Source organism: Bradysia coprophila, unplaced genomic scaffold (genome assembly GCF_014529535.1).
Source record: "Bradysia coprophila strain Holo2 unplaced genomic scaffold, BU_Bcop_v1 contig_138, whole genome shotgun sequence".
Classification (NCBI taxonomy): domain Eukaryota; kingdom Metazoa; phylum Arthropoda; class Insecta; order Diptera; family Sciaridae; genus Bradysia; species Bradysia coprophila.
This window is the reverse complement of record NW_023503409.1, coordinates 2647046-2901659: the sequence shown is the minus strand read 5'-3', so window position 1 is coordinate 2901659 and position 254614 is coordinate 2647046. Positions and strand designations below refer to the sequence as shown.

Below are 254614 nucleotides of genomic sequence, written 5' to 3'. Positions count from 1 at the left end.
TTCATTCGAGTACAGCCACAGAACAAGGATATCTGAAAATCACTTCTTCTGTGTATGTGAGGAATAGGGCTACCCTTTAACATAAATATGTTGTCGACAACAAACGACCAAAAAATAAGCGATTATGTGGTCTTTTACACTGGATATTTTAGGTACAAGTCATTGTTATATCAAATATTTGAAAATTTTTGAAACAATAGGAAGTAATAGATTCCTTTTTTTTCATCGTGATATTTTTTGTAGGTAACATTATTCTTTGAACAGACGCTTTCTATTGCAATGAATCTAGTACATCTCTTTTCGAAACCACGGTTTACTTTTCACATCTGAAATCAATATAAAATTTCTATTTCCCATTCGAAATACAAATAAACTAATCTCGTTTCCCACCGAAATTGTGCGGATATCCCGAACGATCGACGAAAAACCAAGCATACCATCATCATATATGCACAAAAACAAAACGAGCAGAGAAGAAGGAGAACAATAATTATGAGACTGCTGGATTTTATTTTCTACAGCGACTTGTGAAAACTACGAGGAAAAACTATTTAAAATATCTTCATAATTTTCACTTCTATTGCTCAAGTTCTGAACATATTTATTATCTCCTCTGAATTATTTTCGTTTTTTTCTTCTTTTAAATGAAAATGAAATTTTGATCGGGAAAGTGGTGAAAATTAAAATAATAATTTTTTGATCGTCAGAATGCAAAAGAAATACGAATCATAGTATCAAAATCTGAAACAACTTTGTTGTATCAAATGCATCACTTAATTAAAATTTAAATTCAAATTTTATTTTTGAAAGGAAACAAAAATCATTTTCATTTAACATGAAAGGTATAACACGAAAATAATGACTTCAAAATAAATTCTCTCTTGAATGAGTTGATTTGTTCGATGCCAAACACATCATAATAGATTTGCATCAGAAACCTTATGCACAAATATTTTCTAACTGAATGAATCGAAATCATAAATCTTGTGCACGTAATTACGACGAACATAACATGGATCATAAACATTATTTTCTGAATGACTACATCCAATATGACTTTGAATATGAAATTTTAAATAGAATTCAGTTTTAAAGACGAGATGGTGTATTGACCTCTAATTTCATATGAAGTTAATAATTAAGTGCATTCTCTGAAAGTGAAAATTACGTTTCTGGTTGAGATGTTGTCGTTTCACAATGGAATGAAGTGACTGAAGGGCGATTTAAATCTACCACTAAAATCGGGGACTGTCAAAATTCTCTGAAGCCTTTGTATTTACGGAACTGCATATGATAGCTTTACGCTATTCTAACATGGAAAAAGAGTTCACCAGTCGGAACTCATTGCTTTTATGTCGTCACTGAGGATAACAGATGAATAGCCATTTGTAAACGGCTAGAAAGACCCTGAAGCGACAGCTCGTAAAGAATCATAAAACTTACTGACTTACTTCTGGCCAAGACATTCTTGAAATCGATCTTTCAGCATGAAGCGATGATGGCTACCTTTTGGTCAAATGGAGAAAAATATCTACATTTTTCTTCATTTGACCAAAAAAAGCCATCATGCCTTCATGGTGAAAAATCGATTTAAAGAATGTCTTGGCCAGAAATATGTCAGTAAGTTTTATGATTCTTTCTCAGACTGAGAAAAATATATTGTCAACTGTCGTGTGGCTATTCGATGTTGCAAGATCTTCAGTTAACCTATAATCAGCAGATCATCTGTTCCCCAAACGATGACCAAAAAAACGATATATTTTGTAGCAAATGACGTGAAATAACGATTTAAGCACTACATTTTGTTTAAGTATGAGTTTAGAAAACCTTAAACAAATGAAGTAAAAGATTTTCCTCTTACATAATTATAGCATTTGATAGTTACGATTATTCAGTATGAAAAGGGTACAATCACATCGTACAAGACTTAGAGATATGGTTGAAGAAGGTGTCTATTAATCTATTAAGCATGGAGAAAAAAAAACTTTGGCACGTTTTCCTTCACAAGTTCTGATATTAAACTAAAACATATCTTTGGCGGTGAACGGGTCATCATAGATGTTACGACTTAATCATTTATTTGCCATAATTTATATTAGATTGACATTTCAAGAACTGAATCCCATTTTGAAGCCTTATTTTAATTGAGGTTACCTGGCGCCACGGTCGTCTTTTAATCAGCCAAAAGATGTTAGTAATACCGTAGTTCGTAATTCGAGTCATTAAACCGATAAAAATTATGCAATGACTGAGAAAAAAAAATTAAATGCATTTTCCCGGTCTATTTATAAAAATTTTCCTCGTTGCCGTGAAGAGCACATGCAGCATTCCAAAAATGTAAACAAAATATTCAGATGAGGATCTTTTTTTTTTCATTTTGCTTAATCATATTTAAAGAATTTCCACGCCAAACCGACTTTTGTGATCATACCTACACACTTTTCCATTTATGTGAATTCGTTAAAATTCGTTTTTCTTTCAGAAGAATCATTTCACTTTTTCATCGTATAGTCGTACAGAATTCTATCAATGTATATGAACTGCCTACGCTACTCGTTTCCTTCTGTAATACTTTTCACTCTTCTTTCTTTAACCGAACGCGCGCATTTTCCATAATAAACGATGTTACGATAATTTTCAATAAATTTCTATTTTTATCGAAGAAGAAGAAATGTTTTTTTCAGAGAATTTTCCTTGCAATATCATCACCTTATGTCTGATATGTGTTACACGATCAAGAAAACGTCTTAGCGCTGTGTTCTTTCTTCTTATTATTAGCACACATTCAAATAAATCCACGATTATGTTCGTCTCGGGATATTATTCGAATCCAATAGATATTTTTCACAGGTTTATCTTTTTGAGGTGTGTGAAAAATTATTATTTTTATTTCGAATTCTCGTTATTTATTTCGGTGTTTAGCATAGGAATTATTTTTAAAAATATGAATTCTACGACCTCGTTATTTAATCGTATATTCAGAGGAAAGAAATTTGAATGTACTGGTGAAATTAGGTGGAATATTACTTAATTTGGAGTAGAGAAATTAATGTTTCATAGAAAATGCTAGGTTGCCACATTTGCAATTTTGTGACCCCATTCAATTTTTTAAAACTTTTTTTTATTCAGAGAAGCGTATTTATCCTTTTTAGCAGATGAGCCCGGAAGAAAGTTCTAGAAATGAAGTCAAGAACAACATTTGTTTATTATGCGCTTGAAATGAGCAAGGAAGTCACATTAATTTAACACTCTCTTTAGATTAATCAATTGTCATTGTCATTATTTGATTGTGTCTCGATGAAATTGTGTAACAGGTGTGGTCGTACTACAGGCTATCGTGCACGAACGAGGACCAAAGATCTCTCAAAGATCTATCAAATATCTTACATCTCGACTGAATCTAGCAGCTCGAATATTGAAATTGTATTTTCTTTGTATTTTAAAATCGGCTTTTAGGAGTTGCCAGGTTACATTTGAAAATACTTTCCATATGTCTAATGACAATACTTGAATGAGATTTTAGAATTTAGGGGTTTTGTGTGAAGTAGGAATTCTTAGAAATCATTGAAATCCGATAACTAGTCGAATGATAGTATAGCAGCCTTCTTTTTCGATATTTTTTTTTTGAAACAGTATATTTGCGTCCTAATTTCGTGAGCATTGAGTGTAAACTGTGCAATCATTACAATCATTTTATGTGTTTCACGAAAAAAAGAATAAAAAAGTAAAAACTTAAGTTGGAATCGCTTTATTATACTTCGAAAATGTTCTAATTTGTCTTTTATTTTCCACAATTGAACAAAATTATGAACAAAAAGATTTGGCTCTACCATTTTCTTTTTTTTTAAGAACCCTCAGTACGAATATAAGTGGCGTCCCCTTTTCATTTCAACTCGATTCAAAGAAATCAAGAAGTCAAGAAATCTCAATTTTCTATCTAATAATTCTTTAAATCCCAGATTAGTCCTTAATAAAAGCAAACCATCTGTTGTGGGTACCTCAGGCGGAAATGAAACTGAAAAAAAAACACAAAATTCTTCTCAAAAGCTTGAATTCGAATAATCAGCGCAGTTAACAACATCTACACCTAAACTTGAAATTCGTGCACCTGAAGGTAACAACTAATAAAATAAACGACCAACTCTGGCTAGAGTTCGATAATGTGTAACAAGTATATGAAACACTAGGCAGCCTTATCAAAAATGAAGGGATAGACTCAAAGATGCATTTCCGGTTTTTGAATCGTTTCCAATGCGAATTTAAGATATATAACTTAGGGAACGAAAGAGCGGTAAGTGATCATCGTACACAACTTTTACCACTTCCATAAAAATGTGTGATCATGAATTCCTAACAATTTTAATTAAATCGCAAATTTCAAAAGACACTCAACATAATATTTCCCACCATCCACTTCATCCCTCTCTATTATATAAAACGATTTCATGTTCACTGAACCGAACTAATCGACATCGTCGTATACCGCTTATGATTCTATGAAATATAATCAACTCTCGTCTTTGTTAATGTGTTGGGAGTAAATTTATTGAACTTATTCATGTCCAAAATAAATAACTATAAGTTTATCGAGTTTATATTGCTTTCTGAAACACAAATAATAGAAATTCTGTTACAATAAAACTTATTTTGTGTATGGGAGAATAAATATGTTTTCAATATTGTGTGCTGTGTGTATGGGATATCGTTTAGCATATGGAAGTAGTAGCGAAATTATAGTTTGTAAAATTTGTTTAGCTAAGCTTGATATTGAATTAAAACGGAGGAAAATGTTTAACAAGTTATTGGTGCATCATAAGGTACATACTCTACTGGGAGTAATAAGCAAATTATTAGAAATTGTGTAAATTCAAAAGTTTTTCTGGTTCGTATCGTAATATCAATACGATCAATACGAAAGTAGCAAAGCAATTCTATTAGCGAAGAGATTGTGGTTTATTAGAAATTTCAAATTCAAAGGTTGAAATTTCTCGATTTCGGGGTTGTGTGCATTAAATAGGGGTTACATGTTTGTGTACAAACTATTTATTTGAGCTTGTTATGTTATTAATGTCTTGTATTGGATTATACGTAGGAAAGCCAAATTAGGATTTAATGTTTGTTTGTGATGAGAAAATTAGATTTTGTTCACCGAAAACTATATATTTGTTGGAATTGGGATTTAAATTGGCATTTCGTATAATATACAATTCATTCGATCGTTCAGTTTAACATTTTGGCAACAATTTTGATTACATTTGATTTACATCGTGAACAATGGTAAATCAAATCGCTTGAAACTTTGTCGATATCGACGGTACGGTGTGGTAATTTTGATTATTAAAGTTAGTTAATTTAAATAATTTTAATTGACGGAAAATTCAGACTTCGTCGGTTTTTTTCACTGACAAAAATGAAAAAGATTTTTAGGATTCACTCCGTTCTTTATATTTATACTGACCAGTTGAACATTCGTAACAGAAATTTTGCGGAGGTGCATCTACAGATTTTCATTTGTCCAACGAAACTCCAACCAAAACAACTCTTAAATTAGAAAGCATGTCGAATTTCACTCCCCCCCCCCTATATTTTAGGGTAGTTGTCGAATCAGCTACCTTATTTGATCAAAGCACTTTTAAAAGGTCGAAATAAAATCTTTTACTCCATTTGTTTAAGCATGTGTTTCTCTATATATAGGGTTCCCAGACGTACTCTTTTTCGACATCGCAACTACTTTTACCGACTGCGGCTAGCCTGATACTATTTCATTGATTTTGCACTCTTTGTACTCTTTTTCAGCAAGGAAGTAAAATTCTTATATACTTTACAGCACGAGCTGAAAATTCGGACATACATTTTGTGTCAAAAATACTAGACTTTCAAAGGTGAAAAACAAGTTTCGCTGCGCGGCAATAGAATCACTTTTTTACTAAAGTCATTGTACAAGTTTCACAAGAGATTTCTTTTAGTAAGATATTGAAGGGAGCAAAGAACACTTTCTTTCAAAATGTCGGGAACGATTTGAAATTTTTGATGCAAAGATGGTTTTGCAAACACCTAATTTGTACAGCAGAACAACGGCATTTATGTTAGTAGTTAAAATAATGGTTTCAATTGAGAAAATTCGAATTTTAGTAATCCAAGTGTCGTTTTTATGGCAGTTGAAACACTTGAAATATTGTTACAGTTAAGACCAGTTTGACTGCTAAATTGAAGCCTGAACAAATGCGCAAAAAATTAATATTTTCGATAATAACTTTGTACTCACATTCTTTTTGGACAAAGTACATCCATAGATGTCAAGAGGTGGTAACTTTTCATTGAGAAATAGAAACATTTGTGGTAATCATCAATAAATGTTAAGTCATTAAAGCATAAAACGATGTTATACTTCGTCCAAAAAGAATTAAGTACAAAGCTATTACTGGAAAAAGATTTCTTATTGATTTTTCCTACTTGATAAACCGTGTACTCTTTTGTACTCTTTATCAAGTCAAAAATGTACTCTTTTTGAAATTTTCGATCTGGGAACCCTATCTATATGAAGATGCGAAAAAACATACCGTAAGTCATGTTACCAAATGTGACTATGCATATTGTAGAGCGCCATCGCTACAATACAATGGGGATGTTGTGAGAGTGAAAGAGAAAAATTTCTGTCACAAAATACGTGGATTTACCCATATAAGAAGACGCTAGCTAGAGCTGATTATTTATTTCGGTGTCGATAACAAGTGATTAGTAGTCGATAGTAATTTGTCTTGTCATGATGTCGGCTCTAATTAAGTTGTACGACCCAAAGCAATTTTTAACTCGTCCTTGACGTGATACACAACATAAGAAGAATAAATTTAACTTCAACTGAAAAAGTAAAGTTTGCATATAATAGACTAATTCTTATTTTCAGTCTAAAGGCGGAGCGAAGTGGCAATGCTCGACCTAGATTCTACTAATTATTTCCTAAATTAACATTTCAATCAGTTCTTCACACAACACTAAGAAGACGTTCTCATGGGTTGTGTTTTTAATCGTTACATCAGATATTGTTTGGGATTTAATATACTCACTCAGTGATGTGTGAATTCTACCCAGTTAACTGCTACAATAATGGAACTGTATCACTCACAATTTATAATCAAAGTAATATTCAAACTTTTGTGCATATAATTCTTGTTTAACTTGGATCGTGTGCCATTTGTTTACCATAAACAATTTCTGTCACGTGTGCATTTTATTATTAAGACGAATCGATAGACAGAAAAGGACACTAATGTTAAAAAAAATAGTTCGAATGGAATTCTATTTATTTTCCAATTTAATCAAAAAGTCTCAATTCTATTATTAGATGGGATTGTTGAAGGTTGAAGTTGATGATTTGTGTCAACAATGCCAATTATATTCAGTTTATTGTTCATTTATAAGTAAATAAAATCTGTTTGGGATTTTATCGTAGGGGTGAGTTGACTACTGTATTGTATGGTAGGCAATTTGTAATATTGGTGGATTAATGCTGGTTGACGTCGGATGAGCGTCCGTTTAAACGGTTTCACATTAAGTTCAAACGATTTACTGAATCTCTTTATAATCAATTTTCAAATTGAATGATAAGGAAAGAATAGTTAATCCCTTTATTAACCATCTTTCCAATCTGTACTGACCATTGCCGATTGTCCTTTATGTCTCGACTATCTCGTCAATCTATTTGTATGAATTCAAGTATAGATTATATGTGCGTAATAAACTTGAGGATTATTTTGGAATAGCTCCTCTAAAGGGTCACACACACCTAAAAAATATATTCACCACAGCTGAACATTTTTTTAAAATCGGGACAAGTACAAGTGTGTACAAATGTATATACTTACAACTAAAATGCATCAATATTCAGTTGAGGGCATCATTCCCTTATATCTTGTACATAGCATAACTCATCAATAGACAATAGTACTATTCAACTACCACGAAAAATATACTGCTATACTGTGCAAATTTGGGACAATTACAATTGTTAACATAGCAGTGCATTGTGCAACTTAGCTACACTTAGTGTGGTCAGTTTGTAAAATGTACATATATGCGGAACGTAATATTCAGCTGTCTTGTAAAACAGTTCTGCACAGTTAACATCCTCAAAAAAATCCGTGCATGGGTGTTTTTGTAGGTTCTTGGTCAGAAGAGGGAGGCTTAGTGATCATAATGACAAGTGTTATGATACATTTAAGCATTAGGATCTTTTGTAACAGGGCCGTATCCAGCTGGGGCGTTCCTGGAGGTTTCATTTTTTTAATTTTTCCCTGGCTACGGACCTGTTTTGTAATGTCTTTGTATGCTATCAAACACAATCTTGAACACATTTTTTAATTGAATATAAATTCGAAATAGTTCGGATCAAACATAGTCCTACTAATTTTCTTGAAGGAAATTGTGAGCCCGCTAGCTCTGAAAATACCTGTCACATAAGTAAATGTTGTTTTGACTCCGTAAGTGCACTGAAATTTTGAAATTAAAATTAGCAAGGGCCGAACAAACGCAACTTTGAATTTGTCCAGTTCATGATATTCTCATATTAGAGTGCGTTGAAATTTATTTGTTCATCCACCTTACCGACATGAATAGAAATTCGACTCAACTCTTTCTTTCTTTATTACTTCTTTATTATTTCTCGAGATATACTTGAGGAGCACTACCACTCCTGCGTTAGACTCAAGTTTCGTTATGAAATAAAATGCTCTGTATCAACCAGACAAAAATTTTTTTTTAAACATTTTTGGTAGTGGACTTGCGTTACGTCACGCCCGCTTACTAACGTGCGGGCATGATCATAAATAATATCTATACAAATGTAATTTTATTAAAATCTATAAATGGTCTCAGTCCTCCCTATGTCATATTTGTATTGGCTATCGCTTATCCTTGGTTCTATCTACAATGATTCGAACATTTGTGTGTCGTCACACAACAATACACAATCACAGAATTTTCTACCATAATTAATTTACTCCGAGCGTTCGAATCGTCCCTAACGTTACAAAATTTTCGGGTGCAATATGTCTTAGGATGAAAACAAAGTCAAAATGAATCATTGTACCTTACGAAGTTCATCGCAAAAATAAAAACAGATAAATTGAAAAAAAAATCTTGTTAATGTACAGTACCCCATCTGTATACGTCTAGCGCCAATAATCAACTGAATACAGCTTCTCCATTCGTCAGTGTGTAACTGAACACATAGATGGCACAAGTTATATGGATATAGTCCTAACTATATTTTGTTTGAGTTTATTTTCAAATTGCGGTAATGCAAGCATGTAATGTTCGATTTATTAAGTTACAGATGAAGAAGAATAACCTTAGGATGAATTCGATCAACTTAAAAGTATTTGAACCCTTAGTCAAATTATACATCTTAGTTTGAGCCTTTACCATATTGCTACCATCGGTATATGCTATATGTATACGTAAACAGCATTCAAAACGACGGTGGAATGTACTTGTGTTGTCTTGCTTGGAAATTTTTAAGAGAAACGGCAACACAACCATTGAAATATATTTAAAATACCCGCAAGAGTTGGCATTGCCTATTATATCACGACGGCATCGACACCTTCGTTTAAAATTAGTTTCTGAATTAATTTTAGAACCTTAAAAAGAGAAACCTTCCCAAAGGATATTATTCTGAGCCACAGCTCATTGTTTATTTTTGTTAAGGCTCGGAACAGGTCGACCAAACCTGACCTGTGACCTGAAATTGGCTCACCTAATCAGGTCAGGTCAGGTTGCTCCGAAAAAAATGACCTGACCTGACCTGACCTGATTTTTCAAATAACTGAAATAACCTGTTCAACCTGAATGACCTGATTGTAAATTCGAAATCTTCACTATAAAACAGTAATTTATCGACATTCCCGACCTCTTTACTGACCCACAAAAAAGATTTCTCTAGATTTGTAATGTGAGTTCTAAATGTTATGTAAAATTTGAGCAATCAATCTTTGGGATGGCCAAAATTGTTGAATGAAATTGTAAAAGAACAACCGAAATCAAAACAGGAAAAGAAGCCTCAGTTATAATTCAGCTACGTATTCAAGAAAATTAAAGCGTGAGTTTGCTAATGTGTAAAGATTAGTCAGATGTTAAAGAACTAAGCTTTTGAATCTTCGTAGCAGGACTTGACGCTCATCAACGCTGAGATTGTTTTTTCCTGCAACGATGCACAAGTGAGCGTCACGATGTGCTGTGCACTCCTTTAGTGAAATATTGTTCTAGACACCAATTGAATTGGGACGAAATCTCTTGCAATCGCACTTAATCCAGAAAGTCTCTTTGATTTCCCTTCCAAAATTCAATCTGATCGACTTCTTCGTGAAATAATGGCCGATTGATGTATTTGTTGAATTCAGTTGATACTTTGGTGGTTTTCGATCGTTTGAGCATGAGCATGAGCATGAGCATGAGCATGAGCATGAGCATATTACATCGAGGGATAGAATTTATTGTTCAAGGTGTTATAACCTATCACAATGAGATTTATTGAAAAGAGACAACATCTACAATTGAAACTAGCTTACATAGCAACATTCTGTTACTTGCAATATAGGATACGTTTAGTAGATCATTTTTGCGGCAAAAATTGAAACCATATGTCTTACATGCAGCTTTTATAATATAGTGAAAAAGCTGAACTGCACGTTCTGCATATTTATTCTTCAGGTCATTCAGATTGACCAGGTCAATTCAGGTTTTCAGGTTTTCAGGTCAATCAGGTCAGGTCAAAATTTAAAAGATCAGGTTTCAGGTCAAATCAGGTTCAGATGACCTGACTCAGGTTTCAGATCGACCTGACCTGATTCCGAGCCTTAATTTTTTTGTCATCTTTGTCGAATGTCGATAACAGAAAATGTAGCCATAAATAACATATCTGTCTTTCAGGTATTTTATAAGAGAGCAAGAACTCCTATCACAACCTTTACACAGTTTGAACTATTTAAATAGGTTTTTTGTTCGGGAAGAAACACCTTTTAAATTGTACCATTAAATTGTGCCTCTGGTCAATAATCCGTTGTAATAAGTAGCACAGTTTGAAATCTACGCTGTAGCTACGTAGGTCAGTAGGTCTCTCGCAATTGTTTATCCTCGTGGAATTCTCTCAAGTGAGTTCCCCCCCAAAGAGGAAGAAAACTTCTAGAAGGTCTTTTAAAGAACATAGAATTGTCACTCAAAAAGGACAAAAAATCAACTGGACAGTGAATCCAGTGGACACTCATTTACCTACCCTAGATGTGAAGCGTTTCATATTTCTTCTATATTACGTAATTTACCTTATGACTCGTTATCCATTCAATTATCTACAATCTAATTTTTTGGAGAAACATTTCCAACACCTTTTCAACGAAAATTATAAACAATTATGATGCCATTGAGATAATCAGTAAATTCTTTATTAATTGTAGTAAATAATAATGTGTGCGGTACTGTTGAATACCCACTTTCCTCATACACAAACGTGAATAAAATGCAACGCTTACAGCAGCGGTTAATGGATTAAAACTAACAATTAATAAGTAAGTAATATGAGAATGAATAATTTGTTTGATTGTCCCTAAATTACTCTATATCGTGTTCGTGCGTGTGCGTTGATGAAAAGTATGATAATTGGTTACATTGTATATGAGAAAGTGGGTTTGTTGTTATTAGGACGAAATCATTTTTTCGGTTCGGTATACCCCTAGTTCCAATTCCGTTTTACTTTAAAAATTATTTGCTGTCCGGAATTTGTCAAGTTTAAGTTCTTGCAAACTGGAGATTTTCTAGTCTCACGGCTTCGTCTCGGATACATTTTACACATCAAGTATCATTTCTATTATTTATATGTCATGCCATGCACTATTAATGTACAATCCACTTCAAAACACACTCTTCTTAAGATTTGCACAATAGACTAGACTAGACTAGACTCAGCTTGTCACAAGCGAGTGGACGATATAAAGACCTCTTTCCCTAAAATTGAGGATTTTTAATAGACTGGGAAGTCCCGCAAATCAATCAAAAACTAAATTTAGTGGGGATAGCAGATATAAGGAGGAAGTTGGAGATATTTGGATGTTATGCAGAAAATATTAAATCTTTCTGGACTGATTATTGTCAAAAATTTGTTCTCAGCTCTGTGTTTATGTCGAATAAAATTTTCGATTAAAAGTTTTGTTTGCAACGATTTAATTGCTGCGCAAAAAGGAAAGCAGCTATGAGTGAAATTATCGGAGCAACCTCATAAAGTTTAAATAACTTATTCAAATATTTCAATTAACAATCCATTAAAAACACTCCCGAAGGACATTATAAACTTAAATTTTATAATAAAATTGTTAATTACAATTTTGCATGCCACCTGAACAATGTCTACCGATTGTTGCAGAACTTTTGCATTTTCATATCGGTATTTTGTAAAAACCAGTTCAAAAATTATGTGAAAGGAATGTGTAATAAGCAAAAATTGACTTAACTAAACAATTTAATTAAACAACGAGGTAATCATGTAACTCTATGTATTACGACTAATTGTTCACCTTTTAAAGGGTACACAGATTTTTGCAAAGTATATGCAGAAATCGATTGTGTAATATGAAAATGTGAAACAATATTCATTTAATAGGGAGCATCGGTTTTTTTGAACGAATAATCCAAACGAAAACGCAAAAGGACCACAAACGGAAAGGGTAAGTTTGACAGATCCATTGAAAAATAATTAAATTTTGATGACACAGGAGTCCTGTAAACTAATGATTTTTTTTTTAATTAGTCCAATTTATGCCGAGCGATAGGACTTTCAAGTCACCAATACAAAAAACTGGACACTTCAGTTTTTCAAATGATTATCGTTCGGCATATATTGGTCTAATTGAAAAAAGAATCGGTTTACCGGACTCCTGAGATCATGCGCTACACGCTGGTAGTTTGATTAATAAAATCTGTGCAGTCAAAATTTAATTATTTTTCAATGGATCCGTTAAACATGCCCTTAACGTTTGTGTTTCCGTTTGGATTTTTCGTTAAAAACTGTCAGTCTGAGAAAAAGGAAGTCACCTATTCAACGTTAAGTTGGATATCCAAATTAATACACATATAATTCTCAATAAAGTGGATATTGCGCGTGGAACAATCTGGATTATAAATGTGTAACAGATGAGTTCTCATTTTTCGGAGTATGAGCAATATGAAGATAGTACAGTAACTAGCTGAATTCGCTCTTTGAATGTCTACTTACTTATAAATCAATACTTACAAGTCAAATATGCCGCTCATTTATATATTGTATCATTGTCTATAAACAGTTTTTCCTGATTTCAATCATCTAAATTCTTTTTTCTTGGGAAGTGTCATAGCAGAGCTGTGGAAGTGTCAAAATTATCGAAATTACATTCTATTGACGGAGAAACTCTTGCCGAAGAACTTTAACATTTTGATGGAATTTCCAAGGTAAATATATGGGCGGAGGTAATGCCATTCAGACGCGGGGGCCATTCAGACGCGCGGCTTAGCACAATAGTTCGTTGCCACTGACATCTTTTTTTTAAATGGTTGACTAAGATTTACTTGTGTTTCACAAAATGTTATGCCTATCACAAAACAGATGGCCCAGGTTTCTAAGGAATTTTGTTATTTTAAAGACATTACCTCCTCACTATATTTACCTTGGGAATTTCCATGCTTTTGTCTTCCATGTCTTCTAAATTTTTGGGATTATTGATGTCACTGTAGGTTGGTTCCTAAAGTTTAATTGCTCTACATGATCCACCATCTTCCCATGTCTATAACTTATGAACGTCAGCAACATGAGATGATTTACACACGAATAAATTAAGATTGGCTCACCTAGTTTGTGTATATTACGTAGGTGGAAGCACGGGGTTTCAGGGGGTTTCGAACATTTAGCTTCTTCATGTTGCAGATATTGCAGTGTCAAATTCTGTCCAAGATGTGACATATTTGCAAGGTATTGGCCTTTTTCATAAAGTATAATCAGCGTAACCTTCGTAAAAAGAATCTTGAATCTGACAAGAGCACGTGTGCCAACGTGTAAAAAACAAATGTTCAAAACCCCCTGCTGAACCGTGGCGATCATCTTGTCAAACGGACAGTACATAAACAAATTCCATCATTTATTTGCTTCAGCTGTTTTTCAATTGGTTCACTTATACAAACAAAACTGCTCATACGTTTTTATACGATTTTAACATAACCACCGGCGTGAGTGTTTTCGCCTGTCGGTTGGCCTGTAGAGGCGCCACATTTTTTTATAGTACTTCAATCTCACTGGACTATTTTTTGTGTGTAACAACTTCACATTGATTGCCATGGAATGTCACAACAGTGAAGTTTGTTCATGAAAAAATAATTCAGTGACAGCAGTCTTTTTATGAAGAAAAGTACTAAATTGTAATAGATTTTACCCTCAGTTTCTAAACTCCATTTTGTTTCAACCGTCTAAACATGTTTAAGCAACTTTGACCGTGCGAGTGAACTAGCTGTATCACTACCCCTGTCGCTTTTTGTTCAAGTTTGTGTGTTAAACAAAATTGTTGATATTTATTTCATTGACTATCTCATTAGTGTCGCAAAATTTCATAGACTTAGGATGCAGCTGTAGCACTGCAACAAAAATGGTCACATGCTCTAACATTTTTCTACTCTTCATTTACCAAAGCCCTCGCCAAGCCATGATTCAACTCAACCTTGAGTCAATAAACGAATGTAAAGTCGAAATGACAAACCTCAAATTATCGAAACTGGCTGATGGGTATAGTCCATTGTACTTTTTGTCATTGTAGATATGTATGAGTGATTTCCGCGCATTTCGTCTGATTGAATTACACATGGCGTATCTGACTATTTTAACGGGATTGAACTACGATTGCATTTTTAGCTAAATTGCGCAGCTGTGAGGTTGATTAAAATTAAAGTTCTGGTCCATTTGCATCCCTTTCAAGTGAAAAATGTCTGACGACAAGGAGAGAAAAGTTAAGGGATATCTGTTCAGCGAAATTGCTCGATTGAAACTACAGATTTCCGAAATGTACGATGAACATCGTATCGAATTGAAAACATGGACCTGGAAATGTGGAAAAATGGGAAATGACATTGGCAGCCTTCGAAAACAGCTTGCAGAGAAAAATGACGAGGAGATTTTATGGACTCATAAATTGGATCAACTTCAGAAAATGCTTTCGGTGAAGGAGACTGAACTTCAAAACGGGAATGCAGACCTTGAACAAGCTCAATGGGAAAATTTGAAGCTAAAACAACGTCTGGAGAAAAATGAATTGGACTTTGATAAGATCCAAAAGGAAGTCGACGCTCTTCGGCTGCTAATGCAGGAGAAGCAGCAAGAAATGGAACATCACACCGAAGTTGTAAAGGTGGAATTCCATGCGGAACCCAGAGACACATCAATCACCAATGAGATCATGGACTTGACATCGGCTGTAGCAGACATTACCGTCGGAAATGAAATCGAACATCGCAATTGCGGACAAATAAATGAGTTGGAAGCTGATAGTATTGTGAAGGCTTACTGCAGTTCCGAAAGCGAAGTGGATGGAGAGAAAAAATTGTGTGAACCAGTTGACACGAACGAGCTGGTTGAAGATGCACAAGAAAATTTATCTGGACATATCACTGAGCAAGTGCAACACGATGAGGATGTGAAGCAAAAAGAAAAGTATCACTTTTGGACTACGCTCAAAAAACGGGTTTCTATGAAAGGTAAACATGTGAAGATGACTCCGTTGAGATCAAAAGTCAACGAGAGCGATTGATTGTAAAGTTTAATTTAAAGACGAAACTAAAATCCATGTTCTTTCGTACGATTGACATTTCTTTTTCTTAATTTTGCTACAGATTTTTTTATCAGATCACTGACGATCGTTGAAGTTGTGAATTTTCTTTATTTTTTTTTTTGTTCAGAATAAAAATCGTTGACTCGAAAAACTTACCGCATTTATCTTATAGAGAGGTTCAACGGCGTGCTGAATTGTCTTTGCGTACTGGTCGGTTTAAGACATTGTTTAAGATACGAAGACAATTTAAGTGATGAGTTTGGTTTCAGGGGAATCTTGGATTTTTTTTTGTTGATTTGAAATTTTCATAAAGAGTTTTTCGCTGACTCATATATCCAATCCCAATCGTCCACACCTAATGGGTGAGTTCAGTAAAAATGCCGTTTGGAAACTTGATTTTTTTGTTGTTTATTTTCTAATTTTTAATTAAATTCACTTTCAAACAATATAAATTTTGTTGCTTGTGGTCCACTATAAAATATGTAATTAGGCTAAGTCACAACAGAAGAGCAAATTAATCCGAAGGGACACATTTATTATATTTACACGTACGGTTTAGTAAGGAATTAAAAGAGGAAAACGGAAAATATTCTCTCAAATTTTGTTGATTAAAAAAAATTATTTTGCTTAAGTAACGACGAACGCACACTGAAGTACAAATTTCTTTTTTCATAAAATTACAATTTGAAAAGAACTTTCCGATAGACTGGTTCGGTCACCAATTCTAATATGTATATATAACACCATCCGATCACTGGGCTTTTCTTACGTATCTGACACACTTTTCCCGGCTCGATTACATTACACCCGGGTGAGTCCTTTGCTCAAACTCTCCAAATGCTCTTTAGCCTTAATGCGTAACGTCGCAATCGAATTGGTTCGCATATCCGAATTGTTGATGGTCATATTAACCGCATTGTCCTTGCTACACATATCGGTCACATCGATTGTGTCGGACATTTTCGACGAGTGCTTATCCGGCGACGAAGGATTCGAAGTGTGCGGCGACGATGTAGGTATACGCATACCAACCGGTGGCGTCATTCGTACACCATGCGACGGAGACATCGAGAGATTTTGCGGTGACGAAAGTGGAATATTATTATTGTTCGGTGGGGTGTGTCGCTGAATGTTTATCGATAAATTGTGTGGCGGTGGCACCTGTGGTCCCTGACCGTTTTGTTGTGGCGGCGTTAGTCGCATATTTGGTGGTGCACTCATTTGTGGGGATAGCGTTGACATACTCTGTGGTGATATTCGTAAACTTTGCGGACTGTTATGATGGCTGAGACCTAGACTGCTCATTGTGAGATTGGACGGCGCAAGGGTGAGTGATGGTGTCAGGTAGCTGGGATAAACAGTTTGTGGGTGCGAGAGAAAACCTATTGAAGTAAATTACGCTTTAGTCACGATTCACATTTAATGGTCAGAGTTAGTTACATATACCTGGTAAAGCTGACAACAATGGAGGTGACAACCATGGATCCATTGGTAGACTGCCTCCGTTACAGCCCATACGATGGGGTAATTGAGAAAAATGTGATAGTCCGAGACGTAAACTTTCGGATTTTTCCTGACGACGCCATTTGGCTCGACGATTTTGGAACCATACCTAAAAATGTAAAATAAAGAAAATTGTTATTGCGATGAAACGACATCATAATGACTATCAGACTATCTCAATTCTACAGGCTATAGCTAGCTTTCAACAACACTCAAAGAATTTTATTAAAAACTTTTTTTTTTGGGAAACAATTTTTAATTAAATTTTATCAACGTAACGTAAAATCAATTTTAACCAATTATGACAGGGAAAAAAAATAAATGACCGCGCTTTTCCTATGAGAGCGATAAAAACTTTCGATATTGAATTTTCAAAATAAAAAAAAATTAATTTCAACAATTTTCCTTCATCTGGAAATAACATCCATCGATCGGTTTAGCGTTTTAATTGCATTTCCATTTTTATTCAACGCGTTCACCCGATTTCGCTGTTAATATTCGCTTAAAGCGGGTGGTTTGGTTTTTTTACATCGTTTCAGTCCGAGGTTGAAATTGATTATCGTTCCAGAACGCTTTACGAGTCGTATTATAATGAAATTTGAAATTTTTATAAACGTTATTTGCCATTGTCGGAATAATTTAATCACAAAATTTAGATAGCTTTGTGTACCATTTGCCCCGAATCAGTGAATACAATCTGATTCAGTTACAGAAACTTTCAGCTGTAGAAATTAATTTCGCATTTTTTCATCGATTTGTAACTTTTTAGTGATAGTCGTAATATATCCAGAGACTTTCGAGTGTCAAATTCAATCATATTATCGAAATTCACCCAGCTAAGAGAGAATACAAAGAATTTAATGCAGTCGAATTAGCAAAACAACATAAAAATTCCAAACCGAATATATATTCTGTCTTTACTTTTTACCTGAGAATTTTTCCCAAAGTTTTCACCCCCTTTTATCTGAACCCATTCACTGACAAATAAATAAAGAGAAAAAAAAACTTTCAAATTTATTCCAAGGATATCGATCTAACAATCATGTGTCCACGATAAAAAAAAATTAAAGTCTTTTCGCATTCTTCATATAAAAGCCAAGCCAATTCGAATTAATTTCACCTTTGAAAATGCTACACAGATATATCGTTTCTGGTTTATATTAGGGAAAACAATTTATGTACTTATGCCGTGATAATATTAAATAAATGAATGGTGATAGATAATAAATTAAATGGTAAATTTTGTGAGAATTGAATGTCTTTATAATTTTATGATACTTATTTCGGAATGTAAGTATATATTGCATCGTATATGAACATTTATAATCACGGTATCGCGGGATGGATAGGAATTAACTTGTGTACGGAGTATTAGACGGCTTGTTTCAGAGTGTAATAAATATTAAATTTGAATCATGACAATGGAAATGGGTAAAAATAGACGAATTGATTTTTATTGCATAGGAAATTCTGTCTGTAAATGAACAAAAATGTTTGAATTACAAGTAGGTAGGTCGGTTGATTACCCAAATTGTGCACATCCGAAAATTAGTTACGAGCAGTAAGATCATTGACTCTGCCGATAATTGTCATTATGAGTTATAACTTAAATAATTTTTTTCAAAAACGTGAGGTAAAGTTAACTTTACTACACGGAGCTGAAACTTTACCACAAGTTTTTTAATAAAATACCTTGGCGAAGGGGCAAATGATGGAAATGGTACTTCTTGTGTTTGTAATTTACACAAGAATTACAATTTCCATCATTTGCCCCATTGTTAAGTAATGTACTATTACCTCACTAGGGAGGTAAAGTGGAGTTTCCCTCCTCACATAAAACTCTTTACGTCGCTCGTAAGGTACAACGGGTACAACACTATACTGCACTCGGGAAATAATTTGATATCTCGTATCACGATGAGTGAAAGTACCTCGGGCTGAAGCCTTCGGATGCTTTTACTCATCTGGATGCGAGATATCAAATTACTTCCCTCATAGTGATGTACTACTCTACGACTATATGACCGAGTTGTACGTTGTACGGAAATCCTATCATATTTGTGACCAATGAAAGTCTAGAACAGGTATGGTCGATCGGCGAATTCGTCTTAAACACACTCACATTTAATGTCAAAATAATATGAAAATGAGTGCGTTTAAGTACGAAAATCAAATTTTTATGTCCTTCGGGCGGACAATAGACCATACCTGTTTTACACTTTCATTGATTTGTGACTTCTACATTGTTGAAAGTTAGTTTGATACAAGATCTAAAATATTTTATATGTCTTCGGTTTAGGATCACAACCACCAACTCGTCAAAATTAACATTTGGACACAGGTGCATAATATTTATTACTGGCTCTTGTCTTTACACATCTATTTCCTATGGCAGAGCACAATAACCATATGGGGATCACTAGCCGTTTCTGAATGATCACTATACGACCATGGAGCATAAATATTCCATTAGCAATTAAAACTCGCGCACAAATGCGACGAAAAATGATAAGGTTTTAGTGAGATCAGTGTAATTCTTAAAACCTTTTAGTTGGTACTACATAGTAGCTAAATCTGGCATTTCATTTGTTGAAAGTGTTCCGTTCTGCTTAATACGACATCTTTTACTTCATTTATCATAACATACATATATTTCCATATAAGAGAAAGCTTCTTGGAGTTGACTGATTTTCTAAATATTTTCAATAAGGGATGATTAGTGACTAGCCATTTCTGAAAGGTTAAATTTCAAAAAATTCATAACAAAAAATGTATCATCGTTTCCACGACATATTTATCCATTTATACATAGAGTTTGCTCTCAAATATGCATCAACAATTTGCTGAAATATTCAGATCGTTAGGTGAGATAGGACACAGGGATTATGGGATTTATTTAATAAAAAAGGAGATAGTTTTGTTTGGTAACGTTAATGTACGATAGACGGTCGAGATAAAGCGTCGTAAAAAGAGATACATAACGACACAACAGAAGAGGAAATTGAAAATCTGACATGTCCTTGTTTAGATGGGATAATGGGTTTTCAATTAGTTCATCGTTTGATATTTATCCTTTTGAATGAAACGTTTTTGTACACCGTTGTTAATAGGGTTGTATTACATAATCAAAAAATTAAAGAATGAAAAAAAAAACGGTTAAGTGGTTTGTATTATATGTTATTTTGAAGTTGAATAGTGGAAACGAAGATAATCATGTTTTCATTATCATTAAATGGGATGACTATGCGAAAGTAACATATTGTTCCAGAGCCTATTTATTGACTTTCACTGTTATTATAATGCGTGTGCTGTAGTCATTTTTAGTTTGTTGGTTTAAAAGATTTGTAAATAAGAGACATCAATAACGCAGTTCCGACAATATTCATTATCTAGTTATGATAGGTAATTGTTCAGAAATCAAGACACCACAGAGTATTTTCTAGGTCTATGCCACTAAGGCTTTGATGACGATTACTGTTTCTCTGATACAGATAACACAATACTTTAGGAACGAACATAGAAAAGAATAGTGTTTGATAGGATCAAAAGGTAAGACCTAGGGAAGGTCTGAATCAGACAGAAGATATAAAGACCGTAACAGTAAGAACACAAACAAAAATTAACCCTTACGTTCCTTTAATACCCCATCAATTTTTAACACCGAACCAATCATGTCTTAATTGTTACTACATCGCATGATTTATCCAAAAATGATGAATCAACACACCACTCTCATCAACGTTAGTTTGTTGGTTTAACAGATTTTCTACAAAATAAGTTCTTCAAATAACACTTCAAAAAATTGATATTCGTGTGCATTGAAACGTCAAATTGTCCAATACAACATTTTGATTGTATTGTTGAATCATAAAAAAAAAAACATTAAAGGATCATTGAACATCTGCCATGTAATTTTGAAGGTAAAGACCAACGTGTTTTTTTCCTATTTAATTCGTACAACAGCAAAGAATTCTGAAACAAGCCCCGAAACATGCAATCGAGCTAATTTAAGTTGAATTTTAAATTAAACCCCTAATTACATGACCGACATTATTGTTTTGGAAGAATGAACTAACAAAGGGATTGTGTTTATGCTGTTTGGAGAAAGAATTTACATTTTTATAATTTTTAACTGCAGTAGAAATGACACTTCGGATCGGTGTTATTGTTTGATTTTGATTGATGGTAATTAAAATTTAAGAAAAGGGACTCAACATTACGAATTGGTAGTGTCTTCTTGAATCGCATTTGATCCGTTTTTAGTGCGGCTGCTGGTCCACAAACAAGAGTATAGCGAAATCATTAAATCTACTACTTCTTTTCTTCAAAGTAACACTTAGATCATACAAAATCTTTGACTTCATTCGTTTTAACACACATTTTTCTATACAAGACGAAATAAGCCGAAGGTCAACGTTTATTTTTCTCTTTGATGTCAATAGCAGATGATATATGTTTAGCAATTGGTTGTTGCTGGAGAAATTTGACCAATGTAATAAAATCATAAAAAAATGGAAAACATTGGAGGTGAATTTCCCGAAAAAAATCAATTCATGATAATTTGTTCAAATAAAATACACGCGACATATGGCGACACTAATTAATTTAATTATTTTCGACTAATGTGCACGATTTTGATCGCTATCTTAACTATCGATTTAACAATAACGACCATTTAACGTATAAAACTATTAAACGTTACACACATACTACAGAGTGGAAACAGCTACACAGAAAATACATGTACGGAAAATCTAAATGCTAAGTTAAAGTGTAGACATGAGCGTGTTAAATGTCTGCGAAGTGTGTAATTTAGACCGATGAATTTATTCAAAACAGAAAAAATAAATAAATTTTCGTCGAGGAAAATGACCGAGACACATATGGTGTTGTTTACACATGGAGTTTTAATACCTGGTCATAAGCGCAATAAATTTTCTGCATAATTGATTATATATTTTGTCGCATTTATCGTTCGGAACCGGAATTGAATACAGTTCATAAATAGGTACATTATCGACTAGCGTGCGCGGATGAAAATATGTGACTATGAAATGGGCGACTGACTCGAAAAATCGATTTTCATCTGTTATTGGCAGCGATTCGCGAGTAACGATAGAGTATGAATAGCTTTGAAGAAAATGCTCTTCCACCCATTGAAACTGTTGAGCACTGCGTCTCGAAATATTTGTCTCAAGCCTCAGATCAAATATTACAATCAATTGACTAAACCATGACAATGCAATGCTTAGTCGCTTAATAAGAAAAATCGTTGAGAATTGTTGTTATTAAAAAAAAAAATTGTCAATTCAACTGTAAATGCCTGATTGAGCTGAGGTCAAAACATGAGCGAAAATAATTCATCCTCCACTTTATCCAATTTGCTCGACCACAAAACATTTAACCAAGGAATTTTCTCATTTTTCTTTGCCGACACGACGTGAACGTATATAATACCAATGAAATTGCTTAACGTACCGTATAACAATATAACCAATTTGCTGTGAAATTGAAAACAACAAAAAAAAAGAAGGAAAGACGAACAAACGTTGATGTATGAATTCCATTTCTATTGGGAAACGGAACAGCTTTTCTTTGTTTATATAAGGAAAAAACCCATCATCTTCACTTATGTATTACATAATGTAAAATCAAACATTTGTCGCAGATTAAAATGCTTTTCGGAAACTCGACACTGGAAAATAAAATTTAATTTAAATGTAAAACAATATGTATGCAGTCGAGTCGTCACATTTCGTCTCACACATATACGGAATATATAAATTTATGCCACTGACTGACGAAAGAAAGAAATGAAAGCAGAAAAAAAATACAAAATCAATGATTGCATTTGACATGACTTACATTTTCAAATTACACAAATTCAGTTTTATTATTTCCATATGGAACGTAGGCACACATATAAGTTAGCATATGACTCGCTTTCACTTTAAATACCAGTTAAGCAACGGGTGGCAGCAAACGTCACACAATCCACCCCAAAAATTCCATTTAGTGTATAGTTACCGAGTCGGCTGTATGGCATTGTTTATTATGAATGCTTACTTGGGTATATTAGCTAAAATACACAACCGAATAACAAGGCATCTAAGTCAATTCTACGATCGCACAAAACGGATGAATGGACACGTGTCAATAAGTATATATAGTGTTTAATTAGAGTACTAATCAGTGGCATGGGTGTTAATGACACGGCAAAATATTTCTTATAATTATACCAAATCCCCCTGGTTTAGATCATATCCGTTTTGGCTGAGAAAAATTTACTATAAATTTCTATTTCTACAAACACGATTCGTACACCGCCCGTTCTACAAGCCATCATGGTGTATATATACGTACTTATGTACTTTGAAATTAATTTTGTTTATGCCAATTAAGGTTCGTTACATCTAATAATATAATGTATCTCAATCAATTTCTATTGCTTGTGAGTACTTTATGTATTCAACCTTTACGACGGAAATTCCCGGTACATTTCTTTTACTATGCCAATTCTAGCTGAGCTATATACTATTATATACCAAAGCGAAAAAGATGAACAGTGAGAGGTCTTGCTAATAGCATTCAACTTAACAATCATCCCTTCGATTTAACACCTTTATTAAATTTGTTTTATACTCCATTCTTCCATATATACATCCCAATAAACGAACAGAACAGAATCTACGATCTGTACGAGAGTCGTATATTGTAATATAGAGAAACTGTCATTGTGACAAGGGGATAATGATTGTTTTCCTTTTCGATATTCACCAGAGCTCGCACACAAACAAGATCTAATAAACTGAAGAAGAAGAGGAAGAAAAAAGTTTACCAGAGACTGTAGGGTGAGATGATTAAAAAGCGCATGATCCATAATGATTCTGTAAATGTAATTGTATTTGTATATGGCATGTCGATGGGGTGGTTGAATCTTTTGAAATAGTCTCTGAATGCTACACTTTTACACGGTATATTGGGATTCAGTTGTGTGTGCTACGCTAGAATAAAACATTCACAGTTCATGTATCACATTTTGTATATAAGCTGGTGTTTGTATACTACTTGTACATTTTTTTTGTGGGAACACATCCCTTCAGGGCATGCGCTGGCTGGACCATTTTTTTGTTTCGAAAATATTTTATTTGAGTCAAATTTAACGCAAACAAACAATGTATAATTTGATGTGGTCGGTAATGTTTCAAATTTTCTCTTTAAATTTGTTATCATTTATGTAGATCACAAACGATTTTTTGCACAAGGGTGGATTGGATAGGTGAGCTGGTCGTTGACTTTGTAATGTATTCAGCTGCAGCGGAAATTTATTATTTTCTGTTTCGCGTTCATTAACATCTTCTTGTAGAAGTGTTTATATTAAATCCAATGAATGTGAGAATACGCAACTGATTTAATAATTTATTCGCAACCAGTTTGGAAAACTAGTAAATATTTTCATCTTATTTTTCGTGGCTTCGTATTCCCATGACTGCTCTAAGCCAAATGTTGCAGACAAAGTTTAGTTCAATGTTATTAACCTTTTCTGACCCACCCTTTGGATAATACGAGCATTCGAACGCTTCAACTTCTCATGGTGCATCGTAGATGCTTCCAAATCCCCTCTTTTTCCACTAGAAGTACATGAAATTACTTTTCTTATGACGCCCCACACGACCACTTAGTTTTTTTGTACCTTGATAAATTTCTGTAAGAACGACTTTTTCTCTATTAAACTTTGATTCCTGATTAAAATTTGAGAAGTGATGCAGATAATGGTAGATGACTCTGAATTGCAGTGAATTGTAATACAATATTTTTAAGTTTTGTCAATTTAACGAAACTGAAACCTCAGTTTTGGAGAACCTAATATTCTAATTGAGACGTTCAATCGAAATGACAAGTCAAAGAATAATAGTGTCACGTCACATGCATATAAATTGAACTAATTTTTTTACTGGAGATGTAAGAAATTGAGAATACGAAAAATTCCTTTTTATAACAACTTATGAAATGGAAATGGAGGATTATGAACGATCTAAAAATAAAAGTTGAAGATAAATATTGGATGATGTTTAGGCAGCAATGAGAAAGTTTTTATTGTGAATAACCGAAAAACGTTTCGCCGCTCGTTGGTTTGGGCCTGAGCCCGAATCGTATTAAATCTGTGCTGCACAAAATCTATCTAATCATAAGTTTGAAGCTAGAAAATCTGAAGGGGTTTTTAAAATATCCTCCGATAGCTATGATTTTATTGCCGAAGGCATGCGATGACGATCTTACGTACACATTCTATTACATTGTCTCCGCAATATTTTCATTAAATCACTAAAAATATATTGTGTTAAACACCAATTCAAAGTTGTTTTTTGTTTGTCGTAAAAAGCTTCCAGAATATAATTCCACACGAAAATTAAAATATGCGTGCGTAAAGGCACAGCAGAAAAAAAACAGTAATGGCAATTTATGAATTAAGATTAATATCGTCGTCCGCAACATGCAAGGCCAATTAAAAATAAATTTTTATTTAAAATGTTGTACACGGGATTAAGATAGGGAAATGTGGATATCAATTATGGAATTGACGAATGACAATTTAATCTGATGAAAATTGAAGTCATAAAGGATAATAATGTTCGTGCCGGACTCGGCATACCTAGTTCAATTTAGTTTGTGCATTAATTGTTTCTCTATTTACATTTATACCGTTACGATTGGTTGGAAAAATTTGATGCTTCCCAATCGCACTCCGCTTTTCTTATATTTACTTTCCGAGCATTGAATAGCTATTCAGCGTGAAGAGGCCAATTTCCACACCTTGTGATAACATTTATAGCAACTGAAAAATCACTGAATACTGAAGTCCAAGAATCCAAGGATTTTATTCAGACAAATGAAGAGCAGATTAATGCAGATAAGTAAAATAGCTGCAATGCATGCATCGATCGTTGGAAGGGTAGCCTCACGTTCTTAACTAGGTGTGCAAAACTCTTCTTCCAACCACTAAACTTTACCCACTTAAACTAATTAGTTCAAGCAAGCGTTTAATTGAATAACATGTTTCCCGTTCCTAGTCAAAGAAGAAAGGCAACGTTTCTTCCGTCCGTAACTATATTACCATGCAATATTATATATGTTATTAACGGGAAACACTTCCACAATTAATTCGTTCGAACCCATTACCCTTAATATCTTGTAACACACACGTAAACAATTCAACCCATAAAACTAATTTCTTTGATTTCATTTGATTACACGTATGCGATGAAAAGAAAGTATCGAATAACCTATAATTTTCGGAACAATAAAAAAATTTGTTTTTCCTCCTCCTTTTTAAAAGGTTTTTTTTCTCTTCTTCTTCTTTTTAATTCAATTACCTTTTCATAATGGAAATGATTAAGGTAAATTCTACGGTGCCTTTTGTTCGGTTTGAATTCAATGGCAATTTTAATATGAGTCTTTCTTGTGACATATAAGGGTTTAAGTAATGACGCGATGGATGGTATGAATTTCAAATAATTTTTATATTAGATTTCGATCAAAGATTGCTAATGACCTTGTTCATGGTTTGTATACTCGTTGTAAAATGTAAAACATTCCGTTAGGGTTATGATTTCATTATGTGAATTTTAGATTATAATTGGTTGTGAAGTAATTTTGGATTAACAGTTAATTGATGAACCATAAACTATAATACCGAATACGATCACTTACAAAGTACGTATTTGCCTTTAGAAATCCACAGTTCAACACATAAGTCTAAACTCATCTGTTGTCGACAACAACGTCAAAAATAAGCTCTATCTAGCGTCTGTTTATATAGCAAATCGATTGTTAAAACAAATGAAGTAAAAGATTTTGTGCCAGACAAGAGACGTTATTTTCATAAAAAGAAGTAAAAGATTTAATTGTTATATCGCAATACACTGACCACCGCACGTATTGCTGTTTTAAATTATAGATTAGGTTACAGTTTCATCAGATATACTCTGTTCTATGCTCCCTCTCAGATCACAAGAGAAGATTATAGTCTTCATAGATTATCGTTAAGTGTGCAGCAAATCATAATCGCACCAACTACTGCTCGTCATAATTCTGATCTCGTAGGTTTTAGGATTGTATGCATATATTACATATATTACAAATTGTACATATTGTTCTTCAATCTTCAACTTTTAGTTGACTTCTAAGCACTATTTGTGATTTGCTCAAACGTTTTATTGTCGAAAAACCGCCTTTCTGATAGACAATTTTTATTATCATTGAGTCATTATGCGACAATGTGTTGAATCTAGTGAATATTTCGTTGAAACTATTAACAATTCGATGTTATTTCATTGTGATTCTAATTGTAGCAATTTTGAAACGGAAAATTTGTTTACGGATTGAGGTTACCACTAGTTTTATCTAGTACTTCCCACGTCATCAGATCTCGATTCGATAACAAAACAAAAAAAAATTGAAATGACACGAAATCATTGTATTAAATAAAAACGAAAATTAGTACATAATTAAGGGGTTGAAATATTATTTACACACATAAATACGCCCGACCGTAGTAAAGTAAATCACTAATATTTTGCTCCAATTTTAACTGTACTTTGTTGTTAATAATGAATTGACGTGTTGCATTAATTTTATGCGATGCATTAAAAAAAATCCAAGTTATAATTATTTGAAATAATTCGTTCGCTGTGGCTTTTTTGCCTCATTCAACGTTTCATTTGAACAATAATTAAATTAGCTTTCGTATTTTATTGGTCACACAATGAATTATTTTGTAATTATTTTAGTATTTATTTTCGAAATCGATAAAAATATTTTTGCATGAAAGGCAGCACACAAAGTTAAATATAAAATGAAATGCGCGATGAAAAATCAAATGAATAAAAGATCAAAAAATGATTGCAGTAAAAGAATTCAATTAAATTTAAACAAATAATTCATAAACCATCTATTTCGTCTAACTTTATCCACAAACAATTGCAAATCGCTTTTTAATTAACCTTCTGGGAGTAGATTTGTGCAAATACAAACGTGTGTTTCATATTATTTACGCTTAACTTCACCCTTGAAAAGAGCATTTTATTTGTAAACCGAACGTTCTGTGTATAAATACATCAGAGCACAGCGTTCATTGTGATTTTGGTCCCCCCAAATACATTCTACCAAAGTATAGTAACTCTACACTCTCTCTCTGTCCATGGGTTTTCCAATATGTTTTTGAGTATTTGATTTTTGAGTAAGCCTAAACGAATGTGTAATTATTGTCAATCGACTTGTTTAAATAACACTGTTCACATTTTCACGGGACATTTTGGAAAATAATAGAAATCGCCCATAGCGCAATAAATTTGATAGACAGAGATTTGTACAATTCAATTGAAATTGATAATAATTTCAATTAAAATTAAATTCAGTTACATGACGCTATGCATTTTGTGCTATATTGATAGCCATCAGATATTTATTGTCAACTGTAACATTTCATTGTAACACTTTGTATATTAAAACAGCCTAGAATATCCATGTTACTAAACCTGCGAAAACTCTCGAACTTGTACTACTCGTAATGAATGTTACATTCAGCAAACGTTGATTTCAACTGTTTACGATGGCGACGACGACAAAGTCTGGTCTAATATGCCAACAACATAACATACAGTGAATGATAAAGTAATAGATTTTGTATTAATATCTACAAAACTTTAACCAAAAGATGTGACAGTAAATCTCACAGATGGCCAGCATTTATATTGTAAAAAAATGACACCGATCCCAATCCCTTCCACCGTTAAAGGATGTATGCTTTCGTAGTAATACGGAAGAAATTTCGAATAAAAATTTCCTACAAGAAAAACCAAATGTTCTCTGCATACATCCATTCGCTTCACATAAATGAATAACCGAAATTAATTGTTTTCCAATATGCGAGAGGGTAAAACTCATCACAACTGTGCGCTTTGTTCTAACGGATTTTTATTTTGTAATGTCATGTTAATGAGAAATGTGTATAGACTGGTTTCCTTCATATCATTCAGAAAAATGCTGTAATGAAGGTAATTTCGAGCTAAATAAATCGGTATTGCTCAAATGAAACCAAACACTTTTGGTAATTCGATACTGCCGACGAGATAATGAACGGCAAACGTTACGAATTAAGAAAGCAAAAATAAAAATACGTTTGAATGAGGATGTTAGGTAATGATAGCGGAGCTATATAGTTTCGAATGGACAAATTGGCTTTTTATAACATTTTTTATACGAAATACGAAGATGGTGGATCTTTAGAGGAATTATTGAACCGGTTTTCTCGATCTATACTTTATAGAATAGGATTTTATGACGTATGACTCAACTTTTTAATCTAATTTTTGATAGAAAAAGGTCTCTGCTATTTGAAACTTGAAAACTTATTACAACAATATCAGACTGTTTATGACACTCTCATTACTCCATTTAATTTAATTATATTTCAGAAATTCTGATTCTCGCAGCACCAACGAAGGAAATAAAGTGAAGAAACAGTCTACTTCCATTCTTGCATTTGTTTCTTTTCTTCCCGAAAATAATTACACGAAATAAAGATATGTCACATGGTTGTGACAGCAACGTTAGATGAAAAATCATCTTTTTTGTAGCTTAAAACAGGCAAGCAGAAAATAAATGGAGAAAAGTATAACAACGATGCAAGCAGACTAGCTTAGAACAAAGTTTACCATTTTTACTCGCATATAACATTCTTCATACCGAAGGATTTGTGTCGTCTAAGGAAGTTCTTTGCAGCAGAGTAATACTTTTCTAAAATTTCAACGAAATAAAAGAGGTTGGAATCCAAGGTTTTATATGTGGAGGTTATGTAGATCGCTGCAAAATGACGGTATTTTTCGCTCCAATTTTTATATGTAATTTTAGTTGAGCAGAAATTTCGTATTGAAATGCTGTGCCGAAATTTTTGTGATTCTGTGAAAAAAGTCTGCCTAACCTAGCATAAATCATTCCAACGATATAATGGCTAGTCACAACGTACAGAGTATATGATGAAAATACTTTTCCGTTACAAAATACTGTACGATGTATGTGAAACAAGTAAATGGAAAGTTTCCAATTTTATATTTCTCTCTGGAGGAAATATCGACAACAAAAATACCTTCACATTTCCTATTTGCATCATTTTTCTGATTTGACAAAATCATAATACGAAATATAATAACAAAAAAATCACCCGAAAAAGGGTAAAAGAAATCCAAAATAAATTTCCTGCAAATCGAATTTCCTCGTCAAGAGTATAAAGTATAAAGTAGAGGAAAAAAAACAGGAAAAACTTTTCTATAAGACGAATTTTCCATGGCAATTTTTCGATTTAAAAATAAGTTTTCTTGTAAGGACGATGGAGTCATATAAAAGGTACTTAACGAACACACAAAATTTATTATATTTATTGTTTGCGAATGGGAGTTTATATATAAGCAAAAATAAAATTACATCGAGCAAAAAATTGGAATAACAGAGAAAATTGGGAAAAGAGAATTTTAATGGATTTAAAAAGTTTTAATAAGTTTATGAGAGCAAAAATGTAAGCGAACATCGTTACAGTTTACATGGAAGTGTTGGAAAAAATTTCTTGAGAAATTAATTGAAAACAAAATTATATTAAGAGAAAATTTCTTGTCGCAAAAAATAAAATTACTAGAAAAAAAAAACTTGATGTTCATGTTCGAATACAACACCTAAGCGTACATCAATCGATATATACACAAAAGAGACGTAATCAAAAGCAATTTTCTTTTGTTACATATAAGATAAACCAATTTTGTCGTTATTTTTCTTTCCATCTTTTGTGCTCGTCGCCCAATAATGCGGTATAAATGCTGACGAATTTATTTTTTACGACAAAATATAAAATAACATTAAATTGAAAATTGATTATTGGCATTTTAAACACACCAGAGAGAACAATGTTTACATCGGAACGTGAACAGTACAGCATAATAAAACACATGAAATTTAATATAATTTTCGTTCGGAATGGGATTTTTGTTTTATTTTCCGTCGCCTTTCGACATAAAACACCGTTTGAACTTGCAATAAAATTTTATATTTTTCGTTTCTGGCTCTTTGACATTTTGTGTGGTTGTTTTAGAGAAAATCAATTCGTATTAGAGGAAATAAAAGAAAATTTTCGAACGCAAGAGGGATGGGGGATTGCAATGATACCATTTCAGAAACGACCAATCACCTGTTAACGACATCAACGACAGACGTTAACGATAACCTGTGGTTCATTATGGTCATATTTAGCGATATTAGCGATGTTAAAAATGTTGAAGTAGTAGATTTTGTATCAAACACTAGGCGACCCACTAAACAAAAGAAGCAACAGATTAAACCATTCTTCCATGATACGGTTGCTGTTTCTGAAAAATGAAATTTTTATTGTAACCGTTCTTTCCCATTTTCAAAAAATTGATATGAAGCTTTCGATTCATTAATTTTACATCAATTTTGTGATGGAGAACCATAACTTATTGCATATCTTTGCTGTCGATAAGAGACGACACAGTCGTTTGTCAGAGGTTATCGCTTTTTTAATGTGATCTTGGTACGTAATTCATATTGTACAGCTCACAATTGACATGATCTACTCGTACAATTCATTCATAAAATTTTGTTGAACAAACGAGTTCATCGAACTGTCTTACATTAACGTAAACATAAGTAAATTAAAACCAAATTACAGAATTTAATTCAATTTACAACGCAAAATACTACGAACAGTTAGTTTTGCGACTGAAACATATTTGAACATAGAATATTGGTGATATCTCTGCTTATTGATTTTCCCGAAAAAATGGCTCAAATGTAGAACTTAACATAAACGTAAACATAAAATATAATCGCACATTATGTCCCCCAAATATCACATGTTATTCGGAAACTTTCGAACGCATATAAGCAAATATTTAACATTCATTTTTCCAGCATAATAAAATGAATATTCGTAAAAAAAACGTTTTATTTTTGTGAATATATGTATACACGGACGATATGTGTTTTATTGTCGCGTATTACTTTGAATAATATAAATGTTGTTTTCAGTTTAGCATTAAAAACATTGTTACCCGTTCGAAACAGAAACATACAAAGCGGTTTCATTATTAGAGTAATATGCTTCCTATTTATTCGGTTACCTTTGATACAGTCAATCAAGGTAAGCCTGCAGATAAGTTTAACATTCAATTTACTGCGCAATGACACAAAATAATAAAATTTCTAAGTTTGCGACCATTTGTTGACTTTAACTCAAGCTTACGACTGGATTCTGAACCGAATCTCACAAAAACTTACTTTATGGCACTTAACAACTAGTTATGCCATTATCAACATCCACTGATAAAATTTGTCTGAAGAGATCTCGTCTCTAACACTTCAAATTCCCGTTTTATTCTAAATATCTAACTTCTATTATTCCTGAATCTCTTTCATTTCACCATAACGAACGTATAGCGAAATGAGAGAAATAAGTTAATTTAAATCAAAACAGGTATTTAGACTGTTAGAGGCTGAATAACCGATGTATTCCTTAAATCTGTTACTCCTTTTGTTTCCAACGTTGCTCAATCGACATCTCTAACTTCCGTTTCTTTAACACACACTTTGCTATAAGGAGGAAACTAGCCAGAACTTATTACTCATTATTGTCATTGTTGTCGATAGCAGATGTTTTCCGGGTAAGTGAAAGGTTATTTTCTTCTCAGTGTCCCCATTATTATTATCTCCTTATAGGGTTAGGTTCTGAGTCAGTAAGCTAAAAAATAAATAAAAAGGAAATCTAGCACAATCAATTATATTCCATCCATAGCAATGCCATTCTCTCAGAGTGAATGATTTTTCCAACCTGTTTTCTTTTTAATTTGTACTTATTTATACCATTAAGAAGTAGGGGAAGAAAACCTTTTTTTTATTTCATTATTATCATTTCAAATGCGCACCTCATATATCAATTTCATTGAAGAGATTGCGTGATTTTTTCGAAACAAAATAAATTCACTAAACCAAAATACCTTCGATTTATTAGTATTGGCATCGGTGCCACATAGATGGATTATTTCATTTTTATATCCAACCCCCGGCCCACAACAAAATATGATTGCATACATTTATTTTTATATTCGCGTAGGTACATACATATCGAATAATTTATTTTGCAATGATTATTCAATATCAGATAAAATAAAATATAAATTTGTTAATATTGCCCAAAGACATGTACCCTGTAACCCATTGTGATATGTGCAGCATACATAGACATGCAAAGTCTCTGTTCGGTTTCGATTATCATTGTTTTGGGATTTAGAGATTTCTTGCTACATTTGTAGCGATCGACGAATTGAAGATTGAGCGTTTGAAAGCCTAATTTTACAATTTCAATACATTACAGATGACAATACGAGGTTCCAAATCGTCGTTATTTTTATCAGAGGCGCCGACTTGTGTTTTTCGCATGGGGGGCAAGATTATTTTTTTGAATTGATGTTCAATTCGTTAAATTATACAGTAAATCAGATCAGATCAATGATGTTGTGTGTAGAATTTCCAGCGCCCTTAATTTTATCTTGCACACAAATGTATGGAAATTTACCATTAATCTAAAGTCTGTACCTAATTCTGTCTCGCCAAAAACTTCCGAATATTTTCTTCATCTGTGTATATTCCAGAAATACTTGAAGAATTGAGTTGAGTTTCCGCGAGAATATTTTTTTTCATATTGACTGCCATGAAATTAATTGTCCTCAAGCCCCCATATTCTCCTCTCATCCTCAACACGCAATTTTCTCGCATGACAGGTTTTTCTTTTTTTTTTTAACGAAAATTTGGTCGACGTTGCGCTAATGCTGATAGAATTATGCGGTATTATATTTTAAGTTTTTTCATATTTGTATACTATGTATACAATCACAGAACATGAGTCCTACCTTTAAATCGATACTAATAGCCAACGAATCCCTGCGAAATTTTCCGTATGAATTTCCTTCACTGAAAGGGATGAATTTCGCTAACCAATCTTCGTTTTCTAAAACTTAATTGTAAAAAACTTTAGGTTGAGGGTTTTTTTTAGCTAAACACGTGCAAATTGTACGGCACAATCTTTATAATATTTAGGATTTTGTTGGTCACAATCTAAACGGATTTGCTTTTTCAAACTCAAAACCCTATCCTAAATATTCTAAAACTTCCTATTAATGTGTTAGCATTCTTAGTTTGTGAATTTTTTTCATTTTGTACAGACTTTTATTCCTCTTTTCGCAATCATTTATTAAAGATTTCTAAACTCATCTCGCGAAAATTATAATAATCTGTCAAAGTCGTCCAGATCTTCAAAATTACACCATTTATTTACATTCATTCATAAAAGCGAAAGTATTTGATCGAACAGCTCCACCTCGACTAATAAATTCGTCGACTATCGCTTCCATGTCACTGGTGTATGCAGTTTCCTGATGAACATACAAAAATGCCAAATCGTTCAACTTTTTTTGTCCCATTTTCGCCTGCAGATAGCTTTTTAAACATTTCAATGATAAGAAAAACCTCTTCGCAATACAAACGGTCTGAGAAGAAGCCGAATGAACTTAGTGTATTCTGAACAAAATTCACGAATGTCGACTTCCCTTTGCAAGAAAATTTGAATATCCGTTAAGTTTTCAAATTTCCGTTCTTTTACTTCATTCAAATCATAACAAATCTGGCGATGTAATTAAAGCCGGTCCAAGTCAAAATCACATTCCGAGTTATAAATCAAAAAGTCTCGGATTTCTTCGAGTTCACAATTGCTCGTAGCGAAATCTTCCATAATCGATAGTTTTGTTACGATTTTTAAAATTGGAAATTTTGAAATTAGTTTGGAAGTTTTGGAATTGAATGAAAATTTTTGGAAATAAATGGTATTTTTGGAATTGCCAAATTGGAATTGGAATTGTTGGGACAGATTTTTGCCCCACGGTTTCCCCCTGGTAATTGGCAGGAGTTAAATCATCCAATCAGAATTGTATGTATTGAAATGTGTGTTTCAGAAATTTGTTATGATTCTTTTTATAATTTGTTAACGTTTTATTTTTTTGTTCATCACAAACTTTCCCATGGGGGGCAATCGCCCCCTTTGCCCCCCCATAGTCGGCGCCGCTGATTTTTATTGTATTCCCACTGTGTCAGCCACTGTTGCATGTATGGAGCATCAAAGTCTGGCCAGAGGAAAAAATACGATGGTTAATGATACTTAGAATTAGAAAAATGTTTCAAACTGGGTGGCTGTGTCGTTACAAAACATTGTAATCCCATTTAATTGAATCTACATAATATACCAAAACAATTTGAAAAAAAGAAAATTTGAAATGTAACGAAGTATTTAAGTGAACTCCTGGTCCTACTTGTCAGCTTTAAGAGGTGAGCAAATCCTCGAGCAATTCGCGATGAAATCATGAATTCTGTAACTTTGTTTCTTTAAAGTATCGTAAAGTGTTTGGTACAAAGTCTCCTACTTCATTGCTGTCATCTTTAATAAACGCAAAGCATATAGCCACATTACGATTAAATCTGTTACTTCTTTTGTTTGAGGATTTACTAAATGTTTTGGCATATATAAGGAAACACGAATCAGAACTCAGCTACTAATTTTGTCGGCGTTGTCGATAACAAATAACTAGCTGTTTCTGAAGGATGTGCTATAGGTTCTGTATATTATATGTGCCGTCTTCGAAGGACCTTAAATAAGCATGGTCGAGTCAAATGATTTCCATGACAGTTCTATCAATAAATGTAACATACCCAGTTAAGAGGCCGTTAAAATTAGAGTCCACATTATGGCGTTTCGTATCGTATTTTCGCTGATATCTTTTTGCACAAATCTATTTAAATAAAAATAAGACGAAGGACGACAATAACCACCATAAATGTGTTTAATTAGAAAGAGACTTATTTGAGACAGCTTTACCAGTTCTGAGAAAAGTCAACAGATTGCCTAAAATTGCCTAAACTACTGACTTTTCTTAGAGATGGCCATGCATCAAAGTCGCCAAAAAGCCTGTTGTGCTTACCCAAAATGGCCAAAGAAGATTTGTTGACTGCTAACAGATTTATGATGGTCATTGTCGTCTTGCATTGTTCAAAAAAGATTTTGTAAGAAGATATACCCAAAAAATAAACAAAAATCTAGTATTTGCAAAATGCTCTTATGTAGGCTTTTCATCAACACATCCATTCCTCTTAAGAGTAATTAACACATGGCTAATTTGTTGCCTACATTTGAGCGAAGAATTACTATTGTTTTAATGATAATTTTGGGCTCGCATCTTTTTTGGAAAATGTTTGATCATCGTTTGGTGTTACAATGTGTTAGCTTCCAGTAAAAATTTGAAATGGTTATGGTGATGTTACCTAAGTCCAAAAAAACTCTATATTTCACGAAAATTGACACACATTTTGAGTTTTCTCGGATTTGGGCTACATCACCACAATCATTTATATTTTTTATACAAAGCTAACACATGTTAACACCAACCGAAGGTCGTACATTTTCCAAAAAGAAGCCCGAAATTATCATCCGAATAATAGTAATTTTGCGCCCAAATGTAGGCAACAATTTAGACATGTGTTGATTACTCTTAAGAGTTACCAATACTTACCTAAAAACGTAGCCTACATTTACGTGTCTAGTGTTTCATTTTTAATGATATATTTTCATTGTAATCCCTTTTGAAAGATGTACGACCGCAATAACGACCACGAATGTGTTTGTATTAAATAGTTTGACCGGCTCTGAGAAACGTGAGCAGTTTAACGAAACTTTCATAACCTGCTCAGTTTTTTCAGAGCTGGTCACACTACTACAACCAAATCTATTTTCTTTTGAAAGCTAATGAAAATGAAAATGAAAATGGAAAGTTATCACCAAAAGTAACTAAAATCCAGTATTTAAAAAATCCCAAAATGTATGCTTTTCAGCAAGGCATCGATGACTCTTAAGGACACTGTGTCCATGGAACGTTTACTAAATTGACTCATTCAAGTTTAGTTTTGAAAACTTTTACATAAAAAAGAAATCATATATTATAAGGACAAATCATTTGACGATCAAAAAAAAGTAGACAAAAATATTATTGAACATATCAGTATATTATGTTCGAATATGATACTTTAGTATGTGAAAGATATAAAAAAAATTCTCTATTTTATTTCGCTAAACTAATGTTTAGTCAATAAAAATGATTTGTCAAATCACGATATTTGATATTCATAAGCCCACAACATAAATTTGTTTCAATTTATATGTTAAAAAATGTGGAATTTTCGGTTGGTTTGTATTAATAACTTCTGATTTACATTGAGGTTTATGTGTATATGCAATGTAAGTAGTACGACATTTATCAAAGCACTTTGCCGTGTATATCATAATTTTATTGAATTTCTCATCGGAATTATTACATGCGATGATCGAAACCTGGGCTTAATAAAACGGTTTTTATTCAAATGCAGATTTTGTTCTGAATTTAAATCACAATTTATCGTTTCATTTGAAAAAGTTAAGAATCGGGGATGATAAACTTCTGATATCGACCTATATGGATATGGATTTGAAACCTCCGAATCCATTCTTAGATTGTTCTTGAAATTGCTTTTGCAAAAGCTTTAAGACGAAACTAACTTGACAACGACTGTGTAAAGAGGACATAATCATCTAGCCGAAAATGATGTTTCAATTGTATTACCATATTTACCTAATGGTTTGTATATTTGTCGTTAGTGTACTCATTGGCAAATCATTAGCCTCAACTAAAATTGTGACATACCATTTTGATCGAATTTAACGAAATGACACTAAAAGCCTAGCATATCGATGTAAAATAAATGTGTTTCACATAACTTATGCTCACTAAACAATTAGTTGCTTAAATTGCGATATAATCCTAACAATTCATATTTCTACATTAATCCGAATAGGAAAAAAAACACCCCTCGCATTGACGACCGTTAAAAATGCAGTTAGTGGCCCGAAAAACATATTTTTTTTCTGACGGAGCTTAATGCATTTCTTGTACACATAATCATTGTTTTTCTACATGGAGGGTAAGCCGTATATTTCACAGACAATCCAAATCCCAAATAATATGTGCAACAATAATGCCCATAATGGTGTTGTACCAAGTTGTGTTGAATAATTACATTCGAGCGATTTGTATCAAGTATCCCGAGTGTGTGTATTTTGTTTTTGTCTTTTTTTTGTGCGTTTGGAATAAAGTAGCAAAATAGATTTAGCACGGGTCGGAAGAGAATTTTTATCGGCATATATTCTCACAGGATGGTGTTAATATCCTTAACAAAACGTGATAAAAAAATTCTACGCAGGGATTATGAGATCAACGAGAATTTATTATCATTTAGATATTGATTCAGGCTGTTGAAGGTATGTACACTATGCGGTTTGAACCATCTTGACCACAGTGAATATTTTATCTTCAAGAAAGTAGGTGTAATTGGCCGGGACATATGGCTCTTTGTTTGCCGACTTCTATGAAATTGTATGGCTATAAATTTCATTCGTACTCATTTACCCGTAAATGGTGTTACCTTCCATCGCTGTTTTCAGGCATGTTATTAAGTTTCACACAGCCAATACAATACCCAAACCCGTCCCCGTTCCCATTAATTTTCCAGCAAACAACTGGATAAAATTTTCCGTAAAGCATGAAATTTCCCAACCAAATTAATCTTTTCAAATTAACTAAATTAATTTACCCATTAAAGGTTGTTTGTACATGCTCTAAAAAGCTTAATTTTAATTAAAACGCCTGTAATTAGATTTTCTCTTTTTCGTCTCCGTCGTTCGCTTTCATTATTATTTATGTACACGGAAAAACAAGCTTTCTTCTCTCACATCAAAAGAAAACGAAAATTTACATAATCCGAACGCGGAAAATTTTCTTCATTTAAAATTTATCAACTTATCATAATGAAATTACGGTATATCCATACACTTTATTATACAATGATCGAGTTTTGGGGCTATATGTTCAATTGTTCATGTTTCTGAGTTCTTCTTATTCGTGTACAACGAAAATTGTTGCATCTGACAGAAAACTAGACCAATTAATTGTTTACATCCATCCATCCATTATAAACAGAGAAATAATAACAGATGACACTGCGCCGGACCAGCCGGATAGAATGCGTATGACTGAGCCGTGGGTTTCATTTTTTTTTTTTTTTTAAATGTTGTCATACGTATTCTATCTGGTGAGGCGACGACAACGCCATCTGTTATAAAGGTCATAATGAATTCAAAATGTACAGCTACTGTAGCACATTAGAGTGTTCATGCTTGGAGCTACAATGCTATCACAAAGAGCGATTACAATTATTAATGAAGGACTATTTTTTAAGAGACATTTTGCCACATTTTGCCAAATATATTTTTGAGAAAAAATATGTATTATTGATCCTACTATGTCATTTGTTATTGATATCAACGATTTAAATAAGCATATTACACTTTTTCCTCGGTCTATATAACAAAATGGATGTGGTAAAACTAATGAAGTAATAGATTTTATATGTCTGTATGTGGTAAGGCTAACATTATGCATCAGCTCGGAGAGGGAGTTTGCACAGGTGCATAATACTTATTGTATCGGCCTATTAAAGATATTTAGATCAAAAGAAGTAGCAGACTTCACTTTATTTCACTAATACTGATGATACGCCGGTTTGTGAGTGAAAGAGTAAGGTCCTAACAATAAATTAACTTTAAATATCCAACTGGGTTTTCTTGTATAAAAAATGTAACAGATGTAAATGTCATCAAGTGTTTCCGAAAGAGGTTGGCATTATTTAATCATAAATGTAATTATTACCAACAACATTATTACACTAAACTAAATTCGCATTTTTTTATATTTTCGATTGCATTTACAAAAAGAACTCTTTGTAACACGGTGTGTTATGTGTATGGTAAACGTAGAAAAAGTTTTTATTTTGAGGGGGACGAGGGTGATGTTAAATGCACATTATTAAAAGAAAATTTAATTTATGAATGAAGTGCTTTAAGTTTCATCAAAATATATAATTTGTTTGTTTTTGTTATGCGTGTAAATAATTTGAAATTTGATTATTTGACTTTTTCACTTCTCGCATTTATATTTTGAGGGTAGGACTCGATTTTTATATTGAATTCTGAAATCGACATTTTTTAATGTTGGAGTATGATTTTCTTTGACAACTCAGTTTGAAATTGCGTATTTGCGAAATAATATAATTATGCCGAACACAAGAACAGGTAGAGCAATATATTAAATGCTAGGGTGTTTGTTGAGTGACGTAGTACCCACGCAAACACATATATTCTTTGAAAATAGAGGCGATATTATGTCATTATAATGCAACAACAAATATTCGAAATATGAGGAAAGCCAAAGCAAAAGAATGTTGAACACTGGCAATGCTGGACCAAAGTACTTCAGCGAAAAATGATAAACTCTTTACTTGGTAAAGTTGAGATATGTGGCCAAACGCCAAGAAGTAATAATTTATTTGCCTTTAGAGCCCTAACGCCATTACTACTTCACTTAAAATCCGAGAAGATAATGGTCCAGCAGAATATGATATTAAGAGTCCTATAACACTAGTTTTACCTGATATAATATTGCCTAAATAAGGACTTTCAGACCTCAGGCCTGTCTCTGAAGACGTTTTTTACTCAAAACTGAAATTATTGACAAAAAACTGACTATTAAAATTTCCAAAAAGAAATATTGGTGCATGGAGAGAAAAAGAAAAGTGATTTTTGACATGTCCTGTAAATGATTCCACACAAAAAATGTTTAACAAATGAAAATCTAGATTTTTTATTTTGGTATTATTGTTGTAAACGCGTGCCAAACCAAAGTTCAAAAAATCTAGATTTACATTTGTTCAACAAATTCTTGTGGAATCAATTAAAAACCACAACCACTTGTGCGAATAGCCTCTTAATAATACTTTGGCTATTCACTTTATAATATTTTGTCTAAGTACCAAGGTATTATCTCTTCTGGTAGTCTCTTCTTCTTTTGAAGAATATTGTACAGTGAACGACATCTCAAATGTCTCACTGTCATTTTTTTCAGAGAATGTCATTGTGAATTTGCAATGACACAATAAAATTCTCAGAAAAATTTGACAGTGAGACATTTGAGATGTCGTTCACTGTAACATTCCAAGGTCGAAGAATATGCTAATATGTATAACTTCGTCAAAGGATTACTTCCAAATAGTTGTCGTTAATTTTTCGCTAAATTTAGGAAGACCTCAGTAGATTTCGGCAATTTTATCAAATTTCCAATAAAAGACCCTGAAGATATATCACCAGATCAATAGTTATGTATGGCATCTCGATATAAAGGATCTATATAACAACACTCTGATCAAACATTTTAGCTTAGTTCAAATTCATTGTAAGATACTTAACATCACGTATATCACCAGTCGTCATAAGACGAACAAAAGTTCTAAAGAAACAAGAACTGTATAGGAAACTCCTTTCATTTTTTTTAATTAAATCTAATCGAAGCAATCAAAAGCTGTACTAATACTCGCCGTACCGCGTCATTGGTACATACAATAATGACCTTTTAATTTATTCAAATTAATTCCGAAATTTATTTTAATTAAAATTGCCATTTCATATTTTTATTTCTAAATTCCGAATTCACCTTTTCCATATTCGATGAAAAACGAAGAATTAATCAACAAAAAAAAATTATTTTATTGAGTGCTCAATTTAAAATAACCAAAGTGTGATAAATTGAATTCAAATTAAGCAATTCGTTCCGCATTGCCAAAGCGATACATAATAAATTGCAATTAAAATGGTTAATTAATTTACCACAGTTAATCAATCTCTTGAAATGTCGTCTCAATATAAACCCTTTTCAAAAACGGTTCGGTGTATACATTTTTCCGTTTGCCTTATATGTGTTCCCAGAGCATACATACATAATATATCGGCTCCATTCAAACTTCTGTATTCAATGGTAGAGTTATATAAATGGAAAACATTTCTGCCACATGTTGAACTCACATACATTGTAAATGAAGTGAAGCTAAACTCAAACGATTTTCTCTCCATTATAGCTTGATACAGCGATACACAATATAGAAGGGTTGAAGATTGTGTATAATTAAATCTTATGGCGCACACAGTGTCGTAATGATGTCTTTATAAGTGAGGATTGGAATAGTTTCGGTTTTATATCTTTCCTATTTGTAATAGTAAATTATAATGCATTGAAAACCATCGTTGAACTGGAACGTCAATCAACGCACAAAACGTAACACATTTCTCCGCCCCAGAAAATGTTAATTTAATCAGTTTCTACAATCATCTTAAAACTACACTTTTCGTTTTCTTAAAATTGATCATTTTGTTTTTCTTGTCTATTTTGTCTATCTTGACATGGATTACAATTAGACTGTCTGCCGAATAAATGAGCTTAAACTGTCAAATAAATTGACTGAAACAGAATTACTTTCATGTGAATGGAAACCATATGGAAGTATTTTATTAAGATGAAGATTTGGTTTTTTCATTGTGACTTTGGTTAAATCGAATTAAATTTCAATTCAAAACGAAATTCGATCACACTTTTTTCATCGAATTAAATTTAGAGAGATGAAGATATTTGGCACGAGAATCTACGGATTGAGTGGAACGTTTTGCAATTAAATAGAGATTATAATATTTGTGAGTGAATTAATTGACCAGTCAACTATACAAATATATGAGATCGAAGGTAAAAAGTTAATTAGTTTTAGATAATTTAGTTAATTTAGTTAATTAGAGACAATTATAGGTATAAGCTTAAAAACTCTTTAACAGATACTTCAGGAGAGTCACAGTCACTATGAAAACTCTTTTATCGACAAAAAGTTTTGAAATTCGTTATGTAGCATAAATCTGTTACTTCAGTTCATGCAGAAGTCTATAGAAGACATAAAACCTATCACTTCCATATTTCTATAATATATTTTGCTAAATAACGGATCTAGGGCTCATCAGTCTTTCTTATACCGTTAGGCTTTCGTCTCTTATGATCAGCAAATAACTAGTAAAATATTCCTTTCGTTTCGTTAAGGAGACTATATGTTCACTGAAAACACTGAGACACAAAACGATACGCTGGTAATATTACAAACGGTAAGCGTAGGCGGATGTTATCGTTAAATCTGTTACTTCCTTTGTTTAAAATACTGACAACTGTTTGATGAAAATCGTTTACTTAATTTGTTTTAACACAAATTTTACTACCGATTGGATAGAATGGATAAGATAAGTGGGTCGAGTCCACAGGGAGTCGTGCACCTAGGTCACCATTGGGCCTGTTGTACTTGATCAGTTAAATTGGTTTACAATCATTCATCAGATATTTTAGTGTATTCTTTGGATGAATGCTGAAGACCGACTACCGACATCAGATGTTGTATTTAAATCGTTTAAATGCACTTTTCAAATATATTTAAGGATTTGGTTCAATCGCTCTACTTTTCTACTTTAAAAAAATTATCAAAATTCCCACCTGAACTCTCACTTCCGGTAGGTTCACTTTCATCGCCAGCTCTTCACGAGAATAGACATCTGGATAATGAGACTTTTCAAAAGCTCGTTCCAGTTCGTGTAGTTGATATGTTGTAAATGTAGTACGATTACGTCGATGTTTTTTCTTGTTGCAGGCATCATCTGGTGCTAAATAACCAATTCGGATCATTTTTTGTTAGACATTTTTTCCAATCAATATACTAACCGTTACTTTCATCCTCGCTGCCCGATAAAACCTTGTCTCCATGATCACTAGAATTCGTCTGATTAAGATCATCACTGGATGCGTAATTCACACTTGCACTAGCACCATTTTCATCACAATTACGGTTGAGTTCATCACTAGTCGCATTCAATCGATATTCACCCGAACCTGGTAGTAAACGCTGATGTTCGTCATTTTGAATGTCATCAAAATTTCGGGCTCGAATGCCCTCAAAACTTTTCATATAATCAAAGGACGATCCTTTGATGGTACCATCACCATTGTTTTTGTACTTTAACATGCCATTCATATCGTTGATTTCGTCGAAACGTTGCCGTTTCGTGCTATTGGTGTCGATTAGTTCTTTGCTATTATCACCATTATTCGACAATGAGTCGTCAAATTCATTTACATTATCGTCATACAAATGTCCAGACTCATTGCTTTCTTTATCAGTCGCACCGTTATTTAGACACTCGTTTAAATTACAAAATTCCCGATTGGCGCTACCGTACGCATTATTCGGATCAATTACGTATTTATTGTTTTCTTTCAAATTACGCACATACTCCAGATTTGTGCCACTGTCTGACGACGTTAGGTCGATATTTTTCAAATGAGCAGAATAATTCAACTGATGATACTTGTCGACGGGTTCCAAATGATTGAAGTGTGTTTTTGTGAGCATTTGATTGTCGGTTCCTATTAAATTGTTCAATGCGGCACAGCGGAGATCAGTAGCATTCGGATCATTTCCTGCAATGACAACGATTTTTTTTTTAAATTAATAATTTTTAGGCTTCATGATGAAACTTAGACCTATAAGTAATGAATCAAGGGGTCGTCGAACTTCAACCGGTACTAAGATATTTCTGTTTTTAGTTTGGGTAAATACGTGCTAGTGGTACAGTGGTTCGAATCATACGTAACATAATTTTGATATTTCGCTTCTTTCTCTACAGTGTACGCATAAGGCGAAGGCACAAGTCGTAGACATAAGGCGTAGGCACAAAACGTAGACATAAGACGCAAACAATAGGCACCTTATAAAAGCAAGCACCAACACGCTTGTGAAAAACATGTACCTTCAATTGTTCAGTTCAAGTTTCCCAATCATTAGACTCGGTGTCTTAATTCTACTCGCCTCGCAACAGAAACAAATCAAATTAAACTTAAATTGAATAACGCTACCGAATTGAAAACTTTTTACTAAAAACACACAATCGATTTAACGGAGTCACGATATATATTATTCTATTTATCCCATCTCATCTAAAGCGTAATGTTTTTTTTGTCAGATTTTTCAACGGCTAAATTTCTCAACGTTTCAGACAATAATGCATATAAACCAACTAATTTGCATTGTTAATTAATGTTATTAATTAAGTATTACGAAACCTGTCGAACGCTATTAAATCAAAGATCAATTTAGACATTATGACAAGTCATACTCACAAAAGAAGTAGTAGAAAAAAAATCAATGAAATGAATATATATTCAAAAATAAGATCGTCAGACGGATGGAAAATAAAAATAAAATAAATTCTCGATTTATCAGTCAGTCAACAAAAGCGTAGTATTTAAAAGCATTGCTCATTTTGATCGATAGAACCAAAGTAATGTGGTTCACAATGTTATACATCCTTACATATAAATATATTGCTATCGCATCTTAAGATGTTTAAATATGACGCTTTAATCCAAACGAGTGTATGTGTTATAAAGCCGTCAATCAAAATTACCAGATTTTTCGTTTACATTTTCTTGTTAATTGATTTTGTGAGTTGTGTTTTTGTTATAAATTTGGTTGGAGAGAAGACGAAGGAATAAGAAAGACGAAAAAAAAAATCAGTTTGATCAAGATACAATAACCGAGAGAGGTGTTCAGTTAGTAGTTTATTGACAGTAATTTGTCTGAATAGCTCTTAGCAATGTTATACAAGATTATTATATATGTAAATTGATCAATACGTTCAATCAATTTTCAATTTGTGATTTCCTTTATGCATTAAAAACAAGTAGATTATAATTTAATTATTTTCTCGGATAATTTTTTTTTGTTTGTTTCGTCTCTCCGGCTATATAGAAGTTGTGGATACATTAACGACTTTTTTGTGATCAAATTATTTAATTGAGTTTAATCGGAATTATACGACGACTAGGTATATAATATTATGTACACGCCACATGATATGTAATTCTAAATATGTTTTGGACATTTTTGGTATGATTTTCGTTGTTGTTAAATTCAAATTTCGGTTATTATTTGTGCTAAGAGCTTTTTTTAGGTCTCCAGAAATTACGTCGGAAATTATACATCGCGCTTTGGTAGCGACAAAACTCATTTCTAAGATGAGTTGGTTGAACCATCGAACCGGAAATCGAATAAAAAATATTGTGTCTAACGTATCAATCATATTAATTGCAAGAATTTAATAGATTTCAGTAATTGAATTTATGAACGAAACGGAAGCAATGTATGTGTTAAGGCATAAGTGCTTGCTTTTAGCTCATGCTCACGACAGAGTAATGTTTACCAGGCAGGAGCGCTGATTTGAAAAGGGACCTGAATAATCTAGTGGCCCTATATTTTTTGCGAATAAAATTTTTCAATTTATGTCAGTGTTCATTTGAGTTCATTTTCATACAGTGTATTAGGTCCCTTATTTGACGTTTCGAAAATGAACCGCTCGGCTCCTGCCTGGTATATTTTAGACTGCCGTGCTCATGCTGCGAGTCGTTTCACAGATTTTTATTGTTTTTAACGTAGCCGGTCCACTACAAAATTCTCATCAATTTAAGAATTATTCTAGACATACGGCAAATTTGATTATTTCTCAACTTAACTAATCGTGCTCCGCAATCCGCAATCCGCAATCGTTTGGATGTGAGAGATCCAACAATGCTATATGTGGCAGATATAGCATGAGAGCGAAAAACAAGTTTTGAACAGATGACGAAAAGTGTGTGTTGCCGATGCAACCGACGTGACAATGTCACTTTAGTTTGTGTCGTGCTGATATACGCATTGTCCTGGCAAGACATAGGTGTACTAATGAGGCGTGATACGCCGAAATCAGCATCGTTTGTCCTTGTATTCGTCTATTCTTAATGTAAACGGTAAAAACATACTCAGGCAGAGCCTGAGGAAATAGATCTTTGCAATCGGAGGACATTCCGAGCTACACCGTTAGTTTGGGATAGTCCCATACAACAGCGAATGTCTAACCCAACCCCAAAGCCAGTACAATGGGCCCAAACGGACGCCCCGTGCGTGCTAGTAGAGCGGCTTACTTTAATTTAAAAAAAACGGTAAAACGTTTCATTTTTTTTTAAGTTGAAATAAAAAAAAAATCAACATTGGTCGGAACAAAGCAAGACAACAGCTTAGTAATTTAATATTACCAGACCAGCAATACACAAATTAGAAATTAATCGTGCTTCACTAAAGTGAAGCCACTACAGAACTCTGCATAACTTCCGAAGCCCGGATGAGCACTCGATGCCTACTTCATTATTTGTAATAGAAGTGACGCCCTTTCATTTTTGGTACTGTGGAGAAATAGCCATTTGGCTATTTGGCCGTCACTCGAAAAACACTCGTAAAATTGACTTTTTCAGAATATCTTTTGTTAGATTTTGAATTATGATTATGATGAAAGGAGTATTCCTTTAATTTTTTACAGTCAAATAACCAAATCGGGCGAGGTAAAATTTAATTATTTTTAGGTGACGGTTGTCAAAGTTATGCTACTATACTTGATATATTCAAGTATACTCGATATGCTGATTACACGAGCGTACATCAAGTATAAAAAATTAAAGGAATACCCCTATTGTCTACTATTTCTTAAATGTTAATTCGTCCCGGACCGTCCAAGGATTTTTGCTTACACTCAATTTCCGGGATTTCATTCAAAAGACTTCAATCCAGTCAAACTATTTGAGAAGCGTAGGTACGTACAATATTTATTGTTAGAAAAATGTAACTAGACTTGAATCACCAAAAAGTCACAACAATTACGTGCATTGCAAATTACATTTCGTCAAACAATTACTGCTCTGTATGAAAACACGTCACATCAAATTAATTTCAACTCCCCAAATAAGGAAACAAGCCAGAAAAAAAACTCGTGCTTATACATACAGCAGACACCCCACAAATTTGCCTCACATACTTGGAACATTCACAACAATATAATCGACCCACCGAAAAAACAACAAATTTATAAACTTATATAACGACACGTTTGCATGTTAACTTGTTATTTTAATGAGCAAACCATCTAAGTTGCGTTTACTTTAATTGAAAGTGATTTAATATTACAATTTTGTCGCATACTTACGCCATCTAACACTTTTTATTGATTTTTTTTTTGTTTCGGTTGGTTCGCTTTATATTGCTATTTAGGAAAATCCAATGGTATTTCATGCTGTCCAACAAATTCATTCAGCAAATAAAAACCAAATTAAATTAACCATAAGAAAAATAAACTCCTTTCGCTTCATACTTAGCATTAATATGTTCAATTTTATTTATGAAATTAAAATGCTCCCATCCAAGAAATTCAAATGGTGGTAAGTATATATTGATGGTGGTGAGAATAAGAAGTCTAGGTTAATCACAATAATAATATAAATTCAACACCCCTACGGTCACTTTCGTCACGAATTATTTCCATTTCCATTAAAATCACTTAATTGCCCCCGTGTCATAAGCAAATGTAATATTTATTTTGACCACATAAGATTTTGGTAATTTGATAAAAAGCACTAAATTTAAATATATGGCATTATAATTCGACTATGATTAATTACTATGTAATTGTGAACTAAGCAAAAGGTATTAAGATTATTAAAGACTGTGTTGTAAATATTGATTTTATTTATAGTAAAAAAAATTGTGTACACGAAAATGTAACATACGTTAATGACGTGTCAGTGTGTTGAGCATGATAGACTGTAATAAATTGAATTTATTCATCTTAAAGGAGGATGATCCTATTCATATAAGTTCATTAGATGTGTAGAGATGTTCTTTTTCATGAATAGCTCGAGCTAACGAGTTGGTATGTACTGTACACAAAGAAAATTATCGTAATTTATGGGACGAACGAGATATCAAAATATACGATCTTGATGTACGAACATAGATTGTGATAAAATTACTAGATTCGTCATAAACGGTGCGATAGCTGGAAAATTAACAAGATAGGTATGTATGTTGTAGACGGGAAAGTCTACACTGTGTAGACTAGTTGTTCGTTGATTCATCCGTTGGACATTCTTTAGGTGATAAAACGGAGATAGAAAAGCTGGATACAGACTATCTCGCTTTAGGAAGTCTTTAACAAAACTCCACTACGAAACTGACTGTTCAACTAAACTACTTTGATTCCTCTGTAGCGTTTTAATATTACCAATCTGGAATCAGAAAGGTGTTTGAAATATTTTAAAACTAAAAGCGTTTTACTCTTTTAAATCTCTGTCCTTTTTTGTTTTAGGATCGCCCATTTGTTTAAACATATACTTGAGTCCATTTGAACGCAAGGCAAACCAGATCCCAACGCCCATCTTCGTCATCGTTGTCAATAACAGATGACCGTCCTCGCCGTGTTTGGTAAGCAGAAAATTCGATTTGTATCTTAGAACTTTGTTTTGACACATTTCAGAAAAGACAAGCGTATCGTGATCAAAGTAAAAGTTTATTTCTTGACTCAAAATCTATTACTTCCTTCGTTTTAACATAAATTTTTCATAATTTTTGATACTTTCGCTGCTATAAAACCATCCTAGACGTAAAAAGTTCAGGTAAATACGATCGCGTCGGTCAAATCTTTATATATTTGAGCCCTCCAAACCTCTCATATAATTTGTTATATTTTGATTTTTGTTAAAACCATTTTGAAATATCCAAGACGAGCTCAATTAAAAATGTAAACAACGAGCCTTTTCTAAGAACCTTTCTGGAAAAGTCTTCGTTTTTATTTTCAGCGCTTGATTGAAGCATCAGACATGAGTGTTTTTGAGTGTGACAATTTTTCCTGATAATTTGCTAATGTTTTTCAATAAAATTGTTATGTGTGAGCATTTAAGCAGTTGCAGAAGACAAGCATATTAACAGTTTTACTAACTGATCTACTTCATATGATCGAAGATTTTCAGAGATTGGCTTCAGAAATCTTTTACTTAATTTGTTTTGAACATGGTTTTTGCTATATAAAACCTCATTAATCAGAGCTTGTCGTTTATTATTGATGTCGTCGTCGATAACATACGACAGCCGTCTGTAACAGGTTACTCTAGTGTAAGTGTAAATGAGATTTCATAACAATGATCATTGAATATTATTTATAAAAATAATAATTCCCAGATATGACACCAGAATCGTTAACAACTATTTCCATGTGATGATATTCAGTATGAAGATAAAATAATTGGTGGAAATAATTTTTTTTTTCGTGATTTGCATGCTTTAGCCAAAAAAAAAATCGTTTCCGGCGAAGGATCAAACACATTAAAATTAAATAGAAAAACTTTTTACGTTTGTTATTTTGTCATAATTATCACAAAACACACAGGGGCCATCTTAGCCAAATTTAATTTTCCTAAATACAAAAAAAAAAAATCCAAAACTTTCTCGCCGCACACAAAAACACCCGAAATTTAGTATTGGGTACCTTATAGTACCAACGAAAATAAAAAAAAAAAACGAAAGAAATTAAATAAAACTACCCCGCCACTAAAGGGAAATGAGGCAATACGAACCAAAAAAAAATGTAAATAACTTAAAAAGATTATTTACGTTATCGGTTGGCGTGCATCTGAAAGCTTTATAGAAAATGTGATGCATTAAATTTGTGAAATTATTTTCTTACTCGTGCCTTTTATAATTGGAATTGATGACTTTTCAAAGTAAATAACTCTATAAAACTCTGCGATGGAACAAAACTAAGCACACAAAAAACAAACAGAGATATACATTTTGCGGTGCGGATGCCTATTCAATTAAGGGAATTATCGTTTAATTTGAAAAGGATGTGATTTCAAGATGATAAAGCTTTTGATTTGCTCATGTACCGACAGGTGTAACTCGATATTTTATTCTGAATATTCGAAAAATATGGTTTATGTGAGCGTGCTATCTATGAGCTCTAATTCAATCAACATCTGAATAAATATTTTATCAAAAAATGAAACAAAATTATTAAAATTGCGCAATAAAAAAAATGACGAAAGGAAAATGATTCAATTAAACAAACCAAAGACCCGTTGACCAGGCCAATTATGACGCTATGCATTATGCTTTCCACTTATACCAATATCTTCCCGAATGTTAGAAATTTGGATTAATCAAAGAAGCTTTACGTTATTCAAACAATTTACGATCGAAGGAGCTTTTCATTCCGAATAATTTTATGAATTTGATAATTCTGTAATTTTCACCAGAGATTGTAACATTCGAATTTACTCCAATAAACTATTGTTCTTTTATAAGAAAATCATTTGTTCGATCATTTCCTGCCATTAAAATTTTCGACATGGCGACCGAGACAGGACTATAGGTCGAAGATAATATTGGAAAATTCAAAATCAGAAAATTGCAAGACGACGAGAAAATGGAAAACCTCAAGAAACAAAGGAAAACGTTAAGAGCTCTGTTCACAAGAGCTACTACGGAATTGTTGAAGGAAGTTAATCAGGAGATAACGAAGAAGACGTTGAATATGTATATGGATGCAATCGAGAAGAAATCCGAACAATTAGCCGAAGTCGACAAAGACATTTGTGAACTCATGATGGCCGACGAAGATATTTCAGAGGAAGATATTGACAAAGAATTTGAAGGCCGAATCGTGTACGAGAATAAATTGTTTGAATGCCGACGAACCGTTGAAGAAATCTTCTCGAAGATAACCGAAAATTCAGAGATCGATACACACAGTAGCAGTGGGCGGAGTCAAGTAGGAGTCAAGACTTCGAAAAAGTACAAGCTTCCAAAGATCGAATTGAAAAAGTTCAGCGGAGACATCAAGGAATGGTTGTCGTTCTGGGCACAATTCGAAAAAATTCATAATGACGAAGACATCGCTGAAGAAGATAAATTTCACTATCTACAACAGTCTACAGAAGAAAAGTCCAAAGCTCGTGAAGTAGTCGACAGTTTTCCAATGACAGCAGCTAACTACCAGAAAATGGTCTCGCATTTAAAGAGTCGATTTGGAAACAAGGATATGCTGGTCGAGGTGTACGTGCGCGAATTGCTGAAATTAGTGCTTTCGAATGCTCTTAATCCGACGAGAATTACGGTCATTTCGTCATTGTATGATAAATTGGAGACACAATTAAGAGCGCTGGAGTCACTGGATGTAACGAGAGACAAATTCACTGCAATTTTGTACCCACTAGTAGAATCCTGTCTACCCGAAGAATTGTTACGTACATGGCAACGAAATCGAATTGTACCAATTGCGCTACCAGTTACTAATCAGACTATTGGAGGTGGTGAGGTGGTTGATAGACTCACGCATTTAATGTTGTTTCTCAAAGTGGAGGTGGAGAACGAAGAGAGAATTTCGTTGGCTCGTTCAGGTTTCTCAGAACAATCGAAACGAAACCAAAAAGAAGAGAAGGCTGCGATCGCCACTGCTGCAGATTTGTTCGTCGGTGCTACAAACGTAAGTTGTGTATTTTGTGGAAAAGGACATTTCGGCAATCGATGTTTCCTGGCAAAGAAAATGTCTGTTAGTGAACGACAAAGAATAGTAAACGAACGGAAAGGTTGTCGCACCTGCTTGAACAACGATCATCAAACGAGAGAATGTCCGATGAAGTTAAAATTAAAATGCCATAACTGTGGAGGTGCTCATTTCAAATTCATATGCAATGAGACCAGTGACAAAAAAGTAAGCCACGTTGACAAGGCCGTTGACAAACCGGAAAACAATTCAGAGAATTCTACCGAAAAAAATATTCTATCAATCAAACAGGAAAACTGTGCAGCGAATTCCACTGATAAAAAGAATTCATCAGAGGAAAAATCCACGAACTTAATGGTCAGAGAGGCGTACAAAAACGAAGTTGTGGTCCTTTCTACGTTTTTGATTCATATCGTTAATGGAAACAAAACTATCACTATACGTTGTGCCATTGATTCTGGATCACAAAGGACATATCTACTGAAGCGTCACATCAATCATCTTAATTATGAGAAAACTGGCGAAGAAACTCTTTACCACGAACTATTTGGAGGATCAATTGTCAGTACAACTCATAATCGTTACACAATCAATGCAAAGAGTTTGGATGGAAGTTACAAGTTATCGTTTGATGTGCTAGATCAAGAACGAATTTGTCATAACGTTCCGAAGATACCTTCGGGTCCTTGGATACAAGAACTCGAGAAGAAGAAAATCCTTTTGACTGATCTTGGAAATAAATCATCTGAGATTGATTTGTTAATTGGTAGTAATTTGGCTGGAAAATTGATGTCTGGTTTCCACAAGTTTGACGAAAACAGCGAATTCGGCAAGAATATGGTTGCGATCAATTACAGTTTGGGTTGGACGATAATGGGTGAAATTCCTAGTTGCAATGTCACGATGAATTCAAGTCTGCTGGTCAAAGATTTGTTTGTCAACGAATTGGACGTATCAGATCTATGGCGATTGGATGTAATCGGAATAACGGACGCCGCTGGTTCGAAGGAAAAGGAGCGTAACCTTAAATCAATAGAAGAACAATTTAAAAAGTCGTTAACGGTGAATGACGAAGGACGACAAGAAATCAAATTACCATTCGTTAAAGGTTGCCCAACTCTCGGAGAAAACAAAAATTTGGCTGAAAAACGATTGTCATCACTCACAAAGAAGTTAACCCCAGATATGCGTACGGTGTACCAAAAAGTTTTCGATGATTGGGAAGCAAGAGGAATTATCGAAAAGGTGCCATCGGAACAACGAAATCATCCTGGTCATTATCTCCCACACAAAGCAGTTTACAAGCCCAGCAGCTTAACTACACCAGTGCGTCCAGTATTCGATGCTTCTGCAAAGGACGTCAATTCGATTTCGTTGAATAAATGTTTGGAAACTGGTCCGAATTTATTAGAGGTAATTTCCACAATAATATTAAGATTTCGAATGCGCAGATTTGGTGTATTGGCCGACATTGAGAAAGCATTCCTTCAAATAAGTATCGATCCGACGGATCGTGATTATCTACGTTTCCTATGGTGGGATACTGATGGAAATGTTATAGTGTATCGCCACAAAAGATTGGTATTTGGATTGACTTGCAGTTCATTTATTTTGGCGATGGTAATTAACAACATTTTGGATCACGCTCCAGACGAACTCAAATCAACTGCGATACAACTAAAGGCGTCTAATTATGTAGACAACTGCATAACGAGTTTGGATGATGAAAATGCAGTTCAAAAGTTCAAAACCGAATCAGTTCAATTAATGGAAATTGGAAAATTCAACTTACGCAATTGGGTATCGAATTCGTCATCATCTAACGATACATTAAACAAAGTAATTTCAACACTCGGGTTGACATGGAACCTGGATGAAGATACATTGTCGTGCGATATCAACAAAGGCATCAAGGAAGGCGTTTCAATTACCAAACGCATGATACTATCCGCAACACACCAAATATTCGATCCCATTGGTATGACACTGCCGCTGATCATTTGTCCGAAAATCTACATACAACAGTGTTGGGAACTGAAGGTTGGTTGGGATGAAGAATTACCGTTGGACATTTCGAAGAAATTTCGTAAATGGATTAGTCAATTGGCTGAAATCAAGCAAATCAAAATTCCGAGATGGATCGGATGTACGTCAGGAAACCTGAAGAATTGTACGTTTCACGTATTCAGCGATGCAAGCAAGGTAATTTATGCAGCAGCCGTGTTTATGAGAATTGAAACAGATGAAGGTGTTCTTGTCAACTTGGTACAAGCTAAAGCTCGGGTGTCTCCACTGAACACAAAAAAGAAATCTGAATCGAATGATAAAGCGACCACAACAATCGACCAAAAATCCAAAACTGAAAGTGAGGAAGAAGAATCGTTTTCAATTCCACGGTTGGAACTACTTGGTTGTCTAATTGGCGTTCGATTGGTCAATTCTGTGAAACACAATTTGGGCATGGAAGATACAAGATGTGTTCATTGGACCGATGCGACAGATGCATTGTACTGGATAAAAAATGAAGATTGCTGGGGACCGTTTGTAGCGAATCGAGTAAAAGAAATTCGTGAATCTACAGAAAATAACGACTGGAAACATGTACCCGGAAAACAAAATCCTGCAGATATATTGACTCGAGGAGTCAGCGCAAAACGGCTTGTAGAGTCACGTTGGTGGGAAGGACCACTCTGGTTGAACAAGCCTGAGAACGAATGGCCATCAACAGTTGCCGTACCGGATCAAGCAATATTACAAAGAGAACGCAAGAAGAAGACAACTTGTAATTTTTCATTGGCGTTGACAACAGCTGATTCGACATGGTTGACGACATGTAAATTCAAGAACGATTACCAGAAAATTCTTAAAGTTACGGCGTGTATTCTTCGATTTCGTCGGAATATATTGGCACCCAAAGAAGATCGAATCAATGGACCGTACACCGCAAACGAATTGAACATCGCTGAGAAACGAATCATTGCTATGATACAGAAAGAAACGTTCACGGCAAACGAAAGTGAATTGAAGGACATGGAGGTGTATGCTGATGAAGATAATGTTCTGAGAATCAAGACGAAGTTAACGTTACGCGAGGATGATAATTTCTTCATTGCCCCTGCTGTAATCCCAGGCAAACATCCGATCGTACGAGCATTAATCGAATATTACCACCGAAAATATTCTCATGCTGGAACACAAACAACTATGTCAATTTTGCGAGAAAGATTCTGGGTCATCAGATGTCGAGTGGCAGTCAGAAAAGTCATAAACGATTGTACGATATGCAAACGGTACAGAGGTAAAACGTTCGAAACGAAGCCGACATATTTACCGTTGGAACGAGTACGAGATGCAGCAGTTTATGAAGCGACTGGGGTTGATCTAGCCGGACCGTTGAATCTTCGTGGTACCGGAAAAGCTTGGATTGTAATTTACACATGCGCGGTATATCGGGCTGTGCATTTGGAGCTTGTTTCGTCAATGTCCACGGATTCATTTATTCAATCGTTTCGTCGTTTCATTGCAAGAAGAGGCCGTCCCAGTAGTATGTGGTGTGATAGAGGAACAAACCTTGTTGGCGCCAAGAACCAGTTAATGAAATTGGACTGGGATAAAATCAGCAAAGCCGCTGCCGAACTCAAAATCGAATGGAGCTTAAATCCTCCTAAAGCTCCATGGTGGGGAGGATGGTGGGAGAGACTGATTGGCGTGGTTAAAAGCATACTCAAACGATGTCTCGGAAATGCTTACTTACATTATGAGGAAATGTTAACCATTTTATGCGACATTGAAAGCATCGTTAATGAAAGACCTCTCACTTATCTATCCGAAGATTCGAACGAGTTACGACATCTGTCACCATCATCATTTCTGAAGGACATTCGACAAAGCGGTGTACCCGATTTGGATGGAGTCGATTCACAGTACATTAATCGGAAAAACAACGTTCGTCAGAAGTTAATGAACGATCTACGGAAGCGATTTCGACTGGAATATCTTGGTCAGTTACTGCAACAAAACTCAACAAATGATTGCCATCCGATACAAGAAGGAGAAATCGTGTTAGTTGCTGATCATGACAAAAAGAACGTCAACTGGCCACTGGGTAAAATTGTCGCTCTTCACCCAGGTAAAGACAGTGAAGTGAGGGTTGTAACTGTGAAAACTAAAACAGGAACATTAGTGCGACCAGTAAAGGGATTGGTTCCGTTAGAAATTCGTTCAAGTGAATTCAGTGGATCATTGGTAACTGGCGAGAAACGAAACTTTTTGGCAAACAACTTATCAACACCAAATTCTCAGTCAACCGATTCAATTTCACGATTGCAATCCGACTCGGCATCGGAAGCGACAATTCGTACCACTCGAAGTGGGCGCCAAGTGAAGTTACCATCACGGTACGGACAGTAACGTGGTTTTTTCTGCTCGGTAAAAGCCACTGGTGGGAGTGTTAGAAATTTGGATTAATCAAAGAAGCTTTACGTTATTCAAACAATTTACGATCGAAGGAGCTTTTCATTCCGAATAATTTTATGAATTTGATAATTCTGTAATTTTCACCAGAGATTGTAACATTCGAATTTACTCCAATAAACTATTGTTCTTTTATAAGAAAATCATTTGTTCGATCATTTCCTGCCATTAAAATTTTCGACACCGAAGGACCTGATGTTATAAATGAAAATTTAAAAAAAAAAGTTCAGTCGTATCCGAATCGCTTAAAGAACCGAAACGAATTTAAATTACATGCTTCGTCACTGTAACAAGATTCTTGAAAAGTTATTGTTTTTTTTTTCTATTGTATGAAAGTTTAAAAGGTTATTAAATTACACATCAAAACATCAACACAAATTAACTGAGATGTATGCCATATAAATACGTTGATGGTAATGCGTGCCTTCGGTTAGCCCTATACTTTAGCTAATAAATAAGCCGTCGTCGATACCATTTATATTTTGAGCTTTCTGATGTATTTATCAATTTCAATCAAATCAATTTCAAACCAATCAATTTAGCCATTTAGAACTCCATTAGTCGATAAATTACATTTGAGTTCTGTTTTGTTTGTAATGTATTGTCATTGCGAGACTTTCGTTTTAATAATGAATTGATTATTACGGGTTACTCTCTTCAAACTAGGTCGAGTCAAATTGATAAAAAAAACGTCAGATTTATAATCATTTTCATTGGAAGGACACTTTCTGTCTGTGGTAGAAAATCCGTCGCGAAATTACGGTAAATCATACACGAATAGCAGATGTAGGTAAATTGGTGACAGTTTCTCAGGGACTTTATATGTGAAATTATATCAGCGAATTTTCTACTTTCATGAGCGTATGATCTGACAAAAGGTAATGAACTAGAAGAATACTTACCATCAATATTTCGTTCTCTGTTCTTGATTCCCAAAATCGCGTCGATAGTATGTCTTGGAGTCAATGTTTGTCCACCAAATTTGCGAGAGGTGTCACTGATACAAAGTTCATCATCTGAAAACGATTTTATGATTTCAATGTTGCTGCAGCATATTTTTACAGGTTTTAGAATTGGATCTATATAGGCAAAAATTTGGTTTCAAAGGTCTTCACAATGTTTGCCACTCACGGATAATCAGAGTGATGACCACAAGAACTACACGAACGGAATTTTGTGTCGGTTTTCAAAATTCCGTAAAAGTATTTTCATGTGTCGAGGCCGAAAATGAGGGAGTTTCGAGATTTTTCTCGGGTTTTCGACCCCTTACATGAAAAATTTTTTGAGTATCTGTTTTGGACGATTGATTTTAGGCACTTTCGCATGTAGCCCTCACTTCGTTCGGGCTACAACTCGCGAAATTGCCTAAAAACAATCGTCCAAAACAGATACACAAATAACTATTTTGGCGTGGGGTAATTTGGCACACGGTGTTAAAACAACACATTTTTCAAATCGCACACGATTTTTCGATACCAATATTTTGTAAAATGAGTCATTAAGTCGTTGGCTAAAGAGCATTTGCAGCAATAAAGTTTCGTGTGTAAGTTCACCTTTTACGTAGTTTAAAAGTGCGTTCTTTTGGCACTGTGTGCGAGACAATGAAATGGTTAGCATTAACAGATCCAAAAGAAATGCAAATGAATGTGACAAGAAACGGAAAATTCCTCGTCGATGTTATCCGGTTATTTCGGAAGTGCTCAGGCAGATTTCCTTTTCATTTTTAAATTATTGTCCATGACTTTATGTTATTTATTTTTTTAAATATTTTTAAAGCACATGGGACTTACTACGCCCTTGGGCCTTGTAGCATTATCAACCATTAGTTTAAGATGAATACACTGAAGAAAATCCTTTAATCTTATACGATACAATTACAAAAATCTGTTGTTTGAACTATTTTTTTCTACGTAATCTATTACTTCATTTGTTTCAACATACATTTTACATTAAAGAAAATCTGAACCAGAAGTCATCACTTAGTCTTGTCGACGTTGTTGATAACAGATGACAGAAGACTCTAAACGATTGTGTATACAAAATCTATATATTTCATTTGTCCAAAAATGTCAATGTTTAAGCAATTTAAGTAAGACAATAGATTTTCTTCAGTGAAATCTCTTTGTTACACCACAAAACACATACCTACCATCTTTAAATTTATCCTCAATAATATCAGAATCCAAACTTCCAATTTTAAATTTTTCCATTATTTTATGAAAATTGTTTGCATCGCGAACATTTTTTATCAATTTTTCAAAACTTTCAATTTCGTTTGGCGCAAACTTATTGCGTGATAATAGTTTTTCCAGTAACTGTTGAAGCGTTTGCTTTTGTCCTTCCGGCAAGGATTTTATGTCCATAGTACACCGAAATGAATTAATCGAAACAATATTTTACGGTTGGTGGCAAAACACACAGAAACAATTTTCTCTCCATAAATTAACCAACTCAAAATAAAACCAGAAAATGATTGAAAAAATCACATTGAAAAGAAGAAAGGAGGAAATGCACAAACTGACTATACCAAATTCGATACGAATAAATCTTTCAAAAACTTTAACTCACAAATCACCGAGTTGTTTGTCAATTAATTCAACCAAAGGTAGAGTCGAGCAAATAAAATGATTTGTCTGTTAATTTGTAGAGCACCGTCTATCAACTACTTTTCGCGATAAAGGCAACCCGACATCTATTCCGCTAGAATTGTTTTGATTCTAGGGCGGTCGCTATGCACATTTTCTGTATGCACACATGTATATGCCTCGGTCTATAATAATTTGTTCACATTTCCCCTTTTTCCTCACTAATACTATACATCGTCAAACATTGGTATTTGTGTCAATGGAAATATTTTCACTGAAACTTAATATCGTTGTATGCATACACGTGCCTTCTGGTTGGCAATTCATTTCTTTTACACTCGTCGGCTCTCTCCTTACACATTTAATCCTAACGATGTTATTCTGCTTTTTACACACAATCGAAGTATTCTTCATATCAAACTATGTATGCTTCAACTCCGAGTTGTTTGTGCTCATATTAGATCAAGATAAATCAGAACTGTCAAGACTGTTAATCAGAATATTAACTTAATTTTTTTTCTGAGCTTGGCCAGGAGGGAACGGTATTATTACGTTTAAGATTTTGATGGCGCGGAAGTTTTGGGTTTGAGGTACGACACGTGTGAAGTGCGTTAGTGAGACTTCAAGATTCTTATGCCACAGAAAAAACAAAGGTGGTGAGGCAGGTGTCTATAAGGTGGAAACGCTAACATCAACGCGATACCACATATATATGTCTTTTGTGTTAAAGTTTACTGACACTAAATTGCGTCAGGAATAATTCACGTAATTCGAATAATCTTACCTGAAGTTTCTGCGTCGTGTCGTAACATTCATCTGCTTAACCACTTACAACTTCGTTCTTTTTTTTCACTTCTGCTAAAATGAATCCCAATTGTATCTTAAACAATTTTCCAACACAAAAAAAGGAGGAAAAAAAAGACTGGTAATAGCATAATAAAATTTACTGAATTAGATCCGGCATGTACAGCATCGTTCTAATAGAAAAAAAAAGTTTACCCTCGACCCTTGCAATAAATTTCGATGTGTAACTAAAATCAGCAGCCGTGTTGTATGTGTTGTGATTGGGAGGAGTTCGATGCAAAAAGGCGGAGTTTCATCTTAAGTAAACCAATAAACTCATCAAATCGCTTCCCACCAATATAATATCAATATTGTTTGTATATTGGTTGCCATTACAGATAATGGATGACAGTACAGTATGTACGAAGAACTAACACTCATTTTGAATGAATATAATACAGAATACATGTACATAGACGTGATTCGGGAGAGATGAATGAGTATATATATATATTTATATGGAGCTCAGACAGACATTGTTTGATTTCAGGTTTTTTGTTGGGTGAAGTCGAGATATGGTAAGTATAGATGTGAAAAACGCTTATTATATGCTTGGGATGCTTTCTGCTTAATATATTATGTACCATACCTACACATAGACTTGTCACATGCTAATGGTAATAGTATAAATAGTAGTAATATAAAATAGGTGTTTGTTCAGTGTTTAATGAAGCACATTTATGGGTTAATGTGTTTGTGCGAGGATCTTCTTCGTATTTTTGTAATTACCTGCCTTCCACCAATTTTGTTGAATCATTTGTTAGCAATTATTTTCATTAAATATTTAATTTTCCGTCTATGTACTTTCGTCAGTGAGTCTTAAAGGAAAGAAAAGCGGCGGAAAAAAGGTATTCATCATTCGTTTTTGGCTATGTAGTTCCTCGAAAAAATGTAGATGCTTCTGTAAAATATACAATGCGCGATCAACGCATATCGTTATAATATCTTTGAAGCAGACAATATCAATATAGTCTCTACTACTGGGTCATTCTGGGAGGGAAGGGATCAGAAAAAGTTATTTGTTTGCCAAGAGAAGTTGGAATTTCCTATTTTCCCGATTTTTCCCCAAAGTGAACACTTCGTTTTTCATGAGTACACGATGTGTGAAAAACTGTTTTTCTCAACGAACCGAATTAATCAGCAATTTAATAGTAATTTACGTATCTGTTGTGGACGATTGATTTGAGGCCATTTCGCGTATAGCTTAAACGAGTGCCTACAATCAGTCGTCTATGACAGATACTTATACAACGTTAAATGCAAAAGAACGAAATCATGACAAAAACTCTATCATTTCACCCCAAAGAATGAAAAATAATAAACTGACAATTCAGATGGGAAAATATACACTTTTCCCCATGGAAGGATTGTAAAACGCATTGATATTTGCAACTTACGCCGCCTGTGTACAATATCGTATGAACGTATTTTATCACACTATGTCGATAAAGGAGTTGTAAGAGTTTTTATCGCACTAGTGCGAAAAAAGCCACTTGTTACTGATGTCACACTACGATTATCTTCGATATTTATTCAGTTTTCCTCATTACATAAAATGTTGTATGAAACACTAATCGTATGATGGTATATTATCGCACATAATGTCTGGCATGTAGTTCGGTAATATTCATTTATGCAACTCAGTGATGATATTTGTAACTTACGTCGCTTATGTGCAATGTCGTTCGATTTGCACTAGTGCGATAAAAGCCACGTGTTACTGAAGTCACTAAGATTATCTTCTGTATTTATTCGATTTTCTTCATTGCATAAAACGTTGTATGCAACACGAATCGTATATTATAGTAGTAGATGTCAGAGGCGAAGCCGAGGTTGGCAAGACATCGTGTTTCATAATAAACCATTACACTACACATTAAATGTCAGCAGCATTTTGCAATAATCATTTTAAAGACATTTTTTAAATGGAAGAAACTTGGTTATTACAAAATGGTGTCCATATATTTAAGCACTAGTGTGTAAAAGTGATGTATGTATAAATTATTATTGCAATGTTCATAAACTCTTGTTCGTATCTTGTGTTTAAACCGGAATTTTGCGCATATGTTGTTAACCTTGTCTTTTTTTATCTTTTTTGCTATATTATAAAAATACCAGAAGTGGTACTTACCTCCCGTTGATGAGTAAAATACAGTGAAAATTGTCTTTAAACATGCGCTCTTACACAATCTATGGATTAAAAGGTGTTTTATTACTGAACGGTTCAACGAAACGTTTCTCACATACAAACCAAATAATCTCTTCGTTAAGAATCCAACAAATTTGTATGAAAACAATTTAATGTACTGCGGTTGTGGTCGTAATTGGAGAACTTTGATTGTTATAATTCTAAGCGAATCTCACCTAATTATATACAAATTTTAAAATCCCATTTTGAAACGTCCCCAATCGAACGTAAATGAAAACATGAAATGTTTTTATGTACCAACACACTGGCACAACAAGATTTAAAATACAAAATGTAACCAATTTAATGCATTAAAACCCATAATTTAGCATTTCCCTTTACATCCCATTTTAACAGTTGATGTCCTGCTGTGAAAATTATCGAGGGTCTATTTTTCATCAACGAAAATCTGCATTGTACGTATTTGATATGATTACTGCAAATGTGCGCTTGTTATTTCAGATATCTAATATCTAGTATATGCTTATGCTCATAGAAAACATGATATTTATTTTGCGGTTAGCTTGTTTCTTGTTTTTAATGTTTAGAGGTACTCTTATGAGGCAGCCCTAGTAATTTACACTTCAATAGTCATGATGGAAGTAGGATCAAACACGGAGTAACAGAATTTTTAAACAGATCATCTCCACTAATAGCTGAATTGGGAAGCCTGCGGGTAATTTCTTACAAATATTCCTCGTTTCAGTAATGCGCTTCCAAATTAAAACGATTTTCTTATCAAACACATTAATTCAACGTCGTTTCCTTAACAAAGATAGACAAGACACATCCTTGGTTGCATATATATGCAGTAGTAGTATACATTTTAAGCATTAAATTTCCTTCATCACATGTCGTTTATTACAACCAACCTCGCTTCCATCAATTTTACCCGAAATGTTATCGTGATGCTCGTCTGTATATGTAAGTATATAAAACATTAGACGAAATTTCATTCCATTTAAAACGTAGAAACCTTTCTTCAACCACATAGGGCACACAACACACGCATCTATCGTATATAATATTGAAATTTGTCAATTTGGCTTCCTTCAAACTATTATTTAGTTGGAAAAGCAGATTTTAATTAAATTTGCAAATTAAACCTCACAATGTTATCATAGAGTTAAATTTAATTGTCTTTCAATTTTGGTTTATAAAGCAGAAACACAAAATGTAATTATTTCGCTTATGTGAAGGAGGAGAACATTGGATGATTTTATGTCAATTTCAGATTAATTAGAAATGAATTGATTAGGAAATTTTCTTTGTGGTTGAGTCATGCAAATTCAAAGACAGTGGGAGAAAATTTGTTGGAAATTAGTTTGCGTATTTCTAATCTAAACTTTTATTATACCCGTTCGAAAGGCTATTTTTCCAAAACATAGATTAGAACTCCACTGCTAGGTAGTCCGTCTTATATTGGAGAAAGACTCACTATTACAACATTTACTTAATATATTTCAATTATACTTCTCCTACAGTAATTTCACGATTCATTAAGTGATCGAGGAATTAGTTTATCCATCAAACTCCAATACAGTAAAACAAACATTAAAGTGAGGCAACATATAAATCACTTATTTTCTGTTAATGCATTTAATTACGGATATCACATCACGGCTCTGTACAAGTGAATAGCAGTGAATTAATGACGATAAGTAATGAATTATGATAATTGTTAATCAATCAAATTAAAAAGGATTACAACAGAAAAACGTTTTGTCACCGAATAAATTAACTGTTCTGATCAGTAATTTGTTATAATTTTAATATTTTCTAACCAACGTGTTCATCATCAGTAATAACATCGCTCTCCTAGCAAACTAGGCGAAATGCTACTTATTTCAATGAATTTTTCCGAGCTCTTGGTAATTAACTCATTCTTCATACGTCGTCAAGTCTAGTTTATACCATCTGTTGAAACTTTATCTGTGAATCTGGTGGGGATAAAATACGTAGCAAAGCTAAACAGTGTCATCTCCTTACTTATTTTCTGATTTTAGAGTTATTATGGTCTGCAATCGTTCACTAATAAATTTTATTTAACAAATGAAAGTCTAGATGTTATTTTGTGATGTGCAGGTCGTGTGCAACGAAATACTCAATCTAGATCATCATTTGTTAGATTAAATTTCTGAGTGAAGAATTACAGACCACAACAACTCCAAAGCCGGAGAATATGTCGAATTTCATTTTTCCGCTATTGTAATTGAAAATTGCATTTCTTTCGTCTTAAAGGGAAACATTGAATTAAACATTGTACATCATTATTTATTTATTTATTTATTTATCAACAGTATAAAACCAACTGATATTTATGACAAAAATAGAAATTAAAGATGAAAACAAGAATCATATTCAAACAATTGAAGAAAAAATATTCGTCAAAAAGATAAAAAAGAAGCTGAAGAAAATTCAAAAACAAGAAAAAGAAAAAGAAAAGGAAAAGAGGAAAACAAATCAGTAAATCAAATCAATCAAATTGCAATGAACGAAACGGCAGCTAAACACTTAGCTCATCCTGTAGGTGATAAACGAATAGCGCTCTGGTAGCTCCATGGCACGAATGCGATTTCGGAACGTAATCCTAGAGGTTGATCTGTCGTACAAATGTGCAAATCGATTGAAGATCATGCTCATATAATTGACTGGTTCATATAATCCATAGTTGGTTCGGTGTTGGTCGATTTGCAGAAATTCATTCGAACGAAGATCGCGGGCAGGTCGTCTAATGTTTATCTTAGACTTCAGCTCGGGAGCGTCAATTCGTTCAGTGAGGACATCGTACATGAAAGTTACACTCAAATTGATGCGCCTTCTTGATAATGCCTCAATACCAACTGTCCTACAGCGAGAATCATATGAAGGCAGTCTGAAGGTATTGTCACGCCGTACAGTTCGTCTTAGGGCGTAGATGATGAATTGTCTCTGAATGGACTCAATTGCAGATATTTTCGTGGTGCAGTGCGGTTGCCAAACGTTGAATGCGTATTCTAGACGTGATCTTACGTGAGCACAGTAGACGCTTTTTAGGGCGTTGACGGAACGAAACTCGTAACAAATCCTCTTCAAGAAGCCGAGCATTGAGTACGCTTTACTTGTTATATGTTCGATGTGGGCTGAAAAGTCTAATTTTGTATCCAGAATCACACCCAAGTCACGAATTCGGTTGACTCGCACCAGACTTTCACCGTCCATTTTGTAATCGAAGTGAATTGGATGATAGTTCCGATGAAATGAGATCGAATTGCATTTATTTATGCTGACTGTGAGGCCGTTAATCCTGAGCCAATGTGTGACGTCATCAAGATCACGTTGCAAAGCTGAGCAGTCCAATACTGTTCGTATTTTCCGAAAGATCTTCAAATCGTCTGCGTACAATAGACACTTCGCACGTTGTATTACTTTTGTTATGTCGTCGAAGAATAATATGAAGAGAAGGGGACCTAGGTGACTCCCCTGTGGGATTCCGGATGTAGCACAGAACACAGTTGATGATTGACCTCCAATTTTAACGTATTGCAACCTTCCGCTCAAGTAAGACTCTATCCAATTTAGCATTTCAGAGTGGACTCCCATTTTACGAAGTTTCGATATCAAAAAATTGTGACGGACTGTATCAAACGCTTTCTTAATATCTGTGTAAACCGCATCCATTTGGTGACCCTTTTCCATGGTACGAATCGCTTTCCTCGTGAATTGAAGCAGATTGGTCACAGTAGAACGACCTTTAATGAATCCATGTTGGTTGATTGAGATTTTGCCCTTAAACTTGTCCGTGAGGAAACTGCAAACGATTGACTCGAACAGTTTGCCGAACGTCGGGAGAATGGCTATACCTCTGTAGTTAGCTATGTCAATTCGGCTTCCAGATTTGTGTATCGGTGTGAGATATGATAATTTCCATTTATCTGGGAACACTGCTGAACTCAACGAGAGACTGTATATTATATGTAGTGGTTCGGCTAACGATGTCGAACAGTTCTTCAGTAGTAGAGGAGGTATATTATCGGGTCCATGACGTTGTGTCAACGTTTTGTAGTGCCTCAAGAACCATATCCATAGTCAACGAGATACTACCAATATTCACTTTACATTCGACGTTGTTTGATGGATCATTGTGATTGCTGTTGTCATCGACGACATACACCGATTGGAAAAACTCTGCAAACAAACCAGCCACTTCCTCACGGTTTGATACGCGCTTATCACCAAATTTCATATGAGACGGAAAACCGTCAGTTTTTTTCTTGCTGTTAACGTACTGCCAAAACTTTGCAGGATCACGAGTGAGATTATTTTCTGTTTCGGTTAAGTACAACTGGTAGGTAGTCTTTTGTGCGGTATTAAGTTCATTACGGATTGAACAGAACTTCAAGTAGTCATCTCGTTTCAATGTTTTTTTGTATCGACGATGAGCGTTAGACTGGCGATTTTTTAGTTGTGCCACACGCTTGGTGTACCATGGAGGGTGATCATTTAATTTTCCTCTTTTTAGCGGGACAAAAGATTTGAAACCATCAATTAACAAATCGTAAAACACAGCCACAGCTTCGTTTACTTCTGTACAACTCGCTAGAATGTCATTCCACTGTATGGACCGTATGTACGAATCGAGTGACACAAAATTCGCTTTACGGAAATTAAATTCAACAGTCGTGGACGGCGGACAACTCACAGATGATGAATCATAGAATAGCTATTTGTGTATCATTTTTGGACGATTGATTTTAGGCAACTTCGGAACGAAGTAAGGGGTCGAAAACCAGAGAAAAATCTAAAAACTCCCTCATTTTGGGCCTGACACATGATAATATTGATTTTCATGCTTGTTATGGAAACCGAAAGTAAAAATATCAATTTTGAATATCAAAATTGACATTTCTTTACTTTCGGTTCCCCTTGTGACGTAAATAACTATTGTTAACCCATGGAAAGAAATGAAAATTTGATTTCGAAGATGTCTTCACCCAAAAAAAATGGATTTCCTTACTTTTTTACCGAGGTTTGAATACATAATTTTTACGCTGTGAAAGTGATTTTCAGAAAACTGCACAATAAATAAGCGGGGAGAAAATAGGTAATCTTCCCTGGTGTGAGCTTCTTTGTTGTACCAAATGTTGTTTATACTCAGGAATGTAGGTAAAAATTGCAGTTCTCTGGAGAATTGAGTCTTGAATATGGTGACACCCACGAAAAATGACTGTCTATTTCAACTAATTTGTTCAGGTTGTAAATTGAAACACAATACAACAACGGAAAATTCAAAATAATAAAATTGCAATTCCAATTACAGTCTGATTAGCGCTTGTATCTCTGAGATAATTTTAGCTTTAGCCAAAAAATATTTTTAATGAAACAATCATCAAAAGCGAGAATAAAAGACAAACAATAAACAAATATTAACCGAGCTTTAAACCGATATTAGTATCACCCACCATCATCGTATAGATGCATTGCTATGTATACATAATAATGTTGGTTGGCTCTGTCCTCATCGACATCGACATTATAAAATAAATGAAATGTAAATGCCTCCCAACGAAATAGGCCACAGAGAAATTACATTGGAAGTCGAATGAATTGAACACAGGTAATTGACAAGGTATATAAATGGGCATATTGGATTAGTTCCAAAGTTGGAACTGTAATTGTATTTTGATATTAATTAAAATCTAATTGGTCTGAGGTTAAATTAACAATTAGAACTAAATCGAAAATGAACATTATGTTTGTAATGATAAATGTGTAATTATTGATGATATTGGATTGTAATGCAATTGTAATATTACTAGCAATTCTGAACCAATTTAAATTATGAATTTTCATGTATTTATATCGTTGGTCACATCAAAGAATTTTAGATAAATGTTTGATCACATTTACTTTCTACTCTCGCAAACAGGATTTCTTATTTTTATTAATTTTATCTTTCACTTTAAATTCATGTTTTACATTTTCTGAGCACCCTCTACGTGAATGCTCATTGCTCACTTCTTTTTTCATCAACAAATTCAATATTGCAAAACATAAAAAAACCAAAGTTTATTGTCGTAAATCTGTAACAAATAAATTTTGTAAAAAAAATATTCCAAACAAAAAGACAAAAATTCCTAAAAATTCCATTCAATAGCCTTTGTTGCGGTAAAATTAGAGCAAATTATAAGACCAACATACAATACAACAGCTTCCAAATGGGCGTAATAAAATATTTGCATGCGTCAAAGGACTATTGATTTTATTATATTTCTTCAAAATGCAAAAGAGCATTTGGTATCTAAAGATGGTGCGAAGAAAAATTTGAATAAGGAGGTGTGATAAGAATCTTGTTATTCTTTGGTCATTTTATGTTTTTATGCGATTGTTGTAAATTGAACTGACTGTCCATTGTTGCAGTAAGGTAGAGCTTACATTAAAAAATAATATCCCACTGCGAAACATTATAATACGTTTTCAGATTTAAGAAGAGTGTACGAGGATAAAAATCGAATCTTTTTTGTGAATAAAACACATGCACACACACGCCTCAGCATCATGTACCAATGCATACCCTGAGGCTTCCATAGACAACATCCCTTTTAAAAATGTACAAAATATCATTACAATATTTTAAACATAAAATCTCGGGGTCGCAAAAATTGAATTACTTTTTAATCAAACATTTTTGATGTGTTCCATGCAGCAGAGAACACAAGAGGCTCTATTGAATTCGACATTATTTTTGTATCAATTGACATAATCAAATGTTAACCTGTAATTATTTACGAAAAGTTAAACAGATGGCAAATAAACATGCTGATAACAGCATGGAACCGCTATTGTAGCAATGTTTTTACTATTTAGGGTAGATAAAAATGAATTGGATAATCTAATGGTGATGTTGGATTTTACACAAAAATTTGTTATTTAATTGAAATTATATTTTGTCCATCGAATATTGGATGCACATATAAGAGAAAAATGCTGCGAATTTCTGAATTCTGATTTATTTACTATTACTAATAGACGCCGTCTTTTGGATTGGTCAGGTCGCTTTCTGACTGATTTTCTCAAATGATTTTTGCAATGGTTACAAAAATACCATAAAATGGTTTTATTGCTCCCGACAAAAATGGAAATCCGTTGTGAATTGCTCGAGTTTTGTTCTTGTTGTGTGACAAAGTTATTCATACATTTAAGGTTTTTGTTAATAATTCATGCATTTTCAAACAAAGTGAACACATTTCGAAGACACAAATTTAATTTTCGATTAAATTATACCCTTTTGAAGCAGCTATATCCTGTAATGCATCTACAGGCGTGGAAAAATAAGACGTTACATTTACTATCCAATTCTCCTTATTCAATCCACACGTTAATATTACGACATTAGTAACGTGGTATATCTCAGTGTAGAAACTGAACTAGCTGAGGTCATAAACACAAAAAACGCAAATCATCTGTAATCGACTCTACAATGATGACAAAAATAAGCGATGACCTCTGTCTGTTTAGTGTGGTCTTTTGTAGAACAATGAATGTTAAAACGAATGAAGTAAAAGAACTACCACTTTCGTTTTTCTAGGATATCTCATTTACTTCAGACAGAGGGGGAAACAACAAGACCGAATGGAGGGACAGGTTGCATTCGCCATTGGAGCGAATAAAGAGAAATATGAGCGAATGATTCGAAAAATGAACGAATGAATGGAGAATGGACAAGATTTTCCGTTATTGTGTCCCACCTTGCTTGACACTCAGATTCTATTTTATTGTAATTTGTCTGTGATCGATTCAGTTGACTGATGAAGTTTTTTATTCTCTTTAAGGAAAACACCGTCTTTTATATTTTTCTATTTTCAAAATTTAAAATTGATCTTCAACTTTAAGTCAATATGTCAAATTTCATATTATACTGATAGAGAATACCTCCGAAAAAAATTCATTTTTAAAAAACCCTGTCACGAAATTCTTTTTTTCTTTTGATAAAATTAGTGAATTATGGACTTTCACATACTCAAACATTTGTCAGCGATATACTTTATTTAAGACTGGCTCGGTAAAAAATAGGTTAAAATATTGATTGATATAGTTTGCCAATCGCCACCAATTTTGTTTTTGTAATAATGTTGAGAGCAATAAATTTCTATTTTTCTAGCAAAGAGGAATTGGTAGAGTTTTGCTGCTATAATCGGACATTAACAGGAAAAACTGCCTATATGTCATACCACACAGTATTCCTGTATCATCCATGTACCTGTACCATGTAAAACGACATATAGTAATTCCATTATTTCTTGATAGATTGAACATTCACCATTTTTTTCTATTAAAAAAATCGACAAAACAAAATTTGAAAAAAAGAGAAAAAAATAAAATTATTTCCTAACATTTTATACAAAATAAAAAATAAAAATCGCACCGTCAAATGACTTTTAAATTGAATTTATTTCATACACAATGTAGTAAAACAACATCAACAATGGCAACAACAACAGCAAAAAAATAACCTAAAGATTTTACATTATTCCGAAATAATGTTATTATTGGATATTGAGAGCAGGAAAATTTTTTCATTTTTAATAAAATCAATTGGAAATAAATTTTTCGGTCAAATTTGATACAAAATAATCGAATTATCGGAGCTATTTTTTTTTTGTTCGCCAGTTACACAGAGCATTTACGATAATTTGCATAAATAAACTTCACCCTCAACACGTCACAATTCCGCAAAGCTCTATCTACTACCCGAATGTAATTTTTATTTACCTTATATTTACTCGGGTATATGCCAATATGCAACGTAAAGCAATAATAATTTGCTCTTCATCAACATCATTTATGCGAAACCCTCAAATGATTTCATAGACTATTAACCCTCATCATTGTATTTTGAGAGTTTATAGAATGGTCGAATGAGCTTTTTAATATACATCGTTTAAAAGGAGCAGACATCAATAGGATGTTAATTGGTTGAATTGGAATAAATGTTCAAAGACGAAATTCAAGTTTGTATTAAACAAAGAGTCTCCTCAGAGATGCAACTGTGTATTGGAACAATATCGTGCCTAAGAACTTGGACTTAGAAATTTAGTGAATTAATTTAATGAAGATGTAAATGAAAATGTAGTATATGCCATACGATTAACAATAATCTCATTTTTTTTTGGATTTTTTAGCAGTTTTAGCAAATCTTTTTCTTGACAAATTATTTTTAGATTTCTATGAACAATTTCGAACCCTAACTAAAACAAAACTTTTCGATTTTAGGCCGAAAGCACACGAGCAATTTTTCGTTGATGGGATCGACAATAATGCTGCGTTTTCCATTGTTTAGCCTGTTTTGAATATCGAATCACAACGGAAGGCGCAGCATAATTGTCGATCCCATCAATGCAAAATTGCTCGTGTGCTTTCCGCCTTAAGAGCAAAGATCATGTAAGCATTAGAGAACGTAATTGTACGCCGCGTATCTGACTCATCAAGACGATTTTAAAGGTACGGAACGTTGAAACCTATATTTGTGTAAGCGAAAAGAATTATTACTGCTCGCTAATCGTCTACCAACATGCAGTGGCTACATTCCGAGATTGATGGTGTGTATTTTTCGTTTGTTTATTTGAGTAAAATTATTATTATTGTTGCTATGAAACTGCTCTCAACCAGCATTACAATTTATAACAGTATGTACAGTATTTATAAAAGGAAAAGTAAAACTATCTTCATCTTCACATGCAACATACTTTTTCACTTGTTTACTTCTATTATCCTCCTGCATATGTGCAACGAGAGGATAGTTCCACTTTTTCCCTGTAAAAAATAGTGGAACGAAAAGAGTGGCACTATTGAATACTAAATTCAAGCGACATTCATTTACATCACCCATTTACCAATTCAAACCGAAACGGACTGTGAAAAAGACGCCTCAAGCTTTGTGTATATAAAAGCAAAAGGGGTGTTTTGATAAAATTCAATTTTAAAATTACATTTCAATTTGGTCTTTGTATTGTTTAAAAAGAGAAAGTGTTACGACGATTCGCTTAACATCGCAATTTTTTTTTAAATAGAGTTTTTTATGTAGCCATTGGAGACAATAATTTTTAACTGTTTATCCATAATATCGCGATTTAATCAGTATCAGTATCTCAAAGATTTTCATTTTGTAGAATATTCATCTTTTACAAACTGTTTTTGTTACAAATCTATTACTTCTTTTGTTTCAACGTTGACTAGTTGTTTGTGTTACAAAATCTATTCCTTCTTAAGATATAACATCCAGTTTACTATAAAAGGTTATACATCCACGTCTAAGTTTGTCGTCGTTGTCATTAACAGATGGGTAGCTATTTCTGAAAAGTTTTTTAAGGATTGTGTCGGTGTCTGTCATTTTTGGGTTTGTCTGATCAAAATCAAGTTGGTGTTAAGACGGATAAGACTATTCTTCACTAATTTAACCTACCTCTAATTGTATTTAATTGGTGCAAGTCTTTACAACAAATGCATGTTCACTGTTACACACAATGGCAAAAAAGTGAATTTTATATCCAATAAATCAATCTTTTCTTCCTACGAAAAAATTCGAATCTGATTATCCCTTTTCGTATAAATTGGATACAAGAATATCGTAAGCATACCTTAACTTGCGGTGTGTTATAAATTTTTCCACCCTTAGGACCCCCCAAAAAATCACATTGTTTATTTTTCAATTCATGAAAATGCCAAAATTTATCCATAAATTGAATTTGTACCCTAATTTCATATTATTATTATTTTATATGTAATATCCGCAAAGCGTTTATGTTATAGTTTAGCATTGAATTCGTATTTTGTATACACACAATTTTCCCCCTGTATAAATGTACATATTTCAACGTTTTCAGATAACATTTACGAAATCAGTAAACTCGATAAGTATTTTATTGAGTTATTTATTCTCTGAATAGTTCATCAATGAGGAGTCAGTCTAAATCGTTTTTGATAAACCGTAAACAGCTAACAGCAACAACAACAACAACTGGAACAATTTTTTGCTTCACTTGAATTTTCATTGATGATGAAAATGATTTTTATTGTAATTGAGTTATTTAAGATCGATGATGAGAGAATGCTTTGTGGGAATGAAAGCATTTGCTTTCTGCTTTGATTAAAGCTTGTAACGAGAAAAATGGGAGACATTCGATCTATTAAATGTTAGCAACAAATGTACAGCAGAGGAAAATCGACTAGTGATGTTAGGTGAGAAGTTTGAAATTGTTTAAACTTGACCTACTGGTTTGATGCCGTTAGAATGTACCCCTTTAGAAGGCGATTCTCTCAAATTCGTAGAGTATGACAGTTTTGTTGAGTAGATACCTCAACTTAAGGTAACTTGTCGGTGCTAGAGAGTTGCTATGTTGTTTGTATCATGGGCCATACTTGCAATTTTTTTGCAACGTATGCGTATACGAAGAAAAAAGAAATATTCAATACCAATTTAATGTAAAAAATTGGTATCGAATATATAAATATTTGTGGCGAATATATTAGATAAACATTTGTAGCAAATAATTACAGTGAACGACATCTCAAATGTCTCACTGTCAAATTTTTCTGAGAATGTTATTGTGTCATTGCAAATTCACAATGAAATTCTCCGAAAAAAATGACAGTGAGACATTTGAGATGTCGTTAACTGTAACTATATTCGTTACAAATATATAAATATTTGTCCGAAATATATTTAATTATTTGCCACAAATATTTTTTTAATATTTTGTCATTAATAATTAAATATATTTGTAACAAATATTTACATATTTGCTACAAATATTTATATATTTGTAACGAATATATTTTGAAATAATTTGTCACAAATAATTAAATATAATTGTGACAAGCAAATTACCTGAAATTTTGTGACAAATATAAATATATTTGTCACAACTATAAATATATTTCTAGCAAACAATTCTTTCCAAATCTTTTTTTTCCGTGTATAAGTCGTCTGTTGAACATACCCTCAAAATTTAGGATTATTGGTACCTGCTGTTAGTTTGAAGAATAGACTTATTATACGTTGTAACTCCAAACCCATCTACGTTTCTATCTTTCAAAATTTAATTTTCTAAACTATCAGAATGTCAGCACGACAGTAACGTTTTCACTGCATTTTTAAAATACCAATCCGTGTTAAATGCAAACAAATCAGTCAATTGTTATTTTATAATGGTATCCCCACTGCCGGTTCCGTCGCGGGTTCCATTAATCGATTTTGTCGCATAAATAAATGCACATCGAAGTCGGTAATGAATTATTGTCCAATTATTTTGTAAAACTCATTTCAATTAACTCACTGCATGTAATGGAATTATAAAATGTTTTAATTTCATTATTTTAAGTTTGTTGTACTGCATATGATTATCAATGGTTTAAAGTTGATTGAAATATTATTTGCTTTTTTGTGCCATTTCTGGAATGTACGCCATCGGCATAAAATATATATGGGCACTAAAGGTTATTAAGTAATTGAAATCGTTTGCATATAATTACTGCGATTAAATGTTGTGATCGGAATTTCGTTTAAATTGATTGCTGCATGTACGTACGTTATGTACATACATTGACTGTGTGATGTTGTTTGTGTTTATTTTTATTTAGAAAACATGCCCTTTATTCCTGAACAATACTGAACAACAAAAACGGATATTTTCTCTATTTTTCAATGCAAGAAACACCAGAGGATAATAGAATTGAAGTGGAGTGTTTTTTTACGCTTTGGTTAAAAAGTGCAACGAAGCTTGTATAATCCCAACAATTGTGTGTGAACAGGACAATAGCACCATTATATGTTTCACACATCACACCTCAATGAGATTATCCAAAGTATGTAGAGTGTGAACACAAAAATGAAACATAATAAATGGAATAGTACAGGACTATAAATGTATACCTGATGGTACACACACTGTGCACTCAAAGTAAGTTGAGTTAATCTGTTGAAATTGTTGATAATATTTGAGTCCTATGTTAATTTAAAAAAAAAATCTGTAACCCAAACCGGCAGCAATTAATCAGTAAAGATTTAGCGCCGCTACGAAATGGAAAGTTCGATTAACGTTTCATTGTTGTCATAGCAAAATACCCCTTATAGACGTCGTTTAATGAAGTTCATAGTAATCTTCTTTGTATGCGTTTACGTTGAAAAAGGTGTGTTTATTTTATAACAATCTAATCATCTATATTGTTGACAACAACCACAAAAATAGGTGATAAGCTCAATGACACCTTTCGCTTTTTAGCGCCAAGGGCAATTTGTGGATGGTCACTAAATGTAAATGTTGGGTGCCGAACGTATACCTATGGTTCAAGGGACTTAAAAAACTTTCTTTTGTATAGGGCGGCAAACTGGAGATATTTTTAACAAAAGAAGTAAAAGATTATAACGACTATGTAGCCTTTTTACAACCTACAAAGTTGACTTAAACAATACATTGAAACTTCCTTCTGAAAGCTCGTATCATTTTTAGCCAGTAAAATTATCAAAAATTGGCTGCGCTTTTAATACTTTTTAGGGATTTTACTTACAGTCGCACATCAGTGAAATTAACCCATGCTTTTGCTTCAGCTGTTTCTCTGTTTCACCCGTAATAATATGTATTATTACTTTTGTTTCTACTAAAACTACATGAAGCCAACACATTTCTAAATTTCACTGACTGTATTAGCAATGAATTATAAATTGAATACTGCTATTAAACTATACCCAGTCGAAGTGTTTGAATCCTGAAACAACTCCAGTTACTTTCTAGAATTACATAATCTCATATTTTACGTAACAGATCCAGAAGGCAACCATCATCAATCCAAGAATATTCGAATGTTATGATTATAAATGGGAAAATCATAAAACTACCTAATTTCTGAAAATCGTTTTAAAGCGGGAGGCTTGAAATCATCTCAAACGACATGGTTGTACATTTTAATACGACTTGTCAATAAGAGAGGTCGAAGTTTAATTTGAAATTTACCGACTTGAATAAACACGAAATGAGTATGTCATCCGTGACTGTAATTCTCGTTTCCCTCGAAATAATTGAAATATTGCTGCCAGTTCCTTATACGTTCACATTCGTAATGTGCCATCAATTTTACCCGATTTTGAGTGGCGCGGCGTTTTAATCGGTGTATATTTAACTCATATTTAGCCATATCTAGAGTAAAATTTTTTATGCAGAGTCACTCGAATATAAATTGCGTTTTTTCGAAGCTTTTCTAAACTCTTCTGAAACTCGAGAGCTCAGTACATGATCCTAACGTACATCTTGTCATTACAGATTATTTTACAGTACCAAAACATTGAAAAAAAATCAATTAAAAACTCGATCCTCCCTATAACCAATTCAGTGTTGTATATGCATGCACATTGCACATACGTATACATATGTTGAGTGATGCATATTAAAACATCGTTCTTCCAGTTGTAACAACCCGTTCGTTAAATGGTTATTGCGGCAAAAAGGTCTACCATACCGTTTAATATGTACAATATTATTTATACGGTAATGGTCACGTTGGAGCTTAGTTCTGCTTTTGCAGGGACGACTCACACCCATTCAGTGTACGGCTTGTACATCAATTGGAAAATCAAAGTAATTGAAAATGCCAAAATCACCGCATCAATCGAATGGTTAAATTTGAAATCTTTACTGATGGAAGGTTGCAGTCGACTGGCCTGGGAAAGGAGAAATAATAATCTCATTCATGCATGCACTTATTTTGTTGATTAACGGGCGATTTTAATCAATTCATTTTGGGACACTGCAGAGACTTTATGTGGAATTGCCACAGCGGTCAGTGAAAATTGTTGTATAAACAGGATGATGAGGAGGAAAAATAAATATCCAAATCTGTATTCATCGATCGATTAGCGTAACAGAGTCCACTTCTATTTAATGCATACTATTCGCTACATTCTCTTATTCAGTTACACCTTAGCTGAAAGCGATAATGAAGTGTTCAGATTTTTTATCGGCTAATCCGATCACGTGTCAAATTTTAGCCAATTCGAATCTTTCAAGTTTTACTCGCTTCACTACCTTGGAACTTGTTTTCCTACATGCTAAACGTAGTTTCCAGGGGTCATACTTGTCAAAATAAAAATCTCCTGAACCATTACATACTATTTTTGTGCAATTAATTTCCCGAATTATTCCTTCCTTACTAATTCCACGTTTTCTTTATCATTCCGACTTTTATCAACACGAATAAAATCGTGATAATCAATAATTACGATTTTTCTCATCACATCATTTGCACAATTATCCTCATAATTTGTTTTTTTTTCTTTTTCCACAATTTGACCATTTTCTCACCCTAAATGTGAATATCCAGAGCACAGCATGTGTTCGTCACTAATTGGTCGGTTTATTACATGTCATGTACTTCAGTATATTAAAAGCTCATGTATGATTTAATATTTCCAAATTAATTAGTTTTCTTTTACGTCGGAGATTTATCAGATTATGAACGGAATAATCCGCTTTTGGCAGAGTTACATTCGTTTGTACAAATTTGTTGTTTCATCCCATTTCTGATTTGATAATCTTTTTTTATATCGTTTCTAATGTAAGAAATTGGCAAGAAATTTTGAAACGGCCTGAAGAAGCAATTGAGGTTGTAGCAGGCATCTTAAATGACATTCAATAAAAACGGTTTAAAATGTAAATGACGATGCAGCGACAAAGTTTCGGTAGACTGCTGCTGGTATAATACAGTGACTCTGATGATTTTCTTCTTTTTAATTGATTTTTTTTTCTAGATTGTTATTTGCCTTCTTTCTTTATACTTTCTAGATTTTTTTTTACTTTCGTCCGTCGTTGTTCTTCTTTTTTATGTTTCTGACGGTTTTATTTGCTCTTGATGCACAAAGAGTAGACATAATCAAAAGAATAAAGTTAGAGATTTTTGACCAAACTCTTTATTTGTTGAAACTATAAACAAGTGAAGTAACAGATTTAATGAATATACCGCAACACGACTGGTTTTTTTCTGCTAGGTCAAAAACATATTAATTTCTGCCTTTCACAAAAACGCGAAGAAAATTGAGCTCTCCACCATTTCAGTAATATTCTGCATCATCATTTATATATACTCTGCAATTACAATTCTGTGTTAATCTAATTTGTATTCTCAGAAACAATTGCCATTTTCTTAGCAAACGGGAAATTATGGCTAAGAGAAAAGGAAATTAAACGACGTTTTTTCTTCTTCATCGGAATGTCTTTTATGAAATGAAATTTGTGTTTTAATTTCTTATTCGTGTCATTAAGAAACTGTGAGTGGGTAATAGTGTAACACTAAAATGGAAAATAATTGGATTATCCTCCGGAATGAATCCATTTTATATCTACAAAAAAAAATCGTTTGTAATGAAGTTTTTAAAGTTCTGCAACTTTCGACTTATAAAACGTTTTGGTCTTCATTCGATTTCATACACTTCCACAAGAAATTTTAATCCACTTTTTGTTCCACAAAATATAAATAGTTATTCACAGACATCTTCAAATAGTATCTGAATTGTTTATAAGTGTTCACTCAATGTTAAGAACGTATTGTCGAATGTTTGATGCGTTCGTGTTATCCAGAGCTAAATTTTCATATCTCTGTTACTCTGTTGACAAAAAATATTTTCTTTTATGCATTTCCGCTTCAAATTATTTATTGCCCAAAGACAAACTCTTTTTTTCATTAACCTATATTGAAAGCATACTAGTACAAGCATACAAGCATACAAGCATACTAGTGATATTTTGGAATCTATCTTAACCTTCATCTACTTCGCCTACCTCAAAGTTAGAGCTCATCACTTACATATGATTCCTGCCTTCAGAAGGTTGACAAATGGTATATTTTCATTCGACGCATCAACCTCAAATATACTCGAAATATCAACTACATCTACCATTACTTTTAAAAGTTTTTACAGTTCTAAGAATATAACTTTCTATATGCAAAATATAGGTGGAGTTACAATCGAGAAATGTGCCACAGATATCAAAGCCAACGAACGATGAAGCTTTATTTTCGAATGGTATAAAAAGTAATATTGCAGGGTGTGTAAAGATAGCGCAATTAAAAAAGGAATATGGTCGAAAGAATTCGTTACCTTTTGATTTTCGTAATAAATTCCTTTTCGTTATAACTGTTTTTTGTGCCGTTGGAAGTGGGAGTTTATTTAACTTAAGAGAATTAGAAATTACGTACAGCATGTGAAATTAAAGAAGTTTATATTTACGAGTAAACTCGCGATTGTTTTTAGCCCCGTACGAAGTACTGGGGGCTTATAAGATTAATATGCCGTTTGTAACACGTCGAATTGGAAGCAGACAGTAAGGGCAAAGCTTTTGGTTATGTTCATAGATGACGAATCCGCAATAAAAAAAATGTCCGTCCGTCCGTCCGTCTGTGACCCCTCTAGCTTGAGCAAATCACAACCTTTTTTCAAAATTCTTTTTTTTCCCCGATTGGTATCGACAAAAGTAAGGTCAAGTTCGAAAATGGGCATGGTAGTCGAACGTGTCGAAAAAAGTTTCAAATTTGGGCCCTTGGACATAAATCGAGTAAATCTCATCCGATTTTGCTAGATTTTGTTTCATTTGAGTGAGAGATAGTTGAATGCCGAATAGAATGATGGCAAAAAAAGTTTCAAATTTGGGCCCTTGGACTAAGGCCGCTACTTGGCCCTAAGTGTTTTTTGCACATAAATCGAGTAAATCTCATCCGATTTTGCTAGATTTAGTTTTTTATGGAAGGTAATTGAATACCGAAAAGAACGTGGCGAAAAAAGTTACAAATTTGGGTCCTTGGACTAAGGCCGCTACTCGGCCCTAAGTGTTTTTTGCACATAAATTGAGAAAATCTCAGCCGATTTTGCTAGTTTTTGTTTCATTTGAGAGATAATTGAATGCCGAATAGAATGGTGGAAAAAAAGTTTTAAATTTGGGCCCTTGGTCTAAGGCCGCTACTCGGCCCTAAGTGTTTTTTGCACATAAATCGAGTAAATATCATCCGAGTTTGCTAATTTTTGTTTTATTTGAGAGGTAATTGAATACCCAATGGAAAGTTGGCAAAAAATTTTGGGTTTCTAAAATAATGTCGTAAATTGTTGGTTTTATTTGAGAGGTACTTCGTACGGGCTTTCGTAATTGCGCTATGCGCAATTTTAAAAATGAACACTTTCAGTAAATTTGACCATTCCCAACTTGACTTGCATTTTGGTAACAGACGCATTAGAGGGTTGTAGACGTATTAGGGTTCCGGGCGTATTACGGCTACGGACGTATTATGGTTACGGACGAAATAGGATTACGGATCGTACGGGGCTAAGTCGCAGCAAACGCTCCGACTGTTCTGATGCCTTGTTTTTATATAGAATCGAGATTCACGCCATCTGCGATCCTAATAATGAGTTATGGCTTAAATGAGTCGTCGTTTCATTCTAAGAATTTCGTTGAACAACTTTTTTCTCGAAGCACTTTTGCTGATGGTTCTTAGACCATTTAGTTTTTTGTCTTTACCTCTAACAGAAAAAATCTGAATACTATCGACTATTAAACGTCACTGTGCGGCTAATCTACCCGACGCTACAAGAGCAAAACTTAAAAAAAAAAACTGTAACTTTATAATGCTCTGGCGGGCTGTGGAGGCAAGTAGCACTACATCACACACTATCCGTTGATACGACCCACACCCATGGGTCACAGAAACAACGAAGTTGATTTTTTTTAAATATATGTCAACTCATCAAATTTTTGGAAAATCGTCAAAATAATTTTCATCAAAATTTTATTCTTTTCAGTTTTACTGAGTAACACTATATTCATACAGCCAAAAAATGTATCGTAGCAACGCACTTCAAGCAAAAGTGAACATAGTCGACAGTTGTCAAACAGAGTACTATTTTGGATGAAAAAGATTTTTACAGTGTCTAACAGCTGTGTGACAAACTATCAAGTTTAGTACCCTATTTAGAGTACCACTCATGCTTGAAGTGCGTTGCTCATGATTTTTTTTGTAGGGGAGAGAGACGGGGAGACGCAAAACTCGAAATTTCTACTTCATCAATATTATATTGAGCTCAAACATTTTGTTTATATATTGTGTTCATCTTACACAATTTTAGATTTATCAGAGTTTTAAAAGTCACAGACGTTCCCAGTCAATTAAGTTCTTCCCAACCCAGTCTATTTTATCATGAAATTTGAATTCGCTAAGACCAGATTTCACCAAAATATCATTGGCTTGAAACCACGGCAGAGTCAAATCAGCGCTCCTGCCTGGTTAACTTTACTCTGACGTGCTAGAAACACTTAACTCTTAAAAAACTGTAAAATGTGTGTTTTTTTAGAATAAACTAACTGTCCTTTTTAGAAACTATCCGATGAGGAAGTTATTCCTATCTATTCCGTTTCAGTAACTCACATAATATGTAAAGAAATGTAATTTCTAAATATATGTGGAAAATGTAAACTTCTCTTAGCTAATCAATAATAGGGAGTGGGAGATTGAAAATTTCACTTTTTAGTTGATGTAAAAAAAATATTAGTTGACTCCGTATAGAGAAGTAACTTATTATTTCGTAGTTTTACGTCAACCTACAATTATAAGTGAAAATCGTAATCTCCCTAATAGTGAACATTTAAATTTTCTTTATTATGGAGCGAATCTCTGAGCGAATCAAATATAATTGAAATTGATACAAAAACATGTTCCAATGAAAATTTGAATTATATAAAATTATCAGGAAACTCATACAAACCAAATGGCTATAACATTTTGTCTACGAAGAAGATAGTGATTATGAAATTTAGCTGGCGATTTTCTTTACAAAATACTTGTCATCCACAATAAAAAAGCAATTTGAACCATCTCGATTTGTGTGAAGTCATTTTGTCAGTTTCACAGAATGTTACAGAAATGCACGATACATATTATCTTCCTCTTCAATGAACAAAATGTTAACAGTGAAAATGTTTTTATCTATGTATTGTTAACAATAGAACACTACAAAATCCGATGAAGTATATAATATTTAATTAAGAATAAGTTAATTTTGTAGTTAATGTCAAAATTTGACTGATTATACTTTGCTTTGTGGCTGGTAATCAATCATTTAATTACGAATTTTGAGTGTGTATTATATATACATTTTCTTTTGAGATAGGTTTAACATCCAGTTATCGGTTTCATAGCGTTGTTGTTGCATAAAATATGCTTTCTATTTAAATAAATAAATTCCCTGAATCCATTATATCACTTTCACATTTCGTTTTCTCGCTGATGGATAGATTTTCGAAACAAAAAAATATATTTCTATTTGACCGTGTTGTATACTGTGAAAATCACAGGCAAATAGAGACCGACTCTGTCATTTCTATTTTATCCACTCATTCATTTCCATCCATTTCAATTTTCATTTAATAATCAAACCACATTCCAAATATCAACTCAATTTGATTAATATGTTGCTTTGAAATTAACTTAAAATCCAATATTTCGGTCCTTGTAAGAAATTTTTGAGTTTTACATCTAATGGATATTTTAATAGTGTTCGCTTCAAACATACAGTAATGGTAGAGCTGGTGAGTTTCTCGTCTAAAGAGCATAAACTATATCTATCTCTACTGTTCGAAATCATTTTGAATAAACATTTTAGGTTAATAATAACGGAATCGGGGAACCTAGAAAACAATGATAGTCCTCGTACAACAATAACATGTATCCTAGCAACGCAATTCAAGCATGAGTTATACTGAATATGGTACTGAAACTTCACAGTGTGTCACACAACTATACAACACTGTAAAAAAAACTATTTCATGCAAAATAGTACTCTATTTGGAAGCTGTCAACTTTGATCACTTTTGCTTGAATTGCGTTGATCCTAGCTTAGTCCGAGCGGTAGATAATCGAGTATTTTGAGTGCAAATGATTTTCTGAGGATTTTCTTTGATTTACTATTATTTTCAAAGATTTTTTTGTCAATTTCAGAGGATCTTCAAGAATATTTACACGTTTTTTTTAGGATTTTCTTAGAATTTAAAGTATTTTTTTGAGAATTTTTCTAGCAAACGATTTTCTATGTTTATCTGTCCCTCAGCCCAACCCACACTTTGCATCAATTGACACAGAATTTAATACCTCATTTTTGGCGCACAATTTCACACCCATAGGCTGACTTGGGCACTGAGACCTACGTCAATATGATAGAACATTTTTACTACGTTAACCTAAGTACATTAAAACATGAATTGCTCAAGTAATAAAATTGAATAAAAATTAACGCAAAATCCAATTTAGCATTAAGCACGCCAAATGAATGATGATTAACCTGTAACATACGACTATTCATCTGTCATCGATAACAACGACAAAAATAATGACAAGTTCTGGGTAATATAAGCTTTCATATAGTAAAATACATGTTAAAAAAATTGAAGTACAAGATTTGAAACCAACAGATTAAAAATATTTTGGTAGATGGAAGTAATAGAATAGATAATATGCTTTCTCGGCTGTTACAGGTTAATACGACTACATTCTATGTAGCAGAAAAGAAACATTTAGTTGAGCAACAATAGCGAAATTTTGTGTCAGATTTTTCATAGTTTTTGTTCTTGAGAACATCGTCCTTTTAGGAATGATATGCATGTTGATGGAATTATCAAATTACCGATATTTTGATAATAAGAATCTATTAGATTCAATGATAATTTTGTTGCTACCAAAGTGGACGCTCTATAGATGATTTCTCGAGGTTCTCAATTGCCGAACGTTCCATTTTCCTCTTGCAACGTTAAATCAAAGCAGTCTTATCAACGGTTTTCAATTTTGACGAACGTAAAAATCAATGTCAATTTCTAAATGAATTTGCGGGCGGTATCGATTGTTCTAATTATATTTTATAACCATTTTTGTCACTCTTCTCGAATTGTTCCGAAGTGGAAACATAAAACTCATGGATACCAAAGTCCGATAAACATAATCACATCGGAAGCAATAGAAGCGCCACTACCAGACATTCGAATCGATACATTGAATGACATAACAAATACATCAACGTTTTTCGAAAATGATGGACCTGGCCATACAATCAAACTGTCCTCGGATGCGACATACACGTTATCAGGTGGTCCATTGCCTGATGTGTACGAATTTGAAGAAATGCATTTTCATTTCGAACGGGAATGGAAAGGCGGTGGTAGCGAACACAAAATTGATGGAAAATCATTCGATATGGAAGTTCATTTCGTATTTTTTAAACGGAATTTAAAAACATTCAAAACAGCAGCGCACAATTCCAACGGTTTAGCTGTTATTGCCGTTCTGTACAGCTTTGATGTCGAAGACAATGATGAAATAGATTTTTCTATCGTTGAACAGGCAGCTCAATTCAGAGGCAATTTTATTTTCGATGATTTTTTACCTCTCAACATACCACTAACAAAAGATTACTTCACTTACGATGGATCATTGACAACACCACCATACTCGGAAAATGTCAAATGGATTGTGTTTCGAGATCCGTTGCACGTAAGACGTGTAAATTTTCCGTTCGAAAGCAGCCGCCGAGGAGTACAAAGTGTCGGCAACCGTTCGGTTTACCTGATAAGACGCACGTTTAAGAAACCTATTAAAACTTAAACGAAATAAAATGTAATTGATCTCTAACTTTACGTTTGGTTATTCAGGTTATCTTTCATTTTTATTCTATCTTGTTTCATCCTCTTGATAAATTCTGATCTAGTGACAATCTTAGATGTGCCATAACACTATCACATCAGGAGTTATTTTGATGTTACGAATGTAAAAGTTCAATTAAATTATAGACTTTGCCACCTTAGGCATTCTGTTTCTCTTAGTTTTTTTAGACGTGCAGACTGCAGACGTATCAAATTGTCTGGTTAGCAGAAAGAATTTGGCCACAAAAATTCAACGTTTAATGTTGATAATAAAATTTGAATTTGGTTTTTGTACGCTCGTGAAGCACATCTTATAAAAAAATATTCAGAACAGCCGAGATTGTAGTATAGGTAGATGAATGGCTTACAATTTTTTTTTATTTACCTTAAAAATAAGTTACGTAGGTGTGAAATCTAGCACAGTGCTGCTGTATTTGAAATGTGTTTTGAAGTTTTTTTTTTTTCAATTCTTTAAATCGAGTTCAACATTTCAAAAGGTAAAAATCATCACTTGCGGGTGTTTTATTTTATCGCGACCTGTTCATGATTTTCAAGGTCTTTAAGATTCGACAATCCGTTTGTAGTGTTGTATGAAAATTTTCTACTCCCTACAACGACAGTATAATCCCATATAGCCGCTAGACTGCATAATTTCGAATGTAATTTAGCGCTGGGTATCCTTTTTCTGCCTATTACGTTGAGAGATAGAGGAAATCAGGACTCTCTTACCACTTCTATAATGCTGATTTAGTTTCAGAATATTGGTATTAAAATTTAAGAAACACAAAGCATATCGGTGTATAATTTTTAAATCTATTATTTCTATTGTTAAAATAAGTATCGCATCGAATTTGATACAAAATCTTTTACGTCTTAACATTCATCTTGTTTTATCGTAGGTCATTCGTTTATTATTATTCCCTTGACTGAAAGTCAGGGTCTTATGAAAGAAAATACCCTTAAATGTCCGTAACGCTAAGTTCGCTTTGATATTTTGAAAATGTTCTACATGGGCAAAAAACGTTAAATACAGAAAACGTCCGTACACTTGTGGACTCGATAACTCGAGTAATTCTTTACCGATTTGCAAAATTTTGGTTTTAATCGACGGAGAATGAAAATCTTGAGGTTAAGTTCGTAGATGGGCAATATTGGGGTAATGAGATGGGAGTAATTCTCAAAAGAATTTTATTCCTTGTTACCGCGATAAATTCCCTAATTCTTATCAGATTTTCAAATTTTTTGTGTAATTCGACGAAGATTGAAATTCTTGAGGTTGAGTTTGCAGATGGATAATGTTATAACAACGAGATGGGAGAAATTCTACACAGACGCTTTTCCTTGTGGACTCGATAACTCGAGTAATTCTTTACCGATTTTCAAAATTTTGGTTTTAATCGACAGAGAATGAAAATCTTGAGGTTAAGTTCGTGGATGGGCAATATTGGAGTAATGAGTTGGGAGTAATTCTCAAGAGAATTTTTTACTTGTTACTGCGATAACTTCCATAATTCTTATCCGATTTTCAAAGATTTTGTCTTAATCGACGAAGATTGAAACTCTTGAGGCTGAGTTAGCAGATGGATAATGTTCGAACAACGAGATGGGAGAAATTCTACACAGACGCTTTTTCTTGTTACCGTGCGATACCTTGAGTAATTTTTACCCGATTTTCAAATATTTTTGTTTTAATTGACAGAGAATGATATTGGAGTAGTGAGTTTGGAGTAATTGTAAATATAACTCGTTTACCACGACATTTTTGCAACGGATTTCCAGAAAAATTTCGTATTTGACGAGTAGTGAAATTCTGGATTTCGGATCTAACAATTTAGAAGTGCTTCCCAAAAGAGTTTTTGCTTGCTTGCTTCAGAAACCGATAGCTCGAGTAATTCTCAAACGCTTCAAAAATCAATTTCGACCAGTAATTCATGTGGTTAAACTCGAACATTGGAATTTAATTGGACTAGTAATCTGGGATATACGACAATTTTTGCGTGAAATCGTATTCTTAAAACAATTTTTTTCGTTCGTAAAATGTTTGAACGAGTGTGAACTTTGCCAGAGCGGAGCGAGGGCCGTAATTCACACGAGTTTTATTTTTTCAAGAGGTAGGCAAGAAATACGTCACTTTTTCAGCGCTTTTGGTAGACTCATCTTTGCAGTTAAACGTACCTCACTGGACCTTCCATTCATTGCGCTTTTTAGGAGACAATATAAAAGCCTCGTAATGGAGTAAAGAGTACAACTATAATTTTGTGATCGTTTTTACAAGATATGGGAGAAATTATACTCAGACGCTTTTCCTTGTTATCGTGATAACTTAAGTAATTTTTACCCGATTTTAAGTTCGTATCTTGCTTGGTTGATAACACACGATAACTCGAGTAATTCTCAGAGGCTTCAAAAATCGCAGATTTGAAAATATTAAGTGTTTTCCACCAGTATCGTAATTCATGTGGTTAAATTCGAACATTGGACTTTATTGGACTGGTAATCTGCGATATACGACAATTTTTGCGTGAAATCGTGTTCTTAAAAGAAATTTTTTCGTTCCTAAAGTGTTTGCACGAGAGTGAACTTCGCCAGAGCGACGCGAGGGTCGTAATTCACATGAGTTTTTTTTTAAGAGGTAGGCAAGATATGCGCCACCTGTTCAGCGCTTTTCGTAGACTATATGGGAGACTCATATTAGGAGTAAGATATCGCTCACTAAACCTACGACTCATAGCTCTTTCTGTTTCTTCAGGAAATTAAATAAATATGAGTAAAATGAAGCATGTGATGACTGCTGTTTTCTAAATAAAAGATACATCACCTTTTCATGTGACTTTACTTTTGTGATCTCAAAAACACCACCTCATTTAAAAATGGTTAGAAAACTAGGACTGGAATCATAGAAAAAAAAGCCAGTCAAGGGACCTGACCCACCCAAGAGGTGGGGCCTAGTGTTAATGGTGTTTCTGAATACAACGCAAGTTCGTTCGATGCGTAATAGCGTAAAACAGGCATCCTCGAAACCATCTTGTACCAAAATATATAAATGACCCAACTAGTTTCAAACTATTTTTCCCGGATCTATTCCATTGATGCATCGTGAATCGTAATTCAAAGGCTATTACAAAAAAAAAGTGTAAACGTCGATCTTTATCGTTTATTCGTCTAGCGGCATAACATCAAAGAAAACTAACCACAACCAGTACATCTGAATACATAAAAAAGAACTGAAATTAGTCATTTTACATTTAAATTAATGTGAGAAATGTAAGAAAACATTTTGTTTCGAATTAACCAAAATTAAAAATCAAATTTTAGTCAGGAAACCAGGAAAGTGTTTGGGTTCGACATTTTTTCATTACCTAAACTTTGTTTGATTTACATTAAGGACCCTTACCTTATACCTAGTCTGATTAATGTCTATATCTCTTCAAAAGTAACAAACACAACAGCTATATCATTTGTTGGCGTTTGTAGATTCAATGAGACCACTATTGTCCTGTATGATTCCGATTCCTACACCTACTTAGAAACTCTATTTCACTAGGTCCCACCTTTTGGGCGGGTCAGGTCCCTTGACTGATAATTTTTTTCAATATCTTTTTGATCATTTTCATTGTTGAACTTCCGAAGCATCACTGATACAAATGCCTACATTTGATCCTAATTTATTTTTACATATGCTGTATTCCTAAAAAAATTGTCAAATTTAGAACATTAATATATCGATTACTCTATACATTACAACAAAATTCTTCAAAAAATCTTTGAACGTAAGACCGAATGATCTTTGAGTTCTTATGTTTCTTATAAATTTGCAGCAAGATTTTCAATCAACCAATCAAACTCGTATGAGCTATGTATTATTCTGTTTGATTGCCATTTTGTCGAATTGAATCAGAGTAGATGCGAAGTTTAACGAATATGGAACGATGAGAGGCCTTTTCACTTTGGTAAAAAATTAAAAAAAAAACCATTTCGTAGAAGGATGAAGTCCCTGGGAACGAACAAAACGCCTTCTCATTACATTTCGTAGAAGGATGAATTCCCTAGGAACGAACAAAACGCCTTCTCGCGACATGTACCACATTTCATTTGAAAGCAGGCATTTTTCTGCCGTAAGACAGTAAAAACATCTTTCTTTGGTATTTAGTAGACGGATTTTTGTTAGTCAACTATCAGATTTGTTAGTCAACTATCAGATTTGTTAGTCAACTATCAAATTTGTTAGTCAACTATCAAGTTGTTAGCAGTTCACTAACAAGAGATGTTTACCGGTTAGAGGCTGGGCATGTACTGACGAAATTTTTCTTCCTATTTGTTTCATGCACATCATCGAAAACATACTTATACGATTTACACACACTACGCAACAAATTCAAATTTCATCAAAGTAATCTTTTTCGATTGAGGCTATAATCAACAGTGTAAAATCCTGTTTTTATGGCATAGCTTCCAGATCCTTCGTCCCACATAGCCCATCTTCGAACTTAGCGTTGGTATTTTACTTCCACATATTTAAAAAAAAATCGTGCCTTGAACGATTTTTTGTTACCCAGATTAAACGTTTTTCATGCCATTTCATACATTTTCAAGCACAGTAAACTTTTTTGTTACCCACATATTTCGGTATTTTCTGGTGTAAGACCCTGACTTTCAGTCAAGGGAATAACCGCAGCTCGTGTGAATTACAACCCTCGCTTCGCTCCACAAACTTTAGTCGTCGTAGTTGTCTAATGTTTGGTTTGCTTTGGCCGCAAACTTATCGCTCGTCCGAGCTGTCTAATATTGCAATACGATACTGCAACTCGTGTGAATTACGACCCTCGCTTCGCTCGGGCCGCAAACTTCACACTCGTCAGAGTTGTCCAATATTAGGTTTGATCTAATATCAAACTTATCGCTCGTCCGAGCTGTCTAATATTGCATTACGATACCGTAACTCGTCGAAGTTGTCTAATGTTAGAATTGCTTGACTTTTGTAATACTATATACTCACTGTAGTGTATATGTAATTTTAGGTATATGCTGCTTGTTAATTAATAAAATATAAAATAGCAATTATCAAATACCAATTATCGAAAATCAACTATATTGTTCATTTATTACATTTCTATTTTTTGGCATAACTTCCGAAGCGTTGATCACACATAGCTTATCGTTGAACTTAGCCTCAGGAATCCCATTCCTCGTCGATTAAAAAAAAATCATCAAAATGGGTTATGAATTACTCAAGTTATCGTGGTGACAAAAAAAAAATAGGTTACAAACAATTACGTTTTTCTTCACATTTCATACAATTATCAAAAATTAAAAAGTATCACATTTTCGTTTTCAATAGGTAAAACACACATAAAACAAAAATGTGATACTTTTTAATTTTTGATAATTGTACATTGTTAGGCGACAAACATTTTATGGTATTAGATCATAGATCATTAGATCGATGTGTACTCTTTATAAGATGATTCTGGAGTGACAAAAGACATAGCTAATGCGTTCTTTTTATACATAAATTCATAATTGATATTCAAATAGCCAACTATCAAATTTGATAGTCAACTGTCGAATTTGATAGTCAACTATCAAGCAAGTTGATAGTCAACTGTCAAATTTGATAGTCAATTATCAAGTTGATTGTATACCATCAATTCTAATATAATTCGTTGGCGAAAACAAATTCAAATGATTTACACACACCCTAAAAAAATCAAATTTCACCAAAGCAATCGTATCGTATTTAATAGAGAAATTATCAACAGTGTAAAATCAGGTTTTCCTGGAATAACTTCCAGATTCCATCTTCGAACTTAGCCTCGACAATTTAATTCCACATCGATAAAAAAAAATTTGTTGAAATTGGTTAAGAATTACTCGAGTTATCCTGCCCACAAGAAAAAACGGTTACAGACATTTAACGTTTTTCATAACATTTCACAAGTTGATAGTCAACTATCAAGTTGATAGTCTTCCATAAATTCTAATATCAATCGTTGGCGAAAACAAATTCACATGATTTACACACACATCCAAAAAAAATCAAATTTCATCAAAGTAATCGTATCGTATTTAATAGAGAAGTTATCAACAGTGTAAAATCAGGTTTTTCTGGAATAACTTCCAGATTCTTAATCCCACATGGCTCATCTTCGAACTTAGCCTCGAGAATTTAATTCCACATCGATTAAAAAAAAATTGTTGAAATTGGTTAAGAATTACTCGAGTTATCCTGCCCACAAGAAAAAAACGGTTACAGACATTAACGTTTTTCATAACATTTCATACATTTTCAATCAAAGTGTACATGTATGGTTACAGACATTTTTCGGTATTTTCTGGCGTAAGACCCTGACTTTCAGTCAAGGGAATAATTAGAATAAAAATAACAAACTAAAACGTTAGCTTTATAATAAAGTAGGAATTAGGAATGTAACCAGTTTCAGAAGTATGAAGGATATAAACCCTTTGTGATCTTAAGAAGTACAAGATTTTATATAGACAAATCACAATTACTATTTTAATGAAGTTATCGAAGTAGTCGGGTGCGAGTTGTCCAAAAGAGCCGTTTCGCTCATATTGAATGTGAAAAGTGATTTTTTGGTTGGTTATCGTAGATGGATCGACCAGTAACTCGAATCGCGATGTTGGCAAGCTGGGATCGGCCTGGTTTGGTCTAGGGAGCCGACGTTGGCTAACACTTCTTTTCGCTCTATGAAATTTTGATTTTTGAAAATTTATTTAAAAATATAGAATGAAATATTTTTGGCATGGTTCTATGGGCGAAAATATTCCGAATGGTGTCTATTTTATGTTAAAAATAAAAAACATTAATTACTTCAAAAAAAGCGTTTACTGGATTTTCCAGATTTGCACACTTTTTTGTATTGATTGGCGCCATCTTGAATTACAGCGCCACCTGCATACTTTTTCAATCACTTATATTTTTATCGTATGCAGAAAGGTTCAAGGAACACAGGATTTTTTTTCCACTCAATTCGGATCATAATTCAATTTTTTAGAGCCGAAAAAAAAATTTAGCTAACGGCGGCTCCCTGGCCCAAACCAGGCCGATCGCAGCTTGACAACATTGCGATTTGAGTTCGTGGCCGACGGACCTACGACAATCAACCATAAAATCGCTTTTCACATTCAATATGAGCGAAAGGACAACTCGCACCCGACTAAAGAGCCCTGAAATTATTAGAAATTAATAATCCTTTACAGCATAATAATTATCTTTATTGAATCTAGTACTTTATTTGATAGAAATCTTTGAGTTCATTTGTGTTAAGCTTCATTTTGCTATATTCAGGATAACGTTATCGATAAGTAATAGTCAACAATTTATAATCAATGCGTAAAAGTACATTACGTCCTTGTTTGGAGATTTTTATTTTGCCGAGAGGGAGGTTTGTAGCCGGAGCCGAAGGCGAGCGCTATAATCCCTCGTGGAAAAATAACAATCTCCAAACAATTACGTAAGAAATTTTAATTGCGAAGCCTTGCGAAAGTGAAAATTTTGTTCGAAGTACTTGCAGAGAATTTAGTTACAACCCAAGATGACAAAACTAATTGTACTCAATCCAATGATTCGATTTTAGAAAGCAAGTCAATATTGTAGATGTTCAATTTCTGAAATAAGAAAACTAGATAACAAATTCCATTAACATTGTATTGAATATGTGCTGGAACAATGGCGATGAAATTAATTAAAGCATCCGTCCATACATTGATGCGCGGAATTTATCATTTTTATTTCTGAATGCCAAATCGTCTTTCAATAATAAATTATTATATTTGTAAATAGGCGTACGAACGTTAAGCGAATTTGTGAAACAACCCATAGAATGGGAACACTTAATTAATTTCTACTTTCTGTCACATTTATGTTTGGGCAGATTTAATAAATAAGTTTGAAGCTTAAAGAAAAAAGGAACATCCCCGTACTTTTAGTTTCTACTTCGATTACATCCGTCTATTCCAATAAACGTTAAGTTAAATTTAATCAAAACTCTTCGTTTTTATCGTATTCTACGATGATTGCACACATCTCCCATCAATTAGATTTGTAAATGGTGATCGTGTACGTGCTTGTTGCATCAAATACGTTTTGAAACAATCGTAATAATTTTGTTACATTCTAGGCTACACATAAATGAATAATATTATACCTGAACTCAGAGATTTTGATTGAAATATTTGTGTGCGGCACGTGGCACTCATAATCTCGAATGGTACGCGCACAGTGCGTCTATATATACATCGTTTTCGATTGAAGTAGTTTAATTTTTTGATTACATTTTACCTTCATGTTTTGTTGCGGAACAAATTCTTCATGAGCTTCCATTTCCTACATACCAGTTATATATCTTGGATCAAGACCCCATATATGTAGGTACTGATATTTAAGAAAAGAATTTTTTAAATCTCAAGAGAATGGAATGACGAAATCTGTTCTAACCAACCAACCAGGATTTGTGATATAATTTTTCCGTATAACACAACGCATTGAGTTTTTCTGAACATCAACTTTCACGAGTTTTTGAATGGCTATATGTACCCGAGGAAAGATAATAATTTGTTCGCCCTATTTAACAGCCACCACATTATACCAACCCAACATATACAAAAATCATATTTAATATTCATAGTTTCTTTATATTTTTTTGTTACCTTAGCATAATAAACATCATTATGATCTCCCATAAAAAGAAATTACACGGCAAAACGCTCCCCCAAGTACATCCAAATATAATGCATTGAAAATGGAAAACGATATATCTATCACCCCTTTTGAATGTTTTGATATTGCAATTTCACCCCTTGTTTATATCCACATTAGGCGCGCGTGTGACTGTATTTTTATTAGTCTTGAAGCATAATGCTTGTGTTTTGTAATAATAAATTCAAAGGCGGAAGGTGGTTTTACGGATTATCATTTTGATGATAATTACATTGATTTACAATTTTCTGATACACACAGCACAGAGATTAAGTGACACATAAAGGTATTTTGCATTGTTATACGATGGATCATATAAGATCAGACGGGCAGAATGTAATAAAGCGTTGTAACAATGAAATTTAATTGAATCATCGTAGTTAAAAGCGTCTGACGTATGGAAGTTTGAATTAAATTTCAATTTATTTGAACAGTTTCCGAGAATGTTGTCGTATTGAGTAAAAACCTTGTCTGGTCGACTTACGTATGTACTGTACGTACACGGATAAAAATTTGCAATTTTCTCCCAATAGGTACACAGATAAAAATATGGACCTAGATCTAAATCTTTTTGGGATTAACAGTACGCTACTGAATCTTTTTTAGAATTTAAATTTAATCCCCTCAGGGATTACTTGAACTTATCGGGGACGGGTAATCTGGCACACCATACAAATTGATGGTGTGCCAGATTCACCTATAGGCGGCGAATTTGGCACAATCATGACTTCTCATTACATGTCGTAAAAGGACGCATACTATGATGCGTGTGCCAGATTCCCCGATGCCAACTTATCCCTAAATAATTAATCCCTAGAGTAATTAAATTTTAATCTCTGAGGCCCTAACATTTGACGCTTGTTTACTATGCGTTGAAAGGAAAATATCAATTTAATCTGATCAAAATGTTATTTTTAGTGCAAAAAAAAAAATTCTAACCCTTCCTACTTTAAGCGTCTGATATGAGAAGAAGCTTTTTTGTGAATCTGGAATGAGAAATGTTTTTATTAAACAGATTTTTTTTTTAATTTACCTGATGATATTTGAACCCGGGACCTCCTGCACTTCAGTCTACGATCTTACCACTGCCGCAATTTGTTCTTAATCCCCACGTGGCTTATTGTGAACCGTTGTTTAAAATAAACTAATTACTCGTGGGATTAAAATTGGGATTAAAATGCAAATTACCAGATGGCAAGATCGTCAATTTAACCCTCGATCTTTTTTAATGATTTCCATTTTTATAATCTTCTGTAGTTTCCTTACCATTCTTTATAAGTATTTAACCATTTAAATTAAAAAATGTATGTTTTCCCATAGAATTGTGAAATAGTTCGCTGCTTAAATTGGCCTTACTGCAATTTTCAATCCAGAATTTCTCTATAATATCTTTAACCATATCCATATTAACTGGTAGTATCTTTACAAACCGACTTAAAATTTCTATTCTGAGTAAGGCAGAATAAACCATCGGTAGTACCATTGAAACATTTTAACACCAAATAAATGTCCGTTTCAATTAATTTTTCTCACATAACCATATCTTGTTCGTAAATCGTGTTCAAACTAAATTAACACAAAAGTGTGATTTCAAGACGATTAAATTATAGACGGAAAATTTTAAGCAGCACTATCATCGTTCAATCCCTAATATTATTGTTTAGTCCTACTTTTAATCCCTGAAAGAATTACATTTTTTCAATTTCTGGCGAAGATTAAAAATCTAATCCTGAAAGAATTACTTTTTGAAAGTAATCCCCTCGGACCTAAAAATTGTAATCCCATATTTTTATCTGTGTAGGCAACTAGTTTACACAAAAATTTACTACTCAAAAAGGCCGAAAACCAAAGGTGACGGAACGTTTTTTTGAGATAAATTTAGCAGATTCTTTACTAGAAATATCAGGAAAAATTTTCATTTGTCAAACTTAAGGCTTATAGAGCTAAAGGGCATATTAGTCCCTCAAAGAATCATGGTTTGAAACCTATACCGTATTGTAGTAAGATATTGTGGTTAAGAGAACTTTTTTGAGCGTATAGCTAAGTCAGTGTTCGAAAAAGAGAAACCAAATCGTTGTCAAAATAAACCTGCGGCGGTTCATTAGCAATCTCCTACTCTGCAAACGCATTGGTGAAAACAACACTTAAAAATTTCTGTTGAAAATTTGTATCAAAAAGTGTTATTTTTCTATTTCGTGATTTGTGTAAGATGTAAAGCTGATTGCGGTGTTCATGACAACACTCCTAGCGATCAAAAAACCAAAGGGACCAGTACATACTTTCCCGTCTTACTTAACATATTGACAAACAAAAAAAATCTTACCTGGCTAGATTCAAATGGTTCAAATGTCAGGAAGAACCTTTTCAAATGGATACACAAAATAGCAGACTGAGCAGACTTAAGATTTTTGAAATTTGATCCATTCTGTAATAGAAGCATTTCTTTAAGAGGCATCGGTGCTTTGCTGAAAAGCATTAGGGCGATTTTTAAATACTGGATTTTAGTTCACTTTTGATGATATCTTTCCATCAGAATCCTGTTAATATCCTGTTAAATATAAAATTGTTTTGAATGGTGAACAAACTGTGCATTTGTGCGTTTGTGAATGTATTTTTGCTGATATTTTTTCACACAAAAATTTGTTAGCAAAATACAATAAAAATACACAAATGCAGCCTTGTAAGCGAGACCTCGAAATATGCAAAAACCTCAATAACCACCATATAAATGTGATATCCTTCAATAAAAATTTAAATACATTTCCTTTACTAGGGAGGGAAAATGGACTTTCCGTCATTAGAGAAAAGGCTTTCCCTCCTTCGTAAAGGAAAACGTCATACTACACTTGGGAAGGAATTTGATATTTCGTATCACTTCCCTTGTATAGTAATATACTATTGTTTGCGGTCATTTGACAAGATCTGAGAAAAGTCAGCTGCAAACTGCTCACTTTTCTCAGAACTGGCCATATTGACGCAAACATTTTCGTATTTTGAAAGCTTACGCATTTGTTATCATTACATTTTTTAAAGAATATTATAAATTAAAATATGATACGAAACTCATAAATGTAAGCTATATCAATTTCAGCAAAGCATTGGTGGCCCTTAACCATTTACTTGAACTTCGGCTCATTAACGGGTTGTTTATATTAAACGGTCAGTGGTCCTTAGGGAGACAGGAATTTTCATTTATAAATTACAAGTTGGCGAAAAACGTATGATTAATCAGTAGATTTCCCATACATTTTGCATGAAGAAGTTACTTAGCATTCACAAATGACGTCAAATGACAGATTTGTGAACATCCCCTTATTTTTTAAGTTTTACGTCAGCTATAAGTGAAAATTACAATCTTCATATTGTATATTAGACATATTTAGTATAATATGGCTTCTTTTCAACAATTGTTGTGCCTTAAAAATAAAATTAGCGCACTTCATCACTGACGATGTTTTATAATGTCAAATCATCTATAACTTATCAATTATTTCTGAAAAACTAAGTTTCTAAATATGGAATTTTGAAATGGTCATAACTTGCTTCAGTAGTATATGAATTTGTGTTCCATCATGCAACTGAAAATTGTACAGAAAAACATCATCAATGATGCTGCATTTTTTATAATCGGTGTTGGAAAATATGATAGATAAAGTCATTAAAAGTGAAATACCTTTAGTTCTGCTATTTTTCGTTATTTTTACATCATTTAAAAATTCTTGAATTATTTGAAGGTACATGGGATGCAAGTTAGTTCATATAATTTGTAATATGGTGGGTTTGGCTATTCTTGAAGGTATTGCCACCGGTGGGCGGTTTTTTTTGAAGTGAGTCTTTTTTTTGTCGACACAAATCCAGATCCAAGTACTTCCACGTCCTTCTGCGAAAAAAATGGTTTTCTTTGTTTGAAACGAGAGACTTGTATGTAACACAAATTTTGAAATTAATGTGTTTCACCTGAAAACACGCGACATAGTGTCGTCTAAGTCAATGGGTTTCGAATTAGACTTGAGACTTATAATAGACAGCACAATATTGAAATGTATGCCATGACTATGCCGTTCACTCTACATCTGTATGTATTGCTTCTTCACATCATCATTGTATAAGTTCGGTAAATAATAGTTTGCCTGCATCCAACTTCGTTTATATTATTTATAAATAATAATAAATTAGTAGTTGGATAGATTTTTGAGTCCGGATATGTGTCGCATCATTCACATTCGTTCCAATTACCGTTCTGTTTGGATATATAGGATATGTGATTCAAAAATCCATCCAACTAATTTTTAATTTTGAATTTATTCATCGTTGAAATATTTACGTTCTGCTATTATTGAATTAAATATATTCCAACTAAAACGCTGCAAATTAAATTAGTCGGAACTATTTAATGCAATATGTATGAAAATTGATTGCATTTCAAAATTAGAACCTGAAGTTACTGAAAAGTACGGAAAATATTTACTTGCAGCGCGATGTAAAGGTTCTTAGCCGTGAGTCAATTAAAGTTTACCTCTAGCTTACATATAAAACTGCTGTTTTAGTCTGATATTTTTTTTTCGAAAGAAGGACATTTTTATCGGAAAGAATGGTCTCCGTCATTAATATCTACGGTAACACGGCAGAGTAGAATAAACCAGGCACGAACGATTCATTTTTGAAAAGTCAAATAAGGAGCCAAGTACATACCGTATGAAAATGAACTCAAATGAAGTAATTTTATTCGCAAAATATAAGGCTACAAGATGATTCAGATCCCTAGTCAAATCAAGCGCTCCTGCCTGGTTTACTTTACTCTGCCATGACTGTAAGGCTTTCCTCATTAAACTAATTATTATTGAAAATGTTGTTTTTGTGTTGACCGACCTGGCAAAGAAGGTAAAAGATTTAAAGACACTTATTGATCAACACCATTCAATAAGCTTAACATAGCATCGGCGCGAGGCAATCATCGGTGCATCGGTCTTACAACGAATTAATTTCATTAAATCAAAGTTCTGCTGTTGTTATCAAATAATTTGAAGGAAATAGATCATCGAAAACCTTCATATGATCAATTGAACCGCAAAGAAGATAAAATCCTTTGTAATCATCTGTTATCGAGAACGACTTTGAGAATAATCGGCAAGCTTTATCCGTTCTTATAGCAAACATCATGTTTAAAAGAATGAAGTAAAAGATTTTAAATCAATCTCATATCTATATTCGATCAAATGAATGGATATATCTGATAGTAAAACGTTTGATATTCTGCCCCTCTGTCAAAGGTTAAGTCTGGATGCATAAACAGTTTTCCAGTTTGTCTTGCTGAAACCAGTTCGTTGAATTGCTTTTTTCACACAAATAATCTGAAGAAGGAACCGACAAAAATAAAAAAGAGAACACCATCACATCGTCACTGTTTTGATTTATGGAGAGATTTTCAACAATTTATTTTATAAAGCAAAGGATTTAGAAAAGCCGACTTTTACCATCCTTTTTCAAAGTGTTTTATATAGACGGGAAACAAAAACCGGAAAACCGAATAAATTGTCGTAATTTTTCTGTAAACTTTAAGTTTTTTTCCCGTTTTGGTTGTCTCTTTGGAATACAAAATTTGGAGAAAAAATGGCTTAAAGACGTAAGTACACTTTTGTGTCGTTCAATTGTTTGCAATTAGAAACGAGCAAAAATTCTATATCAATCCACGTTGCTTCATGATGGACTTTCTTGGAGGCACTATAACACGCTTGTTTCATTAACGTAGCACTAGGATTAAGGGATCTTTAATTTCATTTTCAATTTATACAGACAAATTATTTGGTGTAATGCCTGTAATACAATATGATTCTGTTAGTAGATACATTCCTTTTAAAGAGTGCGTAGTTTTATTTCATGACTATCTGTTAGCTTCGAGGTTGTTACTTGACAAATTTTCCTACGTTTACATCTTGTAAAGCCAACACAACCAATGTGTGCGAACCACCATTCGAAAATGTAAACAAAATTTTATCTCGTTGACTATAGAATACAAGACACAATACAAAGAAAGAATGCTCATATCCGACACACAATCTCAGCGTTGTAAGCCTCAATGAGACATGTGAACTTGAAAAAACACCTCCACCGAAAGCATCATATAAATGTATTTAATGTTACAGTTGTCCTATCTCTAAGGAAGAATAATGTTACATGAAACTGCACTAAATAAAGGAGTGTGAAAAGGAAAACATAATTAAAATAATTTTTTCGATGGGAATGTTCAATGTTTTGGAAGTTCATTCATACACTATGTAGGTAGCTGGTAGCTAGATGTGTGAAATTTTAAACAAAGACAATGTTGAACATCGTTGGAAAAATGTTGGATAGATTTCGAAGTTGACTTATCAGTGTAAATGCTATAGCACAGGGGACCTAGGATTCAGCCTGTGAGTGGTCTGAAAAGTGTGGAGCTTACATTGACTTACATTGACAATATTTCGATAACCCACATAGACAGTTTATAAACGGCTAACCATCTGTTATTGATAACGACATCAACAATGAATGATGGTTTCTAGCTAGTTCTGTTATATAGCAAAACGTATAGCAAGGCTAGTGAAGTACAAGATTTGGTATCAAACAAACAATACTTACAACAAAAGAAGTAACAGATTAAAGCTTTAAGTGGAGACACGCTACTGTAAAATTCCTAACAAATGGTCGAAATGTTTGAATGTCCCCATCGAAACATTTATTTACTTCAAAAGAAAAATGAAGCAAAGTTTCCCTCGAGAATATCTCACCAAATTCGTACTGTTCATATGCCTGTGAAATGGCAACGATACAATCACCACCATTCTTGGTTTTATTGGTTTCGCGTATCTTTACGTCGGAAGAGGTACGGCTGAAAGTGAAATTTATAAAGTAATTTGAATAAGTCCATTCGGAATCTCAATATACTCTGTCACATGAAATTATTTGTTTTTTCTTGGTGAGATTTCACATTATAAACAAATATCCACCAAACTACACACATATCTCAATTTCGGATATAGCCCTGGAACCAGTGACCTCAGCCACGTACGATTAGCCAAATAAAACGTTTTCTAGTTAAATGCTGAAACAAAGCGGATAATACAATAAATCGGTCATGAATCGACTATTTTTGGTGAATTCTTAAAGCCCTATGCAATACGTTATTTGAGATTTGGACTAAGCTCTAAATTTGTGAGGCTATGTACACTGTAAAATGAGAAAACATTTCACTTCCAACAATACCATTTAAAAGATAAAACTGTTCGAATGATGCTTTACTGCAATAAAATTCCTTTGTATATGTGTCCACGAGGGTAAACATTTCTTGCGTTAATATTCAGCAGTGTACTCCAGTTTTAATAGGGTCGTATACATTCAACACAGCTTTTATGGAAAATCGTAGTCAATCTGTGTTTATGAGCAAACTATGTAATATGCGCTACATTTATCCACAACCATTTTTCGTTATCACGATGGAAACATACAAAGAGATTGCCTTGCAAATTTGTTTGTTGTTATAAAATGTTCGTGAAAGTATTTTTTTTTGTTCTTTGTTCGTAAGACTCGTTTGTAGACCCAGTAAGACAGATCTACCAATTCTTTATAAAAAATTGAGAAATGCTTATACTATAAAGGTACACAATTCTATCAACTCAGCTTTTCAGGACTAAGTGATGTCTGGCATAAATCTGATTGTCTTAAATTCCTTTTCATTTTCCATTTCATACAAACCAAAATAAATGAGGGGACAAGATATAGTTGACAATTCGTCAGAATTTTTTTAATTTTGGCAATTTTTATACACGCAGTAAGAGGGAAGCCTATTATTCTTTAATCAATTTCGGAATTTTCTTAATAAACAAATTAAAAGAAAATTGTAATTACTGACTGCCCTTTGAGATATTAAGCAGACATTGCCTTAAATGATTTTTTTTTTCATGCATAACTTGAACAAATTTCAATTATTCTTTTTTTCGACAAGAATTCAACAATTTGCAATATGATTATACTACATCCACCTCAATAACTTCAAAAACATCCTCTTCTCCACAACACAAAAAAGCATAGTAATTTAATCATCTGCTCTCTCCTATAAAATTCAATATGATACATTCCAACGGCAGGTATTTAATATATTTTCATACAACGCGAAAGCATCCTTTTCATATTTTATTTCATTTCTGGTATGAACATACTTATGTATACAACATGCAACGAGTATGCCAGAAATACTGTGGAGCTAAGCCGAAGCGTGTATACATCCGGGTAGCATACAGCTACTATAGCGCCCATCTTAAACGGAAAATGTGAAACATCTTTCTCAAACTGAACGAAAGCAAAAAGTTTCGTTTGTTACATACGTTTGTACAACGGCAACTTTTTTTTTACGGTACGGAGACTATGCTGCTGTGGAAAATCCATGAGATGAGGAAAATCGAAATGTACTCAGTTGCTCACTGAATTGAAAATTTTTTCCTATCTGCGTAGAATTGTATGGAATTCTGTTTCGTACACATGAGCGAACACATAAATGGGAGATTCTCATACCTCTTGTTATTATATACGTTGAAAAAATTGTCATAGTCTGTTGGTTCGATATACTTGTCTCTCTCAATCGTCTTGGTTGCACGCCGGCGAGGAGGAGCTTAAATATTAGGTATAATTGAATTGAAATCGGTCGTTTGGTTTATTGTTTGCTGAACGAAGATGACTATTTGGTTTTCGGTTAAATATCAATGAAACCGATTGCTTTGGGGATAAGTTTGCCTGGTTAATATGCGAACACTGATAATAGAAATACTTTGAAAATGCGTATGAAGGAGTGAAAATTTTATTTTTATCTTTCGTTTGGAAAATCGAAAATTTTCAGAGTCACCATTTCTAGTCGAAAAAATCGATATGTGCAATGGATTATTGTTATGGAGAGTTTTCTTGCTACATCAATGTGTTTCGTAATAGAATCAATTATCATTAGATTCCTTGCATTAAATATATATATCAGTCACGAAAACTGGTTAGAGGGCAAACGTGATGCAAGTCCTTGTGTCTTCCATCAAAAAACATATGACTAAAAATGATGCCTCCTGTAACGAGACATTAATATTTTAACGTATAGAAAGTTTAACATTAAAAAAGTCTGGAATCATTCGGGCATGAGAATTCCTGCATACATGACCATCAATTCTTCCAAAACTATTTTCAAATGTTTGTCTTATGGACTTGCGTCACGGTACTTCAAATTGTGTTCGTCCTAATGCACAGATTTCTATAAATTGCAAATGAATTTCTGAAGCTAGGTGAATAATGAATGAAATTAGCTGTTAGATGGACGTACTGTACATGTGATATAAATACTGATATCAGATGAAACGCCCGAGCCGATTGCAAGTGCTGCAAACACCACAACTAATTTTACCGAATGTATCACAATCTAATGGAAATGTTGTTAAGGCCAAGTAAAGGCGGTTTACTATCGCAAATCTTTACATACGTAGTCGTAAGTCGTTTCTGTATTTCCACTCGTCAAAATAAAAATTTGGCACCTTGTACGTACCGTGATTTACGTGAATTGGCGATGTAAATGCTAATTTCATAAACGCCATTTACGTTGCTGTATCACGTAAAATATCTTACGAATTGTTTGGTCGATAGGGTTTCGATAACTCCGATTACAGCCTTCGCAGCCTTCGCCTTATCCGATCAAGGAAGTAGTCTGCTACATCTTTTCGTACAAACAACACATATTATCAAACTTTTTAATACTCTGTCGCAAAATAGCGGTAGTAATACCAATTCTATTTCATTCACATACGTAACTTTCTGTAACGTTGGCATTGTGTGATATTGTTATTAAGCGGGATAAGTGAGCAAAAAGTTGGTTTGTGTCCTTTTACAGTTGACGACAATTATCCAGAATGCATCGGCTATTAGTGAGATTACGATTTTCCCCTATAATTATAAGTTAACGTAGAACGTGGAAATTATAAGTAACTTCTCTATACAAAGTGCATGGATAATCAACTTTAAAATTGTGTGCTTGTATCGGGGACAATTATTGATAAATTTATTTACCGAATTTAATGAAATTTACCAAAGGGGCCGTTCATAAATTACGTAACGCAAAAATCAACATTTTTCAGACCCCCCCCCCCGGGTCTGTAACGCTAAAAGGGTCAAGTTTGACCCAATTTTGTTAGAACCGTAACGCTTGCCTCATACCCCCCCCCCCCCCCCCCTCTTGCGTTACGTAATTTATGAACGGCCCCAAAGGTCTCCGAATCTTTCCGAAAGTTTACTGAATTAACTTTGAAAAAATTGGTAAACTTTCGGTAAACTTCGGAAATCTTTGAATCGTAAAACCGAGTCACATTTTTCTGGCCGAGACATTCTTTAAATCGGTTTTTTACCATGAAGCCAAAATGAGAAAAATGTAGTATAGACAAAATAATAGGCCTTGGTTTGTCTTATAAAATCATGATCCTATTTGAAATTTAGATTTTAGTAATGGCCTTCTGATTCTCAATGAATGAAAATCAACAGGAAGATATACATATGCTGTAATTCGTTCTCGTTGATAAACGAAGTACAACAGTTGTTACTTCTGTCACCACTCTCACCTTAATTAGGAACATTAGGAACTGCGATTGAATTATTTAGAGACATTAAAAACAATGTTTTCGACACAAATCAGTGCCATTAATTAAAGTTTTCAAATCGAAACTTGAATAGATATTAATGCATTATCAATTCGTATAGTTAAATTATTATGGGAAAATGATTGATGTGACACAATGATGGATCTTTGTTATGATTTCCAGCAAAATGTAACATTCATATACCCACAGTTTTGAGAGTTTGTGGTAAAAAGAAAGGTAAAAAAAATATTTTTCATAGAAAAATTCAATGAAATTTATTGCAGAAATATATTCAGACAAAGCACTCCCCACTTGGCGGGAATTTAATAAAAGCATTTTGTTTAAAGCGAAAAAAAAAAACCAACAACAACCAGCCAAACTAGTACGACGGCGTATACAAAAATAATAAAAAAATCGTAAAAATGCAGTATATGGTGCACTACAAACTGTTATTACATTTTTTATTCATTCGAGTAACATAAATTGAAAATTCAAACATATTTTTCCTTTGTATAGGAAAATGCTCTTGGTTTTGGTTGTTTATTTTATCCATTTAAGCTTCATATAAGCGTAAATATGTAAACTTATATCACATATACCGTTCCACATTAGAGCAAGCAGCCGCAAATGCACACTCAACGATCTCACCGAGAGAGTGAACGGCAAAGCTATAGCAATACGTTTCGAAAATGCAGATGAATGTATTGTTCAGCCCCCTTTCACATAAAAAACCCAACCATTTAGAAAAGCGTGAACATCCAATGAAATCCCATTTATACGTTGTTATCTCATTCGCATCAAAAGTAAATAGAAAACTTGAATTTTGGTATGACGAAAATGTAGCTATGGTGCGGCTACCGATGATCAGTTCAGTATGCTTACAGAATTCGTTTGGTACGTGGTACGTGTACACACCGGGTTTCATTCTGAATAGCATTCGAACGTAAAATTTTCCCAAAAAAAAGTGATACTTTCGGTATATATGATGAAAGTCGAGTGTACTGACTGATGAAAAAATCCAATTAAATCAAATCGGTCTGTTATTTACACGGAAGAACTTGGTATACAATGAGGTCGTAGTCTATCCTCACTTCGGTTTATGCGCTCTGTGCTTCTATATTATCATTATCCCAAAGTGTTATAGCACACAGTGAGTGTACGTATACCTTATGTAGAGATACATAATATATACAAGAAGTGATGTGTACATATTATTTCTAATAAATTAAATTTGTTAGTTCTTATTAAATTAATAAACTTAATAAGTGCTAAGGGTTTCTACAAGTTGAAGGTTAATAGAATTGTAATTCTGTACTTTTGCTTTTTAGCATTTGGTTATGTATTCATGAATGGAAAGGTGTATCAATGCCACACTAATCGTCGCTTTAGCGAAATTAAGATTTGAGTGCTAAATACACTGGTTATGGATTGTGAAAATTTAGAAATTTATGCAAGTGAGCGCAACGAGAAGATACAATGAAATAGCTTCACTAATAATAATTAGAACGACATTGAAGAAAAAAAATTCTCAGAATTTTGTTATCGGACGAATGTTTCAATAGTACGTTTGGATGGTCAATGGAAATAATATTGTCGTCGGTGGAAACTGTTGATGCTTTCAAGAATGTTTTTGCAAAGTTCAAAGAATTCCTAGCCTTACCTGTTACAGAAGGCAAGAATAATATCAGTATCGGACCTGTTATTTCTTTGGGTTCGCCACGATTCGCCACGATTAACTTCATTAATCAAAAAAAATGATTACTTTCATGAAGAGTACATTGCTTGTTTTTGTTGTTTACTATCGATATCAAATGACGCAAAGCCGATGATATTTCAAACATATGTTTCAGTAGTTTCAAATGGTTTTCCAAAAATATTTTTTCAAAAATGATCCAATTTATAAGACGTGATTCGGTCAACAATTTCTATAATTCAATAAGCCCACTTTGCTTACAGTGTTCTAGAAGATGTTCTGAGAACTCTTCAAAGAATTTCTGTTTATCTAAGGCTATGTTCTGCTAATGGATTTTAATTGAATTGATTTCTACAAATGAAAAAGGTACTTCGATCAAACCCACACTCATACCTAAGAATATGCATTAACTGATAATCTTAGCGTAAGTTTCAAAAAAATAGACTACTCGTAAGCTTGTCCTAGTCCTAACGAGGCGAAGCCAAGTAGGACAAGCTTACGACGTGATTTCTTTGTTATTGTTTGTGTGTTCCGTCTCATTATGATCATTACGGCACAAAAAACGTAGTTCGCAACTCGTGATGAAAGCAGAATTTTTCAGGGGACGTCGTAAGCTTGTCTCGTTAGGACTAGTCCAGAGAAATTCATCCCTCGTAACGAAAAATACTATTAAATCCGGTTCACTAATGCTTGCAAAAAAAAATTGTATTGTGATCCGATGAAGTGACGAGTGTAAGAAAAAAGCCAAGAGGCTGCTAGGAATCTCGCGCCGCGTCATTCACAATAATTCACATTTTGACACATTTTGTATAAGGAAGATGTCACTTTGTGAGTTATTGTGAATGACGCGGCGCGAGATTCCCTAACACCAGCCAAGATGTTCTACGACAATGCGATAACGTATTCGCATAAATTGACGCATGGAGTAAACACTCTCAACTTGCAATTTCGAACCGATTGACCCCTTTTAAGCTCGACATTTTTGAAATAGTTATTTACATATCTGTGGTGGACGGTAGATTTCGAGAGTTGTAGCTCGAATGAATGCGAAATTGCCTGAGATACAGCATCTACAACAGATACGTACACAAGTTTTCATGCTGAGTGTCGGAATTACAAAAAAAATCTGAAATTTGAAACCGTTTAGGGCTAAATTAATGTCTTTTCTTTGCTTAGCTACCGAAACATTTAAAAAACTATTTTTATTTGCATCTTGATTAATTTCGAACGACTTGTATCATATGATACGTGTTTCTGTTCCAATCGAACATCCGACATAATAATGATGTTATATCAATAATCCAACATAATAATTACGAGGAAATCACACCGTTCATTGATTACCAATGATGAATAATTTAAATTATAATTGTGATAATTAAACATAATAATTAAAATACAGCTGGACAATGTGCACATGGAAATTTAACATCATAGTAAAATGGTTATTTTGTAATTAATTATATTTTGTAAATGAAATTGTGTGATATAAAACAACTGAATGAAAAACAAATATACGAAATGGAATTTATAGTGATACAATTTTAATAAATTAAAGTTTAATCGTGCATTCATACAACGACAAACTGTCGGCGATATCAATACGGAATTTTTCGGCAAATATGCTGAATAATCTGACTTCTGGGAGTATTGGAGGTAAGTTTATCGTGGATAGGAAGAAGAAGGCTACCTTAGTTATGAGTGCTTTTTATGACTTACATCTAGAAATGTTAGTTTAAAACACATTTTAATTTATGTTTTTAAGACTTTAAAGTACTAGATTTACATAGAACAACGAATGCCCGATATTTATCTTAATCTAATGCATCGAGATCTGTACAATGAACAAGATTGTGAGGCTAGGCAGATAAATGAATTGAAAAATTGAATCAGAAAAACGTTCCTAAGACACTTATATTGTCGGTTTGTTCCGTCGGAGAATTGTTAACTTGTCAACAATGTTTTTATTGTTAATTCCAATCAAATCAAAATTAAAATATTTTTACAGCGCCCTTGGGTCTAATAAGTTAGATGTCTTAATTTATGTTAGAGTTTATCGTTGCATTGACACAGAAAAAATGATATGCACCTATGCCCAAATGTTTATTTTGACGAGTTGGATTATGATCCGCGCCTTCGGCTTAGGATCACAATCACCAACTCGTCAAAATAAACATTTGGACACAGGTGCAAAATATTTATTATATATCCTCTCTTCACAATGGAATCGTTCTTGGTCTTTTATATCTGGTGAGGTCTTATTACTGCTTCATGATTGTTAGAGTTTTTAAATTTAAATTCTCGAAAACTCTGCAAGAAGATCAAAACTCGTCGTGTACGTTAGAGTGTCTCTAACATTTCGTTCTTATTAACGTCTTTCTATGAAACCTGATGTAATTAGTATTCAGCATTCATATACATAACTTCTAAGCCATCCGCATATAATCCATTTATCCAGTCAATGTTACAATGTTTGTCGTTACATTTATTTCAATTTGTTGTACTTATTTATATCGTAGATGTCCAGCAGTAAAATAACAACACATAAAAAGTAAAAACACCGAAAAAACGGCACGATAAATGGTCAAAATAATGGCCGTACACACAAATCGTATAATTAATTGTAAAAGCAATTAAAGTTATGTTTGCGATTAATTGAATTCTCATGTGGTGTCATACATTTTATCTATGTAATTTTGACAATAATAATAGTTGAGAATGTCAAAATATGTAATTCAATAATTTATTGTGGCCATTGTACGAATGGCTTGACCAAAATTAAATTATTTTATTTATTTTACCAATTAATTCGTAATAATTTATTATGCCATTTATATCCGAAGGCCATTCGACCAAGTGACTCCCGTTATTGTTCAATAAAAATTGGATATAAAATTCCTTTTCAGTAACTCACTCTCACAGACAAAAATCCTGGATTAGATTTAAATCTTTTTCGGATTACATATAGGACCAAATTTATTTTTGGATTGAAATCTAATTTTTTCAAAGATTACTTGCATTTAATCTTTCGAAAATAATCTGTCGATGGATTAGATCGAAATCTTCCAAGAGATTTCAATTTTTTTTATTTTGAAATTAAAAAATTTTTTCCAAAATTTATTTGAATATTGGAGTTAGACTTATTTGTTTTATTTATTTATTCTGAAATTGGAAATTTTATTTGTTTAATTGAAATTAAAAGTTTTTTTTTTACTTACTATGATCAGGATTTGAACTCGTTCACCTCGGTATCTCCGTATCTCCAGTCCTGTACTTTACCACTGAGCTATTGGGTTCTTAATCTTAGCAAGATTATTTTCGAACCGTTGTTGCGGAGATTTTACTCTTTCAAAGATTAAAAAATAATCTTCTGAACGAAACCTTTGTACCAGCTGAGGTAACCATCATAGTAAACGAGTTCAAATCCTAATCGAAGGCAACATTTTTTTTTCATTTTTCCAATTATTTAATTAACTATTATCATAAATCTGTATGAGCAACGATAAGGAAGTTGAGCCTGGCAAAACTATTGAAAAGTATCATAAGCGTATGGAAAATATTATTGCTACTATCAATTTTAGCCATTTTAACCCGAAACGCAATCTATCGAAAGATTTAATTTTTGTAATCTTTGAAAAAAGATTGAAACGAAATCTTTCAAAATATTTAAAATATTCGTAATCTTTCCGTAGATTAAACATTTAATCCGACTTTTTTCTCTGTGTATTAAAATCGGAAAGACTGTAAACATCAGTTTACGAGCCAAATCAACGCACTTCAAGCATGTGTGGTCCTCTAAACAGGTTACTGAAACTGAACAGTGTATCTAACAAATTTTGACACTGTAAAAAAATTCGGACAATTTTTTTTATATGAAATAGTACTCTATTTGGCAGCTGTCATTAATAGCACTTTTTCTTGAAGTGCGTCGGTCAAATTCATTAGTAATGAAATTTCATACAAATTAGTGTCAGTTCCAAGCGTTCCAAGTAGCTGAGGTATTTGAGGTATTTATCAATTGTAAAATTCAGTACGAGCTACCGTAAACAGTCTGATTCATCGTCACGTTTATTCGTATTTGCATTAGTAAATGAAAATTTGGAAAAGTTCGTATTGGGACGCTAATACTAATACAAAGAAACGTTGAGAAGAATTAGTGTATTTCCTCCAGCTGCGACCATTTTTATAATTGGACTTTACATGACGAGAGTCATCGAGGGCAAATGCTGTCACACTTCCACTTATTTGCTTATGGAAGCTGTTTTCTCGTATATTTGCAGTTTTTTGGCGTCTATTTGCCTTCCGAACATACTCAATTATCAAATTTTTCGAGAATCTTTGAATTTTCTAATTCAAAATCCCACTCCAATCCCTATTTTGTGGGTTAATTAAAAATTATTTGTAAATTCTATACTCCAGAACAGAATAATAACTAAGTAGTTACGCACACGTATCTAACAAAACTCTACAACAGCAAAATATATTTCTTCATTCGTTAAGCAAAATACAGAATCCAAAAATTCGAATCACATGACAGAAATGGTCCTTTTCTCCAATTATGTATACAATAAAGGACACTAGGCAACAAGAACTTCCATCTTATTATTGTCATAATTGTCAAATGACCTTTATAAAATGGTAATTTGTTCTACGATTTGTTCAACCGAAATATTTGGAATTCTAATATTATTTCGATAAACAAATGTCCCAAAATGATATGCTAGAACTGTGATCATCGTTTTGTTTGCTCAAAATAAAAAAAATAAAGTTTTGGTAAATATTTTGGACAAACCTCAATGGAGACTTTCATAATTTAATAATAAACAAAACGTGTGATCTCAAAATGATAAAAAAAATGTGGCTAGACACTGAACAATTGCCGGCCGAAGGGCTGTGTTTTTCTAAAAAAAAATGAAAATTTATTTCAACAATGTTACGTAATCACCTCCCTATACATTGCAGTAAGCGCAATAATTTTAATAAAATTTTCCCGCAAAATAATAAACGACGGATTTAGTTTTGTATATATAGGTACATTATGATAGTCGGTATATTATGTACATTTTCGGCTATGGCACTAACTTTTGATTACGACTCAAATCCCCAGGATTTTAGTCATTTGCATTTCGGTTTTGTAATTGCTTTAAATTATGATTTTGTGCAATTTTAATGGTTAGAAGTTGGTCTGCAGAAGAAACTGCTATTATTTATGCTAATGCACATTAAATAACAAAATTAAGTGATTTTTGGAAAAACAATTCTCAGAATTTTATTGCAGGCAAAAATCCAGAACAAACACGAAATTGTTAGAAATTTCAATGCAAAATGAACCATTCATATTCTTCATATCGTTTCGAAGCATTCGATACTTTATTATTGAAGTGTTAATTTTAACATGTACAGTTGATGTCAGCTACCGTTTTTTTTCTTCTTGTTGTTTTTTGTTTCGTGTATTGCTTTATAAACGTTTTAAAAGTTTAATAGTTGAAGCCGACCCATCTACATATTAATCTTCACTTCATATAAATCACAATGAAACTCAAAATATAACAAGCAATTGATTTTTTAAATGACTATTGCTACTGAAACATCACACATAATTATATTTACAATTCTCATCAGCAAGTGCTTTCAACAGAGTGATGAATGGAACGGAATTATAAAATTTCTTTTATTTACATCGATTACATCAAATCGATGGCTCACCAGTTATATAGGTACATACGCATAAAAAATGGTATAATTGTAATTATTGAAAGTTTTATTTTTATGAATTGAAGATGTGTAGTGTCTCTACTGATCGTAATAAAATCAAAGCTTAAAGGTTTGTAGAAACCATATAAACTTTGTCATCATACGTATGCATCTGACGCGGTCAAAAGCAAATAATTATAAATGCCAGCTAAGTTCCGTTGCAAGTAATATTTTAACTTTTAGTTGTGAAATATTTTACCTGTTGTGATTTAAGCAAATATTTTGCATTCTTTATTGCTTTGTAGTCTGTTTTTCTCGATCAATGCTCTGAGAACAGTGGTGCATTCTGTTCTACGAAGATGAATTTGTTTTTGTGAAATATGAATATTTTATGCGAAAAACCACAGTATTACTCAATGTGATAGACGGGAGCAAGGCGATCGTTTTTCATTCGTTTTGTGAAGGAAATAGGACCAAAAACGGAGGATTTTGACCTAGTTGGTCAAAACGTAAAAGAGCATAGTAAAGTGAAGCTCCAGGACTTTCGACGTCTTTCCACGTCTTAGATCTTTGTCTATATATATATTTTTAATAAGATCTTCAGTTTTCGAAGAAAAAAAAATCAATTAATGTCGTAAATAACAGGTAGGCCATAATTGATGTAAGGATATCAGCGATCAAATCAGGTTGACATTGGTTCAAAATCGAAACATTCCTTTATCTCCTGTAATGTCATAATATTCACAATTTGAGTGTCACTTTTAGAATCAAAATGGGCTAGATTTAAACACGTCATTCACAGAACGTACGTTTATTAACTGAAAATTTCGATACATGGTCATTTGCGCACGGCTAACTTCGATTTTCACATTTATTCACGGAAAACTTCGATAATTTCTCATTTATTGACTGAAAATTGACAAATTCTTGACATTATACTAGATGCATGTGTGTTTTATTTGTGGGGAAAACGAATGAGTGACGGCGTCATGGCGTGTTTATGTTTCAGTTTGATTTTTTTAATTTGTTTTTTTATGGTGATTATGGTGATTATGACATTACAGAAGATAAAACCTTGTTCCTAACACGGTAGTAAATGGGTTTTTGCGCGCACAATGTGTTGCTGAACTCGCTTCGCTCGCATCGGCAATCTCACATCTAGTGCGCAAAACAATCACATTTACTACCTTATTGTGAAAATAGCTATTAAGTATCGGACTATCCACCAAGTAGGTTGGCCTGTAGAGGCGACAGATTTTTGAACATTTTGTTTTCGTTGATGCGTAATATTTTACTACATTAGTGCGTAATAATCATTTTCATGTGTCGGGGCCCAAAATGAGGGAGTTTCGAGATTTTTCTCGGGTTTTCGACCCCTTACATGAACATTTTTTGGACGTTTGATTTTAGGCAATTTCGCGAGTTGTAGCCCGAACGAAGTGAGATACACAAATAACTATTAAAAAATAACACAACGTCAGAAACAACATACAGAAAACAAGTGACTCTGTCTATTGATAACATGATGCGTAGTTTACCTTATCAGTTGCTTTCTTTCTAAGAAAGGACATTTCGGGTCACGGTGGCTAAATTAGTAATTTTCTTCCATACCTAAATCGAATCGAACAGTCCTTATTTTGTCATTTGTTCAATTGGCGCTTTTGTTTCAATTTCCAATAATGTGTAGCAAACGAGAACTATAATTTGTTTTTAGAATTTTTTATATTTAACCATGGGTCAACAAACGGCGTGTCTACAATACCAGCGAATTTTTTCCATAACGGAGTTTGATTTGACAATTGAAAAAATTTCTAAATTTTATCTAGGTCACTGTGACAATGTTAAAGCTTCCATTTTCATAAACTAATGACAATTTTCGAACTATCTAAAATTTTAATTCTGGAGACTCACTAGTTTTTAAGTCAATAAACTTAAAATTTTCAATAGCATTCAAAGTTACAGACCAAATTTTACAATTTTTTTTTCTCCTATCTCGGATGGCGCTAAATCGAGACGATCCCTCATAATTTATTTATATTTCATTCATATTTACGCTTTGGATGTTTACCCAAAAATGCTATGTACGGTGCATATGTCTTACATTATGAGTAAAAAGGCAACAACAACGAAACATTCAGACGGTCATCGTTTTATGCGTTTTAAAAGCATTATTATTTCAAAAATAAAACAAAATTTAAATAAAATTAAAAAAATTTACTAGCTACATGTTACTTATCCACCGTAAATAATTTAAAGAATCTTTCGTACATTTATGCGTTTAAAATCGTCACGGACCAAAGAACTAATATTTATTTTCAACGTACAGTCTATAGCTATCACACCTATGTGTTAAAATATTTTTAAAGAATCTTCGTGCATACAATAGGTAACGTTTTGTATAATACATTTTTAAATTTTTGTTTTTATTTACTTTATACTTTAAGGTAAAATATTGGATTTTGCTTCATTCGTTTTGTGATAAAAAAAAATCATTTTTTTCTGAATTAAAAATTGTAAAAAAAAACTTTCATAAATATTCTTACATTTTCAGGTCAAAAAGACTGTGATTTACCCAAATCGGCATTAACATCAATACATGCAACCGGTTCATTCGGTCAAGTGCCAAACTCCACAAATTCAGAATCGAATGGTGGAGGACGGTTGCATGTTTCCAGTGGACTGTGTGAACCACATAATATCCACCAAGATCAGGTAAAGTACGGCTGATTTTGCTGAGAAAGTTTTCTGTCCTAATTTTACCAGACTTCATTATTCACTAAAAAAATCATTTCATGACCGAAGACGACACCGCAGATAGAAATGTGCTCTTAGACTTAAATCTTTTCGGGATTGAATTGAAGATCAAGATTCTAAAAAGACAACTTTAAATCCCTCATGGAATTACTCAAATGCCTTAAAGGGATCCCTGGAGAATTTTAAATTTTTCAAGACCTATATCCAATTTCGATAATCAAAATTTGTTATACATTTTACATTTTAAATTTTACCCGGGACCTCCTACACTCTGGTCGATAATCAACATACCGTCTTACATATTCCTTTTTTTATGTCGTCAGAGCTTATATCGAATCATTGTTACTAGAAGAAAAAACTCCTTGAGGGTTAAATGTTGAAACTTTGCTGCCACTTAAATCTCTAAACTATGAGAGATTCTTAAGGCGCTAGCAAGTGATTTGAATGATGTTAAAATAATTAGAATAAGTTCCACGCAGTTCCATAATTTTAACCCACCATTTCTATCTGTGAATGTAGTCCAACGTTGCATTTTTCAACAGAAAATTTTAACGAATTAGAAAACACTGTCCGTGGACAGTTTCAAATGAAAGAATTTTTTTATGCACAGAACTCGGAAAAGTCTGGAAAACAGAAACGACATCGAACCAGATTTACGCCAGCTCAATTAAATGAATTGGAACGATGTTTTTCGAAAACACACTATCCGGATATATTCATGAGAGAAGAAATAGCCATGAGAATTGGTTTAACAGAATCTCGAGTTCAGGTATGTTAAAATTTATTATTAAAACTTTTAATTGTTTGTAATGAAAAAAACTCTGACTGTCGATTTAGCCGGAGCTGTGGTTAAATATGTGGAGTGTGAATGTAATTTACATAAATTCAGTTATTTTAATATGACGGACTGATTGCTTAGGGAGGGATGCAAAGGTAGTAAGTTAATGAATGTCCTTGACTAGTCAAAATTTTAACATTAAAGACTTCATATATACGGTACATGATAATGTATGACTAATATTTCAATTGCTCTCTTTATTCATTAGTTCACGTCCTTCCTGTCAATCTGGCGAGGAGAGTACACCCACACATACAATAATTTTGTGTTTTCTTTATCTAAAACACGCTTTTCCTTCCACCAATCAAAATGAGAGTTCCGCTCAACAAAAACTGTCACATGTCACAACGACTAAAAGTTCGAGGTTCGAGATGGACGTTTGATGGAAATACCTCGTGTTACTACCTACCTGAGAACTCTGTTTTCAGCCCCAGTGAAATAATATGCCTTTTTTGACGCGTGACGACTAACGTTTTCGACTTTATTCATAAAGCGTCAATTTAGCTAAAAATATTTAAATGCAAGCTCATTCTACGACGAAATATTCCCTCGTAAATAATCCTCAATTGTTCATGTCTGCGGATATAACTCAATGATGCATAGAGCACACATCATTGATATACATCTAACTATAAACAAAACTCTATCTATGTTATACAAAGACCGAAATTTCAATCGATTTCAAATTCTTTATTTGCTTTATTTCGGACAAAATGTGTAATGGACGTGTATGCATATATCATTGAGCAATTATTCAGGTTGTCTTGACAATATTATATCCGACTAAACCATTCCTAACAATATTCGTACAAATTATTAATATCTTTGGATTGTAAACCACATAAATGATATGAGACTGCAAAAACCATTCCAATACCACGAAGTGACTCTGTGTTTTTGGTAGAGCACAATTTGATATCGACTTTTGGTTATATGAACTAAACATACGTAGACAATGTATTTGTGTTCAGATTGGTGAGCTGCTATTTTTCAGCCGCCTAAATCTGGCGAAAATTCAAACTAAATATTCGAATATTACTAATTTGAACTGACGACGGAGCGTCTGGCGTCATGTGACGTCTTATGTCAACGGACCTCCCCTTAAATCTGCAATAGTTTTCATTCTGAAAGAAAGTCAAGATCGTCGTTTTTTTGGCAATTCACGCCGTAAGTGCGGTCGAAATTCAAAATGGAAAGTGCGGAGGTCTTTCTAACGTAGCGTCATTTTCATACAACGAAGCGTTGAAATGTATTTTTTGGTTCACTTTTTCATCGAATCGTTCACTCAAAATTCAAATTTTAGGCGCACTGACGGCGTGAATAATAATTTAAATTTCATAATAAGAATTATCTCCAAGAAGTTTGTTCTGATAAATAAATAAAAAGCATGCGCCGCACGATTCTTTTACGGGTGGCCACGCTGTCGCCAGCTTATTTTCGAATTCTAAAATAGCTGACCTAGTCGCTCAACGTCGTCATATTCTTTTCGGCTTTCCACTCTGTTTGTATGTACATGAATTTATTGTTACTATATACATCCCCAGGAAGCATTTTGAAAGAAAAAGGGTGTGAATGTAGTTGGTATGAGCTGGATGGGTCAGAAGTGGTGATAAACGATTTCGTAAACACAAATCTATACCATGTATGTAAATTTTGTAACAGTAATATAATTTACTCGTTACGTTTGCCATATACATGTTGACTTCCATGCTATGTGTTTCGTTTAGATGGAGATTATAGAAATAAGTCGATTTTAAGGAGGGGTTCGATTAATCTGACAAGGAAGAAAACATCTGTTTTTATTAGATGAATCACTTTTAATTAAACCATAATTTAAAGCAGCTGAATTTGGGTTTTGTTTAGATTATTGAAGTGAGGTTATCGATTTTTCTTTTATTTTTTGGTTTGATATTTGGAAAGACTCTGTCTCGTTTGTATATTCAACATTGTGTTTACTTATTTCAAATTGAATTTAAATTATTTTTAATTGATCAATGGGCTGTGCGATTTCTTGTTTGTTATTCATTTTTGACTCAATATTGGGTGTGAACATGAGAAATTAACGACTGTTGTGTTTGCATTTTCATGCGTATGGTAACGGATTGTTTACATTCATTTTGCAACGTCCTTGACAACTGATCAGAACTTCAATTTATAACTTAGAGAAAAATACCACGAACAAAGTTACCTTGGAATTCGTATTTACCATTCTTAGAGGGCGTCGAAAGTAAATAATTATTCGATTTCTCATGGGATTTCAAAATAAATGGACAAACTTTTTTCGAACTCATTAATTTAAATGAAATTACCGCATTCTTTAAGGATACAAAATATTTCCGACGCAAATAAAAAGAAAAAACGAAGAAAATAGAGAACACTACATTGTGTTTATTAGAGACTGAAGATAAAAGTGCAAACGTGTAAAAGTTCGTTATAGCTTCGTTGCAGTTTTTAATAACTCTGTACGACTCTGAAAAAATAATCCAACAAAAAACTCAAAGAGAAAAGAATTTCACATACATTTTGGACAATCCTGCGGGAAAAATATGTTAATTTACTTCACGATAGGCGTCAGACTCCTTTTTGGATTTGCGTTTGTATTTGCGAATATTTGAATGGTTTTGATCTTGAAATAGTTCATATTCAGATCAATAGCAGTTATTGATGGCAATGTTACCATTCAGAAACGGTTAATCAAATAGCAAAAAATTATGTTAAAACAAACGAAGTAAAAGATTTTGCTTTCAGTTAAATTCCAGTACACTTTTCTGTAGGCGGAAAGTGGATAAACAAAGATATGTCCAGTGGCAAGAAAAAGCTTTGTAACTATAAATTATATAGAATTCTCTAAAGTCCTGTAAGATACTCTGAGGCCTCTGAGGAAAATGAGGAGAGTTATGCACTAACCGTCACAAAAAGACATTTCCCAAATAAAAAATGTTTGTTTCATGCATATCTCTCCGCAATAATGATTTTTTGGTGCTAAAAGGTCCAACTACCAAGGGATCTTGTGTTAAAACTTTCTTTTTAAAGGACTTGGCTAATATTCGAAATGTGTAATTCTTGCTTCGCATATCCTACATTTCGTATTGAATGAACCGGTTAGAATTTAACCTTTCAACCGTTCTTCAGTGGAGTCAGTGATTTTAGTACAACTAAGTACAGCTACAAAAAGAACTTTTGTCATAACAACAAATTTTTATATTAATTGCTCCATGAGTGCAAAATGTTAGAATGTTACACTATAAAAGCCAATATTCCATAAAGTATCGATAAAACTGAATTGGAATTGAATTTACGAAAAAAAATATGCAAAACCCTCAAACGATAACAATTTCCGACTTTTCCTCATCCCTCCAAATGAAATTCACATTCTCATCGTCTCACAGAATATCATTCAATGGGGATGTGATAAAGCCCATTCAATAATTTTTATGTTTTCGAGCTCCTATTAAATGGCAGCATGAGGTCGTTTGTTGAAATTAGTTTTATGTTCTCGATTTGCGACATTTCATTTAAAATTAAATTAAAAATTCGAGATTTCCATGCACATAACAAGGCTATATGCCATTGTAAGACCATATCTATACGTATGTACTGGGGAGGTATAACGTAATCGGATGTTGTAGGTGTATGTCGCTTATAGCCATAGCAATTTGTGATAAAATTTTATTTCGTCGTTTCCGACCAAGCAAATCTTTCTATTACGTTTGAAAATTTGGTTTTTTCGCCATTATGGCATTATGGAAGAACTAGAAGTAGGATCAGTCTGTCCTTTTTTACGTTACGGAACCAATGTGGCTGTTATGAATAGCCATATAACGATTAAATCTGTTACTTCTCTTGTTTAAAGTATTGTCTAGTGTTTGACACCAAGTCTTGTAGTTCTTTTGTGCTACTGCATATGTTTTGCTTTTTATAAGAGCTAAGAGCATGATGACTATCTGTTTTAACGAGTTTTCTGTAAATCTTTGTCAGTTGATAAAACATTTAGCACATCACGTAATCAAAAACATCTCAATCGAACCGTTTTCGAAATAGACGAGAATAGATTAGTGAATCTACTCCTGTACATTACTATGATATGTTCTATCCCTCCCAGACTTTTCTATTACCGTTATCACTGTGCACCAAAAGCTATCTATGGAGGAAGCAACAACAAAAAACAACATCTACCAAAAAAAAAGCAAACAAGAAAATCTCATCAAAAAATGTTGTTGTTGTTGTTTTTTATTCATCAATTTTTGCGGTGTCACCATAAATAATTGATTTGATGGTGTCATGACTTTTTAATGCATTTTATAAGCGTATTTATTATGACTTTAGCGCTCACTCCTCACTTTACATATGGTCGGAATTTACGTATGTGTGTCTATTATTAGGCATAAAAAAGCCGCTTCTGAAATGAGGGGTGAAAAATTGGTTTTATATGCATGTTTATTAACTCCGATTTTATTTCATAAAAATTATTGTTCTTCATGGTGTTATGTGGATACCCGTACCGATATATTAAATTTTATTTGGCAACGTTGCACGTTTTCTCAATTACTTTTCAGTCGAACGAGGTATATCTTAGAAGCACGGTTGGAAAGTAGTGAATCTAATCGCTAAAAAATTTAAAACCCCTTTCACCGGTTATGATTGTCATGTGTCATCAGAAATTATTCTGAAAGACACATCGCGATTCAGTGTGACGGTTTTTCAATCAATATTATATCAGCTTCCTCATTGTCAACTACATTGTTAATTGATACAAAAACTAAAAAGGAATGATCGTCTTGTCTTGGAAGTTGCTTGGTATGGGAGAAATGATAAATAATGTCAATCAATTCCATATTTCGCTTAAATCGTAAAATATTTAACATTCGTCTTGGTAATGCTAAGAAATATACGTTCCACATATAAAATCCAAATTAAAAAATTTATTGCAACCCAAATATAAAATACAGAATAGCGCACCATTCAAATCGATTTTCATCCTTCGTCATCTAGAAACACAGTACCAGAGAACAAAATATGTTAAACTGACTGTCGACATTTATATTATTACCCAGGAGTCATGGATTTAGTCGACTTGATAAATAGTTTGTGTTGTAATGTGCTCTTAATACCAAATAGATTTACTATAAGATTTATAACATTCCAACCCCAGTTTGTGCGGCTCGGCAATATTAACTGATGATATGGGGTGTGGTAGGTATACGTAATATTGGTGTGTATCGTAGGATAATGGTATTTCATACGGATACAAATTTATTTTACAAACGTAATTAGAATAGCGATGCTCATGTTGAATGGCCGATGGACCATGTTCGACATTTGATAGTGAAAAGTTATTTGCGTAAATCGAATCTGACTAAAAAAATGGTCATTAACCTGTTACAGACGGCTGTCATCTGTTATCGACAACGACAACAATAATAAACGACAAGCTCTGACTAATCAGGTCTTATATAGCAAAAAGCATGTTCAAAACAAATGAAGTGAAAGATTTCTAAAATCAATCTGTAAAGTAATAGATCAGATAATAAAACTGCTAAAATGCTTGTCGTCTGTGACAGGTTAAGAGGAGGATATTTTCTGACACCGAAGATCCCGGTTCAATAGATTCTGCTTCTTTATTAAACCCACTTAACTGAACCGAATAAATATTTTAATTTTCACTTTTTATAAAACTCAACGTTACTTTAAATCGAGTTTCGTCAGTCATGTAAAAGTAAAACACACCCTCACGAACTTCACTGTAAATACGAGAAAAAAGACCAATCGATAAATTTTCCGCTTTATATACACACATTTTCATTGACCCGCTGTGAGTAAAGACAACATCATTTTCACTTGCACGCATCATTTTGTGCGATAATACATTACGCTGAATTTGATTTGAACACAAATTGAATGAGCAAATAGCTGTTAATGCTAGCCACGTGGCAAATATATTTAATAAACATGGAAATTAAATGTTTCAAATTGAGTTTAGTTTTGTGGGTGGATGGTTTGCGTGTGGACCTGAAATTGTTTTACTGTTTTTCATTGATTTTTTTTTGTTGTTGTTTGTTTGTTTCGACGATTTGTTGGGATTATAAAGTACAGATTTTTGCTGATCAAAAATGCTTTGTTTAAAATGGTCGCAATTTTTTTTTTAAATATTTTCATTGCTATTTTTCGAATATAAATTAAATTCAATTAAAAGATATTTAAAAAATATTTTCGTAATTTATGCAAACCATAAAACAAAATTCATTTTTTCAAAGTGACATTTTTTTGGAATTCTACAAAGCTTTTAGGGCATGCCAAATAAATTGCTCTATTGCTAATGATAATTAGCAAAATGTTAAAAATAATTCGGCACATTGACGTATTATAGTGGTAGATAATCATTCCTAAAATTAGTCGAAAAATAACAACACAGCAAAATAAATATTAATAATTCACGGATGGCTATTTTCCAACAAGAGGCGAAAATAGACATATATGAGAAGAGATTGGTGGCACAATCAAAGAATTGTAGCAATGGTATTTACACCGTAGCTTCTCTCGAATTGCTATTCGAGCTATATTATTAGTCGAAACTTATAAGTACAGCTAACCAAACTACGTTGGAAACTTTCTTACCTTTTATTAAAATTTCATCCATATTCAGTTATGTGTCTTAGATTTTGAAGAACTACATTTATTTAGAACAACACACGCACAGATTAACTGAATCAGGCGGAAAATGCAAAAATCAGTCTATCTCTTCTTACCAATTGTAGGTGCATTTTTCAAAATTTAAATGTTGTTGAATTGTTAAAGTTAGGTTCTGCTTTGAATATATACTTTAATGTCACAAAACTACAGTTTCTATTATCGAAACTTTTTTGATGGCAGCAGTAGATATTTATTTTCCAACAAAACTAATTTCTTAGCATTCCGTTGTTGGTAAGAAAGTCTTGTGGAGAATTGAAAAGTTTTATTTAATTTTTCTTCGACTACTTATGCTGTAATCGTTGGGATTAAAAGAGCTAAACGAGATTTCTGTGCTGTGTAATGAATTCTAAGCGATTCATTTTATTCAGGAAGTTGCAATATACGTAGGTTGATTGGCTTAGTAATAAATGTTAAGACTTTGAGAAATGCCAAATATATAACTTGGCTAGTCATATTTTGACTGTGATGTCACACATTTCTTATCATTCCCTAAGACACGATGTACACACACTTAATTTTTGGAAAGAACAATAATATTTGTATTGCAAGCACCAAAAAGCAACGTTCAACTACAATAGCACAACAATAGATTTAACTCGGTATAATTTACAAAACATAACCCAGATACGTTGTCATTCACACCATCTCAAACAAACAAGGGGTCCCCAAAGTTGACTTTGAATGTAATCCCTTAATTCTGGTTTATTATGTATTAAATTCGCTATACAAAGTCAGTCTGAAACCAGGATTCATTATACAAATTTACCCTCCGACGGATGGTATGATTTCGGTATGGTTTTTGAGTCATTGGCTTTCGGATATTTGTTTTAAGGATTGGCTACAAAATAATGCGTGAATTTAATGCAGAGTAGGATAGAGAAAGAGAGAGTAGATAGTATTGATTCGAATAAACAAATCAATAAGTAAGATTTGAAAAAAATGTGTAGAAATAGTAAAACACACTCTCCTCCGTTTGGGACGGGATTTATGATTGGCTACTGAACAACTCATTATTCTGGCTTCAAATTATTAATGGTTTCAGTTTTAAAGTAACAATTTCCATAAAATAACCGATGAACGATGCAGATTTCGAAACTATATAGTGCAGTATAATGATATTATTCCATGTTCATGTGACTGGCCGCTGGGCCTTGTGTTATATCTTGTCTCATGAGAACCTCACACTCAGGTGTATGAAATACACATATTAAATAAGCAAGAGTGATGACTTCATTTATCAAACACACTTAATACTTTACCAGCTAAATAAAAGGTAATTTTCAACTTTTTGCGTTAGGCAGACTCCCTGTCAAATTCTGTCCGAATGGTGCAGTTTTGACAAATATTTTCAATGTTTCAACAAGAACTACTTAAAGGGAGCTATTTCATTCAGCATTAAGCACTACACTGTTCAACTCTCATGGGAGTGGAAGGTACAAGGAAAATTACTTTAGATGTGCATCGTATTTTATTTGAACGTCAGTTTGGGAATAAACAATTTTTTCTCATTTTCTTTTCAGCAGAAAATAAAATATTTAATGCGAAACTTTGTGTATAACTTTTGCATTTTAATTTATGCTGAATGCAGTGAGTGGAAAAAAAACTGGAAAAACGCTTCTCTTCGAAGTTTTTACGATAAACAATCAACAAAATCTAAATCATCACATTTAACGAGACATTCGCATCATTCTGTCACATAAATTTGTTCATCTGTTATCGATAACGACGACAAAAATAATGACAAGTTCTGGGTAACAGGAAATTCCTGTTAAAACTATTGAAGTACAAGATTTGAAATCGGCCAATTAAAAATACTTTAATCGATGTAAGTAATAAAATAATAATACTGGTCATATGTTTGCCGTGTGTAACAGGTTGAAGGCCGTTTCGTTTAGATGAGAGTACATATTGGCTTATTTCAACAATCATTCTTGATTCATAATTTTAAAGTTTCATTAATGTTCGACCTCCTTGGAATTGTTCTTGTTACTGTTGTTGTTGTTCGATTTTTTTTGTTTTTGTTTCTATGATTCGCCTATTACAGTTCAAATTATATTAGATTGAAAACAAAACAAATATCATTTCAAGCACTTCAAACATTAGTGGTACTTCCGATTTTTCAGAGTTTATCTAATTATTTTCTATTATGAATTAGTGATACATGACTTTTTCGTTTTAATGTTTAATTTATAGACCGCTGATGATGTAAAAATATAGTTACGTAGGAACAAAAACCTTGTGTACGTGTTTTTGTTTACATTGGATCGAGAAATTGAGTAAATCAATAATCAACGTATTAGTGGTACTCTAAATAGAGTACTGAAACTGGACAGTGCATCAAACAAATTTTGGTATTGACAAAATAGTATACATACAAAATAGTACTCTATTTGGCAGCTGTACCTCGAAGCACTTTTGCTTGAAGTGCGTTGTTTCAATTGAAGATTTAGTTGACAATGATGTGCAATGAATGATGTGATAATCTATTGAAACTTACAGTATCATAAACTTGGTAAACTATTTTACTCCACCTGAATGCCACTTGCTGCCGTACTAAGTCAAAAGGCAGTACAAAGATATAACTCCAGTTTTTCAAAAAGGTTAGGTAACCGAAAAAATCTTAGACGAAAAGCCAGTGCATTCAAATCTAATTAACATTTTTCTTACTCAACCGATTTTGGTGCACACATTATCAATCCGTTATTGCGACAGTTTAGGTTCCCGAAGTACAACCCAGAATGTTTCGTATTACAAAATGTGGTACAAACGTATATTTTACCTGTTCTTAAAATCACTTTTAAACAAAGTACAAACATTTCTGTCTCATTTGATAATTTTGTTTGGATCCCAACATAAATATTAAATTATACTCTCATATGGTAACGTACATAATAAATTCCATTGACTCTGCTTTTGTTTACTGAAATTCCAACACGACGAAGAACAAAAAATAAAGAAAAAAAAAATGTTCGCGCATGACTTTCCAAAGTTACAAATATCTTTCACAGATATTGGCGCCCGTCGTTGAAACCGTTGCCATGACTACAACATACCCCAGATACCAATTTTCCCAAGTCAACCTCTCTTCGTATAATGTGTTCCCCACTTCCGTTTAAGCACCATATCGCATAAAATATATACAGACATTACACAAAGCCCATAAATAAAATGAAATATTTACAAAGGTAGATGTGGCAAACACAATATAGATTTCGGTTTTCCTTTTTTATTTATTCGAAAAAGGCCACAAAGAATAAAAGAAAAAATCTTTTTCTTTGTGATTAATTTTTAGAATATTTCTTTGGAATTGGAGAAGTTTTTTGTGGAAAAGTTTTCTTGCTTTTCCAAAAAAGGAAAATGGCTAACAAATTTTTATTATTAAAATTTAATTAAATTTTGAGACTGCGTTGTCTATGCAATAACGTTTTCAGGAGATGATGTGAATAGAACGTCGTCTAGTTTGGTAGAGATAATATAGCGATAGAATTTTGTGTACGAAAAAATCGTATTAGTTTGGTAGTTTTACATGCTTAAGTTTGATTTCTGTGAAATTGGTTTAGAGAATAAGTTATCTGACTCTTTAAAGTGGAACCTTGCTTTCATACATGTAAAATATCTTAATAACTGTCAACTGTTCTCATTATTGTTTTGTACATGAGATTTCGGAGTGTGTTCGAGAGTAGCTAATAGAGTTGGATCTGCAGCTCTAGTGTGCTACCAAATGTGATACACTTTTATTTTCTGACGAACGTAATTTAACTGTGATAATATTTGTAGCCAAGCTTTGTACGACACATACGCTAAATATATAAATTATTGTTTTGTTAGGACATGAGGAAATTGTCATTCTTGCCTTCAGCTCAGCATACATAATTTCCAATAGTCAAAGCAAAAATATCAAAGCAGTAGAGGTACTACTCACCAAAGTATACTAACGTCATAACACTCACTCACATTCTGTCAAAGTAATTTTCTTATCGTGAATGCCCTAACCAATGGGTAGTGTGGCTAGATAAAAATAATGAAGACGTTAGTACAAGTTGTCGTCACATTTTGTGTTGAAACGATAATCTCGCATTTATACTTCTAGTACAAAACTGTTGAGTAATTATTTGGACGATTTGATTATGACCACGCCTTCGGCTCGGTACATAACTTCCAAATCGCCAAAACAAATAAATAGTTTTTTCTAACACGATGTAGGTAATCTTCTACCGTTCAAGGACCAGCAGCTGTCCTTCTTACATAAATTATGGAGCAATAACTGTAACTTAACATTCATGTGGAAAGTTTGATAAGAGACCAGATACATAAATTTACATTCACATTACGGTTAAATCGACTTTCTTTTTCGTGCACAACGTCGTTTCATACTCACACAAAGTATTACTGCACTTGCATTGGCTTACACCAATCTATGCAATCAATATTCTGCCGAACATTTGAATATAAGGCAAAAAAAAAACGTTCAGACATCCTTAAATCAACTCTTTCAATTTCTAAAATATGTAACGCAACATATATCTCTGATAAAATTCGGGCTTAAACGCGGTTTGAATAAAAATTTTCCAGCCTCCATAAGCTCATCATGTCAATGCATACAAATGACACCAACTGAAAGGTAGTGAACAAGATTGCATTTTGTGTGTGTAACGTGTCTGGAAATGTGTGTTGACGACAGAAATTGATTTTGTGCTTGAAATGGCGCTATGTAAATAAAATGTTTTGGATTAAGGCTGACTTAAAGGATAATGCGATGGAAAGGAGTGAAAGATGAAGCTACTACCCGTAGTTGTACAACACATATATTGCAGTTTTCCAGTTTTATTGTACTTAATGTACGGTTTATCATTTAAGCTTTGCTATCTTAGCGTAATGTTAGCGTTTCACTCAGTAACATTTACCTATACTTGACATATTATCTGCTTACATTAATCTACTATTATTGTCACTCAAGATACAGATTTCTGAATTAGCTCTATAAATATCTTGCAAACGAAATTTGCAAAAACATAATCGGAAATCGCTTTGACGCTCTTGTCAAGAAATTATCAAAAGATGACTCTGATACTAATCATCAAACATGCACTTCATGCACAACCTTTTGATATTGGATATCTCGTATATCTCATGAACATTGAAGTGGTTTGTTATAATGTTACTTCTGTCTTTAACTTATCTTTGTTACCGTTTACCTAATGTTATTGATATTGTTATCATTACATTTAAAGTGGCAATTGTAGATAGCTGCTGTCTATTTGAAGGCTTTCCGTAATTTGTAGAAGATTCGATGAGTTTTCGCAGCGCCACTTGTCGAAAAATTCTGCATGGAAATAAGTTCTCTCAATTGCTTCAATATTAAACGTAATAAATAAATTTGTCAGGACACATAACCATAGATCGGAATAAAATGTACAAAGCGTAATACAACGGGAGCCTTAAAAATTTACTACATTTTGTGTGATCCCCTTTATTCACTTAAGCACGGTAGAACTATAAAAGAGAGCGTATATTGCATGACATAAAATAGATTCTTAGCGTTACATTTGAAGAGATGATGCGAAAAAAGATTTTCTTTATTCGTTTCATTTTGCGTAAGATGGAAGTTTATAGAAAATGTTCCGAATATTATGCGAGATGAGCGTTTTCATTTTACCCGTCTACTCTACTTCATAAATCTATGGTTAATTTGTTGGTCCTTAAACGGTTATTTTAGTTTTTAAGGGTTGATGTGGGCTGTTCCTACACTGGTCGGTCATCGAACCTCTTTGTGAATGGATATCACATAAACGAGTAGTATTTTCTGGAAAATTTTACATTAAAAAAATGTATTTGTAACATCACCATACGGACTTACAGGTATATACACACGAACTGTTACTTTACGATCATATTTTTTGTTATATCGAAATAATATTAGATTAAATTGTTAGTCGGCAGGTATCATATCAAGTATGGACCATGGTCAACAATATTCTCAATAACCAGTATAGGGTAACAGCGTCAGTATTCGGCCATGCATCTGCATCCTGCGATCTATCATGTTTAAAGAATAGAACACAAAAGAATTTCCAGATTTAAATGCACGGTCGAATACTGGTACTTTCATCCTATCCGGAAATATGTAAATGCAGTTTAGTGCAAGCTTCTTAAATGCTGATGCATCATTCGTCTAAACTAAACTCTCCCAAATATATTAATTGTTCGTCTAACCTAATTTTAAATCTAGTCTCAACGTTGATTTTTAGCACAGCCAGTTTCTATTAATTTTATAGCGACCCAGACCATTTTATTACCATATTAGGAGTGGTCAGACATATTAAAATGAATAAATTATGCGACATTCTCACCACTACCAATTTTTGTAAGAGAAAATTGTTGCTCATTATTTTCATCAAAAGTCTACGAAATTCTATTTAAAAACAATGTCAGTACTTGGAATATATGCCGCACATCACCACTATGAATGTGTGTATAAGTCAAATCAATATTTAACGTATACTTTACTCCATATCTCATCCCTTGCTTTTATGTTCCCCATGGGTGTCTCGGCAACATTAATTGTGCATTATAAGAAACACATTTCACACCTGTTATCATATTCACATTATATGTACACAGTATTATTATAGTCTCTGTATGCTGCGTTGCGAGTTGTTTTGGTTTTATGTGTAGCACACGGATCGTCACATGCGAATAAGTCAAAAATAGACAATCAGGGATATACACAAAACATCCCTAACATTTTATAGATAAATGGGAAAGAGAAGGGAATGTGCATTAAATAAATTTCCATGTTTTATACCCTCCGTGATTCGGTATTGCATACGAAGAAGAAGAGAAATGAAATAAAAAGTAGACAACCGAAATTCTTTATCAATTAATAATATTTACTTTTGTTCTACTTTCAGGTTTGGTTTCAAAATCGTCGAGCGAAATGGAAAAAGCGAAAGAAGACCACGAATGTTTTCCGAACCCCAGGTGATTTTTGTAAATCAAAACGAAACCGTTGACCAATTGTTTGTCTTTTCTATAATGTACGATTGTGTTTACATTCCACATACTAGGTGCCCTTTTGCCATCGCATGGTTTGCCGCCGTTTGGTGCTAACATCACAAATATTGCAATGGGCGAAGGATTATGCGGCAGTTCAATGTTTGGAGGTGATAGATGGAGCGTTGGAGTGAACCCGATGACGGCAGGTAAATTAATTTAAATTTGCATGGATTTGTAGCGAGGCCGTTTGTTTTTAGTCATTTTTGAGAAAAAATCAATTTTGTTGTAGATTTATTCGCTTCGTTGTTGAAATTTTCTTGAAAGATTTGTTTACCTCTTTCCTTATTAAGTGTTAGAGCGTATTAGCATTAGTTTGCACGGTTAATTAACAACACTAACACTTAGTTTGTTTTGTTTCTGCTACAATTAAAGGTTTTGGTCAACTAAATCAATCATCTTCACTATCCTCCTCACTAAATAGCGGTTTAAATTCAGGAATTAATATATCTTCTATGAGTGCTGGAAGCTATCAACATTATGGACTGAATGCTTTGGGTGAGGTCGAATTTTGAATTATTTTTATATCGATTGTGAACAATACTCGGAACGGGTCAGGTTTGGTCTGACTGAAACCCGAGCTTTATTTTGACTCTAATTAGGATTTCAGGCTCGACCTGAACCTCATTACCAATTGCGGATTCATCTGGTCTGAAAACCTAAAATGGTTCGAAATGAACCCGACCTGAATCTAAATTTTCAATATCTGATCTGATCTGGACCTGATCTGAAAATTTTCAAGTTCAGGTAAAGCCCTATTTCAGATCGAAATCGAGATCGAATCGATTTGAATCCGAAATTGAAAATTCAGGTGCAGGTCAAGATTAGGTTTTGGGTTAACCTAAAAATAAACAGGTCAGCCCGAACCAAAAGTAAATCGTGAGACAATGCATTTACAAAGCCTTTTTGTAACTTTGGACGAAATATTATCAAAGATTACGCACTCATAACGAAAAGTATCATTATGTGACACGGACAAAAGTAGAGATCACTCACTAAGTTGGATAAAAGTATCGGAGGGCGTCAGTTAAAATGAGATTGTGAGATAAGACAAAAGGTTTGCGCTTTCCGGAGGAGAGAAGGGAGTGTAAGTCTATCGTCAATAAAATTGTTTTGACAATTGAGATTCTAACCTCCCTCAGACAAAGCAATAAAAACAAGAACGATATCTACTAGTGAAAAGGTTATTTCCCGTCGTATAGGAAGAATTACATCATGAAACAAAAACAAAGAAATTCTGACCAAAATCAATCAACCAGATTAGATTTGGTGGCTATTAATTTTCTTGTTAGATAGTGTATCAGCAGCAGCGTGGGTCAACAAATTCAAGTGCACGTTTATCAGTTTGCCACTTATTTACAAACAATAAAATACTTAAGTTAGCACACTTATCACATGTATCATTTTACTTTTTCGATAATATAATTGGCACTTATTTGATTGAAAACATTAAAATTGAATAAATTTCAGCGAAAGTGTTCATCAACTTTCTGACAGACATTCTAAGAATGCTAACGAAGTAAATTATTTAAGATCATTACCCATGTTCTTTAAAAAAACTTCTTTTCCTATAGTGTCATTTCAGACATAAGTTATTTCATCAACATTCATACAAAAACTGCAAAAGATCACAAAAAAATCATCGAATCTGTTACTTCAATTGTGTAAGTTATTTTGTATTGCTTGATACAAAATCTATCACTTCAACATTTTTATCATACTTTTTGCTATATAATAGAATCATAGTCAGGGATGTCCATTGTTTACTCTTGTCGTCGTTGTCGTTATCAATAATTTGGGCATAATGTAGCCATTTTTATCTACTCCTGATTATAAAATTAATTAACTTTGTTTGTTTACATGGATCAGCTGATCAAACAGCTGAATCGAAATAGTGCACAAAATTGAATGTCGACCTTTGTAGAGAGATTTTATTGTTTTACTTAATTAAAAACGTGTTTGTTTGCTTCTTCAATTATAAAAAATTCTGGCATTTATTGTATTGTTTAGGATGATATGATGCATTAATTCAACAAAGACTAACTACGGTTCTTTCGACCTTAAAGAACACGTTTTATTTAATTTTTTCATTGTTGTTAATTAAGTTCCTTAAATCCTTTATCGATCTTCAAAAAATTTCTAAAAGATTTCTAAACTACGAAAGCATTTCTTCGTACGCAGTCGAACGCCTCCCACAAAATAACATTTATAATGGCCAGTCCCATTAACCTCACGATTTGAACAATCACGAGATGACATAATTGAATATTAAAAAATAAATCAAAATTTAACGTTAAAGACAAACATAAAATGTTTGTTTATTAACTGACATTCACATTTTTAATGTCGATATATCGTCCATCTATTCATCTACATCTAAAATTTTGTTTGTATTAAGCACATTTTTTTTAATTAACACTAAGTTGATACATTTTCCTTTTTATCGTCGCGTAACTCGGTGACCTCAAAGTTATTAATTTTTTGTCCCATGCAATAAACATAGGGAAAAAATATGTATATAAATAAACAACGCCATACGTAATGACGATAAATATTTAAAACTCGAATCCATTTCAAAGTTAAATGTAAAAAAAAAATTAAACGAAATGAAAAAAAAAACCAGTAACTAAAGTTTGAATTATTTATGTAAATATTAAACATTTTATTTCGAAAAGTCGTGAGTTTTCAATTAGTAAAAATATATTCAACAGAAAATGGCTGACCAAAAATAACAAAAAAATATTATAGACCGAAACGTAGAAACACTGCAATTGGTTAATGGAACATTTTTTTCTCTCTAAAATTTGATATTTAACCTATGCGGATGTCTCATATTCAAGCAAAAATACACGAACATATACGAAATATTTCCATTTAAAAATAACAAAAATTCTCATTTGTTTGTTAATTAATGTTTTATAGTCACGAATTTAATAGGTTTGATTTGATTTTTAAATATTTATTCTTAAAATTTTTGTGGTTTTCAATGATGGTTGTCATATCCATGCTCACTACCGCTGGTACAATATATCACATAGAAATTGCACTAATGAAATTTGATCTATAGACACCGCACTAATTAAGAACTTTTTACGATTGTTTTTATTGTGGGGTGTTGCAAAATACACATTTGACACATTAGGTAACGTTAAATTTCGTTTTTGATTCTCTTTTAATTCTTGTATCACAATACACTTCTCAGAGACTGCGAATATTTCACTAATAAAATTCGTAGCCAGTCGACTACCCTCCGAAATACGGTCAAAGGAAACTAATAGTGTCGTCAAAACATTGAGATTATAAAAACGAATTGTTTAAAACAGAATTCAGTTGTAATTCAAGTTATAATTTAAACAAAAAAAATAGCTACATAGAAAAATCAACACGCTTAGGCAGCGCCGTTGACATTGATGCGTCCGTGTCCAACATGATTGTTGGGGCGGGAACCTTCAGGACGAGCGGCACAGGTTCTGCCACCAGATGAGTGAGCCAAAGCTGTGGTCTGGAGACGATCTTGTGCAGCAACAACGGTACCACCACGAGCATGGAAGACCAAAGCAACACCACCAGCAGCATGAGGAGAAGCCATACTGGTTCCGGACAATGTACGTAGACCAGTATCGTTCAAGTGGGAAGCAGATGCGACGCTTGTGCCTGGAGCAGCAACATTGGGTTTCACTGCGTTTCCTGGGCCTGGACCAACACTAGAGAAGGTTGATAGTGTGTTTGTGCTTGTGATGGATCCAACACCGAATGCAAGTGGTTGATCTCCTGGTGATCCAACGGTGTTGCAAGCAGTACCAGAGTTTCCAATAGCGAATACACCAGAAATACCAGCATTTCTCCATGCAGTGAGGACTCCGTTGTACCAGGTCTGACCTCCAGCACCACCCCAACTGTTGTTTACGACACGTGGAGCTCTGTTGCATTGAGCAGCACCTCCAGCAGTGTTGGTTGGGCAAGCCATGAAGTTACCGCATGACTCAAGATCGAAACGAGAACAAGAAGCAGTGGCGCATCCACGGCAAGCGATCCAGCGAGAGTTTGGTGCAACACCAATACCTTGAGTTCCAGAGTGGGATCCGATGCAGTGAGTTCCGTGTCCGTTGGTATCAGAAGGAGTGGCAGCGTTTCCAGTTGGTGCACGCCAGTTATAGTTGTGGTTTTCACCAGCGTTGTTTCCACGATAAGTTGGGGATAAAGCCACGTGAGTGTGACGGGCTCCAGTATCAATGTTTCCAATGACGATTCCTGTTCCGGTGATTCCTCTAGCCCATGCAGCTGGAGCTTGTACATTTACTACTCCCCATTGATTTTGGATTGTGTTGTTAAATTCACTGATGTCGAAGCTTTCGCCTTCTTCAACTTGTTCCAATGGAATGAATGTTTCAGCAACCAATGATTCAACGTCTGGGTGATCTCTCAAAAGTTCAACGGTTTCTCTGTCGATATCTCGAACAATAAGTTCGGTTGAGATCCAGAGTTGATCAAGGTAGTGTCTCTTGCCGGCAAGGCTGGCCTTGTTCAACAATGCGGTAACATCGGCTTGAACAACATCAGCATGATCCTTAAGGATGGCGTGTTGAGTATCCAAAATAGCTTCACGAGTAGAGAGTCTCAAGGAGTAGAAGCGGTCCCATGCTGCCTGGTTGTCGGCTCTTCTGAATGTGACCTTAACATTGGTAAGTTCCGATTGTTCAAGACTGTCCCAAATTTCCTGTTCAACTTTTGCGATTGGATTGGCAAGTGCCAAGCAAGCAAGTCCGAAGACTACTAAAGCGATTTGGTACTTCATGTCGTGACAACAACTCTCTGTACTGTAAAGAGGTACCGGAGAAGCGCACTATATATACGGTTTCATTATCGAATTGAGTTAAGAGTTGCGTAGGGCAGCGAAGTAGTATCTCGTACATTGACGTAATGCACATATACAAAACAATTTTAAAAGAAAAACAAGTGCTTACAAATTAGATTTAATTGGAACCTCTATTATACCTTATCAAAGAGATACTTGAGTTAGTTTATTTGATTTTAATTTAATAAGGATTAATAACCAATAATTTTCCGAATAATGTACATACTCGGAAAAAATGATTTATTCTTGTGCGACAATATTGGAAGAAACGAATATCATCTCAAAGAACATTTCTGTATCGTTAATTCAAATTGATAGCATCATTCTAAAATGGTTCTGTACAGTTACTTACATCAAAATATGTAGATTGTAGAAACACGAAGTTCAAGGGACGAATCAAGTGGGAAATGCTGTTTGGCAATGTAATCTCAAACGTAATAGATTTTGGTATAATTCTATTATATTTCTGGTGTATTTTGTCATAAAGTTGCTAATCACCTAGTCATTTTTATTAGTTTTTTCCACCGGTAAACAAATCGCTTTCGCATAACAAAGATGATTGCAATTTTTATGAATAATGTATAGCCTGAAGATGGGTCAAAACTGAACCCGAAATACAGCAAAATTTCGAAGTAAACGGCAAAGAGACACAACAAACAATAAAGTTACTAATGTCAGCGCTCTATTTTTTTGGGAACAAACTTCACAAATTGTTGCGCCTCTACAGCCTAACGAAGGTTAGCTATAGCTCTATTCACCAACATGGCATTGATTGTGAGAAGCAGTTGGTCAAAAGTTAAAAAGAAATCATATTGTGAGTGCTTCTTGGAGAGATTTTTTTTCGGAAAATTAAAATAATCTCGAGCTTGAATATTTTTTTAAAGTTTGTATGTATGTGTCGTTATGTGTAGGTCAAAGATAACTTACACTACTTACAATAGTAGTACTTACAATTGTACTAAGCGAGGACATAATTCAATTTACGTAAAAGCATTTAATCTTTTTGATTTTCCAATATCAACCAAATACGGATGTCAATCACCGAGCCTGATAAGTGCGTTTCTCAAAAGTACTCGACTGTGGTTCTTTCTTTTTTTTTAAACCAACAAATTTGTTGAATGAATAATAGCTACGTACGAAAATAGTGGTGAGGTGAATGAATGAAAATCGTATTGCAAGCGAACGTACGTACCGAATAACCATCAATCATACCGATAGTATGTATTGTCAAGATATGAATTGTACCACGTATTCGCTTGTATAGCGATTACAACTTTCTTATCGCGATTACTAACCAGCGCACAAGTCGTACAAAACATTCTAGAATATATCCAATTAAGTTGAAATGAGCGTTCATTGGAAAGATCTTACCATGACTTGTAAAACTGATGAAATGAAAACGGACTGGTAGAGTATGTGTAAAAAGTTATGAAGTTCTCAACGTGAAATTTGTAATAATTCGGTTTACACAAACATTCCATTTCATCCGCAAAAATGAAGAATTGCTACATATTTCCAGTTCCACAGGTTCTGAAAGCTTTGATGTTGAATAGTTTTTTGGTTTCTGTCCCAGAAAACTAGTCGTTAGAATATCACAGTTGTCAGACCCACAGATTCTAGAAATAAGTAGTAGAATCTGATAGAAACAAAATTGTGCTTTTTCCTTAATTTTATCAAGTGTATTTTTGGAATTCGGCAAACAGTAGTGTGTGTAATTTTAGTTGAGTTAATTGTTTCCTTCAAGTCAAGTTCCGTTCCTATACATTGATTGATACGGCAGGTCGATTTGTGGTTTATCTTATTTCTCGTTTTTTTTCCACATACTTGTTTAGTTTAGGAAATGAAAACATAGAATCCTTAAATTTATACGAGTAAGGCTGTAAATTTTTGTGGAGGTCTATTGAGAAACGAAAAATGTGAATCCAAAATGAAAATCACCAAAAAATCACAACCCAGAAAACACGTGGGTATTCACTGTTATTCGAGTGTAAGGAATTTAAACGTTCATCACGAGAAAAACTTTTCAACACTTACAGTGTATACATTTTCTAACAAAATAGCGTTTGTCAAAACGACATTATTGTCAGCACGTGCGTTTGCTGACCCGTGCAATCCTGTCAATTTAATATTTATCTGTCAAAACCTTTCCACCATATTAAGAAAAATGCGCTCCAGATTACGTTAGGTCTCTCACCCGTAATAATTGGCATTCCTCAAGTTTTTGTTAGTATTTTCTTTACTTTTTGATGTGATTTACCAGCTACAGATACGCCTTTTATCTCACACTCCTTCTGTTCAACACACCCACAATTATCCGACAAAAAGTAGATAACATCAGCCAAATGTTTTTCAAACGACCACCAATATTAAAGGACTAATCTCTAAGATTAGCTTCCTACGCATTCAAACTCGAATATTGTTATCGTTTTTTAGTAATGCTGGCGATAATTTCCTAAAAAAATCCTTACTGACTAAGTTGAGGCTTCGTACTTTCTAGAGTGACAGACTAAAACTTTGTTAATTGAAGGCTGGATAATCCGTCGAACAAATTACACATTAAGTGCTTCTGTTAAATCAAAGTGTAGTTCACACTAAAACGAACCATCTTGACATTCTGCATCTAAAACAGATTTCAAACACGACAGAGTAAAGTTAACCAGGCAGGAGCGCTGGTTTGACTAAGGACCTGAATAATCTAGTAGCCCTATTGAGTTCATTTTCCTACAGTGAATTAGGTCCCTTATTTGACGTTTCGAAAATGAACAGCTCCTGCCTGGTTTATTTTACTCTTCCGTGATTTCAAATCGAACATTCCAATATTTTGTGCAGATCTAATGAAGCCGTCAACAAAATTTCCCACAATATCTACTACTTGAAATATCTAACATTTGCACTTGAGCCGAATTTTAAATTCGATAATTTGTAGGTATATAAGGACAACACACGGCAATAGCAGTTCATACAGAAAGTTGTAGTAACAACATGAAGTACCAAATCGCTTTAGTAGTCTTCGGACTTGTTTGCTTGGCACTTGCCAACCCAATCGCAAAAGTCGAACAACAAATTTGGAACAATCTTGAAGAATCGGAACTTACCAACGTTCTGATCACCTTCAGAAGAGCTGACAACCAGGCAGCATGGGACCGTTTCTATTCCTTGAGACTCACCACTCGTGAAGCTATTTTGGATACCCAACATGCCATCCTTAAGGATCATGCTGATGTTGTTCAAGCCGATGTTACCGCATTGTTGAACAAGGCCAGCCTTGCCGGCAAGAGACACTACCTCGATCAACTCTGGATTACATCCGAACTCATCGTTCGCGATATCGACAGAGAGACCGTTGAACTTTTGAGAGATCACCCAGATGTTGAATCTTTGGTTGCTGAACAATTCATTCCATTGGAACAAGTTGAAGAAGGCGAAAGCTTTGACATCAGCGAATTCAACAACACAATCCAAAATCAATGGGGAGTCGTAAATGTACAAGCTCCAGCTGCATGGGCTAGAGGAATCACCGGAACAGGAATCGTCATTGGAAACATTGATACTGGAGCCCGTCACACTCACGTCGCTTTGTCCCCAACTTATCGTGGAAACAACGCTGGTGAAAACCACAACTATAACTGGCGTGCACCAACTGGAAACGCTGCCACTCCTTCTGATACCAACGGACACGGAACTCACTGCATCGGATCCCACTCTGGAACTCAAGGTATTGGTGTTGCACCAAACTCTCGCTGGATCGCTTGCCGTGGATGCGCCACTGCCAGTTGCTCTACATTCGATCTTAACTCATGCGGTAACTTCATGGCTTGCCCAACCAACACTGCTGGAGGTGCTGCTCAATGCAACAGAGCTCCACGTGTCGTAAACAACAGTTGGGGTGGTGCTGGAGGTCAGACCTGGTACAATCCAATCCTCACTGCATGGAGAAACGCTGGTATTGCTGGTGTATTCGCTATTGGAAACTCTGGTACTGCTTGCAACACCGTTGGATCACCAGGAGATCAACCACTTGCATTCGGTGTTGGATCCATCACAAGCACAAACACACTATCAACCTTCTCTAGTGTTGGTCCAGGCCCAGGAAACGCAGTGAAACCCAATGTTGCTGCTCCAGGTACAAGCGTTGCATCTGCTTCCCACTTGAACGATACTGGTCTACGTACATTGTCCGGAACCAGTATGGCTTCTCCTCATGCTGCTGGTGGTGTTGCTTTGGTCTTCCATGCTCGTGGAGGTACCGTTGTTGCTGCACAAGATCGTCTCCAGACCACAGCTTTGGCTCACTCATCTGGTGGCAGAACCTGTGCCGCTCGTCCTGAAGGTTCCCGCCCCAACAATCATGTTGGACATGGACGCATCAATGTCAACGGCGCTGCCTAAATGTTATCTTAACCAAAACACCATTTCAAAAATAAAAAATTGTTAATTCAGCAAACAAAAAATTGTTGTGTAGTTGTTGGACTGCTGGTTACAAAGATTTTTTTATTTACAAATATTCAATATTGGATCTTTCTTGCATAATTTCGTGTGTCCGCCGAAAGTACTTAAGAAAGTACTAGTCGCGGTTATATCAGATGTTGTTCCATAACTGTCTTCATGGAATTCTTGTTTATGGAATCTGGAATGACAAAATGACTGTACCGTTCTGGGTGAAAGTTCAACCTGAAGGAGACTGTTCTGTCGACATTTAACGATTTCGTGTTTTTATACTAGTATTTTTATTGAATTCGCTTAAACGTTGTTGAATTTCATATATTTATTGCTTGATTACTTGTTGCCGAGAAAAATTTTAACGCTGAAATTATGAATTCTTGAAACACATTTTCTTTAACATTTTAACCACTGACAATGGCATCGATTTGATATCAAAATTAATTATTTCAATTGAATATTCTTCAACTGAGGGATAAGGATTTAAAATTTTAATTTTTGATCATATTCTGGTTTCACATTTTTTGGATGATAGGATTAAACCGCAGTATACATTAGTAATCTCACTTGTATATCAACCATATAAGTACGCAATGACATAATAGGACTTTCGAAATTTTTAAGGTTGCGAATTGGCAACGGACTATTAGAATATCTACGAGTAAGTGTTACGTTGAAAGCGAATGAAGGAAACATCTAGCGCCAAAGCCTCGGGTTCTGACAAAATGATATTTATTTCGAACGCCTTTATTTTGTGTAGAGTGCTTCCTACTATTATGTCATTGTACGTACGTCTAAACATCGACAATAATAATTTGTTTACTGAAATTCCAATAAGAGTGAACTTTTGAACCAGAGCGTAACGAGTTTAAAACATCTATTTTTGTAAAAGGGAAATATTTTTTCTATTTTTCTATTTGTCTTTTGGCGAAGAATGATCTCGATCGATGGTTCAATTTGAGTAATTCAGTTCATTAAAAAAAAATAGGGGAATTCCTTTCATTTTTCTTAGGGCTCTTCCTTTCATTTTTAAATATGCTGTGTATATCGAGTATATCGCGTATATTCTGAGTATATCCAGTATATCGAGTATATCTTCGTATATTCCGTATATTGAGTATAAGTAGCATGAGTTTGTTTGTTTTTGTATGTGATTGGAACATGATTTCAAATTGTTTGGCGAATGAGGAATTCGAAGAAATTCGTCACTCTTTTCTGTGCTAAAGTTCTATCGCTCAACCGATATTGGTCCGATTGAAAAACTAATTACCTTGCCAGACTCCTGAGATCACTGTCTTTCCCTCCTTCGTAAAGGAAAACGTAATACTACACTCGGGAATAATTTGATATTTTGTATGAAGCCCTCGGACACTTTTACTCATCTGGATACGAAATATCAAATTCCTTCCCTTGTATAGTAATATACTATTAATGATAAGGATACAAACGATGTGAAAGAAATTCTGACTTTAGTCATTTTTGTCTTGATTATTTCAATTTGAAAAGATGAAAGACCAAAGATGGTTGTGACAATGACACTCATAATCCTTTCCGTGAGAATTACAAAAGAAATGTTATGCTAAAGTAGTAGTTATTTATTGCATGTATACAACACTATAATCACGTTTAGGCAGCGCCGTTGACATTGATGCGTCCGTGTCCAACATGATTGTTGGGGCGGGAACCTTCAGGACGAGCGGCACAGGTTCTGCCACCAGATGAGTGAGCCAAAGCTGTGGTCTGGAGACGATCTTGTGCAGCAACAACGGTACCTCCACGAGCATGGAAGACCAAAGCAACACCACCAGCAGCATGAGGAGAAGCCATACTGGTTCCGGACAATGTACGTAGACCAGTATCGTTCAAGTGGGAAGCAGATGCAACGCTTGTACCTGGAGCAGCAACATTGGGTTTCACTGCGTTTCCTGGGCCTGGACCAACACTAGAGAAGGTTGATAGTGTGTTTGTGCTTGTGATGGATCCAACACCGAATGCAAGGGGTTGATCTCCTGGTGATCCAGCTGTGTTGCAAGCAGTACCAGAGTTTCCAATAGCGAATACACCAGCAATACCAGCGTTTCTCCATGCAGTGAGGATTGGATTGTACCAGGTCTGACCTCCAGCACCACCCCAACTGTTGTTTACGACACGTGGAGCTCTGTTGCATTGAGCAGCACCTCCAGCAGTGTTGGTTGGGCAAGCCATGAAGTTACCGCATGAGTTAAGATCGAATGTAGAGCAACTGGCAGTGGCACATCCACGGCAAGCGATCCAGCGAGAGTTTGGTGCAACACCAATACCTTGAGTTCCGGAGTGGGATCCGATGCAGTGAGTTCCGTGTCCGTTGGTATCAGATGGAGTGGCAGCGTTTCCAGTTGGTGCACGCCAGTTATAGTTGTGGTTTTCACCAGCGTTGTTTCCACGATAAGTTGGGGACAAAGCAACGTGAGTGTGACGGGCTCCAGTATCAATGTTTCCAATGACGATTCCTGTTCCGGTGATTCCTCTAGCCCATGCAGCTGGAGCTTGTACATTTACGACTCCCCATTGATTTTGGATTGTGTTGTTGAATTCGCTGATGTCAAAGCTTTCGCCTTCTTCAACTTGTTCCAATGGAATGAATTGTTCAGCAACCAAAGATTCAACATCTGGGTGATCTCTCAAAAGTTCAACGGTCTCTCTGTCGATATCGCGAACGATGAGTTCGGATGTAATCCAGAGTTGATCGAGGTAGTGTCTCTTGCCGGCAAGGCTGGCCTTGTTCAACAATGCGGTAACATCGGCTTGAACAACATCAGCATGGTCCTTAAGGATGGCGTGTTGGGTATCCAAAATAGCTTCGCGAGTGGTGAGTCTCAAGGAATAGAAACGGTCCCATGCTGCCTGGTTGTCAGCTCTTCTGAAGGTGATCAGAACGTTGGTAAGTTCCGATTCTTCAAGATTGTTCCAAATTTGTTGTTCAACCTTCGCGATTGGGTTGGCAAGAGCCAAGCAAGCAAGCCCGAAGACTACTAAAGCGATTTGGTACTTCATGTTGTTACTACAACTTTCTGTATGAACTGCTTTTGCCGTTTGTTGACTTTATATACCGAAATATTATCAAATTTAAAACTCTCAAGTGCAAAATAGAAGATATTGTGGGAAATTTTGTTGACGGCTTAATTAGATCTGAACGAAATATTTAAATGTTTGGTCTGGAATTATTTGGTTTCCAAGCGGAATGTGAAAAATGGTTCGTTTCACTGTGAGTCATAGTTTAATTTAACAGTAGCTGGAGCACTTATGGTATAATCTGTTCGGCGGTTTATGCAGACTTCAACTTTCAAAGTTTTCGTTTGCATGCTATAGAAAATACAGAGCAGTGACTAAATCAGTCAGGATTTTTTAGTAGATTATTGCCAGCATTACTAAAAAACGATAACGATTTTCGAAATCGAATGCGTAGGAAGCTTTTCTTGAGATTAGCCTCTTGTAAATTATCAGCCGTTCTAAAACATTATCTACTTTTTGTCAGATAGTGGTGGGTGTGCTTGAACAAGAGGAGTGTGTGATAATTTTGAACTGTAATTGGAAAATTTGAAAAATTAAGTAAATCTTGAACAGCAATTTGAGGAATGACAATTATTTAAGTTGCAATCTAAACTTGTGTACTCGCAAAAAAAATCCCCGTATGAAATTTAATTCGGTTGGAAACTACGGTGGGAGAATTATAAGAAGTTACATGTTCAACAATTACAATCCAATCGACGTTTTTCATTCCATAAACGTCGTAACGTTGGTAATGCACGTCGAATGAATAGCGTGCCACACAGCCACACAAGCTTCGAAGATTTTTCTTCTTCTAGGGTTGAAGTCCTTTCTAGGCACATAAAAAAGTCCACAGGGAAATGCGTCCGATTTCGGTAGGCTGACTTTCAAAGGAATTCATCTCTCTGATTGTAGTGGTGAATCTGGTCTGGTTTTTGAAAATTATTTATAATACATGCTTGATCGCTTTCTTGGACGAGACATGAAAATTCAGCTTGACACTTCGTCTTTCAGTCCAAATGTGGTGTCACAACTTGTGTCAGGTCATGTATAAAAAAAATTTCATGTCTTGTGAAAAAATGCAGAGTTTTACTTGTAATTTGGTTCCTTTGCATGGAAAACTGTATTACGTCTCTCTTGTAGACGGTTGATTTTAAGCAATTCACGGCATAAGTGCGCTAAAAATTCAAAATGGAGCATTCGAAGGTCTATCTTAAACAGCGTTAAATTACCCATTCTCATATAAGGAAACGTTGAAATTTATTTTTGAATGTGGCGAGTTGTATCCGAACGAAGTGGATATAGTCGAAAACCCCTAAGGGGCCGTTCATAAATTACGTAACGCTAGAGGGGGGAGGGGGGGGGTATGAGGCAAGCGTTACGGTTCTAACAAAATTGGGTCAAACTTGACCCTTTTAGCGTTACAGACCCGGGGGGGGGGGGTCTGAAAAATGTTGATTTTTGCGTTACGTAATTTATGAACGGCCCCTAAGTTCAGCATACTCACACGCATGTGCATCTCAAGTACATATAGAGTTTGAAGGAACGAGCATTACACCTCTAGATATGAAAGGTGTTGAGTATTGTGCTGTTTACTGATACAAGTACAAATATGTAGAAGGCTGCTAAAGTCGACCATTTTATAAGTTTTTACATGCGCATTAGGGTCGGTCGATTTTTGAATATTTTCCATCCGAGCTTCTGGACCTAGCTGATCCTAGCGAAGTCTAAAGAAAATTTTGAGACCAAAAAAAATATTTCCAAAAATGTTCTATGCTTTGCCCAAGACGATTTTTTGAAAATCTTCTAGTCTTTCGAGGTATCAACACTCTAAAAGCTTTCTTGTCTATGCCAAAAAGTGAATTGTTGGTAGAACGGTCTTAGTATAAAATACAGGGTCTACTCTAATAAACAAACCCAAAAGACACATCCTTTTTGTGACGAACATACTTTTTCCGGGTAAAAAAGTTTCGCAGGTTTCCGATATTTTTATTTGAGAGAGGTTTCTTTTGCAAATTTTTCCACAAAATGAGTTTAAATTTTGTCGCACGATAGCTTATTTTAAAGCTACGTTGATAGGGAACCAAGAAGTAAAACGATTTTGTGAAAAATATCAAATGCGGTCGAGTGATCGCCATGAGAGTGACTAAAAATTAGCCCGGAAAAAGTATTTTCGTCACAAAAGGGATGTGTCTTTTGGGTTTGTTTATAAGAGTAGACCCTGTACTTTATACTAAGACCGTTTTACCAACAATTCACTTTTTGGCATAGACAATAAAGCCTTTAGAGTGTCAATACCTCGAAAAACTAGAAGATTTTCAAAAAATCGTCTTGGGCAAAGCATAGAACATTTTTGAAAATATATTTTTTGGTCGTAAAATTTTCTTTAGACTTCGCTGAGTCGGATCAGCTAGGTCCAGATGCTAGGATGGAAAATATTCACAAATCGACCGACCCTAATGCGCATAAAACCATACTTTCATGTTTCAAGCACTACCTCGGATCAACAAAATTCACACGATAATACTATTGTTTTCTTCAATGTAGATTCAAATGAGCCCTAGTTCAAAGGTAGATAAAATCCGTCTAATTCCCTTGAATGAAAGTCAGTAAATTAGGGCAGCAAATGTAGGACACATTGTGGTTCACTATGATGACAATGGCGTTAAATAATGTTGAGTTACATGTATTTTGTGACAAAAAATTTGGTTCCTTAGTATCTTAATTAAAATGTGCGGTATCGGACTGATGGTTCGTTAGTAATATTCACTTGCCTATTTCGTTGATTCTTATCTTAGCGTCTTGCAACATAAATTTAGGACGGAATAGGCTAAATTTGGATAATTTGTCCCTGGTCACTCCAAACGATAACTTGAATAAATCTTATTCGATTAACTGTGATTGTAGATTTTGTCGCTTCAAATACATAAGCCCAAACGCCCTAGACTTGAAAACGGCCCTAAAAACAAAAACATACATTCGAAATCATAGATTGAGTGATTAAACGCGCAGCAATAAGGCTAACAATGTGTCGAAGAAATGTAGATTGCAAAATAATATTGTGGGAATCCAAAAATAATTGCTATTTTAACCCCTTCTCTGAAACGTTAATATTCCACATTGTAACCTACTTATGTGGATTTATTGGATTCAAATGCAAAGGTCCAAACGTGTTCCAATGAGTAAAAAACGACTTTAGTTTTAATTTTTCACAGATGGGTTAAAAACCAACGCTTTTTGGATATTTGCCCATTTCTCGTCGATATTATCTCCCAATCAATGCCTTCGATTGATTTTTTTAAATATAAAAATTGTTTATTGAAAAAAGGCTGCAAGGCGCAACCAGTAAAACAACGATCTTTTCAAAAACAAATATTTACAATAAATAAAAATCATCAATTCTACTACGTTCCAAAGTCCCCAAAATGCAAAAATGCAACGGAGATACGTTGAATTGCCTAGCTCTTAAATAAATGAGACTTCATATTCCAATCATCGAAGCTAACCACATGAAGCTTCTGGTCAAAACCATCAGCAAACAAAAACAATTTTGGGCAGTACTTCTAGATTGTTGGACCAGGAACCCAGAATTTCATTACTCTACCTATAAGAAATGTTTCTGGAAATCCATTGAGAATGACTCAAGTTAAAGGAATTTACAACCAAATAACTCAAAAATTTCATGGTAACAAGGAATAAAGTTCTGTTTACAATTACACTTAAAAAAATTTACTTATTATCACATTTTCGTTTTCAACAGATTCTACATAATTTCTAGATCCACAGATTTGACAGTCGAGATATTGAGTGGTTTTTTGGTTTGTATCCCAGTAAACTGGTCGTTACATGTGTGCGACAAAAATTTAGACTGGGAAAAAATTCTAATATTTCATTCAATATAACAGCTGTCAGAATGTTTGGGACAAGAAATATCAGATCCCACAAAAAACAAAATGTGATAATATCTAATTTTTGATAGCTGTACTCCCATCTCACTACTTCAATATTGCCCATCGAACTTAACCTCATGAATATCATTTTCTGTCAATTAAAACAAAAATTTTGAAAGTCGGGTAAAAGTTACCAAGTTATCGCGCAAGGAAAAGCGTCTGTGTAGATTTTCTCCCATCTCGTTGTTCTAACATTATCCATCTACGAACTCAACCTCAAGAATTTCAATCTTCGTCGATTAAAACAAAAAATTTGAAAATCGGATAAGAATTAGGGAACTTATCGCGGTGACAAGGAATAATATACTATTGAGAGTTACTAACATCTCATTACCCCAATGTTGTCCATCTACAAAATTAACCTCAAAATTTTCATTCTCCGTCGATTAAAACCAAAATTTTGTAGATCGGTTAAGAATTACTCGAGTTATCGCGTTAACAAGTGTACGGACGTTTTCTGTATTTAACGTTTTTTGCCAATGTGGAATATTTTCAAAATATCATAGTGAACTTAGCGTTACGGACATTTAATGGTATTTTCTTTCATAAGACCCTGACTTTCAGTCAAGGGAATAAATGTACTTTTTTCGGGACCCATGCACCCTAGTGATTCAAAAGCAATGGGTGTACTCGGGGTGTACATAAATAATTGTCTCTTAAACATATGTAATGATTAAGCTTGAATCTTTCAGCCTTATCTGCAATTGATCCAGATTTTTTGGATGATTGAATTATATAAGATGGAGCTAGTGTGTCTCGAATGGTTACATCTCTTAAAATCGGTTTACCATGACTCCATGGAATTAGAGGTGTGACTCTAATCCGGTCGTATTGTATTGTATTGTTTTGTGTTACAGCACAGCTCCACTTCTAGCATGAACATACAAAATATTCGGAGACTGATGAAATCACAGTAGGCAATGCGTTTCTGTTGTACAGATAGATGACTTGCTTTCGTTGTATGAGTTAAAACATACAATACAAACAATCCTTAGCGGTAGCTCGTATCACTAAAGCCTCCAAATTTGACACTTGTCAATTCAATGTTCATGCTAGTAGCAGTGTTGTGGTTACATTCGTTTTTCGCTAGTACGTTTGTTTTACGCCAATAAATCAACTATAACATTCCAATCATAGGGTAGGTAGACTTGATGATGAGAAACACTAATGAAAACGCACCTGCCTTCGTCGAATAAAAAAAGTTCTTAGAAATCCGCTGATATTACTTAGATTATCGTGTCAATAGAAACAAATTCAACTTATTTTGGAAATTATTCAAAGACCGTTTGATTTAAAGGATGCAAACGATGTGAATGATATATTCTCACAGTAGTCGTTCTTTGTGTTAGTTTTTACTTATTCACTGTGGATAATTAAATGTTTTTGTTACTTGTCGAGTTGAATCGACAAGTACCACCAAACGTTAGTAGTTCATTGTCTTGATTAATTCAAATCGAACTAGTGAAAAGGCAAAATATGAAAGATTGTTTCGTGAGAATGACAAAAGAAATGTTATGCTAAAGTAGTAGTAATTTATTGCATGTATACAACACTATAATCACGTTTAGGCAGCGCCGTTGACATTGATGCGTCCGTGTCCAACATGATTGTTGGGGCGGGAACCTTCAGGACGAGCGGCACAGGTTCTGCCACCAGATGAGTGAGCCAAAGCTGTGGTCTGGAGACGATCTTGGGCAGCAACAACGGTACCTCCACGAGCATGGAAGACCAAAGCAACACCACCAGCAGCATGAGGAGAAGCCATACTGGTTCCGGACAATGTACGTAGACCAGTATCGTTCAAGTGGGAAGCAGATGCAACGCTTGTACCTGGAGCAGCAACATTGGGTTTCACTGCGTTTCCTGGGCCTGGACCAACACTAGAGAAGGTTGATAGTGTGTTTGTGCTTGTGATGGATCCAACACCGAATGCAAGGGGTTGATCTCCTGGTGATCCAGCTGTGTTGCAAGCAGTACCAGAGTTTCCAATAGCGAATACACCAGCAATACCAGCGTTTCTCCATGCAGTGAGGATTGGATTGTACCAGGTCTGACCTCCAGCACCACCCCAACTGTTGTTTACGACACGTGGAGCTCTGTTGCATTGAGCAGCACCTCCAGCAGTGTTGGTTGGGCAAGCCATGAAGTTACCGCATGAGTTAAGATCGAATGTAGAGCAACTGGCAGTGGCGCATCCACGGCAAGCGATCCAGCGAGAGTTTGGTGCAACACCAATACCTTGAGTTCCGGAGTGGGATCCGATGCAGTGAGTTCCGTGTCCGTTGGTATCAGATGGAGTGGCAGCGTTTCCAGTTGGTGCACGCCAGTTATAGTTGTGGTTTTCACCAGCGTTGTTTCCACGATAAGTTGGGGACAAAGCAACGTGAGTGTGACGGGCTCCAGTATCAATGTTTCCAATGACGATTCCTGTTCCGGTGATTCCTCTAGCCCATGCAGCTGGAGCTTGTACATTTACGACTCCCCATTGATTTTGGATTGTGTTGTTGAATTCGCTGATGTCAAAGCTTTCGCCTTCTTCAACTTGTTCCAATGGAATGAATTGTTCAGCAACCAAAGATTCAACATCTGGGTGATCTCTCAAAAGTTCAACGGTCTCTCTGTCGATATCGCGAACGATGAGTTCGGATGTAATCCAGAGTTGATCGAGGTAGTGTCTCTTGCCGGCAAGGCTGGCCTTGTTCAACAATGCGGTAACATCGGCTTGAACAACATCAGCATGGTCCTTAAGGATGGCGTGTTGGGTATCCAAAATAGCTTCGCGAGTGGTGAGTCTCAAGGAATAGAAACGGTCCCATGCTGCTTGGTTGTCAGCTCTTCTGAAGGTGATCAGAACGTTGGTAAGTTCCGATTCTTCAAGATTGTTCCAAATTTGTTGTTCGACTTTTGCGATTGGGTTGGCAAGAGCCAAGCAAGCAAGCCCGAAGACTACTAAAGCGATTTGGTACTTCATGTTGTGACAACTTTCTGTACTGTGAAGAGTTCAGTCTGCAAGCTCTCTTTTTATACGATTTCAGTTTACATTATCGTCAATTAATGCTTGAGATTAATGCTTGAGATTATTGCTGATGTCTGCGCATACTAAATTTTAATCTGTAATTGTTGTCAGATAATTGTGTTTACGTCAATTAATGGAACATTTGTTGCGGTAGTGCTTATATTTCTTGAGATTATGTTATCATTGTCACAGCCTATAGTATAGTAAGTAGATCGGCCTTTAACATAACAACGAGACAATCTTGCGTTGATTTCAATGAGTAAAATGACTTATACGAAAAATAAATGACTTACGTAAAACAACAACAATGTTACATTTAAATATGTAAACATTTCACCGAAAGGAATGTAGTAGGGATAGTGACTTAAGATGTGTCTTTTATTTGATATTTAATATTGCAACAATAGAGCGCATCAATCTCGATGGAAATACGAATCAATTATCGATTTGCAGTATTCAGTTGGTTGTACGCTAATCTAAAAATTATCTCTTCAAATCATTGACGCTTAAGGTTAACACTTTTTAGCGTTTATCGATTTAACAGTACTCACATTTCGCAAAGTATTGAAAACAGGTACATTCGATACATAATAAAAGTTAGTTCTCCTTTCAAATTAACTTATGAAACACTCGATTTGTGGTGAAAAGTTTAAGCTGATCTGTTTAAGACACTTGTTGCCAGAACTGGTTCTAAATGAAGCGGCATTATAGGCAAGTTTTTAAACGTCAATAAAATTACAAACCAGGTATGGTCTGTCCATACAAAACGGAGGAAATAGCGAATAGTGTAACACGGTGACCGTGTTCGTTCGGCCAATAAAAATTCGTGTTTAAAGTTATTTGAAACTAGCCTATTAGCATTAATCTATCCAATCTTTTACTTCAATTTTGTTAGCAAGAAATTCATGTGTTCAATTGTTCTTTTAATTTCCAACAGTTGCACACTTCCATCAATAAATTGCACACTTGTATGAAGTGTATGTTCGCTCTATGCGTGCTCATAGAAACAGTAAGTCTGAAAGTCAATGCGAACCATATTAATATAATGCTGAACGTCTGGAACAAAGAAAAACAAGAAATCGCATAAAAATTTCTAGTATAATTGAGGTGGCTGTATATAAGACTAGCCAGATTTTGTCTTTTATTTCTGGAGATATTCTTATTTTCACACGTGGCTTAGGAAGAGGGGCCAAAAGGACAAAGCCAAAACATATTGTTTTCATGCCACAGGACAAAATTGAAGAATTTTTCTCGTAATTTGTTCTCTTAGCATACGTCTATTGTTTTTCAAACTATGAATGTTCGTTAAAATTGATGGGTGTTGGGAAGTATACAATATTCAGGCAGAAGAAAATTTAAAAAAAACTTCAAATGAATTTAACTGTTTTGATATTATTAATAGTTATCACAGTCGTGGCAGTTGTTCAGAACAGGTTTCTGATTAGTGGATTATTTTAACTCACAGTTTTTATTTTGAAGTTCAGATTAATTTTCTCGATTTGGTTTGAAATCATTGGTATAAAGGCATGTTTATGAAAATCGGTGGTGTTGTAATATGTGGGCAGGCCAGCTTTCTCTTGCATCGTGTCAGTGTTTGATTTGAAAGTGGGGGTTTGTCTAGCGTGACTCCTAGGTATTTTATTGAGTGTTTCCAAGCGATTTCATGATCGCGAATGAGCACTCCCTGTGGTGGGAGCCATCTTTGTGCAGTCTTTTTAGTAAAAAAGGTTGCATTGGTCTTAGCATCATTGAGTTGAATTTTCCACTTTGTGCAAACGTCGGTGATCTGATTACTGGCTGCGTTAAGCTTTTTAATAGTTTTGCTGGGGGATTTAGCTGATTAGTACAGGCAGGTGTCATCAGCGAATAGAGCTTATTCAAAAGGATAAAGGATATATTTATTCAAAGCGAAAAAAAAGACTGCTCGCCGTATGCGTCAGTAAAAAAAACGATCCGGGTTTCAAAAACAAAGATTCGGGCTGGGCCGACTTTGTTCGTCTTGAAAATAGGTCACACATCTCGCACATCTCTAGTCCTTCCTAAAAAAAAAATTAATTGAAAATCGTAATGCGGAAAATAGTCGCCTCTTATTACCTCCTACGCACAATGTATGCAACTCGGTGAAAAGTAAATGGTAAAGCATCTTCAAAATGTCTTCTCGGGCTTATCGGGAATATTTTCGATTTTTTTTAAGAATCTCCAAATACTCCACAATGACACGTTACGGTATTCTCTAGAATTCCCAGACCTTTACCAAATATACCGACCTGAAAGGAAAACGTCATCGACTCAGAGGTACAGGTTACGTTATCCGTAGCAGCCAAATTCTATGGTGTCATCTCCATTTACGTAATAAAGAACTTTTGTTGTACTGAAAATAGCATGGAATAAGAAAATATCGACTGAATTTGGAGGCTATCTGACACCGTAGATGACAACCTCTTCTCACAGAACCTTAGAGTTCGTACAGAAATCTATTTCTCAGTGATCGAAAGGTAAATTAAACTAGGGAAAAAGAAACGAAGCTGCTATTTGCAGGTGCCTGCCAAGAATATCAGGTCCCTTATATAAGGTAACGTACCTGAGCTCGTTCTATTTCACAAAATTTTGAGTCTGAGCACGGAAAACGGAAATCTGTCGTTAGAACGAACTAAGATAATTTACCTTATATTATTCAAATTTTAAGTTAGCCCTTTCACGTTTACGAAAGCTATTGGTAGGAATAGCATTTTTCCTTTACAGAAACTGATGGTTGGCGAAATTATCTGCAATCAGCTCAAAACGTTGCTGAAATGATACCAATACACAAAATAAATTCTTAAATTCTCCCAAAAACTAGAGATTTCTAACGCTTAATTAAAAAACCGAAAACCGCGGTTTGCTTGATAAAAAACCGCGGTTTTTAACGCCCACAATCGCCGGGTTAACCGGTTCGGTTTGCAATCCCTAATCGACAGATAAAACAAATAAAACTGTAGTATACGTTAGGGCTACAACTCGCAAAATTGCCTAAAGTCCACCGTCCACAACAGATACGTAAATAACTATTCTTTATAGTTTGATCATTATCACAAATGTCAAAAAAAAATCTAGCGAATCGTTTTAATATGGCAATACTCTCCCTAGCATCCAAACTCTCTCAAAAAATCGATTTGGGGGGGGGGGAAATAAGTTTGAGAAACGCTGATTTTTAATATGGCTTAAAAACAACAACAACAACACGAGCGAACAAAGTAGCAGTGATTCATAAACGTAGTTACCACCTCAATAATTGTAGTTTGGCTGCTAGGGAGAGTATTGAATATGGTAATGACGATATTGATTCTCTCACTCGCTCGTTTTAAATCATTTCATTATCCATTTCAAATAATATTTGGGTACAAACAATGTGATCCGTAATAGGTCTCTTCCAAGGCCGTTCAAAATGTCAATCGTCATCCACAGAGAAGCCAACACAACCTCACTTTGAAGTTTTAACGAACAAATTTATTTAAGTTGCAGTTATGTTTGCTTCTGTGGATGACGGTCGGTTGTTTTCGGCCTGTCATAATTCGTTTTTACCGTACGATGGAAGAAACCTATTTGTACATTAGATATACAACCAAATCACATCAATTGTCGTACAAATTTTAATATAAATTGTACATAAAAAGGGAGCACCACATTTAAAAAGTGGGCTTGTGTTAACTGGGTAAGCACATCAGTTACAAATAATCATATTTTTCTGTTTTCAAATGTAACAAAACTCAAGATTGCGAATATCAATGCGTAATTCGTAGTTATCTGAATACGTCTGCAGATAGTCCCATTAAATCTTTACGTTTAATCAAAAAAAAACTGATCGTCACCAACTAATATCGGAGACGTAACACGTTTCGTCTTATGTTTTTTTGTTATTTATCAACGGGAGAAAAAAAAGTACCGGAGTAATTGTGAAATACTTCAGCCGAGTGATAATAACGAAACTGGATTATCACTCGGCATTGAGTTCAAGAAACGAATGCAATCTTTGTTAAGGCAATGATAAGGCCATACCTGTTGATTTGTCTATCAATGTCTTGGGATTTTGAACTTTCCAATAATAGTGGAGTGAATGGGCTGGGCATATAACCATTGCTATCGATTTTTAAATCTTTTCCTTTTGAATTGCTTCTTAACATGATAGAGTTAAGTAAACCAGGCAGGAGCGCTTGATTTGACTGAAGACATGAATTATCTAGTAGCCCTATTTTTTGCCAATACAGTGTATTAGGTCCTTTATTCGACGTTTCAAAAATTAACCGCTGCTACCTGGTTTATTTTACTCTGCTGTGCTTCTTAATTCTGTCTGAGAGAATAAAGTCAGAAAAAGTTGATGACAATGATATGTCTGAATTCACAGTCATCAGTTTTGCCGTGTACGTGTCAGTTGACATTTCAAACAATAAAGCACATGAGCACAATTTATTGTTTGAAACGCCAACTGGCATGTACAAGGAGGCAAAACGGATGACTGTGAAGCCACCTGAATGCTTAATTTCCATTTACCAAAAAAGTAATCTGTGTGAGAGACAAAATAGAATTTTTTCAGTTTTTGCTTTGCTTAGATGACAGCTCGCTCTCCCACGGCTCTATCACGAAGTGCTTTTTGTTGAGTTGAGTTGAAACCATACTTAAGACTTGATTTCCTGTTAAATAAGAGAAGACGTGCCTTTGCTCAAACATAAACCGTATTGATAATAGTGACTATCCCTGAGAAATAGTGTATAAAAAAGTTTGTTGCCAGAAGTGTCGAAAACAAAACAAATTTGGTCTCTACCAAATTGACGCTTGTTCATAGCAATACGTCTTTGTAATATATCTTTAGCCTAACTTTGCTTCAGCTGGTTCAGGTGCGCTCCTATAAAGAAAACTGGTTATGAGTACACGGATTTAACAGTAGGGCAGTATGAGTGAATCAGCAAATTTCGGCTGAAATTCGGTTGGACTTTCCAGTACATCTTTGTAATACATTTTCGTAGCCCTAATACACTATTAAATATATATCTTAGAAATCCCCATTCTTAATTTTTTAACTTGAGTAATTATCAAACAATTACCTATTTTATTTTTTTAATCGACGCAGAATTAAATTCTTGAGGTTAAGTTCGAAGATTAAGGATCTGGAAGTTATTCCAGAAAAACTGTATTTTCCACTGTTGGAAATTCAATCAATCGAAAAAGATTACTTTGATGAAATTTGATAATTTGTCGGTTGGTTATATCCAATTATCACACATGAGTGTTGCCTGCTATCACGAATGATAGTCAGCTATCACGAATGATAGTAAGCTATCACGAATGATAGTCAGCTATCACCGAAGAATTTATTTACTAATAGAAGACCGAACACAAAATGCGAGATCAACACCTTGCGAGATTTTTGACATATGCGAGATATATCGGCGGTGTTAAGGAATCTCGCGCCGCGTCATTCACAATAATTCACAAAGTGACATCTTCCTTATACAAAATGTGTCAAAATGTGAATTATTGTGAATGACGCGGCGCGAGATTCCTAGCAACCATGTCGGCAACGGTAGTTTGGTTTGCCTGTTTGGTTATCCACACTTTTAAAATTTTAGCACACTGACTAAGAATGTATGAAGGTCGACCTTATTATTTTAAGAACGTAGATAACAAAAACAGACAAACCAGACTCTACTGTTGCCTAATGTCAAAAATGTCGCGAGGTGTTGATTTCGTATTTTGTGTTCGGTACCAGGTATGAATTCTTTGGCTAGTCTAGTCAGCTATCACTAAAACTAATTTCTGAATCGTTATTCAAATGTATAAAATGACATTAAAAATCAATCAAAAAGAAAACTTTAAAACTTCCACGTGTGTAATTCGGACGAGTCGTGATATTTTATGCATGATTGATGGTTTTTTGAATGTAGTAAGTACCGGAGGACTTCCTTTTTGTACATAAAAGTAAGATAAGAACATCTATCGTACTTTTTCATATTGTACTAAAGTGAAAGAGTCCTCTAACCGTTCTACGTTCGCATCATTTACTTCTGATTAGCGGTAACAATAAGACTATGAAACAGTATAATAGACAACTCGTACGAGTGGGAATTCACACGAGTCCTTGTATTTAATTTATGATTTAGTTATGGTTAAAATTGAGAACACAAAAAATACTTTTCCAAAGAATTTGAACTCAAGCGAAGGTTTTCATATCAGTTATTTGTAATGTGTTGGAAGTTTAACAACGGAAAATAAAATGAAATTGATTAAAGATAATAATAAGAATAAAATTGTCAGTCAAGGGACCTGACCCGCCCAAAAGGTGGGGCCTAGTATTGAAGTGATATGCACTTACCAAAAGAGCCTTGATCTATCAGGGTAATAGAGGTTTTACCACGTCAAATAGAGTAGTATTTTAATACCAATAATACCATTAGCAGCCCTAATGCTAATTTTGCAATGATATTAAGAAAAAAAGGTATGGAAATATTCGCATACTTCGATTAAAGTAGTGTACTTTATTTTTTTCTATTACCCTGCTAGAGGTGCTTTGGCCTTGAAAAACACATAATTTTCAAAGTAACTTTGTTTCAAGTCTCAAACTGCTACTAGGATGTTGTTGTGGTATGGGGTACTATCTCATATTTTGGTTTTTTCCACATGGGATTTCCCTCTGCTGTTCAATATCGCCGATAAACGGCTTTTATATAGTCTGAAATGCTACAGATAGCGTGTGGCGCAAAAAAACCACAAAATATGGGATAGTACCTTATACCAGTTGTATATCAGTTGTACTTATGTAATTATCTGTCTAAGTAAATTTTAAGCAATTTAATCCAAGACAGATACAAACATAATACGTGCATCTGGAAATAAGACTGTTTCCTGTACGCCTTATACCACAAACTCACTAATATGTTTCTTCAGTTTCTGGAGTACAGAATACAGAAGCAATAGATAGTAAGAAATTCACTTGCAGCACCCTGTGAAAATGAAATTTTCGCAGGTGGCACATTGTTGACACTTCGTTTTTTTTGCCACGAGGGATTAAAGCCCTTGCCTTGTGATTTGGATTTTGTATGAAAAGTTGTGTACCTATTGTGGACTGTTGATTTTAAGCACTTTTGCTTTTTCCCCTCACTTCGTAAGGGCTTCAACCTGTTAGATTTTCTAAAATCTACTGTCCACAACATATACGTAAATAACTATGAGCCGTGTAATGTCATTGTGGATGATACTTTTCGATCACGAGGTGCGAGCTTCGATAAAACAAAATTCCACACAAAATATCTTTCAAAAAATGATGACCCAGAAAGAGTATATGACATCTTAATAATGTATTAAACCATTAAATCAGAAGCTGTTCCTACCTGTATTCGCAATTCACATAATATATATGATTCCCTATTAAATTTCCAGGCGACTCAATGATGTATCAACATTCCGTTAGTGGTGTAGGTTGCTCTGGAAATTCACCGACCACATCAACACCACCAAACATAAATACTTGTTCATCAACAACGCCGCCCCTATCCAGCAACCAGCAGAATCCTAGTCAAAATGAAGGAAGCAATGAGCAAATGGTATAAATCTCAAAAGCTTTTATACGAAAAAGAGCTTTCCATTCATATTACACTGTCATTTTCACAGGGTAACCAAGGTTCAAACCACCATGTCTCCAATTGCCAGTCTATTTCGTCGAATAATGCCGATGGCGACGACGATGTATGGCGTGGACACAGCATAGCCGCATTAAGACGTCGTGCGTCTGAGCTAAACAGTTCGATTCCATCGTATCTACATCACAATTATGAGCATCACAATTCGGTTTATTGAAAGCTGAAATTTTGTAGAGAAATTGAAAAGCTTGAGATGATGTAGAGAAACAAGTTTTTAGACAGAATGAGAGTAAGGAAAAACTGCAATTCGGAGATGTTGCATGATGAATAGTGGTTTTAATGTTAATTTTTATCTTACATTTCGTTTCTATTTTGTAAACAAAAAAGAAAATGAGGGTTGTGCCGGTGAATTAGAAATAATAAATGTACTTTGGAGTATACTTTTCAATTGAACGTCATTTGTGTATTTTGTGAAACAAATTGAATTAAAAATAATAAAAAAATGCCGAGATTCAGTGCAATCAGTGTATACGAGTTTTGTAACGTAGTTGTATTTACCAGAACAAGTTGTAAAGACATGGCATACCATAATAAATACTTGCAGCCGAGTATTCAATAAAAAAAATTTATAAATTTCTCAATTCAACGCATTAAAACGGCGGTGTACTGTAAGTGTACCCCAAAATAAGATAAAATAAAAAAAATAATGAATCTAATTGTACAGACTTAATCTCAAGTATACGAACATATTATTATAAATAATTTTACAATTTCAAATTATACTGACCAGTTGCTTAAATGTGTTTTTAACCAACATGTAACGGAGAAGAACCAGATAAAGCAGTAAATAATATTTTAGTCTAAGAAATTTAGAAGCAAAAAAACCTTTAGAATGATTGAACATGGAATTTTATTTTTATAAATATAATCAGGAAGAAGTTTATTAATTATCTACATAATTGTAACTGGAAAATTCAAATTGAATTTTTTTTGGACGATTTCGTTATCCGACTTTACTAATGGAACGCCGTTTCTTGTTTCACCAGCGAGCTTTTTAACTAAAATCTTCGTGTAGGTGGATTTAAGCTGTGAAGTATATAAATAGGTGTCGGCAGATCACATAGGAATTTTTTCCGACAAAGGATTTTCCGATGGGGTACTCACATCTCAGTTAAGTGATCCAGTAAATAACAGCCGATATTTTTTACATAATTCAAAGTTTTCTTTTGTTATACGGTCAAATGTGACAGAAAACGAAAGAAACATTTTAATACGATCTCCTTCGCTCGCTAGGTTTAGCTAGCTTAAGTATCCGGGTCGTAACACATAACATAAAATTCATTAATTACCACGGATTATCCCGAATCACAGCCAATCCAGTTAAGAAAACCTATGATTTACTAATGCTTTTCTGATGTCCTTGGGATTTTCTATGTTCATCCGCCCCTCGATAATGTATGTACTCAGTACATCTTGCACTTCTATTGTAGAAAGCATCATTAGTTCTTTTATACGAAATCTTGTACTTCGTTTGTTTTAACATTAATTTTATTATTAGCACCACATTTGCTATAGAGCATCGTTTATTTCTTTCACTGTTGATAACAGATTGTCCGTTTCTAGAAGGTCAGGCATACAAATTATTTCATCTATTGATTCATTAAAGAGGGTCTATGGTGAACTAGGACAAACGATTTTAAATTTAAATTTCTATTTAGTCATAAAAGTCGGATCGGATGAGTTGATCGGATTTTCCATTGAAATATTAACAGATTGACATCTACAGCTTCACTTAAACAAAAAATGGACATCTCCTTAAAAATATGATAGATCGCTAATGGCTCGAATGACGGTGTTCGAAGTAAAAAATCGACAACGAAATACTTCTCCAAAATGTTTTGTGTAAAAGGAAAGTTGATGTTGAAGAAATTATTCTTTTTAATTTTAATTCTGCTTTTATTGTACATACTTTTCAAATGAAATTTACGAATAAATGTGGAAAATAGAAAACTGTAATAAAATATTTTAGTTCGAATTGTGTTTTCTAAACAAATTTTTAATATATTCACGTAAAAAGCAAAAGCAAAGAAGAAAATACCGAAAAAAATTAGTAAAATATCCACACAAATTATACGTTTAAGAAAAACGAACAGCAAAAATTTAAAACCATAAAATCATCTACGAAAAATACTCACTTTCCACAATAAATTCTCAAAATCACCGAAATCAGCGTTAAAAATAAAAAAAAATAAAAAAGCAAAATTTAATTTAATTTTATGTATAAATGGAATTTGGTTAAATTAGATTTAAAAATGTTTTAAAATTAAAATGAAATTTTGTGAAAAAAATAGATGTTAGAGAATTCATATTAAGCTAAATAAAGGTGTAGATAGACATTAAATATATGACAGGATTACGTTCAAAAAAAAAATTATATTTAAAAACACATTGAAAGTGTATGGAAAACAACGTGAAAAATAAATGAGGTGTATAAATATGGAAAGGTCTTATTTATCAAACCTAATTACACCCATATGCTGTTGCTGTTGCAAAGGTTATAATACAGGGTCAATGGTCAATTGGTTAGATAGTAGGTAGATCGTAGATAAGTATTCGCAAACGAAAAAGTAATGATGCAGCTTGATTAGTTTTGGCAAGCTGCACATGCCACTGGTTTGTGGATTTTCAAGTTGTTAAAATCGACGCACCCTATTAGATAGTATAAAATGAATAATTGACATTTGCATAGCTTAACTCATCGTCTTTTATAAGACTAGCAATCAGCAATAAACGACGAATTCACACAATGAGTCGATAATAAAATGCAAAAATACTTATTTCAATGCAGCAAGAGAGTGTTCTTGAATAGAGAAGGAGGAACAAACGAACAGCGCTGTTCCCTTGCTATCTTCCATAAATTCTTTCTCATTTTATCAGCCAGGGGCGCCGACTTCTAAGTACAAGTGAGGCTTGAAGTGAACTCGAAGTTTGATTGATACTTAGCACTAGTAAGTTAAAAGCGAAATAAAAGGCGTAGGGCAATCTGGCACACCATTCAAATTGATTCGGTGCCAGATTCACCTCTAGGTGGCGAATCTGGCACAGTCATGACTTTTCGTTACATGTAGTAATAGGACGCATACTATGATCGTGTGTGCCAGATTCCCCGATGCCAAATAAAATGATCGAGTCTCGTTTTTGAAAATTGAAATTTAATTGTCAAAAACCAGACTCGATCATTTTATTTTGGCTTTCATTTTACCTCTGTCATCAACATATGTTGTTGAACGTTGTACACGTCTGCAGCACAATTATAGAATATCGATCTAAATCGGCTAACTTCTGGTATTGAAAAATAGATTCAATGGCACAACGGTCCATGAAAATGTGATATATGTCATGTTGTGACGTCATTTTTGCCCTTTTTCTCTAGTGGCAACACTACGTATTCTGATAGTATATACGATTCAACATACAAGTAGTCCCGCCTTTCTTGCTTTTATAGTTGATACATAACATAAAGCTAACGAGATGGCGCAATTTTGTTATGCATATATTTTTGGTATCGTAACAGTCTTCATCCGCGAGGGTAAAACTGTAAAGAAGTTAGGGTTATATTAGCTTTCACACTTTGAAACACCGATTGAACTTATTTTAAAAGACAAGATGAAGTTGACTACCGCCTGAGCCTAATTTGTAAATTTGCGTCTAATCTACGTGACAAAGAGTAGAAAGTCTGCGAGGAGATCTTCTGTGTGGACATCAATGGGACCATCAGTATCTAGTTTCTTTGGCAAGGGTTTCATAATAGATGGCCTACACATTAGAATGGAAGGCGACATCGACCAGTCAATTACAGTTGATCGCGAGAAACGAGAAATTTACGAACCGTGCGTAGGGATACTATGCGCTTTTAATTAAAATTTGGTAAGTATTTCGAATATCGATGTCATTAGCGTGTATAGATTGTACATTGTTGTTCAATTGAGATTTGATTCTTTGAATCCTTTCATCTTAAGGATACCTTTTTTCGAAAGCAACGTCAACATTTCAAAACGGATCGTTAAAAATAATGTGATTTAAAGTATTTGTAAAAGGAGAAATTTGTTGGTAGACCGGGAAAAAATAATCCCTCGAATATAATTTCCCATTTCAAAACTTAGTGAACAAGATACCATTATAGTACCAGTCGTAACCAAATGTTTGGTATTTTTCTTGATCGAAGTATATCGATAAATTGAGAAACACCACTTCTACAACATGTACATATTGGAAACCCTGAAATTTGATGCTACGAGACGAGCTGTATATGTACAATACAATGGGATTTGTTTCATTTGATTGCAATTGCTTCCAAACCTACCTTACTCCATGACCTTCTGGGAATGTCGGTCATCAGGAAACATGTTTTTACTTTCCAAACGGCCAACAACAATAAAAAACAAAATTACTCTGCATTTAACATTTATTTTGCAAATTATTTACTGATTTGGTATAACATTCATTGAATGCCGTTTATTTACTTGCAAAAATGTGTCTTGCACATATCTTTCAACTAATACGCTCACCATGCCTTTCCTAAAAAAATCTCGTAGAAAAAATTATTAAAATTAGTTTTTGGATCCACCTTAGGCAATTGAATGCACTTATTAGCTCATGGTCAGACAAACCATTCGTGTCGTGTTAGAAACAAATAATGCACATGAGGGATTCTTTCGCCAAACCACATAAGTGGGACCCAAACCACATTAATGACACCCTACACGACCAAGTAAGTTTTGTGTACCTCGAGAAATTTCAGTAAGAACAGTGTAAGTCTTCGGTTGAAAACTTCAACTGCACATATTTCAGTGTCAATGAATTTTAAACCCAATAAGTCCCTATTTGGCTCAATAGTACATGTGATTACCTTTCTAATGACACCCCACACACACGATCCTGTACGGCTCGCGTAACCCCGAGCCACCAGCCACACAATCTTCGAAGAATTTTTTTGAAAGTGGTTTTGGCTTTTAGGGTCGAATACCTTTCTAGGCACATATAAAAAAGTCCACTGGAAAATGCGTCCGATTTCGGTAGGCTGTTTTTCAAAAGAATCCCTCACATCTGTTTCCTTGTACGAACAATCGCTAGTAAGTACAAAATGCATTTCATGTTTACGCAACCTAGCGTAAGAAATGCTGAAAAAGAGTAGTTTTTTTTCAAGTAGCTCTCAATATTTTTTCTAGATGCTGACCAGCCAGCCAGTCAGCTACCCGACAAGTTTCATATGCTTCGGAAAGTCGACTTAGGCCTGCTATAAATGTACCGACTCTCACGCCTGAATTTATTTTTAATAGTTGTGACGTTTGCAGCAGAAGGCAAGGGCCGCAACTTAACACGCAAATTTTTTTAAGGTACGGTAACAATATAATCGTAATTATAAACAATTTCTTTTTTCCCCTTTTTAAAATTCTTTCGTTAATAAGCATTCATCTACATACATTGTATCGCGATTTCGAAAAGGTTACACCTTCTACCAGAATTTTTTCAGAGATTTTAACGAATATCTTACGTGTCGAATTTCAATTCAATTAGGAAACGAATCTCTCTACCATTAGCTTTCTATGGGTTGTGATCTGAACTGAACGTTTCAGTGCACTGGACATATTTCATACGTAATCCATGTCCAGTAGGTCAATATGCCGTAATTTGCATAAAAACCTTCAGTCTATTCAACTAACAATAGCGTTAAGTTTGTTATGCAAATTACGGCAGCACTAAGCCGTTCAGTATTTCCAAGTGCTTCTCTTTTGAGTCGAAAAATTCCAGTCAATGATCGAAGTGATTAAAATATTTATAAACAAAGACTTTTTTTCATTCTATCTCACCACATTGCCATATTTTTGTGAAATGTCATTCATTTAGCGAATTTTTAGTAAAAATCTTCTTCAGCCAGCTGGTATTTAAAACCAAATAAATGTACTGCTCGCTGCCAGCAAACCGTCAATCTTACAACTATTTAAAGCCAATTTTTAATTTACTTACAATTTACTAGTGTCTAACAAAGAAGAAAATATCATTTCATTTGCAAGTTAAATATTTTGAGTTAAATTTGATTCAATTTTTGATCTGCACGAAAATTTATTTTTTTAACGAAAAAATTTGCTAAAATCTTAGCTACTAGAGTGAATATTGAAGAATATTTTTACAATTCAGTTCTTGAAAAATGTTCTTGTGGAGTTCAGTTCTGAAAAAATGGAATCAAAAAAATGGAATTTTAGGCAAAGTACAGAGCGAACTCCCATGAATTCATTTTTGCCTCCGTAACAGTTCAGACTAAAATGTTTCTCATTCCTTTCACAGAAACAGTTTCACCTTTTCTTGCCATCTCCTTTCCATTCTGGATGCGATATCAAGTTAAATGCATGAACATTGAACATCCATAGAATGAATCGGATTGTGTAGACAACTGATTTATTATTCCAACGAATCCTTTCATTTGCACAATTTTGAAGCTCTCTAAGTGTACGCTATAAATCAATATAATTTGGATTCCAAGTAAACCCGATGAGACTGTGCTTTTGAGTTATTTTTTTTTTTTGATAAATACTATTTCTCAATTCCATTTTTTTTTTGTTAAGTGAATGTTCCTTTAGTTAACTTACTTAAATTCTTAATTTAAACTTTTTCATTCAATTTTCCTATTTAATTAGTAATTTAGTTCAATGTAAAACGTAAATGACTAGCAAAATTACCATCTAAAAAGTCTATTTGATTCCAATTAAATTTCTTTTTGTTATTCAGTTTTCATTTAAATTCGTTTTTAGACCACAGACAAAGGTTGGGCTAGCGGCTATAATAGCGTCAAGTGTAGAACAACAGAGCGTACATGGTTCAAAGTAAAGACGAGTGTCTTTTCAATAGAGCCGATACGTTGCTATTTAGTACAGAGGCCACATATTTTACGCTTAGATTCTTATTTCTAGCGCACCAAGCCTTGCCTCCGATCCCTTCCCAAAAAAACCGTTTTTCAATGACGCGTCCTTAAGTATTTTTTGTGTGAGAAATTTAAAAAAGTGAAATTTTATTTTCCTTAAACATTTCTATAGAAATTACTTTAAACGGTTTTGTTACCTCTCTTAGCATAAATTTTGAATTCATTTTTCTTATTTTTTCAGTTCTCCATCCTTCCTGGTGTGATATAAAAATATAACATTCATTCGATTTTATTCCAGTTTATAAACTTTTTGAATTGGGACATTCATTCACCGTTTCGGGTGATTGTTAACTACTTTTATGTACACATTGAACATCTAAATTAGTACCCCGTTATGAATTGTAATCTAAGTTTTTGTTTTTTTCATTTAATTCAGTTTTATCATTTAGGTGCTGAACATTTACATAATGATAATTTGTGCAAAATTTGTAATTTAATTTTTATTTGTTTTAGGAAAAATGGCTTTCTTAGTACCATATATAACAATGTAATAGAATCAGATCAAAATTTAAAGTTTATAAAATTACACACGCACTGCCATGCATAACCTCGCTAATAAACATTGGTGTACCAGCGCCTAGGCCTCCATCGGTTTTATGATTTTCATTCTGCAAATAATATCGGAATTGTAAAGCCATTTTCAAACATTTATTTTCTCTGACAAATTTAATTTAATTCCGATAAATAGAATTTTTGCCAATAGAAGTTTTCAAAAGTCATATTAAATCGACGCAAAACATTATTCTAACTGACCTAATTTTACTCGAAACAGACAGCCGCCAATATTTTACGGAGAACCAAGCTACAATCAACAAACCTACAGGCAAGTTGTTGTTCAGTTCGAAAGTAGTTCTTCACGTATCTGTGGTGAAAGGACTTAAAATCAACCGTCCACAACAGATGCTGAGGGCCTAAATTACGAGAAAAATTCCGAAATTTACGCCCAGGGCATAATTAATTTTCAATTAAGTCTGTGAAAGTATTGCTAACAATGAAAGTGAGCTGCCCAAGCACCCAAATAAGCCTCAAATTTTTTTTTCTGTATTTAAACATAAAGCTTCACAAACTACTCCTCAGGATCCTACGGATCCACATTGCGGACCGGCTCGAATCAGAAGTACTTGACTCTAGAATATTTATAAAGACTGGGTAGACTCGGTAATGGCATAAAAGTTGATGTACTCCGATTACGACTCCAGTTGACTTGACAAAAAAAGTTGGTGCATGTGTACACTCCCAGCAGAGCTTTTAAATTTGAACTCCCGACAGTGCAATGCATGCATATAAAATCGTCGATATAATTTCTATAAACTCCCTGATACACAAAAGCACCTGTTGTTAATATGCAAGAACTAATTGTAGCCCAGCAAAACGTCTTAGGTATTTCCATTTTTAAGTTTTTTATCAATTTCCCTAACCACCTTTCGAATCCATCGCAAAATAGTCAACCGACAGAAATTGTCTCTCAAGTCGTAAATATAAAATTCTGAATGTGCAACTTACATCATCGAACTCACAATCGAAATAATTGCTCTGGCATTCCATACATCTGCATTGTTCTGACATTTTGCAAGTTATTCCCCATTGCTTAGCAACGGCCTTGTAGATTGCCTTTGTGGACTTATTATTGATGATGGTGTCAGGTGAATGTAGCTCTTGATATTGATTGTCATGTGAATCCCATTCCTCCATCGACTCATTATTCATATCCGATGACAACGAGCATTGTTCCACATCCTCGTCATTAACACACTCGTTTGTCTCTGCTCGTTCATCTAAAATTCGTTAAAATGGTGTAACATTGATTGTGTGGTAGTTGATGCAAAATTTTATTTTCTTTTCACCGTGCAATTCAAAGTGCCGGAAGTAGTACGGTTAGATGTGGTCGAAGATTTTCAGTAAACAGAAAACAGAAGGAGAAAGGTCGATGAGAATAGAATAAAATGTTTGAATTGTTTAACAGTTAACGTTAATACATTATAAACGTAGTTGGATATAGGTGCGACTTCTACATCTACTGCAGCCCACTCTCTAAAACTCTGGTGAGTTAAGCAAAAACTAAAGAGTGAACTTGATTTGAATTGAACAAACTCTTTTCAGTTGAGAGACTGAAGGTCGACTCCAAGGTTCAAGCAGTTCATTCCAATTTATTTTTGAAAGAAATTGCTAAAACACCTCGATTGTTTTTGATAAAATCTGGTAAAATTTCTATAAAAAAATCATCGAAATGGACTCAGTTTCTCTTTGACAAGAAATATGAGGGGTTCCAATTCTAAACTGGAAATGCGGCTTCGAACGTATGTAAATCTAGCACGACTGAACTATTCCGTTTTCACTATAAAAACCGACTTTCTAATCTACTTCATGGCTAAATGAACAATGCCATGAAAAAGTACCACCCGCCTCTCAATGTAATATTATTATCTCATACCCAAATCAATTTGTTCATCACATCGGACACCAAACAATGGATCACACGAACCAACATTTCCAAGCAGTAAATTTTCATGAGATGGGGTAGTCATTGTAGAAAATGAATAGACCGGTGATTCGATTATGTCACCTTCTGCTTTAGTGCTGGTTGATGAATTTTCATTTAAATTGATTTGCGAACTACAATCGGTTAAGTTCGCAAAGCAAACACCGCCACCACCAACAACGGCCCCATTCAATATTGCTGTGCAACTAGCTGGATTGTTGTCTTTGTCGAGATTGGCTAATCGATTCTGTGTGATGGAAAAATTAGATTGCAAAATGTGAGGAAGATAAAAAAAAGTAATGGAAACAACATGATTTCCATTATGGCTTTTTCACACCAAAAATGGTTACAAATACTAAATAGAATTTTTCGTTCTTCATTTATTATTTGGTATAGACTAGGATGCTCTTACTGTTTTATTTTCTATGTTTACCTCTTCCAAAACATGTTCGTAAGAGGGTGGCGGGCTTTGTGGTATTGTATTACTAGTTTCAGTAGAAGTCTGGGAGAGTGTGGGATTTGTATAGCCTAAAAAGAAAACGAGATTTTTTTTTATGCTAGCGAATAATATGAAAAGAAGAAAAAAAAATGAAGAGAAAAGAGATATGATTGAGAATATGATATGAAAGAATGATGTAATGGGAAACGTTCAGCACGTGTCGTAGAAATGTTTGATTTAGATAATATTAATTATGATGAGAAACAACAATACACTTTATAACAATAGAATTCCATTTTCATTGATAATTACTGTGCTATATGAAGTCGATTGTTCGAGAGCTTAAATTTGATGAATACGAAAATGCATTGACCTGATGCTCAAAGCGCATTTAAATTGAGTTTTATTATTTGCACTAATTTCAAATATTCTATTTTGACAAAAAAACCTTTTAAAACAATTACATCACTCAAATACTATTTAAATCTGGTAAAGACTATTCGTAAAGAAATGACGTCCATATTTGTATTTTTGATTGACTATCATTGAATGGTATATGGCTAATTTCAGCAGCTATTCATGTTACTTCTCAGAATATTACAAAAGAATTCCGATGAAATTCTTGTCAAATTTATAAAATTCTTAGAAATAATGTGGATGGCTGCTGGAATTAGCCATATATTAGGAAGGTTTGGTCGTATCATACAAAATAAGACATAAAATTTGTATCTTTCCATCATTTTTCTAAGAAAAAAGTAGCGTCACTACCAAAAAGCAGCTTCCATCAAACCAACGCGCTTTAAGTGTGAGTGGTACTCTAAATAGAGTGCTGAAAGTGAACAGTGTATCAAATTTTGGCACTGTAAATTTTTTTTGAATTTGGTTTTATACAAAATTGTTCTCTATTTAGCGTTGATCATCTTAGTTAAACGCACACTCTTTTAAGGACATCGATGCTTTTCTGATAAGTATGCATTTGGACGTTTTATAAATACTGGATTTAAGTTTACTTTTGATGATATCACCACTAATGTGTTAGCTTTCAACAGAAAATAGATTGGGTTGTAGCAGTTTGACCAGCTCTGAGAAAACTGAACTGTTTATGAAAATTTCGTTAAACTGCTGACTTTTGTCAGAGCTGGTTTGTCAGAGCGACCACAACCAAAGCTAATTTCTATTTAAACTATAACATGTTCGTGGTCGTAATTGCGGTCGCACATTTTGCGAAAGGATATCATCAAAAATGAAATACGAGACACGCAAATGTAGGCTACAATTTTAGCTAAGGATCGATGCCTCTTAAATGGAAATTTTCAATATGAAATTTCGACTATTCCGCACACATACAATTAAGCATTTTTTCATGCTTCAGAATTTCAGAATTTTTCTCGTTATTTATGCCCTCAGTATACGTATTTGTTGTAGACGTTTTATTTTTAGCCCCGTACGAAGTACGAAGGGGCTTATAGGATTACGATGCCGTGTGTAATTGATGGAATTCGAAGCAGACGGTGAGGGCAAAGTGTTTGCCTATGTTCATAGATGACGAATCCGCAATAAAAATTCTGTCCGTCTGTCCGTCTGTCCGTCTGTCCGTCTGTCCGTCTGTCCGTCACGTCGATATCTTGAGTAAATCAAATCCGATTTCAAAAATTTTTTTTCCCCTGAAAGATAGTCAAAATAGTGAGGCTGAGTTCGAAGATATGCATATTCGGGTCGGCCCTTCGTGAGTTAGGGCCACCTAAGTGATTTAAGGTCTTTTGGTGATATTTATGGCAAAATAAACGATGGAAATGTAAATGACACGGCAAATGATAGGTATTGTCAATACCAATCCAGGAAAAAAAAGTTTTTTTAAATTGGGTGAGTCGACCGTGAGTTAGGGCCTTAGAAGTGAAAAGCTACTAGGGCCCTATGTGTATTTTACATAGAACTCGAGTAAATTTCATTCGTTTTTCGTAATTTTTGTGTCATTTGGAAGGTAATCGAAAGCCGAATAGAATGTTGTTGAAAAAAAAAAAATTTGGGTCCTCGGACTAAGGCCGCTACTAGGGCCCTATGCGTATTTTACATACAACTCGAGTAAATTTCATCCGTTTTTCGTAATTTTTGTTTCATTTGAAAGATAATCGAACACCGAATAGAATGTTGTTGAAAAAAAAATTAAATTTGGGTCCTTGGACTAAGGCCGCTACTAGGGCCCTATGTGTATTTTACATATAACTCGAGCAAATTTCATCCGTTTTTCGTAATTTTTGTTTCATTTGGAAGGTAATCAAAAGCCGAATAGAATGTTGTTGAAAAAAAAAATAAATTTGGGTCCTCGGACTAAGGCCGCTACTAGGGCCCTATGCGTATTTTACATACAACTCGAGTAAATTTCATCCGTTTTTCGTAATTTTTGCTTCATTTGAAAGATAATCGAACACCGAATAGAATGTTGTTGAAAAAAAAATTAAATTTGGGTCCTTGGACTAAGGCCGCTACTAGGTCCCTATGTGTATTTTACATATAACTCGAGTAAATTTCATCCGTTTTTCGTAATTTTTGTTTCATTTGAAAGATAATCGAACACCGAATAGAATGTTGTTGAAAAAAATAATTAAATTTGGGTCCTCGGACTAAGGCCGCTACTAGGGCCCTAAGTGTATTTTACATATAACTCGAGCAAATTTCATCCGTTTTCCGTATTTTTTGTTTCATTTGGAAGGTAATCAAAGGCCGAATAGAATGTTGTTGGAAAAAAAAATAAATTTGGGTCCTTGGACTAAGGCCGCTACTAGGGCCCTATGTGTATTTATACTCAATAAATTAAAATTTTAGGGAAAAAGAAAATTGAGTTGTCGACATTGATTGAACGTCTCAGTAATTTGAAACATCACGTCGCTTTCTATATCCTGAAACACTGCTTCACGATACCGAAACTAACATACTTACTGAGAACCAGCTGCTGTTTCAATTTTGAAGAACATCTTTATGACATGGACAACATGATTAAGCTCGCTTTGGAAAAAACAATAAATTCTTGCCTAAATAATGAACAGTGGACAATTGCAACTCTTCCAATACAAAATGGAGGCCTTGGAATCAGAAAAATCAAAGATATCGCACTACCAGCATTTCTAGCTTCCGTCAATTCGGTGGCCGAACTCGTCAACATGATGTTTCCACAAATTTCGGATGAGTCGGTCATTGCAAGTTACATGGACAGCTTACACTTGTGGTCTGCGATATATGACAACAAATTGCCAGAAAACAAAACGATCCAAAAAACATGGGACATCATCTCCATTGAAAAAATCGTAAATTCATTAACGCTATCAACCGAAGAACAAAAAGCACGATACAACGCTTCAATTGCAAAGGAATCTAGTGCCTGGTTAACTGTATTACCATCACGACAAATTGGAAGCTTACTCGACAACAATACTTTTCGTATCTCTGTTGCATTACGTTTAGGATGTGATATTTGTATACCACACAGGTGCAAATGTGGAGCCCAAGTGAACAAGAATGGAATTCACGGTCTGTCCTGTAAATATAGTGCTGGAAGACACGCCTGCCACAGCGACATGAACAATATTTTGTGCAGAGGTCTTCGGTCAGCCAATATCCCAGCAAGACTCGAACCGCAAATTTTCAGAGACAGCGGAAAAAGAGCAGATGGCGTTACATTGGTCCCATGGTACAATGGTAAAATGCTTGTATGGGATGCTACGATAAGAGATACACTCGCACCTTCATACATACATTCATCATCGTTAAGAACTGGCAGTGTGGCGCAACGAGGAGCAACAGATAAATGTAATGACTACAAAAAAATTGTTGAAGACAACTACATCTTTTTACCTTTTGCATGTGAAACACTGGGACCATGGTGCGCGGAGGCTTTGGAGTTCGTTGGAAAGTTGGGAAATCTTCTTAAAATGTCAACAGGAGAACCACGATCAAAGCAATACTTGACGCAACGCATAAGCCTCGCTATACAAAGGACAAATGCTGCCCGTATCATGGGAACATTTGAATACGATAAGCAATTGGATGAAATTTTTTATATTTTATCAAACGACGTTTAATTTTAATTTTATAAACGCTTTTTATGTCAAAAATGAAAAATCAGATTCAGGAATAGAATCGATCAAATTTTAGGGCTATTTGAAATTTTTGTTTTATTTGAGAGGAACGTCGTACGGGGCTTCGTAATTGCGCTATGCGCAATTTCTAAGATGTACACATTACATTATAATTTTACTTTAACCGGCGCATAGGCTTACGGTCAAAGTAGGGTGACAGACGCACTAGGGTCACGTACGCAATAGATATACGGGTTTGTACGGGGCTCAGTCGCAGCAAACGCTCCGACTGTTCTGATGGCTCGTTTTTAAACCTCTTTCGCTTGTCACTTTGTTCGGGCTAAAACTCGCCTAAAATTGCCTAAAATCAACCGTCCACCACATATGCTAACGAAAATGCTTAATTTTATGTGTGCAAAACAGTAATACACGTTCAATGCTTTCTAACACTTGTTTGCTATAATTCTTATACCCTTCACTTAACTATATTCTACCGATTTCGTCGTAACATCACAATTACGATAAGGTATTCCAACAAGTAATTTTGTTCAACGATGCCTTTTTATAAGTTAGTCAAAAGCAATCAAAAATGCGGTGAAGCGGATGTTACATTATTACAAAGTTTTCAATTTTAGGCTACCATATGTCACAATTAAATTGATTAACTAATGAATTATGGGACCTGGCTCTAGTGGTCTAGAACTTACAACATTTTGACCTTTTTCCACTTTACATGGTCTGAAAGCAACCTACGGTAAAATTACCTTTAAAAAAGGTTAATACACCAGACAACAGAACTTGTAGACGTCCCAGTTTGTTCTGAAAAAAATTCTTTTCCCACAACATTTCTAAATTATGAAAAGCTGTGGCGAAAGACCTATTTCTGAATTCATAATTTTTTCGGAATATTTTGGAATTCGCATCAATTCGGAATTCGTGAGTGACATTTTTTTACATGGCAAATTATCATGAATGAATGATGATGAAAATAATACCAAACTTGATTCATTGTTTGCTTTTTCATTGAAATTTACCTTTTACACTATCACCCCCACCATTGTGATTGGGCAAAAGCGTTCTTTGATCGCTGCTAACAATCGATCCCAAACTATTGTATTCTGAATCGATGGTTGTATTGCTGGCACCCAAAGAAGCGCCCACCGAATTGCTTAGTAACAGGGTCGGTGGTTCGGCTTCTGTCTCTTGTGATGTACTCCTGGATCCGCCCATTCGAAACTTTAGCTTGAATGGAGCCATTCGTTTCAATTTTGAGAGAATTTTTCCCGGTGGTATAAATTTCTGGAAAAATAAAAATTTATGGATTTGAATACAGTTAATTAATCAGACACAGTCTTGTCTCTGCAGTTTCACCCAAAATCATCAGTTACACTAAAATCATCACAAAACAAGGCCATTTCGGTGTTTCTTTTTAGGAGCCACAGAGTAAATGTGAAAAAGTTTTTCTCATTTTATATCAAAATGAAACAAGTTTTTCAGTTTATTAGAAAATAAACAAAGTCAAATAAAAGAAAATCTCATAAGAGTGAGGAAATATGAAAAAGAAGTTTTCTTGAAAAGTTTTTTATTTATTTACTTCATCCAACTTTTGTTTAAATAGAAAATCCAAAACTAATCAACTTATTTCACCACAATATTAATTACTCGGATATAACTGGGATGTTGGTACTGTAATTTTGAACAAATTTTTTGAAATGTGTTCTACCAGTTTGATATTTGTAACGGTCGGTGGTGAATTGAATTGAATACTGCTGAATGCAGTAAAATTAAAATTTTCAACAAAATTAACCGGAATAACATATAACCGTATTAGCAATGAAACATAAAGTTAGAAAGTTATTTCGTTAGAGTTTTGAGGAGTGGATATTAGCTACGTAGATCATTTCAATTTTAAACTTTCAAGTTCACTGGTTTGTAGGGTCCATTCATAAAGTACGCATGCGAAAAACTACGGTCAGAATGAAAGTACAAAATACAGGTATATTTTAATGAAAGCCCGGAGGACTTAGAGATTTTGTTGTAAACACACTCTGACATAAATTGTAAGTCAATGCACTTCAAGCATGAGTGGTACTCTACTGAAACTGGACTGGACAGTGTGTCGCACAAACTTAATCACTGTAAACAAATTTTTAAACAAAAAAGGATTCTATTTGGTGAATTCAAGACAAATCAGTTGAATGTCCAATGGACATTTAATTGTCCATTCCTGTGCTGTACTTTCATTAAAATGTTAGACTCCTCTCACTAAGTACTCTAAAGAAAACGGGGAAAATGAATTTGTCAAACAACTCCTCCTCCTAAAGAGCGTGGCTTGTGAATCGTCTGTTATATAATAATGAAGCGTTAACATGATTCCATCAAACCATCGTTTATTATACGAGTGTGTTTCAAATGGAATTTCTATTTGCTTTATCGAATTTCCGGTATTTTGATTTGAAAAGAAAAAAATAAATCGAAAAAAAAACTAAATTTTCATTTCCGGTCTTATATGTACACATACACCCCATGTATAACGAACAAGAAAAGAATTGGAGAAAATCAAACGCAATATAAACGGATGCTCTGTACGACGGAGTAAACGTAGTACATTTTTAATGTGTTTTGGATTTGAAGCCCTTTATTTCAGTGTGGGTAAATAATTTGTCTTTTATAATGGATTTAGTAAGAAAAATATTTTTTCGTCAGACTTAGCTAACCACATTTAATTGTGAACTCGTTTATTCAGGTTATTACTCACACACAGACAAGTATATACAATTAACATTATTTTAACAACCAGTACATTCCGAGAAAAGTCTGGATGAACTTCAGGGAATAGATAGCGAAATTTTAAACATTCACTAGAGGACAATTAAATCTTTGTAATTAAATTCTCTTGAAACTAATTCTATCGACAATTAAAGTTTGCGAAGAAAGTTGAACGAAAGTTTTGCACTCGACACATCAGCTGTATTTATGTTAAACTAAATTCAAGGCCGTGTCCCGTTTCAGCATATTTTGCTATTTTACAAAAGAGAAAGGATCTGGATCAGTCATTGTTTTAATAAATTGAATTGAATTTACTGATAAATGCGACGTACTTTCCGTATAACTTATACGCCATCATCACCAAGCACATACGCAACATAATTTATTTACGAATCAATCTTGCCACCTATATACTACAATACATTCGATATGTTCTGATCCATATGCTAGATGGTGGTGTTTAGAAGTGCAATAAATTCCTAATTGGATTACAGGTTTCAGGTCAAACTTATACCTATTCCGACCTTATTTTGACCTAAATGTATGCAAATATATTTGCTGAACTAACCCTAATTGAAAATGGCAGTGCAATTTCGTTTCGAAAGAAGAGTGAGAGAATCGATTCATATTTGCGAATGATGAAAATATTTTAGCACACTGAACTTACCTTTTTAAATGTGAATTTCCAAATGCGTGCCACTTTTGTTGCACTTTTCTTTGTTCATCAATACGAATAAAGGATATACGTTTAAAAAGACTCGTTAACAAGCCATTTCATACAAAACATATAGTCGCAAAACAACTTTTGCCTTGTCTTCGTAGTTTAACAATGTGCAAAAAATAATACAAAAAAATGCAAACGAAAATTAGCACATCACTTTCAAGTATTTACTCCACTTTTCGACAATTGTCACAGCTTATCACAATATTCAGCTGAACAAAAGTTGACGATTTTTCCATTCAAAACTTTACAAATGGTTGAAGACTGTTTTTATGGAAAATAATATGTTGACACCATTTTACTTGAATTTGTCGTATAGCTATGTAGAGAACCAACTGGCAATAACAAGACATCGGAAAATTTGTGTGGAAAAGCTTTTCGGGGAGTCATTTATGTATGTGTGTGAGCATGTCTGATCCGAGTCTAGCAACTAATATGTACAGTCGACACAGTAATTTTTCTTGGAATTTTTCAAGGCAAGCAATGTCACATTTGGCATTCTATGTTGAGCAGTTTACCTTAAATGATTTGTAATCCTCAATTGTGTTACTTCGCAAACTTATCCTTTCTTAACCATTAACATATAGAGATATAATCAATGAATCTACTGCTTCTTTTGTTTTAAGAATTACGTAATGTTTGAATACCAAAATCTTATACTTCGTTAGTTTTGCAATACGTTTTTTTTTCTACATAAGAAAACTCTACCTAGAGTGATAATTCCTCTTTGACGTTGTTTTCAACAACAGATGATTACAGCTTCCAAATAATTATTTAAATTTTGATTGTTCGGATGACAGAAAGACTTTTCAGTTTGCTAAACAACAGGAATCTTATCGCTAATTTGAAATTTAAATTATTAGGCCGGTTGTTGTAGTGTCACCAAAATGTTATTTAATTTAACCAATAGGTCTTACAAGTCTTACTCTATAGAGAACTGCATGGAGCTTTAACGTTTTAATGGATTGACTGTACACTCTGTATATCAGTAATAAGAAACGAACTGCGCATATTCGCAAATTGTTTCTTTTGGTTAATTCCCATTGCACAACATAATATACCGACCGTACGGCGCACCCCGGTGTAGATTTACATTTAAAAAAAATCAGTTGAAACGGAAAAACCATACATTGGGTCGAAACGTAGCAGAATACAACGATGTAGCCCCGTACGAGTCCATACATATACCTAGTGCGAAACGAATAACCGCACGTAAACATTGCTGTATAAATAAGATCGGTGATAAATGTATGCGAAGTAGAAAAATGATGATGGCAAAATGTCAAAAACTTTCAAATCAAATTTTGTGAGATTAGTTCACACACTTTTCCAGCAATATAGGTCATTTTTTGTCAGAAAATTCTCAAGCTGACATAATTTATGAGTAAATCCGAAAATTCATAATTTCTATTTCGTACAGGGCTAAAGAATATATACTTACACTTCTTCACTCGACTTACATTCTGGGGTTGAGGTTGGTAATTTAGCATAATTATGGTGTTGTTTGATGTTGTTCAACATATTCGCCGATTCTAGCTCGAAAAGTACAAATTTTACCGTCATAGATGATTTAATACCGAAACAAGCGATGCATTCCGCAAAGACGCGAAAAAAAAACTTTTGTCCTTACAAAGGTTTTTGAACTATTATCGACACAAAATCCGCGAAGGAAGCCCATAACCCAAAACAATAAATGAATATGTAATTCGGTATTAGTATTGACTGACGTATGTTTAACTCAAACATAATTTATCACCGTACGCACTTTGTCTATTTGCGTTATGCCCGAGTACAATTTCAAAATGACTGAACTTGTTTGATAAATCCAAAAATGGATAAGGGTTGAGGTCGTTAAGCTTGACTTAATTTTCATTTATTAAAAATCGTTTTTGTTTGCAACCATACACCACCACGTACATTACTTCAGTTGATTGACATTAATATTTTTGTGATTCCTGGAGTGGAAACAATTTTGAATGAAGCTTTTACAAATGTTGATCTGTCCGAAACAAACATAAATCAATTCATTTTGATTAATTTGATCAAATGACTGGGACAAGATGTCATAAATCAAAATTTTTCATATTAAATTGTAGAATTGTGAACAATATGACCATACCAATTATAGTTAATCCGAGTATAACAATAGTGAATTGCTATACAACAATACATCTTCAAAGCCATTATAATATACATTATATCCTCTGTGTGTGTCCTTTCTAAAACGTATTGTTATTAATTGTTTTCCATTAATCCTCAATACAATTTCACCATTCACACAGGATATGCAAACTACGCATACCGTATGTATGTTTAATAGCAACCAACGAACTGGAAACCATTTGAATTTATTGTTAATCATTTGGCTTTAACTTTTGTCTTAATGGGAATCTAATGTCCCTTTTCATTTCACATACAACATTTCCATTATTAGACATGTGATTCGAACATGGAACCATTAAATTCACCTCTTTTTTCTATTGTTAAACAAAACTTTTATATTACCACTGAATGAATGAATGAACGAACGGAGCGAACGAAGCAATTTCTTTATTTACTTCAACGAGTTTGTGGTATGTGGAAGCTTTTTTTTGATTTGTTGCCCACACACCTCTGCAATTTTGTAGTGACGCTTTGTTACTAGTTGCAATTAAGTTCTTGCGAATTTAGTCTAAAACCACAAAAGGTTGATAAACAATATTTGATGAGTACGAGTAGGAATTCTGAAAGTAATTTATAGACGCGTCTACGCTGATGTGCTCAACTAATAGTTCGCTTAATGACTCTCCACTTAATTATGTTTTTCTCGCAGACAGTTTTCCTATTTCGTATACGTTCAATGTTGCTGGAATTATCAGAAGCATTCATATGTCGACTGAATAAAACGCCTCCCCCATTATTATCATATCTAGTGATCTAAGGTGGAGAATGATGACATTGAAACTAATCACAAGAAACTGGGTACGACAGAAAAAGTTATTTTTCAAAAAATTTATGACTGATCAGTATCCGTTCAAATAACCCCCTCTTCAACCTGTGCTAGTTTATTTCCAGCAGAAATAGAAAATGTTTTGTGAAGTGTAAATAATGCAGAAAGTGCTGTGAAAATCATTTCGTTAACAGAAAGGAAAATATGTCGGTTTCGTTACCTATTGAATTTCCATATAATGACATCGAGCTTAAAGGCCTATACGCCTTTAAATCATTTTCCATTACATTACAGATTTTATTGAATCGAATAAATTTGAAAGAAAAGTTATAAACGCCGTCGTCGTGACTTGTCGACTGACTTTATTGTGTCATGGTCGCATCATTAGTTGTGGTATTATTTGGGATGGTATAAGACTTAATTATAATGTCATGATTGCACATGGTAATGGTACTGATGGAAAGGCGTCATGTTATTGCCTTAAATTATTAGCCGAAATTATTGTTGAAAAAGGAAACCAACCAAAGATTTCTGTTTAAAGTTCTATTTTCTACGAGATTAAACTTTTGCTAAATAACACATTTAGCTAAATCCTTTTTACATATAAGTAATTGGGTATGACTAGTGTACCTAACTATCGCTTAGAATGTAAGTGAACAACTTTCCAAGGAGATCTTTTAACATATTTTTTGACTATACGGGTACTATTCGGTAGAATTTAATTATTTCTGATCCGTAATTGATACAGGAAACGTCAGCGAAATTTAGGCAACGACTTGCTGTTTTTCAGCTGGTCTATTCATACAACAAAAAAACTGCTCATGACGTCCTTATTTTACAGCTACCACGCGCGTGTATGGAATTGGCTGAAAAAGGTTCAGAGGCGCCTAAATAAACTTTATTTGTCTGAGGAGCGCCGAAAAGCAAAAGGCGCATCGGGCATTGCCCGATCGCCCAGTATAGCTAGTCCGGGCCTGAAGACGTATGTTGGTGTGATTGGACCAGATGAAAACGACCTGAAGCAAATTCATGTCTAAATTTCACTGAAGTCAACTATATAAGTAATAATACTTCCTGGTGAAAGTAAAGGTTTCAAAATTTTCTTCATTTTCACCAGGGTCCAGCAAAAATTAGGCTCTACTAAAAATCATATTCCCAAATACGATACGTCATTTCGTTTAGATTGTGGTTTTTCAGAATTTACCAATAAGTTGATGAGCTAAAAAAGACCTGCCTGCAATAATTTTAGGAAATTGTTAATAAACTTAACTCACGATAAGTTTTTACTTTTTTTAGGTTCTGTTTATTTCCATCTTCTCTTGAAACCATAGAAAATGATGTGGAATCTTGTGTGGAATAAAAAATATTCCTCTGCAGGTTTTCCGAATCTAGTACAACCTCCAGTCATTTCTAGAGACGACGGTAAAAGACCGGACGGTATGACTCTAATTCCATGGAGTCACGGTAAACCGATTTTGTGGGATGTAACCATTAGAGACACACTAGCTGCATCTTACATAAGTCAATCATCCAAAAAATCAGGATCAATTGCAGATAATGCTGAAAGATTCAAGCATAATCATTACACCTATTGCTTTTGAATCACTAGGTTGCATGTGTCCTGAAACATGTACATTTATAAAGAAATTGGGTTCATTAATGCGAAAAGCTTCTGGCGAACCACGATCAATACCTATTACAAAAGGTTTCTATTGCATTTCAACGGAGAAACGCTAGTTCAAAGCACCTAGCAGGGTAATAGAGGTTTTTACACGTCAAATAGAGTAGTTTTTTGATACCAATAATACCATTAGCAGCCTTAATGGTAATTTTGCAATGACATTATGAAAAAAAAGGTATGGAAAGATTCGCATACTTCGATTAAAGTACTGCTTTATTTTTTTCTATTACCCTGCTAGGTGCTTTGGCTAGTTGCATTTTGGGGACTTTAGGACGTAGTAGAATGGATGATTTTTATTTATTGTAACTTAATTTTTTGAAAAGATCGTTTTTACTGGTTGCGCATTGCAGCCTTTTTTTCGCTTTTAAACAGACAAGAATATTTAAAAAAACGAAAAGCACGCAAAAACTTTATTTGGGCTAAATTTAGGAAAACTTCTGAAAAATCTTTGAAAATTGATGAAAATTGAGAAATCTTTTGTACTAGGATTATGGACCATTTAGACATTATCTTCTTTAGACTTAAATTCGCAATAAAATGAAATTCTTTCTTTCGTTTTGAAATTTATTTATTTTTAATAATAAAGATTTTCCTCCTTTTTTCAATATTTTAATTTTTTTCTTTTCTTTGGCACGTAAGTTTTTCTTAAATTCAGTAAAATACATCAACATTTTCGATTTTATTTTAAGTATAATTTGATTTTGCAAATGAAATAGGCCGTTAAACTCATCGTTTCTTAACAAAAATGGAGACTTAGAGTACACTTTACCGAATCTAGCTCATAAAAGTTTTCATCATATTTTCAACATTTTTTAGATATTAACAAATTTAACTTTCAAAAAGTTATGGTTCTTGTGTGTACTGTCTGATAAGAAAAGAACATTTTCTGGATCTGGGTGTTACAGTTTCAAAAGCAACATAAATCACATTCTGAACTGAAAAGTAAGATATGTCCAGTGTGTGCTACCAGTCATCCAAATATCTCTCGATAACAAATAAAATGACACAAAGGGTGACAATCGAAACTCACTGATGCCATGGAACAAATAGCATCGCTTAAATGAAATTGGACAGGTCATGGAACAAAACGAATATGCAACTGCGGTCACTAGCAGTATAACATCCACTGGACAAAAAAATAAATAAATCAAAGAACGAGTTTGACGACCTTTTACGTTCTAAGCATATCAACTAACAATTGAATTTTAAAATAAAAATCGTTATATTACAATTAACATTCATAATTTTCATTAACAATATCTCTTATTACAATGAACTAGAATTTATTCCAATTAGATTTTTAATTTACCATAAACAAACATCTTTCACCGTAATTACATTATTTACATGGTTCGAGTTTAATTTACGCTAAAAATATTTTCTTTTTCTTGTGTGTGTGTCATTTACTTTGCAATTTCTGGAACATAAATTCATATTAAAATAATTAAAACGTTCATCGTCTGCTCAGTAAGTTTATATGCTCTTTTCCGTCTCATGAGTAGGTTAAACTAATTAATAATAACTACCTACAGAAAATCAACGTGTGTGCAAATTGAAGCGTTCGCAACGAAGAGAGTTAGACGAATCGATTATCTTCAGCGACTGAATTTTCACTTTCAACATTCTGAAAATTCAAATCATTAAGTGGTAATCTTCTTGGTAATAACTTGGTAATATTACACACATAACGACACAGTTCATGGTGTTTTCGCTGTGCATAAACTTCATCTAAAAAAAACTGCCAAATTTACAATTAAATTTTCTCATAGTTAATTGAAAGAAAATTCGCGCAAATCTCTCTCCCGACGCTATACTGGTGGGACGTTATCTCATTTCCACGCAAAACTGTCGGGATATGTTCGCGCTACTGTATCGTCCTCCTTTTCGCCAGACTTTGTGTTTAATTTAAAATTTATACGATTTTCACTTTAGGTAGTTTGCTTTATAAAATGTACAAAACGCTTGTATTGAAAATTATGCATAAATTTTATCCAATTTATTATTCTAATCAACCGTGTAATTTAGCAATGAAATTCACTGTTTGTTCTGTTTTATGATGGCTCTTTTTAATTATGCAAAATTATATCAAAAATGTATAATAGTCCGGTATAGTGTCGTCGATATAGCTTTGTTTTACGTTGGTCATTGTTTCGCTGAAACTTAATGGATTATTTTTGTAATGAATGGGCACTCCAAGAGCTGTTTCAAAAATACTTTTCTCCCATAATGTTGCCAACTAAAATATTCATCAATTCACTAATGCAGTACCTACGAGCTGGTGCATTGCCACAGTGTGTGTGTATATAGATAAAATGATACTGATCGTTAACTACAATCGGCAATCAGTGATGGTCCTTCAAATATAGCTTGAAATTGAAAGAGTACGAATGGTAATTTACTGAAAAAAAAGACTTACACACTGACTTACAATGCTTTTGAGATAAAGACTCGAACATGTTGTGTATCAGATAACATTTCCATTGTGCTCAAACTGCCCTAATTGATGATCAATATTCGTTAACATTTATTTATTAATTGTTAGTAAATTATCAAACCTGAATAAATAAACGTCAGCTCATTAACATTGTTTGCGAAAAGTTGATTTTCCCTTTAACCCCGTACGAAGTGCGGACTAACAGATTTTTAAATAATTACTGTACTGGAGCTAAAGTTTTGTTTTTGTAGAAAATTTAGCATATTTTCCTCTCAGTAAGTTACAATGTGGCTCCAAAATTTTGAGGCATCTGCTATGTTGGTTTACGATTTCGTAGTGGCCTTCTATTCGCAGTCATATTGTTTTCAGATTCAAAATAAATTTCACTGGAAATATTTTTGATTTATTTTACACTGCCTCCAACTGTACGTATACGTAGACAAATTTATGCAGTCGATAGACGAATTTTGATAAGAAAAGTTTTTAATTGTATGCAAACTAAGGATTAAGCTAACAGACCGTCATACTGAATACCGATTTTTCATGATGAATGTAGTCTGGAAGTTCAAAGTATGAATTTAAAGTATTTAAGGTGGTAAATTTGGTTCACGGTGTAAAACTTTCTCCACATCGTTTTCATTTTCATTTCAAAACGAATGATGGAAAAATGACTTTTTGTGTGGGTGTTGACCTCGTATTCGGCTCGGATCAACAAATTTCACAGAATTACCATAGATATGTCATACATTGAAAAGGTTCTAAAAAATACTAATAAGAGTAGATCCAGCAGTTCGTGAATCCGATGCAAAATGCAGAAAAACCAAGGTTATGATGAACCACGTCTTCCATATACCACACATCCAAATCAAATGTAAATTGAAGAAAGTGATTGAGTTCTAATGGGCGCAAGAGGAAAATTTCCAAAAAGTTTCGCTAATTTTGGTAAAGAATTCATAATTCTGTCATTAAAGATATTGTAATTGAAGTGTTAAGAAGAAGTTCTAGAATCTTACACAGCCACACTTATGATCCAAGTCGCTAGGTGGCAACCATAACTTTAAAACAGAATCACAAACTATGGATAGTATACACTGTTCAAAAGGCAATATGAATGTAATGCAGTAATGACAGTGTTTTTTGAATACACATAAAAAAGTGTCCCGATTGTTAGCAAGATGTAGCAGGACGGATGAAGTAAAATTGTTAGCGTAAAGGCCAGAATCCAACAGATATTGAGTTATTTCATCTCACAATTTTTAGACGATCCTTCGATGGTTCTACATACTTTCACAAAATAGTAACAAAAACAGTGGACAGAACAGCCTTTCCCATGCATGGATGTTAGCAACATGCGAATAGATAACAATCTGTTGAAGACTTTTAAAATTTTGCATTGTAAAAATTGTACAGCAGCCGGACACTTACAAAGGAAAAACAAAGATATAATTGACAGACTGCACTACGTTAAAATCTCAAATCTTTAAGCTTGCTCATTTTGAACTTTTCCAAGCTTTCAACTTATTCGCCGGGTTTCGTTAGTATGACTTTCATATTTAAGTTACTCAGTACATGTTTGCATTGCTTGCTTCTTTAGCTTTTAGTCTTATTAATCTACAATCAGTGCTACTTTATGTCTGCATTTACGAAATTTTCTTGTCTAACAAGCTACTGACCTCCCAAGCAGAGGGCGACCATTCAGCCAGCTGTTAATAAGTGGTTAGTTTCCACATGACTTTTTTTTTAAACTGTAAAAAGGTGTTTTTAACTATTAATTTTAACAATTGAACCGAATAATCAATTTATTTCATTTAATTTTTTTGCATAAAAAATATTTATTCTTTCGGTTAAATATTTATAGCGCAGAGCTTTTACACAACGCAAGTGTATGGAAAACGAATAATAAAAAAAGCATAACAAACACGTGACAAAACTCATCAATTTTCAGCAACATTTCGTTTTCAGGTATATAATGCTGTGCATTGATCAGATGTTTATGTATTGTATAATGTTTTCGTGTTAAATTTATAGGTACATCAACCTGAATTTGATTTTTTTATTGGTTGGAGAATTCAGTTTTTTTTTCTTCATTTCGTACATAAAGAATAAGTAAATATTGACACATTATGGGTACCTTAATATCTCTAAGGTTGTTGAGAAAGTACAAAAAGGTGTTTTTTCTTCCATTTTTTCTTCTTCTTTTTTATATTTTATGCGTTACGAATTGGAGGGGTGAATAAGCGATATTTTTTTATATTTTTTAAGCGAAACGTTTTCTTTTTGTTCGGCTTTTTATTGGTACAATAATAATTCTTTTAAATAAGTTCTGTTGCACACACTGGCAAATCGGGTTGTCGTTATACACATTTTACGTCACCTTGTCACGTTCACTACCATCGTCGGTGCTTAAGTCACTTAGTGATTCACAATAAGATAATTACGTATCATCGCCAATTTTATCCGTTGGACTTAATGGTTCATGTGATTTTTTGTGTTCGGTGCCATTATCGTTGGCTTTCAGTTGGTATAAATCATCGTCATCGTCGCCAGAATATGATTGTTCAGAACACGTATCTGAATCATCACAGTCAAAGTAGCGACTCTGCAATAAATTTGAAAGAAATTTTTTTTTGTTATCAATTGGGGCAATGTGCATCAATTCTCAGAGAATAAAAAAAAAATCAAAACTAAAGCAAAAACTAAAAAATTGTGCTCGTTGTGTGACAGCTTTGTATAAATAATAAATGAAAAGAAAAAGTTTTTCAAATGGAGATCATAAATTAAATGTTCCCATTCACAATATCTTATACTTTTCAGGTTGTTCAACAGAGCAGCAGTAATCTTTTCTTTTTCAAAAAATATAGTGAATTGTGTAGTTACAGACTCAGAGTATGGGAAAGAGTTAGCCGACGTGCTGTTTCGAGTGTTTCAAGGAATGAGGGATGTGACCTACCCCTAACTAAAGGTGTTATCGTAAGGTACCTCAAAAGTGATTGCTTTTGCACTAATTTATTTTACCGGAAACGTATACACATTTAAACTAAAGCGTTTCCGCTAAAACGTAGTTTTTAAGATTACCGCCGACATTTTATTTCTACTGGGTCATCTCTTTTGAACTTCACATCACACCAAACGACAATATTGTTGTTTGTTTACATGATTGGTCAATGTAAATTTTTCGTAATTTCGGTGGTTTTGACGAATATTTTAAGTCTACCGTTGATTGCACTGTTAAAAAAACACAAGAAGCACATTTCCGCACAAAATCTGAATTAAATCACATCGAAATCACGGAAATTATTACAATTTTCACAGTCGACACTAAATTTTTGTGTTGGTGATTTGACGTTTCAAAAACAATACTCATGTTAAGATTAACGACTCTGACGACGATTTTCTTCGATAAGCCATATTTGACTAAGTTCAGAGTGGATGTGATTTGGGTGTGAAATTGAGTGGGAAGTGCTATTTTCATCGATTTTCTTTTTGTAAAATCTTTTAAATGAGACAATATTTTGAGAATGCCCGATGTACCAGTTTCTTATTTTTCGTGTTTCTACTGATATGTGACAAAAAATCGCGAAAAAAATCGATCCGTCCCTCCCTTATTATCATAAATAAATTTTGGACACTCTCTGTTCGAGTGAGACTCTTTCTTTTATCAAACATGGAGAACAAACTGTTGATAAAATTATTAAATTATTGACACACTATTTTCTGAACATTTGTGGAAATCACTTGTCAGTAGTTGTCAATATATTTGATAATATTACTAGTTCAAATGGGGAACAATGATGGAACTGATGAAAGAATTTCCTATCAAATGAATGTTGTCAAAACTATTTCTGGAGACAATGGAAAGAAATATTTTGTTGATGGGTGCTTTTAGCGAATACAGAGTGAAAAGAAGAGTTTTCGTGAGTATTTTCTTGATTAACACACGAAATCGAGAATTTTCATTTTATCAGCTCAATTTACTTTACATCCCTAGGGTTGAAATAAGGCACTTTCGACCTTAGGGATAACAAAAGTATGTAAAATATTGAGTTTGCTTGCAGCCAGAAAACGACTCATTGCCGTCTCAAAACCAATTTTTCGAACTTTCTGGCTGGAAGTAAACAAAATATGGTCTCTCTCTCTCTCTGCTGTCTCTCCTCCGGCTCGAAGCAACACCAAAATACCTTTCGATTGGACCTCCGCAACGTAAGGTCAACCACTTTTTGCCCATATTATTGAAGTTTGCAAGTTTTTTTTACCTATTTCAATTCTCTACATTATTTTACGATAAAGTGGAATATAATAGCCGCAAAAACTCTCAATGGAAATATCCTAATCTCCTAGAAACGGCAACCGTATCGCTATATCACACTTTTGACTATAAAACCTATAATAATGCTTCAAATTTCATCGTTTTCGATAGTAGATGACCAGACGTTTCTTTAGGGTGAAAGCGTTTTTATGGGTCAAAATTGGTTCGAAAATGTTCAATAGTTAATTGTCCAGCTAACATTGTTTGAAAAATATTCTAAAATGTTCTTTGTCGGGGTCAACGTAGACCAACCGATTTTTTTTGTTGGCCAGCCCCAGAAAATCAACCATCCCTAATAGTCATATCTACATCGTCCCGTACTCCAAAAATAAAGTTTCAATTAGCTTCATTTACAACGTTTCAAGGGGTAAGCAAAACCATTTCTACCATCAGAAGACAATGTAAATCCTTGGTTCATCTTATTAATATAAAAAAAATTATGCAAACGATAATGAATACCCAACAATAAAATGTGTCTGCATCTGATAGCAAAAACGCCCGAACACAAGAACAGTTGAATCAAGTCGAATAAATTGATTAAAATCTTGGAATAAAATGCATCACTAACTTCAGCAGCATCATTATAATTTTCAACTTGATTGCATGATTGGCAATTAGCATATTATCAATTATCAATGTGCATGAGACCAGAATCATGTTCTACAACACTGTACAACGCATTATTATTAACGATCCAGTTCTGCTGTAATTTTGATATTAAATTAATTAATTAGTAAAACAGGGTATATTATGGACAATTGGATAAGCTCCCATTGTACATTCGTCGAATTAGTTTCATGTGTTTGAATAAGCTTTCGAACGAGTAGCTTGAAGCCAAGATTTTCGAGTGTTTATTTCGTTATGGTGAATATATATGTTGCGAGTTGTAATGCAATGCATGAATGCAAACTCTTATATGTGCGGTTGATTTTTACTGATTCTGAAACCTATCCATATAGTTGTAAATATTGAATATCGATTTGGAGTTTGGCATTTTTGTGGAAGCAGCTAAATGAAGCAACTGAATTACAAAACTCGTGTCACGAATATCGTTTCCAGACATCTTGTGAAAGTAAACATTTTGAATTCTTGTGTCGAAAAAAAAACCGCATACCAGACGCGTAGGTTCAAAATCGAATTTTCCATGTCTGAGCACATAATTTTCTTGGAAATAAATAGCATGCTTTCTGCGTGTGAAGGAATGTCGCAAAATCCACCGTATTTCAATTCCCATGCGATTATTGATAATGAATATATTATGGCTTTCCTCTACAATACAGCTCTGGCTTTAGGTTATTTTCGGCTATTAGGCTGTGCACAAACAACCAACCAAAGTTAGAAGCTATGGCGCCATGGGAAATGTGAATAAAAGATTGTGACCAATTGAAATGAATGGGTTCTGAAGGGCGAAAAGACGACAACAAATAATAAAATCAACATGAACTCGGCCTGATTGTTCTAGACTTTAGGTAAATATTTCTATTAGTTCAATGCTTTGCAAAATTACCTGACAGTCCAAGCAACGACAGCTGTCACTCAGCGTACATGAAAGGCCCAAAATTTGTGCTGCTTCGCGATACAATTCACTACTTGACTTTTTGCTCTGCTTTCGCCATATGCCTAAACTGAAATAACAAATCAAACGGAGCGTAGGTAAAGATTTAAATTATTCAATTTTCATTTCAAACGTAAATATTTATTGATATCCTAATTTTCCAACATAAAAGCCCTCGCTTCAATTTCCAGCGTCCAATAAATATGTAACGCGTTGACAAAATCTATATTCATTTTCCCTGTACCAGATTTCCGTACGACAACGTCTTCCCATTAAACCAGTAAGTATTATGCATAAAATATATTTGGCTTAAGGCGTGCATATATCCGTATAACATAATTGCTACGTCCAAAAACGGTACCCATAGCACTCAATGCTCAAGTGAGATTTAATACATAAATTTTAAATAAGAAAAATGAAACCGAAATCGACACACACAAAACAACTTCCACTTTTATTCAAATTCGCATCGTTAAACTCCTCGATGACTTTTTTTTTTAAATTTATGCCACGCAATAACTTTTCGAATTTCATCCTCCACTAATGAAATATTGAATTTACCATTCTTCAGACCGGTGTGTTCTCAAGGGTGTTTCTCTCAAGTACGTGTCAAATTCGAAAGATTTATTAAATTCTGCAGACACACACACATCCATGAAACAAGAAAAATTGGGATAAAAGTTGTGGAATGGAATTCGAGACGCTTTGGTCTTATCTTCTGCTTCTTTTTTTTTCTTTCATATTTATATTGCATTAAGGTTAATTAACATAATACAGGTTGTTTTATGAGAGATTTGGTACGAATAGAATGAAATACCATTATAGTAATCCCCTAACGTGCCATTTATCAGGATAATGGCTTTTCTTCTCAACGGAAATATTATTCGAACCAGTAATCAGTTGCACGTCTACGTAAAAACAAAATTCATGCAAATTTAAAATCTGTAAGACACATTTTCACATCAGCCTAAGAGAACTCTGACGAAATCAGAGTTATGTAACACTTTCCTTTGGCTTCACTGACCATACTATACATGGAAGAAAGGGAAGCTATACGTTTTGTCGCATAGGCAATATGGGCTTTACCTTCCGACGTTGAACGAATTTATAGCTTTCGAATAAAAACAAAATATAAAATCCCGATAGACAACGATTCATGTATTATGAGCAAATATCTAAACGTGATCTGAATAGATTGTCACACAGTTTGAAAAATGGTGACGATAATTTTTTTTATCGAATTCGGTATCATTTATCACATCAATACATCCACATACCAACTAATTGTACCAATTTTTCGAAATCAATTCCCCAAACCATAAAACAATGCAATAAATCCAATGCTGTACTCACCTACTCTTCCCACTGCTCGACGTCGATAAATCTTCTATACTATTCTTATCCCACTTGTCTTCTTCTAAAAATTTCCAAAACTTTGCCTTTTTAGCTATCACATTTGACTTAAATATTAAATTTCTCGTCGTTTTTTCTATTGTTGAACCATTTCTGCAGTCGGTATATCGAATTTCGTTATGCTGCTGATGCAAACTGCGATTATCGATGGTGTTACTAGTTTGTTGACTATTGCAACTATACTGGGGTGATGAATGAAGTTTATGTTGCTGTTGTTGGAGATGCTTTTTGGCAGATGGTTTTGCGGAACTATTGTTACTTTCTGCATTGTTACACGTTTTTGTTGATGTTATTTCGTTAATGGCTCTCCCAGCTGGTGAGCCAAATAGGTTAATCATGTCTAGTTCCTATATAGATTGAAGCAGGAGAAAAAAACGAATTAATTAAAAGTATAAAAGTGTCATGCTATACGAGAAAGGTTTACGGTTACTTCGGGACATAATGTATCATTCTTACCCGTGCTACCATATACATTAAAACAGACGGAGCAAAACGATGAACGAGCTTTTGATGGTTTGGTGCGTTATACTTGTGGAAATAAGGCAGACATAAGAACGATATTATTGCTTTTTGTGTTCGGAGTGTAGATATATTGTAAGTTGAACGATTTATAACATTAGTCCAGTCGAAAGGGTAAGATTTACTGTACTGATGCTACATCATTTTGTTAATTGCATGAGTTGAGTTATTGCATCAGGCAGGACAGTACGTTTGCTTCTTACGAAAGTCAATGTATTTTAGTCGGGATTATATTTTGTGGTGCAGGTAGAGAATTATAAGAGCCGACAACTTCAATCCATTTCATTCCACTTCCAACATTGACGTCAATTACTATACGTAACATTTCGTAATGTTCTTATTATTATGCGGTATGAATATAGAGAATTGGATCGAAATTGTGTGTTCTTACAGTTCTCGAACAGTATTTTGAATCTCTTCTGTACTATCAGAATATAGCTTATGTAACGGATATGTCTGTAAAGAAGAGTAGAAGATCCTACTAAATCTTTTTCAAACTGACAGTGTTGTAGCTTTTAAATCGAGAGCTTCAAATCAGATATATAAAGCGCACAAAGTACTGGACTACAAAAAAGAAATTCAAAGCGATGGATAGAAATATAGGAATTTTACTTCCTTGAAGGACTCTCTCTCTCTCTATGTGTGTGTTGAAACCAAACAAAAACAACCATTTCTGCCAAACGGTTGGGTTTTATTGGATATATCATTTGAGAGAGAATATTATTTTAATGGAGAATTAAGGCTATAAACAGTAAAGTGCTTTGAATTATGATTGTTCCTTTGTGTGAAATTGTTTCTTTTATGTTCGAAGAATTTTTCCTTCTTCTTTGTTACAATCCCTGTAAGATTGATATTATGGATAATACATTTGCCGAGTACTGAGCAGTTAGATTTCTTGTAACACCGAAATCAAGGCATACCATTGAGAAGTTTTATTGCATTGTAAGAGTATTAGAATAATTTATAGCTAGTAACTGTGGAAAGGATCCGTTTCGTATGGCATGAATGCATGATGATTGTTAGAAGAAGAAGAATGAATTTTCATTTGCATGATGTTGGTTATTCATTATTAAATTTTCATCTGAGAAAATCTTTATTAAAAAGCGTAGAAACAGAGGATTGTCTGGATAACATTGTGAGAAAAGACCGTCTGCGTTTTCGAAAAAAAACTTTCACTACTCCAACCAAAGACAACGCAACACACAACAAATTTTACAGAATATACGTACATGAAACAAACGCACGATTGTCATACTTTTACTCTATGACTCTGAATAGAATTTCGTTCAACTTCATATACTTAAAAGTACAAAAAAATAACTACATTTTTCTCAGCGAAACTAAAGCATTCAAAAGAGCTATGGATATTTAAAATCGAACCCATGAATTTAGTTTTAGTCGAACTTTTCGCGAAGTTACACTTTTAAGAGCTATATTCCCAGTTCCTAGACAACCTAGATGATAAATAATTTTTCTTGCAAACTTCCTGCAGAATATCATTGTGTCACGTTAATAAGGCGCTGTGACGCAAGTCCAATTAAAATAAATTTCAAATTTTCAAAATTCTGATTGAAAGAAAAGCGCACTGGTGACTTTGAAATTTCCACATAAAACTGAAAATCTTTGTTTTGAAACTTTTTTTATCAATTTTCTTGGTCAAAGTTTGAAACAATTTCTTCGAATATTGATTTCAACTCTTTCGGTTCAGGAATGACTCTTCCTCTTTATAGTAGTACGCCGGAGAAGTTATAATTAACTCCTAAAATAAGCAATGAATTGTAAAATTAAATCTTTTCTGCCTTTTCTTCTTCCAGTTTGATTCGAGCTTCTTGTTTCTCAGCTGTCTTTTCTTCTTCCAGTTTCTTGATTTGAGCTTCTTCTTCCAGTTTCTTTATTCGAGCTTCTTCTTTCAGTTTCTTGATTCGAGCTTCTTCTTCCTCAGCTGCCTTTTCTTCTTCCAGTTTCTTCATTCGAGCTTCTTCTTCCTCAGCTGCCTTTTCTTCTTCCAGTTTGATTCTAGCTTCTTCTTCCTCAGCTGCCTTCTCTTCTTCTAGTTTCTTGATTCGAGCTTCTTCTTCCTCAGCTGCCTTTTCTTCCTCCAATTTGTTTCGAGCTTCTTCTTCCTCAGCTGCCTTTTCTTCCTCCAATTTGATTCGAGCTTCTTCTTCCTCAGCTGCCTTTTCTTCCTCCAATTTGATTCGAGCTTCTTCTTCCTCAGCTGTCTTTTCTTCTTCCAGTTTGATTCGAGCTTCTTCTTCCTCAGCTGCCTTTTCTTCTTCCAGTTTTATTCTAGCTTCTTCTTCCTCAGCTGCCTTCTCTTCTTCTAGTTTCTTGATTCGAGCTTCTTCTTCCTCCAATTTGATTCGAGCTTCTTCTTCCTCAGCTGCCTTTTCTTCTTCCAGTTTCATTCGAGCTGCCTCAGCTGCCTTTTGGAAGAAACAGAACGTGATAAACGAGCGGAGGAGGATCACCTCGACAAAGAGTTGGACATAACAAGTCAACATGAACAGAATTGTGATAATTCCGCCTTCTAAATAAAAGACTTTCCTTCAACTTTTACCATTTATTTAACGATGACCGTAGTCATCGGCTACGATGAAACAAAGAGGACGAACAATTAGTTGTTCGCGCTTAAATAGACACAAACTAGAATACAAATTTCATATATACCAACAGATGGCAGTATCTCTCAACAATTATTATATTCGAGCCGCTGATAAAGGCGGGATTTTATACACTGCCGACCTTGAAATATTTATTAAATATTTAAAAACATAAAAACAAACACCGCGATGAGAACAACTAGTTACTTTACGTTAATTGAATTCGATTTTACCGCTGATTTTGAACATGTCATCAAGCCCATTAGCATCCTTTGGTCCAATCGATAATTAGTTTGAAACGTTCGAAACGAACCACTCAGCTGATTCTCCATAATCGACCGACAATGTACATCACCGTTGTTGACCAATGTTTTTGTTGTGACGAAATTTGTTAACATTAAATGCGGTGGTTGCTTTCGTGTAGTGTAATTCCTTAACTGTCGTGATCGTAACTGTTTCTTAAAGAATTCGGTTGTCGCTCCGGAATTGAAATTGGTGCATCGAAACATTTACAGTTTGACCAAATGCTCATGATCCAGATCAACACAGCTGACTTTCGATTTCACATTGTTGTCGATAGTGAAGAATTTGTGACTCGACGTTCAATATGCTCCTTTCAATGTGTGTAGTAGATAGCATAGTGACCCAACGGTCCGAATTAATTTTGATGAAATTCAACTTGCTCGACAACAGTAATCCAGTAATGGATGCTCCGGAATTCGCTTTCATGTATTGTAGACGTTTTGAAGTAAATTTTCAAGTGTTTAAATCGACTCAGCTGATTTATGGTTTACTGCTTTACCGTTGATATTCTCGTTCAAATTTGATGTGACCTTGCTTTGTTTGGCTCGATGGTTTCGTGGCGGTTAAATACGATGATTTTTTTTCTTTAATTTCCATTTCAATCAGCACAATTTCAAATTTAATCAACCACCCTCGGTAACAACTGGCCGAGTCAACCCCGGTTTAAACCAGCCCGAAACTTTGAGTGATCAATCTATGTAATTTAGGAAGTGTTGATGTTGTTTGCTGACATTGGAAAAAAAATGGATAATGGAACCAAGCAACATAGAGTGCATTTCGATCGGTTTATGTGATACGGTTGACTACGATGGCAAATTTTAGCATTATGAAACCAATTACAGTTGAAAGTCATTGATGAGTTTAGAAATTCAGTAGAACGGTTAGAACCGTAAAAGAAGTAGAACATTTCCTTACTCGACGATCACTACAATTTCGATTTGTGTTTTGAACAACGGTATGATGAATATTGCACTGTGATGCGTTGTGTGATGCGACCTTCCTTTGTTTTTTGATGAATTTTATTTCGACGATGGATTGCACTAAATGCACTTCAAATTAATGCACTGACGATTTTGATTTTATTTTAATTATGCGGTAGGCTGGCTGGTTGATTGGTTTTGAGGCCGGAACGAATCACTGTCGCCGTTATTCTTTGTTTTATTCACTTGAGGCCGGAACGTATCACTGTCGCCTTTATTTTTAATTTAATTTATTTTATGTTGGGCCGGAACGTATCACTGTCGCCTTTATTTTGTTTGATTTATGTGTGGCCGGAACGTATCACTGTTACCGGTATTTTTATTTAATTTTCACTTTATTGCTAGGCCGGAACGTATCACAGTCGCCGTTATTTTTATTTAATTTATTTATGCGGCCGGAACGTATCACTGACGCCGTTTTAATTATTTTAATTCCATTTATGCACTGATTTTATTTGGTTTAGTGGACTGTATTTTTTATTTCACTGGTCTTTAGTTGGCGTAGAAGGACCATGAACAGAATTGTGATAATTCCGCCTTCTAAATAAAAGACTTTCCTTCAACTTTTACCATTTATTTAACGATGACCGTAGTCATCGGCTACGATGAAACAAAGAGGACGAACAATTAGTTGTTCGCGCTTAAATAGACACAAACTAGAATACAAATTTCATATATACCAACAGATGGCAGTATCTCTCAACAATTATTATATTCGAGCCGCTGATAAAGGCGGGATTTTATACAGATATTATGGATAATACATTTGCCGAGTACTGAGCAGTTAGATTTCTTGTAACACCGAAATCAAGGCATACCATTGAGAAGTTTTATTGCATTGTAAGAGTATTAGAATAATTTATAGCTAGTAACTGTGGAAAGGATCCGTTTCGTATGGCATGAATGCATGATGATTGTTAGAAGAAGAAGAATGAATTTTCATTTGCATGATGTTGGTTATTCATTATTAAATTTTCATCTGAGAAAATCTTTATTAAAAAGCGTAGAAACAGAGGATTGTCTGGATAACATTGTGAGAAAAGACCGTCTGCGTTTTCGAAAAAAAACTTTCACTACTCCAACCAAAGACAACGCAACACACAACAAATTTTACAGAATATACGTACATGAAACAAACGCACGATTGTCATACTTTTACTCTATGACTCTGAATAGAATTTCGTTCAACTTCATATACTTAAAAGTACAAAAAAATAACTACATTTTTCTCAGCGAAACTAAAGCATTCAAAAGAGCTATGGATATTTAAAATCGAACCCATGAATTTAGTTTTAGTCGAACTTTTCGCGAAGTTACACTTTTAAGAGCTATATTCCCAGTTCCTAGACAACCTAGATGATAAATAATTTTTCTTGCAAACTTCCTGCAGAATATCATTGTGTCACGTTAATAAGGCGCTGTGACGCAAGTCCAATTAAAATAAATTTCAAATTTTCAAAATTCTGATTGAAAGAAAAGCGCACTGGTGACTTTGAAATTTCCACATAAAACTGAAAATCTTTGTTTTGAAACTTTTTTTATCAATTTTCTTGGTCAAAGTTTGAAACAATTTCTTCGAATATTGATTTCAACTCTTTCGGTTCAGGAATGACTCTTCCTCTTTATAGTAGTACGCCGGAGAAGTTATAATTAACTCCTAAAATAAGCAATGAATTGTAAAATTAAATCTTCACTTATCGCAGCTTTGAGCGTCACCATTTCTGATATCAATACTTTTTTGCGCATAGGACTTGCGTCATTTCCTCCGCTTTTAAAATGTTTTTGTGTGATCGTATCGTATTATCAGCCGATTGGTTCGTTTTCACAGAAATTGTTCAATAATTCGAAAAAGTTACACAACATTTCGGAAGCAGTTGTCAGTTACGTGCTGTATCTGTTTCAAATTGCTTATTACCACTTTTTCTTCAGTTTTAATGAAAAAAAAAGTTTTTTCAGTTAAAAACTTCAATTTGTATGTATAGTTGTAACGGTAAAAGCTTTAGTTTTTCATTACAAATCCATGATATCGAAAAGTTTATAAAAGAGATTTTTTTCACCCAGCTTCACAAACTTTTTAAATATGATGCCATGTACATTGTAAACACACTTATTACGGCTTTCGGTATTATGTAAGTGTATATATATATATATATATATTACAGGAAACACACAGCACGTATATACATACATTCTATATAAATGAATATTAAAAGGGATGTGAAGAATGTAACATAATATTTCATGAATGTTAAACGAAATCTAATATCCAATTCCGTTGGACGCTGCAAAACTTCAAGTCTGTAAGAAATTTCTTATTTCCATAACTTTTAACTGGATCTTTTCACTCTTGTTCCAGCACATAAAATAGTGTGTTTTAGTGCTGACTAAATTCGAAAATTCAAATTGGTTTGCATTTTACTTGAGTACGAATGTGTGCCATGAGCAAACAGGCGTTTTAGCTTTTTAGTTCTGTACGAGGTACCGCGGACTAACAGATCTTTTGTATAATTTGTAACTAGTTTCCCCTGGAAAGTAATAGACCGTGTGAAGTATAAAAAATGTATTTTTAATTCATGTAGATTATTATTCTGTAGAACAAATGTGTGTACAGAATTTTTGAAAAATGTCTGCTTGATTTTATATCTCACTTTGAAAGCTGTAATTTGAATGAGACTAAAAGGATATCCGAACCATTCTAATTCATTCTAATTGGATTCTTACTAAGATTCTAATAAGTGGGATGGCATCGGGATGGCAACAATATTTTTCAATAATTTCTATAAAAAAAATTAAATATTTTTTTAATGGTTTTCATGATAAATTTTCTTTTTATTGAAAAAAATGAAACTTTTTTCTCAAAATCGCACACAGTCTATTGGAAGTCCCAAGAAGAGCTGAGCAAAATCATTTGAATTTGTCTGCAAATATAAAGGAAATTGAGTTTTACGACCTCTGCGGAAACCTATTTCAATATCTGAATTTTAGCTGAATCTCACAATATATGATAACTTCGCTCGAGGTATACGTATCTCAATAGCTTTACGCACGTCGCACACAATAGGTTTAAGTGATAGTACGGGTCAAATCGCAGCACTTTGCGAACATCTCTACTGACTTTATATTATACATGATTTTTAAGTGAAGCTCATGATATTGTTGGTTACGATGTCTGGCATTAAAAAACTACTATAACGTCTTGAAAATCAATTTCGTCTTGATTTTGATTGATTGCCTGATCAAATTCAGTTAAATTAAAAACTGATTTCAGAAAATTCATAGCCATCACATACCGTTTTCCCTTGTTGATGTAGCTTTCATAAAGTTTTTGAAGCAAAAAAAAAAAACTTTTCATAAAACGAATATGACATTCAAACTAATGAACAAAATGTTTTGTGGGATTCTGTTGTAGAACAAAGTTTTCCTCGAAGTTCAGTCGAGTTCTTAGTAATAACTATAGTAGACAACTTTAACAACTAACGACGGTAAATCCATTCACTTCACTTTAAATTTCATTGAATCAATACTTTAGAAGTTCACACAAAACAACATCAACCTTGTATTTCCATCTGTATTCTCAGAAGATAGCTGGTCTGCAGTTACAATTGATGTTCAAAGACAAAGCTAGCAGAGACTGAATCTATCACTGTAGAGAATTTGTTTCGCAACAAAAACTTTCATTAACTTTTATTGACAGTGGAACTTGTCCAAAGCGATAAAAGCTTTATTATTCATTGCCTAATGACTTTTTCCGAACTTAACAACCGTTGGAACTTTGCCAAACCTTTAAGGGCATATAAATACAGTGAAATTTTGGGTGATTATTACGATAAGGTAATTCGGAAGAATTGGCTCTAAACATAAATGTTTCCAATAACATTCAATAAAATAAATTTAAAGCTCCAAAATGTCCCATCTACGACATATCAGTAATCAGGGTTGACAAAAAAAAAATTAAAGAAGAAATCTGCTTTAAATAAAATCCAACAGCCATAAGAGAAAGAGAAAATCATAAAAATAACTTTCAATAGAAATTCACCCCGAATTTCAAATATTTTCTTTAACAATGGAATGTCAACATATTTGCCACTGCAGCAATGTTGGTCATGTTGAAGAAAACTTGGATCCGAAAGAAAACAGAAGAATTTTTGCTTTCAGCTCGAAAATGTAACATATATTGAAGTTTAGAGAAATGAACTAAAACATTCAACGACAGAACTTTATTCGCATAGACTCGCATATATATGTGCAGGCAGATATATAGAATGTTCAATGTACACACATGAAATGGTTTGCTTACCCCATATCTGTAGCTCGTGTTCAATACGTAAATGGCATTTTTATTACATTGAAGAAACATGTCATCCATTTCTGAAAAAAAAGATAAACGAAAATGAATATATTTGAATAAAAGTCTTGTTAAATTGGTAACGACAATAATTTCGGAGCGAATGATGATACAAACGAAGATAAAGTTTGCAACCATATGAATGCAAAAAGTTTACTTTAAAAAGTTTAGAAAGAACATTGATTGATAAGGAATTCCAATTTTTCCTATAAAACATTAAAGTGAGCAAGCTCCGTTCATATAATTTTCATTGTTTTTTGTTAAAATTGCTTTTATGACTCACATTTTTGTGAACCAGATCAATGAACCAATCCGAGTACTGATATTCTGTAACGGATTTATCACATCAATAGAAATATTCATTCATGTCTTATTTTTACATCGAAACTATCAGAAAAAATAAAATTGAACGTTCCAAAAGTTCTGTCGGCTCATGCTAAAAAGATCGGTTTCAGAAGACTAAGGCATACGACTGTAACAAACAATTTGTTTGTAACATCGTTGAAATGATTAATTTCACAGGTGAACCCCTATTTAGCCTACATTTAGCAACATTCCGATTCGATTTCTAATTTCGTGCGGCTTAGCTGAGAAATGAATGTAATACGCACTTCATCCATTTTTATCCATCCACTGAATCAAACATGCAATTACATTATCCGAGTTTCATAAAATAAAATCCTGAAATTTATTAGCCTGGTTCATTATAAACCCAAGGGGTGATAGATAAATGTGAACGAAATAAATGAATATTTAATAGCACTTAAGTCAAACAAATTCCATCTGGAAGCTCTCCGCCACTTACGTACATACATGAACGATTTACAATATACAGTGTACGTATCGAACATTTTCTAATAATGTAATCTTATCCAGGGATCTTATCTAGATAGCATGCATACGAAAACGATTTAGCATTATGGTTCATTATATTGTGCTTTTCCTGGATAAATAAAAACAAAAATGCACACGTAAGGCACTACATACAATTTATACGTAAGCCTAGATCCAATCCAGAAACCCATCTAACCAAATGTAAATGAATAACTTTTTTGAGAGTAGCATTCACGGATTCAAGTTATTAAATTGGAAAGCTTGCGATTTGTAATTTTGTCACGTATGGAACTTTCCTTGTACTAAGAAATATTTTTTTTCCCTTTAAGATGTACAATAACGCATTTTACTTCGTATATATATGGCTTTCTTTATATGTGTTATATGTTTGTATTCGTGTGCTCAACGAGGATTAAACTAAAGTATTCCGATATATATGGGAATTTTCGACATCGTTGTTTTTGCCAGAGGAATGGTATGGACGGATAGATTTTTTAATGCTTTATAGTTACAAGTATATTTTCCTTCGAATATGTATTTCACGCACGACTTACTTAAAATAATCTTTTTTGTGGAGATTTTTTTCAATGATATATGCATTGGCGTAGAGTTCTTTATCATCAATACACCGAAATATGAACGACTCAGACCTAAATTTATCCTACTCTTTTTCTCGTCATCGATTGCAAGCCCAGCATGTCCACGTATATATGTCTGTTGTTACACAATTTTCCAAGTACTTTCTTACGTCGTCAATTTTTACCAAGACGAACGACGCCACTGTCCAATCTTCTATTATATATAAACATCGAATGTTACCGATTTTCTGCATGCAGAGCACATACCGTATGCCTCGTCGTATGTTATGCATTTCGTATATATATACACAGTACTAACATACAGTTCCGAGGGTAAATGAGCGCGTATTTCCAATGTCGTCTTTAGAGGTGTGCGCCGATCTTAAAATAGTCGGCGGCGGTGCGCCGACTGGTAAGAGATCGGCGGCGGCGCGCCGGAAGAATTTATAGTCGGCGGCGGTGCGCCGATCGGCGCGCCGATAAATTTACAAAAAATCTAAACTTTCGAAAATAATGCAAAAACATTTGAAAAAGCGTGCGCAATCATTTTTCCGAACACTGAAATCTTACTATCTTGCAATCTGAAGTATCAACCACTTATACAAGGGGAATCAACTGAGGCGTATCTCACCTTTTATATTGTGTACAATGTACAATCACCTATTATTTTGAAAACATCTAATTTAATGAATCCAAGAATGATTAATGAGTTTGCGTAAATGACATGTAAGCTATAAGTCAAATTATAATTTGGAAATTTTAAGTCACATCTTCATACCAGATGTTCTGCAGGCTTCTTATTTCCAACTTATAATTTATGTCATTTACGCAAACTCACTACTATTATCTTTCGATTTATGCAATAACCGTTCCCGTTGCTTTTAGTCCATCTTCGATGAAGGAGGGAGATCGTAGTAGAAGGTTTTCGCAAATAAGAGATTTAGATAAACTTACATTTATAAGTAATAAGTGCATAGACTACGCCAAAATGATTTTTTTTCCCAAATTTTTTAAATAAAGCAGCTAAAAATTGAAAATAAAGATACCCGTGTCTCGTCTTTTTGACGAAAAAACTTGAAACCGGAAAGATTTTCCACTTTATAAATTCCTAAAACACGTGATTTGCGCCATTTTCCACCCAAATTCCACATAAGGTCTTAAGTTTGCCACTTCTTCTTCCTCTTATATGCACAGAAAATAGAGTAACGTACCCAAGAGTTCACGTTAAGTGAGGATACAGAAAAGACAAATGCTGTTTCGACCTCGGGTATCGATGGCGGTCTCGGGCCAGCGTGATCTGACCATCCTCAGTAGTATCCATCGATACCCTTCCCAAGACAGCAGCCAACTTTTTCTTTGGACTAGTATTTATATGGCGACCATATAAAAGACGAGCTATAGGTAGACCACCAGAGAGATGGACAAACGGAATTAAGAATATTGCAGGTACAAACTGGCAGCAAATGGCAATGGATCGTACGAAATGGAAAGAAGTTGGAGAGGCCTACATCCAGCAGTGGATAGAAACAGGCTGAAAAAGAAGAAGAAGAAGTATTTAAAAATATGCATAAAACACTTGCCATCTACTGATAGAAATAGGATACGTTATAGAAAGCTACTTCGAAGATAACCCTATCGTAGCATCAGAAACAAAATCACCGTCGTACAGTGCAAGTAAGAAGAAAAACCCAAAGTTTCAACAAAAAATTTTTAACAAAAAACTCCTTTCTACGCATATAGAAACATAGCAGCATATAGAAACCTGACTTATAAATTGTCGCCCATTAAAATTTCTGAAAGCACTAAACGTATAAAATTTCGGCGCGACGAAAATACAATCGGCGGCGGCGGCGGCGTGAGCTATTATTTTTCGGCGGCGGCGCGCCGAAAATTTAGCAAAAAATCGGCGGCGCGCCGGCGTAAAATCGGCGGTGCACACCTCTAGTCGTCTTTAATAATTCATCATGTTTGAGTGAATGTGACCATGACGGTAATCACTAAATTCTACGGATGAAAAGCTTTGCAAAAAATATATATGAAATTTCGTTTCAAATTTGGTCTACATCCGGATGAGTGGTGGTTATTTATTACATTTTATAAGTAACAAATTAAGGCGATTAACCCTAATCAGGGTATTTTGAACGATTTGAGCTGGTTTTTATTGCAACCAGAGGAGAGTGAAAATAATAGTTAAAGCTATGGCGCTATGTAGAAGTGTAAAAGGCGATGTGTTGATTAATTAGATCATAACGAATACGGAAGTGTTTCAGATTTGCATTTTAGGGTATACGGTTGGTTTTTACACTTTTATGAAGCCACTAAGTTGTTACTGGAAAAAAATGGCCTGACCAGCCGAACGGAAACCAAATTCATCGTGGCTTAGTTAAGTGAGAACGGTATTTCCAAAAAGGTTTATGTTGCAGAAATTCTTGAAGAATCTTTAGTCACTGATGGACCATGAGTCATGGATTGCCTTAAACATAACGATCCGCAGAATCTCATTGATAAATGTAATTGAGGAAAGATGCCTGACTCACACTAAAATAATGTAACTGTCATGCCGTTTTGAAACGGTTAATAATCTACAGCAAAAATAAGCGATAACCTCATATTAATGAAAATAGTAAAACTAATTCAAACTGATCACAGAAAAACTAAGAACTGACTGCCCAATGCAGAGGAATTGATTGCTGAAAATCCGGAAAGGAAAAGATAATAATTTGATCGCAGTTGAAGGAAGATGTTTTTCCCTTAATAATTTTGTAAAGGGAAAATACCTCTCAGGACTGCAGGAACTGCTGGTGAAGATTTCGAATTTCCTCTTTTTTTGCTGTCAATTCTCTTTTTTGAATTAACATTTTGAGTACTTCTCATAATAAATCATATGTTAAAACAACGCGTTGGTTACAATGAATGAAGTAGAAGATTTAAAGTCAACAACTCGACAACACTTAAACAATAGAAGTGACAGATTTAATGATTTATGGTAATAGGTGTATCGTTTTTAAAAGGTAAAAGAAAGATATTTTCTCCAATTTCCAAATGAATTTAGTGCTTTACGAAGGGTATCTTAAAGAACGTGAACTTTAAGTCAAATTATAATTTTTATACAATTTTGCGTTGACTACATGCCTAGGTTTTTTTAAATAGCAAGTGCTTAACTGTGAGTTGCGTTCAGTGGCTAGACGATCACTTTACTTGATTAATACAGAATTAATATGAAAATTAAAATATCGAATAACAAAACTTGGTATTTTTATCGACGACAAAAAACGGTTTATAGCCCAACCATAACTCATTTCTTTTATATGCCTCAATCAGTGTCGGCATCATTAAGCAGTAAAAGTTCCACGAATTTATATTTCTGGCGACAATTTCAAAGAAAATCCATAAAAAAGAACGTTCAATATGAAAATTTTCCCACTTAATAAACAAAAAAAACTTTCGCAATTAAGCGCAACCACAAAATTCTGTCGAATTTCTTATATACAAAATTAAAAATGACTTTTAAAATTTTTATCGCGTCACGATTCTCTGCAACCATTTTCGCTTGTTAGGTAAACTGAACGAGCGACAATTTACGAATGTAAAAGAAGTTCGGTCGGTGATTTTAGGGCTTTTGTGTAATGTTTATTTGTTTATTCAAGCTGGAAAACAAAAGAGTTTATCCTTAAAAACATCTCACTCAAAAGAGTTTTGATTCAAAGACATTTTTACTTTTATATCCACTCTCGAAACATAATATTGAAATGAAGCGCCCCCATCGGATATCAAAGCTATCCAAGTATGTATATAAAGGCGCCAAAAGTTTATGTTATTTTCCAAAGGGATTTTAAAACGTTTGAAAGTTTTACACATTCAATGTGTTCCATGCAAAAATTGTGTTGCTTTTAGAAAACGTATTTTTTCGGCAAATAGATAAAATTCTCAGAAGCTACACACACACACTTGTTTTCATTCTTCACAAAAGATAACAAGCGGGAAGTCCCCTCGAAAGTTTCTGTTATGGTAATTTTTTTTTTGTTTTATTATGACATGAGAAGAAAACCTAAATCGTGTTAATATAAACGCCGCGTACAATGTACGCCGTACATATATATAAAGTTACATGGAAACATACTTTATACTCATGTACTGTACTGTATAATTTTCCCCAGTACATTTACACCCGTCCCATTATAGTCAATATAAACATCTGCCTCATTATGATCTTGAATGAAACTTAATCTTCATTATACACTCAAAATAAATCTTACAAAAAATTGTAAAAACGTGCTTAAAAGTATATGGTCGGTCATCGCCTTTACTGCGGTGGTTTACTACTACTCAATTTTTATGTTTACTTGTTTCGGTCAAACAATGTGTTCTTCTTTTGATTACGTAGAGGAAAGCCATTCATAATATAGTGGTTTCGTTCTATAACGAACAAACTCTCTATCTCTGTATAACGAACTTAGTATTAAAATCTTCATATCTACGTCACGCTTTTTCAAACAATTTATTTAAATTGCCTTTTACCGTTCAGTTTCTAACACTTCGTAAAGCGTGCAACACGGAAAATTCGGCAAATTCGACATTTGTTGTGTGCTGCATATATTTGCTGCAGACTGAATAATGTTCCCGTGTGTTGTATTACAATAAACATGTAATATGAATATTTTCAAAATATAGGTCCGGCAACAATATTATTCAGCTCGTAGGAATATTGTGAGGTTCCCAGGTATATATTTGCTGTGTGCTGAATTATATCTTCAAATTAGTTGTGGGATGTATTACTTAACTTTACCTGCATGCCGAATATTGACTAAATGATACTATCGAACTATACCTGCATGCTGAATATTGACTAAATGAATAAAGTCGTCTGTATTTAGAATGGACTATGCAACAATAAATTTATTGTTTTAATGAAATAAAAGGAAGATCTCAAGAACATACGCATAAAGATGATTATCAAATCTAATTTTATTCCTTCATTTAAAGTTATTTCTATTTTTACCGAATTAATATGCAATGATAGTTTTACATTTATGTATTTCAATAGAAGTTTTGACGAACGAACTTTTAAATCCATTTTCGGTGTTAAAGGCTTTTGAAATGTTAACAGAAATAGTTGGTGGTATTCAGCAATAAATGATGGAATTTGTTTATGTACTGTCCGTTTGACAAGAGGATCGCCACGGTTCAGCCAAAGTATATAAACACTGAAGGTAATGCAAATCCACAGTTACACACGGATCCAAACTTGCAGGTGAATTTTAGATACATCATGTTGCACACGTATTGAATTCGTTTGCGTCAAGTTGCATCTAGTGGTGAATTTGGAACGATTTAGCGGCGTTATGTTGCACACATATAAAATTCGTTTGCGTGAAGTTGTATTTAGTGGTGAATTGGAAGAATTTAGGGCCGTCATGTTGCACAAGTCTAAGTTAGACAACATACGGAAATGAATTCACCTGAAAGTTTGGATCCGTAATTTGTCTGATCCGCTGATGGTCTGCATTACCTTCAGTGTTTATATACTTTGGGTTCAGCAGGTGGTTTTGAACATTTGTTTTTTACACGTTGGCACACGTGCTCTTGTCAGATTCAAGATTCTTTTTACGAAGGTTACGCTGATTATACTTTGTGAAAAAGGCCAATACCTTGCAAATATGTCACATCTTGGACAGAATTTGACACTGCAATATCTGCAACATGAAAAAACTAAATGTTCGAAACCCCCTGAAACCCCGTGCTTCCACCTATGTAATATACACAAACTAGGTGAGCCAATCTTAATTTATTAATTCGCGTAATAGATGCTCACTATTAATGTGAACAGTTTTTTTGTAGAACGATTGAAAAAACCTCTAATTCAGAACCAGGCTCAGAATTAAAATAATAATATCCGATGACATTGCTTAGTGGGGAAAAGTACTACATTTCATAGAAAATAAATTCAATTAAATGTTGTTGCATAACCCATTCTAAATACGGACGACTTTACTCATTTAGTCAATATTCAGCATGCAGGTATAAATATGCCTGTGTGCTGCATAAAGCAAAGTAACAACGGTTTGAAATAAGACTGCCACTATATGCAAGCAGTATAGCAGCAGTGGTAAAGTCGTTGGCAGTCAGAAACTGAGGTTAAGCATCGATGGTCGCGGTCCGTACTTGGGTGGGTGACCGGAAAAAACGTAAGCAAAAAAAAAATTCTGTTAGCAATTTAATATGACGAATTTAAATATAAATCTACGGCTAATAACAAATAATAATAATAAAATTGAAAAAAAAAAATTTGAAAAAGTTTTTTTGTTTTTTTTTTTGCTAACGCAAATAAAATTGATAAAGTTAATAAAATCAATTTCTTCTATTAAACGATAAATTAGGTTGTTTATTGAATTGAAAAAAATGGCGTCATTTTATATTATAAAACAGGCATACAGCTAAGACCTGCACGCTGAAAAATAATATCCAGCACACAACAACAATATTCATTAGGCGGGCATTGTATGATCCTCAGATCAATATGCAGCACACAACTAATTTTCTATAATCGTGAAGCTGTTCCCGATTTCTTCGTCTGGGGTGCATATATGAGTTTTCCGTGAACTGCATCGATTTCTTCCTACAAAAATTACAGCAAACTATCTTTTCAATAAAACAATGTTACTATTAAGTTTTATGTTAACCTTTTAGAAGCAGTCATTTGTTAAACGACGAGTTCGGCCTAGTGATCTTTTACTTAGAGATTTCTCAAGTAACGAAGCACAAGGTCTGATACATCTTAGAGATACTTAAATCAAAAGAAAAATGAGATTTTACTGCGATACACTTACTTGCCGTTTATAAAACAGTAGATCATACAAGATACAACTGGGAAGAAAAATTCCCGACTAGTTTGCTGTCTGTAGCTACCTCAGTTCCTGACCTCGGTCATGTACCTTCTACACATTTAATAATTACAATCGCAATGTGTCTGCCGTTCCTAAATTTTTAATAAGAAAAACTTCTCGTTGTCGAATTCCATTTTGCTTACAAAGAGAAAGAATTCGAGAAAATTTTAAGTTAAAATTCTGTGGATACATTTGAGGCTTCGTTACGAAGACGAGAGCTCAATGTAGTAGTAAAACAAAAAGTTGTTGTATTTGTGAAGTAAACGCCATTCAGTTTCACGTTAAAGCTAAATTAAAGCTTTTAGAAGAAGGGATAATCCATTTAATTGAATTAAATCTTACGTAATGGATTGTTATTATAAAACATCTCATTCATCTGAAGATAGTATACGCGATTCATAGGGTTCAAATAATGCACTCCATTGAACTCTGCCCATCTGTTTCCATATCCGAAAAATCTAAATGAAATGTTCATTCCGTTGATTGAATTGTAATCCATTAATAAATGACTGTCTGTGCCAGTGAATGTATACATTATTCTGGTCTACAAATAGAATTCCTACTATGCCACAATCAATTTTCTTATCGAAACACATAGATTACATTTGCGAAATAATATTTGACGGAAAACCATTTTATTCGATCTAACGTCAAAATTTCATCCTAATTGATTTATTATCTCAGCTAATTGCAGATGTTTTTATAACACCATTAATTTTATAGCACGAGAGTTATTACAATTTTTTTTTGGTATTAATGAGCCTACAGTTCCATTTGTTTCTCCTTTTCGTTCAATCAGAGTAAAAATGCTGTCGGAAAATTTTGAAGTTGGTAATATTTGATTCCGAGATTAAAAGATGGCATGAGTGTTCTTATACAAAGCCACAAAATACGTAGGTAAATGGATTGAAAATTATACAATTTCCTAGTCTTATCAACTGCGTCAGTCTTCTTTAAATCACCAAGACGAAAAATTGACGTATTTATTTTTGGCTAGATTTATATGCACCTTGGTCGGGCTTAGTTAGTCCCTCGATGCCAAAACTGGCCTAGAACTTTTCTACACATCCTGGTTAGACAGTGGTGACTCTTCAAATGTAAAAAATAATCGTTTTTTGTAAACAATGTCGACGGAACAGGGAACAGTTGACACGGAAGGGCCCATTGGAAATTAGCGAAGTTGTGGATTCTGCGAGATTTGACGATAGCTTTTTAAAAAAGGGCAAAAATCATTTCTTGACCTGTACACTGTTAAAACTTACCAGATATTCGCCCAAAAATTCGTAGAAAAATTCTAGGCCCAGTTTTGACATATAAAGACCAAGCCTGGACCAAGCCCTACCAAGGTGAATTAAAATTTAGCCAAAAGGAAACACGTCCATTTTTCGCCTTGGTTAATGAATAGTTGTAACATTTTCAACAAAAGTTCATTAAGTGATTTCACAGTATGTGGGACAAAAAAGTGAATATTGAACTTGTAAGCTAATCAATTAAGAAGTCGAAGGTTCAGTGCTCAAACCACGACATGCAAGAAAATTTAAGACCAACGAATAATGAATCTTATGCCTCGAATAATCATCACAATTTTTCTACTTGGCATACTTGTCATACGTATGGTGTTCGTATGGTTTCACTTTAATACTTGCCTCATGTATGATTTACTTCGGGTACGTATGATATTTTTATCAGTCAAGTCAATAAATCCAACTTTTAATGGGTCTAATTTATCTTTCAAAGCAACACCCGTCAGTTCTAACCGCAACAACATTACCCCCCCTTGTATTGAACATACTTAATCTTGAACTAATGGAATGTCAAAACCATTTTCAATGAAAGCCCTACAGTACACTTAAATATCTCGTTTACTAGCTGCAAACATTTTCCATATTGGATGTATTCCGATGGTAAATCTATATAACCGCTATTGGATGTATGCAAGTTATCTTGTTAACTAAACATAATCAATATACTGCCTCCGGGAGTCGAAAACAAGGTGAGATGATAAATCACACACGTTCAATATATAGAGCTAATGTTATTATGTGACACTCGTACGGAAATCAAAGTATATTATACCAACAATACGCTACACATATCATTTCATCACATCGGGCTGTGTGTTCAATGTAATTCAAGAGAGAAAAAAAGTATTATGCAAACAACATTTTATATTATCTCCGACAAGTAATCTGTAGCAGAACTTTTGCGTCATCAGGTGCACACAAAAAAAAAGTTCGAATATGAAAAGGTTTCATTTTACCCACTTACCTTCCGTTGGCGTTGCTATTAAGCGATGGCTACTCTGGGAACCAGAAGAAATTTGATACTTTTGAGGCCATGGGGATGATGGTATTTGATTATTACTACGTTGAAATTCGGAACTGCACCATGAAGTCACCCATAGGGACTGTATATCTGTGAATGAAACAACGAAACGAATTAATTCACTTTTCAAATAAACAATATATTTTGGACCTGGATACTATTTCTAGCTCCACAATGAGCATTTCTTTTTACGACAGTGACAAATGTCCGCATATGCATTTCACTATAATACGTAAATATTGTAGGTACAGTGCCAAACGAATAGAGCACTTGATAGTGCGATACGTATATTATATTGGGTGTATCGAGCAAAATCTTAAAAAAAATCTAAAGATAAAGCTTCATCGGACCGTAAAGTATCGGTAGAAGCGACAGAATCTTAAGTTGCCGAAGTTTAATTTCAATGAAAGACAATAGTTTCTACCCTTCCTTCGTGTTTTAAAGTACTGAAAGATCTTGACCCGATACAAAAAGAATTTTAAAGTAATGGCACTATACTCAAATGAAACTCAAACGCCATAAAATGAAAACAATACAGAAATTAAAAACAATAAAAGAACGAGACAAAGAATTGGATTTTTTCTTCTTCTTTAGATGTCGTCAGTGAGTGTAAAAATGTACTTCTTGCCACTCATTCTATAAAACAGAAAAAGGCAACGTCTTTATGATCTCATGAGTGCCTCTTAGGGCCATATGAATTTAAGAATGCATAGAGATTGAAGAGTGACGGTGGTAAAAAAAAATACACAAAAGAAAATATTTATTTGTTCAAATGAGATACAGTCTTTGCAATTCACTTTGTAGGGAAAAAATCATGAATTAACATTCAGTCACTTCGCATATATATACTCATAGAACATTAGATGAAAATAATAGCCAAAATAAAAAATTCATTCCCTTTTATGTTTCGTTCCGTGATTAAAATATTCCAATCTCTTCCTATTGCAAACGTGTATTAACCACGAATGGGAAAATAGATTAAAAACGCCTGGGGTCAAACAGCATTCCACCACATTGACTGCAAAAAAAATATATTTCGGTGGCCGCTTTGAGGAAATGTAAATGTTGAATTTCAACTCATTAATATAAACCGCAAATTAAGAAGTTCTCTTTTCTGCATGAAACTTGGTTGTCGAATGGGTCACGTTTATTCAAACGTTTATTTACGTTCTCTTTACTAGAGAAAGAAAGAAAGAACCAGACGAAATGACTTTTCAAGTTGTTGGACATGTCTGTATTGCATGAGATAGTTAAAAAATTTGATTGATTTTCACGTAAACACGTGGGTAAGGTTTATTCACGATGGCGAAATGGTTTCTTGAAAAATACTCACTTGTCAATGGACAAATGATGGAAATGGCATATCGGTTTCGCCTTGGATTGGTAAACTTCGCACAAAAAGTACCATCCACCATTAATAATATGTGATGTACTATGCGTGTACCGCCATCGGACGAATAACTCAACAGTATGTAATGTTCAATTTACTTCACGACTAAGAAACTTTACGCGGCTTGGAAAATTAATCTTTAAATAAGAATAAATATTTTCACCATGGGTCCCATGGATGTTAAATGTGACTTGTTAATTTACGGATTCAATGATTCAGTTGTTGTTAGTAAATTACGTCCGTGCGTTCCTTCGGTTCACACTATAACCTTTTCAATCGTCAAAATAAAATTTTTGGAATCACGTTCGTACAGTATTTACGTGATTAAGCAATTTTAATACATATTTCATTCATACGAGCAAGGCGACATTCACATTGCTGGAATACATAAAGGATTATTCCAGACGCAATAAAATAACCTTACTGAAATCGATAAACTACTGCAAAAAACAGATGCTAATGGGTTTTTCGATAGACATTTCAGAAGTCTTGACTTCGTAAATTATTACGAAAAGACAACAATGTCATAGATAGAGTTCCTTCAATGTCACCAGTCCCTATTTTTGACCGTCATCTAAAATTTAATCCATTTAAAAAGTAAACTGCCATAAATTTCACAGTATTTTTCTCCAAACCAAACTGATACCAAGGTTTATTACGCAGCAAAAAAAATTAATTTTACTAATAAATATTCGCTCCTTTTTTGTGCTAACAAACTGTAATGAATGTCATCATAATAAACGAGATATATAAGCCTTTACCAAAGGAAAATGACTTGATAAATGTTAGCAACTACCCCATAATTTAGACACAATAAAGAAAACGGACAACATAAACGTCTACCTTTAGTAGCATCAATAAATCTACTTTACTTTATTTACTTATGTTAAGAAATATTTGCTGCTCTATCTTGCTGCTTCGCTCATGTTATTAGCTTTTGGGATCGCTTTCGGGTCATTTTATATAATGAAAGTGTTTAAATGAAATTGAGTAATTTCTGTTTCGTAGTTTCGTTCAATTAGTTCACTACACCCGTAAAGTGTGAACTAATAAAATTGTAACAAGAACAACAATCGAGTTAAAGTCATTATTATTCTTGTTGACTACACATATACACAGTTTTATTGTGAAAAAATTGATTTTTCGTCTGAATGAAGAAATAATTTTCCCGTTGTGTAGACAGACGCCTTGTATATTTCGATTTTCTTTTTGGAATACATCCAAAATGGTTGCAGTCTTATTGAATGAGATGTAGTTCGAATCAAAGAGTAAATCTGCTACTGCCGGCCTTAATCGGTCGGTTAATGAATGACCGAGATTATGTCATTAACAAAGATGAAAAGACTTTAGTAAGTTTCGACTCCATTAAATCGTTTGGACTGTACTGATACGTAATTATGAGTACCACTCAAACCATAAATTTTTTTTTTAACTAGAAACCAGGTGTACAAATTAAATGAAATTGGAACCACACACGCTCACGAACCCTCCACAACGGAGTAAAAGAACCAATTTTCTATTGTGTTTGTGAATTGTTTCGTAAATTAATTATTTTTCGGTATAGTCTTTCTATATAAAGTATATATAAACGTTGAAAACGGCCAGCATTATTACAGCAGTTTTTATATGATTTTCATTTAATTAATAGACTTTCACAGGTTTCTCATTTTTATCTTGTCTACCTTTGAAAACGTTTTTAATTACTTGGAAACATAAATCAAGTGGTTTGGTTAACTGTATAGGGATATTTTCTTCCCTTATGTAGCACGACTGAGGTCAAATTTTGGGTGTCCTTAATTTACACCTAGTTTTATGTGTAGCAAAATAAACAAAGGGTTCGCAGTAATTGGTAAAAACGTCGTTTGTGTATTTCAATGTTTGTCGGTTTAATTTTAATTAGAAACGATTTTTGTGTATATCACCTTTGTCAGTAATTAATTCAAACGTACCATTATCTGTCCCTTCTGATTTTCTAAAAATCAACCATTATTTTGTCCATTTTCCATAACCCTTTTTTAACAGCAGCTTTTATGTGGTTATATGAAAATTGTGATTGACAAGTACATTTAGCAACACTTAGCAATACAGTTTTTTTTTAACGAGTATATAGTAGGAGAACCACGATAACGTAGTCGGTCATCGCTATGATTCTCACAGTGACACAAATCTAATAAAGAAATCAAACTTTATTGCTTTCATCCTCGTCTTTAACTATCCGGACCGGATAGCAACAACATATATTTCATTGCAATCTAGATTTGCGAATATTATGTAGCTCTGATTAATTTAAATTTATTCATTCCCGTCTACTATGCAAGAAAAGCTTAAATATTAACCTCATTTACCCTAATATAATGTATATACCCGTTCCGGTAAACTTTTTCTATTTTAGTCTATATCTTCCATTACATTCAACGAGATTGATTTATTTCAGTGATTTTTATATTGAATCAAATTTTTCTGGGTTCGTTCACTGAACATGAATAACATAATACTAGGTACCGATAACGAAAAATATAAAAGCTTTTGCACAACAGCCATAAAAGCGAAAAACAAAAAAGTCTGTAAGAATGTATCATTGTCTGAATCTACTATATAATAAGACAATGAAAGCTGCCATTGAAGTTCTTCTAGTAAAGTGTTGAACAATTTCTTTTTATGATAAAATGAGCTTGATCTGTTCCAAGTTGATTCAACGTTGAACGCTTTGCTGACGAACGAAATCTTATAGGGTTTTTCTTGGCAACGAAAACATTTTCATTATAAACCTTTTACGCAAGTGTATTGAAACAATTAAAACTGTAACTTCATTTGTGGCAAGCGAATTACAACAATTAAATCTGTTACTTCATTTAAGTAAGGTTTCATTTCATGTTTGTAACAACATCTATTACTTCAATTTTGATCCAATCGATTTTTCTTTGAAGCATTGAAATATTATTTCTTCGCTCCTGAACGATAAGCTTTACTTTTTATAATAGTTTGACGAAACATGTTTTTTCTAAATTTTGGTACGCGACTTGTAAGACAAACGGAGAACCGAAACTATTTCACCCCACATAGTGTAAGAGTGTAAGAATCTTTAAGATAATGGTATAGACGTAAAGACGGGGTGCCATTCTATCAATTCACTTTATCTAAATATTTTGTGTACGAACGACCTATTTATTTTTGCCAGAATCAATGCGCATAATAATAAAACAAAATGTTTTTTCTCTCTCTCACTCACTCTTCACTGTGCTATTCTTCTGGCAATGGGGTTTTGTTTTATGCGATGCGAGGCTACGGAAAATGGTATTCGCAAATGAATAATGAGTTGCTTTAAAACGAAAATACAGGCGGTCTTTGCGGACGCGTAATGAAACTTTTATGCATAGTGATAAATATCCTGTAATCCGCATGTCAATTCAGTGGAATCACGTTAAAATGTTGTCACTTTAATCTATCAAAGTATCCGTTATTTGCTTTAAGGATTAGCACGAAGCTGCTTGCTTAAAATCCTGTTTCCTTTTACACACACATTAGAGTGTTGTATGTTTAGGGTTACAGTTGTTGTGCGTCCTAAAAAAGGTTTTTTTAGACCCGTACGAAGTACTGGGGTCTTATAGGTTTACGCATACGTTTGTAACACGTCGAATTGGACTCCCTGAGTAAGGGGAAACCTATTGTGGTTGTCTAGAGATGCCAAATCCGCGAAAAAAAATGTCCGTCTGTCCGTCTGTCTGTCTGCACGATAACTTGAGTAAAACGTATCCGATTTTGAAAATTCTTTTTTTTCCCGTTTGGTAATGTCAAAAGACAGGCTAAGTTCGAAGATGAGTGATTTTGGATCGACCCCTCCCGAGCTGTGGCCCAATAAGTGCTTTACGGTTTTTCGAAGATATCTCCGGACATTTAAACGTTAAACTTGTAAGTGATACGTCAAATAAAAGGTATTTACAATACTGATCGACAAAAAAAAAGTTTATGGAAATCGGATGACCGACTCGTGAGTTAGACCCCTTGGTGTGGAACAGGCACAGGGCGGCAAGCAGTTTTTGCTTGTAGGTCGGCCACATTTGAACATATTTCGTCTGTTTTAGCTTTATTAGATAGGTATTGACCGTACCAATCAGGGAAATTTTTTTTATGAAATTATGTTCTCCGGAGCGTGAGCTAGGTCTCTTGGAGTGAGTTCTTATCTGGCTACTCGGAAGTACAGTGAACGTGGTGTATTTTGACAATATCTCGAGTAAATTTTGACCGAATTTCATGAATTTTTTTTTGTTTGAAAGGTATTAACGAATGTAAAGCGTCGGTACTATTTCCGGTCTCCTAACAAAATGGCTGCCGGCGGCCATATTGGATTTTAGTAAAACGATATAAAGTGGGAAAAATGATGCTTAGAGAGTTTCTGTTAACATGGAAATAATGTGTTAAGTGTGAGGGGTTTCAGGGATTCCATATATGGACATCTATATATACCTATATACAGCTATATTGAGCTATATACAGGCATATAGAGCTATATAATAGCATATTACTCTGTGAAATGTTTATTTACAGTGAAATATAGGTAAATATAGCGGTATATAGCTGTTTAAATAGGAATTTATGAAATTTGACTTCGTACGGGGCTGTCTATATTGCCTCCGGCAATTTAATTGTATATGATAACAAGGCAAAGAGTGGATAATGTAAGTGATTTAAAAGGAAGAATAGTTTTTCAGCAGAGAAGAAAATGAAGTAAGAGAAATGAAGAGTTTCACATTAAAGGCTTTTGATACGAATAGGTGTTTCGTACGGGTCGGCGTTAGCTATGTTTTTATCAGAAAACTTGAGTAGAATGGTACGTGAATGTAGGAAGTTGAACTTATTGAACTAGTGTCTTAGAATCTTGATGGCTGATGAGTAGATGATAGATTGTAAATGAATTGAAAGAATAGAGAAGCTCTATTGTATGCTACTCTGAAGAGCATGTTTTGCCGGTCGTAAAACTAGAATATGGTAGTAGTTTTACATATCATTATCTCGAATGTGTTTCAGTGTTCAATAAAATAGAAGGCCTCTCCTGTGAACATAATAACCTCAATTCGTATCATAAAAATTCAAGTCAACAAATTTGTTGCCACTCAAAATCTAATTAAATTAACATTCAAAGTACCATGGCTGAAATACACCGATCTGCTGTTATAAATCCTTGTAAAATTATAATCATGTACATCAAAAAGGTCGCATGGATTTCTGACGGTGAAAAGTTGAAACATCCCTTTTCAAGTACCCTCATCAAGAGTGTAAAACCTATACGTTTACAATGATAATGCCTACGTTTGAATGCATACGAGTTGTTTTACATTGTTTCCATTTTTTTTCTCCCGACGTCGTCGTCGTTCGTATCAGTCAACAGAAAAAAATAATAAAAAACCTGTCTCTCAACTCTAGCACAAAAATTATGTTTTAGTTGTTTAAAATGTCTTCATCAAATAAACATTTCCCCAGATACCCTAATTCTTCATTATGTATATTCCCTATCTTGTGCACATATTTTCCAAAAATATTTTTACTTGGATTATCTTTTGAACTGACATTCATTTTCATTTCCTTTTTTTTTAGATAAACAGCACTGGATTTAGGTGTGTTTTACCTGTTCATAGGTGGAATATAATGTCAGTGATAATTAATCAAATGAGAAATTTAATCTAATTTGAAAATACGAAGATACATTGGCTGATATTTCATGTTAATAAACAGCTAATCGTCATCCTTTGATCTTTTATTAAAAGTTATTGTCAAGTCGAGGTAATTTCTTCTTGGAAACACATTAGCGTGTATATATTGCTCAGGTTGCCTTGGCACACGTGGTATATGTTACATCATTCAGTGTGTGGGATTTGTGCCGCGTAGGGTTTATGCCGTAAATTTGTATAAATGTGAGGAAATTGCGTGCAGTAAAATCTTATTTGTCTTATTTAACGCTCGAATGACTTTCCGTCTTTTGTCTTTCGATTTTATGTCTCTCAGAATATATACTACAATCTTCTTGACAATCTTTGGTAATTTGAAATAAGAGCTGGATTGATGTTTGTGTGACTTATTAAAATTTATAAAATTCAACGAGTGTATGTAATTGACAGAAAGGACTTGAGATAGAAAGTGTAATTAAAGGCGTATTTTCATGCTACATATATTGCCCAAACTTTCAGTATTTAAGCACTTTTTAGCATATCAAATCCAATACATAAGTTAGTATCAAAGTAAACATCACCTCTGGGCTTCGACTCGGAATGCTGGCCATTTCAACTTTTCAGTCCTAGGTATGTAAATTACTATTTTATATATATATCTCTACTATAAAGTCCACTTCACAGTAGAGCAGGCGAACTTTCAGCCGCTCGATATACAAAACTATTTATATAGCAAACTCTAAAGTGGTATATTCGTTCTCGGAGTCGTAAACAAGGTGCGCCACATCGAACCGAGATATCACTTCTCAGTACTATAAAGGTTTAGTACGACCCAAAAATATTACAGCTTTGATATGGAAACACTAGCACCAGACCACACGCTTAATTGCATATTTATATGATAAAGATGATCGTTTGTCTTCAATTAAAATTGCTGCAAAAAATAACAATTATCGAAACTGTAAGCCGGAAATTCCTTAAATTTAATATCTTATGCCCTGATTGTAGAATATTTTGAACGAATGGAAGTGGAATGCTTGTGCACCCGAGTGTGTAATAACCATTATCACTTTCAGAATTTATAAGGAGTGCTGTGGTTTCGTTTTTCCATTTAATATTGAGGACTGTTACTTACATCAGCATTGGAATTCGTAACGATGTTGTTTCCATTTCTTTTATCGTTTTCTTTTAGTTATTTTATGAAGATATAACTTGCGAATACTAAAAACGCGGTTCATAAAAGGAAAATGAATATTACTTTTGACTTTCAATTAAGCCCACGCATAAATTTTCCATGACTTATGGATGCCGCCGAAGATGGTATTTATTTTATATGGCATATTTTATGGGTCTGCTTTCAGCTGTTTTATATAAGAGGAACAATAAAAGGAAACCAATTCGTATAGCGCTGTGTAAAATGTATGTATAGCGTGATAAACACATTAAAGTGTTTTTCCGTCATCATATAATATTTTATGATCAGTACATTCACATGCAAACATTTAAAGGAAAACCATTCAACGCAATCAAATTGAGGAAAATAATTATTGACGCGGGGTTGTTCAAATAACGACCGGGTAAATAAAGAAAGTAACTCCGCTACTCAGATAAACTTTTGATGACTGTGAGTTTATTTTTGCTTTAAATGTAGCACAAAATGGTGTGCAGAAAAATTCCGAGCAACATTCCAATATATTGCATAGATTCAAGAGAAATGTTCCATTTTTTAAGTGTCGTCGTCGTTCAATGTAATCTTATAAAACTTTTAAAAAAAGTTTTTATTTTACTACGAGACACAATATTGCGTTTGTTCGATTTGTCAACAGAGATATTAGGAGCAGTAAGAGCGAAACGTTCGCATACCACAATCAATTTTATAAACTTTAATGCATGTTGGTCATTAAGCTGGAAATTGTTACATCCAGAAAAACAACGTTTGAAACGTTTCTCCGTTATAACAAATGCACAACAAGTTCAACCAACAACTACTTCCGTTTCTTAGACTTTGAAGTACTTGATTTGGCATTTACATAATGGCCTGACATTGTATGACACTAAATAGGATGTTCTTAAACTTTCTAGTTTTGAGTGACACGGAAGAAGGAACAGGAGGGCTGTATGAGCGATGTCAAAGCAACGCTGAAGACTTCAATAAAAAAAATCCACGAAATTTAATGCCTTTCTTATTGAGATTATTACTTTCTTTTGAAATGAATTATCCATGATCTTCTCATAATGCCGCGAAAAATACAAATTGATCAACAGATACGAATGTCTTCACTCGTATTACATAAGATAAATCCGGTTATTTAATGCGTTAGTAGGTGAAAATGTAACCAATCACATTTTTGTTAGCGTCATTATTCACCCGTATCTTGAATCATTTTTATTATTACGCCATAAATAAACAAGAATCCCATAATATTCCACCATTTACTTTGCGTCCTAATCATCTAGGAACACACGTACGCGTATGTCTTGTCTAACGCATCCAGAATAAATTCACCGTATATACGTTAATGTAAAACAAAAATGATTATACCTACTAGCCTAACGTATCTACCAACAAAATTGAATATAATATTCTATATGTATGGAGAGATGAAGGTGAAAGTAGAAGTGGATCATATTTTATTTAATAAAAGAATGTTTTATAGGAAAAAGCCTGGCTAATGTTTGGCTCATATTTATCAAATGACAGCTTAATGTCTACCATTTCTTTTATCAATCATAGCGAGAATTATTTCGTTTCATTCTTTTTCCGTGTGACAAGTATAGTAATACGAAATGATGGCAAAAAGGAAAATCGTGTATTCTGTGCTTTTTTACGCCGACATTCAGCTTATAAGGTGCTTAAGTCTAATTTTAAAATCTGAAAGTAGATTTTTGTTTTGATATGGGCATTCTCTCTGTTCTAGCCTTCCACATTCAAATCATTTCTCGATTCAATCTCACATGATTCAAAAACATGACGCAAATATGATTGGGTGTTAAGACGCGCATAACGGCTATGAAGATAAACTCCATATTTACTTGGTTTTATTATGGTATAAGGACTTGTCATTTCCTATTTATGTAACGTACTCAGCCACCTTTCACTAGCTTATGCATTTCGGTTTTTGTCTATTTTTAACAACTCTATTTACGACATAGAAGAGTTGTTAAGGGAAATCCAAAATGCATACAGAAAGTCTTGTTGAGCATACACCATAAACGTAAGGGTATAAGGTACTTATTAATGGATCAATCAACTTGTTTACTTAATGGGATATATTTACACTGCACATACAGATGGTGGACGCTTTGCAATAACCATTGACTTTGCAATTAAATTCTGCGTTGTAAAACTAAAAACGAAGCAATTATTATGCACGGTTCGTTCAACATGAACTTGTTAAATACACTCAATGGATCAAATTATTATTCAACAAAAGATGTGGGAGTGGAAAATAATTTGTTTGTTTAGAAGAAGAAAATTTCTGTTTTGCTTACTCTTGACAATAAATGCCACCTTTACGTAAAATTGCTGTATTGACCTACATTCTATATAATATTTTCGATCCAAATAAAAGTCAAATTAAGCCATAGAAAGTCAAATTCATATACTCTTGGCAACACACAATCGGATTTTCGAATCGAAAACCAAGGACTGACATAAAAAGGAAAATGAAACTGCGAAAACGTTACGAGTAGAATGCTCGGAACGTTCCCTTATTCTAATATCCGCATCGCCATTTTCAGTTGTTATGTAGAAACGCGGTCCTTCACATAAATATAGCACCGAAATCCGTAATATAAAACCAAGATCTTCTGGAACGAACAATATGGTAAAATATGTTTGGCGAAAATCTTATTTTAAAATCCCATAGCCATCATAAATCAAACCCATTTTCTAATAAGTTTAAATCCCAAATACCCCATATAATTTCGTTAATCTCGGCGGGCCAAAAATTTCCTCTTAATTTGTTTATTATATTACGTACAAAGCCCGTTTAAATTGTCATTTCGAGCGAGTTATGGATTATGATGATTGTGTAGACATATTTTCCGCTCTCATAGTGGTGCCACTCAAGTTAAAATGTAAATCATTTTCCATTCATTTAAACCGACTGTTAAACATAAATTTTCTCGCGTGCTTTACAAAATAACAAAAACAACTCTAATTTTGAGCATTTTCTGGTTTAGCCTACACTCTGTTCGTAGTACACTGACTGCGTCGTATTTTCCATAACATAACATAATAATACACAGCGCATTTGTTAGGAGACCGAAAAAAGATAACCTTTTTTTCGGTTCAATTATCAAAATAAAAAATAATGTTTACGACATTGAAATGGTATGGCCACATATATATAACCGACTGAACCCCTTGTGCTGAATATAAATAAATTTTCTGGGCAGAGATGAAAGTTTGTTGCTGGAGTAGGTAAGTGTAATTACCTTTTTTTCATACAAAAGTTCTGGGTGGAAAAAAATCCCAATGAAATCTTTTTTAGTCAAGGATGTTACTGACATAATTTCCTTTTTCTGGATTGTTTGATGTGGTCATTGTTGAAATTCAAGGTTTTTAGCAGAAAACCCACTTTTATAATAAGGTTGGTATTTTTATTGCAAACCCACATTTTTGAACAATTGTGTGCTTTTTATCGAAACCCTCAATTTTAAACCCACAAATGGGGAATAATTGTGGACTTTTTAAATAAAATTCACAATTTGCCTTTGCCGGTTCATTGATAAATCGAAGAATTTTAGTAAAATTGTGGATTTTTTATTCAAATCCTTTTGTAACATTGTGGGATTTTTTTTTACAGAAAAGTTACATATTATGTGTCTGTGTGTAACAATTCAAAACATTCATAACACAAGGGAAGAAGGTTGATTTAGACTTTCCTAACATATTACTTTTAATGTATATAAGCTAACACTGCCTCTCAAAACAAAATGTAAAAATCAGTGAAGCAAATGTTTGACCGAATGAAGAAAAATGCAGATCATGTCGCCTGCCACATTTTTCTTTATTTGGCCAAAAATAAGTCACTAAGTCTAACGATTCTTTAGTGGAAAACACAAATGTGGTATTTAGAATCAATTTCATCTGTTAACTACAGCGACTCTAACAGTAAGGGGTTGAAGTTCAACCGTTGAACACCGGCTTATGCGATCCGCTATAGCAAATGTTTGCTAAAACAATCGATGTAAAAGATTTCTCCTGTCATCGAACTGTTGAAGATACTTAAATCAAAAAAGGTAAAACTTTCGTTAATTTCTGATATGCTTGCCGTCTTTGTAAGATTAAAAAAAACTTACGCAATCACTCAAAATAAAATTCTGTTCTGATATAAAAATGTGGTTAATGCAGATAAGAACTCAAGACGATATTTTATTAAAGCTCATGCACGTTCTGTATCTTCAGCTAACTCGAAGAGCAAAGTGTAATAAAAAATTAATCGAAAAAGGTGGGCAAAACTCACCCGACTATCTATCTAGATGTTTAAGAACATTTGCTTTGTATATTTTACTTGAACCTTTGTTTGCATAAAATATCTTTAAAATACACCTCTAGCGTTGAACAATATGAAATTACAAAACTTCGGACAAGTAATGAATCTTTGAAGTATATGTTGAAAAAGGAAGTTATTCACCTACAGATTGCGAAAAAAAATATTTTGCACCTCAGTCCCAAATCGACCTTCAAAAGTCGGTACGAGATAACAGGATTATACAATTTGGGAAACTAAAGAGAGATGTTAGCCCAAGCTACAGACAATTTAAATAAAACCGTGAAATAATATTTGAAATGGTACAACAAATACGTTGTGAGTTAGTAAGGTGGTAAGTTGTCTCTTCAAATTCAAATTCCACGTTAACATGTCGATTTCAATGTTGATCTCTGTATGACAATAAAAGTTTTTCTTATTTTAAATTGCTATTCGTTGAAATTTGTCTCAATAAGCACTCCAGTGACTCTCTCTTTTTCCATTGAAATCAGAAACACTTTTATTTTACGACATAAATAAAGATTTAAAGTCTTTGACGATTTCGCTTTTGTTATCATGGGCGGAAAAATATCATTCTTCTTTGCTAGTTTGTCTTAGCAGGATATATTCGTTTTACGTTGAAAAATTGAAATGTTATTTGTCAGTGAATCTTTGTTGTATGGATCTGTAGCTATTGCTTTATATCTTTCTTTTACGTGTTTCATTAAGCAAAGTAAAAACGGGAATGAGGATATTCTGTCTCATTTATGCAGCTAGGATGAACAGCAGCAGATTAATAAAGTGCTGTGCTCAAAATCATAAGTTTCTTCCTCCTTTTTTTCGTATTTTAATTAAGTAGGTAGTTTTTCATTCTACTTTCTAATAATGTAAGACTGACTGATGTAACAATGCAAACACACACACAACATTTTCCCTTCCAACAAAATATAAAAAAGGTATGACAAAGTACAAGTGTATCTCCTGCTGTTGTTGAATTTGAATCTGTTAACAAATCTCAGAAACATCTGCGTGCACTCAAATTTAAATTTTGCTACGAGTGTATCTTTCACTTCAACATACTTGTTTGTTTCCATTTAAATGTTCAACAATAATTAATTGTAACAGTCGGAAGATTTGGAGACATAACGGTTGGAATTATTGTAGAGCATTTTCAGTTGTCAGAATCCTTTGAGTGACGAAACAACGATATGGAAGCATTTCTCGTAAAATAGCTTGAAGCAGGAAAATTATTTCTTTGCTTTTTCTGGTTTTAAATTATGGCAAGGAGTAATTTACATTGCTTAATAAACGTATACTCTTAAGGACACACTAATAGTTGTAGCGATGGTTGAGCGTAGTGTAGCAAAATTGATATTCTAAATTCAATTAGTAGTTGTCGATTAAAGTACACGGTGATCAAAGCAATAAATTGATGTTAACCAGAAGCAATCGAAATTTATTGGAAATTTTATTGAATTCTGATAATATTATACATTCTATCATCTGCCGTTACACACCATGTGCCACCACATTAAACTAGGTCAATCAAATGCAGAAAATGTCCAAAATTTAATCTCACGTATCGTAGATAAATATATCGAAAATTTCGCACAGCCTTTCGCATTATAAATTATCGTGAACGGTAGTATGTGATACGTGTGGCGAGGCTTTGTGTGCTATTTGATGTGGTAAAGCGATTATTTATTTCCACATCTTTTTTTTGGTCATTCGTCGAACACCGAATACGCACCGAATATATAAATTGAAGATAGATCAATCATTTTGTCGAGGCATCCATAGAAATACGGCCACTATATTGGATTATCCGCTTGACGCGGTGATAGCTATTTTAAAAAACGCTTTTCATTTGAAGTCATGAGTAACATTTACATTTATTCGATTCATTGAGATGTGGCGTGAAAATTGAAAAAAATTGACTTTGTGTGAAAATAGTGTAAAAATAGGACACAAGCAATCGTTTCAATAAAAAATTCAGAATTTTGACCTGCACGGAGAGAGCACTTCTATCAGTAAAAGGTTCCACACAAAAATGGTTTAACAAATGAAAAGCTAGATTTTGTATTTTAGAATTTCATTCCTGTTGTAAGCGAGTGCCTAACCAATCAGAAAATAAAGATCTAGATTTTCATTTTTGTTCAGCAAAATTCTTGTGGAATCAATTACAAATCACAAACACTTCCAAAGTAGAAAACTTGTCGAATTTCACTTTTCACTCCATCCTCTGTAGGGATATTTCATTGGATGGTAGAAATGAAAGATAGGTTCTAGTTCTAGTATTAGAGCTGTAATAATTATGGGGCTTTGAGAATGAATGGTAACGCTAATGAATTATTAGATTTTTATTGAAAAACACTATGCTGCAACTAAACAAATGAAGTAATAGATTAAATAAATATCAGGACGTTTGCATTTTTAGAAATTTTTTGTATATGTATAAGTGCTGACATATCTTTAATGTAAGACTTTGATGAACTTACGTCCTGGGAATAGGTTCATAGCCGAGTGTTTAATTCTGTTTAAATCCCGATACACGCCACGGCTCGATTTTTTTAAAGATATGTGATTCCAGAAATCCATGCAACCAAATATGGGGGCTGGGAAATACAGCCCTCTTAACACCTAGAAAAAGGTCGTACCGCACTTTAAGTAAGGAAAACATCTTTCATTAAAGATGCAAAGGTTACAACATAGATCAATCTCAATAAAGTCAGTAATCTTAAATCTATTTCTACATCGAGTCCAAGGACGTATTTCGTTTTCTATCGCCTCGCAAGATGTTTATGATTTTTTTTTTGATGCCTAATTAATGTAATATTATTCCCATCAACAACATGATATATTTTACTTTCAAATGTTGTCGAAAAAAAGTAGCAGAGGAACGAGTAAGAAATACCATAAAAATACCGTTCTGCCGCAGGTTAGAACAAGAGATCGAAATTTGATTATATAACGGGCATGGTGAAATTTAATTAAAAAAAACGAGAAAAGTTTTTCTTTAAGACAATATGTTGTATAGTTGCTTGCTTGTTTAGATTTATCGTACAACGAAGATAATTATTTCTCCCAACTTATGTATATTTCTAACAAAAGTTCAGATGTACCGATTAGGATAAACATTTTTTCCCTCTTTCAACATCTTTACGTCTAAAAAGACTCCTCTGTCAAAACAAAATCATACTTTCAAGATTCACGAACGTAATGGCATAGTAATTGTAATCTGGCGAATGTGTAGGAGAGAAAAGATGAAATTTTGGAACGCACACATAATACAATTAACATAAAGACAAAGTGCTTTCATTTCATTTGTAATAACGTCTTTAATCTTATCTCTCATTCGTTGATTGTCATTTTGCGAAATTCAAAAGAAGAACGATTAAAATGTGGAATTCTAAATGGTATACACATTTCTTTTGGGGGTAAAAAAGGGAATGGAGTTAATCACCTTATGTTAATTAGGATGTTTTTGTCTATGAGTTTGCAGTTTAGTTTTACTTCTGGTGTGGGATTATCATTAACGGGGCGATGAGGTTTTCTGAATACACATTCGGATGTAAAATTGGATATTGGATACATTCATTTGCGGTGACGAGACGCAAAAGTAGGTTAATCGCAGATTATTTCACAATCAGAAACGCGATAGCATAATATCTTTATTTGTGCCATTTTGATGAAATCTGTGTTCGCTTTGAATATAAGTGGGATTGCAGACTTTGGATTGAATGTGTTATTGTCACAAATATCCTTTCAACATTTATTTTTTTAAATTTTCAAAATTAATAAGATTTCTAGGAGATTCTGTGTATCTCAATGAATTAGATTTCAAAGTGATATCCATAACCTGTAACAGATGGCAAGCATATTAACAGTTTTACTATTCAAACTATTACTTCATTTGATCAAAGATTTTCAGAGATTTATTTCAGAAATCTTTTACTTCATTTGTCTTGAACATGCTTTTTGCGATACAAGACCTTATTAGTCAGAGGCTGTCATCTATTACTGCTGTCGTTGTTGATAACAGATAACAGCTGTCTGTAACAGGATGTTAATGAGGAATTTCGGTGCAGCGTCATTCACAATGACTCTCAAAGTGACATTTCCCTTATACAAAATGTGTGATTTTCTGTATAATTGTGAATCATGCCGGCGCGAGATTCCTAGCAATCAAGGCCGTCGGCAACACATAGGTGAAGGAACAACCGAAATATACGAGAGTGCTAAGAGGATGTTTCCACAGACAATTTTCAACAATTTTACTGACTTAAGCTCGTAATGTCAAAGGATCGCTCCGTATTCAAACGTACACAAATTCATCAAACTGATTGTTGAACAGAGGTTCGAACGAACAACATTTACATTTGTCGCTGATTTAACGGAAATCCTCCTTTTGAGAATGACTTAACTTAAGCTTGAATTTATCATGTTTACCGACATTCATCTATCTCAATAAATTTTCAAGAATATATGTAAAGTATTTGTGTATGGTGGTGCTTAAGTACAGATCGATACGGCTCAAGAGTAATATTCAAATTGTATATTTCGGTGCCTTCTGCGTACATTTTATCGCTTTGTCCGAATATATTTCTATTTTTGATTGAACACAATAACAAAGTACCGTAATAAAAAATCTCCAAAATCTAACAACCGAAAGTTGTGTATCATGCTTTCATTGTTATTTTTTACGCACTCTTCTTCTGTTATTTTATTCATCGATTTTATCACCTTTGTAAGTGGTGTTTGAGGGTGGGTAGAGAAAAGTAAATTGAGTACAAAGTTTTTCGTTGACAATATAATTTCTTGATCGTAAGCACTGCCGTCCCTAATTAAATAATCTTATATCCCCATCAACACGACAACGCGTTCGGTCCAGATGCTTTTAAATAAAGTTGAGATTTTAAAATTAAATTTTCTTTTCGTCCATGAAAAGAAACAACAGCTGCAAATTGCCATAATTTAATATCCTTTTATTTCAGAGCTCATTTGGCTCAAACGTAATCTAAAATATAATTTTCATGCACAAAACAATTATGTTTTATGAATTAAAATTTGTACAAAAGAAAGTTTTTCGTTCTTTCATTGGAATATGAATTGTATGCCCCGACAAGCATATGTGTTATCTCGACTAAAAATATACGAACTTAACGATGTTATGTTGGAACATTACCCATATACATATCCTTAACCCTCTAGCAGTACTCCTACATATCTACGTATCTACATATCTACGATACAGCACACCATCGAATTTGTTTTTCTTTTGTTTTATAAAACCTTAATGTGTACCATAGACATCACTACAGAACACAAATCAAGCACAAAGGCTGTATCGCACAATGAGACAGAAAACCCTATTTTTATTACACTTACAATATACACATGATATAGCCTATACACTATACACTATCCCCGAGTACCAGTCTGAAGATGCTATGAAATTTGTTATGGGTTAAGCTTAAATGTACCTTTCCCATTCCACTTTGTTCGTATGCATATAACGGCTCCATTCACATATCGCCCACCTTCATATCCACTGAGTCTCTTCCACTCGGTGTTGTGTATATTTTACGATGGTTACATTCCCAAAGCGGTGGCATATAAACACGCTATATCAGACAAGTTTTTTTTCCCTTCCATGGAGGAAAATATAAAAGCAAACAATTGTGGCGTCAGCAAGTCGTTCCGAATGTTCTATTTGCTTTTTTTCATATTCATCTAGGTTTTGGGATGAGCACAACAACATCATAGATATTATACTGGTAAATCCAAATCCGAATGAATAGAAATATATAATACACAGCCACACACACTCTCACTCATTGGATATTGGTCCAGTATTGCGGAACAATACAAAATACCAAACATACACATACCGATAAAAGTATTTTTTCGAGAAAAGTTTTATTTATTTAACACAATACGTGTGGAAACCGCCACCGACATAAAATGAGGAAATGAAAATTCATAGATTTTCTGTTATTGCAAATATCCAACGAAAGGAAGTGTCTCTGACGGGTGAGACACCAAATTTAACAGAAATTTTTACATTTTTTTTTGATGTAATGTTGTGGACGTATTTCCTGTCAGTAAAGAGTGAATCTGAATTTCAATAAGTTGAACAAAAATGTAACAAGCAAAACACATACCAATTTACGACAATTTCGCCCGCTGTCCATCATTAAAAAACTGACCCTTCTCATACCTCAACAATTTTCCTCCCCACATCACATTCATTCCACTTTCGATGGTGATTAAATTCAAACGTCTCAATTTCATCTTGAAATATACGCCGCTTATCGAACAATTTTGTTGAGGTCATTGAGTTTGAACATCTTATTGACCTGAATACGAAAAATTGGTGTTCGAGAGTTTCACAATTTGCCGACATATCGATTTTATTGACTGCAAATGTATTGTTAGGGATTCAATAAACAATTTCCATTTATTATTTGTACATCATGAATACATATCGAAAAAAGGCAGACCCGGACTGGCGAAACCGGATGTTTTCTAAGCAGTCAGCCAAAATTACCTTCAACTTCTCAGCTGTTGTTTCCGAAAAATATAAACGTTTAACATGAACGCTTCTCCCTCCTTATATTAAAAAACAGTTTCTACTCTACAGAGGAAAGGTTAGAGGAGGCAGCCGAATCTGATATCGTACAGCTCTAGTTGTAGATTTATTGACCTTGAATAACAGTCCGACGGCTAAAAACTTGTGCACTTTTCATGCGGAATAATTGGATCTTTTGGGATTTTTTTAACATACTGAATAAATAGATAAATAAATAAATAACAGTTAGTCCTGACCTGACAAGTGGAGTAACAATGGGGTGGTATCACTTTCAATATTCTAAAATTGAAGATTTAAAGATTGTTTAACACTTAGGCCGAGCGCATAGCCTCTTGAGTGTTATGTACATACAATTTTCAAAAGCAAATTTGGATTTCGGATTATCCTCGATTAATTATCCACGCTCAAGTTGTCAATAACTGTTAAATCGGTCAAATATTATGCGGAATTCAATATATGATGCTACGCTCATTGCGGCAGTCATATAACCAATTCATAATGAGTTGGAAAAACGATCTATTAATTTTAATAATTAATTTAAATATGTCATTTTCTCGTTTCCAATAATCCAGTGTTTACATTTCCACTGATTGTATCAATAGCTAAAAGATAATTCAATAAATAATGGATGGGATGAATGAATGAATTTTCGAATAATAATAAATTTCAGAATGTTTTTCAAATGAAAACCGCATTTAAGTTTGAATTGAATTACTGGGCGAATTATTTATGTTTAATAGTTTGCATTGTGTACCCACGAGATATGTTTTTTCAATTATATTCCCATTACCATTTATTTTTGATAAATGTATCTCGTATTCCATAGTTCTGTTGCTACATTATGTACGAGACATACATGTGTGAAATTGTTTCAGTAAATATTTAAAATTCGCGGGAAACCCGGTCTACGCAAACGGTATATCATTAGTTCAGTTAAGTTTTCAAATTATTTTAAATAATTATATTTTGAAAAGAATCCAGCATATACAGGAATCCAGGATAAATGTACCCTAATCCACAAATTGTGAAATTAATAAAACTTCGTCAAACTCAATTTCACAAAAATAAGTTCTTGGATCGAGAGCCCACGTGCATTTTAGTCCGTTATAAGACCAGAGTTTGAAATTTATGCAATGCTTTTATGCTACCTAAAACGAAAAATATTTGGTCGGTTTCGTTTTGGAGTGATAGGGTAGCAGGAATGAAGGTGGAACTGAAGAAAGGTAAAGACAAGCGCTACTTCTATGTGGTGGAATACGTGTGGTACAAATAAAACGAAAGAAACAAACGAAATCCACGAAAAGTAAAAACTTATGATGAGGTCAGTTTAGTTTCTAAAAATTATAAAATATCCTTTCCACTTAAATGTCAATTTTTGTCCTACACATTCTTAAAATCGATTTTTAACCGTGAAGCAACGCACTGCTCCTAGCATGAACATAAGAAATATTTGGAGGCTGATGAAGTCACAGTAGGCACTGCGTTTCTTTCGTAAAGATAGATGACTTGTTTTCGTTGTATGAGTTAAAACACACAATACAATCAATCTTAAGCGGTAGCTCTCATCACAAAAGCCTCCAAATTGGACATTTGTCAAAGTAGTGTTCATGCTAGGAGCAGTGCGTTGCGTGAAGCCATGATGGCACATTTTTGATCAAATGGAGGAAAATGTGGAAGACAGTATTGTCTACATTTTTGTCCATTTGGCAAAAAATGTGCCATCATGGCTTCACGGTTAAAAATCGATTTTAAGAATGTGTAGGCCAAAAATTGACATTTAAGTGGTAAGGTTCAGAAGAAACTTCAGAAAATGGTAGAAATTTCACGAATTGTAAAGAATTCTAGAAAATTGTAGATAATGTTTTCTATCAATAGGTACTGCTTCAAAAGCTCAAAACCAAAAAACCGGAACAAATACTGGTGGCACTAGGCCTCACGTAAGTGTAACAAAATGATATACATTTTACAGAATGAGGGACTACGGATAATGGACTTTTAGGCATGTGTGCTCTCGATCTACATGTTTATGCATGCATCCAATAAGCTGCACCACAAACATTTTTTTTGTGATTTAATGTTGCGCTCGAATTTAAATTATTTGTCTGTCAATTAATGTATAATTAAAAATGAAATGGCGATTATCTCTCATCAGGATTACGTACAACGATGTATGGTAAAGCTGTGTGTTTGATATCATAACTTTTATTCCTCATAATGATTTGCAAACTGATTTAAATTATACCACCCCCAATGATTGATTTCCGGCTGACTGCTACTTACTACATATTTAGTCTATACGAGATCAGGTTCTCCTTCCAATTAGTAACTGAAGTCGTTTCGTTCAGTGCATTTGAAAAAATATAGATACATAAAGCCTTTATGAGAAAGGTAGTAAAGTGAAATACCATCATTACTGGGATATATTTTTCTGTGAAGTTCGGAGACTCATCATTCAATTTAGTTAGTATGTGCATTGAATGCATGCATGCATGCGATAGCATAATAAAGACGTGATGTAGTCATACGTTTTGTCGTGTACATTTTTGGTTGAGTAGCAACGGCAAGGTATCTCATGAAGCATTTCGTAGAAATTTCATCCTGAAATTGTATTTTTGTATCGTTAAGAGACAATTTATTTTTATTGTCATTTTAAAATTTATTTCTCTCGGCATCTGTTTTATTGTGTCAATTTTGATGTATGAACTAAGAAGATACATTGTTGTGCTGCAACTTTGTATGAGAGCATACATGAAGCATCGGATAGTTTCATGCAGAGTTAAAAATATTTGTTGAATTCTTAGAACCCTTTTAACTCACTGAAGAATTTTTTAAATATTTTTCCAAGAATATTCAAAAGAAAAGCTGAAGCAAGACACTAATCTTATTGAAAATATACGCATTGAAAACAGGCGAGAATTAGAATTAAATTAGCGCATCAGATCAAGGTGGTAGGTCGGTTTTATTTCCATATACCCGGTGAAACCTTCGAATTATTGTTGGTATTCTTTCTACCAATGAATAGATCTGTCCTGCAATGCATACAAACTCTAGACTTTATTTTGCTATAAATATTAAGACTTATTATGCATTATAAGAGCTTGTTTTTTGTTGTCATTTTTCGCCCCCTGAGGGGCTCGCATTGTTTGAATGACCCCTTAATGCTTTCCGATTGTGTTTTAAGAAATGAAAATTTATTTTCTGGGATTTTATGCTTTATAAGGCAGAAAGTGGATCAATGTACATCGGATAAGATCGATAATTTTCATTTCAAATATTACCCAGTGAAGAAGCTACAGCATCTCATGTTCAGTGGAATATTAATTTCATCGCTTACATTAATCTGATACATCAAAATGAATTTTCAGTTTAATCTAATTGATGGAAATGAAAACAAATTATTTACTCTTATAACCACTGAAGTCTCTTCTTTATCTCAATGGTGACAAAAAGGCTGCAGTCTCCACTTCACTTTATTTCAAAAGTTGGCTAACACATTTGTATTGTTATGATAATTCCGTTTACGAAATTTACTTTTCTGTAAAGTTATTTTGTTCAACAATATGGTAACTTTCAATTGACTGCAGCGTGCCGCCCAGATCTGTATACGTATATTTCACTATAAAATTATTAAATTTTGATGTGATGTTAACGGAAATGATGTAAAATTGTGTTGCCAGCATAATACAGATTACACAAGATAAATATTTTGTTTGCAATTTCTCCTGGATTGTTTAAATTTAGGTTTTGTTATTACTATAATCAGTAATGCTTGTAATCGATATAATTGGTGGAACATAAAGATACTGAAGTTAAAACAATATTTATTGGGGAAAGTAGATCGGAATTCGAAATTATCGAATTGTTTTCGCATTCTTGAAATCCATTAATTTATGAACTTTATTGGATGGGATATTATGCACTCGGGATTTAAACTTGTAAAATGTAATACGGATGGCAGAAACTTTACCATGAACTAAAAATCGGCAACTATTAAAACTTTGTTCGAATTAAGAGCAGTCGTGTTCTGCTTTATTTTTATTAGTTTTCCTTTTTAGCTTACATTTAGTGTATCAGAAACAACGTTTCCAAAATTCTTACAAAATGTTCAACATATCTTTTTCGAAAGATTAATTTTAATTATTTTTTTTTCTCCATTTTCTCTAGAACGAATACATTCCTTTAATGAATTATTAAGCAACTTCAGTTGCTGTTTTTTTCTAATTGTAAATAATTTTTTAATAACCTTACTCCCCGACGGACCATACACCCAGAAAAAGAAACTTCAGACAATACTCCGCGTATGTGTAAAATTCATCGAAACGGTATGATATACATCATTGACATATATAATACATGGACAATGTTTTCTATACGTGGGACACGTTGACAACGTAGTTACGTATTTCGATTGTCAGATTTGAACATTCATGTGCTACGTATTGTAGTGATGTACGTGGAATGTGAATAACTTACGGGTGGGACGGAAATTGAACGCACATCACGTATGTTTAACGTATATAGTGGATAGTTGGTCTTAAACATTGAATTTGGATCATATTTATTTATATTTCTTAACACGAAGAAGATCAACTACAAAATTATTTTTTAGTAAATTAGAGAAATCTCGACAAAATAATTTCATTTTTTGTGAAGTAGTTCTATTTCGTAATCATATCAGAAAGTTGTTTAAGTAGGTATTAAATATCTATAATTGATTATAAGCATTTTGATAATCCATAGACTTAAATTCAATTATGTTAAAAAAACAACATATAATTATTTATGTGCGATACTTTATAACGTTATATGCGTAACTTATACACTACGCACGTTTTTAAAGTACGCTTCAACAATAAGAAGTGTCAACCAACACTACTGTACTGCAACATTAGAAAGATCGTCGGCTCATGATCCAGAGGTCCCCGGTTCAATTCCCAAAGAAGTCAATTTTTAATTTGAGATATTTGTTACCAATAGCTGCTAAAATACAAAATAACTACTATAAGCTGCTAATATGGTGTCTACCGTTGATGAATTCAATAAAATTCATATTTTTAAATCTTTGTGGAAGAGAAATACGGCTCGCACGTATTATATTCGAGCCGGCTGTATAACTACCTTACCACACTTTTTAACAGGGGGCACGAATGATATACGCATAGCACGTAGGGAATTTCGCTCAGTGTACTTATTTACCTTTACAATATATGTACACAAAAAATAAGAACATAACTCATACCAAGTGATGCAGACAAGATTTTGCTGGAAGTTATCCTGGAAATCTTCAATTTTACGAAACAGAAAATTGTAGTCTGTGTAGCCAAGTTTTAGGAAAATGGTTGTATTGCTCATATCTTTATTATATAATGAATGTTAATGAAACATGAAGAAATGGAACCGTTACTTTCATACCATTTTTTTAAGGGAATAATAGGTATTTATGCCACCAAGTGATAATGGTTATTTATGACATCGAGTCCAAAGTACTTTGTCAGGCTTGAGATGTGTAATTATGACGTTTTACAAGAACGTTTTACTAGATGTGTAGATTGATACTCGAGGCCGTAGGCCGTGTATGTCAATAGACATCGTGTGCTTATACAAATCCATTCAGTCACTGAATTTCAGTGAGTATGTCGTTGCACAGCCACTAAACCCACCATAATTATCCAAATTATGAAGCTCGAGTAAACTTTAGGACGTTACCAAAGCGATATACTCGCTAGAAAAATATTGTCTGACACGACAATCGAACCCGAATCATCTATTTCCTGAATTTTAATTCTAAAATTATGACTCGACTTAGAATCTACAATGTATTTCCGTCATTTGCATGTTGCATACATACCTGTATTAATGAGGATAACATCAAATAAATCAATTGATATGTTTATTGTGTCATGCAATTCCCGTGTCGCTCATTACTTTAGCAAAGACAATCTCATAATTCCAGTGACTAGTATCATCTTATATAAATACTACGTTACAACTAATGAAGTAAAAGATTTTGTAGTTAGGACCAAACAATAGAAAATTAATAAAGCATAAGTAGTGTGTTCATGGCATTGCCGATAAACATCTTTTGCAAATTGCTCTCGAGGGATGTGTACGTATGACATAACAATCCACTATTGGATCGACTAAATACTTGGTTTGGTAATTCTTCGCTATTTCGGCGACATAAAGGTAAGTATATTTATATTATTGAAATTCGGAGAGAGTGACGCGATATTCACGTTCATATAACAAAAATTTCGATTTTTTGATTTAGCATCAAAGCTGAGCCGCGTTTGTTATGTCCAAATTACTCGAAATTTTTGTACCCATCAATTTTCTTCAATACTTCTTTTATTAGTTAAAGAAAGAAAAACAAAGAAACGATAATGGAGAGAACCCAGGGTATGCTTTCTATTCTTTCTGGTAAATTCTCATCTATCGACTGTCTTTATCGTTTTAGAATTGACTTGAACCGTAATGACAAAATGATTCGTGTTTTCAAAGAACCACCAACCACTCGTTGTTCAAGATTACGATTATATTAAAAAAATATGTTCGCTTACAGTTACAGTGCTTATGTATCGACGAAATGGGAAAATAATTTCAGGATTATTTACTGGTGCTGGAACTCGGAGGAGAGTTAAGGAAAGTTTTTTTTTATATATTGACGGGAACGACACGAATGAATTAGTGCAAGTTAATTTACAGAAATTGTGTTACAGACCAAGAAACCGAAACATTGTGCATTTATATTATATGTCCGTCCCGTCCCCATTCATAAATATAACCCACATGTTCGGAAGTCCTTAAAATACTTAAAATCCTATGCAAACAAATCAAATTAACAACTCACTTTTCTTAAATTCCGACCACGTTTTGAAGCCTTTTTATCCAAACCTTTCACCGAATGTTCAAGTGCGAAAAAAAATTGTAATCCGATTGTCAGCACCACTTACAAATCATCGATCAAACAACTTTTGCCTCTACAGAACCTTTTTTTCCAATAAATTTTAAATTTCACTAGAAAAATTCACTTTAATTTAAAGTATCGCCGAGATGAACCATTTTTTTATATCGTACTAAAACGGGATAAATTGTTCACAATAATAACACCGATGGCGATGTGAAATGTGTATACCGTAAGCCAGAAATTCAATAACTCTGAATCATGTATTACAAACGATCAAACTATATGCATACCATGATGAATATTCGGTCATTAGGTTTTTATTTACCAAAAAACCAAACTTTTTTTACATGAGAAAGTGTGATAATACACCAAGTACACCCATTCAGTCAGATACGGGCAACGGATGTCAAACGACTGATTCGAATTGGGATGAATCTTTGGTTGATATACACTTTTTCAAAGGTTTTTTTTGCAGGAACTATAGTTAGATGAAACAACCGTGCAACGCTTTTGCGTATAATTCTTGTGAATGGATCGCTCTCTCTCACTGCGTTGGAAATGGTTGTGTATAAATTCTCATTGAAAGTGATAATTTTATACCAATCTGTTGGAGCTTTTCTCATTTTCCCCTTTTTTCTTAAATGGAACACACATAATATTCTCTCTCACACACATTTCTGTCTATATAAAGTCCACATGGCAAGGCATTATTTTGCGTTTATGTTCTTTTACGACGGAAGAGAATAAGTTTTGGTGAGCTGGCACATTTAGTTGGTTTCATCGTATCATGTTGAACGATGGAACAAAATACAGGAATGGGACACGAGCTCTCGCCGAGGCTGGCACCAAATGATGCATTGCTCTATTCTGCAATGTAAGGACGATAAGGAATTTTACGATTAAAAATATGAATTGAAAAAAATAATTTGTAGAAGTCAATAACAAATTTAGCAGGGTACACACCATTGAAACTTGTCCGATATCATTGAAATTAAAAGCTTAGCAAATCTAGTGTGCAAGAAATATATTCAAATAAAAATCGATTCTAAATTTTTTATACTTTTGCATCCATCAATCGATCAACGCAATAAAACCGAAAACGACTATAAGATCACCAGAATGGAACCAGAGCCCGATCCTGATCGAAATTTGAAACGAATTGGCATGTCTTTAGGTGTAGCCACTAGAATAAAAAAATTGTTCAGAAATCGTCCTAAGATCAAACAACGAACACCGGAAGAAATTGAAGAAGAACTGCTGGCCAATGCAAAGCAGAATCGAGACAATCGCATTGCTGGCTTCGGACCAATTCAGCGACACATCTTTGGACTTGTTGCAAAACATTATAATATAAGTGTGGATGACATTGTTGAGGGAGTTGCCGATTCGGATGAAGACACAGAAATTCTGAATAGTTTTTGTTCGAAAAATGGTCATTCTGTGATCGTTTTCCTGTACGCAAAGTTGAAGTGCCCTGGAAAAGGTAATGAAAATATGCGCATCAGGTGTGCCCAAAGCTATGAGTCGTACATTACTTACAGAAACGGGTCGATATGAACCGAATCAAGAAAATCAGGAAATGATGCGAGTGGTGTGTACGGATGGATGTACACAAAATCATTTGGGGCCCTGTGCAGCTATTTGTAGGTCGCAAAATGATAATGACCTGGACACAAATACGATGAAGGAGGTGATGTTATTTGAATATAGAAAGTCATTTACCCAATGTTTCACGGCAACAGAACATTACGGACGCATGTCGTATCGCAGTAGCCTCATGAAGTATTTCTTTTATTAGGAAATTACAGTGGAAGAGCTCAATGTCGAAGAAAGTGAGACCCTCAAAGTGGCAATCGATCGATTAACAAGCGAACTCAATTTGTTACCAAATCCGCGACTGCGTAAAGAGAAAGTTCAGTCAGGCAATGACGAAAAGGAAGTCTCGAGTAAGTGGTGCTGGTAAAATGAAATAATTTCGTTCATTAAGCACCGATTCCTACAATTTTAAGGAATCGAACATCAATTGGACAATTTGACTGATTTCGAAGTGAGTCATAAACTGTTCAAAGGACATCTGTTAGTTCCACATCAGATCAAAGCTACATCACGTAACAGAGACCTGGTTGACGAAGTAAAAAAATATTTCGACCGTTGGCTTCAACGAATAGCTATTGTCTTACTTCAAGGTAAGTTTTAGTCTAAGAGCAGTCTCAGGAAAGAAAAAATTTTAAAAATTGCTTTAGACAAACAAATCGTGAAAGATTCGAATGACGTTGGACCCCTCCATGAACTGAAGTACTGGCAGAAAAGACTCGAACGATATAGAATCATTTCTGACTTCTTAAAATCTCGGCCGTTCATAAATCACTTAACATGTTTGGAGTATACCAGAGCCAAATTGCTAAAGGTATGGTTTAGTTTAATCTTCTCAGGGCAACCCTGAATGTGATTTGATTTGAAACAATTTTTTTTTTCGTATGCTACTCACAGAAGTGGAAAGCCATTGAAACTGAATTCAATGCACTTGTTTTGGAAACTGAAAACAATGTTGAAACTCTTCAATGGTTGCAACCATTTTGGGATCCATTGTACACTGGTACTCCGGGTGAAAATTGTGAACCCATACATCGACTAGTATCAGCATTACGAGATGTGTACAACGATTCTAAGAATTACAATACGTCCGAGAGAGTGACGAGCTTTTTAGTGAAGACCACAAATCAACTGGTTATCCTCTGTCGATCTCATTTGAACGAACGTGGTTCATTGAAAATACTGCAACAAAAACCCAGTTTCGCTATCGAAAAATTTTCGGTAAGTTCAATAGATGTGGAAGACGGAAGACGTTGCAAGTGTTTGAATTACGGAATGACTCAAACATTTTTCACTCAGGACTGCTATAAATTACTGAAGAAATACGAGAACAGCTATTTCGAAGTAATCAATAGCATGAACATGGGTAATACAACACCATGGACATGTTCGATTACGTACATTTTTGGAATATCAAATAAGTTCCAGGATAGAATTTCAAAGGTTGTAGTCACGACAACATTTCCTGTTCCACTAACGAACTATCGAAATGAAACCTATAATTTTCATAGATAGGTCATATTATCGACACAAAAGTAATGTATTCCGTGCTGGACAAAATCAAAATCAGCGGAATGGAACGATACAGAAATCAAATTGTGTCTGAATTCAATGAAATTACGGAGAAACCATATTTTCATTCGAACCATTGGTAAGTGTGGGGCGTTTTTTTATCTCTCTTGTTATGGTGAACGTCCGAGCCTTGCATATATTGGTTCGAAATAAATGATGCTACAAGTCGTGACTTTATTGCATTAGTTAACATTTATAACAAATATTTGGCTAAACACCCTGCATTCTGATTGAGGTCTGCATTCTGTCACTATACACCCATTGTATGCTCACACGCTTCCAGGGTGAAACAATTCGATTCCGATTACATTAAATGGAACAAAGCCACAGAAGCTGCGGAAATTGGAATGCAAAAATTCGTAAAGCAATCAATGGCACCCATTCAGAACACAAGTGCTATGCTGTTGTTGCTTAAACGATTCGAAAAATTGCAATTAAACTGTCTATGTTTGGATCGTCGTTATTTAGATGTTGCGGTAATGTTGGAGAAAGAAATGGAAGAAATAAAGGATGCGTAAGTGTTTGAGTGTTTCCTCTGTATATCCAACTGGTACGAAAAAAAATGCATTTTTCTATCATCGAAAGCAGTTATAACGAACTTCGCGACAATCCACCATTAATGAAAGGCACACCACCTGTGTACGGTCGTATTCTGTGGATTCGGGGACTTCAAAAGCGCATCGATGAAGTAATGAATGCCATTAGAGGGAAACCGTGTGTTGTAAAACATCAGAAAGCCCAAATTGCCGTCAAATGCTACAATTACATGACCGACATGTTTCTAAAATATGAACAAGAGCAGCACACGGCTTGGTTTGATTTCTCTGAAACAGCTCGATCGCGATTGGGTCAATGCGTCATTCGACGCAATCCCAATACACACATGTTGGAGGTGAACTTTCATGCATCCATTTACGAACTGATCCGTGAGAGTGAAGGAATGCTGAAATTAGGATTAGGTTAGATGTTCGAACGGCTACCCAAGATGATGTCAAATGAAATGTTTTCTGATCCAATTTTCTTATCAGACATTCCCAGCTTGTCGCAAACAGTTTGCTTCTATCGAGATGTTTTATTGAACGCTGTTGAAACTCTCAAACAATTGATTAAGCGTAACAACGATCTCAGATTATCCGTGGACAATGTGTTCATACGAATATCGCGTCCAATATTCCGAAAATTGGACGATGCATTTAAAGAGGGACTTAAAACTGTGCAATGGGATTCCAAGGATTTAGCAGCGTACTTCACACAAGTTGATGAAGTACGCAGCAAAATGCTTCGCTTTCCATTCTTCCACCGAATTATTCATTCCAAAACAGGTACTCCATGAAGTAGCAGACTTCTTTACAGCGATTAGTGAAACAAAACGACGTAAAATCGATGCGTCATTCCACTATATATCCAATGCAGAGCTCGTCATCATTCCCGATGAGCCAGTACCAATAGAAAATCTCTACAATTTGAATAACGAATATCGCAGCAAAATCGGTAAACTTAAATTACACTAGGCAACACAGGTCATGTACAGGGACAGTGACATAGTGCGTTGGATAGGTCTTGGTGCCCTGAATATGGAACACACCTCCATTCGTCCCAGTCACGTCTGTGTGTTTCATATCCAACGCACTATATCACTATCCCTGTACATGACCTGTGTTGCCTAGTGTATTTGAACATTTGCAATCGACCCGGACTCAAAACCTCGTCTCACTTTGATGGTAGATAAAAAAATTGAAGAAAAATCGGCAATGGCTGAACTGGGAACCGTTGAAATCATTAACCGATTCGTCCAAATGATTGAAGTCAGTGATACCGATGAGAATGGTGAAACTCTTCTTCAGCTGCCGGTATCGTCACAAACTGATGCTAACCATCGAGAAGAACTCCGGAAACCAATCGACAAATACGACTGGCTATCATTCCAGAAAATCAACAGACAAGTATTTTTCCCCGAATCAGAGCGATTCAATCATTGTAAGCGTTCAAAAATATAATTAGTCGTAGTTAAGTCATAGTCTGCGTAGGAACATCTGAAGATTAGAATCGAAAATTTGTATTTCCAGTGTTCAAAGTATCGAAGGACTCGTACACGTACGGTTTAGTGGACCTGCACTCAGATTGCATGGATGTGTTCAGTTACTTTTTCGGAAAATGTGTAGATGCCATGGCAACTAGTAGCAGACTGTCACTAGAGATTCTCAAAAAGAAAATGCTTACGAATGAGTTCAGTTTCCTGGTCTGAGCTGAACCACAATTTTTTTATGAAAATTTGTTCGTTTACAGTTCTCCAATTACATTATCCTACCTGGAGCTCCATGTACCAGAATGTGTATTAAATCCACCAATCGAAGAGATTCAGAAATCATATGACTTTGTAAGATAGCCCCAGTGTAGTACGTAGAAGTAATGTGAATTTAATCAGAAGTTTATTGCTTTCCATTTAGACTTTGAAAAATATTGTGGAAACATTTGGTGGTGTTAGTAGTTGGGGAAAACTCGCACAAACGGAAGAAAGGAAGAAGCGAAAGAAACTAGTTGGTATGTGTGTTAAGTTTGTTCATTATCATCTTCTGGAAGTTAAAAGATTTTTTTCTGAATTTTTGATTGAATGTTGCTTAACATTAACCTGTTTACGTGTTACATCAATGTAATTGGCGCTTCGCTCATATGAATGCATTTACATTGCTTAATCACGTAAAACACAGATTTTTATATTGAAGAATGAGAATACCGCCCTCACCTTCGGGATCGAGCTAAAACATCCCAACTCATTCTCATTAACATAAAAATTTGGAAGCACGGAATGTACTCATGTGTTGAAGAATGTTTGAATGAATTGATATTAATAAAATTGTTGTATTGCTTGGTCAGTAATTCGTTGAATAAAAGAAATTTTTCAACAATTTTGGTCAAGTCAAAGCAATACAACACTTTGTCAAGAATTGATATTTACTGCCTGCCCCATCGAAAGTTGAACATTACATTGCCTCTCGCGAAAATATGTGGGATAACCCACCTGAACTAGTTGCAAAACTTGTAAAGAGAAAATGTTTTTTGAAACTACTTCAATCAGCTGAGAGTTGATTAGTTGCAAAATTCGTGAAAGGAAAATACTTTTCGTGAATTTGTATGTGAAATTCAAATTTCGAATTTGGTAGGTAAAACTGAATAACATTGATTGCCCCGACGTAATTTATTAGATCGGAAATAATTTTCTGATACTCGTAGACTCCCACATGTATTTTTGAGCAACTTGCTCAATAGTACATTACTATGCAAGGGAAGTAAAGTGATATCTCGTATCCAGATGAGAAAAAGTATCCGAGGGCGGCAGCCCGAGGTACTTTTACTCATCGTGATACGAGATATCACTTTATTTCCCGTGTGTAGTATAACGTTTTACTATGCGAGTGATGTAAAGGTTATTGCCTATACATGTAATAGCCTTATTACATGCACCAGCATAGTAAAATCATATGTGGGAGTTTGTTTTTATCACAAAATTGTTAGCTCATGTAATGAATTTCTTGCGCAACATCCAATGTAACCATACCACGGAGTCTTGTTCGTAGATCGATCAACAATAAATTAAAAATAGAAATTCAAATCCAATTTTCCCTTAATAGTAATATAACCCACCCCACCACTAATTAATTTTTAATTACAGTTCCTTGCTGATATTTGTCACCGACAAACAAAAACTTACAGCAAAATGTCATACATTCCCAATAACTGGGTATTTTCCTCTGAAGTTTCCATTTTCACGTTCTCTTTTTCGATTTTCACGTAATGCCAAGTAACTTTTATGAAAGCGAATTTATCAAAATAGAAGCCGTTACATGAAATAGGTAACTAACTGAAAGTTTAAAGAGAAAGAAAAACCACTGAACGGTACAAACTGCAACATATAATTCGTTGATTGAATTTTCAATTGGCATTGGAAAACATATGGAATTGAATTCTTTAGAATAACGTTTTTGCACCGAATCGTTAACTTTACCAAGTTATACCAAGTTTCTTCATTGAAAATTCATTACATCAGAAATAGCACACCTCTAGCGAACAATCAGTCCGTAGGGTAGCCGAATTCTTAACGATATAATTCGATCAGAATCTGCTATAAAATATTGATTTTTACCAAATTTCAACAGCAAACATTGTATCGCTTAGTGTCTTACTTCTTCCGTTGAAATATAACGTTTGTTGCTGAATCTACTATATTCTTTACTTTACCTATATTTTCGTCAATACATTACAAAATAAAGCCCGACAGATTTTTGTTGTCAGAGAAAACAGCATCAGAAATTTGACCACCCTAATATTTGTTCTGCTTCTTATGATACTTTACTTTACCCGTTCATTCGTAGTTTCGTTTTCTTTTTACTTACCATTATTGGTTAAAAAGAAACATCTAACTGCTTACTATGCGAAAAAAAACCGTGTAAATCAATAGTCAAACCACAGCAGAAATATGATTTTCATTTACCTACGTTTTTCGCACTCCAGAGGAAGTAAACCGTGAACGATCATTTTTCAAGTACATTTGGGAGCACAAACAAGTTGAACGAACCATGCATACACAAAGTCTTTCTCTTGGCATGATTTTATTACAACCGGATTTGAGAGAACTCTTCAATGTAAGCAAATAACTTGTCTCATTGACAATAAAATTGAAGCGTTTTAACGGCTTTCCACTCACAGAAAATGTACCAAAAGTACTCACATTTATGGGCAGAAGATAAAATGAAAATAATCGAAGATTTTGTGAAGTCAAATCCTTTGACGGTCAACATTCGAGATAAATTCATTTTTTACGATCTTGAAACAAATGAAATTATCGATGCTGAGAAACGTATTGTCGTTGGGGCTATTCTGGTGAATGCAGAACCGGCATTTGATTCGTTTCTTCAATTGTCGAAAGAAAGGAAAACGGAAGTGGGTAGACGGTTGAGTGAAGCATGCAATAAGAAAGTCAGTTCGATGGTTGGTTTCATCAACGAACAACAAGTGGTTCTGACACGGAATTTGAAAGATTTGGATGATGTTCGTTTGGCTATGAATTGTCTGGATGCAATTAAGGACGACAGCATTGAGTATGTTTTGTTTGATTTAAAAATTATCTAGCGACAAAATCGGTTCAATCTCTAAACCTTTGCTTGCTAGTCGTAGATACTACTTGACTTTAGGCGACGTCATGTGGCAATCTTTCATAGATCACTCATTTTAAACATAATTTCTTCTCATTAAATCAATTAATTTATTAGAATCGACATGCTGATTAACACTATGTTGGAAACGTACCGAGTGTTTGATGAATTTTCCATCGACGTGCCACAGGAGATAAAAAATTCGATCATAGACCTACGTCAAAAGTTCGATGAGATGATGGCGTTGGTAATGCCTTCAGAATATCAACTACGACACAGAAGAACAGAACTACAAACGTTTTTCTTGATTTTCCAGTCTAAGAATGTTACCAACAAAATCTATAAATTGGAGAAACCATTGCTGAAGCAACTCAACGATGGCAAAGCCGCCTTCAGCAAGGACCTGGATAAATTCGAGGAAGATTTTGCAAATAAAGGACCTATGGTTCGGGATATATCAGCAGAGGAAGCAAGCAAACGGGTAATCACTTTCGATTCTTAGACAGCATCACTCTGAATGTAAAAATTCAATTTTGTGTTTAGGTCTTCGAATTTGAAGAACGTTTCCAAAACCTTTGGATACGATTCGAAACATACGCTACCGGTGAGAAGTTATTTGGCCTGCCTATCACCGACTATCCCATATTGCATCAACGCAAAAAAGACTTCGTTCTTTTGTTGAAATTGTATTCGCTCTATCTAACCGTTCTGGAAACAATTGACGGATACAATGATGTCAAATGGACCGACATTAACATTGAGAGTATCGGAGCTGAAATAATGGACTATCAGTTGCGATGTCGATCGCTACCAAAAGGAATGCAAAATTGGAATGCGTACATCGATCTTAATAAAAAAATCGACGACTTCAATGAACTGTGTCCACTGCTTGAATTGATGACAAAAGATGGAATGAAAGAACGTCACTGGCAAGCGTTGGAACAGTTGATGTCGTATGAATTTAATACCGATGACCCGAACACAACCTTGGGTTATGTTTTGGGTGCTCCATTGTTGAAGTACAAGGACGATGTTTATGATATATGCCTGGGAGCGGACAAGGAAACTGAAATAGAAACAAAACTGACGCAAGTGATCATATCATGGTCATCAGTTGACATTCAGATGGCTCCATTCAAAAATCGAGGCGATATTCTGCTGAAGGGTACAGAAATGATGGAAATAATTTCCCTATTGGAAGACAGCATCATGGTGATGAACTCGTTGGACGGAAATCGATATAACAAACCGTTCAAGGAAGATATTAAGACATGGCTGAGGAAATTACGCGATACGAGTGAAGTGCTTGAAAAATGGCTTTCAGTTCAAAATTTGTGGATGTATCTGGAAGCAGTTTTCGTTGGTGGAGATATTGCCGTTGCTTTACCCGAAGAAGCGCAACGATTCGCTGAAGTTGATAAAAAGTTTGAAGACTTGACAATGCGTGCCCACGAAATCGTAAACGTCGTTGAAGTATGTGCTGGTGATGAGACCATGATGACCGCCATTCCGAATTTGATCATAGAATTAGAATCATGCCAGAAGTCATTGACCGGTTCGTAAATTCACTCAACTAAAACAGCATAGCGAATGCAACACAATTTCGATTCATTTGCAGGATACTTGGAGGCGAAGCGTTTAATATTCCCTCGATTTTTCTTCGTGTCGGATCCGGTTCTGCTCGAAATTTTTGGACAATCATCAGATCCAACGACGATTCAACCTCATTTGTTGAGCATTTTCGATGCCGTTGCTACCGTAACATTTTCGCCGGATTCCTCACATCAAATTATTGGAATAAATTCGGCGAACAAAGAGCACGTAAGGAAAAATCGTCTCGTAACTTGCCTTCGGTTATCTGATTCCTCTCAACGCAGATTAAACTGGAAAACGTTGTCCATTGCACCGATGGTGTTGAAATATGGCTCGGTAGACTGTTGGATGAGATGAGAAATACGATGCAAGAAATATTGGCGAAAATTGCTTCTGAACTGTTTGACCCGGAATTCGAGTTCATAAAAGATTTTCAGGAGTATTGTGGACAGGTCAGTAAACGAACGTTGAATTATAGACGAAATTTTAAATCAATTTATGCCCAAGGCTGGTCTTATCGGCGTACAAGTTTTGTGGACGAATGAAGCGGAAACCGCAATTAAGAAAAGCAAAATGGACAAGGGAATAATGCGGAAAACCAATCAACGATTTCTGGACCTTTTGAACGAGTTTATCGAGTTAACGCTTACTGATTTAACAAAATTGCAACGAATCAAATATGAAACCATGGTGACCATTCATGTTCATCAAGTAAGTGTGGCCATCGACCATTATTCACTGACTTTGTGGTTACTCAATTTTCGACATTTTCTTGAATAGAGAGACATATTTGATGAATTAGTTCGGTTGCGAATCAAACAGGTGAATGATTTTGAGTGGCAGAAACAGGCTCGATTTTACTTTGATCGTGAAACGGAAGAAATAGCTGTTCGTATAACTGATGTCAACTTTTTCTATCAAAATGAATATTTGGGTGTTGTGGAGAGGTTGGCCATAACACCACTCACTGACCGATGTTACATAAGTTTAGCTCAAGCAGTTGGTTAGTTCTACCTAATTGCACGGGTAAACTCCAGAATTAAATTTGTGTTTTCCCTTAGGCATGTGTTTAGGTGGAGCACCTGCAGGTCCTGCCGGCACTGGAAAAACTGAGACAACTAAAGATATGGGCAGAGCGCTCGGAAAGTTTGTGGTCGTGTTTAACTGTTCGGATCAAATGGATTTCAGAGGATTGGGGCGCATTTTCAAAGGACTTGCTCAATCTGGGTCCTGGGGATGCTTTGACGAATTCAATCGAATTGAATTGCCTGTACTCTCAGTAGCCGCTCAACAAATCAAGTAAATCAACGCCCATTTTTTGAGATTTCGTACGACTGGTAATTCTTGCATTATCACATTACAGCATCGTATTGAACGCCAAGAAAGAGAGAAAACGAAATTTTGTGTTCAGCGATGGCGATGTCGTATCAATGGATCGAGAGTTCGGAATATTCATTACCATGAATCCGGGCTATGCTGGACGACAAGAACTGTACGTCATTCTCTTCGAGCTTCGATAAAAGCCCTCATTCAATTCAATGACATTACAGGCCTGAAAATCTGAAAATTCTGTTTCGGTCAGTAGCAATGATGGTTCCAGATCGTCAAATTATTATTCGCGTTAAGTTGGCCAGTTGTGGTTTCAAGGAAAATGTAATACTAGCAAGGAAATTCTACACACTCTACAAGCTATGTGAAGAACAGCTAAGCAAACAGGTCCATTATGACTTTGGTTTGCGAAACACTATTTCGGTTCTTCGAACGTTGGGAACTCAGAAACGAGCTAATCCGAAAGATACAGAGGAGAAAATTGTGATGCGTGTCCTTCGTGATATGAACTTATCGAAACTAATTGACGAAGACGCTCCACTATTCTTATCCCTAATTGATGACCTCTTTCCTGGAAATAAACTGTCATCGTCCTCGTACAAAATACTTCAGAGTGCGATAGAGAAAAGTGCACAAAGTTTGAATTTGATGAATGAAAAAGATTGGAATCTGAAGGTCATTCAGTTGTATGAAACCTCTTTGGTCCGACACGGTATTATGACGTTGGGTCCAACTGGTTCTGGTATTTTTTTTTTTCAAAGTTCACTTACGTCTAGGACTCCAGTGTGATATCCAAACCATTTCAGGTAAAACCACTGCCATCACTACACTGCTGAGAAGTTTCAGAGATTTGGGTCAACCGCACAAAGAAGTCCGTATGAATCCTAAAGCCATAACAGCAGCCCAAATGTTCGGTCGACTTGATGTAGCCACTAATGATTGGATGGATGGCATTTTTTCGACTCTCTGGCGACGATCACACAAGGTTAAAAGGTCCGAATACATGTGGCTGATTTTGGATGGACCGGTTGATGCGGTGTGGATCGAAAATTTAAACTCCGTGCTCGACGACAATAAAACATTGACGTTGGCGAATGGTGATCGTATTGTAATGGCTGAAAATTGTAAGCTAGTTTTCGAGCCAGACAACGTGGACAACGCTTCGCCAGCTACTGTGAGTAGAGTGGGAATAATCTATTTAAGTTCGTCGGTACTCAAGTGGATGCCAATATTGGACACATGGTTAAAGGGTGAGAGAGAGAGATGCGACCTTAATTGACCTTTTTCCAATTTTCTCGTTTGCGTTTCACTAGGACGTTCACCGCAAGAATCTCAGACGTTGCGGACTTGTTTTTATGAGATTTATGAAGATGCATTAGTGTTCGTTTATGCAAAACTATCTTCCAAAATGATGGTACTGGAGGCAATTTACATTCGTCAAACTATCGACATTTTGAATGGTTTGCTAGCGACAGCAAAATCCGCTAAGCCTGCACACCTGGAAAAATTATTTATTTTTGCACTAATGTGGTCGTTGGGAGCTTTACTTGAATTGGACGATCGCATTCAACTGGAAATGTTCATTGCGACCCACAAAGCCAAATTTGGTGAGTCAATTTTTCATATTTTCGAAGTTATCGAAGACTGTAGATGTGCTGGAATTGGTGCAATTAGGAAGGTTAGAAAGATGTTAGAGTGATTGTCTATTGAAAATAGATTGGAAGTTTGAGTACTGCCCAGAAACACTGTGCCAAAAGAGTTTAATTTACTGGACTAATTACTCAGGCCATTCTGAATCTCAACTAATACATCGTATATGCCCATCCAGAAAGTTAGGGCACCGATTCTATAGCTGAAAGTTTCATATTTTCTGTCATGCATCAGTTCTCCCTTTGTTGGTGTTTAACAAAAAAAATCTGGTGAAATGAGTGTTGCAATTGTAGCTAATGCGCTTTCTGGATCACATCATCAAATCTAATATTTTTAAAATCTTTCCGTTTTTGGTAAAACTAACAGATCTGCCGAAAAAACCCGAAAATGACACAATCTTTGAATTTTTCGTTGCACCAACTGGAGAATGGCGCCATTGGGCCAGTCAAGTGGACGAATTCATCTATCCGGACGATACTATTATTGAATATGCCAGCATTTTGGTTCCGAATATTGACAACATTCGAACGGCTTACCTTATCAAACTAGTGGCTGATCAGCGAAAACCCGTACTGCTAATTGGTGAACAGGGAACCGCGAAGACGGTTATGATAAAGAAATTTATGGCTACGTACAATGCTGAGGAACATTTGATCAAAACCTGTAACTTCTCGTCTGCCACTACTCCAAACATGTTTCAGCAAATAATCGAATCTTATGTGGAGAAGCGTGTCGGTCTAACATATGGACCACCTGGTCAGAGAAGAATGACTGTCTTTGTGGATGATGTTAATATGCCAATTATAAATGAGTGGGGCGATCAAATAACGAATGAAATATTCCGGCAATTGATTGAGCAGAAGGGATTTTATTCGCTGGAACGGCCTGGAGATTTTATGACCGTTATGGATCTTCAATTTTTAGCTGCTATGATTCACCCGGGCGGAGGACGGAACGATATTCCAAATCGATTGAAACGAAAGTTTTGTATTTTCAATTGTACAATGCCCAGCGATCCTTCGATGGATAAGATATTTTCGGCCATTGCTCGTGGATACTTTTCGTTTTCAAGATTCAACGAGACCATTGTCTACTTGGTTCCAAAATTGATCGAATTAACTCGGATAATCTGGCAACGTACGAAAACAAAAATGCTCCCGACACCAGCCAAATTTCACTACGTTTTCAATTTACGTGATCTATCCCGCATTTGGGAAGGTATTTTGAAAATTCGACAACAAGAGTGCGAAACGGTCGAGATGATGCTGAAATTGTGGCGTCATGAATGTTTGCGAACGATTGCTGATCGATTTGTCAGTTCCAACGAAAAGAAATGGTTTGACACGATGATGGTCGAATTGATTCAGGAACACCTCGAATCACATGTCGAACAGTACGATGATGTGGAAACGTATTTTGTTGATTTCCTCAGAGATATTCCGGAAATGACTGGTGGCGAAGGGGACGATGCATTAGAAACGCCCAAAATCTATGAAGAGATACCATCAGTTGATTTTGTTCAAGAAAAAGTTGTGTCATTGATGAAAAATTTCAACGAGATGAACCGTGGACTACAGTTGGACTTGGTGTTTTTCCACGATTGTCTCGTTCATTTGATCATCATTTCAAGAATAATTCGTACGCCTCGTGGAAACGCACTGTTGGTGGGCGTTGGCGGGTCAGGGAAACAAAGTTTAACCAGACTCGCTTCTTTCATAGCTGGGTACAAGTTTCATCAAATCACCTTGACACGTTCCTACAATGTTAACAATTTCGCCGATGATTTGAAATATCTGTATCGAACCGCTGGTGTGGAAGGAAAGGTAGGGCAGTTGCTTATAATTATCGGTTACTTAGACAACATTCAATTTTTAGGGAATTTCATTCATTTTCACTGATAATGACATCAAAGACGATGCCTTCCTCGAATTCATCAACAATGTGTTAAGCTCAGGAGAACTTCCAAACTTATTTACGAAGGAAGAGACCGGTTCGTATACACTTCGATGAGTTTATTCTACTGAGTCTTATCTAAATTCGTAAATTTCCACAGACGAAATCATAAACGACCTAGACCCAGTTCTCCGCAAACAAGATCCGAAAGTTAATCGAACTCGAGATGCCCTCTATGACTTCTTTATTCAACGTTGTCGTTCCAATTTGCATGTGGTTCTCTGTTTCTCACCGATTGGCCAAAAATTTCGGACTCGAGCATTGAAATTTCCAGGATTGATATCCGGTTGCACAATCGATTGGTTTCAACCTTGGCCAGAAGACGCTCGCATTGCTGTTTCCTATCATTATCTCCATGATTACCCTATGGAATGTACAGATCAGGCTAGAGACGAAGTGATAAAAGCCATGAGTTTTATCCATCAGAATGTGTCGGAAACATGTGAAGAATATTATCGAAGATTTCGTCGGCAAATATTTGTTACACCGAAGACATTGCTCACACATCTTGATAGTTATAAGGAAATGTACGTAGAAAAATACGAAAACATTCAAATGCTGTCGAAGCGGATGGAAAGTGGTTTGATTAAATTGGAAGAGGGCGGCGAAGCTGTGAAAGTACTAAAAGTCGAGTTGATCGAACAAAATAAGAAAATGATTGTGGCTAGTGAACAAGCGATGTTAGTCTATGCAGATGTGAAAGTTGTTGCAGACGATGCGGAAGTGGTTAAAACCGAAGTGGCTAAAGTTAAAAATGGAGCGCAAGCGATTGTAAAGCAAATCACTCAGGATACAGCTGTGGTCGAGAAGAAGTTGGCTAAAGCTAAACCAGCTTTAGACGAGGCACAAGCTGCTTTAAATGTAAGCAAAGAAATTTTCGTATTCGATGTCCTAACATGTCTTCACGTATTTGCTTCTATGTAGACCATTACATCGACTGACATTGCAACTGTGAGAAGACTGGGAAAACCACCATACCTCATCACATTGATCATGGATGCAGTTCTCATCCTGTTCGGTGATCCTATTGGTCAAGTGAAGCCTGACCCAGCCACAAAGTTCCTGATTCCGTCTTGGTCCGACTCAATGAAAACGATGTCGGATACCGGTTTTCTCAATCATATTGTCAAGTATCCCACCGACCAGATGACCGACGAAATGGTAGATTTACTCGTGCCTTATTTCAACAATAAACTCTACACATTCGAAGCGGCTGAAGCTGCTTGTGGAAACGTGGCTGGCCTCTTGAAATGGACCATCGCAATGACAAAATATTTCGCCGTTAACAAGGACGTCATTCCGGTTAAATATAAGATGGCTATTCAGCAGCACAAGCTTAAAGTAGCTGAGGACGACTTGCATAAAGCTGAAGAGTTGCTCGCCGATAAGGAAAAAGTGTTAGCTGAAGCAATGAAAGTGATGAAAGTTGAGAATGACAAGAAAGACGCAGTTTTTGCTGTTGCCAAAAAATGTCAAGACAAGATGAATTCAGCAACTGCACTGATCGATGGACTCTCAAGCGAAAAGACTCGGTGGATTGAACAGATAGCACAATTCAAAATAACGGTCGATTGTCTCGTTGGTGATGTCCTCTATTTGACGGCATTTCTGTCGTACATCGGACCATTCAATCAGGATTATCGCAAGCGTTTACTAGAGACCTGGAGAGACTACATGTACGGAAAACGCATTCCAATGTCATCAAAAATCAACGTCGTCGAAAATCTATGCGATATGGCAACGGTTGGTGAATGGAATGTTCAAGGTTTGCCCAAAGATGAACTGTCCATCCAAAATGGCGTAATTGTGGCAAAGGCATCACGTTATCCGCTTATCATTGACCCGCAATGTCAAGGAAAGGTATGGATCGCAAACATGGAGAGGGAAGCCGGTTTAATAATAACAACGTTGGGTGATCGATTCTTCCGCAATCACGTCGAAGATTGTATCAGTCTCGGAAAGCCGCTTCTGATTGAAGATGTTGGAGAAGAATTGGATACGTGTCTGGACAATATTTTGGAGAAAAATTTCATCAGACTGGGGAAGACCTTAAAAGTGAAACTCAGCGACAAGGAAATCGAATATAATTCAGATTTTCGATTGTACATCACAACGAAGCTAGCCAATCCGGTTTGTTGACACTTATTTTTACCAGCAACCCATGACCTAATAACTTTTCTTTTTGTACTTCCAGATTTACTCCCCAGAAATATGCGCTCGAACATCTCTCATTGATTTTGCCGTAACAATGCAAGGTCTCGAAGATCAGCTACTTGGACGTGCGATTATGCATGACAAACGGGAACTAGAAGAAGAGCGAACTAACATTATCATCACAATGTCTACGAATCGACGTAAAATTCAGCAACTCGAAGAAAATCTCCTCAAACAGTTGTCCATGTCAACGGGAAATTTATTGGATGACATACCATTCATAAATACACTAAATGCTAGCAAAGCAACAGCCAACGATATGAAGGAAAAAATGATCACGGCCAGAAATACAGAAATCGAGATAAATGCAGCGCGAGAAGATTTTCGTGTGGTAGCGACCAGAGGCAGTGTGCTTTACTTCTTGGTGTGTGCGATGGCCGAGGTGAACAGTATGTATCAGACATCATTGAATCAGTTTTTGGAGCGATTCGATGTTTCGTTGAGTCAGTCAAAGAAATCGCACAACAACAAAATTCGCATAGCCAACATCATCGAGTATTTGACTTTCGAGATATTTTCATACAAATCCCGTGGACTGTTCGAAAATCACAAATTTTTATTTTCACTTTTGTTGGCGCTCAAAATTGATATGCAGAAAGGGGATGTGTCCTATGAAGAATTTCAAACGTTTATGAAGGGCGGTGCTGCTTTGAATCTGAAAGATTGCCCGAAGAAGCCGTTTGCGTGGATAACTGACATGACATGGTAAGTAAGACTGATGCAGACTGAGAGCAAACTAACCGCAGCGAATTGATACAAAGAATCGAAAATTGATTTACTTCTCACTTTTGTTGCCAGGTTGAATTTGGTTCAATTGACGGTCTTGCGCCCATTCGTAAACATACTAAAACGAATCGGTGAAAATGAAAATCAATGGAAGCGCTGGTTTCAGAAAGCCCAACCCGAAAATGCTACCATTCCGGATGAATATCAAAAGCTCGACGTATTCCGTAAACTGTTGCTGATACGAGCCTGGTGTCCGGATCGAACTTATTCACAAAGTCGTAAATACATTGCCTGGTCGTTAGGAGACCGGTTTATCGAACCTCTACTACTCAATTATAATTCAATGGTGCAAGAGAGTAGACCATTGACACCGTTGATTTGCTTCTTGTCTATGGGCTCCGATCCCACACTGAGCATCCAAAGCATGGCCAAGAGATATGACACTACGGTTAAAGCAATTTCGATGGGTCAGGGTCAAGAGGTTCATGCTCGTGCATTGCTCAGTACTTGCTTACAAAGCGGCGGCTGGACATTGTTGCAAAATTGCCACCTTGGATTAGATTACATGAACGAATTGGTCGTTCAATTGAAAAATCTCGAAACAGACGATCAAATGCAGATTCATGACAAATTTCGTTTATGGATTACAACGGAAGTTCATCCGAATTTCCCAATCACATTGCTGCAACAATCAATTAAATTTACCAACGATCCACCGTCCGGTGTTCGTGCCGGTCTGGAACGAACGTATGGCAGTATGTCGCAAGATTTTTTGGACTACAGCGATTCACCGTATTATTTGCCATTGGTATATGCCGTTTCGTTTATGCACACAGTGGTGCAGGAACGACGAAAATTTGGACCACTTGGCTGGAACATACCGTATGAATTCAATTCGTCTGACTGGCTAGGTATAACATTATTATGCAAATTCTGTCTCTGAACACGTCATTAGCATAACACATTGTACATTCTGCATTTGCAGCCAGTTGTATGTTTATGCAAAACCATTTAGATGAAATTTATCCGAAAAGAGAAATTTGTTGGAACACGATTCGCTATATGCTTGGCGAAATTCAATATGGGGGCAGAGTGACCGATGACTATGATAAACGTTTGCTGAACACTTTCGCAAAAGTTTGGTTCAGCAGTAAATTGTTCACGGACGACTTTCAATTCTGTGCGGATGTACCGAAATATAAAATCCACAGTTTTAAACTGCAGGAAGAATATTTGCAAGCATTTTCCGAAATGGAAACGATAGACGAACCGCAAGTGTATGGCCTGCATCCAAATGGTGACATTGCTTACCAAACGAGCACAACAAATATCGTTTTGGATACAATTTTGTCGATCGAACCAAAAGATTCGTCGGGAAGTGTTGGAGAGAGCCGGGAGAGTCTGGTGGCTAGGATAGCCAAAGATATGTTGGAAAAACTTCCACCCACTTACGATCCATTCGAAATGAGAGAAAGATTACGAGAAATGGGCCCGTTCAATCCAATGGTCATTTTCCTAAGACAAGAACTGGATCGGATGCGAGTGGTATGTCGCCCAAATATTTCCGGTTCTTAAATTTCCTGAAATTTTCTTTTCTTTCACAAACAAAAGGTTTTGAAGTTTACGCGAACCACACTCTCCGAATTGTTACTCGCAATCGAAGGAACAATTATAATGAACGAAGAATTACAAAATGCATTCGACAGCATTTTCGACGCCAAAGTTCCACGCTCATGGGTGCGAAAAAGCTGGGAATCTTCCACACTTGGATTCTGGTTTACTGAATTGATTGACCGAAATAAGCAATTTTCTCTGTGGCTTTTCAAAGTAATGCAACGCAATTGATTGAATCATTAATTTCGGTTAAACATTCCATCGTAGGCTCGACCGAAATCTTTTTGCATGTCCGGTTTCTTCAATCCTCAGGGATTTTTAACAGCTGTGAGACAAGAAACAACTAGAGCGAATGCAGATTGGGCTCTGGACGAAGTGACACTCCAGAATGAGGTCACCAAAATGTTCGAGAATGAATGCAAAATACCACCGAAGGTATATGAAGCGATGCACGAAACAATTCCTTTAAATTAAAAATTCTTTCCTCCGCAGACTGGAGTTTACGTGCACGGACTTTATTTGGACGGCGGCAGCTGGGACCTGAAAAAGGGTGTTCTAGCAGAGGCTGTAAATAAAGTCTTATACAAAATGATGCCGGTAATAAACATATTCGCTGTAAACGCAACGGTACCATTAGCACCGACAATGTACGAGTGTCCAGTGTACAAAATAGTGAAACGAACAAACTTAAATTTTATAACCTCGTTACGGTTGAAGTCAGATAAACCGTCAACGTTGTGGATTCAACGGGGTGTTGCTTTACTTTGTGACATCAAATAAATTTTTCTGTCCGTTTTGTAAATTGCGTTCTAATTAAGAAAGGCTTTTGACAGTATGAAGTTTTCCGGAACAGCGAAACGTACGTGCCTTTTAATATTTGCTCGAGTCGACCATAAAGTACTTTCAACGATTTTTTTTTACATTTTCATTTCATGAAACTTTTGAGTTGAATCGATTTCAGGTAAAAATTTCATTTTGGTTGAACATTCAAAATGAATAGAGAAGGAACGTAAATTTTTTAGAAAAAGTTTTAAGATGAAAAATATTTTAGCCAGCCACTTTCTGACTCATTGAAACTTTATAAGTAGAAGTTGAAAATGAGAATAAAACGAAAAAGTTATGATTTCCCCCCCCCCATTCCTGATATGCACTTTTCTTGTGAATAATACTCACCGAAAAATAGTTCACAAAAATGTGTGGTTTGATAAGGAAAGCGAATACGTTTCCCATTACCAGTGTAACGGTTGGATGCTTCTTATTTGTACACTCTCCATCGTTTATTCGAATAGGTCGAATTCTGATTCAACAAAATGCGGTCACAGAAATGAGATTTGTGTGCGCCATTTTATATCCCTCTTCTTTCACATTTCGCTTTTATTTCTCGATTATAATCTTTCGCATCCATACCCCAAGTCATAAA

At 34.3% G+C, this 254614-nt stretch overlaps 6 protein-coding genes and 1 long non-coding RNA gene across 17 annotated transcripts; 4 read left to right on the top strand and 3 right to left on the bottom strand.

The window, feature by feature from the left end:
• Window positions 1–16238: 16238 nt before the first annotated feature.
• Window positions 16239–60008, bottom strand: LOC119073479 (retinal homeobox protein Rx). 2 transcript variants are annotated; one of them, XM_037178984.1, is made up of 6 exons: window positions 59483–60008; window positions 58236–58349; window positions 44162–44917; window positions 43937–44103; window positions 17271–17442; window positions 16239–17212 (listed from the first exon to the last, which is right to left on the bottom strand). In XM_037178984.1, the coding sequence occupies exons 1-6, from the start codon at window positions 59694–59696 to the stop codon at window positions 16632–16634; spliced, it is 2004 nt and encodes a 667-aa protein (XP_037034879.1). In that variant the 5' UTR covers window positions 59697–60008; the 3' UTR covers window positions 16239–16631. The 2 variants fall into 2 exon arrangements, with proteins under 2 accessions (XP_037034879.1, XP_037034880.1); XM_037178985.1 differs by having other exon boundaries at window positions 17277–17442.
• Window positions 60009–79750: 19742 nt separating this feature from the next.
• Window positions 79751–92393, top strand: LOC119073689. The gene is made up of 3 exons (XR_005087069.1): window positions 79751–79760; window positions 81828–81832; window positions 92182–92393. It is a non-coding gene; the product is annotated as an uncharacterized LOC119073689 (long non-coding RNA).
• On the top strand, window positions 84795–85657 carry LOC119073614 (carbonic anhydrase 7-like). The gene has a single exon (XM_037179192.1). It carries the CDS (start codon window positions 84832–84834, stop codon window positions 85609–85611), a length of 780 nt encoding a protein of 259 aa, XP_037035087.1. The 5' UTR covers window positions 84795–84831; the 3' UTR covers window positions 85612–85657.
• A 13498-nt stretch (window positions 92394–105891) lies between the features above and the next one.
• LOC119073572 (homeobox protein orthopedia) lies at window positions 105892–174898 on the top strand. 8 transcript variants are annotated; one of them, XR_005087049.1, is made up of 11 exons: window positions 105892–106293; window positions 108098–108351; window positions 114941–115101; window positions 115754–115912; window positions 129583–129661; window positions 129739–129873; window positions 130100–130222; window positions 156423–156586; window positions 156654–158248; window positions 167015–167021; window positions 174887–174898. XR_005087049.1 is itself a non-coding variant. In XM_037179134.1 (9 exons), exons 2-9 carry the CDS (start codon window positions 108318–108320, stop codon window positions 156837–156839), a joined length of 1041 nt encoding a protein of 346 aa, XP_037035029.1. In that variant the 5' UTR covers window positions 105892–106037; window positions 108098–108317; the 3' UTR covers window positions 156840–159106. The 8 variants fall into 8 exon arrangements, 7 of the variants coding, with proteins under 7 accessions (XP_037035029.1, XP_037035028.1, XP_037035027.1 ...); XM_037179134.1 differs by lacking the exons at window positions 167015–167021; window positions 174887–174898 and having other exon boundaries at window positions 105892–106037; window positions 156654–159106; XM_037179133.1 differs by lacking the exons at window positions 167015–167021; window positions 174887–174898 and having other exon boundaries at window positions 105892–106152; window positions 156654–159106.
• LOC119073580 lies at window positions 163735–174436 on the bottom strand. 3 transcript variants are annotated; one of them, XM_037179150.1, is made up of 6 exons: window positions 174029–174436; window positions 171627–171891; window positions 166493–166608; window positions 166033–166327; window positions 165105–165364; window positions 163735–164209 (listed from the first exon to the last, which is right to left on the bottom strand). In XM_037179150.1, the coding sequence occupies exons 2-6, from the start codon at window positions 171847–171849 to the stop codon at window positions 164117–164119; spliced, it is 987 nt and encodes a 328-aa protein (XP_037035045.1). In that variant the 5' UTR covers window positions 171850–171891; window positions 174029–174436; the 3' UTR covers window positions 163735–164116. The 3 variants fall into 3 exon arrangements, with proteins under 3 accessions (XP_037035045.1, XP_037035044.1, XP_037035046.1); XM_037179149.1 differs by having other exon boundaries at window positions 165105–165376; window positions 174029–174434; XM_037179151.1 differs by having other exon boundaries at window positions 165105–165376; window positions 166514–166608; window positions 174029–174431.
• A 4397-nt stretch (window positions 174899–179295) lies between the features above and the next one.
• LOC119073621 lies at window positions 179296–234216 on the bottom strand. The gene is made up of 6 exons (XM_037179205.1): window positions 233744–234216; window positions 207715–207861; window positions 197103–197173; window positions 188341–188747; window positions 186940–187057; window positions 179296–183725 (listed from the first exon to the last, which is right to left on the bottom strand). The coding sequence occupies exons 3-6, from the start codon at window positions 197169–197171 to the stop codon at window positions 183561–183563; spliced, it is 759 nt and encodes a 252-aa protein (XP_037035100.1). The 5' UTR covers window positions 197172–197173; window positions 207715–207861; window positions 233744–234216; the 3' UTR covers window positions 179296–183560.
• A 611-nt stretch (window positions 234217–234827) lies between these two features.
• Window positions 234828–253996, top strand: LOC119073420 (dynein heavy chain 8, axonemal). Its single transcript, XM_037178865.1, has 40 exons — window positions 234828–235283; window positions 235342–235490; window positions 235599–235746; window positions 235810–235986; window positions 236044–236207; window positions 236291–236614; window positions 236693–236836; window positions 236905–237044; window positions 237249–237479; window positions 237554–237924; window positions 237994–238229; window positions 238288–238456; window positions 238691–238942; window positions 239032–239191; window positions 239252–239342; window positions 239413–239506; window positions 241475–241605; window positions 241670–242061; window positions 242233–242362; window positions 242432–242596; window positions 242659–243670; window positions 243734–243936; window positions 243993–244160; window positions 244216–244419; window positions 244489–244711; window positions 244770–245007; window positions 245072–245200; window positions 245259–245779; window positions 245844–246287; window positions 246351–246644; window positions 247054–248510; window positions 248563–248677; window positions 248741–249501; window positions 249565–250770; window positions 250835–251559; window positions 251653–252491; window positions 252566–253125; window positions 253192–253407; window positions 253462–253629; window positions 253687–253996. The coding sequence occupies exons 1-40, from the start codon at window positions 234920–234922 to the stop codon at window positions 253972–253974; spliced, it is 13803 nt and encodes a 4600-aa protein (XP_037034760.1). The 5' UTR covers window positions 234828–234919; the 3' UTR covers window positions 253975–253996.
• The last annotated feature ends 618 nt before the right edge of the window (window positions 253997–254614 follow it).

What these genes read in the sequence shown, in the direction of transcription:
- LOC119073614 (XM_037179192.1), top strand. Translation starts at nt 84,832, where the DNA reads ATGAATTTGCGGGCGGTATCGATTGTTCTAATTATATTTTATAACCAT.
- LOC119073621 (XM_037179205.1), bottom strand. Translation starts at nt 197,171, where the DNA reads ATGGATGACATGTTTCTTCAATGTAATAAAAATGCCATTTACGTATTG. An exon ending in ACACGAGCTACAGATATGGG is followed by an intron (nt 188,748 to 197,102) that starts GTAAGCAAACCA and finishes CAATCTATATAG; the next exon opens with GAACTAGACATGATTAACCT. An exon ending in GTCGTTGCTTGGACTGTCAG is followed by an intron (nt 183,726 to 186,939) that starts GTAATTTTGCAA and finishes AATTTATTGCAG; the next exon opens with AGTCGCTACTTTGACTGTGA.
- LOC119073572 (XM_037179134.1), top strand. Translation starts at nt 108,318, where the DNA reads ATGCTGAATAATCTGACTTCTGGGAGTATTGGAG. An exon ending in GACTTCTGGGAGTATTGGAG is followed by an intron (nt 108,352 to 114,940) that starts GTAAGTTTATCG and finishes TTACATTTTCAG; the next exon opens with GTCAAAAAGACTGTGATTTA. An exon ending in AGTGAACCCGATGACGGCAG is followed by an intron (nt 129,874 to 130,099) that starts GTAAATTAATTT and finishes CTACAATTAAAG; the next exon opens with GTTTTGGTCAACTAAATCAA.
- LOC119073479 (XM_037178984.1), bottom strand. Translation starts at nt 59,696, where the DNA reads ATGGACATAAAATCCTTGCCGGAAGGACAAAAGCAAACGCTTCAACAG. An exon ending in TGAGGATAAATTTAAAGATG is followed by an intron (nt 58,350 to 59,482) that starts GTAGGTATGTGT and finishes AATCGTTTTCAG; the next exon opens with ATGATGAACTTTGTATCAGT. An exon ending in CAGCGAGGATGAAAGTAACG is followed by an intron (nt 44,104 to 44,161) that starts GTTAGTATATTG and finishes TTGGTTATTTAG; the next exon opens with CACCAGATGATGCCTGCAAC.
- LOC119073420 (XM_037178865.1), top strand. Translation starts at nt 234,920, where the DNA reads ATGGAACCAGAGCCCGATCCTGATCGAAATTTGAAACGAATTGGCATG. An exon ending in ATTAAGGACGACAGCATTGA is followed by an intron (nt 242,062 to 242,232) that starts GTATGTTTTGTT and finishes TTAATTTATTAG; the next exon opens with AATCGACATGCTGATTAACA. An exon ending in ATTGGACACATGGTTAAAGG is followed by an intron (nt 246,288 to 246,350) that starts GTGAGAGAGAGA and finishes GCGTTTCACTAG; the next exon opens with GACGTTCACCGCAAGAATCT.
- LOC119073580 (XM_037179149.1), bottom strand. Translation starts at nt 171,849, where the DNA reads ATGGCTCCATTCAAGCTAAAGTTTCGAATGGGCGGATCCAGGAGTACA. An exon ending in TGGGGGTGATAGTGTAAAAG is followed by an intron (nt 166,609 to 171,626) that starts GTAAATTTCAAT and finishes TTTTCTTTTTAG; the next exon opens with GCTATACAAATCCCACACTC. An exon ending in TCGATTGTGAGTTCGATGAT is followed by an intron (nt 164,210 to 165,104) that starts GTAAGTTGCACA and finishes TATTATTTGCAG; the next exon opens with AATGAAAATCATAAAACCGA.